Source organism: Brachypodium distachyon, chromosome 3 (genome assembly GCF_000005505.3).
Source record: "Brachypodium distachyon strain Bd21 chromosome 3, Brachypodium_distachyon_v3.0, whole genome shotgun sequence".
In the NCBI taxonomy this organism is placed as follows: domain Eukaryota; kingdom Viridiplantae; phylum Streptophyta; class Magnoliopsida; order Poales; family Poaceae; genus Brachypodium; species Brachypodium distachyon.
This window is the reverse complement of record NC_016133.3, coordinates 329,792-578,045: the sequence shown is the minus strand read 5'-3', so window position 1 is coordinate 578,045 and position 248,254 is coordinate 329,792. Positions and strand designations below refer to the sequence as shown.

The 248,254-nt window shown below is 46.1% G+C and overlaps 36 protein-coding genes, 1 long non-coding RNA gene and 5 pseudogenes across 74 annotated transcripts; 24 read left to right on the top strand and 18 right to left on the bottom strand.

Moving 5' to 3' along the window:
• Nucleotides 1-1,312: 1,312 nt before the first annotated feature.
• LOC100844280 (transmembrane protein 120 homolog) lies at nt 1,313-5,588 on the bottom strand. The gene is made up of 10 exons (XM_003571458.4): nt 5,296-5,588; nt 4,527-4,605; nt 4,340-4,434; nt 3,695-3,799; nt 3,515-3,594; nt 3,182-3,272; nt 2,977-3,084; nt 2,643-2,729; nt 2,066-2,134; nt 1,313-1,805 (listed from the first exon to the last, which is right to left on the bottom strand). Exons 1-10 carry the CDS (start codon nt 5,494-5,496, stop codon nt 1,638-1,640), a joined length of 1,083 nt encoding a protein of 360 aa, XP_003571506.2. The 5' UTR covers nt 5,497-5,588; the 3' UTR covers nt 1,313-1,637.
• Nucleotides 5,589-6,714: 1,126 nt separating this feature from the next.
• On the top strand, nt 6,715-8,459 carry LOC112271583 (cysteine-rich repeat secretory protein 57-like). Of its 4 annotated transcripts, none has more exons than XR_002964801.1 (2): nt 6,715-7,083; nt 8,177-8,459. XR_002964801.1 is itself a non-coding variant. In XM_024461080.1 (2 exons), exons 1-2 carry the CDS (start codon nt 7,051-7,053, stop codon nt 8,341-8,343), a joined length of 294 nt encoding a protein of 97 aa, XP_024316848.1. In that variant the 5' UTR covers nt 6,715-7,050; the 3' UTR covers nt 8,344-8,459. The 4 variants fall into 4 exon arrangements, 1 of the variants encoding a protein (XP_024316848.1); XR_002964800.1 differs by having other exon boundaries at nt 7,589-8,459; XR_002964799.1 differs by having other exon boundaries at nt 7,583-8,459.
• A 16,502-nt stretch (nt 8,460-24,961) lies between these two features.
• LOC100836965 (receptor-like serine/threonine-protein kinase SD1-8) lies at nt 24,962-28,309 on the top strand. 2 transcript variants are annotated; one of them, XM_003571377.4, is made up of 7 exons: nt 24,970-26,364; nt 26,478-26,585; nt 26,699-26,880; nt 26,971-27,181; nt 27,297-27,534; nt 27,617-27,764; nt 27,857-28,309. In XM_003571377.4, the coding sequence occupies exons 1-7, from the start codon at nt 25,038-25,040 to the stop codon at nt 28,157-28,159; spliced, it is 2,517 nt and encodes an 838-aa protein (XP_003571425.1). In that variant the 5' UTR covers nt 24,970-25,037; the 3' UTR covers nt 28,160-28,309. The 2 variants fall into 2 exon arrangements, with proteins under 2 accessions (XP_024316845.1, XP_003571425.1); XM_024461077.1 differs by lacking the exons at nt 27,617-27,764; nt 27,857-28,309 and having other exon boundaries at nt 24,962-26,364; nt 27,409-27,505.
• Nucleotides 28,310-33,806: 5,497 nt separating this feature from the next.
• Nucleotides 33,807-35,524, top strand: LOC112271584. The gene is made up of 2 exons (XR_002964802.1): nt 33,807-35,011; nt 35,171-35,524. It is a non-coding gene; the product is annotated as an uncharacterized LOC112271584 (long non-coding RNA).
• Nucleotides 35,525-36,416: 892 nt separating this feature from the next.
• On the top strand, nt 36,417-39,911 carry LOC104583902 (putative receptor-like protein kinase At4g00960). The gene is made up of 5 exons (XM_024461078.1): nt 36,417-36,683; nt 37,405-37,833; nt 38,353-38,415; nt 38,553-38,967; nt 39,124-39,911. The coding sequence occupies exons 1-5, from the start codon at nt 36,470-36,472 to the stop codon at nt 39,770-39,772; spliced, it is 1,770 nt and encodes a 589-aa protein (XP_024316846.1). The 5' UTR covers nt 36,417-36,469; the 3' UTR covers nt 39,773-39,911.
• A 123-nt stretch (nt 39,912-40,034) lies between these two features.
• LOC100824606 (zinc finger with UFM1-specific peptidase domain protein) lies at nt 40,035-43,796 on the bottom strand. 4 transcript variants are annotated; one of them, XM_010235369.3, is made up of 8 exons: nt 43,650-43,796; nt 43,326-43,404; nt 43,083-43,176; nt 41,676-42,448; nt 41,427-41,541; nt 40,933-41,028; nt 40,742-40,845; nt 40,035-40,643 (listed from the first exon to the last, which is right to left on the bottom strand). In XM_010235369.3, the coding sequence occupies exons 2-7, from the start codon at nt 43,379-43,381 to the stop codon at nt 40,762-40,764; spliced, it is 1,218 nt and encodes a 405-aa protein (XP_010233671.1). In that variant the 5' UTR covers nt 43,382-43,404; nt 43,650-43,796; the 3' UTR covers nt 40,035-40,643; nt 40,742-40,761. The 4 variants fall into 4 exon arrangements, 3 of the variants coding, with proteins under 3 accessions (XP_010233671.1, XP_010233670.1, XP_024316847.1); XM_010235368.3 differs by having other exon boundaries at nt 43,638-43,744; XM_024461079.1 differs by having other exon boundaries at nt 43,326-43,742.
• Nucleotides 43,797-44,420: 624 nt separating this feature from the next.
• Nucleotides 44,421-45,065, top strand: LOC100829002 (RING-H2 finger protein ATL79). The gene has a single exon (XM_014900026.2). It carries the CDS (start codon nt 44,459-44,461, stop codon nt 44,942-44,944), a length of 486 nt encoding a protein of 161 aa, XP_014755512.1. The 5' UTR covers nt 44,421-44,458; the 3' UTR covers nt 44,945-45,065.
• Nucleotides 45,066-47,929: 2,864 nt separating this feature from the next.
• On the top strand, nt 47,930-59,778 carry LOC100828398. Of its 9 annotated transcripts, none has more exons than XM_024461060.1 (5): nt 47,930-48,101; nt 48,209-48,352; nt 48,640-49,706; nt 57,311-59,155; nt 59,290-59,778. In XM_024461060.1, exons 2-5 carry the CDS (start codon nt 48,341-48,343, stop codon nt 59,291-59,293), a joined length of 2,928 nt encoding a protein of 975 aa, XP_024316828.1. In that variant the 5' UTR covers nt 47,930-48,101; nt 48,209-48,340; the 3' UTR covers nt 59,294-59,778. The 9 variants fall into 9 exon arrangements, with proteins under 9 accessions (XP_024316828.1, XP_024316829.1, XP_024316835.1 ...); XM_024461063.1 differs by lacking the exons at nt 47,930-48,101; nt 48,209-48,352; nt 48,640-49,706 and adding exons at nt 52,791-52,914; nt 54,302-55,644; nt 55,921-56,055 and having other exon boundaries at nt 56,289-59,155; XM_024461062.1 differs by lacking the exons at nt 47,930-48,101; nt 48,209-48,352; nt 48,640-49,706 and adding exons at nt 52,792-53,547; nt 54,302-55,644; nt 55,921-56,055 and having other exon boundaries at nt 56,289-59,155.
• LOC104583404 (disease resistance protein RPS2-like) lies at nt 49,713-52,310 on the top strand. The gene is made up of 2 exons (XM_014901066.2): nt 49,713-51,667; nt 51,802-52,310. The coding sequence occupies exons 1-2, from the start codon at nt 50,853-50,855 to the stop codon at nt 51,803-51,805; spliced, it is 819 nt and encodes a 272-aa protein (XP_014756552.1). The 5' UTR covers nt 49,713-50,852; the 3' UTR covers nt 51,806-52,310.
• A 6,761-nt stretch (nt 59,779-66,539) lies between the features above and the next one.
• Nucleotides 66,540-73,484, bottom strand: LOC100828096 (putative pentatricopeptide repeat-containing protein At1g68930). Of its 2 annotated transcripts, XM_024461687.1 has the most exons (4): nt 70,855-73,484; nt 70,642-70,780; nt 66,898-67,761; nt 66,540-66,791 (listed from the first exon to the last, which is right to left on the bottom strand). In XM_024461687.1, the coding sequence occupies exon 1, from the start codon at nt 73,277-73,279 to the stop codon at nt 71,027-71,029; it is 2,253 nt and encodes a 750-aa protein (XP_024317455.1). In that variant the 5' UTR covers nt 73,280-73,484; the 3' UTR covers nt 66,540-66,791; nt 66,898-67,761; nt 70,642-70,780; nt 70,855-71,026. The 2 variants fall into 2 exon arrangements, with proteins under 2 accessions (XP_024317455.1, XP_003570784.1); XM_003570736.4 differs by having other exon boundaries at nt 66,540-67,761.
• On the top strand, nt 67,092-70,488 carry LOC100839920 (sucrose:sucrose 1-fructosyltransferase). The gene is made up of 3 exons (XM_003571133.4): nt 67,092-67,561; nt 67,996-68,882; nt 69,571-70,488. The coding sequence occupies exons 1-3, from the start codon at nt 67,123-67,125 to the stop codon at nt 70,267-70,269; spliced, it is 2,025 nt and encodes a 674-aa protein (XP_003571181.2). The 5' UTR covers nt 67,092-67,122; the 3' UTR covers nt 70,270-70,488.
• A 489-nt stretch (nt 73,485-73,973) lies between the features above and the next one.
• LOC100827785 lies at nt 73,974-94,520 on the bottom strand. 3 transcript variants are annotated; one of them, XM_024462437.1, is made up of 5 exons: nt 94,170-94,520; nt 78,167-78,487; nt 77,915-78,057; nt 74,575-77,627; nt 73,974-74,440 (listed from the first exon to the last, which is right to left on the bottom strand). In XM_024462437.1, exons 3-4 carry the CDS (start codon nt 77,924-77,926, stop codon nt 74,610-74,612), a joined length of 3,030 nt encoding a protein of 1,009 aa, XP_024318205.1. In that variant the 5' UTR covers nt 77,927-78,057; nt 78,167-78,487; nt 94,170-94,520; the 3' UTR covers nt 73,974-74,440; nt 74,575-74,609. The 3 variants fall into 3 exon arrangements, with proteins under 3 accessions (XP_024318205.1, XP_024318206.1, XP_014756968.2); XM_024462438.1 differs by lacking the exon at nt 94,170-94,520 and having other exon boundaries at nt 74,614-77,627; nt 78,167-78,565; XM_014901482.2 differs by lacking the exon at nt 94,170-94,520 and having other exon boundaries at nt 77,915-78,053; nt 78,167-78,564.
• LOC100840738 (dihydrolipoyllysine-residue acetyltransferase component 3 of pyruvate dehydrogenase complex, mitochondrial) lies at nt 84,808-88,148 on the bottom strand. Its single transcript, XM_014901483.2, has 9 exons — nt 88,058-88,148; nt 87,885-87,958; nt 87,698-87,801; nt 87,316-87,356; nt 86,694-86,749; nt 86,494-86,567; nt 85,718-85,811; nt 85,351-85,602; nt 84,808-85,142 (listed from the first exon to the last, which is right to left on the bottom strand). The coding sequence occupies exons 5-9, from the start codon at nt 86,721-86,723 to the stop codon at nt 85,035-85,037; spliced, it is 558 nt and encodes a 185-aa protein (XP_014756969.2). The 5' UTR covers nt 86,724-86,749; nt 87,316-87,356; nt 87,698-87,801; nt 87,885-87,958; nt 88,058-88,148; the 3' UTR covers nt 84,808-85,034.
• On the bottom strand, nt 89,250-94,176 carry LOC104583403. Its single transcript, XM_024462439.1, has 3 exons — nt 93,357-94,176; nt 89,666-93,068; nt 89,250-89,582 (listed from the first exon to the last, which is right to left on the bottom strand). The coding sequence occupies exons 1-2, from the start codon at nt 93,366-93,368 to the stop codon at nt 91,317-91,319; spliced, it is 1,764 nt and encodes a 587-aa protein (XP_024318207.1). The 5' UTR covers nt 93,369-94,176; the 3' UTR covers nt 89,250-89,582; nt 89,666-91,316.
• Nucleotides 94,521-94,978: 458 nt separating the features above from the next.
• Nucleotides 94,979-100,441, bottom strand: LOC100830020 (dihydrolipoyllysine-residue acetyltransferase component 3 of pyruvate dehydrogenase complex, mitochondrial). The gene is made up of 19 exons (XM_003570822.4): nt 100,242-100,441; nt 99,679-99,772; nt 99,454-99,527; nt 99,273-99,370; nt 98,894-98,934; nt 98,283-98,338; nt 98,080-98,154; nt 97,878-97,970; nt 97,521-97,772; nt 97,367-97,439; nt 97,067-97,152; nt 96,896-96,981; nt 96,731-96,806; nt 96,525-96,592; nt 96,375-96,441; nt 96,209-96,304; nt 96,031-96,133; nt 95,543-95,638; nt 94,979-95,451 (listed from the first exon to the last, which is right to left on the bottom strand). Exons 1-19 carry the CDS (start codon nt 100,275-100,277, stop codon nt 95,381-95,383), a joined length of 1,641 nt encoding a protein of 546 aa, XP_003570870.1. The 5' UTR covers nt 100,278-100,441; the 3' UTR covers nt 94,979-95,380.
• Nucleotides 100,442-102,583: 2,142 nt separating this feature from the next.
• Nucleotides 102,584-104,158, bottom strand: LOC100833278. The gene has a single exon (XM_003570752.4). It carries the CDS (start codon nt 104,027-104,029, stop codon nt 102,872-102,874), a length of 1,158 nt encoding a protein of 385 aa, XP_003570800.1. The 5' UTR covers nt 104,030-104,158; the 3' UTR covers nt 102,584-102,871.
• A 5,160-nt stretch (nt 104,159-109,318) lies between these two features.
• On the bottom strand, nt 109,319-110,540 carry LOC100840224 (annotated as a pseudogene).
• Nucleotides 110,541-111,726: 1,186 nt separating this feature from the next.
• On the bottom strand, nt 111,727-116,175 carry LOC104583401. Of its 4 annotated transcripts, XM_024461993.1 has the most exons (3): nt 113,992-116,175; nt 112,284-112,421; nt 111,757-112,053 (listed from the first exon to the last, which is right to left on the bottom strand). In XM_024461993.1, exon 1 carries the CDS (start codon nt 116,085-116,087, stop codon nt 114,921-114,923), a length of 1,167 nt encoding a protein of 388 aa, XP_024317761.1. In that variant the 5' UTR covers nt 116,088-116,175; the 3' UTR covers nt 111,757-112,053; nt 112,284-112,421; nt 113,992-114,920. The 4 variants fall into 4 exon arrangements, 3 of the variants coding, with proteins under 3 accessions (XP_024317761.1, XP_024317759.1, XP_024317760.1); XR_002965271.1 differs by lacking the exon at nt 113,992-116,175 and adding an exon at nt 113,085-113,985 and having other exon boundaries at nt 111,727-112,421; XM_024461991.1 differs by having other exon boundaries at nt 111,757-112,421.
• A 642-nt stretch (nt 116,176-116,817) lies between these two features.
• On the bottom strand, nt 116,818-118,593 carry LOC100827168 (annotated as a pseudogene).
• Nucleotides 118,594-121,198: 2,605 nt separating this feature from the next.
• On the top strand, nt 121,199-124,919 carry LOC100835948 (RNA-binding protein 48). 3 transcript variants are annotated; one of them, XM_024461076.1, is made up of 8 exons: nt 121,199-121,380; nt 121,494-121,577; nt 121,684-121,764; nt 122,399-122,538; nt 122,687-122,783; nt 123,287-123,356; nt 123,735-123,797; nt 124,562-124,919. In XM_024461076.1, the coding sequence occupies exons 1-8, from the start codon at nt 121,319-121,321 to the stop codon at nt 124,565-124,567; spliced, it is 603 nt and encodes a 200-aa protein (XP_024316844.1). In that variant the 5' UTR covers nt 121,199-121,318; the 3' UTR covers nt 124,568-124,919. The 3 variants fall into 3 exon arrangements, with proteins under 3 accessions (XP_024316844.1, XP_003570574.1, XP_010233663.1); XM_003570526.4 differs by lacking the exon at nt 124,562-124,919 and adding an exon at nt 123,878-124,197 and having other exon boundaries at nt 121,200-121,380; XM_010235361.3 differs by lacking the exon at nt 124,562-124,919 and adding an exon at nt 123,878-124,197 and having other exon boundaries at nt 121,239-121,380; nt 121,684-121,750.
• Nucleotides 124,920-125,401: 482 nt separating this feature from the next.
• Nucleotides 125,402-132,877, top strand: LOC100842042 (protein transport protein SEC16B homolog). Its single transcript, XM_010235360.3, has 13 exons — nt 125,402-127,622; nt 127,720-128,040; nt 128,755-128,883; nt 128,957-129,079; nt 129,177-129,344; nt 129,803-129,928; nt 130,011-130,145; nt 130,256-130,383; nt 130,473-130,584; nt 130,711-131,037; nt 131,161-131,274; nt 131,376-131,674; nt 131,760-132,877. The coding sequence occupies exons 1-13, from the start codon at nt 125,625-125,627 to the stop codon at nt 132,307-132,309; spliced, it is 4,530 nt and encodes a 1,509-aa protein (XP_010233662.1). The 5' UTR covers nt 125,402-125,624; the 3' UTR covers nt 132,310-132,877.
• Nucleotides 132,878-133,493: 616 nt separating this feature from the next.
• Nucleotides 133,494-136,214, top strand: LOC100826866 (transcription termination factor MTERF8, chloroplastic). 3 transcript variants are annotated; one of them, XM_024461075.1, is made up of 3 exons: nt 133,494-135,084; nt 135,715-135,807; nt 135,894-136,214. In XM_024461075.1, exon 1 carries the CDS (start codon nt 133,549-133,551, stop codon nt 134,698-134,700), a length of 1,152 nt encoding a protein of 383 aa, XP_024316843.1. In that variant the 5' UTR covers nt 133,494-133,548; the 3' UTR covers nt 134,701-135,084; nt 135,715-135,807; nt 135,894-136,214. The 3 variants fall into 3 exon arrangements, with proteins under 3 accessions (XP_024316843.1, XP_024316842.1, XP_024316841.1); XM_024461074.1 differs by having other exon boundaries at nt 135,715-136,214; XM_024461073.1 differs by having other exon boundaries at nt 133,494-135,807.
• A 567-nt stretch (nt 136,215-136,781) lies between these two features.
• On the top strand, nt 136,782-138,901 carry LOC100826553 (annotated as a pseudogene).
• A 266-nt stretch (nt 138,902-139,167) lies between these two features.
• Nucleotides 139,168-141,991, bottom strand: LOC100834616. Its single transcript, XM_003570271.4, has 9 exons — nt 141,631-141,991; nt 141,468-141,534; nt 141,226-141,303; nt 140,618-140,670; nt 140,192-140,275; nt 140,043-140,095; nt 139,904-139,968; nt 139,738-139,796; nt 139,168-139,500 (listed from the first exon to the last, which is right to left on the bottom strand). The coding sequence occupies exons 1-9, from the start codon at nt 141,937-141,939 to the stop codon at nt 139,411-139,413; spliced, it is 858 nt and encodes a 285-aa protein (XP_003570319.1). The 5' UTR covers nt 141,940-141,991; the 3' UTR covers nt 139,168-139,410.
• Nucleotides 141,992-142,529: 538 nt separating this feature from the next.
• On the top strand, nt 142,530-148,573 carry LOC100826241 (putative disease resistance RPP13-like protein 3). The gene is made up of 4 exons (XM_010235359.3): nt 142,530-142,805; nt 144,398-145,246; nt 145,740-147,723; nt 148,221-148,573. Exons 2-3 carry the CDS (start codon nt 144,453-144,455, stop codon nt 147,691-147,693), a joined length of 2,748 nt encoding a protein of 915 aa, XP_010233661.1. The 5' UTR covers nt 142,530-142,805; nt 144,398-144,452; the 3' UTR covers nt 147,694-147,723; nt 148,221-148,573.
• A 136-nt stretch (nt 148,574-148,709) lies between these two features.
• LOC106866546 lies at nt 148,710-150,327 on the top strand. The gene is made up of 2 exons (XM_014901190.2): nt 148,710-149,376; nt 149,879-150,327. The coding sequence occupies exons 1-2, from the start codon at nt 148,743-148,745 to the stop codon at nt 149,914-149,916; spliced, it is 672 nt and encodes a 223-aa protein (XP_014756676.1). The 5' UTR covers nt 148,710-148,742; the 3' UTR covers nt 149,917-150,327.
• Nucleotides 150,328-151,571: 1,244 nt separating this feature from the next.
• On the top strand, nt 151,572-153,826 carry LOC100825928 (annotated as a pseudogene).
• Nucleotides 153,462-154,983, top strand: LOC112271466 (putative late blight resistance protein homolog R1A-3). Its single transcript, XM_024460588.1, has 3 exons — nt 153,462-153,475; nt 153,665-153,738; nt 153,821-154,983. The coding sequence occupies exons 1-3, from the start codon at nt 153,462-153,464 to the stop codon at nt 154,846-154,848; spliced, it is 1,116 nt and encodes a 371-aa protein (XP_024316356.1). The 3' UTR covers nt 154,849-154,983.
• A 4,756-nt stretch (nt 154,984-159,739) lies between these two features.
• Nucleotides 159,740-164,634, top strand: LOC100825614 (MADS-box protein SOC1). Its single transcript, XM_010235358.3, has 6 exons — nt 159,740-160,193; nt 163,206-163,290; nt 163,562-163,623; nt 163,727-163,826; nt 163,959-164,000; nt 164,099-164,634. The coding sequence occupies exons 1-6, from the start codon at nt 159,904-159,906 to the stop codon at nt 164,330-164,332; spliced, it is 813 nt and encodes a 270-aa protein (XP_010233660.1). The 5' UTR covers nt 159,740-159,903; the 3' UTR covers nt 164,333-164,634.
• An 832-nt stretch (nt 164,635-165,466) lies between these two features.
• On the top strand, nt 165,467-168,262 carry LOC100821008 (MADS-box transcription factor 21). Of its 2 annotated transcripts, XM_024460341.1 has the most exons (2): nt 165,467-165,724; nt 166,944-168,262. In XM_024460341.1, the coding sequence occupies exon 2, from the start codon at nt 167,340-167,342 to the stop codon at nt 167,994-167,996; it is 657 nt and encodes a 218-aa protein (XP_024316109.1). In that variant the 5' UTR covers nt 165,467-165,724; nt 166,944-167,339; the 3' UTR covers nt 167,997-168,262. The 2 variants fall into 2 exon arrangements, with proteins under 2 accessions (XP_024316109.1, NP_001288312.1); NM_001301383.1 differs by lacking the exon at nt 165,467-165,724 and having other exon boundaries at nt 167,340-167,996.
• A 670-nt stretch (nt 168,263-168,932) lies between these two features.
• LOC100825004 lies at nt 168,933-175,004 on the bottom strand. The gene is made up of 9 exons (XM_010235357.3): nt 174,798-175,004; nt 174,564-174,701; nt 174,334-174,440; nt 173,071-173,252; nt 172,808-172,916; nt 172,404-172,723; nt 171,703-171,775; nt 169,610-171,376; nt 168,933-169,390 (listed from the first exon to the last, which is right to left on the bottom strand). The coding sequence occupies exons 1-9, from the start codon at nt 174,845-174,847 to the stop codon at nt 169,242-169,244; spliced, it is 2,895 nt and encodes a 964-aa protein (XP_010233659.1). The 5' UTR covers nt 174,848-175,004; the 3' UTR covers nt 168,933-169,241.
• A 13,784-nt stretch (nt 175,005-188,788) lies between these two features.
• LOC100824700 (trihelix transcription factor GTL1) lies at nt 188,789-192,538 on the bottom strand. The gene is made up of 2 exons (XM_003570729.4): nt 191,329-192,538; nt 188,789-190,557 (listed from the first exon to the last, which is right to left on the bottom strand). The coding sequence occupies exons 1-2, from the start codon at nt 192,084-192,086 to the stop codon at nt 189,039-189,041; spliced, it is 2,277 nt and encodes a 758-aa protein (XP_003570777.1). The 5' UTR covers nt 192,087-192,538; the 3' UTR covers nt 188,789-189,038.
• Nucleotides 192,539-197,848: 5,310 nt separating this feature from the next.
• Nucleotides 197,849-202,250, top strand: LOC100824396 (putative nitric oxide synthase). Of its 2 annotated transcripts, XM_024462100.1 has the most exons (14): nt 197,849-198,308; nt 198,685-198,870; nt 198,970-199,056; nt 199,128-199,207; nt 199,296-199,377; nt 199,464-199,484; nt 199,802-199,847; nt 199,979-200,097; nt 200,346-200,459; nt 200,548-200,622; nt 200,722-200,811; nt 200,953-201,016; nt 201,466-201,575; nt 201,759-202,250. In XM_024462100.1, exons 1-13 carry the CDS (start codon nt 197,889-197,891, stop codon nt 201,561-201,563), a joined length of 1,482 nt encoding a protein of 493 aa, XP_024317868.1. In that variant the 5' UTR covers nt 197,849-197,888; the 3' UTR covers nt 201,564-201,575; nt 201,759-202,250. The 2 variants fall into 2 exon arrangements, with proteins under 2 accessions (XP_024317868.1, XP_003570776.1); XM_003570728.4 differs by lacking the exon at nt 200,953-201,016 and having other exon boundaries at nt 197,852-198,308.
• A 556-nt stretch (nt 202,251-202,806) lies between these two features.
• On the top strand, nt 202,807-214,269 carry LOC100840143 (large proline-rich protein BAG6-like). Its single transcript, XM_024460436.1, is given in 25 exon segments — nt 202,807-203,119; nt 203,560-203,692; nt 203,826-203,946; nt 204,926-205,021; nt 205,736-205,779; nt 205,904-206,026; nt 206,107-206,180; nt 206,441-206,576; nt 206,742-206,862; nt 207,868-207,963; nt 208,387-208,424; nt 208,543-208,662; nt 208,772-208,915; nt 209,008-209,077; nt 209,654-209,802; nt 210,160-210,211; nt 210,214-210,323; nt 210,402-210,473; nt 210,552-210,663; nt 210,835-211,003; nt 211,957-212,125; nt 212,467-212,691; nt 212,784-212,875; nt 212,945-213,081; nt 213,503-214,269. Coding segments are annotated over 19 exon segments (1,827 nt in total). The 5' UTR covers nt 202,807-203,119; nt 203,560; the 3' UTR covers nt 210,852-211,003; nt 211,957-212,125; nt 212,467-212,691; nt 212,784-212,875; nt 212,945-213,081; nt 213,503-214,269.
• A 2,729-nt stretch (nt 214,270-216,998) lies between these two features.
• Nucleotides 216,999-220,441, bottom strand: LOC100824088. The gene is made up of 3 exons (XM_003570727.4): nt 220,305-220,441; nt 218,984-220,198; nt 216,999-217,345 (listed from the first exon to the last, which is right to left on the bottom strand). The coding sequence occupies exons 2-3, from the start codon at nt 220,171-220,173 to the stop codon at nt 217,333-217,335; spliced, it is 1,203 nt and encodes a 400-aa protein (XP_003570775.1). The 5' UTR covers nt 220,174-220,198; nt 220,305-220,441; the 3' UTR covers nt 216,999-217,332.
• Nucleotides 220,442-220,681: 240 nt separating this feature from the next.
• Nucleotides 220,682-223,134, bottom strand: LOC100824314 (ferredoxin--NADP reductase, leaf isozyme 1, chloroplastic). The gene is made up of 7 exons (XM_003574956.4): nt 222,717-223,134; nt 222,386-222,598; nt 222,088-222,179; nt 221,857-221,934; nt 221,644-221,706; nt 221,330-221,564; nt 220,682-221,119 (listed from the first exon to the last, which is right to left on the bottom strand). Exons 1-7 carry the CDS (start codon nt 223,042-223,044, stop codon nt 221,052-221,054), a joined length of 1,077 nt encoding a protein of 358 aa, XP_003575004.1. The 5' UTR covers nt 223,045-223,134; the 3' UTR covers nt 220,682-221,051.
• A 733-nt stretch (nt 223,135-223,867) lies between these two features.
• LOC100830130 (beta-glucosidase 34) lies at nt 223,868-228,515 on the top strand. Its single transcript, XM_003574896.3, has 14 exons — nt 223,868-224,045; nt 224,156-224,343; nt 225,464-225,530; nt 225,733-225,791; nt 225,951-226,026; nt 226,141-226,212; nt 226,409-226,496; nt 226,592-226,847; nt 226,995-227,110; nt 227,188-227,411; nt 227,490-227,521; nt 227,719-227,821; nt 227,961-228,069; nt 228,161-228,515. Exons 2-14 carry the CDS (start codon nt 224,173-224,175, stop codon nt 228,333-228,335), a joined length of 1,548 nt encoding a protein of 515 aa, XP_003574944.1. The 5' UTR covers nt 223,868-224,045; nt 224,156-224,172; the 3' UTR covers nt 228,336-228,515.
• Nucleotides 228,516-228,752: 237 nt separating this feature from the next.
• On the top strand, nt 228,753-230,617 carry LOC100833190 (60S ribosomal protein L9). Its single transcript, XM_010235356.3, has 3 exons — nt 228,753-229,212; nt 229,844-229,966; nt 230,313-230,617. The coding sequence occupies exons 1-3, from the start codon at nt 228,850-228,852 to the stop codon at nt 230,394-230,396; spliced, it is 570 nt and encodes a 189-aa protein (XP_010233658.1). The 5' UTR covers nt 228,753-228,849; the 3' UTR covers nt 230,397-230,617.
• Nucleotides 230,618-234,012: 3,395 nt separating this feature from the next.
• LOC112271465 lies at nt 234,013-235,352 on the top strand (annotated as a pseudogene).
• A 1,910-nt stretch (nt 235,353-237,262) lies between these two features.
• LOC104583399 (putative invertase inhibitor) lies at nt 237,263-239,069 on the bottom strand. 2 transcript variants are annotated; one of them, XM_024462069.1, is made up of 2 exons: nt 237,605-239,069; nt 237,263-237,499 (listed from the first exon to the last, which is right to left on the bottom strand). In XM_024462069.1, exon 1 carries the CDS (start codon nt 239,057-239,059, stop codon nt 238,496-238,498), a length of 564 nt encoding a protein of 187 aa, XP_024317837.1. In that variant the 5' UTR covers nt 239,060-239,069; the 3' UTR covers nt 237,263-237,499; nt 237,605-238,495. The 2 variants fall into 2 exon arrangements, with proteins under 2 accessions (XP_024317837.1, XP_010233657.2); XM_010235355.3 differs by having other exon boundaries at nt 237,605-238,473.
• Nucleotides 239,070-239,312: 243 nt separating this feature from the next.
• Nucleotides 239,313-240,568, bottom strand: LOC100823172 (putative invertase inhibitor). The gene has a single exon (XM_003570725.4). It carries the CDS (start codon nt 240,516-240,518, stop codon nt 239,715-239,717), a length of 804 nt encoding a protein of 267 aa, XP_003570773.4. The 5' UTR covers nt 240,519-240,568; the 3' UTR covers nt 239,313-239,714.
• Nucleotides 240,569-242,025: 1,457 nt separating this feature from the next.
• LOC100822238 (WAT1-related protein At3g30340) lies at nt 242,026-247,513 on the top strand. Of its 10 annotated transcripts, XM_010235354.3 has the most exons (7): nt 242,026-243,361; nt 244,367-244,438; nt 244,779-245,637; nt 245,909-246,088; nt 246,160-246,571; nt 246,823-246,974; nt 247,110-247,513. In XM_010235354.3, the coding sequence occupies exons 3-7, from the start codon at nt 245,459-245,461 to the stop codon at nt 247,237-247,239; spliced, it is 1,053 nt and encodes a 350-aa protein (XP_010233656.1). In that variant the 5' UTR covers nt 242,026-243,361; nt 244,367-244,438; nt 244,779-245,458; the 3' UTR covers nt 247,240-247,513. The 10 variants fall into 10 exon arrangements, 4 of the variants coding, with proteins under 4 accessions (XP_010233656.1, XP_014757153.1, XP_024316653.1 ...); XM_024460886.1 differs by lacking the exon at nt 242,026-243,361 and having other exon boundaries at nt 243,384-244,438; XR_002964666.1 differs by lacking the exons at nt 245,909-246,088; nt 246,160-246,571; nt 246,823-246,974; nt 247,110-247,513 and having other exon boundaries at nt 242,026-243,159; nt 243,294-243,361; nt 244,350-244,438; nt 244,779-244,987.
• Nucleotides 247,514-248,254: the final 741 nt, after the last annotated feature.

Below are 248,254 nucleotides of genomic sequence, written 5' to 3'. Positions count from 1 at the left end.
TGGCGGCGCAGCCAGGGCTCCGGCCGACGATGGCGCGGGTGCGGGCGTCCGTCGAGGAGAAGGCGGCGAGGTCTATCGCCGCGACGACCGGCGGCGATGGTCATAAGTTTGCATGACTTATTTCGCATGACGAGCTAGCTGACTAAACTCCATTTCTTTTTTTCAGAAGATTTGTCATCTTCCTTCTTTTTATGTGTTTTTGGACTCCTAGAGATGAAAATTGATTGGTTTCTGCTTAGTGTGTAGTGTTAGGAGATGGTAAAAACTGCTAAGAAATTTGACTCGTATATTCACAAGGGATTGGAGAAGATTATCTGAATTTCAGGAGCAGAGATTATCAAAGCTCAATGATTGAGTACTCAATGATTGAGTACTAGCCGCCGTGGGCTCGCCGGGGTACGCCGACCCCTTCTTCCTCCGCACCGGCGTCGTGTCCAAGAAGTCTGACGTGTACAGCTTCGGCGTGCTGCTGCTCGAGGCTGTCACGGGGTCGCCGGCCGCCGGGGACGGGGAGTACCTGACGGCGAGGATCCTGCCACGTGTCAGGGCGGTAGGGGTGGAGGGGCTTGTCGATGGCCAGTTGGGGAACGGGTATGATGCAGAGGAAGCCATTGACATCGGGAAGATCGCCGTCGAGTGTCTGGCTGCGCAGCCAGGGCTCCGGCCGACGATGGCTCGTGTAAAGGCGGTTGTCGAGGAGAAGGCAGCGAGGTCCATCGCTGAGACTGCCGCCACCGATGATCATAAGTTGCACGACTTATTTCGCATGACGAGCTAGCTGACTAAACTCCATTTCTTTTTTCAGAAGATTTGTCATCTTCCTTCTTTTTCTGTGTTTTTGGACCCGTAGAGGTGAAAATTGATTGGTTTCTGCTTAGTGTGTAGTGTTAGGAGATGGTAAAAACTGCTAAGAAATTTGACTCGTATATTCACAAGGGATTGGAGAAGATTATTTGAATTTCAGGAGCAGATTATCAAAGCTCAATGATTGAGTACTCAAGAGCAACAGATATTGCAATCGAAGTTATTACATGGATTTGTATGTACCTTTGATCCCATCCCCAAGTGATGTTCTCATGATTGCCAAAGCTGCAAACGCTTCTAGTTAGAATTAGTATTCAGCTAGCAGGAGAGTTTCCTGGACTGGACCAACAACAAAGGCCACCAACTAGCAACTAAAAAGGGGGTTGACCATTAGGAGGAGCAGCAAACGCTCTCCTGGGTTGGGAGCACAAAATAATTGAAGACCAACAAGTAGTTGTAAGAACTCACACAGATGAGTACAATGGTACTACTCATGACATTAACTCTGAAACAAACCAGTATTATGATCATTAAACATTGGACCCACACTGCCTACTCAGATGGATCATTATCTTGGTCAAAAGGTTTGGGCAAGCAACAGTCAATATATTGATTACATCAACTTGGATTTTGTCCGAGGAAAAACGCGATTATTGTATCATGCATTAACACAGTACAACTTCAGTGTTAAATGGGGACCAATTCTACTAACAACAGAAAGTCACGACCAATCAAAAAATGGTAGTATTACTGATTAAAGGATTTACAGAAGAGACCGTGTCAGCATTGTTGTTTCCAGGCATGGGGTGACCATCCCGGACAGTGACGCTTTCTCAATTTTGATGTGGGCGATTTGGACCGCCCTGGCCCTGGCTCTGGTCTGGCCTGTTCCTTGTTCTCTTCATCTTTGCTTTGAACCTCAGTTTTAAGGCCAAAGTCTCTACCGTGTTGACAAAGTTACCAACTGCCATTACCACCAGCAAGATCCCACATACTACAACCTGTCGAGGTGGGAAACGACCATGATGTAGAAGTCAGTTCAGGACAATTCGTTTCACAGGGATGATATCGTCCATTTGAAACAGTTTGACCTATAGCTTCATCACCACCTTAACCTTTTTTATCCTATTCTCAAATAGCCAGGAAAGGAATTTTGTGTAGACGGGCTGAATGAAATGCCTAACAACAAGTGTGTAGCCTAATCCTTATGAGAATTTGATATTCTACTGCCAACTGTGAAACCTATTGACTTGATATTTACCTGCCATTCGGAGGTGAGCCCATGCCAAGCCGTCTGAAGAAGCAGTACTCCAACATATGCTTCAAAACCCTAAAAACATGGAGTAACCAAGATGGAGCATATCAGTGCAAAAATAGAATGAACAGTGGCAAAACTAGTCATCTCAGTGCTTCATTGCAAATTCGAAGGACTGCTTCTAGCGAGGAAAAGAAACATGTGTTCATAAATATGCAACTTAAGTATCAAGAACCAACAACACGACTGCCGAGAATTGGTCATTTAACGACCAATAAACTGGAATAGACCTCCAGGTACATACCCAACGACCTCCATTCAATTCCATCTTCTTCTGGAATATACATACTATGACTTTAAAAATAAAACCTGAAAACCCAAATTTGATTCAAGAATCAAGAAATAGAACTAAGATTATCTAGGGCCAAAACCGTCTGGTTCCTGGGCAGTTGCCGGAACTGAAAAATATTCCAGTTGTGCCGCCCCCCCCCCCCCCCCCCCCCCCCCCCGCCCCCCAACATAATATTGAGGTTTTAAGATTACTAACTAGGGGCCGACATGTTTTGGACTCCATGACACGTACCTGTAATACAAAAAGGACAGGATATAGCAGCAAGAGCTGCCCTTCCACACCAGCTGTTTCTCCAGCAACAACATCCATCCTTTTAGCCTACAAGTAGTCAATGGCAACCAAGTAAACAAAAATGAGACAAACAAAATATCACCCTTACAGGTATTAGGTGCATCTTAATTGCAATGAAAGTTAGGCTGGGCTTGAGAAAGTTATATAAATGACAACATGGATTACAGTCCTTTGAGTTGCACAAATAAGTATTTGCGCTTAGCATCTACTGGTACATATTCAAACAATAAAGAGCACATATTGATCACTTTCTTAAATCAAGGCAGGACCTCACCTTTCCTAGAGCTATCCGGGTGCGTAATCTTTGACGCTGGTACCTATTCTGTAGATGCATTGCGATTCCTTGCATGATTGCCCAGCGCAGGAAAAGTTGAACCCCCCTCTACAAAAAGTGTTTTGAGTTCCATGTTCAAGATTTGGAAGTGATGTCAAAGCAACATATCTGCTTCCTTGAGAAAATAAATAAATAAATCATATACCTGCTTGCTCGAACAATCAGGCTGTCCCTTTATCTCCCATGTTAGGCTAACAAGAGCCATCAGCATTGCTAAATAGTGGTGGTATATCCACCTGAAAATATAGTAGCGCGTTGTGATTAAATGGTCATGCATCAGGGAAGAGATAGATATTTAATAGGATAAACTAAACATAGCCTTCACGTGGCAAAATGGAGATGTATTGATGGCAGATTTTTGTAATGACAGAAAGTTAACCAGCATTGGTAAAATTTGAGCATACTTCATTGGACACTCGTTAAGAACAGATTGCTTAAATACTTTCATAACTCAAGGGATGAGATTTTGGACCCTTACCAAGGACGAATATCACTTCCATTTACAAGCAACACATTCTCCCGCAAAGCAAAACTTGTGTAGAGGAATAATAGCCAAGCCTGTAATGTGGAACTATACACTTTAGATCTTTCTGTCAGACAAGAAAATCACAAGCAGAGTAAATATCCTCAGATCATGTCAAAGTACTCAACAATATACCTGGTAAACCTGAACTGCCAATGCTGGAAGGCATCCATCCCACACCCACCATCTCAGTAGGAGGAGAGTGGATGGAAACAACAGAAAAATATAAGCGGCCCTATCCTGGCAATAAAGAGGGCCATCATCAAGATTGTCAGGCATGACTTGAAATTTACAGAACCAAAAATGTTATTAAGCACAGTAGTATTTCAGTAATAAAGATTACTGAATTCAAAACATAGGAAGTTACTCTACAGAACCTTACAACCTAATTACCGGCATATAGTCCAACATTATGTGCTTCTGTATTAAGTAACCCAACTGTATCGCATGGAAAACATGCTAGAGAGTGGAGACCATATTTGCATGACTCTGGGCTGGACATACACCGTGTCTAATCTTGATAATTTAGATTAACTTAAACATTTGTAAGCAGTGGCAGGTCAGTTGTGGCATATGCTATATCACATCTCAAAATACCTATCACAAACCAAAATTTCTGACATACAAATCGGAACAATCATCAGAAGTTTAGAAATCATCATATTAAACTGGTCAGGAATTTGAGAAGATAGTTTTATCAATTCAGTTGTGATGTCATATACAAAATAAATAAATAAATCCAGAAACAGTTTCCAAAGGAGAAACACATCTGAAGTTTACCCTATAATTATTGTACTCATCCTTCACTTTGAGCTTATCTTCCTTCCTTGCCACCCTCACATTCACAGGGCCAAGAAACTTCTTAAGGAACTTCCCTACAAATTCAGACACAGTAGGCTTCAACCATAAACTCATGTAGAAGCAACTAAAATCGGCCAATACAAAAAGATATAAAAATGAAACTAACCGCTTCCCTTGCTTGGGAGCAATCCGGCCACATCACCATCTAAGATTGCTGCCCTGGCACGCTCCAGATCTTCCTCGACCTGCACATATGACAAGGAAATACAGGTGGGGAAAATGAAATCATAAAAAACACATGCTAGCAACATGTACAACATAAAATGAGGATATAGCAAAGATAAGAAGTATAATATATTGGTGAATTGTACATGGGGATTCTAAATTAAAACGAAGGAGACTCTGTGGATTTCTGCATATACAAAAACAACACTCTGCAGGGTGTTAATATACAAGCACACTATACACGCTGTCGAATTCAGAACTCCTAAATTGACACCCCCTGGCCCCTAGTACTACTATTCGGCGAGATAAAATCCCAGTGAAATCTACAAATTCGCTCACACACCAAACGTGCGACGAGGCTAAATTAAATCCTTTGCCAGCCTCCAGCAATTCGATGCGCGCACCACAGATTCCTGTCCTGTTAAAGCTGTCTGAGAACCGGACATCTCCGTGTGGCGACAAATTTCAGCCGGATCACCGCGCGAATCCCGACGCACTATGTCCGTCCGCATCGGAGAAAACCCCCGCATCTCGAGGTGCAGCGCGCGCGACGCGAAGCAGGAACGAAGTAAAAAACAGCTTCTCTTCGAGAGCTAATCGCGATCTAGATAGATAGAGAGATCGGATTTTCGAATCAGGCCGGTAGATAGATAGATAGAGATGGACAGGAGGGGGGGGGGGGGGGGGGGTTGGGTGGAAGGCGCGCGGACCTTGTCGAGCGTGGCGGGGTCGAGGCTGGCGAGCGAGCCCTGGAGCCTGCGCACGTCCCCGTCCAGCGCCGCCGCGCGCCTCCGCAGCGCGTCCTCCTCGGCGGCCCTGCGCGCGGCCATCCCCGCCGCCGCCTCCCGCAGCTCCCGCGCCGCCTCCGCCGCCGCCGCAGCCTGCTCCTCCAGCCCGCCGCCGTCGGCCATTGCCCTTGCCCCTTGGCCTGCAGTGCGCGCGCGAGAGATGGGCGGCGCCGTGCGGTGGTACTCTTGGACAGCGGCGGTGCGGTGCGGAGGAAGAGGTTAGAAACAGAGAAAAAGGAGAACTCTCTTTCGCGTATCGGCGTGTGTGTGTGTGTGTGTGTGTGAATGCCTGACGTGTCCACCTCCTCCTATCTGAACCGCGGGTCCCACCTGGAAGGCGACAGCGGCGGGGAGAGTAGGACCTATCTGACGCGGGGGCCCCACCTGGAAGGGCGACAGACAGCGGCAGTATTTGTGGTTAAACATCATTATCTGCAGCCTAATTCGGCAGCAAAATGACCTTCAATTGTCCTCCTCTTGTTTTGTTGAGCTAGACACCTCGTGCTCCTAGAAACCGGTTTTTGGGGCTATATAAGCACATGATGATCCTTGAGACCCCCCTATCAAGTCCAGGACCTGCAAATACTGCCATAAAATGTTCGAAAATTTTACCGAAGGCTCAATTGGTGGCGGTGGCGGCCTGTCATCTTCGGATTGTGCCGTTTTATTTTGTCTGCGTCGCTTGTTTTTCAAATGGTGTTTTCGTTACTTGTTGGTCTCATTAAGCCCCAAACGAACATCTGAGATGATAGTTATTGTACATCATTCTTGTCTTCTTTTTAAACATGTATGTATTTCCTTGGTTACGGGCATCGTGCTAGTGTTAAAAAAATAGCAATAAGAGATAGGAGAGTTGGCACTACGAAAGCTGGAAGAGGTGTACGAGTCTCATGAAAAACTAAACAAAATCTTGAAACATATGGTAAGAGGTTTATTTACACCTTTAAAATTCTAGGAATAAATTTAGGGTTGCAAACTACTCCGGTTTCCATGGGAAAAAAAAAGACTTTGCAGCATAAAGAAAATGAGTGAAAACGTTGCATGCACTCCTGTGTTGTAGTACCGCGCATCATTGATTTGCTGACTATATCAATGGGCATGTACTCCCTCCGTCCGGAAATAAGTCAATTATTTTCGGACGGAGAGAGTATACAGTATGGATTCGATTTACTGTAGTACACTGACAGATAACACACCAGAAGAAGCTAGCTTTTTTTTTTTGAGGGGATTCTAGAAGAAGCTAGCTAGCACAACATGCAAGGGCTCAGCCCGCAGGCCCAGCCCATCTAAGCACGGCTATGACTAGTATGATCCAGTCCAGGATTCAAGCTCGGCCCGCAATCCCGCACAGCCGCACCCTGCAGTGCAGTCCGCTCCGCCGCCCTTGTCTCCGACTCGACTCGATGCGGCGGCGGCTAGGTTTCGAATTCGACCACGTCGCTGCTCCGGCTGACCTCCGCCGTCCGCAGTCCCCGGCCCACCATGCCACCACCACCAGCCCATCCCTTCATCTCCGCTCCATCCGCGCTCATTCCCCCATCCATCCATCCTACAGGCCGTGGGATATTGATTTCATCCAAATACACATGGAGCATATGCCGTGGATTTTCACTTTTTCTGTAAGCGGGAGGATGCCGATCGACCGGCTGTTCCCCAAGTTCATCTCCTCGGAGGACCATGTGGCTGGCTGATGATGCTTCGACCAAAACGGTACGCAACGCAGCATTAGCAATGCGGCACTACGTTTCTCGCAATATATCAATCAATTTGTTCCAATTGAGACAGCGAGAGAGGTTGTTATTTGGATACACATATAGCTGCTAAATAGAGTATGCCTGAGATAGATTTAGCTGCATAAACATTCTTGCCACCGGATGTAGTTAATTAACAACAACTTGTAGCATCTCTCAATCGAATGCCATGGCGATCTCTCTCTCCCTCTCCCCCTCGTTTTGTAATTAACTTGGAATTTGCAATGAATTGAACAGGCGAGGGGAACCGCACCACCTGCTTCCTTGAAATAAGTATTAATCGAAATAACAATAATAATAATCCAAGTACAAATAAGTGAATAACAACAAAAGTAAACGCGGCACGATAAGCTCATAGGTTGGCTAATCTTATTATAATCACTTAATTGGTTAGTTAGTCAGTTAGTTAAACTCCACTTGTATGCAAATGCATTGCTAATTCGCCTCTATAAATTAAGATGCAGTTAATTAATCCAGACGACTGAACTGGCCTGGTCTTGGTCAATGCACGCTCAACACAAGACACCTTGCTACCACACGTACGCTTGCTTCTTAATTTGGTGCTGGGGGCCGACATCATACAGAGAATACAGTATAGCGTGCATGGAGGGGCTCGCATTGGAGTTACAGCTTGCCGACCTGCTGAAATAGATTGCGTTTCGGTGCGTGATAGCGCTATATATGTTTCAGTGCAACTGGATAATGTTTTATGTAGTGACAATTAACATATTTCCTCTTTGACAAAGAAAATAAAACACAGAACATGTCTACTTGCACACAATCTCGTGTGTGTATATATACCCCATGCATGCGCTTAACTTTAACATCAAACCAATCAAAGGAAGCTTATATACCTCAATAGAAGAGAGCCATGACAGTCCTCTGGCTCTGTTCATTCCTGTTCCTTACTTGTTCGCTCCTGCTAGCTCCTCTATTATGCCAAACTTCCCATGCTCAGAGCTCAGCCATGATTGAAGCCATCAGCTGTTCAACGTCTGGAAACTACACCCTTGCTGGTGCCTACGCCGCCAACCTGAACCAGTTCCTCGCAGGGCTTCCGGAGAACGCCGTCTCCAAGAACGGCGGCTTCTTCAACGGGACAGCCGGTGATGGTGCTGCCACAGTGTATGGTCTCGCCATGTGCTTTGCGGACTACTCGCGCGCTGACTGCGGCGAGTGCCTCGTGTTGGGAATATGCCTTAGAGGCAATCACGTATGATGTAATTTCCAATGTATTCATAAGATTATTAAGTTGTCCTTGTTTGAATATCTAATATGTATCATTGAATATGTGATTTGATTGTGGAACTATGTATTCATGTTGTTCATACTAAATTGTTCTTAGTCATTGAGGTTGTGCTGGACACATAACCTAGACTAATGTGAAAGTTGGCTGATGACTCGGTTCCACTTGTCATGGGCATGGTGATGTCATTCCAGCTTACACGGACTCGAATAAAGAGTTTAGCGAGTCGGACTGACTCATATTGAGATGCAACGAGTAGGTCGTCATTTGCATGTCTCAATCAATGTAATCCTTAGACCTGAGCTTATCGCACAATCCGAATTGTGGATCACCAACTTAGGTTCTGTCAAACGTTGTTCCGTAACAGGGCAGTTATAAAGGCAGAGTTCGGGTTGACTGAGAATCAAGCTGTGTGATGTGGATAACCAAGATGGGATTTTGCCCCTCTGACTGGAGAGATATTCTCTGGGCCCTCTCGAGTGATATGATTCGGGAAGCATGGCAATGCGCGACTCGGTTAACTGTTAACCGGGTCGATCGACTAAGAGTTTGTCGGATGAATCGTATATCACGGATCGAGAAGAGAGTTGAACTATTAAAGGGATGACGATTAATCGCCTATAGTTCGACAAGATATATCGTGAGGCAAAAGGGACTAAGACGTATGTCACATTGGAAGGTACGTCGTCATGACTCGATGGTACTTGGGAGTCGACACGTTCTGCTAGGAGCCGCTACCGATTGATCGATTGAGAGTCGGACTCCAATCGTGTCCAAATCGCCATGAGCCTGCGGGGTCACACACTTAAGAGCAGGAGCAAGTATTTGGTCGGGTTGGACCCGAACCGGAAATGGACTGACAATGCGAGTTGGACTCGCAGAGTGGATGGGCCACAAGTGCTGGAGCCCACTTCCACTCGGTATATTAGCAGGGGCGTGGGATGCCCAAAGGGCACGGTTCGCCACTCTCATGCATTGAGAACCCTAGCCCCATTCAGTCCAACCGTCGCACCGGACCTAGCAGTCCGTCGCCGGAGCTCCTCCTCGCACGTGTGGATACTGGCAGAGGTGTTGTACGTTCAGCACTTCGACGATCGCGGGATTGGATCGGCTGGATCGGATCAAGGGACTGCACTGCATCAAGGCGCTGCATCGATAATCCGCAACTACGCGTCTAGTGGTAATCCTTGTGGCCTTCTACCTCGGCTAGATCTTGGGAGTTCGCGTAGAAAAAGTTTTGTTTATCTCTACGCGCCCCTTCACCTCGCTGCCACTGCTGGAAGCAACACCGGCGGCGGGCTGCCAAATCGCTGCCCGGGGAGCACGATTGTTCTTGCCGTCTTCGACAAGTGCCTCGTCCGCTACTCCAATACCAACTTCCTTGGTACTGCTGAAACTGGTAAGAACTCTTAAATGTTTACGAGTATTACTTTCGATTTTAAATTCTATTCATATACGTTGTTTTTGAATTCCATATATGTAAGCATATTTCCACATACATGGTCTTTGCTCCAGTGCCATATTTTCGAATGCACATCCTCGGATGTATAGGGACAAAATTAAGGTTCTGGTAACAGGCCAGTATTTTAGTAAATGTGATTTCATACCTTACAAGATATGTGTTAATGGAATAATTGTTGGTCAAAAATTTGTCTTAATGAAACCTAATACTCCTTATATTATGGACTGAGGGAGTATATGTTCTGTTAAGGTAAATACAAAATTCGTTTGAACGCTCCTGTCCGCTTACCTCCCGAAATTTTCCGGTTACTAGGTCTATACCGGGCATCCCCGGTGAATATTCCTGTACCGGTAACTCGAACCCTGTCAGAAAAAAATCATTTGCAATACAGAAATGTACATTTTCTTCTGCAAGGATTGAAATGTACATATTGTTGAACCAGATATTGTGGTTAATTAAGTTCACAATTCTTCTCATAATGAACATCTCTGACTTCCTTTTGGAAAAAAAAGGAAGACAAAACTTAATTTGGGGGATCACGGGTGCATTTCCCCAAGTATATATCTTAGATTCATATAGATGTACCTTTTTGATAAAGGATGCCTTCTCATGGAATAAAACGCCAAAGGTAATTCTTTAACAAAAGTATATTTCTTTACCATTTCAAATCTTATACTCAGTATCTTGATTAAATTTGATCTAGTGGTTTTTAAAGGTTGTGGGACTTGATAAGGATTTACTTTTAGTAGTCAACCATATAGTAAACAAGAACTTTTTTTTTTGCAATGAGAAAGAGGTAAATTAGTTGACTTTATGTCTATTGGAAATTTTATGGTTCAGGTAGCCTGGATTTCGTTTGTTGTGTTCATGGGCCATAGTCCATAGGCAAAAGATGAATTTATATTGCTCCCACAGATCGTAAATATATGTTGTTTTAAATATTGGCATGGCCTCTAACTTTACTGACACTTGACCACCAATTTTCTTTAATTATATCATTCATATCATTTGGAACAAAAATAAATATGTTTTACAAATGTTTATTTCATACTGAATATAGTAGTTTCAATTTAAATGGATGTTCTCGATAATGGTAATTAAATCTATTTATATTGATAGTCAAAGTTAAACATGTTTGACTTCTTGCCCAGATCGATTCTGCCACATACATTCAATTTTTCGGTCAGTCCATGCAAATAAAGTGTTAATTGGCTAAGATATTCTATAAATTCAACCAAATATATAAACATACAAATGAGACCCAGCACCCAGCAGCCATACACTGATACACACCACATGTTTGTTTGACTTATATATGTCCTCTAAATCTATGTATATATGTTTCACAAATTTGGATCGGCTACACTAGGTACATGTCACAATGCCATGATAAAAACTATATACACACTCTAATTCCTACATACACGCAGATATAATCTACTCGTCAGGTGGTGCGGCACCTTCCTCAGCAATGGCGTATAGCGGAAAAGTGAAGGACAGGTTGCAGCTCCTGACTGGTGAGGTAGTGGCTTCACCCCATCGGTTCGCGGCGAGCAGCGTGGCCGATGATCCTCCATATGCGCTGATGCAGTGCACCTGGGATTTGCCGCCGGAGAAGTGCAAGCAGTGCCTGGATGTGCTGTCGGCGAATGCATCGGACTGGTTTTCCATGACAGAACAAGGCAAACGCAAAAGCTATAGCTGTACCGTTAGGTACAGCAACACCAGCTTCATGGTCCTGCCCTTCAACAATGGCGCTCCTTCAGGACCATTGTTGCCACCCACATCATCAGTTCCTGCATCGACATCCCGAGGTTCCTACTTAATTCTTACATTCTGAAGGTTCTATTTATTTTTTACATTCAAATGGACGTATCTTTTGATGAAAATTTGCAGGTTATCATGATAGTAGCATGTAATCACATTCATGGATTTCTAACAATGTTTTAGAACTTTAATATAAGGGTTGTGATTTTTTTTTAAATAATATTTTTTTAATGATTAAATGCAAATGTAGCATTTGGTTAAGAAAAATTGCAAGTCTAGGAGACTGTCAGCCACTGGATAGCCGCAGACTAGACCACTATCGGCTTCTAGTGGGCCGACAGGCTTCTATCGGCCGTCCAGAAGCCGACAAGACGGCCCACGCAACTGGGCCTTGAGGTACAATAACCCTATCGGCCGCGTGGAAGCCGATAAGGCCGTAAAATATCTAGGCCACCTCCTTCCTCGCGGTCTCTCTCTCCCTCTCGCTTGCTCACCGCACCGGCGCCTGCCCTCCCGTCCGCGGGAGGAAGTTTCTGCATATTCTCTTTCGCGTTTAGCCCCCTGCTCTATTTCTTTCCAGATCCTGCCTCAAATCCCCACCCCGGAATCTCAAATCCCTAGCTCGTCGCAGTTCCTCTTCCCCAATTCCTGAAATTCGTCACCGGCAATGCCTCCTGTTCCCCTTCCCCCTCCGCAGTGCCTCCTGTTCCTCTTCCCCCTCCGCAGTGCCTCCTGTTCTCGTCGGCACCGCCGCATCGAGGATGCCTGGCCGCAGCGGATTCACGGACGACGGGGCTGAATCGATGTTCTCCTGGCTCCGCGACGATGGATGCAGCTCTGCTAGCGTGCAGGTAAGTGACGAGCTTGTCCTCTCCTCACGCATTCCCTCCTCTCTCTCCTTTTGTATTTGGCTGATTTTTTGGTTTTTGGTCTTATATTGGCTCAGTTTGGCCCATCCAAGAACCATCCGAAGAAGAAATATAGTACAGTGATGGTGAGCAAGAAATCATGTGGAATGGGCAGGTCAGTGACTGATGATTTTTCCATTCGAATAGAAATTGAAATTTTGATTTTTGAATCCGAATACAAATTGAAACTTTAGGATGCTGACATGGAAGATGTGATTGAGAGTACTGTATGCTTTGGGTGCAAGAAGGCAATGGCTGATCAGAGCAAGCTAGAAGCACAGAGGTTAAATCTGGAGATTGAACTTGCATACCAGGACATGGTCATCACTGACTTGGAAGATGAGGTTGAGGCAGAGAAGAAAAGGAGGTTAAATCTTGAGATAGAACTTGCATGTCAGGACATGGTCATCACTGACCTGGAAGATGAGGTTGAGGCAGAGAAGAGAAAGAGAGGAAAGCTTGAATTAGAGGTGCAGGAGATGAACAAGGTTGCTGCATCAGTTATGTGGCTTCTGTATCCTGAGATGTAAGGTTGGGTGTTCTGTTCTACTGAATATTTAGCCTCTTCTTCTTCTGATGATGATAAATCTTCTAGATCTCTAGACCCCTCTGCAGCATCTCTTCCTTTCCTCTTCCGTGGGCTCACAACCTTGTCCACTTCATGATAAAAAGCAGGCACCTTCTTTTCATTTATTGTATCCAGATGGACAACCTTCTTTGGGCTAATGACTTGAGGCAAAGCCTTGTGACCAAGTGCCATAACATCATCACACATCTGCTTTGCTAAGAAGTTGACATGATCAAGGAAGATGACTAGATTACGGCTTGATTGCTTTGCTGCAATCATGGCAATCATACCAGCATCAGTTGCCAACTTTCCTTAGGCCAGTGGCCACTGTCTTTTCTGGCTCACACCAGTAGAACTTCATCTTCTTTAACTCGGTTCCATATCCAAGTTGTGTCCCGAAATCATCTATCCACAGCATTGACCAGGTATCAGCTCACAGAAATCAAACCAATCTGCTGTACCATCCAAATAGGAACTATTTGGCCTTAAACCGCAGAAGAAGCCACCATGGTGTATTTCCACACTGAAATGATCACCATATGCACCTACAACACAGCACATTGTAACCTAAGGAAAATTAAGCCAAACCCTAACCCTTACTAAAGCTGTGTGCACACAAAATTGGTATGTATATGAGACAAATCATAATCATTGCGAACAGAAGAATGGCACTAAATTGGTAAACCCACACATGATGAACTCAGTGCCAAAGGAAATCCCCTAAATTTCTGCCAACTAATGTCATACAGGAGCACCAAAATCATCATCTAAAGACCCTACGCACAAATTGATGGCCTACACAACCGAAATCCAACCTCCAATTACCCTCATACCACAACGATCATCACGCGCAAAAACCCCAAATTTTTCGTACGGCTATTGCGAGAGAGAGGGGAGGAGAACTCACTGTAATCAGGCGGATCGTCGCCGACCCTGCGTCGACGAGCTTCCATGGCGAACACCGCGGAAGGCGGTCGCTGCCGTCTCCTAGTCCGTCACCGCCCTCGAGCACGTCGAAGACAGAAGAGGCGAGGAGAAAGGAGCGCTTTTGCGAGTGGCGGTTCGTCTTCCTCACGTGCTTCTCAGGTGGGGGATTTAGGTTGGGCGGGGATCAGATTGAATAAAGATGCAGGGGGCTAAACGCAAAAGAGAATATGCAGAAACCCCCTCCCGCGCCCTGCCCACCGCCACGTCACCTGCCACGTGGCTACTTAACGCCTCACAAATGAGTTAACCGAGATTTAGACTAACGGTGCACGGTTTAAGAGTTAGTGGACTAAAGTGAACCCGACTGCCAAGTTCGTGGACTGCTAGTGCAATTTCCTCATAAAAATTTGATGTACAAGCTCAATTGATATAACATGAATCATAGTGTTTCCTTTCATTTTTCATTTTCGTTAATTATTTTAAGTGACCAGTATTTATTTGCACACTTCATTTCATGCAATAACACATAAACATGATGCTCATGATATGATTTAGCGATTTATTAAAGCAGTAACACCGAGGGTGTTACACCGGACCTGTCCGGGAACTGCACCGGACATGTCCGCTAAACACAACCTCAGAGAAGCTGCTGAACTGAGCGCAATCAGCACATACCAGATACATCCGATATGAATACCGGACACATTCGGCATGCTGAACAGCACAGAGCGACTTTGAGACAAAAACCAAAAACCCTATCAATGGTGTCCAAAAATTATGAAATTTCAACCGGTCTCTAGACACATTGAGGTAGGTCTCCATCAAATTTCAGCTCCAAACTCAAAAGTTTAACTTACCGGACATGTCCGACATTTACACCGTACATGTCAGGTATGTACGAGCAGTTCTCGGGAAAATCGATTCAACAGCCAAAACTCGATCAAATCAACCCGGAACGACTTGAAACTTTGCAGAGAGGATTATCACGGAGTTGGTAGGATACTCCTAGAAGATCATCACCCAAGACAAACTCTAACTCCATGAAACGAAGAAAATCCGTGCAAGAACGAGTTTTTCTCCCCTTTAATTGAATCGCCCCGATCTTTGAACTCGTGAGAATTTAAACAAATTCCTCCGGTGGAAGGGATCAACTCACATCCTAATTTATCTTCCAACAATCGGTTTGACCCAAAACACCCCAAAACTCAAGATCCAAGCAAGAACATGAGAGGAGGGGGAAGGGGAAAAACAAGAACGCGAAGAACAACCAAACTACAAAAGCAAAATCATAAGCACCAATTTCGAATCCCGGAGGACAAAAAGTGAGGTTAGGGCCTCACTTCCCATATCAAAGATTCACAGGAAATACATAGAGTTCGATTAGTTTATCGGTGGACCTAAAGAGCAAACCCTAGAGGAGGGGAAATTAGAGAGTGGGAATGAAAATACTCAAGAGGTGAGACTGAGTGGAGGCAGCTCCATCTTATTTATAGGCCTATTACACAATTCCACTAGTGCCCCTAGATATTTTAGAGCGAACCACCTAGCCTGAGGGCATTATGGTCCAACCCGATTTTTGTCGATAGGATGACCATGCTTCCTTCACAGATTTTCTTCGCTTTGATGCAACCTCTGTGATTCTGTCACGTGCCGCCGCCGTTCCTCCTCGGAACCTCCGTCCAGGTTTTGAGACTCAAACCCACGAAACCGTCCACCCGGTGGTTTTGAGGCTCAACCCACCAAACCACTCGCGGGTAGCGTACTCCATACGCGTCCCCCGTAACTCGACGCGTGTCACCTCGTCCTTGACCGCCCATCCACCAAGTCTTCCACTTGCACGTCCGCCGTCTTGACTCGGTCAACACAGTCACTCCTCCAAGTACACTTGCGCTTGTCGATGTCCCCAAGTGTCAGCCACCGCGGCTGGTCACTCGGCCTCCTGGTCCCTCAGTCCAAGCCTCACGTCCGTCCTTCACCGCTCCCGGTCTATTGGCACGGCACGTCCCTACTTGACCTTCACCTCGCCGTCGACCATCGCCTCTGAGCTCCACACCTGCGCACCACAAGGCAAGAGACATGTTGCACAACCTAACTCACGCCATGGTTAGTTCACAAACTCAACCCAAGACGTGAATCACGTTGACAATCACTCATCACAAATCCGAACCACAAGGGCACATATCAATCTTATGTTCGCACCGCCTCAGCTCCAGCCCTCAGGACTCGCGTCGGGGTCGGGTCTGCCGACCATGGCTCATGCCTAGGTCGATCCACGAGGCGCTGCTGTGGTCGCGCCTCCCGGGGTCCGGGCGTTCCGCGGAGGCCATCTGCGGGTCCGGCGATTGGGGCCTCCACCGACGCAGCTCCAGCACGCAACAGGGATGTCTCCTTGTTGTGTGGCGGATCCCCTTCGTGTGGGCGCTGGCATCCCCTGGATTTGCTGGGAGTCTTGGGCGGTGGCGTGCTCCGCATCCCCATGCCGCACTGTGTAGTGTTCGTAGCGTCTGTGCATGGAGGAGCCCTTGGAAGCATGGTCGAAAGCTCAGCCCGGTTCTTGCCGGGCTGACGACGGTGATGTCTCAGGCGCCACATACCTCCTTGGAGTCGTCGTTGAAGAACCCATTCTTCGGTTGTCGATGCTATTGGATTCTGGACGAAAGCCCCGCCTTAGAGGCCTCTAAGGCTAGCGGCGGTGGTGTCCTCGGTGTTACCCTTGGACGTCACCCACCTTCTTACAGACGTCGCTGAAGAATCAGGAAAAGGATTGATGTGCTGGCTGCCATGTGCCATGGTGAACACACGAGCGTTTTGTACCCGACGCGGTGACACTGTCGCACTGGTTTTGCATTGTGTGAGGTTGATTGGTCGACTGATCGAGTCGACGAAGGCTCGAATCCATGAAACTTCTTCTTCAGTGGACTTGGCACCGTGGACGGCGCCGTCGACGGAACAGGTTGGCTGTTGGCGCGATGGCCGCCGGGCGCGAGCTGCTTCCGACGTTGGCCACTCTGTCTGGGCCTTCTCTGTCTCTCTTCTCTCCTTTGGGCAGCTGGGCTAGGCCGAAAACACTCGGAGGTCCGAACACCGAGGCCCAGCTAAGTGGCACTGTCTGGCAGAGTCGGCCCGCAGCCGTGCCTGGTGCCTCCAGCTCTAGAAAGGAAGATGTCCAAGCCCAACAAACGCGATTTTCTCTAGGAAAAAGAACTCCCGGCTCAAGAACGAATTACTCAGAAAACAAGCAACCGAACTTGCTGCCGCCGCCGTGCCGCGTGCACCTTGTGCTCAACATCTGGTGTTCCGGTCATTCCAAAGCTCCCACGAAACCAGCACGACCAAGGTGTGGAAAATTACCGCGTGCGTGGCTGCGTTCCATTCAGAGGTCCCGCGGCCGCTGCCACCACTAGTCAAGGATTCACCTTACCCTTCATCCCGTTGACGGGTGGCATTGTCTTCCCGAGGAACGACCGATCGCACGTTCCACCAGGGCGAACGAGCATGCAGAATACGTACGATGATGGCCCTTCTTTGCTTGTGTCGTCACGGCCTCATGCACAGGGGTGGGGACAATGCCTCTGCTTGTGTTTTGTCCACTGGCCATATATTGGATTGGCATGCAATGAGAGCTCAAAGAAAACAGGATCGGAGGACGACAATGGGGAGCTACACTTGCACGTTCGCCCTTCAGGCCTTTCTCTGACCGTGATACAGAAACGTACTACTCCCGGCAGACAGCACATTGAAGGATGGAAGATAGAACATTAACAACTTGGAAAGCGATGGGCCAAAACATCGACGACCTGGCCGGTCCAAAGCAACGGAGACCTGTTGGACTTGGACGGCGTCAGAGGCTCAGAGGGAGCTAACGGTCTATCGCCTGAGAGTGAGAGCTCCATCAGGCATATCCCGCCATCGCTGGATGGACGCCGTAATTTAATTACCTTGGACCACGCCACGGCGATAGGGAGTGTCGGGCAAGACCGCAAGAGTATGCTGTGTTCACAAGCAGTGTTGTGGTACCTGTTGTTGCGACATACGTCGTGCCTGCTGCGTGTATGTTTATAACGTGCACGGTGTATGTAGGGTCAGAGAGGTTGGTTCATACTTTAAACTCAAATTGTAAACCTACCCGGACTCTGCACTCGAGACCTAGCCTCTTATATAAAGGACTAGGAGGGGCACCCGGGAGGGCCCCGACACCCACTCTATCTCATACGCAACACGTCAGATCCAATCTGCGCACCATAACCTCCGCGGCAACATTGTAACCTCATCAGTAATACAAGCTCAGATAAACAGGACGTAGGGGTATTACCTCACGGAGGGCCCTGAACCTGGGTAAATCTTTGCCTCCTTCTTGTCAGCCGACGGGATCACCACGCATACACATGTCGCTCTCCCTAGAACATAAGTCCATCAGTATGGGCATTGACGAAGCCACAGCTTTGTCACCAGGCCCAGTAGGAAACCTACGGGTCTTACCTTCACGTCATGGACGTGGCTTCGGGTATGTTTCCGCAGCAGATGCGACCCGGAAATTTGTTTCGACTGTTTGTAGTCGGATGCAGTTTTAGCCGTTCAGTTGGCTGATGTGGCCGACCATGGAGAGTACTCGACTTGGGCCCGGTGCACGTTGGCGCAGATAATCGTGGTCGACTCTGTTGAGGACCTGAAGGATGGTGAAACCGGCGGACCCGAAGGGTGGCGGGGTCGACGGACCCGAAGGACGATGCAGGCGAAGTCCTGGGTGCGTGGCCAGCGCTTCCGGTGGGAGTAACCCCTGAGTGTCTAGTCGAGTCGTAGACTCGGGTAGAGACTCAAAGTTGCGGGCCACATATTGTGTAGTTGCAGTCGACGTGGCGGCGGAGTCGTGTCGAACGAGGTCGACACGGCGCGGACGGAGTCGATGTTGCGGGCCAGACGCTTGGACGGCAAAGCCGGCGGACCCGAAGGGTGGTACGGTCGACGGACCTGAAGGACGATGCAGTTGGCGAACCCGAAGCGCGGTGGAGCCGATGTACCGACTCCGTCTTCATTCGTTCTTGCTTCTTACCGGGTGTGCGGCCAACACTCCCGGTGGGAGTAGCCCCCGAGGCTATGTTCGACTGCTAGTAGTCGAGCATAGGCTCAAGTCTCCGTGGCCTTCGTGCCTGACTTGATGTGACATGCAGTCATTGCAAAACAATTTTAAAGTATTGTGTTCTTGTAAAATATCTCATTAGCTTATTTTTTACTTTAGCAGTGGTTTTGTTATTTGACCGAACTCGACGTGCTATCTAGTACGCAGGCCCTTTCGTTAGCCTGACGCTCATCGTCTCTGTCCCATGCCAACCTGTTAGTTGGGCTGCAACTGGGTTGGAGTTCAAGGGTTCGACTTCGTAGGCAGATTCAGCTACTCAGGCGGCATGTTAGATGCTAGCACGTGGAGTCGAAGGTGTTTCGACTACGAGGACTCGGAAGTGCATCAAGTCATCATATTCGAAGAGGGTTCGACTATTCGTAGTCGAGGGAGCGTCGGGGGACACGAGGCAGGCTAGAGGTGGGCCGGCTAGGCTGTTAGATCGACAAGAGCAGCGCTCAGCCGACCGTAATTCGATGACGATGTCCCCAGGCGGCTCAGAACTTGAAGCTGATGTGAACGCAATGACGTAGGTGCGCTTTTCGCGTTAGTTGAAGATGCCTTGCCGATCGTTTGCCAGATCGGTGAGTCGGATCGATTCTGCGATGTCGTTGATGTAGATCGCAGAGATGCTCGTCTTGATTTCTTGATTCGGTAGATCGGTTTATTTGAAGTCGGCGAGTTGCTGGCTGATGATAATGGAGCCGCCGAAACCGTGAGTACAACACATGTTCTTCCACAGACGGCGCCAATGACGAAAGGGTGACTTCGACAATGCCGGGGTTTGTGTTTTATGAGAGCAACGAGTGTGTTGGTGATCCCGAGTATGGGGAGGCAAAGGTTTACCAGGTTCAGAACTCTCGAAAGATAATACCACTACATCCTGCTTGTCTCATTTGATATTGATGGAGAGATTACATGGTAGTCGTGAAGGTTATGATGCTCAGATTAGATCTGGCGTGCGTATGGGGTTGAACCTTCCCTTCCGGGTGTTCCTCCTAGTCCTTTATATAGGAGGCTAGGTTTCGGGTGCAGAGTCTGGATAGGTTACAATTTGTGTTTAAACAGTAAGTCGCGCAAGTTCAGGTAACCGAGTAAGTCGCGCAAGTTCAGGTAACCGGGCCTCCGGCATTGTAGTGGGCTTCTGTATGGGCCCCTAGCTGGGCCGTAGTGGGTATCCTCAGGATGAACCCGGTGGTGACGACAGCCCCCGTCCCTCCTGACCTCCCTGTCCCTAACTGTGACTGTGGTTTCCCGGCCGACGTGTTTCAATCGAGACATCCAGACACAGCTGCGCGTTGCTTCTACACATGCAGTCGGGTTAATGTAAGTAATTGGCTCGCTATCTTTCTTTTTTCATTTATGTTAGTAGTTTACTAATATTTTATTAGAATTTTGTTGTGTAGGCACATGAGAGGTGCCTTTTCTTTCAGTGGATCGACGGTCCAGACAAGTTTGACCCAAGGTACCTCCTTTTTGATGATTGGTGGAGAAGGAGACATCCGCATGAGCACTTCGAGCGGTGGGTTCCACCTCCCCCTAACCCGCCGCCAATGACAGCTAAGGAGAAGCACTTAGCCTCCGTAAGACGACTCGAGGAACCTCCTCTTTGTGATTGCGGAGATCGAGCTGTGATGAACCCTGAGAATACGTTAGAGTTTGTGTGTCCCAACAAGCACGAAGTTAGTGGAAAGTGTATCTGTTGAAATGCTGAGCTATATATGTGCATATACTAATGTCTCCTCTTTTAGGTGTTTGGATTTGCGAAGTGTCGTTTCAAGGAGTGGCTCTATGGTCCTAAGAATAATTGGCCGGAGCCGCCAAAGGCAAAGGAAAAGAAGAAAGAAAGGATAATCATCGAAGCACCTCCTGTCATGTGCGAATGTGATGTTAAACCCAACCACGGCCTAGTCCCTTCGGAGCTTGGAATCGGCCATTGGTGCGGCCATATAATTGACTATGACGAGGTTGGTTGTTGTTGCGAAAAACATGAAATCGTATTTTTCTTCTGCAAAGACTTATGATCTAATTTTTCGTTTGAATAGAGCACTAGGAAATGCAAGTGTGAATCTTATGATGGTCAAGCTAAGTTCTTGGATGAAATGAAGGGGAAGCAAGTAATTGCACGTGTGATATCGAGATAGTCAATCAGAAGGGGGGTGAATGATTGCGCGGAAGCAAATTAAAACTTTTCCTGAAAGTTCAAACCCTAAATCACCTTTCTGTCCACGATAGTAAAACAGCCATAACTTTTGATTGGATAAACCAAAAAATACGTATGAGTATGCAAAATAAAGGTATTGAAATTATCTAACCAACGCAAGAAGAATCAGCTCAATTGGACTTACCAATCAAAAGATATGATCAAATCAGTAACAGCTGACAGAAAGTTACGAGAATTAATCTATAATCGATTTCGAGGAATAACAAAAAAGATGAAGTAATGGCGATCTTCCTTAATCTTGTGGTAAACCTGCAGAAAAGTATTATGAACTCGTGATAAACCTGCAGCAAAGTGTTAGAAAGATCTAGCACGAAGAATCCACGAAGATCCGAGAAAAACAGAGATGACACCGCCAACGAATCTCTTTATTGCAACGATGTCGATCGGTTACAAAAGATGCAACCATGCATTCAAGAACTCTCCAAGAATTGATCTAGATCCAAAACTCTGAGTTTCCTCACGTCCTTGCTAAAACCCTAGTTAGGACGCTTTCTATTTATAAAGGAAAATTCGTGACCCTAAATCAAGTCCGAATCCAACACGAACTCCTCTGTTTCGGTCGGTATTTTGCCCGTGAGGCCCGCATACGACCTCGGATTGAGATGACTCCAAAAGCAAAGTTGTTAGTCTCGACGACGCGCACAACTTTCATGTCGACCATTTTTCTATCGGACGCCATCTTCAGGATGCTACTGTTTAATCTTTAAACAGTTCTCATCCAGCCACGGCTGGACCTACATATCTTCACGTCGATGGCACTCCATGCCATCAACTCTTCTTGTGACGTCTTCAAAACTCGACCATCACGTATCGAATATCTTCAATACCGTACATATCCGGTATAAACAACGTACGACAAACCGGTGCACTCCCGGATCATTGTAGACTTCACTTCTATTGTTCCTTCGCACGAACGTCCCGCATGACCTTGATCCTTGACCTCAGTTTCTCCCGAGTTTCGTCCCTCGATCCCATCATCGACCACGTTCCTCTAGCTCCGGCAACACCTGAAAGCGAACACACAAATAACCAGTACGAGCACAAGTCCACGACTTGACTCAGGGTAAGTTTCACACGACTCACGCCATGTTTTCACATAAGAAACTAATGGATCAGCCGACCACTAGCAAAGCACTACGTCCAAACAAGATACATGTCATCACATAAATATTTATATTATCCAAAGTATCCACATCAATGTTTCATCTAAAACACTTGCCAATGTTACACGTCACATATGATTTCACAGCACGAAATATGGGGTATGGACCTCAGTTCGTCGACCTCTTAGTTAAACAGCGGAAGAAGGAGATGCGTGAGTTTGCTAGACAGCGCGGTTTTCGTAACATGATCGGTGTTAGGTTCGACAAATGGAGGTCGAAGTAACAGAGGAAGGCAGGGGAGGAGAGGGCAAGGGAGGAGGCAAGGGTACAGATGCAGGTCTTGAACGATCATGTTGGTGCATTGTGTGCCAGTGAGTGATTGAAAGACTTGTTATTTTCTTTGCCTGTTTTTAAATGTAATATAATCGCGTTGCTAACTGGTTGCATTTTATAATGAAGGGATTGGATGCAGCTGGTCGCAATGCATTGTTGGAGGAATTGAAAGGTGCGTGGCATGCGTCAGCGCGTGCCTTGCAAGCTTTCGCTGGCTGAAACATGCGATTAATAGCGGAGGCCCATGTACCATCACATCATGCATGGCAACTTGCGATTAATAGCGGAGGCCCGCGGGAGCGCACAGGTGAGATTCGATTAATGCTCGGCGTCGGCGGGGCCCCAGTCAGCGTCAAGCCCTTCCTTGTTCAGCCATGGCTGCTGGGTGCTGGCTGGCCACGGCAAGTCGGCAACAGGTGATTGTCAACCTGCGCTACGACGCGCTGCATGCCTGCGCACCAGTACTACAATCCGGCTAGGTATTATCTTATCAGATGCAGTCTTCGTCTCCTCCTGCTTCTCTAGTACGTACAATACTACCAGTACTGTTAGACTCTAGTACAGCAAGTACGCAACGCAGGTTTGTTTGTATGGATCCCTCTGCTCGGCACCCAAAGAACGCCAGAACAATGTGTAACCTTTCTCCACTGCTGCATTGGTAAGATTTTATTTCAGCGCAGGAGATGCTCTGTGGCTTTGTCTCCGAATATCGATCCAGGTGGAGGTGGCGTCGGTGCTATTAACAGAGAGAGTAGCTATGCATCCACTCAGTTGTAAACTCCAGTGTCGAGCTCATCGTTTTCCTATATATGATGCCTTCACAAGTTTCTTCCTATTTACTTTTACACGGAAAATGGACACTATGGGCCATTAGGTTGGATTTTGATGTTTGATAAAAAAATGACTATTTGGACTAATGTTGTTTGCAAGCTAGTATATAAAGTATAGTTTAAATGGATACAGAGTAGACCTGGACTGAGGCAACGTGGTGATCCGAATGAGATCAACACCTCAAACAATACATTAGAAGACTTATGAAAGACCGCAAAGGAATGAAAGAAGCCGGTTGCACACTTTCTATGTGCACCGGATTGCTCCTGTGTTAACCAGAGGGGAGCACCGGACTATGCGAGTGCACTATTCCAAGGGCTGTGGCAACAGTAGCACTAGACTGGTCCAATGCAAGGAAAATTGATGCACCATATGTTAGGGTGCGTCTGCCAACTCACCGGATTAGTCCAGTGACCGCATCGGATTGCTCACCAAAGCATTCTATCAGAGAGGGTTGCAAAGAGGTTGAAATGAAAATCAACGCACCGGATTAGTCTGGTGACCCACCAGATCAAGCACTGGATCATTCAACCTCCAACGGTCAGCAACCACTAGTTTCCCTAATGGCTAGTCAACGTGGACGCACTGGATTGCTCTGGTGTCACCGCCGGACCTATCCGGTGAGCGCAGAACCCCCGTGACTAGTTTTGGATTAGGGGTCATATATAGCCCCCTTGGCCAGCCATTTGGTGTGAGAGCTCAAGGAAGTGAAGTGTAAGTTGAGACTCATCTCTAGTTGCACTAGCCACCACAAAAGTGCTTAATAGAAAATTAGGTGATTCATGTAGGTACTTTGCAAAGTGCTTAAACTAGTTAGACATCACATTTGTGCTTGCTCTAGGTTTAGGCCTAATGCTTAGCGTGAGGTTTGTATACGTCTTACCACTAGATGCCATTATTGTTCTCGAATGGGCTTGCAGTCTTGCGAGATCACATCAACTGCGTTTGTGGTTTGGCCGTCGCTGGTGTATCAGAGGGAGTGGGGCCGCGGCATTTTATCCAGAAGCTTAATAGTGTAGACGCACGACGGGAAGCGGTCTAGAAGGGGCTATCTCGGAAACTCACGGGCAACCGGCAATAGGCAACATCGTAGATGTGATCTTTTTTTATTTATTTAGAAGTACTCCCTCTGTCTAAAAGAATACCATATATATGATGCGTATTAAGTATATAATAGATTAATCGTAGAATGTGTTTTTATAATAAATTAGAGTTACAAATATTTATATTATTTTCTATAAACTTAAACTTCAAAATGTTTAAATCATCACAAAGTGACGTGAATTTACTTTTGGATGAAGATATGACGTGACTGGTCTAGTATGCGTTAATTGCGCAAATGCGACGGTGTAACAGTGTCATTTTTCGTATAATGGCTAGCAGCCTCCCCACGCTGATTTCTTGTGCAAGGACAAAGATACATCGCACATGGCGGTTCTCAACCTCCTCGCCCTGATTTTTGCCACGCTACTGCTGCTTCTCAGAAGAAGCACCGGCGCCGGGGCCGGCATTTCGTCGGACACGCTGAAAAACGGGGGCAACATCACCGATGGAGAGACGCTGCTCTCCGCCGGTGGCTCATTCACCCTTGGTTTCTTCACCCCATCGACCACGGTGCCAACCAAGAGATACCTCGGGATCTGGTTCACGGCGTCTGGTACGGACGCCGTCTTGTGGGTGGCCAACCGCGACACGCCGCTGAACACCACCTCCGGCGTCCTGGTGATGAGTAGCCGGGCCCGGGTGGGCCTTCGCCTTCTGGACGGCTCTGGCCAGACCGCCTGGTCCTCAAACACGACTGGCGCCTCTGCCTCTTCGGTGGCGCAGCTGCTCGAGTCCGGCAACCTCGTCGTGCGCGAGCAGAGCAGCAGCGCCAGCACCGGCTTCCAGTGGCAGTCGTTCGACCATCTGTCAAACACCTTGCTCGCCGGCATGAGGTTCGGCAAGAACCTAAAGACCGGCCTGGAGTGGTCCCTCACGTCGTGGCGGGCCAAGGACGACCCGGCGACGGGGGACTACCATCGGGTCATGGACACAAGGGGCCTGCCGGACATCGTCACTTGGCACGGCAGCGCCAAGAAGTACCGCGCCGGCCCGTGGAACGGTCGCTGGTTCAGCGGCGTGCCAGAGATGGATTCACAGTACAAGTTCTTTTACATCCAGATGGTGGATGGCCCCGACGAGGTCACCTACGTCCTCAACGCCACGGCCGGCACGCCCTTCACCCGCGTCGTGCTGGACGAGGTTGGCAAGGTGCAGGTCCTGTTGTGGATTCCGTCCAGCCGGGAGTGGAGGGAATTCCCATGGTTGCCTCGCGACGCCTGCGACGACTACGCGTCGTGCGGTGCGTTCGGCCTCTGCAACGTCGACGCCGCGTCGGCGCCGTCCTGCAGCTGCGCCCCGGGGTTCAGCCCCGTGAACCTGTCGGAGTGGTCCAGGAAGGAATCCTCCGGCGGGTGCCAGAGGGACGTGCAGCTGGAGTGCGGCAATGGCACGGCGGCGACGGACCGGTTCACGCCTGTGCACGGCGTGAAGCTCCCTGACACGGACAACGCGACGGTGGACATGGGCGCGACGCTGGAGCAGTGCAGGGAGAGGTGCCTCGCCAACTGCTCGTGCGTGGCCTATGCCCCCGCCGACATCCGAGGAGAGGGTAATGGCAGTGGCTGCGTCATGTGGAAGGATAACATCGTTGATGTCAGGTACATAGAAAATGGACAGGATCTCTATCTGAGGTTGGCCAAGTATGAATCAGGTAAGGAAAAACTGAAGCAGTCACGGAGCTGCTACTATACTAGTCAAAATTCTGAGGCAAAATTCATCATCATATCAGCTACAATCAATACTTCCTGTAATACATTTCTGCAGCTACAAGGAAGAAGGGGCCTGTGGCAAAGATCTTGATTCCAGTGATGGCATCTGTGCTGGTACTCACGGCCGCTGGCATGTACCTTGTTTGGATATGCAAGCTTAGAGGTACAATCAGACTATCAGAGAGAGCAACTTCACCACGAAGAACAATTCAGGCACAATATTTTTGCACTAGTGTAAGGTTTATTAATAACAATTGGAATTGTTTTTCCTGTCAGCCAAAAGTCGGAACAAGGATAATTTGAGGAAAGCGATCCTAGGATACTCGACTGCGCCAAACGAACTCGGTGATGAAAATGTAGAGCTTCCATTTGTCAGCTTTGGAGACATTGCAGCAGCAACAAAAAACTTTTCTGTGGACAATATGCTCGGGCAAGGTGGCTTTGGGAAGGTTTATAAGGTTAGGAAAGTATACATCTTTTAAATAAACTGTAGAAATGTGAGAATTATGGCGGTGCTTGTTCAATTTCATAATGGTGAAACAATGCAGGGTACGCTGGGACACAACATAGAAGTTGCAATCAAAAGGCTCGGTCAAAGTTCAGGACAAGGTGTAGAGGAATTCAGAAACGAAGTTGTTCTGATTGCAAAATTGCAGCACAGAAACCTGGTTAGGCTTCTTGGATACTGCATCGATGGGGATGAGAAGTTGCTAATTTACGAATACTTACCAAACAGAAGCTTGGACTCCATTATTTTTGGTATGTCTGAACTTATATTTTCGAGATTTTTTTTTAAAAAAACATTATTTTCGCAAAAAGAAAAAAAGAAAAGAGAAACATGTGACATGATTACCTTTGGAATTGCTTAATTTAGATGCTGCAAGTAAGTATCTCCTTGATTGGCCAACACGTTTCAAGATAATAAAAGGAGTATCTAGAGGACTTCTTTATCTCCACCAGGATTCAAGGTTGACTATAATTCACAGAGATCTTAAAACGAGCAACATACTATTGGACGCGGATATGAGCCCCAAGATATCAGATTTCGGTATGGCAAGAATCTTTGGTGGAAACCAGCATGAAGCAAATACTAATCGAGTTGTTGGCACATAGTGAGTAATCATAGCCTTGACTTTTCAAGTGGGTTTTATTTCCCTAAATACTTACTCAGATTGTTTTACTTCTTTTGAGCAGTGGTTACATGTCTCCTGAATATGCAATGGATGGCGCTTTTTCTACCAAGTCAGATACATATAGTTTCGGTGTCATAGTTTTGGAGATCATGAGTGGCTTGAAGATCAGTTTAACTCATTGCAAGGGCTTCCCTAACCTACTGGCTTATGTAAGTGCACAGTGTTATGCCTATTTTTATTTTTCACAATTCAAACAAAAGTTCTCTAATTTCTATAAGATTTGATCCCATCGGCTCTTCAGGCATGGAGCTTATGGATAGACGACAGAGCGACAGATCTTGTGGACTCATCCCTGGCTAAGAGTTGTTCCTACAGTGAAGCTTTACGGTGTATCCAGATCGGACTATTGTGTGTGCAAGATAATCCAAACAGTAGGCCACTCATGTCATCGGTGGTGACCATGCTTGAGAACGAAACTACACCACCTCCGGTACCAATACAGCCAATGTACTTCTCATACCGGGGAACAACCCAAGGGACAGAAGAACATACTAGCAGTTCTATAAATAACATGAGCCTCACAACGGTGTTAGAGGGACGGTAGTTGTTTGTATGCCTGTTTCTGGAACAGATGTGTAATAGTGCATTAGTAGCTTATTTGTTTTAGAGAAGTTATATAGAATATAGTGATATTACATGAAAGATGCAACAGTGCAAATTTAAAAATTATTATGACTTGAATCTTTGGTTGCAACTATGGTACTTCACTTGAGACTCGTTGGATAGGCCTCCGGTGGCAGATTAGCTCGATGTTAATACAGATGGTAATGAGGCCATGATTCTCGATTCCTCGTAGGGAATTCTATTATTAAAGGATAGGGTTGTGTATAATTTCTCTCCCACGAGAGTCTTAACAGGGAAAATCTCACCCCGTTGGGTCTAGCGGGCCAGGGATGAAGTATTCCTCGTACTTGATCCCCATGGGATCCCCGTTTAGGTAGCTTTTTTTTTTAGGAATCAAAGGGGGGGGGGGAGTCTCCCAGTCAAGATTCTGATGCAAAATTCATCATCTTATCAGTTACGATTAATACTTCCTGTAATACATTTCTGCAGCTACTGGGAAGAGGGGGCGTGTGGCAAAAATCTTGGTTCCAGTGATGGCGTCTGTGCTTGTACTCGCGGCCGCTGGCCTGTACCTTGTTTGGATATGCAAGCTTAGAGGTACAATCAGAGAGAGCCACTTCACCACGAAGAACAATTCAGGCACAATTTTTTTTTACTGTTAGGACATGCAATATTCATATGGGTCAAGTCCCCTAGAAGAGGCCCAACTAGCGCCATTGTAGTGACATGTAAAACCCACTCCCACCAAGGAGTCGCTTGTAAATTTTCGCTTGGTGACAACCTGTTGAACTCTGTTTATGCTATTGGTAAGTGTGTGCAAGACTTTATGGCGGGTGAGAAGATTCACAAGCCTACGCTGCTTGGGCCGCATTTTGCTTTGCTGGTAAGAAAATGCAGTAAGTTTTTTTTTTCCGTCCTGTATTGTTGGTGGGTGATTACAGTATGGCTTTAACTACTAATGTTTGCAATCAAAAGGGCTGTATGAGCATACTCAAGTGATAAGTCTACGACTTGGTTGGTATCTGTTTCCTCGATTTAGAAACAGGAAGCTTGAGAACCAGGAGTGAGTTCGTCCCAAGGGTGGGTTCGTGAGATGGATAATGATAGGTTTATCATGCAGCCTTTGTATACACTGCTGACAGACAGACGAAGAAGCTTTTTTGATGTATAGCAACGTGCGTGAGCCGTGCTAAGCAATCATATTAATATCCTTCGCTACTCATTTTGGATGCTGGTGGCTTATTAACTGCTCCAAACCTTGCAATGATCATGGAGGGCGCGTTTGCAGCGTATTATCCTTGGCCTCATCGTGGAACGAGAATACTTTCACGTGGTGATGAAGACCAAGCTGCTCCAAAATGTAAGTTTGACACTTGTCAGTTTACAGGTTCTAGTTGGTTGGCATGAAAAGTTTTTATTACTTTTCAAACTATATTGTTTTAAAGGCCTCTTCCCCCCATCTAAAACTTTGATTCTTCAATACAATAGCTCAGTAAGAGGTTTACTGATTGCACCGTACCTTTTTTATAAACCTTCTATAGTAACCTTACCCGTTAGCCCGACAGAATTATAAGGCTATAGAAAAGTGAAGCTTTAAATTATGACCTAGGAATCGGTTAGCCATACGTTTGATTAATTCTAAAGGTTAGTGAAATGCCGATCGATCCCTCGGTCTACCCACAGTACTCGCAAAGAACAAGTTATGCTGGTTTTGCATCTTGTTAGTCTTTATCGATTTCAATGTAAGAAATGTTTTTTTTAGGGAAACTACGGCGGGCATAAGCCAACCTGCACCACTTTTAATTAAATGAAAGAATAGGGATACAACGATTACAACGGCAGCATTTGCCAAAGAAATACAACAAAAACTTAGGATCTCGATGCATGCCAACAACAAAAGAAAAGCACAACAAGGAGCACCGATGATGCAATCGAAAGGCAGCGATTTGCCAAATCCACCCATGACACTATGTTGTCGCCGTAGCCGAAGAGCAGCACACCGCCGAGGCTGCACCACGACACCTACTATATGAAGCCGGCATAGTCGAAGGGCCATTTGCCGCCGAGACCCACCGCGACGCCGATGTGCCGCTGATGAAGACGAAGGGCGACTCACAACCGAGATCATACCTCCACAGTCTTGTAGCCGGCATAGTCGAAGGGCCATTTGCCGCCCGGACCCACCGTGGCGAAGAAGTGCCGCCGATGAAGTCGAAGGGAAATTCACAACCGAGACCATACCTCCACACCTTTTGTGTCGTCGGCTAAGCCGAAAGGCCACACACCACTGAGAATACAACAAGACACCTATATGCCGACAGCAAAGACGAAAGGCATCACACGCCGAGAACACACCAAAGGAAAATAAACGCACTCTCTCGTCGGACATCCACCGAAAACCTAGGCTAAACAAGAATCAAGAAGAGGAACCACCTAACTTCCAAGAAACTCGAGACAAGAAACTCGAGACAGAGCGCACGCCAAAGGCCAAGCACACAACCGGATGCCACCCATATCTAGGGTCTCCATGGCGACGCCTCCAAGGAGGAAAACGGCGATGGAACATCGTCGTCGCCTGATCAGACATAAGTCCAACCTAAGGTTTTCACCGGAGAACTCCAAACAAGAAAGAGTGGAAGTGCAGTGCTCCTCGACAACGCCTCCAAGAAAGTAAACGACGCTCATGGACGCCGTCGTCATCGGTGAAGATAGAGCCTCAGTGGTTTTCACTCAGAGCAGAACAACACAACAACCGAGGAACCTGGGCCCCAAGAACAGCCAAACTCATGCTGCACGAGGAACAGAAATAACCTAGATGAAGCGAAGCGCGCAGCAGCCACACTGAGACCCAGCCGGCCGCGGGATCTGACCCAGCCACGCCGGATCAAGGCGAGCCAGCACCAACGATGGCCAGATCTGGCTGAGCCCGAGTCGGAAGGTCCAGGCCCACGCCACCGTGCGCCTGATCTGACCACGCCGAGCCAAATCCGGCCGATGCTGCCAACGGGCACCCAGGAGGCGCAGCCGCACGAACGCCGCTTGCTGCTGGAGGCAACTCCATCTTCCCACCGCCTACCACCGTCGGAGAAGAGGAGAGGAAGGGCTAGCGCCGCTGCCGCGAGCCCGCAGGCCGCCACCGCTGCCACACATGCCCTGAGGCCTCCGCAGCCCGCGAGAACCATGGCCCTGCCGCCGCCGTCACCACGCGTGCTTTGCCCGGCGGCTCCCGCCGGCGGCGGCGAGGAGGAAGAGAGGGAGCGGTGGCTGTTTGCGCTGGGGATTTGGCCGCCGCCCGAGTCGCCCTGGTCAGAGCAACGCGGGGGCTCTTTTCTTGTGAGCTATGCTAGATTTGTTGATAGATGTACACAGATATATAATATACTGGGACTTTCGATACAGAGTGAAATGAACTACCAGCTTTCCAAGGAATCCCGTCGTTCTTCCTTACTAAAAGACTATTGCATGCACCTGCATACGCAGCTAATTCTTGTAAGTAGTTACAACGTTTCCTTCTTTTATATATAGGCATTTCAAGAGGCCCTTCTCATTTTCTTTGAAGGAGTTGCTCTTATTTATCTTCAGGCTGCTTTATCTAAGAAGGATTCTTCTGCTCTTTAAAGGAGGTTTTTTGATTTAGGTTGTTAAGAATAGCAATGTTAGGGGAAAGTAATTCATTGATGTAGCCGACTTTCTTGATGATAGGAATCTACATTCGTTCTCAACATTAAATCCCGTCTTATCTGCTTAGCCGCCTAGAGGAGTTGCCTGTGTGAGGCATCAAAATAGCCTTCCCAGCGAGTGGATGAATGGAGCGAGAAGAACTTAGAATTGATTTGTTTTCTACCCAAGTGAATTGAAGCATTCCGGAACGTCGATCTATAAATCTTTCATGCGTGGATGGATAAGCCTGAAGGTGCTACTGAGTGGTCTAACTCTAATCCCTGGTAACGCTTTCCTATAAGGCCTTTCTTCGGACTCTTTTACTTGGGTGGGACTTTTATAAATAAATAGTGGAGATACTACTGCTACAACTCTATTTCCTCGCTGATGGATTCTTTCCAATCTTCAGAGGGCAGACGACGAGGGCGTAAGAAAATAGAAATACTTCATGATGATGAATCATCAGGTTAAGATCGATCTAAACCAATCCATTTTATATATACATATGACATGCCAACGGTTAAACAATTTATTAGAAATGCAACACAGCCAATACGAAATGCTAGAAAATCAGCTGCGCTTAAGGGATGTCCTCAGCGTCGAGGAACATGTGCTAGGGTGTATGTGCGACTCGTTCAGATCATGAGTTCAAACAAATAATAAATTTTTTGAAGTATCCATGATCGGTACCGATGAATAGGATAGAGAAGCTCTACCCTAGATTTCTATGGTATATGGAATTTATGGATTCCTTTGGTGCAAATCCAATCATCTAGATTGGAAGAAGCAATTCCCCCATTGGTAACAAATGGTTATCCATTAAGCGGAGGAAATAGTAACAAAAATAAAAATGCTTATGCTCCTTTATCTTAAAAGAACGGACTAAAGGGTCAGCTACTTAGCCAACTTTCATAATTAAATACCATCACTATATGAATAACTCTTATTGTGAAAAGAGTTATTTACTCTATACTATATAATGCCAAGAACATGAGGGCAAGGGGGGCTCTCCCTTCCGACTCTAGTTGACAAACCCTAGCCGCCTCTCTCTACTCTCCTCTCCTAAACCTGTTTGGGAACCGCTTTCCCAACATTAGCGCCCACAGTGGGGCACGAAACTTTTCGGAGAGATGGAAATTGGAACCTTTGTTAACAGACCTTCATCTGGGAGCATTTGTCCCTGAGCCTTCGTCCAAACGCCTTCATCGGCCAGCCTCCGTCGGGAGACCTTCTCCGGCCAGGCCTTCGTCAGCGGACCTTCTCCGGTCGGGCCTTCATTGATAGACCTTCTCCGGCCAGGCCTTCGTCCAGGAGCCTTCGTCGGCTAGCCTTCGTCGGTGGACCTTCTCCGGCTGAGCCTTCGTCGGGGAACCATCTCCGGCCAGTCTTCGTCGGGAGACCTTCTCTGGCCAGGCCTTCGTCAGCAGACCTTCTCCAGCCGAGCCTTCGTTGCCTGGGCTTCTTCGTCCGGGTCTTCGTTAGCAGACCAGCTCCGGCCGGGCCTTCGTCAGCAGAACGAAGGTTTCAAAATGTGAGAACCTCGAGGGATGGTAAGAACCTTCGGGCGAAGGTATAACTTCCTTACACTTCCGTAAAAACTATCTGAGATAATACCTTCGATTACAACTTCACAAACTCTTTTAAATATAATAATAATAAAAAAGAAGGAAGAAAGATTTTGAGCCAAGCTCCCGAAGCCTTCGGCCGCTTTTGCTTAAAAAAAATTCCGAAGCTCCTAAGGCCTTCGGCTATTTTTGTTTTATATAAAAATATTAACGAAAGCTAAAATACTTCGATCTCTTGGTGAAAAAAGAAGAAGAAAAGAGCAGCAAAGCTCCTAGAGCCTTCGGTCCATTTTATTAGGCTCCTTTTGTTCCCTGTTTTTTTTTTATTGTACTGAACCCTTTTTCTTCAATAAATACCAGTAGGGGTGCGCCCCTCCTGTATTCATCAAAAAAGAAGAAGAAGAAGAAAAGAGCAGCAAAGCTCCTAGAGCCTTCGGTCCATTTTATTGAGAAAGCAACGGGGGATTCAAGCTCAAGACCTCCGTATGAGAGATTTACTTAGAAAGCAACGGGGGGTTCAAGCTCAAGACCTCCGTATGAGAGATTTCTGCTCTGTGTTATCTAACCAGCAGGAACACGAGTCTTTTTTGGTTGAGCAAATGCAGGGCCTCCGGCTAAAACGCAAGCACAACATTGGCGGATAACTTCAGTACGGTAACCTCCGGCAGTCGTGAAGCCTTCTTCGGCAGTTCTCTGAAGGGGCCAAATTGCTGCTGTTGCAGAGCTTCCAAATTATCTTCCTGCAGCTAGTACATCATCTTCGGCAGAAATTTTCAGTAGTGGTTTCTGGGAACCATTGGCGGCCTTCGGTGTCATGGACCTTGTATTGGTTCTGCATCTCTGGACACAGGGTGGTTTCTCACTTCTTATGTCTCCCGATGATTTCTGTACGTGGGCATGTTTCCTCCGAGAAGCTAACCAACCAGCAATCCATGCTAGTCCTCGTGTTCCTCCTGTGCAGGTCACCAGTTACTCCGGTCAGATTTCAATTTTCAATAGAAGGGACTTTCGGGATTTATTCCAAATTGAAAGTGTGATCGTCATCCGAAATGGAGATTGTTTGACTCGGCGAAGCAAACCCATCAAAGCGAAGACGCTGAACCTTTCAAGAAGCCTCTCTGGTTCACTACTAAAAGAAGTTATTGGTCTTTGGTTTTTCTCTTTAACCTGTCATAAGCTGGTCTTCGCGAAGCTACACGCTGGCAGTCTGAAGGAAGCAACGGATTGGATTTCGAACTCAATAGCGAAGGTCTTATTAGTTATTACTGCCTCCAGCAACCATCTTGCTACTGAGCGCAGGTCTTATTTTTCAGTTAAATAATAAGTTCAGCAAAGGTCTCATTTCTCCCGAAATGGAGGGATGACCGGCAGCAATGCACACCTTCGGGCAGCACCTCCCAACACGCGAATCAGTCGTAACTGGACCTTCATCAGTGAAGTTGGAATTCATGTATCCATCGGAGCTAAAATTCTTGGCCTTCGGGTCAAAATTCTTTGGCCGTCGGGTGAAGCCTTCAAAGCTAAAACTTCTGCCCTTCGAGTGAAGCCTTCGGCTGAAGGACTTTGGGGGCCCTACCGTGCCGAAGGTCTCGAACTTGCCGGCGAAGGTACGAGTGCCCTCCCTGCCAAAATATCCATATAAATTCTCTTGCGAGTACTTCTCACCCATTAATTGTACATCTATGACTAGTTGACATGATCACTTAATATTTGTCAAATATACACCTAACCTTCGTCTTAAGGTCGGAGATCTCATTTGGCTGCAGGTTATCAACCACCATTGTAAGTTGAGATCCAGAGTGGTTTTTTTACTCTGGAGCGCATTGCTCCATCAATCCTGAGCGTCTGTGAAAACGGGGATGGACGGCAGATCGGTAGTGACGACAACATGCATGACATCCCAGACGGCAGCAGACGGAGTGGAGGGTTGTTCCCGTTAGTCTGATGGTACGGGATAATAGTAAACATTGTTCGGTCTCATTATAAAACATGTAAACAATTCTTTTTTCCAGATATGTCACTGCTGCTTGTGAGATGGGATCTCGAGAATATGTTTTTGTTCCGATCCATTCTCTTTTGTATAGATATCCATTCTCTCTTAACAATATGTGTTTTCTCTCTATATTTGATTTTGATTTTGTTTTTCTATCTCTTTCTACATATCTGTATATATATCCATTCTCTCTCAAAAATATGTGTTTTTCTCTCTATATATATTCATTATCTCCCGAGAGTATGTGTTTTCTCTCTCTACATGATTTCGTTTCTCTATCTATATATATATATATTCATTCTCTTTTAGGAACATGTGTTGAAAAAGTATATGTTTACGTCGAAACACTCTCAACCAATGTCAAACACTGTGTGCACACAGTGTTGTTGAGCATCCTAAAAAAAACGGTGTTGTTGAGCAGTACAAGGAGGAGAGAAGTTCGCAGTGCTATCTACTGCTACAAAGAGAGAGAGGGGAGAGTGGCACTGTCAAACGACTGTTCAAAACATTGATAAAGAGAGAGGAGAGTAGTACTAGTAGGAGACTAGGAGCAGTCTTTTACTTTTCCACGTCCTCGCCAGCATACATGGACGCCAAATTCAACTTGCGAGGAGACCACTGTTCGAGAGGACGTGAGAACACTGCTCCACTGATGGTCCTTGTTGTACGCACAGTGCTGATGGGGTATGGTACTGTGAAACGCCTCCCTGCCGTCAGTTCACACTTTTATTTGCCATCAACCGATGTTTACGAGATGAGCGGTCAGAGATAGGACGAGTAACGCGCTCGAGAGCAATCAAACATTTTCCTTCTTTATCTCCTTCTGTCAAGCTCGGCAGTTCAGGGACAAGAAGATTATCACAAGACCAAAGAGCACAAACAATCCGTTTAATTGAGACATGGTTATCACTGGCCATGCAATGCGTATTGTGTTTGTCATGAGGATAATCATTGATTTTAAGAAGAGCAAGCTTCAAATCCACAAGCTAAGCTTCTAGCATACGATTGGAGCACTAATTAAATGCAGTGATTAGAGTACACCGTTTCCAAGCACGGCGGCTTCTTCATCGGGATGTTCGGCAAAAATGACACGGTGTATGGTCTCGCCATGTGCTCTGCGGACTACTCGCGTGCTGACTGCGGCGACTGCCTTGCTGCCACTGCTGGAAGCAACACCGGCAGCGGAATGCCGAATCGCTGCCCGGGTAGCACGACTGTCCTTGCCGTCTTCGACAAGTGCCTCGTCCGCTCTTCCAATATCAACTTCCTTGGTACTGCTCGAACTGGTAAGAACTCCATCTTAAATGTTTATTATTTTCGACTATAAATTCTGTTTATAGACTTTTTTCTCGAACACTTCTGTTTATAGACGTTAATTTGTTGTTTTTCAATTCCATATATGTAAGCATATTTCCACACACACACGGTCTTTGCTCCATTGCCATCTTTTTAAATCCACATCTTTGCATATATAGGGACAAAATTAAGGTTCTGGTAACTGGCCAGTATTTCTAATGAATGCAATTTTATATCTTATAACCTACGGTCAAAAGACTTGCCTTAATGAAACATTGAAACCTAATACGCCTTATATTATGGATGGAGGGAATATATATTCTGTGAAGAAAAACTCAAAATACAAAATTCGTTTGGACGCTTAATCCCCGGTAAATATTACTGTACTGGTAACTCGAACCCTGTCAGTTTTTTTTTTGTACAATACAGAAATGTACATGTTTTCTTCTGCAAGGATTGAAATGTACGTATTGTTGAACCAGAATCGTGGTTATTGTAAACTCTCATTCTTTAACAAAAGTATATTTCATACTGAATATAGTAGTTTCAGTTTGATTTGACAGAAATAGACGTTCTCGATCGATGATGGTAATTAAATCTACTACTTATATTAATGGTCAAAGTTAAAAATGTTTTTACTTCTTGCCCAGATTCTACCACATATATTGACAATAAAAAACTACGTGTACATACTTTCCTACGTACGTGCAGATATAATCTACAGAAGTTCAGCACCCTCCTCCTCAGCAATGGTGTACAGCAGCAAGGTGGAGGACAGATTGCAGCTCCTGACCGGTGAGGCAGCGGCTTCGCCCCAGCGGTTCGCGGCGAGCAGCATGGCCGATGATCCTCCATACGTGCTGATGCAGAGCACTTGGGACTTGACGTCGGACAAGTGCAAGCAGTGCCTGGATGTGCTATTGGCGAATGCGTCGGACTGGTTTTCTAGTACAGGACAAGGCAAGCACAAAACCTTTAGCTGCACCGTTAGGTACAGCAACACCAGCTTCATGGTCCTGCCCTTCAGTAATGGCGCTCCAGCTCCTTCAGCACCATCGACCTTCAGTAATGGCGCTCCAGCTCCTTCAGGATCATTGTTGCCACCCACGTCATCAGTTTTTGCATCGACATCCCGACGAGGTTCCTACTTAATCTGTGCATTATGAAGGTTCTATTCTTTTTTTTACATTCAAATGGACATATCTTTTGATGAAATTTTGCACATTATATAGTAGCATGTAATCACATTCATGGATTTCCTAACATTGTTTTTTGAACTTTTATGGGTATTACTTTTATAAGTCCTCTATATATTATTGTAAGCGAAATATCTCAACAATGCTTCTAGGTGCAATTTGCTTCTCGGTCTAACCAACTAAACCCTCAGATGACAACTTGCTTGTATTTATATTGTAATTAATCCTTATGAGTTACAATATGATACTCCGTGCGATAAAAAAAAGAACATAATACATACTCCCTCCGATCCATATTACTTGTCGCTGATTTAGTACAACAACTCTTTGTACTAAATCAGCGACAAGTAATATGGATCGGAGGGAGTATCATAACTCATAAGTGAAGTGGCTCCACATGAGATTTTTATTGTAGAGTCCTAGGTCTCTAAGCAAATATCTTCTATATATTATCTGTGTTTAGTGAAGGAGGATGTAGAGCTTAAGGAACAGAGCTGTCAAACGCTCACGACAGTGACGACACAAGGTACCTTGTTTTTCACTTTTCAGGGCAACCACAAGTCATGTGTATACTAGTATTTTCTTAATTCAAATATTCAGTTTACAGCGCACAGCTTGATCTCTACAGAGTTTTCAACAAGTTACATCTTTTTGTGTTTTCAGTGTTTGTTCCAAAGTCATTCACTTATCAGGAATTGGCACATGCAATAAGTGACTTCACGGAGACAAAAAAACTTGGAGAGGGTGGCTTTGGTGTTGTCTATGAAGGTACAGTTCCGGGCATAGAAGGGACTGTGGCGATAAAAAAGATTAAATTGACGTGGTTAAATGAAGTTCGAGGAAAAAGGGACTTCGATAACGAGATTAACATTATGAGCAAGCTGCACCATAAGAACATTTTACGTCTTCTTGGTTGGTGCGATGAAGGTGATCATCTACTGCTTATCTACGAAACAATGAAGAATGGTAACCTTGAGGACCAACTTTACCCTAAGATCAATGGTGCCACGGATGCGCGAATTAACGATGTAACATATAGTGACACTGACAGATCTTTAAAGATAGATTGGCCAGAAAGGTATGCACAACCTCTGATGGATATGTTGAGTTAATTAAGGAGGAACATATATATATATATATATATATATATAACTACTTGCTTACCTTCAAAACATATACTTAACTGACAGAGTAAATAGAGCATATATAACACATGCATGTGTACGTGTTTCAGGCACAACGTACTAATTGGAATAGCCTCTGGTCTTGCATACCTTCACACTGAATGCCTCAAGTCCATCGTGCATAGGGATATAAGGCCAGGTAATGTATTGTTGGACATGGACTTCAATGCTAAACTGTCTGACTTTGGGCTGGTGAGGGAAATCAGCCATACCCAAACATCGCACGAGACGAGCACTGTCATCGGGAGTCGTTCATACATCGAACCAACATTCGTGGAGACCGGCAAGGCATGTGCACAATCTGATGTCTACAGCCTAGGAGTGATGTTGCTTGAGATTGTATGTGGCGAGAAACCAATAATCCTCCATGACGGCAAGAACAGCCTCATTGAGAAGGTTCAGAGATGCCAGGAGAGGAATGCGATTCTTGAGGCAGCTGACAAACGGCTCAAGGGTCGTCGGTTTGATGATGAGATCACACGCGTGTTGGAGTTGGGGCTCATGTGTGTCCACTCGGATCGCCACCTTCGTCCACATATCCAAAGACTGAGGGATTCCTTGACGCAGCTGACAGCAGGTCCATGGCCTTCCGCCCCTAATGGAAGTGGGGCGGATGCCTCAATCTCCAACAACCGTCAACCCCGTGCAGATGAAGAGGCTGGCGTCACGTCTCTCCTCGTTCGAAGGCCTACCTTGTAGGTAGGCCCTTACAAGACAAATGAAGTTCATCTTGGAAGCTACTACCACTTCTCTAGATTTTGTTGACCATATAATCCTATTTCGTAGTACATTCAGATGTAAGCTTTTATCATGTTAAATTATCTCCTATGTTTTTAGTCAAGCTTTCAAATATGGAAACCGAGTCGTGCGTGGGTTGGCTAAAGAAATCATGTCTACAAATTAATTGGAAATGGGGAAATGAACTGAGCAGATTCAGACAACAGGTCATATAGAAGAAATCGGCAGTAATAAAAGTTACATGTAACATCTAACCCAGTTCAATTCATACACAAAAATCCCTTAGACTGGCAGCCTCACTGATATCAATGGATGTGTAAATACATCATTTTTGGAGGAAGCAATGACACCACCTAGAGTATTCATATGTGTAACATCAAAGCAAGACGTTGTCACTATTACATCCCAGAAACTGGGTTAGAGATACATCAGGGGATGGGAGCGAGGGAAAGACCAAATGGCCACTCTAATCTTGCGTGAATTGTGGCATGCCATGTTTAAACAGGGCTCTTATAGAAGCACCGAGGGACCCTATACACTGCCCCAAAGATCAAGATGATCGAGGGCCAGCTGAACAATCTGCCTGGAGGAGAGTTAGATACCTTTCCTGTTCGTGCTTTTCCAAAACAACCGAATCAAGAGGAGGGCTAGGGTGTCCATGTGGGCACCAGGGAGGTGGCCACAGTAGCATCAGGAGTGTCAAGCCAATGTCTTCGAGCAAGGACACACCAAGGCAAGAAGCCACCGATACTTCCCCAATGTCCATTAGCCAATTCCATAACTCATCAGTGAAAACTTTGTATCAAGTAGATCATCGATTTCGATCCACCTACTGTGTTATTTGAAGAAAGGATAAACATGGACAATATTCAGATTAAGAACTGTATAGTCTGAAGCTATGAGCTTGTGAGCAAAGGAAGACATGATTACCGGTTGAAGTTACTAATGTTCTAGAACCTGATCAGGATACTGTCAATAGTCTTGAGCTGCTCCATTTCTTCTAAACTAGCAATTCCAGGATCCACATAGCACAACTGAAAAGATGAAGGGCGTATCAGATGTGTTGAAAAATTGAAATTAACCATTCCGAAGTTCATATTTCGATCAGTTCTTTGATGTACCTGATACTGTGGCTTCCTGAGGGTGTGGACACCTCTTTTCACCAGCCTCTGCCACCCTTTTTTAATTGTAAGAGACCTCTCTAAATCAGCTGTTCTCTGTAAGAATTTAAAAAGACAGAATATTGCATTTTCCAGAGAAAAATGCAATGCTATTATTTTTTTATGGGATAAAACAATTCAAAATTATGGTTTTATGAAGTGAAGGACAGTGGAGTTAATAAAGGGTTCAGGATCATTTCATCAGTCATCAGCATAAATTCTATATATAACAAATATGTGGAAAAGGAGATTTGCGGCTGTAGGACAGAAAATTGAGCAGCAACAATGCTTACATACAAATAAAGGAACCATCAACCTACACAACTTGATAATCCTTGAAACCAGTAAAAGAACAGCCAAAACTTCCGACAGGATGTGAATTTAAAATTTACAGAACTGATAAGTTGAAATTACAGCAGGTTACACCGATAAAAGGAATAATAACCAAAACTTACATGTCCAGGGTCTAAAACCAAAAGGTTATATTGGTCTTGAGATCCACGATAACCCTTTTGCCTTTGAATCCCAACTATAGTCCTTGAATGACCTTGATGTTGGAAATACAATGGGCTGTCAAAGGCACCTAGTTAGTCAGTTTACAACAATCTTCGCAGGTAACAACTTAACATGCATTCTCAAAGCTGCAGGAGTTACAGGTAATGAGATAGAACATTTTAGTAAACAGGAGATACAGATCCTCTTACGTTTTATCACTAATAGTGACATTCTTTGAATTGTGCAATATATCAGAACGCTTGCTTGTAAAGTAGTTCCACACCCAGTCGACAAGGACCTGCTGGCCTCTCATGTTTTCAGCATCCTCTTGACTAAGTTCACAAGACGAATTAGTCTTGACCAAATATTTATCCATGGGCCCGCATACTCGCTTTCCGCTCTTAGTTTGCTGGCCCGATGATTCTGTGCTATCAAAATCTACAATCCTTGCCCGCAGACCAAACGAGCACAAGAGGGTAACACATTCTGTAGTTCCTATCCACGTCTTGGCACCATAAACTTTGTTATGGAAGTGGCTTGAACCAACAGTATCAAAACCTTTATCCCAAGCGATCTCAAGCCATCTCTGAAGTGAAGGGATGTCAGGAACAAATCCATGGCCGCCAAACAAAACCTCTCTTGCTTCTGGCCTTTGCTTCAACAAATGAGAGCTCAGCATCTGGATATTTCTCCATCCACACCCCCATCCCTTGTCCTCTGATGAAAGACTCTGATGATGCTCAACATAGCCTGATATTATACTTGTTGAGGAACCACCTTCAGATTCAAGGCAGCTCCTTAACAAGTTCATAACGCCACCTTCGATTTTTTGAACGGTGCTTCTAATCTGTGCTCCAATCAAGCAAGAAATCTGCTCATCCAGTACATTTCCGTAAGGAGATGAGCCTCTGATGGTGCTTGATGAGGCCCCTTGAGTAAAAGAATCATTGGAGAATGATCGCATACTATGTTGAGGAACATCCTGCAAAAAGAAAAGGAGTTTAACTGCATGGGTAACTTGTCCACAAGAAAGCATGGAAAAGATAAAAGTCCTGAAGACTCATATGAAGAACAACATAGACTAAGGGCATCTCCAAGGGTGAGCCCCCATTTGTCCATTTGGGGGGTGTTTGGACAAATGGGGGTGTGGAAAATATGTTGTTATCCAATGGTAACCCCCATTTATTCTCTTCATGAGTCTTTGACATGTGGGCCAAGAAGACAAGTGGACAAGGTTTGGAGAAGTTTTGCACAAATGGAAACTCCCTATACTCTTCCCAAATTTGGAGAAGAAATGGGGGATGTGGACCACTTTTGGACAAATGGGAGTTCTCATTGGATTGCATTTTTATCTTTGGACCCCCAAATGAACAAATAGGGAAGATATGAGGGGTGCCCTTGGAGATGCCCTAATAAGAAAAAACATCCACTATTGCAAGATCTCATGAATGGGTTAGCGAGAGCAAAATGAAAGATATATCAGCATGTACATGTCACATGTGCCACACTCTTTACACGAACACTCCTGAATTAGTAAGTGGACAATGGACCACAGATAACATTCTCAAAACAAATGACTTAACAACATACAGAAACGAGTGCGAGCAGAATACTACCGTGACACTAGTACTCAATTCCGTGACGGCAGCTAGCTGCGCCAACTCCATGTCCCTCTGAGCTTCATCGTCCTCGAAGTGGCTATTTGCATGCCTAGAGTAGTAAATGGCCAGGGATAACATGAGCTAATAAGGTGCACAAGAGGTAAGGTTCGCCAGTACGAATTAGTGAAGAAAAGGGGGGACTTGGGGAGGGGTTCCAATCTGAGAACCACACGTAGGACAGAAAGAACCAGCCATTACCATTCCAGTTCGGCCGTGAGAACTTGCTTGTCGCAGATGGGGCAGGACGAGATCATCTCCGCATGAAAATCTGTTGTTCCTGCAGCAAAAAAACAGAAGGGCGGGCCGGTGGTTGGTATTGGTAAGAGCGCTGCTCTACGCGATTGAAGATGATAAAAATTCGTCGATGGAAGCAAGCGGGTGGTAGCTAGGGGTTTGGCGGGTAGGGCGTGGGGGTTAATTTCTCGGGCCTGCGGAGGGAGGGTCGGCGACTCGTGAGGCTTGGCGGAGGAACGGAGAGCCGGGGAGGGGCGGAGGAGGAGGCGGACATACACGAGCACGTACCCGCGGCGGCGATGAGGGCGGCGGCGGCGAGTTTGGGATTGCGGAAATTCTCTTTGAATTGAATTCGGGGATTTGGGGGGTTTTGCTTGCAGCGATCCGAGACACGGGAGGGGAGGAGACGACGAGGACGTGGGTTATGGGCTTTTGGGCTGTGAAAAGAAAAAGGCCCAGGAGGGCCGACGAGTGGATGACAAATGTGCGTCCGGGTGCCCAGTATAGGCCCAAGAAGATGATAGAGCAGGAAATGGAAATCCACACCTTTCAGTCAGTAGCCTGAAAACAAATCCTGAAATTTTTCAAAAAGAAAAGAAAAGTACTGAAAGAAACAGACAGGATGATATGCTCTACTACTGCAATATTCATCCTGTGTGCTCCGTATTTCTTTTCTTTTCTTGTTTGTTTCTTTTTTCAGCGACATTTTTCAAAAGAATTAAAACGAGAAGATATACATAGATGATGATCATGTGAAGGGAGAAAATAGGAACAAGGGGCTGCGGCCAAAACAAACAAAGCTCCACTCTGCTGAAAACACAAGAAAATTCTTTTCCCCTGACAGAGAAAAGAAAAAGGACAAAAAAAACACGAGAAGAGATACACAAAGGCGGATGATCATCTGAAACAAGAAGAGAAAATACAAGGCTTTTTCTGTGTGCGTCCTAAAAAAACAAAACAAAACAAAACAAACAAAACAAAACAAACAAAAGCTCCACTCTGCCGTGACTCAGTAGCTACCGGCCAAGAATCAATCAACCGATCAAGCAGAGAGAGAGAGAGAGAGAGAGAGCAGAGAGCAGAGAGCTTTAGGAGCCATGGCGACGGCGACGGCGGAATTGGCGGCGCACGAGCACAGCACGAAGACGGCGGCGGCGGCGGCCGACAGGTGGAGCCCCTACTCGGGCGCCGGCGACTTCCTCGGCAGAATGGCCGTCGTCCTCGCCTGCCTCCTCGCCCTCCTCGGCGCCCTCGCCGCCGCCTTCAGGTGCCTCCTCCGCCGCCGCCAGAGGCGCGAAGAGGAGGAGAAGCCGGTGGCGGCCATGGAGGTGCCGCCGCGGATGCCGCCGGCGCTGGTGTACCGCTCGTCGGAGTCGGCGGGCGGCGAGGCGGCGGAGTGCGCGATCTGCCTGGCGGAGTTTGCCGACGGGGACGCCGTGCGCGGCATGGCGGCCTGCGCCCACGTGTTCCACGCGCGCTGCATCGACCGCTGGCTCGCCGGCCGCCGCCCGTCCTGCCCGACCTGCCGCGCGCCCGCCGGAGCCACAGCTGCCGCGCTTGAGCTTCCCCTTGTCGATCCTTGATGCCAAGACAAGTGCTCTGTTTCTTCCTTTCAATTTTTTTTCCGCAATGTCTATGTGTAAAATACTTATATACCAGATGAAAGATCTGGAGATTAAAATGTTGGGCTGGATGTTTGATTTGCGTCAGTGAGTAGCTTAATTACCGTAATTTGTTTCTGAGCTCGGTCTTACTGTTAGTATCTGCTTGGGTCTTTCTTTTATCTCCCTCTGTCAAGCTCGGCAGTCCAGAGGTACAAGAAGGTTATCACAAGACCAAAGAGCATTGGGACACTGGCCATACCATTGCGTATTGTGTTTGTCATGAGGATAATGATTGATTTTGAGAAGAGCAAGCTTCAAATCCACAAGCTAAGCTTCTACTACAAAGTCACTTATCTTGGGCCGCAAGGAGTAGCATATATATACATACACACACACACACACAGATATATATATATATTAGTTAACCAACAATAACATTTTTCAATTTTTTTTGAGAATCATTAACCAGCAATGACAAAGTTCCAACTTCCAAGTCGATTTTCTGGGCCGTTCATCGTCGGTGGGCCGTTTTGCATCTCCTTCCGGCCCAACTTAGCCCAGTCGTCACTCGTGTCGAGCTTCCCCACATCGCATCCGCATGGCTGGCCGGCCGGTCAGAGCCGGCGGCGGTCGGCATCTCGGCGGCGACGCACCACCGTCGCCGGGTCGCCCCTCTGCAGCCCCGCCGACCTACGGCACCTTGGGTAGCCCTGAAGATGTCGGCGACCCAAGCGCCGCCGCCACCGCCGGCTGAGCCGGGCCCTAACCTTATTACCGACAATTGGTCTACCTTCTTTCTTCACTGCTCTCTCTATGTACATCGCTCCTACATTCCCATTATGCGGCTGCATTTCCAGTTATTTGCGTTCACTGATTCTTCACACTTAGTTTCCTCAAGATAGATAGATGGGTTCATGGATAGTACTATTAGAAAACCCTGAAATCTGGCCCCATTTCTTGAGCCCCTCCGTTGATTGACCTACAGAATTCTACCATGCTCAAATTGACAACAACTTGTCCTTAACAGAGGCACACATGACACATCCCCTGTCTCTTGCCAGACTTGATTGTAGCTGTAGGGTTTCTTGGGTGGTTTTTGGTGTCAACTCAAATCTCGATGCTCTCCTTGGGAGTTGTGAGTCTCTTCGATCCGGCTGGCTTGAAAGACACAGAAGTTGTTCGATTAGCGCGAAAGGAAAGATCGGGCAGTGAACAGACAGCATTGCAGCCTTTTATCTTTATCTTTCAATCCTGAAGGTAGGTCTGGTGCAAGCAAAGAATTGATTTCTGTCTTTAGTGAAAGCAAAAGGTAACCCTTTAAATGAAAGAGAAAACCCAAAGAAAAAGGTAAGGATACTGCCTCTTGGTCTTATTCTGTACAAGTCATTTGTGCACAATCTGCCTTCCTGCTTCTCAAGATTTGTATAAGGTAGCTTTATTTGTCGCTCGTGATTGTATACCAATGTATACAGGAACGCACGAACTAATCAACTAGCGGTGGAGAGATTAATCTGGAGATTGTTAACGAGCCGACTGGTTGATCATAATCCTGAAATGGAATCGATTTAGAGGCTAGAGATCGACAGATCTGACAAACTTATCATGCATACGGAGGTATTTTCACATTTAGCAATTGCCCTTCATTCCATTGTCTTTGCATCAATTGTAGTAAATTATTGGTATTGTTATATGTATGTCAGGACTCAGGACTGTCGTCACTTAGTTTTCAGCATGTTTGTGTATCTTACTACATACTTACTATACATGCTGAACTAGTTGAGTAAAAAGTAATTCAATCAACCGTGTGCGGGAATAATGCAAAGAATCGATTTCTTCCGGGATTGTTGTGGCATCCTTTTTTTGACAGAGTTTGTGATGTCTCTCCGTAGGGATTCGTGGTTTACTTAATTGTGTTTTCTTTTTCTTCTGAGCAGCCGAGAAGAGGGTGATGCCAGGCGGTGCCGATGGTCAGTACGAGTTTGGTTCCTTCATGTCAGTAACAATGAGCTGTGACCACAGGGTTATTGATGGTAATGCTTACCCAAACAATAGATGTCGACTCCATGGATTGAACATGGGCGAAGAACTAACATTCTGTTGACAAATAATTCTCTGCAGGTGCAATCGGCGCGGAATTTCTGAAAGCCTTCAAGGGCTACGTCGAGAACCCGACCACAATGTTGCTGTAAAGTCAGGGAGGATGGAAACTATTCTTGTCAAGTCGTTGAATAATGCATAGAACCGGTGCTCTCTCTATTTACATAACCTCGGCACGGTCTCGATGGGAGCTGGAACCAAGAGCACAGAGCCAACACACAGGATGACCTGTTTTTTGGATTCAAATCTTTTCTGTTTGTTTTCCCTTCTGTTTCATCCGAAGGTTACGATGCAAAGTAGGATTGACTGACATGCCTTTGTTGAGCTCATTTTTGTGGGTTTTGTGTCCCCAGAGAAACTGTTGATTATAGGATTACATTTCTAATACGCAAACTTAACCCCGATGCTCAGAATAAATAGCCCATCCTTGGACATTTAATTTCCCTCCGTCGTCGGTTTGATATTCCAAGCCCTGTGTTTTTTCGTGGATGGATCAAACCAACAGTAAATGCTTGGAATAAAGAAAAGTTGAACACTTAATTTCCAAAAAGAAAGAAGTCCATATTTCACATACCCCACTGAAGTGAAAAACCGTCTGAAGTGAAATGCGTCCCATGCCCTGCGTGCAGCTTGCCTGGTGGAGGCGATAAAAGCACCGCCTGACGTCGATGTCCTTCATAAGGCCCCGCCGGCCGCATTGCAATCTTTTATCTTTATATCTTTGAATCCTGCCAGCAGGTGGCATGCTGCAAGTAAGCAAGCAAAGGATTGATTTCTTTCTTTAGAGGGAAAGCCAAAGGTAATAATGAAAGAGAAAACAAAAGCAAAGGTAAGGATCCTGCCTCTTGGTCTTGTTCTGCTCAAGGCATTTGTGCACACATACAAGCACATGGCATCCCAAATATTTGGTTGCAGCGTGTAGCATGTCCCTTTTTTTGCTCTCCAATCAGGCCTTCTTACAGTGGAACCTGAACAATCTATTTGGCTTCTCTCTGGCTACATGCTCTCGACATAGTACAAATTATTCGACTTAACCTAGGTATGAAACTAGCTCACCTCGCACCTGTTCTAAATCTGCCTTCCTGCTTCTCCAGTTTTTTATAAGCTAACTTTATTTGTTGCTCCTGCTTGTATATCAATATATAGAGGAAGTCTGGACCGGACGGATGACCGGCTCAGAAATCAATCTGGAGATTGTTGCAGAGCGGGCCTATTGATCTTAAGCCCAAAATGGAATTGATATAGAGGCTAGAGATCGACGGATCCGACCAATTCGTTATGCGCACAGAGGTATTTTTACCCTTAGAAATCAGCTCTAATTCCATGCTGCATGTCATAAACATATTTTCTGTCAATTCGAGCCTTGTTAATTTGGATCATGTACTGTGTAACCTTCTACATAGTGCACCCTATGCATGCTCCACTTGGTAGAGTTATGAATAATCCAATCAGCACATCATGCGTGACAATATTGCTAATAATCCAATACTGTGAGTCCACTTACTGCGTGTTTTATTAATTAGTACCTAGTTTGAAGCCTGAACTGATCCTCACCTCACCGCTTCACATGCATGCAGGTTATTAAGGCGGACACTATTGATGCTGCTGTTGATAGGATTCTCAATGAACTTGCGACAGACACGAGAAGAAGCGGCAACAGAGAGAATGTCGTCTACTTTGATGGCTGGGATGGGCTTGGGGCATCTGCCGTCCTTCAAGCCGTGGCCAAACGCCTCGCGGAGCCGTTGACAAGGCCTGCAGGGCTGGAGTTTGAGAAAATCATCCACATCGACTGCTCAAAGTGGCAGAGCAGAAGAGCCATGCAGAGGGAAATCGCAGAGCAGCTGAAGCTTCCCAATAGGGTGATGCAGATGTTTGACAAACAAGACGAGGACGATGATTTCAGTGGGTTAGACCAGGGCTCTCGCGGTGAGATAGCACAAGTTGTCAGAGAAGTCTACCAAACCACCCGGAATCGCAGATTCCTGGTGATCCTGCACAATGGAAGCCCTGAGGTGCTTGATTTATTCGATTTTGGTATTTTTCTAGATCGATATGCCAATAGCAAGATGCTGTGGACTTTCCAAGGGAGGTTTCGGCTTGACCCCAAGATGATAGACAATGTGAAGAACACATCAACAGATGTTATTCTTTCAGCTGAAAGAGATGTGCAGGATCCAAAGGAGCTCTGGTTGTATCTAGTGCACCACGAGGCTGCACAAGCATGCTGCAATAAGCATGGCGATGGCATCATCGATCCGTCAATTGCTGCTGAGTGTGTTTTGTATATGCTGAAACAATCCTGGACTGGCTCTCACGTCATTGATTATGACTGGGCTATCCACACCAGTAACTATTGGGTATGCACTGAGATCATTGCATTGACAGACTTGGACAAAGCATGGAAAGTTGCTGATGTTCTGCAGGGCGAGGTGCGGTTGTTGAACTGTGGCATTGCCAACTGGCTTAGTAATGGTGAATCAACAATAATGCCCTCCTCTCACTTGGCAAGGTCTGCCGAGCGTATGCCGTACTGGATTTGGATTTCACCAGCAACTTGTGGGTTTGTACAGAGCCGCTCTGGTGTTATTCTCGACAGTATGTTTGAACACTCGCACAGACTGAGCGTGCTCAAGCTCTCATGGTGTACCTTCAGTTTCTCATCACCTCCGTTCCTCTGTTGCCACAACCTGAGATTCCTGTGGCTTGACCACTGCCAGGACCTTGTAACAAGAAGCACCACAGATCAGCATCACATAGATGCACACCAGGAGGAGGAGGAGGAGCTGGACAACAGCACCACGACGGCGTGGGAGTGCTTCCGAAGCCTGTGGGTGCTTGACCTGCGCTACACAGATTGGGATCAGATCTTGTCAGCACAGTTGATGGATTTCATGACCCAGGTCAGGGAGCTAAATGTGATGGGAGCCAAGAACTGGGACATGAGCAACCTACGCGGACGGCTGCAGAACATTCGCAAGCTCCGGGTAACAAAGTCCACCTGCTGCTTTGACAACAACGTGTTCTCAGAGATGGATGGCTTGGAGCTTCTTGATTTCTCAGGAAATACCGTCAGCCAAGGCATGACAAGCTTATCTGGGGCAGCAAGCAACAGTAACCTTAAGACTGTCATTATTGATGGATGTGATGGGTTAGAAGTTATCTCTTTGCAGGGCTGCAGAGAATTGCGGAACCTTTTCTTCAAAGGATTGTTTAGGAGTCTCGAGGAGCTGGACCTATCAGGCACAAAAGTGAAAACCCTCAACCTTAGAGAAGTGAGAGCCAACTCACTCCCCAAGCGGATCATCCTGCTTGGCTGCCAGAAGCTCCATGCGATATTATGGCCACAAAATATTGATACGGAAGAAGCACCACATGTGCTATGTATCGAGACCACCTCAACTTCAGCGTCAGTTGTAACACCAACAGAGCTCACTGGTGGCGAAACACCACATGCACATCCGCATGGTGAAGGATCCCTCCAGCAGCAAAAAGAAGACAAGTTCAAGGGTGGATGGCAGATTACTCTTACAGATACAAGGCTCCTTAGGTCAATTTCTCCTGTACATAGTTACCTCTCAACTGCATCCGTACATCTTGATATCAGTTCTGCAGGCGCTGTTGGTGGTAGCAATATCCAAGGAACAAGCAACGATAAACTAGTGCAAGTCCCACCGCATACAAGTACCATAATGGACTCCAAGTACAGAGATGTCTTGAAGCATGGCTCAGTTCCAGCAATGATGATGTGGGACTGCCCCGAGATATTTCTGTGGTCAGCCGAGAGGACATGTATCATAAAGGTTGTCTTGCATTTGGGGCAGGGCAACAAACTGTTGGGGATGCTCCAACTGCTATTACTAATGCTTTACTGTGGCCTGAGCTTACATGTGTGCTGGCTACATCACTCCACGTATACAATAACTCTTCCATCACCAGTATCCCTGTAGCGCCCAATCGATTACAATGGCATATCGAAAGATGGTGCCGGGTGGAGAGGTGCCCCAAGTTACACACAATCTTCACTCTTCCCCAGGGCAGTAGTGTGGATAACTTTTATTTTCTGGAGACATTCTGGGCGTCCCAGCTTCTGACGACCTGCTACATCTGGGACAGGACAATTTTTCTAACATCTCATACCTTTTCAAACCTGATGTTTTTGCACCTGGACTACTGCCCCAGGCTCTTGCATGTGCTCCCCATCCATGCTAGCTCTTTGTCTGGACTAGAGACTCTTGAGATAGTCTACTGCGGTGATCTCAGGGAGGTATTCCCATTGAGCCCTGAGCTTCAAGATCAGGATACGATTATAGAATTCCCCGAGCTAAGGCGCATCCACCTGCACGAGCTCCCGACGCTGCAGCGCATCTGTGGGCGCAGGATGTACGCGCCTAAACTTGAGACCATCAAGATCAGGGGCTGCTGGAGCCTCAGGCGTCTGCCGGTCATCGGACACGACACCAAGCCGCCCAAGGTTGACTGCGAGAAGGAGTGGTGGGACAACCTGGAGTGGGACGGGGTGGAGAAGTACCACCACCCTTCCCTCTACGAGCCGAGCCACTCAAAGTACTACAAGGCCAAGCTGCCCAAAGGCAGCCTGCTCAGGTGAGACTGAGATATTATGCCTCCATATCTCCCTACTCTGCGAATACACTTACTTTTATGCTAACTTGCTAATGTATGTAATGCTTGTTTATGTAGTTAATCATCCCTATCCTTGTTGTTTTATTATGCTGCAGGTAATCTGCATGCGTGTACGTTGAACATGCAGTGCTGCCCACATGACTGAAGCTTTCCTGCCGTGTGTGTGTGTGTATGTGTTGCTTGCCCGGCTTCCTGCTTGATTGGTTTGGTGTGGCTTGACTTGGTTTGATTTGATTTGGTTTGGTTTGGTCATCCTTGCTCGACCCATCAAAGTACTAATCATCTGGTTGCATAGGTGATGGTACACGTTATCGAGCAAATGAGAAATAAATCAGAGCGGCCATTATTCAGCTTATATATGCACCCCCCCCCCCCCCCCCTCATGTTGCCCTGCTCCTATGTGTGTGTGTTTTGGTGTGGATTAACAGCTGTCGACTGATTGTAATTTGTAAGCATAAATGACGATGATTGTGTATGTGGTACTGTTTGTTGTGGTATGAATAATCAGCCTTGGACCGATTGTGATTTGTAAGCATAAATGATGACTTTTGTGTGTGGTCTGAAAGATTATTTGATAAATTTGGATGGGAGCATTGATGATAGATGTCCATGTTTAAGGAACTGCTCCTGCAGAATCCCAGAAAATATTCACCTTAGTCTTATGTTTTGGACTTGATGTGTGTTATTGTCACTGGTTAGCATTTTTCCTTTGTCCAGATGCATGAGGTCCACGCATGCAATAAATTACAGCCATTCTGTTGATGATTTTTCTTTACTTTGACACTAACAAGCTGCTTCTGAAGAGGTTCTCAGAGAATTCAGCTGGAGTAGTTTCTTTCTTCTTCTTGTAAATGGAGCAGTTTAAGCGGCAAAGTTGGCGGCAACAGCGGAGCTCGGATAGCACCGAAGACTGAAGTCTTTTTTTTTTCTTAGAGCGAGGATGAAGACTGAAGTCAAGAGATTGCACTCGGCCGGCGGCTGAAATTTGAACAGATGGGCTGGGCTGGGCTGGGCTGGAGTGCATGGTGGGCTGTACTGGGCCGTAACTGAGCCCTCCTCCTCCGCCCGTCCGCATCCTCCCCTCCGCCGGCGCTGCAAACCAACGGCGGCCCCCCAGAAATGTCGAGCCCTCTGCACCGGAGCCGGCGACCGGTGCTCCGCTTAGGGCGCGCCTCTCCTCCCCTCTGCACTGCCGGACCACTGCCCAGGTAACCTGTTCCAGATCCCTCCATCCCGTAGGTAGCATTCTAACGAGGCGCAGATTCTAGATCACATCCAGATGTGTTCGTACGCATGAGATTCAGTTGTGGTTTCGCAGTTCTGGATGCTGTAGAATGTCACGCGCAAGTACCTTCTTGTCAAATTCATCATCTGTTTGTTTTGCTGAATGTCTTAACGATTCCTCTGCGGCATTTTCTTCAAAAAAATTCCTCTGCCTCTAACAAAGCAATTGTAAGCTACTTATGTAGTTTTGTTCTACTCCATCTGTCAATCTTTAGCGAAAGATACCTCCATCTCGTAGGTAGTTTTCTCTTTAAATCCACGAGCAAAGAATCGATTTCTGTCTTTAGCGAAAGCTAAAGGTAACCCTCTCGATGAAAGAGAAAAGGCAAAGCAAACGGTAAAGATGTTAGTGCTTGCTTCTTCTTTTTTATGTCTACAAGGCATTTTTGTACACACAAACACAACAACGAAGCACCCCAAATACTTCATCTCATCATGTAGCATGTCCCTTTTTCGCTCTCCATCTGTCAATCTTGTAGTGGCACCTGAATGATCTATTTACCTTCTACTAAGGAGCTATATACATACTCTCCACATTGTGCCAACTATTCTCCAAGGTATGCAACTAGCTCAGCTTACACCTGTGCTCAATCTGCTTTACCTGCTTCTCAAGATTTATAGTATAAGCTAGCTTTATTTGTTGCTCCTGCTTGTATATCAATGTATATAGGAGCCAACCCAACCTGTTTGAGGAGTTAATCGGGAGACTTCTATGAACAACTGATGGGCAACGATAGTCCAAAAATGGAATTAATCTAGAGGCTAGAGGTTGCCAGATGCTACAAATTCGCCATATGCATACGGAAGTATTTTTACACTTAGCAATCACCTTTTGTTCCATTCTGCATGTTATCCTTGGATAAAGTGTTGTATATAATAATGCCACTACTTTCATTAGTTAATTGCATCATGCATGTGTTGCCTTGCCCATAGCATCTTTTTACATAAACCATTACTATGTATCTAGCTAATTTGAACTGGTGATCACTGTCCTCATCGCTTCAGATGTGCATGCACGTTACCAGGGCAGGCACCATTGATAAATCCATGGAAGGAATTCTCGATGAACTCAAGGATACTAGAACAAAAGAAAATTTCTTCTAATTTGATGGCTGGGACAGGCTGGGGGCATCTGCTGGCCTGAGAGATGTAGTTTTAGTTTATTTACATTATTGGAACGTTGCATGTGCGCGGTCACTAGTTACCCCTGTAGATGCTCTTAATTATCTCTGCCTGTTTTGTTGTTTTGTCAAGTATGATTTTGGAAATTCACAAGGGTTTTTCGACTTTGTGCCGTCATACCTGCGCTAGGCTGTCAACATTGTGGAAGGTTGGATGGATGTCGCGCATTATGGGCTGGGAGCCTGGGATGGGCCATGCTCCTCTGACATTCCCACACCTTGAAGATATGGCTGCCAGTCGATCTGAATCTCCAACTATGACAATGCACTACGCCGTCCCTCTGCATCTCTACCGATGCTGTTGCATACCACGGTGGTGGTAGTCTCGCCTCCAAGCTGAACCAACCGCAGCCCCAAAGATGGCACCGGCGCCACCGGCCGAGCCCTATCTTTCTGTTACCTGGTGCACCTCCTTGCTCACTGCTATAGCTTCTATATTCCCAGTTGTTTCATTCGCCGGAATTAATTCTTCACTCAGTTTCTTCGTGATAGATACTACCACTATTGGAAACTGGAATTTGCCCCCATTTCTTGACCTCCTCAGTGGTTTGATCACAGAGCTCCCTCCTGGAGTAAATCAATCTTACAATTCTCTTCTGCGATGTCCACATTTGCAACTTATTACACTGGAAGCACAGAAACAGTACTCCCTCCGATCCATAATAAGTGTCTTGGATTCAGTACAACGATCCATAATAAGTGTCTAGGATTTAGTACAAAGTTGTACTGAATCCAAGACACTTATTATGGATCGGAGGGAGTACAACTTAACAGAGGCACACATGATACACACTGTCCCTTCCTAGTCCTAATTGTTGAAGTCCTTGTGGTTTTTAGTGAAGGCTTTCTACAACTCAAATCTGGAGGTTTTCCATGGGATCGCTTCAATGTGGATGGTGAAAAGGAACACAAGTTTTTCAATTAGCAGGAAGAGCCAACGGCCTTGCAATATAATATGTGTATCTTTAAATCCTGCATCTAACCAGCTACAAGCAAAGGATTGATTTCTTCTTTTGGAACTTAAACAATTGATTTCTGTCTTTAGCTAAAGCAAAAGGTAACCCTCACAAGGAATGCAAAAAAATGGAAAGCAGAAGGTTAAGAATAGAACCACTTAGCTTGCTTTTATTCTGTCTAAGGCATTTGTGAACACACACAAGAACGAAGCACCCTAAATATTTCATCACAGCATGTAGCATGTCCCATCTTTCCCTCTCCAATCCGGCCGTCTTATACTAGCGCCTGAATGGTGTATTTGGCATCTATCTGGCTATAGAGTCTCTACATAGTACCACTTATTCAACATAGCCAAGGTATGTACCTACCTCACCTCACATATGTGCTCAATCTTCCTGCCTGCTTCTCCAGATTTATATTAGCTCGCTTTATTTGTCACTTCTACTTGTATATCATTGTATACAGAACCAATCGACAACCAGCGGTCGAGAAATTAATCTGGAGATTATTTACGAGGTGATGATCGATGATAACCTCAAAATGGAATGAATCTATAGTCCTAGAGATCGCTGGATCCTACCTATTTATCATGCATGCGGAGATATGTTAGCTTTCATTCCATTCCGCATGTTAGATTTCTTTTTTCTACCCTTCTCTCTGCATGGATTGTGGTGAATTTTTGGGGTCAGATTTTATATATTTTTGTAGTAATGTATGATCTCTTTTCCTTTTACGATCTCTAAAAATATGTCTTTATTTATTGCTCTTTCTTGCATATATCAATGTATACAGGAACCAATCAACGACCGGTCGAGAAACTAATCTGGAGATTGTTAATGGGCTGACCTGATCGATGTTAACACTTAAATGGAATTAATCTAGAGGCTTGAAATTGACGGATCCAGCCAATCCATCATGCGTACAGAGGTATGTTACATTTACCAATCAACTCTCATTCCTTTCTCCTGTGATCCTCTTTACTCTATTTGAGCCTAGTTTGCAAAATAGATATTTTTGGCCTAACTTGTCCCTTCTCGTCATGATTGAGAATATTACCTATAGCAATGGCCAGATTATTGCATGCATAATAAATTAGGATGAAATATATATACTAAGCTAGTTTGAACTGGTGGTCCTCACAGCTGCATGTATGCATGCAGGTTATCAAGGCAGACACCATTGATGGGGCCGTTGAAGGAATTCTCAGTGAACTCAATAGAAGTAGAGAGAACATCATCTACTTTGATGGCTGGGACGGGCTGGGGGCATCTGCCGTCCTGCAAGCCGTAGCTCAACGACTGAAACTAAAGGAACCGACGAGGCCTCCGGGACTGGAATTCGAGCACGTCATCCACATCGACTGCTCAAAGTGGGAAAGCACAAGAGCTGTGCAAAGGGAGATCGCAGAGCAGCTGAAGCTTCCCAGTCGGGTGATGGAGATGTTTGACAAGCAAGACGAGGAGGATGATTTCAATGGGGTTACTGATCGAAGCTCTCGCATGGAGATAGCAGAGGTCACGGCGGAGATCCAGAGGAGAATTGAGGGCCACAGGTTTTTGCTGGTTCTTCATAACGGAAGCAGTGAGGAGATTGACATAACTGATCTTGGTCTTTCTGTATATGGGTATCTGAGGAGCAAGATGTTATGGACGTTCCAAGGGAGGTTTCGGATCAACTCCAAAATTAGAGACGAGGTAGTGAAGAGGAATACAACAGATGTTCTTCTCTCAGCTTCACGCTCTAAGCGAGATCTTCAAGAGTTGTGGTCCTATCTACTGCGTGAAGAGGCTACACAAGTTGTTTGCAAGCATGGCATTGATCCTGCAATAGCTGCCGAGTGCTTCCTGTATATCTTCACACTAAATTGCATCCATGGCCATCATGCCGACACTGAGTATGATTTGTCGAAACATACTTGCAACTATTGGGTATGTGATGGGATCATACAGCAAGTCTCAGACATTGATGAAGCTTGGCAAGTCGGTGATGCTCTGCAGGGCGAGATGCGGTTGGATAAAGAAAACCACATGAAGGAATTGCCCTTTGACTTGGTAAGGCGTGCTGCTGAAAGCATACCGCACTGGTCTTCACCGGCTAATGGATTTCTGGTGGTTCCGGCTGGAGTCATTCCCAAAGGAATGTTTCAACATTTTGACAAGCTTTGTGTGCTAAAACTCTCAAGTTGTACCTTCAGTTTTTCATCACCTCCATTTCTCTGCTGTCACATCCTTAGATTTCTATGGCTTGACCACTGCCAAGACCTAAGAAGCTCGGATGCAGAAAAGAAGGAAGAGGACGAGGACACAACTAGGATGTGGGCCTGCTTCCAAAGCTTGTGGGTGCTTGACATGCGGTACACAGATTGGGATCAGATCTTGTCAGCACAGACTATGGATCTCATGACCCAGGTCAGGGAGCTAAACGTGATGGGAGCCAAGAACTGGGACATGAGCCATTTACAGGGACGGCTGCGTAACATTCGCAAGCTGCGGGTAACAAAGTCCACCTGTTGCTTCAGTAACAACGTGTTCCCCGAGATGGAAAGCATGGAGCTTCTTGAATTTTCTGGAAATACCATCAGACAAGGCATGCCAAGTTTATCTGGAGCAGCAAGCAACAGTAACCTTAAGACTGTTATTATTGATGGATGTGATGGGTTAGAAGTTATCTCTTTGCAGGGCTGCAAAGAATTGAGTAACCTGTTCTTCAAAGGATTGTTTGAGAGTGTCAAGGAGCTGGACCTTTCAGGCACAAAAGTGAAAACCCTCAACCTTAGAGAAGTGGGAGCCATCTCACTCCCCGAGCGGATCATCCTGCTAGGCTGCGAGGAGCTCCATGCGATATTGTGGCCACAAGATGGACAAGGATGGGATGGTTTGCTGCTTATTGACACCACCTCAACACCAGCATCAGCTGATGGTTCCCTCGGGCAGCAGAAAGAAAAAAAGTTGAAGGGTGGATGGCAGATTTCTCTTACGGATACAAGGCTCCTTAGGTCGCTTTCTCCTGTAGCAAGTTACTTAACACCGATTGTACATATTGATATCAGTTCTGAAGCCCCTATTGTCCAAGGAACAAGCAGCGAGCAACTAGTGCAAGTCCAACATACAGGCGCCACGGTGGACTCCAATTATAGAGATGTCTTGAAGCATGGCCCAGTTACAGAAATGATGATGTGGGACTGTCCCGAGATGCCAGTGGGGTCATCCTCATGTTTCATAGAAGTGATCATGCGTGGGGGGAAGGGCAAGGAACTCTTGGAGGATGCTCCAAGTGCTTGCACTAGTGCTTTACTGTTGCCAGATTTTGTATGTGAGCAGGTTACATCGCTGCACGTGTACAATAACTCGTCCATCACCAGTATTCCTGTACCACCCAGTGGATCAGGATGGAATTTTCTATTTTGGTGCCAGGTGGAGAGGTGCCCCAAGTTACACACAGTCTTCACTGTTCCCCAGGGCAGTAGTGTGGACAGCTTTCGGCGTCTGAAGACATTCTGGGCATCACAGCTCCTGACGACATGCTACATCTGGGACTGGACAGTTTTTGTAACATCTCATACCTTTCGACGCCTGAAGTTTTTGCACCTGGACTACTGCCCGAGGCTCATACATGTGCTCCCCATACATAAAAGCTCCTTGTCCGGACTAGAGACTCTAGAGATAGTGTACTGCAGTGATCTCAGGGAGGTTTTCCCATTGAGCCCTGAGCTTCAAGATCAGGATAAAATTATACAATTTCCCGAGCTGAGGCGCATCCACCTGCACGAGCTTCCCACGCTGCAGCACATCTGTGGGCGCAGGATGTACGCGCCTAATCTCGAGACAATCAAGATCAGGGGCTGCTGGAGCCTCTGGCGCCTGCCGGCCATCGGACGCGACAGCAAGCCGCCCAAGGTGGACTGCGAGAAGGATTGGTGGGACAATCTGGAGTGGGACGGGGTGGAGAAGTACCACCACCCTTCCCTCTACGAGCCGAGCGACTCAAAGTACTACAAGGCCAAGCTGCCAAGAGGCAGCCTGCTCAGGTGAGATATACATATCTCCGTCTATCATGCTAATAATTAAGCTTACTTTATGTCGAACCAGCTTACTACTTATGTAGTGCCAGTACGTGTGTGTTGTTAATCATCCTTACCTTTGTTGGTCTATTTTTCTGCAGGTAATCAGCTTCCGTCCAACTGCGCACATGTAATTCGATCATGCAGTCCTGCCTGCACAACTTAAGATCTCCGGCCGTGTGTGTTGCTTGCCTGCATTTTAGCTTGATTGATTTGTGAGTTCTCTTCATCTGCATTGCCATGGTATGGCGTTGCACCTTCCAGATTGGTTTGGCTTATCGAGCAAATGAGAAATAAAGCAGAGCAGGCATTATTCAGCTTATATATGCAAGAGTACCCCTGAGTGCTCATGTTGTTGCCCCTGCTCCTATGTGCGTCTGTTTTGGTGTGGATTGTCAGCTGTGGGCTGATTGTAATTTGTAAGCATAAATGACGATGATTGTGTATGTGCTGTTGTTTGTTATGTATGAATAATCAGCCTTGGACTAATTGTGATTTGTAAGCATAAATGATGACTTTGTGTGTGGTTTCTTTGGTCTGCTCTAGTCTGAAAGCTTATGCGATAATTATTGATGAGAGTATTCATGATAGATGTCCATGTTGAAGGAACTTGTCCCGCATGTTGACGGATATTCAGCAATGGACTTGTTGTAATGTGTAAGCAAAAATGATGATGATGACTTTGTGTGTGGTTTTTTGCAAGAATTTCAGTTTTGTTATAAATCCATTTTCAAGGATAGCATGATACTCAAATCTTTGTTTACTTTTTTTGGTTTATTCTAGTCTGAAAGGTTATTTGGTAAATTTGGATGGAAGTATTAATAATAGATGTTATGTTTACTCCAAGGAACTGCTCCTGCAGATTCTTAGAGAATTCACCATGTTTTCTCTGTGCTGTGGATGCTGTTTTGTTCCATGGCTAATCTTATGTTCATTGTTCCATCCTGTGCTTGACTTGATGTGTGTTATTGTCACTACTAGGCCTTCATGTGCTTCCTGACTAGCATTTCCTTTCGCCCAGATGTAATATTTTCCTCAGGAATTTAATATTCAATTGACTGCAAAGAAAATTCGGCGAGACAAAAAAAGGAGAAGAAGAGGCGTTCTTGTCCCTCAGGTCCACGTGGTTTCTCTACAAAGGCCTGTCCGGATTAGCAATCCTGCGGCCCATGGGCCTCAATTTGATTTTGTTCTTTACCCTGATTAAGATCACAAATGCATTCCTCTCTCTCAAAAAAAATATCACAAATGCATCATGCAGTTGGGAGCATAGCACACGCCAACCAAATCAAAACCATGCTTGGCCATGTTATTTTTTGTTTTTTAGACGTATTACACAAAATTAAGAGTCCAGCTGCTGCTGTTCACTTGCTTACTTATTCCTGCATGCATGTGCTATAGCTTCTCAAATTAAGAGTCTTCTTGTTCCCTTCTGTGACCAACTGCCATGATTGGCCTGCTTGGCTGCATGCTTACTTGCACTCAAGACTTGTTTTACGAGTTTAAACTAGTGAATTATTGGATGCCAATTATTACATAGAGAATCTACACACTACACACATCTCTTGCTTAAACTAAACAACTGGGAAAAAAATTATTGGAGATACATGCATGACAAGTGTCAATGATGTCCACAGCCCTGGAAACAACATGGCATCATGGATTAGAGACTGAAGTGCAGGGTTTGAGCTGGCAAATTGGCATTGGCAATGGCAATATGCATGTGTGTGCCAATTAGCAGTGGTGGGAGTGAATCAGTGAGGCCATGAGAGGCACTATAATTAAACTGTGGCAATTAAGATTCTTGGGTCATTACCATGTTTGGTTGTGTCGACAAGAATGTATCATTTGCCACGTCGGCTAGCTGCATTATTGCTGTTTAGTCTGGACGCAGGTTGGCCGGAGGATGCTGTCCTCGATAGAGATGACAGGATCTGATGAGCAAGCAACCAAGCATGAGTCATCATCTTATATATTGATTGCCAAGTGTATGTACAGTTTAATCTTAATCTTGGCAAGCTACCGAGTTATCTTTCTACCACGTGTTTTGCACATATAAACACACACCGAGTAGTCATTGTCGCAGTTACATCATGTAAAAAGCACCATATGTATGTCGGCTTCACGGTAATAGGTTTAATTTTTCAAAATCAACATCTAATCATGCATCAACACTAATCTTTTCTCCGTTAGTAATTTTTTCACTTAATAACTGGGGGTCCAGCTGAACCCAAAGGCTGTAACGCAAGTAGGTGGCGGGATCGCGAAACGCACATGTACATTGGCAAGGTCTTGCGATAGTGTTGACCAAGTCAATCATTCTCTAGGCCGACTTCGACGTGTCCGCACTTGGAAACAACCCCAAAGCCCGTAAGCCATCGCCACGTCACCACTATGCATCGGTTAATTAATTGGTTGTTAGATGCCACTTGGCCGCACCAAACTCCTCAATTAAGAAATGGATGATCGTCGTTGCCGCCGCGTCGAGCTTACAACTGACATGTCATCCCTCAATCCCACGTGGCACACGTGCGGCGATCGAGGTGACACTTGGAGATTGGCAAGGCCATGGGTTGAGTTCCCTGGACAGACCCAAGAATTTTGGGTGGCTCGAATTAATCGAGTAGTCCGGCCGTAGGCTCATTATTGTTGTCCCTACTGCCACATTATTGTACTCGATCGATCTGCGACGATGTTCCTGTGCTGATGATGCTGCTCAAATCGATGTGAATCTTGAAGAGGGTTTTATGTCCAGGTCGAGTTAATTTGGTGCAAAAGGAGATCGTATATGGAGTAGCCAGGACTGCTTTAATTAGCATCCATGATCTCTATGCGTTATTTATCGTTGCAGGTAGCTTAAAAGGTCCTAATCTTAATTCTACGTATTCGCAAATTTAGAGGTCTACTAATCTTGCCACGTCATGCATGCGCATCCATCCTACCTGGATGCTATCTGTCGGCCGGCTGACTGTACTACGTGTGGGGCAGATCAGCAGGCAGTGAGTGTGAAAAGTCAAGATCGAGTAGAAGCAGGTCGTTAAGTTGTATATTTGGTAGTACTGGTTAGCTGCCCTCAATTATTGCCACCTGTCGCATTGCCCACCAGCCACGTCACCATCGATCGACCAAAGCCGTGTGCGTGCCCTAGGCCTCTGCCGACGTGTCATCTTACTCGCTTCGCAAGCTCGGCTGTCACACTGCCAGCCACGTCAACATCGTATCAATCAACCGAGCCGCGTACTCCCATCGACACATGTCGCCATAGTCGCAGAGTCAGCTCGTAGTCTCTACCAACACGGAAAGAAAAAGGAAAAAAAAAGATGCGCACGCAGAAGCTGACATGGCAGGCAGGCAGCACCCGCCAGTTGGAGCGATGACACCTGGACAGATCCGCAGCCAGGAGTCTTCTTCCTACACTAGACCTTCTTCTTTTTCTTTTTTGCTAGGTGAGTTGGTAGCTAGAATTTTGGGTGGTCTTCAATGGATCGATTGTTCCATCCATCGATCTCTTGTTGGCTGTTTGCTCTGCATTATTGTACTGCCAACAAGCATGCGTGATGCTGATGAATAATCTGCAAGAAATTCAATTGAAGCAAGCAATGCAAGGAGTTGTGGCTTGCATTGGTTCTTCCTATGCATACATATGCATGACACCTCCCTGAATTAGGACAGTGACAGTATATATGTGACCAGTGACCCCGATCCGCACGCTTGCATCTCTCTTAATTAGTTTCCTCTCTTCCCGCTACTAGCTAGCTAGCTCATTGGACACTCTTCTGGCCTCTATCCATTATTGATCAAATGATCTTGATCATCCACCCCACTGTGTACATATATATATATATATATATAGATAGATATATAGATATGTATTCTCTTGGTGTTTCCTGAAATTCCTTGTGTTTTTTTTAAGTTTCCTGAAATTCCTTGAGATATGAATCTTGGGGTACGGCAAGCTACATAGCCTATAGTAGGATTAGCAACAGCCAACACAAACACTACTAATTTAGGTCCATCATATATGGAACATATGGATTGTCCATATATTGTTGCCACCTGTCAAAACTGCCTTGTCAGCATTGACCGGTCGGTCGATCATATATTCATATTGGCGTAACAAACCAAGGGGATGTACACTCGGCAGCGTCAACCTCTGCAGGTTCAATGCATTTAGCTAACCGACGTGTCATTGTGCGTGCTGGACCGAGAAAGAGCAAAGCACATGCACACTCATCACCTACCTCTACCTGACATGACACCTGGCGCCAGATGGATCGAGTTAGCGATTGGGCGACACTTGGGCACATCGTCAAGTTTCCAAGAAATTAACCTGGATGGGTTCAATCCATCCATCCATCCATCTTCAAATATGGGTTTAGTACATAACTATCTCCAAAAGAACATAAAATATTTAAATCCAAAGCTTGATAAAAAGAATCATGTTCCGTGAATGGTCAGGATTTTTCGGCAAACGCAAATCTCAAAACCTTGGTGTAAAAACATGCAACTAATCGTTTCGCCACTGTGCATACATCGTTAGTGTCCTTTACATATGATCCCATATATTATTGCCATCTATCACCCTGCTTATTCATCATGGCAACATCTCGATCGACCCGATCACCAATCAACCAACCAACCAACAAGGGGAGGACACTCCACGGCATCGAGCGCGTGTATCTACAGGTCCAAAACACACACGCGCGCTACCCGCCGACGTGTCATTGCGCGTGCTCGATCAACCGTGTCGAGTGTCGACGGTGAGACGATGTAAAAAGAGAAAGAGAAATTAAAGCGCACGCTAACCACCCGATCCATGTGGCACCCTAGCGATGGATCGACACTTGGACAGACCCATAGCCAGGAGTATAGTCCGGCGGATGGAGCCTCCCATTTCCAAGAAACCTGGATGGCTTTTAATCCATCCATATATCCATCCATCATCCTAGTCTCCATCTTTTCCTCTGCATTATTGTACTTTCATGTCTGATCGACTGATATATGCCGCTAGCTGAATCGTGATCCGCGTGAACTTCTCGAATTGGTTGGTTGGATCCATGGAAAGGACGCCTCTCAGAATTAAGCTTAGATTTAGGGGTTAAACCCAAGCTAGGACAGTGACAGTGACCACACACCAGCTGACCAGAAACTCCTGCCCGGCTTCTTTCCTCCATCCATTATTGATTATGATGCATCTAATTAAATGATGATGTTTAACTTCTCCCTCTTCTGATTATGTGAAACTGAAGCTTCTAATTAACTGCAAGGCTAGCAGGACCAGTACTGCTTGGCACTACACTGATCGATCCCTCTAGAACTAGCTTGTTGCTCAATCAACTAGTGGCTGCTGATTGGCCCCGGACGGTCCACATGTATAATGGATCTTTCTAGAACGAGAGAACCCCAACCTCTCTGTGATCTCTCTCCGACATTGATGAGTCAGCACCTCGTGGATAACAAAGTCCAGCAGTACTGATCGGCCAGCAGCACATGTGGTGTGCAGTGCAGTCCATTGCTGGCAAGAAACGAGAGGCCATATGCATGAATTGCTAGCTTGCCGAGGGAAGAAGAAGAAGAAGATGCAATGTCATGTGTCATGTCTATTGTTGTCTACTAGCACTGTTGCTGGATCAACATGAACTTGTGACCAAGATGCTGCCACCTGGCGTTGCTTAAGGACACGGCCATCTCTCTTGATTAATCCCCAATTAATCTTCATGGGTTTGCATGCATTGGTGATGCATGCATATATGCATGGATTAAAGCGGCTTTCGTTTCGTGAGAGGCTGTGTAGGCCAAGAAAATGGCAAGGAATATAAGAGGAAGGAGATCGAAGAGTGTCATAAGGTGGGGTCTCATCACTCACATGCATGGCGTGCTAGCTGACAGCGCAAGAGTCCGAATTTTTTGATGAATTATTTGTGGGGCCTTATTTGACGGAATCTCCTAACCTGTTTTTGTTTCTTGTTTGTCACGTAGCCACCCACGTCCCTCGAGAAGAAGTTAAGAAAAAAAAAAGAGTTGTAGTATGTGCAACGGGGCCTCGATTGTGCTAGCAAAGTTCAGTTTACAATCCCTTGACTCCATTTTCAGTTAAAGCTTCCCAAAAATATGAAGAAAACAGTTTACAATTACTCCTAGCCTGTTTTACCAGTTAGTTACTTCTCGATGGGGCCATAATAGAGACACTCCGCCTACATATTACTCAATTTCACAAAACATCTCATATTGATTTGTGCATCTAAATTAAGACAGCTCGTGTGACTATTCATATTTGTTCAAGATTAAATGGGTGAGAACAATTATTGGCCGGATGCGGGCATGCAGCCGGAGAAAAATGAGCTGTATTAATTATATAGACGTGTTTTGTGGAATGGATGGACTATATATGCTTTGGAAAGGAATCAATTTCAAGGATTCGGGGTTGTTATTACCAAAACAAACGAAAACGAGAGAAGGCTTCTTTCTGTTTGGAGACCCGGCAATTGTGGAACTAGAAGCTTAATTTGACTTGGCCACACACCGGTCAATTAATCGATGCCCCCATATGCACATGCACATGTATATATGTAAACGCTGTGGCCATCCTACATCGTTCCACCGAATCAATGCATTCATTGGTCGGTCATGATATATGCAAACAAATGTTAATCACAGCATTAGTTCCGTCATCAGGCCGACATGAATCAAATGGATCCATCAGTGAGTCTAAAGGCATATATACATATGCATGCACATGTACATGTGATCGATCGATCAGCTGGCTCCTGTTCACGTCGATTGAACACCTAGGAGAGATTAATTAGTTGCATCTTTAGTTATGTACGAGTAGTTAAATGTATACGATTGGACTAAATCATTGTTCAAGTATACAAGACCTATTTGGAAGGTCACATAAACCCAAAAAAAAAAAACAATTTCGCCTCATCCAACCCCCACCCTGAGCCCGGCGAGCCCGAAGAGGCGCCGGGAGCAATGACGGCTCAGTGGTCTGTTTGTGTCAAGCCATTTGGTCAGGCTCCCCGTTCTGACCGGCCTGACCAAGCAAAAAAAGCATGGTTATATGGCCATATGGTCAGGCTCCGGTGCAAAGGCTGACTTGTGGGGCCCGACGATCAGATCTACGCGTAGGCAGCGGGACTACGAAATCACGGGTTTGCTGTGCTACATTAGCACAAATGTCGTCGTAAATGGAAAAGCAAGTCCAGAAGTTATGGGTTTTCTGTTTGATGCCTATCTTCTAAAGATAGGGATCTCTGGATCTCTGATACTTAATACTCTCGAAGAGATAGATACTCATATATATCCATGGCGTGTCGTGCGTCTTTCTTCGCTAAATAGATCATCCAACTCATCATCATCAAGCCACTAACTAAACCATGATCTGATGATCAGCCAACAAGTAAATTTCCCACAAGGACAAATTAACGGCGGCTGCTAGCTGCTGCTCTACATGCCATGTTCCATCTTAACTTGATCCTTAATAATCCAGCTGGATATATATAATCAACGTGTCCTGGCCTGGATGGAATCTGTGGATCATGATTAACCAACCAGCGTTCCCCTCACTGGCATGCCGGGCCCGCCGCGCAGACGCATTATGCTGTTTAATTACATTTCTTTGTTGTTGATATCATTAAGAGATAGAAGGATTATAATGATATAATTAACCGAAAGGGATGGATGGAGAGATTGGAGAGTATAAATACCGGCACGAGAAGCAGCAGAGCTCCTCGGCAAACACGCACCGCCTCTTCTTCTTCTTCTTCTTCTTCTTCTTCTTGTTGAGATTAGCACAAGAAAGAAGAAGAGGATCTTCCACTAATCCCTCTCCCTGTTAGCAAAGATCTCCCTTTTTCTGCTCCATTAATCCTTTCCTTCCTTGTTCCCCATCTCTCCAAATCGAGATTGGCATCTCGATTCGAAATTTCCTGATGACATTAATGGAGGCCAGAGACGGCGGCTCGCCGGCGCTGCCGTGCTCGTCCTACGCGGCGCTGCCGGACGACGCCGAGGCCGCCGCACAGCCGGGGCGCGGCCGCCGCCGGGCCAGCGGGGGAGCGGTGTGCGCCGCCGTCCTGCTGACGACGGCTGCCGTGCTCCTGTCCCTCGCCGCGCTCGCCGGCGTCCGCCTCGCCGGACACCTGCCCGCCAACGGAGGTGTCCTGGAGGAGCAGCCGGCGGCGGCCGTACTGGGAAGCAGGGGGCCCGAGGCGGGCGTGTCGGAGAAGACGTCCGGCGCCGCCGTGGATGTCAGGCTGGGCGCCGGAGCCGGTGAAGAGAACGCGTTCCCGTGGAGCAATGCGATGCTCCAATGGCAGCGCACCGGGTTCCACTTCCAGCCGGAGAAGAACTGGATGAACGACCCCAACGGTAATTACCTTCTTAATCCTTCTTCTTCTTCGTCTCCGGCAACAAGCAATTTCATTTCCAGATTCTACTCTGTTCTTCCTCTTTCCAGATTACGCCATTAGTAATTGATTACTTACTCTGTTCTGTTCCAGTCAATCTCGTTTCCAGTAATACTCTGTTCTTCTTGTTGCATCCACGCCATGAATCAATCGATTAATTTCCTGCAATTCCTGGTAGTTGTTAGAGATGGAATCTGAATCCTGCATGCACGCATCGACGGTTTCCTGGCATTTCTTGTTAGAGACACCTTCGGAATCTGAATATCCACACGCTATTCAGTTACAAGATTCCCCCTTTAACAATAGCCTCCAGAAATTAATTTAAATGCTAATAAATTTAATGTAAATCCAAATGGAATTCTTATTCGATGCAAAAAATTCTTTTTGACTGTGCAGGGCCGGTGTACTACAAGGGGTGGTACCACCTGTTCTACCAGTACAACCCTACCGGCGCAATCTGGGGCAACAAGATCGCCTGGGGCCACGCCGTGTCCCGGGACCTCCTCCGGTGGCGCCACCTCCCCATCGCCATGTCGCCGGACCAGTGGTACGACATCAACGGCGTCTGGACGGGGTCTGCCACCGTGCTGCCCAACGGCACGCTCGCCATGCTCTACACGGGGTCCACCAACGCTTCCGTGCAGGTCCAGTGTCTGGCGTTCCCTTCTGACCCGGAAGACCCGTTGTTGATCGAGTGGACCAAGGATGAGCGGAACCCGGTCATGTACCCGCCCACGGAGATCGGGGAGAGAGACTTCCGGGACCCGACCACCGCGTGGCGCGACCCGGAGGACGACACGTGGCGCATCGTCATCGGGTCCAAGGACGCCCACCATGCCGGCATTGCCATGACCTACAAGACAATCGACTTCGTCAACTACGACCTCGTGCCTGGGTTGTTGCACCGTGTGCCGGCGACGGGGATGTGGGAGTGCATTGATCTATACCCTGTCTCTGGGAAGCACGGCATCGACATGACGGCGGCAATGGCGGCGTCGAGCAACGAAGGAGGCGGAGAGGAGACGGTGTACGTGATGAAGGCGAGCATGGACGATGACCGGCATGATTACTATGCGTTGGGGAAGTATGATGCCAAGGCCAATAAGTGGACGCCCTTGGATGAGGAGGCTGATGTTGGGATTGGGCTGAGGTACGATTGGGGCAAGTTTTACGCTTCCAAGACGTTCTATGATCCGGCGAAGAAGAGGAGAGTTCTCTGGGGTTGGGTCGGCGAGACCGACTCCGAGAGGGCTGACGTGGCCAAAGGATGGGCTTCACTCCAGGTACTTAACATCCCTTTCTTCTTCTTCTTCCAGATCGATGACATTTGTTAATTAGCTAGCATGATTACTGTTTTTAGATAATGAGCTTGATCACTAGTGTTACACTTTTACTGGGTTCCACAGACACGTCGGCATGGGGTGTGTGTGGGCCATGCATATAATAGCATCCACTTGTGATGAAATCGTAGCTGCATGCATGTATGTGCAGCAACAAAATCAATGTTGCTGTCATCTCGTTGTCAAGTGTCCCCTTAGCTTCATTTTACAATTCCAGCCAGACACTGTTGGGATACCTTCAATTCACTGCACAATGCAGCTAGCTTAGATTAGCTAGATGTGTCCCACAAACAAGGCTAAGCTCTGGATGCACATACCCATGACTCATGTGCCACCCATGTGGTCTAGTGGCATGCAAGATTGGCAATTTGGTGCCACCAGCTAACTAACTAACAAACTAAATCATTTCTGCTGGTACAGCCAAACTGGGATTAGACAAGAAAAGGGATCACTTGTCTGCTTAGCCCACAATTAGTACTATCTCTTTGCTGTCACAATGATAAAGAGGATTCTTCAAGTTTAAAAACAGTGATAGAATCATACGGTGTTTATATAAATAAATTAGATTCAAAAGTTGCTGATCAATTTAATTAATCAGTGCCAATTGTTTATGCTATTTTTTTCTCTGCAGTCGCTCCCTCGCACGGTGGTGCTGGACACCAAGACCGGCAGTAACCTCCTTCAGTGGCCGGTGGACGAGGTGGAGACTCTCCGGACAAACTCCACCGACTTCGGCGGCGTCACCGTCGACCATGGCTCCGTCTTCCCGCTCAGGCTCCACCGCGCCACCCAGCTCGACATTCTCGCCGAGTTCCGCCTCGACCCGCTCGACATTGCCGCCGCACAGGAGGCCGACGTCGGCTACAACTGCAGCACCAGCGGTGGCGCGGCAGGCCAGGGCGCACTCGGCCCCTTCGGTCTGCTCGTGCTCGCCGACGCCAGGCACCACGGTGACGGCACGGAGCAGACCGCCGTCTACTTCTACGTCGCCAGGGGCCTGGACGGCCGCCTGCACACTCACTTCTGCCAGGATGAGACGCGTTCGTCCCGCGCCAACGAGATCGTCAAGAGGGTCGTCGGCAATGTCGTGCCGGTTCTTGACGGTGAGGCGCTGTCGGTCAGGGTGCTGGTGGACCACTCCATTGTTGAGAGCTTCGCACAGGGCGGGAGATCAACAGCGACGTCGCGGGTGTACCCGACTGAGGCCATCTACGCCAATGCTGGGGTGTACCTCTTCAACAACGCCACTGGCGCCCGGGTCACCGCCACGAGCCTCGTTGTCCATGAGATGGACTCATCCTACAACCAAGCATACATGGCTTCATTGTAAAAAGATGGAAAGATTATTTTTGGTAGCATATATGTGTATTTCCCTTCTTAATTTTGCTCTACTCTTGTCTTTTCTTCCCTCTTAATTATCCCTATTCATTGTCGAGGCCTTCTAGTAGCTTTAGTAGCTAGTGGAAGATGCCATGATGCAAAGCTAGAGTTGTACATGTATCACATCAGTCCAAAGTTCTTTCAGAAATTTTTGCCTTTCAAATTTTCAGTTGGTATTTATTGTCTCAACCCTGTGTACAATTGCAGAAGAAGCAGGAGAACACTGTGTCCATGTAGCTCCATAAAATTTAACGGACAAAAAAAAGAGATTCTCCACATACCGGATAGCACTTTGTGTTGCAGATATGGAAAATACACTAACCTGGCCATGCTCTGGTGTTCCTGGGGATGCAACCAATGACTCCAGCGGTTCAGCCATTCTGATGTTCCATTGCATTAGTCCTTCAGGGGCATTTCTCGTGAGTTCTTTGCAGCTCCTGCTGCACCTTGTTCTCCTGTACCTAATGATGGCAGAATTGTCAATGACCTCGGCCAAGCAGAACCACCGCAAACACTCTTACAGGCATAAACATACCTCTTTTGAACTCTGCACCTGCAGGGCACATGAATTGTCCTTACTGTAGATGATGGCTGGTGAATGTTATCCATTCTTTGTGTTGCTCAACATTTCTCTTTCTCTTCCAGCAGCACTTACCACTTATATTTCAAGTTGAAGCATGTACAATCTTGCCAGTTAGACAGAGAAATTACCAGAAATCCCCACAAGAGCAAATGCCATTGCTAAACTTGTGAAATCTGACAGCGTCCCTCACAAGAATATCACGCCCAGTTATCTTAGAAATGAACTTGGTAGCATTATGACAATCCACACAGACCCGCAGGTTCTTGACAATCCGAATTGGCATTTCTGGTGGAACAAATATTAAGCCAAAGGCAATTGCAAGCTTCTCGCTATGATGGCTGAGCATGTGAACTTTCTCAGCATCCGCCACGTCATGCAGCACAGAACTGACATCAGGCTTGTATCCTTCTTCCACCATCTTAGAGTTGAGCCACTGTAGCTTTTCATAAATTGTTCTGGAGAAGGGGTGAGACTGGTCATCAGCTGAAAAGATGTGGACTTTATTCTTATACTTGATCCAGCTGCAGCCTGGTTCCTTCTTCACTTGCCTATCCCTCATCCCACGCCTAAGCTTTGCAACATCATTCCATTCACCTTTCGAAGCATGCATGCTGCACAGCAACACATAACTCGCTGGGTTTTGAGGGTCAAGTTTCAAGAGATTCTCGGCGGCCCATTTGCCAATCTCCATGTCACCACGCAACCTACATGCACTCAGCAATGTCGCCCATCCAAACGCATCAGGACAGCGTGGCATCTGCTTTATGAACTCCTCAGCTTGCTTTAACCACCCTGATCTGCTATACAGGTCAATCATACATGTGTAGTGATCATCCAAGGGCACAATATCATGGTCCTGCTGCATGGAATGAAAATAGCTGCGGCCTTTATCCACAAGGCCTGAACGGCTACAAGCAGAAAGGACGCCAATAAACGTTACCCCGTCAGGCTTCACACCCTTAGACAACATCTTCTCAAACAAATCAATAGTTTCTTTTGCCTTCCCAAACTGTGCATAACCCATGACAAGGGCTGTCCAGGAGACCTGATCATGAAACGACATCTCATCAAACAAGCGGTGTGCGTCCTCGATGCTGCCACACTTCCCATACAAGGTAACAAGTGCATTAGACACTGTAACATACGGCCTCAACCCTGAGACAAGCGCCAGACAGTGGAACTGTGCTCCCTCTTCCAGGCTTGCTAGATTAGCACAAGAACTGATAACACTGCCCAGAGTGAAATCATCAGGCTTAATGCCATCCCTCTGCATCTCCGAGAACACCCTCACAGCCTCCTCCCCGCACCCATTCTGTCCATAACCAACAATCATCGCAGTCCATGAGATTATGTTTTTCCACATCATCCTTCTGAAAACAGCTTCTGCTAATCTGACGCTCCTGCACTTTGAATACATGTCAACAAGCGCACTTCCAACGAACACATTGTCCTCGTAGCAAGTTCTGGTTATGTAGGCATGGATCTGTTTCCCCTCTTCCAATGCAGCAAGCGCACCACACGCCGTAAGGATGCTTCCGAAAGTGTACTGATCAATGCCAACACCCTCAGCCCTCATCCTCCTGAAAACATCGAGCGCCTCCGACTCCAGCCCGTTCTGCGTCAGCCCGGTAACCATCGTAGTCCAAGTAATCGAATCCCTTTCTTCTATCGCCTCAAACAACGCCCTCGCCTCCGCAACCATCTTGCACCGGAGCAGCCCCGTGATCATGGTGTTACACATCACCACATTCTTTCCCTCCATCTCATCAAACACCCGCCTGGCGTCCCCGATGGGGCCCACCTTGGCGTACATGTCGACGAGCGGGCTCCCCGTGAAGGCGTACGCCCCGAACCCGAGCCGCAGGATCTGGCAATGCACCTGCCGGCCGAGCGCGCGGTCGCCGAGCGCCGACGCGACCATGACCACCCCAGACATCGTGATGCGGCTGGGCCTGACCCCAGCCTCGTCCCGCAACAGTGCCACGTACGCCCCGGCGGCGCGGGCGTGGGCGCCGGCGCGGGAGAACCCGGCCAGGAGCGCGTTGTAGGAGACGGCGTCCCGCTGCGGCAGCGACGTGAAGAGGCGCTCCATGTCCCGCACGAGCCCCGCGCGGGCGAGCGCCGAGAGGAGGGAGTTGCCCGTGACGAGGTTCCGGCCGGGCATCGCGTCAAACACGCGGCGCGCGTGGGGGAGCAGGCCGGAGCTCGCGTAGGCGGTGAGGAGCGTGTTGAGGAGGTAGGTCGGGGAAGGGTGCGGGAGGGTCCGGAGGATGAGGGCGTGCACGGCGGCCGTGAGGATCGCCCCTTGCCGGCCGCCGGCGTGCGCCGCGGCGGCGAGGTGGGAGGCGTACTGGTCGCAGAGCTGGCGGCTGCCCATTGCGGGAGGGAGGGAAACGAACGAAGCCGGCGGTTTGGGCTTTGGGAGTAGAGTAGTAAATCAAGATGGGCTGGGCCAATATCTCGTTAGACACCTCAGATTGAGGCCTATGGGCTGAAGGACTGTCCGGAAAGGCCTTTCTTCAGAACCGAGCTGAAATCGAGGCTCCACCAAAAAAAAAAGAGCTGAAATCGAGGCCCGTATGCACAGAGCACCCACTGGGCCTGGAGAGCAACAATGTCTTCTTCTTCTTCTTCTTCTTCTTCTTCTTCTTCTTCTTCTTCTTTTGTCTCACCGTTTTTTTGGCAGTCAACAGAAAAATAAATTCCCCTAAAAAAACAGAGAAATAAATTATTCGCTAAAAAAACAGAAAAATAAATTACTGAGGTTACACTACTTACACAGCAACCCAAATACCCAATATATACAAAATAAATCAACACAATTGCCGGAATTTATTACATGCATGGACCTCATACTACTCAGGAAGCACATGAAGGCCTAACCAGTTACAATAACACCATCAAGTCCAAGACATAAGAATAGCCGTGGAATAAAACAGCATCCCCTGCCCAGAGAAACAGATGGTGAAATATCCGACGACATGCGGGGACAAGTTCCTTCAACATGGACATCTATCATGAATATATACTCCCACCCAAAATTATCGCATGAGATTTCAGACTAGAGCAGACCAAAGAAACCACACACAAAGTCATCATTTATGCTTACAAATCACAATTAGTCCAAAGCTGATTATTCATACATAACAAGCAACAGCACATACACAATCATCGTCATTTATGCTTACAAATTACAATCAGCCCACAGCTGACAATCCACACCAAAACAGACACACATGGGAGCAGGTGCAACGACATGAGCACTCAGGGGTACTCTTGCATATATAAGCTGAATAATGCCTGCTCTGCTTTATTTCTCATTTGCTCGATAACGTGTACCATCACCTATGCAACCAGATGATTAGTACTTTGATGGGTCGAGCAAGGATGACCAAACCAAATCAAATCAAACCAAGTCAAGCCACACCAAACCAATCAAGCAGGAAGCCGAGCAAGCAACACATACACACACACACGGCAGGAAAGCTTCAGTCATGTGGGCAGCACTGCATGTTCAACGTACACGCATGCAGATTACCTGCAGCATAATAAAACAACAAGGATAGGGATGATTAACTACATAAACAAGCATTACATACATTAGCAAGTTAGCATAAAAGTAAGTTTATTCGCAGAGTAGGGAGATATGGAGGCATAATATCTCAGTCTCACCTGAGCAGGCTGCCTCTTGGCATAATATCTCAGTCTCACCTGAGTAGGCTGCCTCTTGGCAGCTTGGCCTTGTAGTACTTTGAGTGGCTCGGCTCATAGAGGGAAGGGTGGTGGTACTTCTCCACCCCGTCCCACTCCAGGTTGTCCCACCACTCCTTCTCGCAGTCAACCTTGGGCGGCTTGGTGTCGTGTCCGATGGCCGGCAGACGCCTGAGGCTCCAGCAGCCCCTGATCTTGATGATCTCAAGTTTAGGCGCGTACATCCTGCGCCCACAGATGCGCTGCAGCGTCGGGAGCTCGTGCAGGTGGATGCGCCTTAGCTTGGAGAATTCTATAATCGTATCCTGATCTTGAAGCTCAGGGCTCAATGGGAATACCTCCCTGAGATCACCGCAGTAGACTATCTCGAGAGTCTTTAGTCCAGACAAAGAGCTAGCATGGATGGGGAGCACATGCAAGAGCCTGGGGCAGTAGTCCAGGTGCAAAAACTTCAGGTTTGAAAAGGTATGAGAGGTTAGAAAAATTGTCCTGTCCCAGATGTAGCAGGTCGTCAGAAGCTGGGACGCCCAGAATGTCTCCAGAAAATAAAAATTATCCACACTACTGCCCTGGGGAAGAGTGAAGATTGTGTGTAACTTGGGGCACCTCTCCACCCGGCACCATCTTTCGATATGCCATTGTAATCGATTGGGCGCTACAGGGATACTGGTGATGGAAGAGTTATTGTATACGTGGAGTGATGTAGCCAGCACACATGTAAGATCAGGCCACAGTAAAGCATTAGTAATAGCAGTTGGAGCATCCCCCAACAGTTTGTTGCCCTGCCCCAAATGCAAGACAACCTTTATGATACATGTCCTCTCGGCTGACCACAGAAATATCTCGGGGCAGTCCCACATCATCATTGCTGGAACTGAGCCATGCTTCAAGACATCTCTGTACTTGGAGTCCATTATGGTACTTGTATGCGGTGGGACTTGCACTAGTTTATCGTTGCTTGTTCCTTGGATATTGCTACCACCAACAGCGGCTGCAGAACTGATATCAAGATGTACGGATGCAGTTGAGAGGTAACTATGTACAGGAGAAATTGACCTAAGGAGCCTTGTATCTGTAAGAGTAATCTGCCATCCACCCTTGAACTTTTCTTCTTTTTGCTGCTGGAGGGATCCTTCACCATGCGGATGTGCATGTGGTGTTTCGCCACCAGTGAGCTCTGTTGGTGTTACAACTGACGCTGAAGTTGAGGTGGTCTCGATACATAGCACATGTGGTGCTTCTTCCGTATCAATATTTTGTGGCCATAATATCGCATGGAGCTTCTGGCAGCCAAGCAGGATGATCCGCTTGGGGAGTGAGTTGGCTCTCACTTCTCCGAGGTTGAGGGTTTTCACTTTTGTGCCCGAGAGGTCCAGCTCCTCGAGACTCCGAAACAATCCTTTGAAGAACAGGTTCCTCAATTCTTTGCAGCCCCTCAAAGAGATAACTTTTAACCCATCACATCCATCAATAATAACAGTCTCAAGGCTAGTGTTGCTTGCTGCCGCAGATAAGCTTGTCATGCCTTGGCTGATGGTATTTCCCGAGAAATCAAGAAGCTCCAAGCCATCCATCTCTGAGAACACGTTGTTGTCAAAGCAGCAGGTGGACTCTGTTACCCGGAGCTTGCGAATGTTCTGCAGCCGTCCCCGTAGGTTGCTCATGTCCCAGTTCTTGGCTCCCATTACATTTAGCTCCCTGACCTGGGTCATCAAATCCATCACCTGTGCTGACAAGATCTGATCCCAATCTGTGTAGCGCAGGTCAAGCACCCACAGGCTTTGGAAGCACTTCCATGATGTCATGTCGCTATTGTCCAACTCCTTCTCCTCCTTTTTTGCATCTGGCTGGTGATGATCTGTGGTGCTGCTTCCTGTTTGGAGGTCTTCGCAGTGGTCAAGCCACAGGAACCTCAGGCTGTGGCAACAGAGGAACGGAGGCGATGAGAAGCTGAAGGTACACCTTGATAGCTTGAGCACGCCAAGCCTGTGCGAGTACTGAAACATGTAGTCGGGGATAACACCAGAGGGGCTCAGCATAAATCCACAAGTTGTTGTGGAAATCCAGTACGGAATGCGCTCGGTAGACCTTGACAGGTGAAAGGACGGCATTATTATTGACTCATCACTGCTAAGCTGGTTGTTAATGTCCAGCAACTGCAACCCGTGCTGCAGAAAATCTCCAACTTGCCATGCTTTGTCAATGTCAGTCGGTGTGATGATCCCATCGCATACCCAGTAGTTACTGGTGTGGATAGCCCAGTCATAGTCCACGGTGTGAGAGCCGATGGAGCATTGTTTCAGCATATACAACACACACTCGGCAGCAACCGACGGATCAATCATGCCGGGGCCATGCTTATTGCAGGAAACTTGAGCAGCCTCATGGCGCACTAGATAAGACCAAAGCTCCTGCAGATCTCGCTCATCTCTTGAAGCTGAAATAAGAACATGTGTTGTTCTGCTCTTCTTCACTTTGTCTATCATCTTGGGGTCAAGTCGAAACCTCCCTTGGAATGTCCACAGCATCTTGCTATTGGCATATCCATTTAGAGGAAAACCAAAATTGAATATATCAATCTCTTCATTGCTTCCATTGTGCAGGATCACAAGGAATCTCTGATTCTGTATGCTTTCATAGATCTCTCCGACTTCTATCTCACCGCGAGAGCCCTGGTCTAACCCACTGAAATCATCGTCCTCGTCTTGTTTGTCAAACATCTGCATCACCCTATTGGGAAGCTTCAGCTGCACTGCGATTTCCCTCTGCATGGCTCTTCTGCTCTGCCACTTTGAGCAGTCGATGTGGATGATTTTCTCAAACTCCAGCCCTGCAGGCCTTGTCAACGGCTCCGCGAGGCGTTTGGCCACGGCTTGAAGGACGGCAGATGCCCCAAGCCCGTCCCAGCCATCAAAGTAGATGACATTCTCTCTATTGCCGCTTCTTCTCGTGTCTGTCGCAAGTTCATTGAGAATCCTATCAACAGCAGCATCAATAGTGTCCGCCTTAATAACCTGCATTCATGTGAAGCTTTGAGGTGAGGATCACTTCAGACTTCAAACTAGGTACTAATTAATAAAACACGCAATAAGTGGACTCACAGTATTGGATTATTAGCAATATTGTCACGCATGATGTGCTGATTGGATTATTCTTAACTCTACTAAGTGGAGCATGCATAGTGTGCACTATGTAAAAGGTTACAAAATACATGACCCAAATTAACAAGGCTCGAATTGGTAGAAGATATATTTATAACATGCAGGATCGAATGAAAGCTGATTTCTAAGTGTAAAAATACCTCCGTGCGCATAATGAAGTGGTCGTATCCGTCGATCTCCAGCCTCTATAGTGATTCCATTTTTCGGTTTAAGATCGATAGGCCAGCTCTTCAACAATCTCCAGATTGATTTCTCAGCCGGTCATCCGTCCGGTCCAGACTTCCTCCATATATTGATATACAAGCAGGAGCAACAAATAAAGTTAGCTTATAAAAAACTGGAGAAGCAGGAAGGCAGATTTAGAACAGGTGCGAGGTGAGCTAGTTTCATACCTTGGTTAAGTCGAATAATTTGTACTATGTCGAGAGCATGTAGCCAGAGCCCAGAGAGAAGCCAAATAGATTGTTCAGGTTCCACTGCAAGAAGGCCTGATTGGAGAGCTAAAAAAAGGGACATGCTAGCTACACGCTGCGACGAAATATTTGGGGTGCCTTACCTTTGCTCTTGTATGTGTGCACAAATGCCTTGAGCAGAATAAGACCAAGCTAGAGCCAGGATCCTTACCTTTGCTTTTGTTTTCTCTTTCATTATTACCTTTGGCTTTCGCTAAAGAAAGAAATCGATTCTTTGCTTGCTTGCTTGTAGCATGCCACCTGCAGGATTCAAAGATATAAAGATAAAAGATTGCAATGCTGTCTGCTCACTGTCCGATCGAACACCTTTTGTGTCTTTCAAGCCAGCCGAATCGAAGATGACTCCCAAGTAGAGCATCCAGAAGTACAAGATAGATATTCACTTATTAAGGTGGATAAATTGATTTCCTAGATTCATGCATGAACAGTGGACATCAGACATCTGGAGCAAGCACACACTTCCAAGACGACGCTCAACGCATCGGTGCATGCCTCCTGCCACTCATCCAGCAGCTGCGACGCTGCAGTCCTTGGACGAAGACGACGGCCAGGAGCAGCGCGTTCCGGCTCAGCACCAGATTGAATAGTCTCTCACCAGCTTGCTCGCGGCCGGCGGGGCCTTATGAAGGACATCGACGTCAGGCGGTGCTTTTATCGCCTCCACCAGGCAAGCATGGGACGCATTTCGCTTCAGACGGTTTTTCACTTCAATCGAGACCGTGCCGAGGTTATGTAAATAGAGACAGCACAGGTTCTATGCATTATTCAACGACTTGACAAGAATAGTTTCCATCCTCCCTGACTTTACAGCAACATTGTGGTCGGGTGCTCAAAAGAAAAAGAAAACACAATTAAGTAAACCACGAATCCCTACGGAGAGACATCACAAACTCTGTCAAAAAAAGGATGCAACAACAATCCGGGCAGAAGGTTGTTCGACGAGATTTTGTACCAAAATTCGGTGCAAAATTGAATCAACACAAGGAAAAAAAAAAGTAGGCGTCGCGTGCTGCAAATAATCATGATCATCATGGACCTTGACTAATGTCTGTGCAACCAAGCCCAAAATGTCGTCCTACTAGTAGTACCAGCTGCATGCATGTACAAATGGCCAACAATCACTCCACGTGCTGGCTCAATAGTCAATACAACGAGGTGGCTAGCTAGTAGAAGCTTGTCAATTTGTTTCAGGAGAGCTGATCGCATATATTAGCCTCTAATTAATTATTCCGGCGAGCAGCATATACGCTCCGTCGACACGCTGATGCAGCATGTATTGTACTGCAGGGCCGTGTATAAATGTATACGCATGGTACGCACCGGCTGGTCAACGTAGACGATCCTTATCTGATCCAATGCAGCCGTGAATTCAGCAGCGCCAAACAACTTCCTGACGGCGCAGGCGCACGCAACAAACTTCATCTCAATCCGCAGATAAGAACAGGCTAACAGCTCGTATCTTGGAGAGCTCTCGTAGCTGCCTGCCTATATAAGGAGAACTCAATCACAAAGGAGAAGGGGAGCTGACGCTAAAGCTACCGGCCGGAGAGCGAAGGAGCCTGAGGCCAGCATGCAGGCCCTAGCACGTTGAGAAGCCCGAAGAAGGAGCCAGCGACCTGCACAAGGCAAGGAGCGCGGCGGCGCCTTACATGAAGAACAAGCACGGAGGCGCAGCGGGCGGCAAGACGCACGGCTCTACGCACCTAGCCTGGCCGGCGGTCGCGCTGGCCGGGACCGTCATCGGACCGGAGCAGCCCATCGTCACGCCCAAACCGTGCTGGAGTCGCCCATCACAGAGTCCCTCTGTGTCATCTCACGACCCGTTGAAGCCCTGCCATGCAAGCACCGGCAGCACCGACGAGTCTGACATACTTGATGGCATCGAGGAGCTCGACGGTGCGTCGTCCATCAGCTCGCTCCGCGCCATGCTCGCCACCTCTATATCAAGGGCGACATCACTGCCGGGCACGACGCCATGCGGGAGCCTGCGCGCCCCTCGTCAAGGTCGACATCGCCAGCATCGAGATGCTCCTCGTCACGCTCACACGAGGTAGCCGCATCATCGACCTAGTTGAAGCATATACGCCCTGGGTCGCTAACGAGCCGACGTGGCGCCATCATCACATATATGATGCACACGCGCTTGGTACAACAGCCATGCACGACATCAACCGGAACATATAGGGCGCTCCAAAATAATCAAGGTAATTAATTAAAGACTAACCTGTTTTTGTTGTATAGCATGCAACACGCCACATCAAGCACAATCATCAAGCCCTGCACGAGGACGGAGACTACGTCGCCACTCTTCAAGATCTGAAGCCCAGGGGCACGCGCCATCAAGCTCGGCGCGGGGATTCTCTTATCGTCTGCATCAACTTCTCACTTCCCGAGGACGCCGACGACTTCACCAACATGCGGTTTGGTCTCACCGGCTCCTCGGCTAGCAAGGACATCGACTACATCGACACGTCGACACTCGTCTACACCAACAGCCTACCCCAACTTGATCAAGTACATGACTCCGATCCGGCCGAGTCCCGACGAGCTCACATGCGCCTCCACGCTACGAGGTCTACATCGACAAGCACGCTACACCGCCGTCATAAAGGAACATCGCCACACGGCGACTCTCACGTCTACTTTGACAACCACATCCTCAATACTCATCCTCGACATCGCCCAAGCACTGACGAGGCGAAGCTATCCCCAACGACAAGTCTCCTTCCGATGAAGCAAACACACCACATTGCCGGGCCTCGACGAGGCGAAGGCAATGCATCATGTCCGACCGACAAGGCGGACACCACCAGGCCTGGCACCGACGAGGCGAAGGCTACCCATCCGTCTGAGCCGACGAGGCCAAGCATCTTCATCATCGGACGTCGACAAGCTGGGGGGATGTGGCTAAGCATCGCCAGAGCGACATGCGTGCTGCTCCACCCTTCCTTCCACTTCATCATCATCCATCATCATCTACACCATGCATGGAGAAGACCGAGACTTGAAGACGACGACCATTGCAGCAGCTTAATCAGAGGTGGTCCGTGGACTAATCCACGGACGTAATTAATCGGGAGTCTTCCAAGGCCCCGTGAACCAAGGACACACAGTCTCCCAAGTAATTTTGGCCGCGCTAGCAGGCCGCGGAGCACTTATGTAAAGGGATCATGTGATTTTGTTTCTCCGAGTCGAGATTAATAAAATACACGCTTCCCTATTTATTTGTGTACTTAGTACACTGGCACGCCCTCATTTCTTTATTTCCCCTGGCGCGCAAGAGAAATATTTTTATTCCGAAAAGTATTTTTCGTGTCAAACAAAATGGCACGCCCGGTGGGACATGGTTCTCCTCCCATCTTTGATGCGCAACAATGGTCGTCGGATTCGTCTCCAGGCTCCTCTCCAACATGTAGGACGTGGCGTGAGTGCATTTCTTATATGCCTCGTTCATCCTGTTTCATTCTTGCTAGCCGGACTATGGCGGCCAAGTCAAGAAGGCGTCGCGCTTCATCTCGAGGGCCCAAGAAGGAGGCGGCTCTTCATGTTGCAACTCTCCAAGGGGCATTAAGTGATGAGGAGATCATCGTCTACGCACGTACAAGAGCTTCATCAACACCTACCTCTTCAAGCACCAATACGCTGAGGGCATTTCCTGGAAGCAAGCGGGTGCCTACTACAAGCGTTTGCATGCTCCCTCAACCTCAACTAGAAGCCCAAGATGCTGGTGGCGTACTCTACTTCATGCCCTTCACGAGAAGATGGCGACTCTAACTGGGCTCCTTCCGCTAATAGAAAGCTGCCGTACTCCTTTGGTGAAGAAGCTGCCATCGAAGGATGACGCGCTTCAAGGACATGACGACGAAGAGTCATCATCAACCTCGCTCAATAGCACGCCAACACGATGGCCCCATCTTCTCCAACCTGCCGATGCCCTGATGTGGTGGCAGCGACATGAGCAGACATCTTCACCAAGGACAGGTTCCACATACATGAAGAGCTATGTTAATATAGCCTTTTTTTTATTTTTTTCTTCCACAAGACATGCATTGCATTACTTCACCTTTTGCATAAAGTGGAGATGGCCCTCCTTGCATCATGCCAAGCTAGTGACCGAAGACTCGGCTGCCTCTGCACTTGTCTAAAGGAAGCCCAACTCGTCATACTCAAGTTGGAGCGGCACCTTCGCCCACAACACATGCACACATCAGTGTGTGCTTCCGGGGACAGCGGCGGACTTAATTGGGTTACTTCTTACGCCGAGGCTCCATACTCATCATGTTCCTTGTGGTGTCTCAAGTTCAAAGAGGCACCACACCTTGGGGTAAACTGTAGGAGAAGAGCATGAGAAGGCTGCCTGGCCCAACACAAGCCCCCGAGGTGTGTCACCACAAGCCATAATATGCCTATGAGGGTGTTTTTAGTCCGCATAGGTGGATGGCTGCCTTCCAATTTCTCAAGGTGGATCCCCCAAGAAGACATGAAAGATCCCCGCAAGAAGTTCAAGCAATCCTCACATAGAGCAAAAATCCAAGAAGTTCAAACAATCACTCAAAGAAGAAACATCAAGTTCAAGTAATCATGCAAAGGAGAAACTCCCCCAAGTTCAAGCAATCCATCCCGAAGAGAAAAATCCATGAAGTTCAAGCAGTCTTCAAAAGATCAAAATTTCCAAGACGAAGCAAGTCCGATGACCCTGAGCAGTACGGGATCCACCGGAAAGAAGGTGGGAGGTAGTTGTTCACCACCCCTCAGCAAAGGCATGGAAAATCGCCAAGCCATTGTTCTAAGTAACCATCTCCCCAATCTCTCTATACCTATGTCTTTGGGCTCTTGAGGCATTGCAGGGGCATGATGAAGTCGTGGGGCTACTCGGTATTGCAAGGTCTATTTTATGAATCCTCGTGGTCTTTGGAGGCACCACTGGTCTCTTTACACGAGCACCGGAGAAAGTTTTTTTATGGCTATCGTCATGATACATTCGGCGATCCCTGATGATGAAGTGCTTTGGCAGCCTTTCCTAACGTCACATCTATAGCTAGGTGGTAAGCGAGAGGGCCCATATATTCATACAATAAAAAAACACCTCTTTTTTTTACACTATACAACATGCTTGTGCTTGCATTTTCCCTCTTACTCTAGTGCAGCCATCGTCATAAGAATGGCGTGCTTGTGGCACCTGCTACAAGAGGATGCATCAGTTTGACGACAATCCTAGCGTCGTGATATCTCTGATGGCTTCTCAGCATGCTGTTGGTTGTGCCAACCAGCATCAAGGGAGTCTAGGGGCAGCAAGTCCTATGCGTCCAGATCATCGCCGACGACATCCTGGCGTCCGATCCTCTACACCAACATACTACATGGGCATTGGGGGCAGCAACACCCTTGCGTCCACAACACTACTGATGGTTTTTCGATGCTTCATCGACATGGCCGACATCATCTCGTCACCTCATCGCCTACAACAATGAGGGACAACACTATCCTTCATCACGCGTCCGACGACATGCTGACGTTGAGCATCTACATCAACCTTCACCAAGGGGGACCAAGCAGCTCCCGTCCCTCCGTTGTCTACGACATCTCGCGACCTCTTCTTCCACAACGGCGCTGGGGGCAGCACCATCCCTCAGCTTTCCACATCGCCGATGGCATTCCGACGCCCCTTCCTCAGCAAGGACGCAGGTTGTGGCACCACCCCCCAGCCCTTCAACTCGTCGATGGCACTCCGACACCTCTTCTTCAACAACGATGCTAGGGGTAGCAGCATTCCTCCGCCGAGTTCCACCTCATCGATGGCATTCCGACACATCCTCGTCAACAATGACGTCAAGGCTGCACCGTCCCTTCGTCGAGTTCCACCTTGTCGACGGCATTCCGACTCCTCTTCTTCAACAACAACGCTGGGGCAGCATCACCCCTCAGTGGAGTTCCGCATCGTCGCTGATGGCATCCCAGCGCCCAAGTTTTACGCCAACAACAATGCTAGGGGCATCATCATCCCCTTGGTCGTCTACACCAACTTGCATTACCGCCGACGATGTCCTGACACCAGTCCTATACAACAATTCCATGCCCATCGGGCTCTATCATCGTTCGGCGCACCTCTGCACCTGTTGTCATGAACAACTGCCGGTGACCTCACGGCTCTTCATCTCCACCAACAACGCTCCACCGACGGCATCCCGGTTCGAGCACATTTTTGGCGCGCCGATAGCAGTCCGGCATAACTCCATCCACGATGAAATAAGCCGCTAAAGGTTTTCTAGCGCTTTGTTCTTGTGGATACATCAAGATATGGGAGCAGTGCAGCGCACCAGTGCGGCTAGCGTGAAGCTGTGAAACCCTTCCACTTGGTCGGCTGGCACCAGAATAATTAAGTGGTCGTGACTAAATGGATAAAATATCCTTCTAAGATGTGGTATGATATTTCACCTCAAATTGAAGATGATTGGAGCAGTGTAGCGTGCCAGGGCGGCCAGCGTGAAGCTGTGGAACCCTTCGATCTAGTCGGCTGGCATCACGGCATCTATGCTGTCGCGACTAAGATTGATAAAATCTCATCGAAGACACGGCATGATATTCCGCCGTGGAAATATTAAGCGTGGTTGGCTTGTTAGCTGGCATTGTGGTTATACACGGTCCTAATAAGCTTCCTTGATGCATACAAGTGTAGCAGGATTTATCTGCACTAAGCTTCAAGCAAATGCTACATGAATATATCCATATCCAACTCAAGCTATACATTTTGTGCGTCCATGATGTCACTTAAGTATAATAATCTCCATCATGCAAGGCTCAATGGCGACCCCGAGGAGAATGCTGCGGCCGGGGATGACTTGGCGTACTGGCGTTCGCCTTTATCTTCGAGCCCACGACAACACCACCAGAACCACTGCCACATCAACGGAAGATGTCAATATCAGGGATACAATTAGAGGAGAAAATTGCATACCCAAATAATCTTCAATGTCTGCCTTAGAATACGACCATCAGGACCAGTGCCTTTTACACTAGACACTGGGACCTGTTTGAGGAAACACGTCCATGCATTCATTGACTACACTGCCCATCTATCTAGACAAACTCAAATAAAGACTTGCATTGTTATCTTCTGCTAATTTTCTTGCAAGAGGGCTGGAGAATATTCGATCGCCAGATCGCGGAGGTTCTACGGTCTTCGGGGCCTTAGGCTCAGGAGCCTTGGCAGGCACTTTCTCCTCCACCTTTGGCTCTGCAGGTTCAGACTTAGGCATCGACTCAGCAGAAGCTACAGGCGCATCTGAAGATGTTGAAGGTTTGTAGTTTTTAAACTTCTCGATGCCACCCTCTTCTTCCACAGTCACACAGATGATCCAAGGGGTAGCATAGGCCAAATAACACAACCAAGGTGATGTCAGGAAAACGTACAAGCATCAATATAAAATAATGGGTAAACAATCATATGTTCTTTTGACAGTAAATACATACCTCGCCAACTTTAATCTCTTTGGCACCATCTCCCTGAACAATCTTAGCAAGATAGCCCTCTTCCATGCACTCCATCTCTACCGTGGCTTTATCCTAATCAGATGAAATGCATCCAAATGTTCTTTAGCTTCTGCTGCAGCTCAACTGCAAGAAAATAGTAACGAAAAATATGTAGGGTAACATTACAGATGAAAAATCTTACCTTCATAGGTTTCTATTTTGTTAGTTCCACCGGAGATAGGTATGGAAGCCGCTATGAGTATATATCCAGGTATGCTTCTAACTTCACCTCACGCCATAAACGGAATCCCTATCATGAGCGCAACTGTATTTACAAGTTCAGTAGCCTGAGTGAGCTTTCTCCTCAATATGGATGTGGTGATTGTTCATAAACTCCTTTAAAATAAAATCAGACAGACTTGTAGTATAGTTTGGCTATACTTTTTCCATTACCTCCTGGGGTGACAAGCTAGAATCAAGTAGGGGAACAACTCTTATAAGTATCAAGCCAATTCCAGATCTCGATTAGTTTCACTTTGAACTGTTAAATGGTGACATGCCTTGACATACTGTCTGATGGGGTTTGTCAAACCCGAGAACATTCCTCGAAACACTCATTTTCATGAGATCGAGTAGAGGTTATCAGAGAAGTGGATCACGAGGCAATCCCAGCGGGTAGTCTCAATCACCATAATACGAAATATTTCGATCAAGTAAATAGTTGAGATAAGTATCTGACCAAAGGGAAGAATTCAAAGATAAGTGAAAGCAGTTGTGTTTCCACCTTGCAGAGAACTTCACCAGGTGAGACTTTGTCCCCTTCCTTCTTCACCCACTTGGCAATGTTTCCCTGCAGACAATACAAGTTTCATCTAAAGACTAGTATTTGTAGTTTAAGGGCTAGAGACTAACTGCAAGTCTGATTTCAATCCAGACATTATTTTATGCATTACTAATAACTATGGGTAACAAATACCTCAGTCATTGTAGGAGACAGTGATGGCATCCCGATTTCCTGATGTGGTGGCAAGTCTGGAACAACCGCAGTATGTTAAGACAGCTGATATGGGACCTTGCTTGAGATATACTGTTTGGAGTTCTCTAGAAAATTTTGATACAGGAAACAATGTTCGGCATGTGGGGCACAGGATTCAAGACACTAAGACTTTTGTAGCAACAAAGAAATGGAATGCTTAGGCGTAGCACAAAGGAGAATCACCCTGTAAATTCATCCTAGAGACCTAGGTGGACAACGATCTACTATTTTGTTATGAGAATGAGTTAATGCAGCTTAAAAGGTAGTGGTACATGCATGAAAATATTGGATAGATGGATCAAACAAGATATCAAGAATGCAAGCAGATGATGTTGTATGTAACCAACTGCAACTGCAATAATGGTACTCCTTCCGTCCGGAAATAAGTGAAGTTATCTCGTATTGTAATCTGCTATCAACAAGCTATGTTTGGAATGAATCAGTCTTGCATACTAGTTGCCAAAAAAAGGGCTGAGCTATTCTACACTATTCTGGTTTTTTCTAGTTATCCAATCAAATTCTATCTTCAAGGGCAAATATGAACATCCAAGAGAAGGAATACCTGCACTACTTGAGAAAGACCTTGATGATAGTACCTGCACACTGAAAGAAGACAAAATAAAACAGTTTCAGAGTGTTATCCTTGTAAGTTGTAACTGGTAAGAAACAGTACAGCCATTGAACATTCCTGATAGGATTATATTCTGTTGCAGAGCTGAGCATAGTAGATTGACATGTACGCATATTATTACTGAAAAATAGCAAAGTATAAAGGACCGGCTCAGTGGCAGTTTGAACAATGCAGCGGGTTTTTTCTACTGAGAAGGGATTCAGTTGTTAAATATTGCCATTTCACATTCCCCTCATTAAAGTGGTTATCCTTTGGTACGTTCACACAGAGAAACATAAGATAGCACTGGCATATCAGGGGGAAAGCACTATACCGAGACAGTGAACCATTGATCCCAGTGACAGCACTTGGGATACCGCTGCTAGTGCTGGGTGTTCTTCTGCAAGTAGAGCTTCTGATTACTCCTCCTAGTGACACCTGGAAAAATAGGACAAGAAATAAGAAAATCAGGACAAGATACTAGGAATTTTAATCATGGAGCAATCTTTGCAAGCACTAACCTTGAAGGTCTGATTATCTTTCCCAGGTTGATTGTACTGAGAAAGTCTAGTGCCCGCGATTCTTTTCTCAACACCTGAAGAAACCAGATATATGACAAATGACGCCTTGATATAAAATTACAGGGTAAGCTCAGTAAGCTGAAACATGTATAAAGAATAGTGAAGAGGATGACATGACAAGAAATGGTCCAAGTGATCGAATCCGTTTCCTCGATCGCCTCGAACAACGCCCTCGCCTCCGCGACCATCATGCACGGAGCAGCCCCGTGACCATGGTGTTGCACGTCACCACGTTATTCCCCTCCATCTCATCAAACACCCGCCTGGCGTCCCCGACGAGGCCCGCCTTGGCGTACATGCCGACGAGCGGGCTCCCCGTGAAGGCGTAGGCCGCGAACCCGAGCCGCAGGATCTGGCCATGCGCCTGCCGGCCGAGCGCGCGGTCGCCGAGCGCCGACGCGTCCATGACCAGCCCCAACATCGTGATGCGGCTGGGCCTGACCCCGTCTTCGTCCCGCAGCAGCGCGCGGTACGCCCCGGCGGCCCGGGCGTGTGCGCCGGCGCGGGCGAGCCCCGCCAGGAGCGCGTTGTAGGAGACGGCGTCCCGCCGCGGCAGCGACGCGAAGAGGCGCTCCATGTCCCGGACGTGTCCCCTCGCGCGGGCGAGCGCCGAGAGGAGGGAGTTGCCCGTGACGAGGTTCCGTTCAGGCGTCGCGTCGAACACGCGGCGCGCGTGCGGGAGCAGCGCCCCGTGCCGGCCGCCGGCGTGCGCCGCGGCGGCCAGGTGGGTGGCGTACTGGTCGCAGAGCTGGCGGCTGCCCATTGCGGGAGGCGGGGGAGGGAAACGAAGCGGGCGGGCTTTGGGCTTTGGGAGTAAGTAGTAAATCAAGATGGGCCCATACCGTCAGGTTGAGGCCCATGGGCCGCAGGACCGTCCTGAAAGGCCTTTCTTCAGAACCGAGCGGTATTCGAGGCCCATATGCACTGAGCAACCACTGGGCCTGGGGAGCAACAACGCCTCTCTCTTTTTTGTCTCACCATTTTCTTTTCGTAGTCAACTAGTCAATTGAAGTTCTCTCTCTCAAAAAAAAACTAGTCAATTGAACAATAAATTTTCCATCTCATGTCACCTTGTTAAATTTCAAGCTGTAGCATAATCCTCCTTAAATAGAGAAATGATCGGCAAAAAAATCGAATGAATGGCAGCCCTGCTTCTTCTTTTTTGTTGTTGCGCAAAGGCAACCCTGATTCTCACTACAGAGAAAAGGTGCTACCTGTTTTCTTTGTCTAGTAGCCCAGATGACTGAGGTTACACTACTTACATAGCAACCCAAATACCCCAAAACAATACAAAATACATCAACAGAGTGGCAATAATTTATTGCTTGCATGGACCTCATACATCTGGGCAAAGGAAATGCTAGTCAGGATGCACATGAAGGCCAAACTAGTGACAATAACACACATAAGTTTAAAACTAACATGGAACGAAACAGCATCCCTTGTCCAAACGAAACAAGATGAATTCTCTCCGGAATCTGCAGGAGCAGTTCCTTGGAGCAAACATGGTCATCTGTTGTGAATACTTTCATCTAAAATTTATCAAATAATCATTCCGACTAGAGCAGACCCAAAAAAATCACACACAAAGTCACCATCTTCATCATTTATGCATACAGTATTATGTTGGGTTTTGATCTAGAAAAAAAGAAGTAATGACTTGGTTCAGCATAAAAAGTAAGTTTATTTGCAGAGTAGGGAGATAAGGAGGTATATTTCACCTGAGTACGCTGCCTCTGGGTAGCTTTGCCTTGTAGTGGTTTGAGTGCCTCCGCTTGTAGAGGAAAGGGTGGTGGTACTGCTCCATCCCGTCCCACTCCAGGTTGTCCCACCGTTCCTTCTCGCAGTCCACCTTGGGCGGCTCGGTGTCACGTCCGATGGCCGGCAGACACCTGAGGCTCCAGCAGCCCCTGATCTTGATGGTCTCGAGTTTAGGCACCCACATCCTGCGCCCACAGATGCGCTGCAGCGTGGGGAGCTCGTGCAGGTGGATGTGCCTTAGCTCAGGGAATTTTATAATTTTATCCTGATCTTGAAGCTCAGGGCTCAATGGGAATACCTCCCTGAGATCACTGCAGTACACTATCTCAAGAGTCTCTAGTCCAGACAAGGGGCTTTTATGTATGGGGAGCACATGTATGAGCCTCGGGCAGTAGTCCAGGTGCAAGAACTTGAGGTGTGGAAAGGCATGAAATGTCGGAAAAATTGTCCAGTCCCAGATGTAGCAGGCCGTCAGGAGCTGGGAGGCCCAGAATGTCTGCAGAGAATAAAAACCGTACACATACACACGACGTCGACTGCCCTGAGGAATAGTGAAGACTGTTGTGTAACTCGGGGCACCTCTCCACCCGGCACCAACCTAGCAATTTCCATCCTGATGATCTATGGGGTGGTACAAGGATACTGGTGATGGAAGAGTTATTGTACACATGCAGTGATGTAGCAAGGTCACATATTAAATCAGGCAACAGTAAAGCACTAATACTAGCAGTTGGAGTATCCCCCAACAGTTTGTTGCCCTGCCCGAAATGCATGACCACCTTTATGATACATTTCTTCTCGGCTGACCACGCATATATCTCGGGGCATGTCCCACATCATCGTTGCTGCAACAGGGTCATGCTTCAAGACATCTCTGTACTTGGAGTCCATTATGGTGCTTGTATGTGGTTGGACTTGCACTAGTTTGTCGCTGCTTGTTCCTTGGACATTGCTACCACCAACAGCGGCTGCAGAACTGATATCAATATGTACTGATGCCTTTTTTAAGTAACTTGCTACAGGAGAAAGTGACCTAAGGAGCCTTGTATCTGCAAGAGAAATCTGCCATCCATGCTCAAATTTTCCTTGCCCTCCGGCAGGATGTAAAATGTGGTGCTTCCCCTCCGTCAGCTGATGTTGAGGAGGTAGTGTCTATACGTAGCAAACCACGACATCCTAGCCTTTCTACCATATCGGGCCACAATATTGCACATAGCTTCTCGCAGCCAAGCAGGATGATCCGGGGGAGTTTGCCGACTTCCAATTCTCTGAGGTTGATGGTTTTTATTTTTGTGCCAGAGAGGTCTAGCTCCTCGAGACTCTCAAACAATCCTTTGAAGAACATGTTACTCAATTCTTTGCAGCCCCTAAAAGAGATCACTTTTAACCCATCATATCCATCAATGATGGCAGTCTCTAGACGAACGTTGCTTGCTGCCCCAGATAAGCTTGTCATGCCTTGGCTGATGGTATTTCCCGAGAAATCAAGAAGCTCCAAGCTTTCCATCTCTGAGAACACGTTGTTGTTGAAGCAGCAGGTTGACTTTCTTACCCGGAGCTTGCAAATGTTACGCAGTCGTCCCCGTAAGTGACTCATGTGCCAATTCTTGGCTATATTGCACATAGCTTCTCGCAACCAAGCAGCATGATCCGCTTGGGGAGTGAGCTGGCTCTCACTTCTCTGAGGTTGAGGGTTTTGACTTTTGTGCCTGAGAGGTCCAGCTCCACAAGACTCTCAAACAATCCTTTGAACAACAGGTTCCTCAGTACTTTGCAGCCCCTCAAAGAGATAATTTTTAACCCATTGAACCCATCAATAATGACAGTCTCAAGGCTACTGTTGCTTGTTGACCCAGATAAGCTTGTCATGCCTTGGCTGATAGTATTTCCCGAAAAATCAAGAAGCTCCAAGCCATCCATCTCAGAGAACACGTTGTTGGTGAAGCAGCAGGTGGACTTTGTTACCCGGAGCTTGCGAATGTTACGCAGCCGTCCCCGTAAATGGCTCATGTCCCAGTTCTTGGCTCCCATCACGTTTAGCTCCCTGACCTGGGTCATGAAATCCATCACCTGTGCTGACAGGATCTGATCCCAATCTGTGTAGCGCAGATCAAGCACCCACAAGCTATGGAAGCACTCCCATGATGTCGTGCTGCTTTTGCCCAACTCCTCCTCCTTGTTTGCATCTGGCTGGTGATGATCAGTGGTGCTGCTTCTTGTTAGGAGGTCTTGGCAGCGATCAAGCCACAAGAATCTCAGACTCTGGCAACAGAGGAATGGAGGCGATGAGAAACTGAAGGTACACTTTGAGAGCGTGAGCACGCCAAGCCTGTGCGAGTACTGAAACATGCTGTCGGGGATAGCACCAGAGGGGCTCAGCACAAATCCACAAGTTGTGGAAATCCAGTACGGCATGCGCTCGGTAGACCTTGCCAGGTGAAACGAAGGCATTATTATTGACTCATCGTTACTAAGCTGGTTGTTAACGTCCAACAACTGCAACCCGTGCTGCAGAAAATCTCCAACTTGCCATGCTTTGTCAATGCTTGTCAGTGCGATGATCCCCTCGCAGACCCAGTAGTTACTGGTGTGGATAGCCCAGTCGTAGTCAACAGTTTGAGAGCCGATGGAGCACTGTTTCAGCATATACAAGACACACTCAGCGGCTATAGCCGGATCGATGATGTGACGGCCATGCTTATTGCAGGAAACTTGTGCTGCCTCATGATGCACTAGATATGACCAAAGCTCCTGTGGATCTCGCCAACGTCTTGAAGCTGAAAGGAGAACATATGTTGTTCTGCCCTTCTTCACGATATCTGTCCTCTTAGGGTCAAGCCGAAACCTCCCTTGGAATGTCCACAGCATCTTGCTATTCGCATATCCATATAGAGAGGGACCAAAATCGAATAAATCAATCTCCTCATTGCTTCCATTGTGCAGGATCACTAGGAATCTGCAATTCTGTATGGTATGGTAGATCTCTGTGACAACTTGTGCTATCTCACCGCGGGAGCCCTGGTCTAGCCCATTGAAATCATCCTCCGCATCTTGTTTGTCAAACATCTCCATCACCCAATTGGGAAGCTTCAGCTGCACTGCAATTTCCCTCTGCATGGCTCTTCTGCTCTCCCACTTTGAGCAGTCGATGTGGATGATTTTCTCAAACTCCAGCCCCGTGGGCCTTGTTGACAGCTCATTTGATATTGTGAGGCGTTCGGCTATGGCTTGCAGGACGGCAGACGCCCCAAGCCCATCCCAGCCATCAAAGTAGATGGCATTCTCCCTGTTGCTTGTACTGTCTGCCCCAAGTTCAACGAGAATTTTTTCGACGGACTCATCAATGGTGTCTGCACTGATAACCTGCATGTGTGTAAGGCAGTGAAGTGAGTATTAGCTCAAAGTCCGAACTATCGACCATTGGTACCATTCTCATGGTATTGGACTATTGGTAATATTCTCATGCATGACCAATTGAGCATTCTTTTTAACTTGATTGTTTGAGCATGCATAGTAGTATGTAATAAGATATACATGATGAAAACAAAGTAATGTCAGTAATGACACGTATACAGGAATACTCAATAATTTACTACAATTGATGCATATATATACAATGGAATGAAAGGTAATTGTCAAGTGTCAAGATACCTCTGTACGCATGATAAGTTACTAAGATATGTCAATCTCTAGCCTCTAGATTCCATTTCAGGCTTATGATCAATCAGTCAGCTCGTTAACAATATCCAGATTAAGCCATCCACCAGTAATCGATTACTGCTTAATTTCCTGGTATACAAACAGGAGAGATAAATAAAGTTAGCATATATAAATCTGGAGAAGCAGGAAGGCAGATTTAGAGCAGGTGCGAGGTGACCTAGTTTCATACCTTGGTTAAGTTGAATAATTTGTACTATGTCGAGAGCAAGTAGCCAGAGAGAAGGCAAATAGATCGTTCAGGTGCAACTGTAACAAGGTCTAATTGGAGAGCAAAAAAAGGGGACATGCTACACTCTGTGGCGAAGTATTTGGGGTGGCATGTGCTTGTATGTGTGCACAAATGCCTTCAGTAGAAAAAGACCAAGAGGCAGGATCCTTACCTTTGCTTTTGTTTTCTCTTTCATTGAAAGGATTACCTTTTGCTTTCACTAAAGAAAGAAATCAATTCTTTGCTTGCTGCTTGTAGCATGCCACCTGCAGGATCCAAAGATAAAGATAAAAGATTGCAATGCTGCCTGCTCACTGTCCGAATGTCCGATCTTGCTTCTAATCGAACAACTTTTGTGTCTTTCAAGCCAGCCGAATCGAAGATGACTCCCAAGTAGAGCATCCGGAATCCGGATCTGAGTTGTACTCATTCACTTATTAAGGTGGATAAATTGATTTCCTAGACTCATGCATGAACAGTGGAGGTCAGACATTTGGGTCGAGCACACACTTCCAAGACAGCGCAGTTGCTCTTACTTGGCCGGCGCCTCCGCCGTGCGCGCGCGCTTCTTCCCTCACGGCGGCGCAGGAAGGGCTGCTACATCGCCGCCGATGCGCGTCCGTCCGCCTCCTCTCCGGCCGCCGCCGGCCATCGATCTCTCTCGCTTGCTGCCAACCTCCGTCCACGCGAGGGCAACAAGAGATTGATTGGGGGAGACATATTGTTGGAAGGAATCGGACGAGGATTTGATAACAGTTCCGGATTTCCGGCTGGCCGGCGGCCGCCGCTGTGTACGATTTTGCGAGCTCAATGCAATGCGAATTTGGGGAAGGATTGATGAGCCAAGCTTGGGCCAACTTGGGCCGGACGAGATGCTTAACTGCAACACTACTTCATGTTATTTTTCGAAATTAACTGTTCATTATTTTTCCATCAAAAATAAAAAATGTTCGTTATTTTTTTTCGTGGCCGCAGGAGCCATTCCGCCCAATGTTTTTTCTTTTTGCCGAAAACTCAATGGTTAATTACAACTTGAAACACAAGATATAAAATACTCCATCCGACTCATATTATTTGTCTCAAATTTACATAAATATGGTTGTATTAGTGCTTCAAAAGCGTCTATATAATATTTCGACAGGTAATTCGGCCGGAAGGAAGTAACTTTATTCCATCTAGCTGCATGCATGCTCGTTACTTCTGCAGTGTCATTCCTGCTTGCTCTGCGCGAATAGGATCTGAGAACTGAGAACCGAAAATGCACATTCTTCCATTATTTTTTCTTTATTCCAGGCATTTAACTGTTGGTTTGATCCATCCAAGGACAAGTACAGAGCTTGGAATATCAAACCGACAACGTGGGAAATCAAATATCCAAGATGGGTTATTTATTCTGACCATTTTCTGGGGCCTCTGGGTTAAGTTTGCGTATATAGAAAATGTAATCCTATATAATCAACAAGTTTCTCTGGGGACACAAAACCCACAAAAATGAGATCAACAAGGCATTCAAGTCAAACCTACTTTGCTTGCGGCCTAACTTTCAGAAGAAACAAAACGTAAAACGAACGAACAGAAAAGGTTTCGATCCAAAAATCAGGTCATCATCCTGCAGTGTGTTGGCTCTGTGCTCTTGGTTCGTTCCAGGTCCCACTGAGACCGTGCCGAGGTTATGTAAAACGAGACAGCACCCGGTTCTATGCATTATTCAACAACTTGACAAGAATAGGTTCCATCCTCCATGACTTTACAGCAACATTGTGGTTGGGTTCTCGACGTAGCCCTTGAAGGCTTTCAGAAATTCCGCACCGATTGCACCTACAGAGAATTATTTGTCAACAGAATGTTAGTAGTTCTTCGCCCATGTTCAATCCATGGAGTCGACATCTTTTGTTCGGATAAGCATTACCATCAATAACCCTGTGGTCACAGCTCATTGTTACTGACATGAAGGAACCAAACTCGTACTGACCATCGGCACCGCCTGGTATCACCCTCTTCTCGGCTGCTCAGAAGAAAAAGAAAACTCAATTAAGTAAACAACGAATCCCTGCGAAGAGACATCACAAACCCTGTTAAAAAAGGATGCCACGATAATCCTGGAAGAAGCTAGACCAACCTTTCCATCAAAGTATAATACAGAAATAAAAGGGACTACTACACCTTATATTCTATCTCCAAGTCATGTTAACAAACTAATTGAGCTATCCAAGCACAGATTAGGATACAGAGTGCAAAGTAAAGATCATGAAATCGGTGCACTGCATCTCCCATAGCAAAGTGCAATACCAGATTGATGACATAAATTCAGAAGAGCTACTGTTACTTTTAAATAATGCAAGCGAAGGACCAACATATTACTAGTGGCGACATAAGGAAGGGTAAGATGAGTTTTACCAGAACCAATGGCCAAGATTGCTGACTGGGGAGGATTTATGATGGCACAGAATTGTTTAATTCCAAAAGGACCTCCCAAGTTTGACACTGTAAACGTGCCACCCTGAAAACATAAAAAAAAGCGTTCAAGGACAAATGATGTCCATTTCATTCTTACGAGCTAATATGGAATACATACCTCATAATCGGCTGGTTTTAAGCTGTTATCCCTTGCTCTTTGAGCCAACTGCTTCACCTCCTCAGCAATTGTACCAAGTCCCTTCTTGTCTGCATCCTGCAGTATAAGTAACAAGTTATAGAACAGGAAAAGATTACTCAAATTGGGCTAGTTTAGGCTAACTTACCTTAATTACTGGAACAAACAATCCATGCTCAGTTTGTACAGCTACATTTATGTTTACGTTGTTGTATCTGCATGAGAAATAAACTTGTTGTATCACATTTCTTGCCAATAGAATTGAAGTGATCAGTATAAACGCTCTGTACGAACTTACTGGCGAATAAAATCATTCATCCAAGAACTGTTACACTGGGGAACCTTTCGAAGAGCTAAAGCTGCAGCCTACAAAATCACATAAAGGTAAATTACAAACTGGAGATCACAGAGATTCCAGAGGAATACCACATGAACTTGAGGAGGGAGGGATGGGGTACAAAAGGGCATGAAAAACAATGGTACGTATACGAAACTAGCAGTTACCTTTATAACAAGGTCATTGATAGATATCTTCTTTCCGCCAGAAGCATCCTGCAACGGATTCAATTCCCCTCGCAACCTGGACCAGAGTGAAATGAAGAACTCTTCTTTAGCAGAAAGTTTTGAAGTAATCCATACTGTGTTAAAAAAACCAGGCCTGAAACATACTTGATAAGTTTGTCGACGCATGTGTCAACTGTCAAGTAGTAATGCGGGATGGTTTGTTTAGAGGTTAACAGGCGGTTTGCGGTAACCTGGAGAGATCAAGAGTTAAAACAGTACAAAGCAAATGCCATCAACCAAAACTAGTCTTGCAGGATACAGGGTGTCAAAATTTACCTTTCTTATCTGTGCATTTGGAATATCTGTGTAATCTAATCCTGAAGCTGCAAAAGACTCACTCTTGCCACCCTTGGCAACTGAAGCTTTATTAAGCAAAAGAAAAACATTAGACACTGGTTAGAGTCCTTTTGATTGACCAAAATAGAATAATAGCATAAGCACCAAATCATGCATGCCAAAACTAGCTATACTATTCACTTAACTCGGCAGGCTCAAGTGCACTGCAGTAATTACTTTTTTACTTGGATCTAGCGAGAATGCAGGTAGAAAAAACGGTTATTATGTAGAATTGCATACCCAAATAATCTTCAATGTCTGCCTTCAGAATACGACCATCAGGACCAGTGCCTTTTACACTCGACAGTGGGACCTGTTTGAGGAAACATGTCCATGCATTCATTGACTACACTGCCAGTAAACACTATCTAGACTAACTCAAATAAAGACTTACATTGGTATCTTCTGCTAATTTTCTCGCAAGAGGGCTGGAGAATATTCGATCGCCAGATCGCTGAGGTTCTGCGGTCTTCAGGGCCTTAGGCTCAGGAGCCTTGGCAGGCTCTTTCTCCTCCACCTTTGGCTCTGCAGGTTCAGACTTGGGCTTTGACTCGGCAGGAGCTACAGGCGCATCTGAAGATGTCGAAGGTTTGTAGTCTTTAAACTTCTCAATGTCACCCTCTTCTTCCACAGTCACACAGATGATCTAAGGGGTAGCATAGGCCAAATAACACAAGGTGATGTCAGGAAAACAAACAAGCATCAAATAATGGGTAAACAATCATATGTTCTTTTGACAGTAAATACATACCTCCCCAACTTTAATCTCTTTGGCACCATCTCCCTGAACAATCTTAGCAAGATAGCCCTCTTCCATGCACTCCATCTCTACCGTGGCTTTATCCTAATCAGATAAAATGCATCCAAATGTTCTTTAGCTTCTGCTGCAGCTCAACTGCAAGAAAATACTAACGAAAAATATGTAGGGTAACATTACAGATGAAATATCTTACCGTTTCCACCTCACAGAGAACTTCACCAGGTGAGACTTTGTCCCCTTCCTTCTTCACCCACTTGGCAATGTTTCCCTGCAGACAATACAAGTTTCATCTACAGACTCTAGTATTTGTGGTTTAAGGACTAGAGACTAACTGCAAGTCTGATTTCAATCCAGACATTATTTTATGCATGACTAATAACTATAGGTAACAAATACCTCAGTCATTGTAGGAGACAGTGATGGCATCCCGATTTCCTGATGTGGTGGCAAGTCTGGAACAAGCGCAGTATGTAAGACAGCTGATATGGGACCTTGCTTGAGATATACTGTTTGGAGATCTCTAGAAATTTTTGATACAGGAACCAACCAAGGGTGGGCATGTGGGGCACAGGATTCAAGAAACTAAAACTTTTGTAGCAACAAAAAAATGGAATGCTTAGGTGTAGGCGTAGCACAAAGCAGAATCACCATGAAAATTCATCCTAGAAACCTAAGTGGACAAAGATCAACTATTTTGTTATGAGAAAGTTAATGCAGCTTAACAGGTAGTGGTACATGCATGAAAACATTGGTAGATGGATCAAATAAATATTCAAAAAAAGAAACAAGATATCAAGAATGCAAGCAGATGATGTTGTATGTAACCAACTGCAATAGTGGTAACTCGTATTGTAATCTGCTATCAACCAGCTATGTTTGGAAGGAATCAGTCTTGCATAATGGTGGCCAAAAAAGGGCTGAGCTATTCTACACTATTCTGGATTTTTTTAGTTATCCAAAAAAACTCTATGCTTCAAGGAAATATGAACATCCAAGAGAAGGAATACCTGCACTACTTGAGAAAGACCTTGATGATAGTACCTGCACACTGATAGAAGACAAAAAAACACTTTTAGAGTGTTATCCTTGCAAGTTGTAACTTATAAGAAACAGTACAGCCATGGAACATTCCTGATAGGATTATATTCTGTTGTAGAGCTGAGCATAGTAGATTGACATGTACGCCTATTATTACTGACAAATAGCAAAGTATAAAGGACCGTCTCAGTGGTGCTTTGGACAGTGCAGCCGTTTTTTCTACTGAGAAGGGATTCGGTTGTCAAATAGTGCCAGTTCACATTTCCCTCGTTAAAGTGGCTATCCTTTGGTACATTCACACAGAACAACATAAGGTAGCACTGGCATATCAGGGGGAAAGCACTATACCGAGACAGTGAACCATTAATCCCAGTGACAGCACTTGAGATACGGCTGCTGGGTGTTCTTCTGCACGTAGAGCTTCTGATCACTCCTCCTAGTGACACCTGGAAAAATAGAACAAGAAATAGGAAAATCAGGACAAGATACTAGGAATTTCAATCATGGAGCAATCTTTGCAAGCACTAACCTTGAAGGTCTGAAGATCTTTCCCAGGTTGATCGCACTGAGAAAATGTAGAGCCCCCGATTCTTTTCTCAACACCTGAAGAAACCAGATACATGACAAATGATGCCTTGATATAAAATTACAAGTAACAAGTCATTTGAAAGGGCATGTCCAGGTCCAACTTAACTGACAAAAAAAATGTAGCACAAAATGGCACGATAGATAGAGTGGGAGGAGCCTAGCATACCATTTTCCTTCACCGCAAAGGAGCAAGAACCGGTAGAGAAGAACCGCGCGAGGCCAGCGCGCTCGCAGTCCACAACGTTCCGCAAGCTCCGCAGCTGCAGAAGCAAAAAAAGTCAGACAGCCGGCCAGAGTCACGCAATTGGATTCCAAGGTCTGAAAATGAACCCTCCTCCGTCTGATCCCACGTCTAGAAAACAAAAAAAAATACCAAACCCCACTCCAATCCATCCGACTTGTGTCACATGGCTACTGTCCAGGGCGTTGGATCTCATCCCACCCGATCGGAACCACGCCCCACCCGCCACGCAAACGGAGGAGCACGTCGGCCACCGCGCCCTAACCTACTACTACTACCCACCCACCACCCATGCCCGACGAAGAAACCCACCCGACGAGGGGAGGGGGGTTCCGGCATTGCGGCACCGGATTACGAGCGGAAACCTCCAGCTGCTGCAGCCGTGGGCACGGACGACGGACCGGACCAGGCCAGGCGTGGGCGCGATATTCGCACCCCTACGGGAACAGCAGATCGATCGAACGAGAGAGAGAGAGAAAGGGACGGACCTTGCGGGAGTGGCGGAGGAGGTGAGCGGCGGACATGGCGGTGCAGGCGGAGGCGCAGCGGAATGGAGAGTAGCCTAGCCAGGCCTAGGGTTCGGCCGCGGAGTTGGAGATGGCGATGGGGGTCGCCGCAGCCGCAGGAGGAAGAGAAGAAGAAGAGAGGAAGGAAGGAGGGTTGGCTTTTGGCTGCGGCCCTATTCTATTCTTCTTCTTTCTTCCCTGTTGGAGCTCTGGAAAGCCAGAATTCTTTTTAAATCTATAAATAAATAAATACTCCATAAAAAAATGGGAAGCGGAATTTGGATTTTAGTCGAGCGGAAATTATTTTCTCAGCTTACGTGGCAGTGCCATTTTGTCTATTGTTGTAGCCAAACAAGAAGACTTTTTGTCTATTGTAATTTGTACTGTACCCACTGTATACATACATACGTGCCAATGGACAGCGACACTGGTTTCACTCTTTTTTTCTTTTTTCGACATCGACAGTGCATTCTTTCTGTTCAATCTCTTGTTTATACACCACCAGTATGTTACTGCTCCCTTTGGTTCAAGCAAAATGGATTTCGCCCGTTTTCGACAACGTCGACAGGGTGTAATTTTTCGGTGAACTAATTTATGTTTCTAATGCGTGTGTATAAATAAAGCCAAACAGAAAACGCACATGCCGCATTACTGGGTACTGTATGAGTGATAAATTGCTGCAAGGGGCGAGTATTTTGCGACACGAATTTGCATTGTTTTTTGTCTGCGGTAATTCAACCTGCGGCAGATGGCTGGGGACGCTGTTGATGATGCACTGGAATAGCAAACCGGTTTATATTTTCTTCCTTGCTTTTCTGTCTGCTCCAGAAAAAAACATAAAGGATACTGCGTCTGGGATGAAGATGGTTGACAAGAATTACTCACTCATGGCTCCAGTGTACTATGAGTGTCCTTTCAGATAACTGTAAAATGATAAGAACAGATGAATCATGTTTAAGAAACAGAGAAAATCCATCATGTATGTAATGCATTCGTTCTAGCAATGGAGACTCCAGGTTTTGGCACAGGAATCAATCTGTTCATTAGCTCTGTATGACATGTAACTAGTTTATCCCATGTACATTTTAAACAACATGCTATAGGGTTTTCTTTATATATTACCCTTGTCATGTGTAATTTCGATATCTGGAAGCATGTAAAGATGTAAGCCCGTGGTGTGAACAAGTAATTATACAGATCATGCCACCATTACAGCCTAGAAACAAAACCAGCATTATGCTCAGGTACCGTACTCGTCTGCAATAAAAAGGACTAACAATTTGCATGGTGAAGAACTAAAGTTTGTTACACATAATATTTGTTCTGCCCCCCTCAGGACCATGATGAACAAATTTTTGAGAGCTGATTCAAGCACAACCTTCATCATATACACAGATTATGCGGCAGGTTCATAGTCTACATTCGGCACAGTGAGACTGAAATCCAGGTAAAAAAGTCCAAAGGAAAAAACTCATCAAGTTAAATGTGCTTGGTCCTTTTGGGAAGTAATGTATCTAGGGTTTTTTTGCATCCTTCTTATGAGTAATTTAACATGCTTTAAGGCATGTAGAAGTGGTCACCGCTGCAGAGTCATGCATTATCTCTACCTACTGCAGTCTGTAGGTGTGCTTAGTTTCCAGATCCACCCCCAAATTAACCACTCGAACACCCATCTCCAACTCCCTAGCATCAGACAAACGAGCACCTAGAACACATGATACAAAGAGAATGGAGAGAAATAGGGGGCAGGACTCACCTGTGTCGTGCTGCACATCTATGGCGGCGACGCTCCAACGTGAACCACCAAATCCACCAAAAAACAGTGTTCAGAACCTGGAAAGACAGCAGGGGGGGAGAATGTTTCGACAACTGTTCATCTCCTCACCCCAAAATTATCAAGCAACAAAAAACGCCTACAAGGCTAGCGGGTTCAAACTAACAGCTAGACAACAGCACACAGAATTGCATCACTAAACACATCACACAGGATTGCATCACTAAACACAGCAATTTCCTGCTGTTTTATGTTATGCTCCACAGCGGGCCAAACGGTGTCAGTGTCATGCTGCCATGACTTGCAGCTCGGGTCTCAAAGCAACAAACTGGTCTGAATTTTGTAGCTCTGCAGAATCAATTTTTGAATCCACAGTTGTTTCTAGACTGTTTTGCTGCCAAAATATACATGCAGTTTGGTGGACGGGTACGATTTGACATATGCGAGCACTGAATAGTGTAGATATGAGTTAGGACAAGACTAATTCATGCCATCTCCATTGGTTTAGTCCTGACGATTACTGACAGATGTAAATGATGACACTAATTCATTTGTTGATCATGCTTCAGTCCCAGATAGGTACCTTTTCATATTTCAAAAAATTCAAGGCAGATGTAAGGTCATCTACAGGATGTAGGAACAAAGATAATCAAACTTAAAAAGAATAAGGGCAAGGAAATGGTCCACCCACACATGCAATTTCCATGACCTTAAACGGAAGCCGGAAACACAAATGTATCCATGGACTTCTCGTTTTCAGAGATTGCAGGCGATGGTTTCTTCGCTACTGAATGACAATTTGCAGTTACCAATTTGCATTCCTGTCCTTGGTTGAAGTCTATCTGAATCTAGCAGGCACTTCCCCTCTGCGAGCAGCTGCATAGTCTTCAGCGATGTGCGGTGCAGCTACCTTGTGAGGGCATATGAACTTCTCCATGAATACCTTCTCGCTGATCATGACTTTACTATAGTAGTCCCTGCCGCGATCTAGCAATCCATTTTCCTCGAGAAACTTCACAACGTAGTACCGGGGCCTTAGCCGGCCCTCCAAGCTATAACTCAGCAGTACGGGTCTACGAGCGATGTACGCCGGTTCAAGGCCCACCTCCAAGATCAGGAACTCTGACTTGCGCTGCAGTAAGTCCTTGGAAATCCACAGCACCAACGGAGCCTTACAAACAGCAAGGCTCGCCTCAGTATCCGACCACCTGAGCGTGTCCTTCAAATGCTCCATTTTGGCGACGGCCTTCTCCACGCCGAGCCTTGCGGCGGCGAGCAGAATGTGCTTGAACATCCCAGAGCCACAGGGCACGCCTAGGCCTTGATCGACCCATGCCGCCATCGCACGGAAGCGCTCCGGTTTGGCGGCGAACATCCTCGATCTGGATACCAACGCCTTGACGATTTCGCGATCCGAGAAGCCGTGCTCCCGCAGGAACGCGACAGTGGGCTTGACCACCCTCTCGAGGTCCGAAGAGAAAAACCTGGAGTTCTTCTTGAGAGCCAGGAGGAGGTTCTCGGAGGAGCCGAGCAAGGGCAGGTAGTAGTTCTTCAGATTGGCGACGTTGGATCTGGTGCGGAAGTAGCAGGGGGCCGACGAGGCGATGGTGGCGACCTCGGCACGCGACAGGCCGAGGTCCGTGAGCCCGGCGGCGACGGGCGCCAGGGTTTTCTTCACGCTGGCGCAGAGGAACTTGGGGTCCTTGGCGACGACGGCGGCGATGTCGGCGCTGGAGAGGCCGAGGCCGCCGGAGAGGAAGGCGACGACGGCGTCGGGGTTGGTGGGGGACTTGAGGTGAGAGAGCTTGGCGGAGGCCTTGAGCACCTGGGCTAGGGTCAGGCCGCAGGTCTCCACCAGGTAGTCCTCCACGGCGAACCTAGGGTTTGCGGAAAAGGCGGCCGCGGAGAGGAGGCGGTGGAGAGAGGAGCCGAGGGAGGCGTAGGGAGAAGAAGAGAGGAAATGGGTTACGGCGGCGAAGCTTCGGAGGCGGAGCATGGCGCCGGCGGCGAGGGGAAGATTTCCGGCGGGCTACTGCCTTCTACTTGTCCGCCATGAAGAGCGAGGGAAAGCTCAACTCTAGGGAACCCGTTCTTCTTCTAAACTTTGCCTTTTTCAAATTTGAAAACATTATGAAAATTCATACTTGTAGAAAAATAGTTCATTTTTACACTCGTTTTTTTAAAAGGGGGAAATGTAGAAAATAGTCCTACTAAAATATGGTACTGTAAAATAGTGGCCGTGTATAATCTGTGAGAAAGAAAATCACAAAGGAGATATTTTACGGGAGATAGACTAGTTTAACCTACTTTGCGCGAGTTAATTCATCTTGCAAATATTTTGGGCGGATGGTCATAATTTGCATGTCCCCAAAACACGTTGTTTCCGGGGAAATTTCGAAAACTACAGCGGCATTTTCATGGCACAAAGGTGGTTTTCACCGGATGCGCCGTACATATGAACATGGGCAGAGGCACCGTGCGGGCACATAGGGCACGTGCCCGGGCTTCCCGCTGCCTCCTACCCGAAGCTCCGGCGAGCTTCCACGGGCGGATCGGGCGCCCAGGTGTGTGCTGTGCCCCTGAAGATGACGATCGATCCCTTTTTTCCCACAAAGCATCGAACTGTCTTGCACCTATTCGCTTCCTTCTTGATTTCTGTAAGATGGCCCACAGCCAACAGCGGCTATTTCCTTCTTTTTCTTGCGCCTGCCTACTACTGTCTCTCTCCCTTGGGCCTTGGGCGCTTGGCATGGTTGTCTGGCGATCTAGGCTGAGGCCGCCGATGGATCGATCTCCTTGCTGCTGGTCGCCTCTCCAGTCCCCTATTCGTTTACTTGCATTTCGCGTCGTCTCCCTCCCCCAATTTCTTCATGGTACATTGCCATATGGGGTTTCATAGAGGGCATTTGGACCTAATTAGCACCTCATCGGTAAGTTTTATTTTCTCAATCCATTTCATATAATGGATGATTTACTAATCCATTTGTTTCTCTAGATTTTCTCGTGGCCTTGTTTTTTTTTGTGAATACTCAGTGGCCTTGTTGATGTGCAGTCGACATTGAATTTTGGACTTTTGTTATCGATTTGCTAGTTCATGGTGGCTTATTGGCTCGTGGCTTGTTTGCTATCGTACTTTATATTTATTTATGTGCAACTACTAATACGATCTTACTGAAATTCAAAAGGCGGTTTCTTTAATGGAAATTGGCTGGGAGGCTCGTTGTTTCAAAAAAAATTGAGATTGTCGTGGATTTTTCTTTGTCAAATGTCAACATTACCACTTATATTTTCTTAGTATATATGTGATTGGTAAAATATAATAGTTTTTTCTAGCTTGTTCCGTGTGCCCAGGCTTCGCCTGAGCGCTGGCTCCGCCTATGCATATGAATTCCCTACGTGTATCTCTTTTCGTATTTTTCTCGACACTTCGACCAGAGGTGTTACTAGCACGGATGGCTCGTGAGGGCCTGCTAACGCTGTTTTTCATGAAAAGGCGCAGGTAATGCCAACCCAGAGTTTACATAAAACCAATAGGCAGAAAATTCAAGAAAACTGCATTCTGGAAATTCAGCGGATACATCCTCAGTGTTTCATCCACACCCAAGGCAAAGCACCTGGATAGCTCCATGAAGTCTCTTCTGCAAGTAAGTAAATGGGATGCTGCAAAGATGACTTTGCTGCCAATGGATGACAGACTGAATTGCAGACCTGAAACCAAACCTGATGTTCATAGTTAATTCCAGAAAAATTGGCATAGAAGCAATACTGGCTCTGCATTCAGTTCAATTTGGAGAAAAATCGATCAGACAATGGCATATAAATGTAAGCTGCTTTATGAATCTAAAAGAGGCCCAATGGAAGCTGTTACAGAAGATGCCATCATTGTTATTCTAATAAAAATAACCAGAAATGCAAGGGCAATATAACGTTAGGCAACTAACCAAAATGAATGGATATTATAGCAGCACATTGTGGTAAGACTAAAACATTACTTGTGTTTTTTTACATCAATAAGAATAATAAGCAATGCAAATTTCATGACCGCTCCGAAATGGAATTTGATTTGCTCAAGCAACGGGATGCCACAGCTTAGCTAGTGGTTAGACCAAAAGCTATCATTGCTTCTGTTAATTTTGTCCTAAATAAGAAACGCATTGCATGATTCATCAAAACCTATCTATTCCAAAATTGGATTTGAACTCCTTATCTACCTTCCTGGAGCAACTCCAATGGTCAACTGGACATTGTTATAATCGCGTGCGTCATTGGAATCAAAATACAAGTAAAAAATATAGAATTATCAGTAAAAGGGATAAAAGGCAGTACTTGACACACAGGCCTAGCATGCAGACAGCACATCGAGTAACCACCTTATTAAGAGTGTCATACCAATCAGCTGAGTACTCCGAAAATGAGCGACAAATGTAATTAGCATTGCACAGAGACAATTTGCGGGACATGATGGTTGTTGCAGCTCGTGAGCATACAGGCGCAAATAAAGCTAAAATACTGTTCAGAAGCTACAGGGCAACTAATGTTTGCAAAACTGATGAAGGAATCTCACACATATATCTACTATTTTGTTAGCAAAAGATAACTTGTTCCAACAAAACCAAACACTACAGAGGAGCCATTACGGCTGGATCAATAAACCATCATATAAAGAAATGTGAAGGAAGGTACCTAAAGAAAAATTACTTCAATGGCCCTAAGCCTATAGAAGGCACCACATGTGTTGCATGTTTCCCTTGAATCCCATAAAGGGCTTTCTTATGTATAGATCACATAAAAACAATAAAATAGTTTTTTCTCAAATGCACTAATCACCGATATATTCTAAGATAAGAAAGTGATTTGTCAACAGAACTGATTAAGCCGAGTTCCAGTGTTCTGAAAATATAAGAACTCATGTCATTCAGATGGGGGTGTGATAAAGGATTTTATTGTTTACAAAATGGCTGTAGTTCTGAACAGACTGAACTGAAGCATATAAAAAAATAGCGGACAATGCAACCTTCTATCCATTTTTTTTTTTTGAAAGAGAACCTTCTATCCATTATGGCCCTACATCCGAATGAAGCTTTTAAAAGTCAAAGCATAAGAAAACTGCAGAACAAAATTCTAGTTTGCAAAAAAAAAATGGTTTGGCAAAAGGCATGCTGCTTTATTTCATGATATCAAACAATTTCAATTTGAGTTAAGGAAGATATCTTGGAAGATATGAGAAATCAATTTTTGAGTCTACAGTTTCTCGATTGTTTGCTGTCAACATATAAAGTGGTCCTGTGAACAGATGCGTTATCGTATATGACATATACAAGTAGAATAGCAGAGAAATACCGATAAAAATACTTTACGCCATCACCATCGGCGTAGTTCACAGTTCTCAAGATTAATGACAGATGTAAATGATTTATAATAATTCATTTGTTGGTCATGCTATAGTGTCAAACAGGTTACCTTTTCAGATTTGAAAATTTGCCAGGGAAGGTGGCGATCGTAGCGGGGAAGTCCTCCAGAACGACTTCCAGCCCCTCATTGACAAGGTTGGCGGTCGCCTCAAGGGTTGGAAGGGTAAGAACCTCTCCCAGGCGGGCCGTGTCACGCTTGCCAAGGTAGTGCTGACATCCACGGCGACCTATCATCTCTCGGTGATCAAGCTCCCGAAATGGGTCAGGGTTAAGCTGGATCGGATCTCGAGGGGTTTCATCTGGAAGGGCGACGACAGTGAGACGGCGGGCGGCGGACACTCGCTCGTCAACTGGAAGACGGTATGTTGGCCGAAGCCCCTTGGTGGCCTGAGAATCATGGACATTGAGCGTTTTGGGCATGCCCTAAGGCTACGCTGGCCATGGCTCAAATGGACTGAGCCGGACAGGCCTTGGGTGGGTTCCTGCCTGCCTTGCGACAACACGGATATGGCTCTGTTCCGGGCGTCTACTAGGATCACGGTGGGAGATGGGAACACGGCACAATTCTGGCTCGATAACTGGTCTGGCGAGGGGGCCTTCTGCTCCCGGGCCCCTGAACTTTTCAAGATCGCGTCTCGGAAGAACATATCTATTTACAAGGAATTGCTCAACGGGAACTGGATTAGAGCCGTCGGTCGCCTCTCCTCCCTCCAGCAGCTGCGTGAATTCCTGGACCTGGCTAGGATCGTCAGTTCCACCGTCCTTGATCCCAACCGACCGGATTCCATCACCTGGATCTGGACCTCCGATGGCGCCTACTCCTACCGCTCAGCTTATCTGGCCCAATTCATGGGCTCTCATCCACGCTTCACGGCTGCCAAAATCTGGGAGGCTTTCGCTGAGCCCAAATGCAAAGTTTTCTCTTGGCTTATCCTGCAGAATCGCATCCTCACGGCCGATCGCCTCGCCATTCAGGGATGGCCTCATGACCCGACCTGCCAGCTGTGCTTGGGAGCTCCTGAGACTGCCGATCATTTTGTGTGTGGCGTGTCCGTTTACTCGTGGTGTGTGGCGGATGGTGGCTACTTGGACGGGTGAGGTCGCGGCACCAACGGCGCCCTCTGCCTCAGTTGATGCGTGGTGGGACGCCTCCATTCCCCACGATGACAAGACCGCTAGGAGGAGGATGAGCGGTCACCTCATTTACGTCTGGTGGAACGTCTGGAAGGAGCGCAACCGTCGCATCTTCAACCTCACGCGCCTTACCTATGTCGAGGTCGCCTATCTAGCCTTCGAGGAGATTACCCAGCGTAGTTTGTCTTTCGGCCTCCCGGTCGTCGGTCTGCCACCCGAGCCCGACTAGATTTCTCGATTGTGTTGTGTCGGGGTTTTGTGCGTTACCCCTTCCAAAATAACGTCACCACTCTGTAAATACTTTTTACTCTCTTCTTAATGAAAAGGCAGTGCTCCTGCCCGTTCCTCAAAAAAAAAAGATTTGAAAATTTTACCAGCGGCTACAAGATTTAGTAACAAATACAATCAACCTTGGACCAACATATCACAACGCAAAAAAAAACATACACCCAATAGAAATATATTTTTGTAAGCATAATCACAATATTAAAAATGAACTGCAATTGTAGTACTGACATATGATGGAAGAAAAAGGAGGATGAAATGAAAATGGAACATGCTAGATAAATTTGACATGAAAACAGATCATTCCTTTTTCTCTACCGAATGATGACATCGACTTGTCAGGGGTTCAGAAATCAGTTTCATCAGACATTGAAGACGACGAAACAATCAAGCCAGACATACTATAGAGAGGGTAACTGGTGTCTGGTAGGGTGAAGAACACTGAAACAGGACTTACCAGCTTACTGCGCGGAGTGGCGCCACATACGGTTACACATTTGTCATGGCAGGTTCATGGTTCATGTAAATCTGAATCTAGTAGGCACTTCGCCTCTACAAGCGGCTGCATAGTCTGCAGCGAGGAATGGTGCAGCTTCCTTGTGAGGCCATATGTACTTCTCTGGGAATACCTTCTCGCTAGTCGCAACTGCATTATAGTAGTCCCGGTTGGATCCTAGCAATCCATTTTCCTTAAGGAACTTTACACCATAGTAACGGGGTCTGAGCCGGCCCTCCAGGCTGTAAGTGAGTATTCCTGGCCGACGATCAATGTATGCTGGTTCCAACCCCAACTCTGAGATCAGGAACTCTGACCTGCGGCGCAGCATGTCCTTGGAGCCCCTCAGCGCATATGGAGACTTCGACAAAGCAATGCCTGCCTCGGCATCCGACCACCTGAACGTCTTCTTCAAGTATTCCAACTTGCAAGCGATTTTCTCCTTGCTGAGGGACGCGGCGGTGGCCAGCGCGTGCTTGAACATCCTAGAGCCACGCGGCACGCCGAGACCTTCGGCCCGTTCCACCATCGCCCGGACGCGCTCCGGGTTGGTGCAGAGCATCCTTGGCACACTGGTGCATATGCTGACAATGTCAGAAGTACTCAGCCCGCACTCCCGCAGGAACGTGACGTTGGGCTTGCCTACCTTTTCAGGGTCAGCGCCGATGAGGTGGATGCCGTGATGGATCACCTAATGGAGTTTCTCGAAGGAGCCGAAGAAGGGCAGGTAGTACTGCAGCTTGGAGACGAAGGATCTGCAGCGGAAATGGTGGCCGGCGAACCCAACGAGGCGCGCGATCTCAGGACGCGACAGGCCGAGGCTGGTGAGCTCGGCGACGTTAGAGCGCAGGGTTTTGTCCACTTTGGCGCAGAGCAACAGCGGGTCCTTGGCGACGGCGGCGGCGATGTCGGCGCTGGAGAGGCCGAGGACGCCGGAAAGGAAGGCGAGGACGGCGTCGGGCTTGGTGGGGTACTTGAGTAGGGACAGCTTCGTGGAGGCCTTGAGTGCCTGGGCTCGGGTGAGGCCGCAGGTTGTCGACGAGGTAGTCCTCCACGGCGAAGCTAGGTTTTGGGGAAACGGCGGGGGCGGCCGCGGAGAGGAGGTGGAGAGAGGAGCCAGGAGAGGCGGAGGGCGAGGAAGAGAGGAGACGGGTGAGGATGCAGCTTCGGAGGGGGAGCATGGCGCCGGAGCGAGCTCCGGTGGGTTCCCGTCGTCTGTTTGTGAAGGAGAAAGAATGGGACCTCCGTGTCTTAATTGTTTTTGAATATCACGCGGCACTTATTTTTTGAACAACATCTTTATAAAAACCACAACTTTGAAAAAATTAATACATTTAACACAATTCCTGTGCTAATTGGGTACGAGAAACCCAAATTTTGAAAATCAAGCAGGTTGACAACGGATCTGACATGTGAGGCCCACATGTCAAATTACAGGCCTCAAATTAGCACGATTTTCTGACGGCCCGGTCTAGATTTGGGTCGAGCCGCGGTTCAAGCCCGGTTCGATGATTATCATTTCCGATAACAAAAGAAAAGTGATGCGAAATTGGTCGGGCTCGGTACAATGAGGACGAAAAATGGTTCGGTTGATCGGATAGGGGTGCGGGCCATGCAGTTGTAAGAGTGAAGGCGATCATCGGGGTCGAACTGACAGAGTCAAGGCGTTGGTCGGGGTCGAACCGGCCGGTTCGACCGAGATCCGGACCAGGGCGCTTGCAAAACATGTTATCTTCACTCCTAGACGTTGACGAGTGTGACCAACATGGCGGATCAGGTGTGAATATGCTTAAGTGCAAAATTTGCGTTTTCTGTAACCAATTATTTTTATAATTGCGTTTGTGTTAGAAAAAGTTCAAAAGTTGTGATTTGCGATACTAATGTTCCAAAAATATGGGTTCCGTGGTATTTAATCTTTTTTCTTTTTGCGAAGAAGTTTTCAGATATTCGTGGGTCATATGGTTTCGGGAAAGATGAGTGGACTTAACAGTAAAAAAGAAGAAATCGTTTTGCACATGAGTTCTTTTCTGCACGCATGTTGTTTGGCACCGAAATCTAATACTTCCTCCGGCCAGAATTATAGTCAAAATATTACACTAGACGCTCTTTAAACATAGATACGTCATAGTTGGGTAAATCTGAGACAATTAATACTGGATTCACACAAATTTGATTTGATGTTTCAAGTATAACTGCAATTTAAATAGTTATGGAAGTTTTTTTCTAGACGGATGGAGAAAAATAAAATAAAAATTCATTTCATATCCTATCTAATCTGCAAAATGAATAATCCGGGTAACCCATATCACTCTTTCAGAACCAATTCGCGGGACAATTAGTATCCCATCAGGTTACAAAGTGAGCCGCTTAGACATCAAACTCAGCATGTGCACCTGGTTGATAAATAAAATTGACAGTACAATGAAGAGGGCATCAGGTTGATAAATGATAATACAATGTGAGAACAAGCCTCACAGTTCCTTTTGAATTGTCATTTCGCGAAGAACTAACCGGTATGCATGGAAGAGTAATAACAGAAACAACAGATGCAGAAGATAAGATAGTTTACAGGGATCTACTCAACTTGGTAGCCAGCTATACTAAATTGTTGTGGATTTTCACAATAACCACCAGATTCATATATCACTGGTTCTTCCGAGTCAGTCATTTTAGTTTGATATTCTTCTCAAGCTTCTGTCCATATAAAATGAGCAGTTGTCATGCAGTGCAGACTGTAGAAATTACCTACTAAAGATATGCATAATGATCAAGCTGGATCATAGAAAATAAATAGAAGTACATAATATTATACTTCACCGTAAAAGATTCCACGATTACGTAATAAAGAATAAACATGCATGCTACAGATTTTCCTCAAGCTTGAGTGAGCAAACTGCACAATTTTCATGCAACGTAGAGATTACCTAATAAAGAACTAAGCTTTTTATCCAGTTTTGACCCTCATATTACAGCAGGTTAACAACCTGTAGATTGATTCAAGAGAAACCAGGACCAAGTATACAGCAGGTCCTGTCTTGTCCAAAGATTGATTCAAGAGAAATCTGGAACAAATGAAATCAGTTGTAAACGTGGAAATTTGTTTAGTATAAAAAATGTATTTTTCTGATGACAGTAGAAGCCTAGAAGGGGTTCAATATTCCAACTACCAAACCAACAAATACATATGGATAATAAATGTCAAATCATCAGCTTAGTTTACAGCTTATAAAGATTTCAGGCAAATTTCAGTTTTACCGTCATGTCTTATTACTAGAACAATCATGATACGGTGTCCAGATATTCAATCAACTGAAACCTTTCATTCAAAAAATCAATAGAAACCTACAACAAGTGCAATCAGTTAGAACTTATAAAGATACCCTCCTCATGGGATCTCTTAGCTCAGAACAAAACCAAGTTTCAATCCAAATGCTAAGGTCAGGGAATGAGGAAGATATGTTTATTATAAAATTGACCATATTTTTTGCTTCGGTGTGTTGAGCATCTCCAAGAGGTTCCCTAAAAAGCCCCATTCCCTAAAATAACTACCTCCATTCCCTAAAAAGTTCCAAAATCTGCTCCAAGAGGTTCCCTATCTTATCCCAATCCCTAAAATTTTAGGGAACTTCCCTAAATTCTCTCTCCTCTTCCCCAAATGTAGGGAACCAACATCTCATCCCCTAAAACGAAATATGCTCACGCGGGAAATTAACCGTCGGTTTCACCTTGCTTCCGCTCGGCCAGAGCCGCCGACGCCAACCCGTCGCCGCTGCTTTCCGCCCACCGCCGGTCACCGCTGGCCACCCGAACCTCCTCGCGCCCTCCCCGGCCCCATGCGCCCCTCCTTGACTTGATTCCTGGCCGAAATCGAGACCGCCGCCGCTGGAATCAAGGCCGGCGCGCCGCCGGCCGCCATGGCCACGCCCATCGCGCTGCCATTGTCCATGGCCTCGCTCGTGGCCGTCGCACTGCCGGAGGAGCTGCAGCAGCATCGGTGGAGAAGGGGAGCGGCCGCGATTGGGGTGGGTGGAGGAGGGGAGGGGCACGACTAGGAGCGGCGGTGGAGCAGGGAAGCGGCGGCGGCTGCTGGGGGATGGCGGTCGTCCAGGAGCAGGGGCGGCGGCGGTCAGATTCGGCCCGATCTGGGAGCAGGAGCGAGATTTGGAGGAAGCACAGAGGAGGAGGAAGAAGAAGGGTCTGTGTCACTGATGGGTGGGTCCGAGTTGTCATTGTGATATATGAAAGGAAATAGGGAATGGAGTATAGGGAACCTGTTGGAGAAGATGCAAAAAAAATTCTCAATCTCTTCTCTCTCCTATTCCTAGAACCAGTTTTAGGGAACCAAATATAGGGAACCTCTTGGAGATGCTCTTATTGGTCACCTGTGTCAAGGTCACTGGCAATTGGTATTTTTGAACTATGTATTCAAGTTGAAGGCTAATGCTAACAGTTTCCCTCCTTCGACATTTCCCAGGCCACCTCACCGTCCAGCCCCTGATGCATAATACTACTATCCTAATATGATGCAAATAATCTCAATTCTCCTATCACAAGTGTAAGCCAGAGTGGATATGACGTGAAACCAAGTACAATTTCAGCTAAAATGTACACAGTTAAGTATCTAGTTCTTACCACGTAATTCGAAAGTCCATGCAGCCAAATGTAAATATTCTCCTATCACAAGTATAAGACAGATTTGATGATTTGCTACAAACATGATCATGAACACATTGTCAGGGACACTTCAAGTAATTGGCGAACAGGGTGGAAAATGTTCCACTGCATATTTAGCACTGGAAATAGAGATGATCAAAATGAGAGTTCGGTAAAACCACACTAAGGTGCAAACTCCAGGACGTGCCAATATGAACCTTTCCACGTATGATGACTATACCTACTGGCTCACACAACAATTCATCACATAAATACAAGAGAAAAAATAAAGGAAAAGAGTGATACAAAGTACTCCCTCCGTTCGTAAATACAAGAAGTCCAAGCTTTGTCCTAAGTCAAACTTCTTCAAGTTCCAACAAGTCTTTAGAAAAATCTACTAACATCTACGATATCAAAGAAGTATACTATGAAAATAAATATCATGATGGATGTAATAGAACTAATTTAGAGTTGTAGATGTTGGTAGATTTTTCTACGAACTTGGTCAAACCTGAAGAAGTTTGACTTGATACAAAGCTAGGACTTCTTATATTTAGGCACTGAGGTAGTAATAAATAATGCACTGCTTTCACAACAATTAAATAGTTAATCTCTTCAAACAAAGATGCCGCAGAAAGTTCTCATAAAATTCAGGATGAACAAGCTCATAACCATGACATGCTTTCTTTTCTACTAAGTGGTGACATGAGGATATGAGGACACACGAATGAAATTATCAGCTTCATCAGGTCTTAGCAACAAGCAAAGCAGCACGTAACAGACATACTACAGCGGATAACAAACATCCGGTTGGGCAAGAACACTAATTTGATTTACCAGCTTACTAGGCGTAGTGAAAACAGTAATATGCGGTACCAATTTTCATAGGTTGCTCTTGGAGTCTTGGTTCATGTAAATCTGAATCTAGTAGGCATTTCCCCTCTGCAAGCAGCTGCATAGTCTTCAGCGAGGTGCGGTGCAGCTTCCTTGTGAGGGCATATGTACTTCTCCAGGAATACCTTCTCGCTGATCAAGACTGTTTTACAGTAGTCCCGGTTGTGATCTAGCAGTCCATTTGCCTTGAGAAACTTTACAGCATAGTACCTGGGTCTGCTCCGGCCCTCCAGGCTATAAGTGACCAAACACGGCCGATGAGCAATGTATGCCGGTTCGAGCCCCGCCTCAGAGATGAAGAACTCAGACCTACTCTGCAGTACGTCCTTAGACCTCCTCAGCAACGTTGGGGCCTTAGAAATAGCAATGCGTGTCTCGGCATCCGACCACCTGAACGTCTTCTTCAAGTATTCCACTTTGCAAGCTATTTTCTCCTTGCTCAGGAAAGCGACGGCATACAGCGCGTATTTGAACATCCCAGTGCAACGCGGCACACCAAGACCTTCGGCCAGTGCCGCCATCGCCCGAACACGCGACGGGTTGGTGCTGAGCATCATTGGCACAGGGGTGGATAGGTTGACAATGTCAGAAGGACGTAGCCCACACTCCCGCAGGAAGGCGACGTTGGGCTTGACCGTCTTCTCAGGGTCAGCGCCGAGGAGGTAGCTGGCATGATAGAACACCTTCTGGAGCCTCTCGAATGAGCCGAACAAGGGCAGGTAGTACTGCAGCTTGGAGACGATGGATCTGGAGCGGGAATGGCAACCGCCGAGCAAGAAGATGCGCGCGATCTCAGAACGCGACAGGCCGAGGCTGGTGAGGTCGGCGACGATAGCGCCCAGGGTTTTGTCCACGCCGGCGCAGAGGAACCGCGGGTCCCTGACGACGACGGCGGCGATGTCGGCGCTGGAGAGACCGAGGCCGGAGAAGAAGGCGACGACGGCGTCGGGATTGGTGGGGGACTTGAGGTGGGAGAGCTTGGCGGAGGCCTTGAGCGCCTGGGCACGGGTGAGGCCGCAGGTCTCCACCAGGTAGTCCTCCACGGCGAAGCTAGGGTTTGGGGAAACGGCAGGGGCGACCGCGGCCGCGGAGAGGAGGCGGTGTAGACTAGAGGAGCCAGAAGAGGCGGGGCGCGAGGAAGAGAGGAGGCGAGTGAGGATGCAGGTTCGGAGGCCGAGCATGGCGCCTGCGCCGGCGCCGGCGCGGAGAGAAAGATCTCCGGTGGGTCTATTTGGGAATGAAAAGAATGGCGGCTGCGAATAGGTTCATGTGATTGCATTTTCCTTTAAAACTTATTCCCTCCATTTCTAAATACAAATATAAAATGTTTTTTTTGTCTTAAATCAAATTTCCTAAAGTGTGACCAAGTTTATACGAAAATTTATAAATGCGTACAACTTTAAATTAGTTTTAACTCCATCATGATACATATCTTCACGATATACTTATTGATATTGTTGGTCAAATTTCAAAAAAAAAATCACTAAGAAACGTAAATTTTATATCGTACACGTGGATGAGTTTAGTAGTAATCACTTTGTACCAAACATATATGGACTATTCAAAGATCCTGTTTATGTTTCCACATAATGGCTTTTTAGAACACACTGTGGATTAAGGCCTCTTCTTCACTACGCACCAGAGGGAAGTTCTGGAGTAAACTTGAACTAAGCCTGAACATTTCGCAGGCAGTGAGAAAACTGTAAAAGACCCAAATGGCTTCAGGGCTGGCAATTGTTCAAGGACAAACATAGCATTTTCAGAGTATGGGTAACTAGCCTGAATGAGCAGCTCTAATCTGTATCAAATAGCTCCACAAGTGGATTTAATTATGCTCGAGTCAACGCCACCACATACCTAGGGGCAAAAATATATGTCGTCCAATAGAAGGGTTTTGCTGAGAGCGAACAAATGCAACTCAACTCACTTGATGTATAAAGTTTTGAGATCAGATGCCATTAGGCCATTCATTCAGAAATAGAAGAGAAAAAATAAAGGAAAGAATGGATACAAATTAGTAAGCCATGGCCTGCTTTCACAACAGTTTTTCTCTTGCAAACAAAGCTACTGCAGAAAGTACGAAGATTTTCAGCTTAGGAGAACTGGAGCAAGCAACCAAAAAACATTAGATCAAAACTGCATCCTAGGCAGTGATGAAACACATCGTGGCCATCAACAGATCGAAGTTTGCACTGCACGAAAAAAGAAATAGGGAGTTATATCATCTTCATGGACAAAATGGGAACCTTCTTTCATGTTAAGATAGACCGAGGAGCACTGAAAATATGTAACAGACACTATAGAGAGGATAACTGGTATCTAATTGGGCAAAGAACACTGAAAAAGGAATTAGCAGCTCACTGCGTGGAGTTAAAACTTTGTCGCTTCATATACAGTTATACATTTTCATGCCAGGTTCATGGTTCATGTAAATCTGAATCTAGTAGGCACTTCGCCTCTACAAGCGGTTGCATAGTCTTCAGCAAGGAATGGTGCAGCTTCTTTGTGACGGCATATGAACTTCTCCATGAATAACTTCTCACTGATCATTAGTGCAGCATAGTAGTCCCGGTTAGGCGCTAGCAATACATTTTCCTTGAGTAACTTTACAACATAGTACCGGGGTTTGAGGTGGCCCTCCAGGTTGTACAAGAGCATTACTGGCCGACGAGCAATGTACGCCGGTTCCAGCCCCGCCTCGGAGATGAGGAACTCGGACCTACTCTGGAGCTTGTCGTTAGACCTCATCAGCAAGGATGGAGCCCTAGAAATAGCAATGCGTGTCTCGGCATCCAACCACCTGAACGTCTTCTTCAAGTTGTCTAATCTGGCAGCCACCTTCTCCTTCCGGAGGTACGCGACAGCTTGCGTTGCTTCCCGGAACAGCCCAGAGCCACGGGGCACACCTATGGCTTGGGCACATTCTGCCAGCGCCCGGACGCGGCCCGGATTGGTGGTGAGCATCCGCGGACTAGCGATACACAGCTTGGCAATATCGCAAGCACCTAGCCCACACTCCCCCAGGAACGCCACATTGGGCTTGACCACCCTTTCGTGATCGAAATTCAGGAGGCAGGAGCTGCGTTTGATCGCCCGGAGGAGGATCTCGTAGGAGCCGAGGAGGGGCAGCAAGTAGGGCAGCCTGGAGACGATGGATTTAAGGCGTAAGGTGACGCTGGAGTGCAAGAAGAGGCGGGCAATCTCGGAGCGCGATAGACCGAGGCCGCTGAGCTCGACGACGATGGGGGCCAGGGTTCTCTCCACTTTGGCGCAGAGGATCTTGGGGTTCCTGGCGACGGCTGCGGCGACATCGGCGCTGGAGAAGCCAAGGCCGCCGAGGAAGGCGACGACGGCGTCGGGCTTGGAGGGGGACTTGAGGTGGTAGAGCTTGGAGGAGGCCTTGAGTGCCTGGGCCCGGAGAGGCCGCAGGTGTCGACCAGGTAGTCCTCGACGGCGAAGCTAGGGTTTGGGGGAACGGCGGCCGCGGAGAGGAGGCGGCGGAGAGAGGGGATGGGGGAGGTTGGTGGAGGGGAGAGGAGGTGGGTGAGGACGCAGCTTCGGAGGCAGAGGCGGAGGCGGTGCATAGCGTCGCAGGCGTCGCCGGAGGGAATTCCGGCGAGTCGGGAAATGAGCACTGAGTACGGTGCACTGTGGTGCGGGGTACCGGTTGAAGATTTTTTTTTTCTTCTAACCCGTACTCTCTCACATCCAAAATAATCGGGAAAGGTTAAAATCTGAAAAGTTTTCATCTCAACCCTACGATCTCGAACGGACACGTCAGATGAGAAGTGGGATGGCACCCAGCCACTTAACGTGTTTTACAGAAAAACCCCCATCATATATCCTTCTTCTTCTTCTCCTGCCTCCTACTCATCTCAAGACGAAAGAAGAAATAAAGACCTAAGCTTCGCCCAGCGAGACGAGACGGCCGCTGCCGCCGTTGCCGTCCGCCTGCGACGGATGTGCTATCCAAGAAAATCTCTCCGCCCTGTGCGCATCCCTACCCCACAGAAGTTGAGGCTGCACCCTACGCCTTGTGCGCCCCCCTCCCCCTCCCTCACAGCTGTTGGGGTTGAGGTGGGTCCGCCCTTCCATGACGGCGAGCCCCTCCCAGCCGCTACCGTCGAGATGCTGCGGACATCCCAGATGCTTCCATTGGTGTTGGTCTGTCATGGTGAGGAACTGAGAATGGATGTTGGGTACTGAACATTCCCTCCCAACCCCTCCGTGCTAAAGAACTCCTGAACATGATTTACTTATGTTGTTAAACGGTGATTAACTGATAAGAAAGAACATGGTTCGTAATATAGATTCTTGAGCTACTAATGTTGTCCACCATTGACAGATTTACATGTGGTGTCAAGACTCAAGAAGGATCAGTGCATTTTCTTCACAGCTATGAGGCACTGGACTGTTGATGCATGCCTGGAAGGTGTCTTTGGACTGAATGCAATGAAGAAAACAGAAAGGGGGGACTGGGACAAGGAGAGAGGACCCCATGGAGAACTGAATATTTTATGAACTCGTTGAAGAGAAATTGATTCCACTTTGTATACTGAGTTGTTGAGCAGTAAGGAGTGATGTAAACTTTTCTCCTGTTGTTGGTTTAATATTTTGTTTCAGTTTCAGAACTGAGTAGTGACTCACAGATGTGTGGAATATACTTGTAATGGGAACATAAGCATATAAACAGGCTGGGCCCTTCTGATCTACTTGACTAATGTATGCCTCTTTTTTTGTGTGTATATATCTTAATTTCTGAAGATGGAGAAGAGAAAATATGATCTTTTGACAAAGTCCGAAGTAACTGAATAGCAGTGTGCAACCTATTTCAATATGGAGAAGAGAAAACTATATACTACATGACTACCATTTTGATACATAAAGAGTAACATAGATTGAGTACATAAACCACTGGAGAACTTGTAGTTATTCCGGAAATTCAGTTTCTGAAGACAACAAACAGTAGCAGGCAAACCAAAGAAATTTCTCAAAATTATCAGTTTCAGAAGACAAACAAATCATATTCAGTTTTAATGTGTCTCTCCAAATATGAAGCTGAAGTTGGTTCCATGATAGCTGGAGCCGGGGCTCGATGCCGGCCAATGACTCCAAATATAAAGCTGAAGTTGATTCCATGGCGGATTAGCATCGACGGAAATGGTTGGGAGGGGCTCACCATCGTGGAAGGACGGACCGAAATCAACCACAACGGCTATGAGGGCGTTGCACAGGGAGGAGGGCGCAGCCGTCGCGGCCGGACAGCAACGGCGGCTGCGGCCATGTCGGACTCTCGCTGGGCGATGGGGTGATGCTTAGGTCTGTATTTCTTCTTTCGTTTTGAGATGAGCAGGAGGGTATTTGATGGGGTGTTTTCTGTAAAACACATTTAAGTGGCTGGATGCCATCCCACTTCTCATCTGGTGCGTCCGTTCGAGATTGTACGGCTGATATGAAAAGTTTTCAGGTTTTCACCAGGAGAGAGTTTTCACCCGATACTTCCCCCGGTAGGAGATTTAATATAGAGTTAGTAAATCTGGTGTCACCTTCATATTTTTTTTGAACGAAATTTCGATCCTCCCTCTCCCTCCCTCCGCTTTTACCAGCCGATTTATTTGAGCAGCAATGTCCAATTATACCAAGCGTCTTGGTCTTTGTGCGCATGTAGCAGGCGGCCATTAGTCCCACAACCTCATGCTTGGCGAATCAGCGATGAATCCATCGCAATTGATTGGGCAACAAAATCAAAGAAGCCAATGAACGGAATGCAAGTGGGGCCAAGCGATGTGGGAGTTTCATCCAAAAAGCAAGTGCTCGGTAGTGCTTTGGTACCAAAAACGCCAACTAAATGCGGATGGAGGGTGTAGATCATACGGATACATAGAAAGAAGGTGAGAGAGAGGAACATGAAAAGAGAAGGAAAAAAGTGGAATCCGCCGGCACGTCGCGGCAGAGGTTTGCAAAACTTTATTCTCAAAACACACGGAGTTTCCGGTTCTCCCGATTGCCCAGCAGAACACACCTTGGGCTTCCACCATTAAGAGTTTGCAATCAGGACAAAACCTACCGGACCAAATGAAATATTGCCATTCAGAACGAGAGATAAAATAGAATGGCCATACATCCACGGACCCTCTTCTCAAATTCATTTGTCTTAAAAACCTGCAAATGACCAACCCCCAAATAAATGATCAATTCTCCCCAAAATTGCAATTTCTTCACTTTCTATTTTCATTGTAAGCAGCTTTTCATATTCCTTTAACCCTATATACAAAAAGACCATCGTGCCCCTGCGCATCCCCACAAACAGAGTCAGCACTCTCGGATCCCCACCGGCTCCGGCCTGACGTCGCTCCCATCTCCGGCCGCCGTGCGCCCAAACCCCCCAACATCCCGGCGGCCGTACGGCGAGATGGCGCGCGACCGCGGTGAGCCGGCTGCCGTGCGCGTCTACACGGTCTGCGACGAGTCCAAGTAACGGCCTCCCCCCGAACCCTAACTCCCCAGCCTCTCCCCCATGCCGCTGATCCATTCCTTCTTCCTCCCTTCCCGCTCTGCTAATCGTAGATTTGTTCAATCGCTTGCAGGTACCTCATCGTCCGGAACGTGCCGTCCCTCGGGTGCGGCGATGAGCTCGGCACCCTGTTCTCCACCTACGGCCCGCTGGAAGAGTGAGCCCAGCAATGGCCTAACAAAAATTCACTTCTTATTCTTCCATCTTAGTTTGGTCTCACCGTTCTTGCCATTTTGTGTGTCTGCGTGTTTCTTTGCGTTCAGGTGCACGCCCATGGACGGCGAGGACTGCGAGGAGTACACCGACGTCTTCTTCATCAAGTTCTCGCAGGTCAGCAACGCGAGGTGATGTGTATGCATGACTTTTGCTCTTCTGTGTTGCATTGGCGATCAATGGGTGGCTATGGTTTACCGCTCTAGTCTTGTGTTTGTGGGGCAGGTTTCAGATGCTCTTTTTCAACTGTAAAACTAGGTGTCGTGGATAAGCTTTTCTTGCGTTTATGCTATTGTCTGATTCGGCAGTTACATTTATGAATTTGTCATTGAAGGGTGTGTGTAGCATGTTGATCTGTTGGGCAATCAATCTTTCATGTTTATGTAATTGAGCGGAAATAAATTGAGGTTTGTTATTCAGCGCAATTTGTGGATGTGACTGTGGAAAGGGCGACCTGGGTTTAGACTTTGCAGAAAAAAAATTCAGTAAGGACAGTATTCTTTGATGTTCGTATGAGTGCTTGACTTTGGTTTACCAGTTGTGAATCAAAGGAAGGATTGGATTATTTCCTGGACCTTAGTTGAGGTTTAAATTTAGTTCAGGTCTTGTAGTCCAGTCTTTGGCACTTGGGCAGCAGCTTTCAAGCCAATGGCTGCCCCAACCGTGTGTGTGGTGTGCTGTCTCTCTCTCTCTCTATCTATAGAATTTAGATTTACTAGGAGTATCTTTTATTGAAGGTGTGGAATTGGCTCTGTCATGTTGCAGGTTTGCAAAGCGAAAGTTGGATGAATCTGTATTTCTTGGCAACCGGCTGCAGGTGTCATACGCACCTCAGTTTGAGAGTGTTTTGGATACCAAGGAGAAACTGGAAGTTAGGCGAAAAGAAGTCCTCAGCCGGATAAGATGTATGGTTTAATTCTTAGAAAATAGAATCTGCATGTAGTACTGTGATGAAAGATGTAATCAAAAGATAAATCTGGGGTTATTAGCATTGTTAGTATATTATCCTTGGTACTCAAGTAGATGGATTTAGATATTTGCTTGCATTTTCAGCACCTGCTGGAAGCAGACCTGAAGGGGTATCTCAGTATTCTCTGGGCCAGGGATCGTCTAGCGGGAACTCACACCATCATATGAGCTCCAATAAGAGGTTAATATTTCACATATTGGCACTCGTTTGCATTCTTTATTTGGTTTTCTGGTGTAAAACTGATAAGTAAAAGTTGGTCGTAATTTACTTGTCATATGACAGAACTGATATTGCTATAATGATTGATTCTGTCCTCTGATTTTAATATGGACAGTCATACTATGGTTAGCTTGGCTACATTGGGATGTGAAAAGGACATTAATAACTATAAGGTGCAAACTAGTTAAGAGGATTTATTAGATGACACGTGCATTTACTTCTTATGCCAAGTTTCTGTGTTCGGGGTGCATCAATTTTGATATTCCGACGTGGCAGTGTCATCCAAGATTTGATTTCTTCCTGTTAGGGAATATATTCGGTCATATACAGCCTTATTCTTGTGAAGTACTTTTGTATGCGGAACTACGCTGCTTACTTCATAGCCCAGAACAACACCACCTGTCTGTTCTCAGAGAAAAAGGCTAGGCGATTGCTCCGCTAAAGTTTCATCTCATTATATTCAGGGACTATACGCAGGCAATGCACGCTTCTCATATCAAAGATGCTCGTTTCAGTCATGTGTCCTCTAATAAGGTATGTATAGTATTAAAAAAATACGTTGTTTAGGCTGAAAGCCAAGGAGTTTTTCATTGAGAAAAAAAATGTGGCATTCTGTCAGAAGACGAGGTCGTGCTATAAGGCAACTTTATCGAAAACTATAGGAGGAAACTTTGATCAATTAGGACACATTAGTACCAGAAAACCAATATTAGTGCACTAGCTGATGCAGTGTACCTGACAAGGGAAAAATCTGTAACTATTTGGAACTATAATCGTCCTGTTATGTAATGTAAGATATCAGTCTTTAGGAGTTCCTGAGATATACCTTTTCCCTTTCATGGCTTGTGATTTTCTTTGCATTGATAAAATGTTTTCTGATCAATTTATGGAAAATATGCTTTTCAATTGTAGGACTATTTTCCATCTGAGTCAATGAATGCAACCGTAAATCTTGTCAGGGAAAAGCTTGATCAGGTAAGAGTATATGTGTTTTGTACCATTTTACATGCAACAGCCACAGTTATAAGCTAAACGTTCTATTTTCAAAATAACAGATACAATCTGGCAGTGATAATTCTAATGCTGTCACTGCATCCAAGAAACCGAAGGTTGATAACCGTAGACGTATTTGAATCACTGGATGATGCAGATGGTGTGTTAGGAATTACAGTGTTTTTTTTCACTTTTAGCCTTTGTTTTGTGCATTTGGTATGTCATCATTTGCGATAGGTTTTTTAGTGATATATGTTTCAGAGAAAGGATGTATTTGTAATGATAATGTGATAATGTTGGGCTGAGCAACTGTCTATATGATCTGTTTTTCCTGCGGACAATCGTATTTTGAATTTCTACGGTTGTCCTGATTGAACTTTAACAGTCTCTTGCTGTTTGAAGTAACATTGGTTTGGAGTAAAATTGCCTCCTACAGCAACCATTGGCTGACAAAAGTAACAAATGGAAGTTCGATGTAAACGAAGAGGAGTAACTGTGATCCAAGCACTTGCCTTTTCATTTACCTTAAACTATCTTTTCATAATAGTCAACTCATCATCATGTAAGCCACAGAGGAAAGTGGTTAGTAATGAAAGGTGTGAAGACCTTTTCTTGTATTGTAGTATCTGCTAAATACTATATTTGCTAAAGAAAAAGGGGCATCTGCCAAGACAATACAATTATTATCACCTCCTGTATTGTTGCAACTTATGTGATGGGATGTCTTTTTTTTTTCTTTTCTTTAGGGATGATGTAGATGGGAATGCTGAAAATCAAGGGGGCAACTTTTAATGAGGTGTAGCTAGGCATGTGCCAGTCGAGGTGCTAGCATAGCATGTCTGTCCTGATGAGTGGTTGCTGATGTGATGTCTCTGGTTGCAACCAAAACAAAATCCAAGCCTCTCATCAGGCTGCTTTCTGCTTCTTCCAAAAAACTGCTTTCTACTTCTTCCCGGAAAAGAAAGAAAAAGAAATGGCATAGTTATGTTACAAGAGGTTTTAGAAAAAACTTTTGCCCCCACTTTGTTGACCCATCATTCCCAGGAGCATTAGTGAACTGTTCGAGTTAAAAATAAAAAGAGTGAATGGTTATGTTGCTTACAACTTTATTATGTCACACAAGAAGAGATCTTATAACTTTTGTCCTTGCTACTTTTTTGACCCACCATTGGTAGTTGTAGGAGCATCAGTGAGTGCTCGGAGAGAGAAAAAAAATACACAAGTCAATCGATGATCTCTTAAATAAATCCTAAATGAGAGATCTATTTTTCTGATGTTGTTATCTTCTCGTTATGCCCTATTTAATTCATCTTTACCCGCCACACCTATTTTTGGAGTTTAGCGAGGATCATTGTCTTATCTTCCAGTGTACATGCATTCATTCACTCTTCTTTTCGGAGCGAGGGAGCGAGAGAGGGATCACACAAGCATATTTCATTCATTGTGGTAGGGGTAGGCAAAACAGAAGAAGAGGGAAGCAAGCAAAACAGGAAATTTGAAAAACTTATCCAAAATCCATCGAAATGGGAAAAAAAACATTAATAGCCCGAAAAAGGGAAGCAAAAGAAGAGGGAATCCGAAGGGGAGACAGAACAAGGAAGAGAAGAAGAAGAAGCGGGTGGGTGGCACGACACGACGTCGGCTGTCGAGCGAGAGCGAGCGACCGCAAACCGCCCTCCCCGATCCGCCGGCACCGGTCGCCGGCGAGCTTCGCGCCCATTCCAGCCCCCGCGCTGAGCCCTAGATCTCGGCGGGGGATCCGAGATCTCCCCCGTCTCGGCGGCGGGAGGGGGGCGCGGGGGGAAGAAGATGGCCGACGACCAGACCGACGCCGACTTCTTCGACAAGCTCGTGGACGACGACGACGACGACGACGCCTTCTCCCCCGCGCCTGCCTCCAAGGCTGCGCCGGAGGAGGAGGAGCTGGCTCGAGGCGTCTCTGGCCTCAGCCTCGCGGACGAGGACGAGCCCGCGCCGGTGAGGGAGCGGGAGCTGGCGGCACCGCGTCCCGCCGCGGAGGGTGGGTCGCCGGGGTCCGGGAAGGGCGCCGTCCACACCACGGTCAAGCAAGCGCAGTGGGCTTCCTTCGGGGGCGGCGAGGGCGACGACGGGTTCGATCCCTTCGGCGATCTCTCGGCGGGGGCAGCTGGGGAGGAGTTCCTCGGGAGCTCCGTTGTCGGCAGCAGCGTCGGGGCGTCGGATCACGGTTTCCTCGGCGGGAGCAGCCGGAGCTTGACCACCGAGGTGGCGAAGGATCAGGAGGGCGTTTTGGGGGGCAGTTCGAACCGGAGCGCGGATGACGCGGCGCAGCTCGAGAGACACGGTAGTGGCGGCACGGTGGATTCCGGGGATCCCAAGTATCTGGAGAGCGTTTACCCCGGGTGGAAGTACGACGAGGCGACGCAGCAGTGGTACCAGGTGGATGGTTCTGAGACAGCTGGGTATAGTGCTCAGGTGGAGAGTGGCAGTGAGAATGTGCAGCAGCAGCAGTTTGGTGTTTCTTACTTGCAGAATTCGGCGCAGGAGGCGCTGGAGACGATCGCAGAGGAGGGCACCGCCGCAGGGAGTGTATCGGCATGGGGGCAGGAGGGCGCTTCCGAGTACCCAGCCAACATGCTTTTCTACGCGGAGTACCCAGGGTGGTACTTTGATACCAACACACAGGATTGGCAATCGCTCGAGTCGTACCAGCAGGCCATCACGCAGGCCAGGGCGGGTAATGCTGCTGTTCAGGACGGTGCAAACCGTGGCGTCGTTGCACCTTCTGGTGGGTTTAATTATAATCTCAATCAAACTGAAGGTCTTGCTGTCCACAATCAGGTGGCCCAACATAACTCCTTCGCAAATAGCTATAGCCAGCAGAGCCAGTGGCAGACAGAAGCATTTGCTAATGGTATGCAACCTGAAAGTGTCACGAATAGTCTGGCAGGTAGTTTCTATGGTCCTGATCAGCATGTGAATGCTGAATCTTTCAGTTCCTCCACAAATCATCAGGTTGGTTTTAACACAGCTGAAATCTCCACAAGTCATTATGGCGACAACAAGAGCTTAGAATTTTCAAGTCCCCAGAGTGCCTTCAACACAATCGGTAGTCAACAAGCCAGTTACAAGGGGTTCGAACCTTCCAAGGGTTACCAAACCAGTCATAAGGTGCTCGAACCATCCACAGGTAATCAGGGCAGTTACAATGCATTTGAACCCTCTACTGATCACCACCAGGGAGGTTACAAGGGTTTCACACCTTCCACAGGTCACCAGGCTGGTTACAGGGTATTCACCCCTTCCACGGTTAACCAGGCTGGTTACAAGGAATTTGGTGCTTCTACAGACCATCATACTAAGGGATTCGAACCTCCCTCAGGTCACCAGGCTGGCTACATGGGATCCCAACCTCTTACAGGTCAACAGGATGGTTACATAGGATCCCAACCTTCTACAGGTCACCAGTCTAGTTACATGGGACTTGAAGCTTCTGCAAACCTGGGTTACGGTAATGCCAATGGTGTTGTCAGTACGCAAGGCTTTCTTCCATTGGGGAGTATGTACAACAGCCAGAGACAGGCTCATGCAAACACCCAAGCACACTTGTCTAACAGCTATGTCGGTACTGAGAACTCCATGAACTTCTCTCAGCAACAGTTTGGTGGTTCAAATGCTTCACATATGCAATTTGGTTACTCCCCGCATGAAGAGAGGTCATCGGCTGGACGCCCACCTCATGCTCTGGTTGCTTTTGGGTTTGGAGGGAAGCTTGTAGTTATGAAAGATACAAGCTCAGTAGACATGAACTTTAACAGTGGAAATCAGGTGTGCTTATATTTTCCTATGCAACATATTTTAATAACCAAGCAAGATCATAAATTTTATTTTAAGTAACTAAGATATTTTGTTTTGGCAATTCAAGACGAGTTCTAGCGGAACAATGTCAGTTCTTAATTTATCAGAGGTTGTCTTGGATAAAGCTGATGCCTCAAGGATCAGTGATGGCAGTGCACTTAGTTACTTCCATGTTTTATGTCGCCAAGCTGTTCCTGGTCCTCTTGTTGGTGGAAGTGCCGCATCAAAAGATGTAAACAAATGGCTTGATGAGATGATTGCATGGTATGAATCTTCCACCAGTGACCAGAGAGTTGATCCTCGCAAGTTGCTTATTTCATTGCTGAAGATACTATGTCAGCACTATGGGAAACTACGTGCACCTTTTGGGTCTGACCTATCACAAGAGGTGCTTTCTTCACTGTACTTTGTTGCAGTTATAGTTGTACTGTTATTTCTCCATGTTCTATTGTGTGGACCGTTCCCCTTCCAGATGAATAACTTTTATCAGAAGGAGGATGCCCATAGTGCATGTTCTACTTGATCAACCCTCGTCTTGTGGTAACGTCATATAGTGCAAGGAAATTAATACTATTGATATGATAGACATTTCTGAATGGTTATGATAGATGCGTTAGACTTACATTTTATAAATTCGGTTTGCATAATATTGCATTGGCCGTATCATAAGTTACGATTCTACATTATGCCCTGGCTGTACTGTACGACTGTACCTACTGACTACTTGTTTCATGGTCCTCCTTAGGCTACTATTAAAAATGATACCTTTCAAGGTTTAAGAACATTCTTGAGCTGGCTTCTGTCAACAACTTTATTAAATTATACTACCTCCGTCCTAAAATACAAGGCATATTCCGTTTCCTTGCTTGACTTCATTTTTTATCTCCGTCCTAAAATACAGGGATGATCTTAAGTTTAGCTGAATGGTTAAAGTTATCTTGTACTGTAGCATATATCATGTGGAACCTTGCCTGACTTCATTTTTTCTTCTTTTATTTAAGAGCATTAATTAATTGGTTATTTTTTAGCACTGTCATGTGGGATAATTTGACTTTCTATAACCTTTGCCCGCCTGATTCTTTGTTTGAATTCTTGATAATAGGATACAGATGGTCCAGAGATGGCCGTAACTAAGCTATTTTCATCTTGTAAGAGAAGTAGTGCTGATATGGGGGATTTTGGATCCAATGTTCGCTTCATGAAAAATATTCCCTCCGAAAGCCAGATGCAGGTAGTTCTTACTTATATTCTCTGTCATGCCATAGTCAAATGTTCCCCAGTTGAGGCAACTACTTTCCTTGAAGGCTGTTGCACAAGAGGTCCAAAATCTTCTAGTTTCTGGCAGAAGAAAAGAGGCTCTTCAATGTGCTCAGGAAGGTCAGCTCTGGGGGCCTGCAGTCATTCTTGCTTTACAACTTGGTGATAAGGTTTGTTTGACTTAACATAAGCCTTTTCATTCGTCTGTTAACTGTTTCCATTTCCCTAAATCAGTTTTTTTCCTTGTTCTTTTGACCGGTGGTGCAGTTCTACGTGGATACTGTGAAGAAAATGGCTCAGTGCCACTTTATATCTGGGTCACCTTTGCGGACATTGTGCCTTCTTATTGCTGGACAACCTGCCGATGTTTTCAATGTAGAGAACAACAACAACATCAACTATGGAACACTAGGTGCATCCCAACAGCCTATGGAGGTAATTACTTAGTTAATGATTCCTTTACTTGCCAGATGCATCGTTGTTTTCAATATTTAATGATTATTTTATAGTTTAGAGCAATAGAAAGATTTGCCCCTTACCCTTTTTTGTGTAGGCTTTGCCTGTCTCATTGTAATGTAAGAGAGTAAGTAGTTGTAGCATGTCACCCCATTGGGGTATGCATGGTTATTTCTCATTTATTCTTCTTGGAGCTGGTGCTTCATCAGTCTGTAACGTATCATGGGGTTTGGACAGATATTATGAAATGGAAGGTGTGATATGTTATCATTGATTGATTACTGCAGTGCCACAAACTTCTCAAAGTTACTTAGCAATGATTGTCTTTTTACTACATTGATGATACATTGAACGTATCAGTTTCCCCAGCTTTTAAATTGTCCTGGCTTTCTGTTTAATTCATGACTGAGTTCGTAACTTAGTATTTTCTGGGACAGCCTAGTCCTAATGGAATGTTGGATGACTGGGAAGAGAATTTGGCTATAATAACTGCTAATAGGACAAAAGGAGATGACCTAGTTATTACCCACCTGGGAGATTGCCTTTGGCAAGAGAAAAATGAGGTTTGTATGATCCGTATTTGCAGATATATTTGTCCCCTTTACCTTTTTGTGATCAAGTACCTTACAGAACTATTGGATACAGGTTGCGGCTGCTCACTCATGCTACTTAGTCGCTGAACTAAATATTGACCCATACTCTGAAAGTGCTAGGTTATGTCTCATTGGTGCAGACCACTTGAAATGTCCTCGAACATTTGCCAGCCCTGAAGCTATTCAGGTCTGTACAATTTTGTCATTACCTACAAGATGTTAGGCAGGATTATGCATAATACATCTTGTTCTTTTTTCTGCCATTCTCTACTCTGGACTTATATATTTCAAATGCAGCGGACAGAAGTTTATGAATATGCAAAGGTGCTTGGCAATTCTCAGTATATCCTGCTACCCTTCCAACCATATAAGCTGATATACGCATACATGCTTGTGGAGGTAGGGAGGGTTGCTGATTCCTTGAGGTAGGTTGTTGGCTCATGATAGAGAATGACTCAATGCTTGCCCTAGACTCTGTGCTTGTACAGTTGACCAAACTAATCACCTTTTCAAGGTATTGCCAAGCTTCTATGAAGGTGCTGAGAGCTTCCGGACGTGCCCCAGAATTGGAAGCATGGAAACTATTATTTTCCTCCCTGGAGGATAGGATACGCACTCACCAGCAGGTACATTCTTACGACATTATAATATTGTTGATTCTGTTCTGCTCGATTCTGAATCCTGTTTTGCATTGTAACTGAGTGTTGCCTGTCTCACATTGATCATTAATACATTTGCTTATGTTTCTTTAGAGTGGATATGGAACAAATCTTGCTCCTGCGAAACTAGTTGGGAAGATATTTACCTCGCTTGATAAATCTATATCCCGCATGATGGGTACACAGTCTGCTCCACCTCCACCATTGCCACAGGGCTCAGTTAGTGACAAGGAGCTCTATTCAGCACCTGCAGTTACAAAATTTGTAAATAGTCAATCTGTAATGACTATGTCATCATTAATGCCGTCCCCTTCAGTGCATTCTATAAGTGAGATGGCAGAGAACAGTGGTGTCACTGGCAGGAAGCTGGCACACAACAGAAGTGTTTCTGAACCAGACTTTGGCAAAACCCCGAAAGAGGTATGTATGTCTAATGTCTTACATAGAGGTACCGATGGAGGTAGCAGTTTCTAGTTTGTGGATGTTTGCCTAGGAATATCTTCTAATTGTCTGTTTCCACTTCATATTGAATAACTCTATTAGGGTGCACGATCAGATAATACACAGAGCAGTGCATCAGGATCAGGTAATTCACGATTTGGTTGGATTGGCTCCACACTGCAGAAGACAATGGGCTTTGTTTCAAAATCCCGCCAGGTACTTACGGAATTATGAAAATCGAGTATCTCCACCACTTTATTCGCTTTCTCTTGTCAATGTAGCATGGCTAATCCCAAGATCCTGTTTATGTTCCAAAGGCAAAATTAGGGCAACAGAACAAGTTTTACTATGATGAAAAGCTGAAGCGTTGGGTAGAGGAAGGTGCTGAGATTCCTGCTGAGGAGCCTCCCCTGCCTCCACCTCCGACAAAATCCTCCTCATACCAAAATGGCATGCCAGACTATAACTTAAATGGTCCTGCTAGTGGAATCCACACTCCCAATGGATTGACAGAACGGAGATCTCCAAAACATTCAGATCATGGTTCTGGGATGCCACCAATTCCGCCCAGCCAGAACCAGTTTTCTGCTCGTGGACGGATGGGTGTCCGGTCTAGGTATTTCAGTACTGACATTTGCTTCCAGTTCTGCTTCTTCCTTTTGCTGTGAACAGGATAACTCAATTATTTGTGCCTTTTCTAGATATGTGGACACATTCAATAAGGCTGGTGCAACTGGTGCAGCCCAGTCTTATAACAAACCAGTTGCTTCATCTGTGACACCACCAACTGGTGCCAGGTTCTTTGTGCCCAACGCAGCAGCTGTTTCTGCAGAGCAGATGCCTAGTCAACCACCGGAGATGCGAGGTGAGACCTTCCGTCAGGATGAGCGTTCATCCTCGCCCCCAGTAGAAACGTCATTTTCGTCACCCCCACCAACTGCACAATTTTCAGCACCAATGTCATCTACCATTCAGCGGTATCCGAGCATGGACAACATGGCTCATCCGAATCAGGCGCCCTGGATGTCACCGGGCAGTAACAGCAGTTCATTCTCATCAAGATCACGAGCAGCGTCATGGAGTGGAACATACTCTGACCAATTTAGTGCCTCGGCAGGCGCTAGATCACCTGACGGACCTTCCGTTCCCTCGCCGCTCATGCCTGGAAGACCCTCACACAGTCGTTCCAACAGCAACTCATCTGTGCAGTTCAACGGTTTGGCAGAGGATCTTCATGAGGTTGAGCTCTGAGAGGTGACAGCTCAGCATGATTGATAGGTCATGATTCAAATCCACGCAACCTTGGTAAAACCGCAGTTCGTCCAGCAAACCCCAAGTGAGTTAAAAGGTGAAACGAGATGTTCACAGTAAATGACTGTGAATGCCAGGACCGGGATGGACCTCTCCAATTTTGAATGAAATTCTGCGGTCCGCACTAAAACCGAGGTACGCCGGTGCTGTACTACGCAAGTACAGTCTTGGTTTCGAGTATTTTGTAGCTATGTTTGTTGTTATGTTTAGAGCGCAGGAAAAGAGCTGGGTGTCCTCTTTTACATGTGAGAAGCAGCATGTGGATGCTATTGTTGTACAGATAATCCACCTCTGCCCCCATTCATTGAAACATATCCACCTCTGAATTTTATTTTCTTGTTCTGGAGAAGAATAGAATAGAAATGATCTATCTATTCTAGTGTAAGAAAGGAAGCTTGGCTACGTAGAAAGTGTTGTTGTTGTACTGTACTGTACTGCCCCATACCATGATATGTTATTCTTTGGAGATGTATCAATTTTCCCCTCTTAAAACGCATCAAAGAGCTCATTGCTTGGTTCTGATTTCATTCTATATATATGAGTGCTCTACCTTACCTGAGAATAATTTGTGAAACAATGGGGTTCATGATCATCAGAATTCTGAACAGTTCCAGGGGGACTAAATAAAGTGCGAAGTCATCCATTTTCTGATTGCAAACTTTGATTCTCTTTTTCAGACTTGAAAAAAAAATGATTTTACAAAGTTTCAAATTAAAGAAGCCCAGATATATGAAATAGGAGACGCCTCTGTTTAATGAAAACTAACCATTAGATCTGAAATAAACGTATCAGGTGAAAGATGGAACCTCTAAACACTATACTTTTTCTGAAATTGTGATTAGAGGTCTAAGGTTTTTTGGTCTTTCAATAAATACATTTAAGTGATTAGAGGTTACGCCTCTCTAGTTTGTTTATTTGAGATCTAATGGTTATGATTGAAAATTTTCAAATTTCACCGAACGAAGGTTTTCACCTATATGCCAATCTTGTGAAAGTCCCGATCAAAATTTGAGTATAATACACACATGTTTTTAGAAATTCGGAAAACAAGAAATAATTTTATTTTTTTGAAATTCTGAAAACAAAATAGAGTCGTATATAGGGAGCAGTTGTGTCACCGAGCTTGTGAAAATTCCCCACCGGCTTCTCACCGGAAACCCTTCCCTCGCCGCCGGCGCCATGCTGCGCCTCCGGAGCTGCATCGTCACACATCTCCTCTCTTCTCCCACTGCCTCTCCCATCTCCTCCCTGCGCCGCCTCCTCTCAGCCGCGCCTGCCGTTTCCACGAGCCCTAGCTTCGCCGTGGAGGACTACCTCGTCGGCACCTGCGGCCTGACCCGGGCCCAGGCGCTCAAGGCGTCCACGAAGCTCTCCCACCTCAAGTCTCCCTCCAAGCCCGACGCCGTCGTCGCCTTCCTCGCCGGCCTTGGCTTCTCCAGCGCCGATGTCGCCGCCGCCGTCGCCAAGAACCCCAAGTTACTCTGCATGGGCGTGGAGAGGACTCTGGCCCCCATGGTCGCCGAGCTCACTGGCCTCGGTCTATCGCGCTCCGAGATTGCCAGCCTCTTCTTGCTCTCCAGCGTCAAAATACGCCTTAGATCTATTGTCTCCAAGGTGCAGTACTACCTGACCCTCCTCGGCTCCTCCGAGAACCTCCTTCGGGCGATCAAACGCAGCTACTACCTCCTCACGTCCGATCTCGAAAGGGTGACCAAGCTCAATGTGGCGTTCCTGCAGGAGTGCGGGCTAGGTGCTTGCGATATTGCCAAGCTGTGCATCAGAGCACCGTGTATTCTCAGCATCAACCCGCAGCGTTTCCGGAAGGGGGTGGAATTGGCCAAAGGTCTAGATGTGCCCTGCAGCTCCGGGGCGTTCATCGACGCGCTGGAGTCTGTCACATACCTCAGCGAAGAGAAGATGGCCACACAAGCAGAGTACTTGAAGAAGGCGTTCAGGTGGTCAGATGCCGAGACACGCATTGCTATTTCTAAGGCTCCATCGTTGCTGAGGAGGTCTAAGGACATGCTGCAGAGTAGGTCCGAGTTCCTCATCTCCGAGGTGGGGCTCGAACCGGCGTACATTGCTCATCGGCCGAGTTTGGTCAATTACAGCCCGGAGGGCCGGACCAGACCCAGGTACTATGCTGTAAAGTTTCTCAAGGCAAATGGATTGCTAGATCTCGACCGAGACTACTTTAGTACAGTCACGATCAGTGAGAAGGTATTCCTGGAGAAGTACATATGCCCTCACAAGGAAGCTGCACCACACCTCGCTGAAGACTATGCCGCCGCTTGCAAAGGGGAAGTGCCATCTAGATTAAAATTTCCATGAACAAAGAACAGACAGAACACCCTTTGAAAATTGGTAACTGCCTAGTAAGATGGTATTTCACGTTAACAGCTCGTTTGGCAACCAAGAATTCATTTTATTTGATCAAAATGAAATGAAATCCAATTTTTGATAGGATTTCATTTGGTTGAATTTGAATTCCGGGTTGAAAAATCATGTTTGTCTGCCACATGGAATTGAAGAGTGAGAGACAATTCTAGAGAAATGATGTCTTTTAGGGAGGAACTGAGGCCAGTTATAGTGTGATTCCATGGAATTTGAGATTGAATTCATGTGGCTAATTCCGTGCCAACCAAACAAGTTGTTTTTTGGAATTCAAAATGAATTCTACAATTCTATGCCCAAATGATGGGTGCCAAACGAGATGTAAGTGTTCTTGCCTAACTGGATTTTCGTTATCTGCTATAGTATGTTTGTTACGTGCTGCTTTGCTCGCTGCTAACACCTGATGAAACTGATAATTTCGTATCCTTGATATCCTCATGACTCATGTCATCACTCAATACTGAAGAAAGCATGGCTTGTTTATGCGCTTGTTTATCCTGAAGTTTTATGAGAACCTTCTGCAGTATCTTTGTTTGAAGAGATTAACTGTTGTGAAAGCAATGCATGATTTACTACTTTGTATGACTCTTTTCCTTTTTTTTTCTTGTATTTATGTTATTAACTGTTGGGCGAGCCAGTTGGTATACTCGTCATACATGGAAGGTTCTTATTTCTACTCCATGGGCTGTCAACTTTCAATCATTTCAGGTCCCTGGGCTGTCCATGGGATCTCTACTACTTAGTACTCGCATATTTGATAATTGATACTGTATCTGGTAGTATCAAAAATAGAGGAACTGTGGTTTCACAACATTAGTTGTGCAGTAGCTTCTCAAAAGCGTTTAGCTTTATCTGTGCCTATAAGCTCACGAGCTGCAACAGCCATAATGTCCTGCTAATTGTCTTTAAGCAATACTAATAACCTCTGTTGCTCATTTTGGGAGTACCCAGCTGATTGTTTTGATGCTCTTAATAAGACGGTTGCTCGATGTGACGCCTGCATGCTAGGCATGTATCAAGTACCACCTTTCATCCCTTTTACTGGTAATTCTGTTCTTATTTCTGTTTTGGATTCAGTAACTCGTGTGAATGATTGTAGCATGACCAGTTGACCACTTGTGCTGCTCCAGGAAGGTAGATAAATGGATCAAATTCAAGTTGGAAATAGATTGGTGTTGATGAATTGTGCAGTGCGTTTCTTATTTAGGACAATTATTAGCACAAGAGTAGCATTTCGTCTAACAACATCGACATTGTAGCATTGGTTTCAGATGTATCAGCTGAAGTGCCAGAATCCAATTTTCGTTAATTTTCGTAAATTGGTGATTACTTGCGCCGTTTAATGGAATGTGCAGATACTCCAGTATGAATGTGTTTGTTGTGCAGACTGATACCAACAGGCAGATTGAAATTTGCAAAGAAATCCAGGAGCTGATCGTTCCAATTTTCTACTTGTGGCTAGCTATTGATTGCTACTTCAATTTTTGGTCAAAATTTGCTGGCTTTTTTTTTTAGAGGAAGGAGCCATGCTCCCGATTTCATTCAAGAAACCGCGTGTCCACAAAAGTCTTACAGAATGTAAATACACAGCCAGGACTCCGCCCAGTCTGTGCAATACAAGGAAAAAGCTAGACTGAGATACATCAGAATTAAACTCCAAAACTGAACATAAACTTCCGTACTGAGCTACCATAAGCAGACACTACACCACAGAATTAAACTTCAAGGCGATGCAACACCCCCAGCCATGAGTTCTGTCAATAGCTTCAGTCACCACCCTCTTCAGAAGAGATGCCGCGTCAACAAGCTGTCGTCGAGCCTTAGGCTTCTGCAAGCCCGCCCAGTAGTCCAGCCAATGACAGATAAAGATAACCAGATTAGAAGGATCACTAGGAAATATACATTGAAAACAAGCATTATTACGCGCCTTCCAGATAGACCAACAAAGTGCGGCTGTTCCTATTGCCGCTGCAGGGCGAATAGAAACCTAAAATTTGCTGGCTTTGCAGTCTTTCTCCATGGGAAAGAAGCAGGTTGGTAAACTCTGCTTCGGATTCAGCCAATGCTTGATGCAGTTGAATGAATTCATGTTGTTACCTTTGGGGTTGTGAAACCCAAGGAGTTTCCTTTCGCCCAATGCAGACGGTGGCGGCATCCTATCGTCGCATTCCCACGGCCGGTGAGAGCTGCTGAAGTTCCCAAAATTCCTTAAAGACAAGATATCGATTTATATGATTGAAAGAACTCCTAAAATTCCCATGAAACAAGTTGCAAGAATTCTGGAACTCCCATGAACTTCTACAGTTTGCGAAAGAACTTCCAGATTTTTTTAGAGAACTTTGAAATTTTGTGAGAGAGCTTTCGAAGTGGGGAAACTTTCAACTAAATTTACACACTTCCAACAAATTCCCATGATGCAAAAAAGATTTCCAGGTGATTAATTGGCAACTTCTTATAATCTTCCAAAAAAAGGTTTAACGAAAACTTATTCCTCGCAAGACATAAGGAGAAAATTTCCCCATTTACTCTAGTCTGCTTTTATTTTGACAGCCCCATTTACTCTAGTCTACTTCACTGTACAGCTATTATACGGCAGCAAGGCAGATAACACCAAAACAAATCTGCCCCTTTCCCTCGCCACCGGCGCCGCCGAGGCCTCAATTTCCCCAAGCCGCGCCGGGTTCACCATGGAGGAATACCTCGTCGACGCCTGCGGCCTGACCCGAGCCCAGGCGCTCAAGGCCTCCGCCAAGCTATCACACCTCAAGCCCCCCTCCAACCCCGACGCCGTCGTCGCCTTCCTCTCCGGCGGCCTCGGCCTCTCCATCGCCGACATCGCCGCCGTCGTCGCCAAGGACCCCAGGTTCCTCTGCGCCAGCGTGAAGAAAACCCTGGCGCCCAACGTCGCCGCGCTCACCGCCGGCGCCGGCGGCCTGTCGCGTCCCGAGGTCGCCAGCCTCGTCGTCCTCGCCCCCAGCCACTTCCGCCGCTGGTCCATCGTCTCCAAGCTGCGCTACTACCTGCGCCTCCTGGGCTCCGCCGTGGACCTCCTCCGGACTCTCAGGAAGAACTCCCGCCTCCTCTCGGCCGACCTCGACGCCGTCGTCAGGCCCAACGCCGCGTTCCTGCGGGAGCAGTGCGGGCTAGGTGCTCGCGACATTGCCAAGCTGTGCAACCCCCTGCCGCTGCTGCTCTCGGCCGACCCGGAGCGCGTCCGGGCGATGGCGGCTTGCGCCGAGGGCGTCGTGGGCGTGCCCCGCGGCTCCGGGATGTTCAGGCCGTCGCGTTCCTCAGCGAGAAGAAGACCGCCGCCAAAGTCGAGAACTTGAAGGTGACGTTCGGGTGGTCGGACGACGAGGTGGCTGTTGCCGTGTCCAAGGCTCCGATGGTGCTGACGAATTCCAAGGACATGCTGCGGCGCAGGGCAGAGTTCCTGATCTCCGAGGTGGGGTTGGAACCGGCGTACATTGCTCGCCGGCCCGTCATGCTCAGTTATAGCTTGGAGGGCCGGCTCAAACCCCGGTACTGCGTCATAAAGTTTCTCAAGGAACATGGGTTGCTGGATCATGACAGGGACTACTACAAAACAGTCATGGTCAGCGAGAAGGTGTTCATGGAGAAGTTCATATGCCCTCACAGCGAAGCTGCGCCGCACCTTGCCGAAGCCTATGATGCCGCTTGCAGAGCGGAAGTGCCTGCTAATTTTTGGCTTACATGAACCAAGAATGGACCATTGGAATTGGTAACTACGTATGGCATGACAAAGTTATCACTCTGTTTAGTATGTTGCATGTTGATTTGGTATTTGCTAGCCCTGGATGAAACTGATAAATTGATTAGTGAGTCCAGGTATGTCGATTCATCATTCAGTAGAGAAGAAAGCAGAGAATGATATGTAATTCCATCCTCATGCCATATTGATAGACATGTACTTGACATGTTGCAACTTAAAGAGTGTGAGGTCAGGCCATTCTGCAAATGTGTTGAAGTATCAGTGAGTTGTATACTATATCTGCACACTTGATGTCCTTATGTTCTCCAATGGCCATTGCAGTTTTCAGGTCAATCCTTAATCATTTTAGTCTGCATAACCTGCCAGGATTCAGAGAAGGAAAGCTTGAGAGAGTCGTGTTTTTCCTACGGAGTATGTTATATCTGCAGTTCTGATTGATTTACGGCTTCAGCCCATTTGGCATTTGTCTCCTCAGTTATGGCATTTCCATGTTAACATCTGAAAACCTTTTAGCTAATTTCTTAAGACATGTGCGCTGGAATTGTATTTTACCTTGTACAACTTGTTGAATCTTATATGGGTAAAATTTTGCACTTACAAAAAACCATACACGTTAACAAATTATTGTTACCTAGTAGTGTCATATATAGTGGCAGCATCATGCAAACACATACTGCAATGAGAGAACTGTAAACCATACCAAAAGTATAAAAATACATCAGTCAATGTCGATGAGCCAAAATTTCATCTGTCGCTAGTCAGAGACTCAGAGTTTAGCGCAGCAGAAACATTTTACAGGTCTGCAAGAGTGACAAAACTTATTGTTTTCCCATTCCTTCGGGACTATTTTGCAGCAAAAGATCCACCAGGGCTAGCCTTTAATCTTCCTCGTGTGGTGAAAATGGCAGAGGTAGTTAGATAGGGACACCATAATTCACAATCTTCGTGAGGGCAGAGTTAAGCACACGCTTCTCCTTCTTGACCTGGGAGGCTAGACCAGAAATCTGCAAGGAAAAGAAAAGACAGTAGTGACACGAATTTATGTTAGAGGATATTAGGTCAGGGCCATCAATGGTTTGAGAAGATGGGTGCAATCTACTGTGGCCGGCTGAAGCACCTAGTTTGGAAAGTACAGGTTGCTACTAGTGGGCTGTGGGCACATTTAGTAGAAGGCTACATCCTGATTTTATTTGCTGTACCTAGTTGAAGAGGTGGATAGTAGTACTGTTGCAGATACTAACCTCTGATCGAAATTCAGATGCATGTGCTCTCGGAAGCTGATCAAGAATTCCTTTGAGACCTAAGAGGGAGCATTTTATTATATGTAAGATTGAAGACAAGAAATTTCTACACTGAAATTCAGAGTCATAAGATAAAGCAGTGATCTCTCAAGGAATTGCTACACACCTACTACTTGGTTTTCAATATCACTAATCTGCTTCAGCTCACTTTGAATGGCGCGCCCTTCTTCCCTGAGAAAGTATACATTCACCCCTATGTTATATTAAGCCCCAAAGTTAACAGGTCGAAACAATGAAAAACATGCCTGAGTGTATTCCATCCTTTCTGGAATCTTTTTTCTGCCGTTGCTGCTCTATCCTTGATTCCATATGCAATAATTTTAACCATGAGTAACATTAGTTCCCAAGTTGAAATAAATGTCTCCGCTTTCTAAATATACATACAGAAAGTTACCATCAATTTTTGGCTTTCATTGGATACAAGATTGACAGTTTGCCGCATGTGATTCACTTCAGCTTGGATGCCGGAAAGTAGGGTCTACAATATGGAAACTTGTGTTAGACAACAAGTCTATTTATCTTTGTCATTTCTAAGGAAAATCAACCATGCTTTTGAAAACTGTATGTAAAATAAATGAACTTCAGAAAACTGTTTCATTTTTGTTCTAAAAGGTACAAACAGAAGGAATCGTATCAGAACATGTAAATAGTAAAACATGATGTACAATCAGTACAGAGTTAGCCACCTCGTAAGAGATGACAAGTTATAAGAAAAATGGTTGATGACTTGATGTAGCTACTGGAACATGAAGCTAGCAGATAGCATAGTCAAGGAGTCTCGCTAAAGTATGAACTAATTAAACTGACACATAGTGCTTACCTCCTTGCTGACAAATATTCGTCGTACACGTTGTATTAAGTAGCTCCTTGGCCCTGGAATGACTCATTGTCAGCCATACTAAATTTAGCAGTATATAAGAAAAACAATTTTTCAACATTCATGGAGCAAACTTCCACTGAACCAACAACCTTGTAATTCAGTACCAAGAAGTGCTAGGCATCTATGTCTACAGATTAGAAGTCGGATAATTTGAATTTCTTAGCAGCTTTAATGTTATTCGCCTAATCCGATATTCTAAGAACAATGCAATCAGTTAATTTGAACCTACAGGAAAAGACGATCTGTGCATGACAATTTAATTAGGATGCAGGTAACTGGTTCGTGGAGGTCTCAAGATATACCAATCAACTGTAAGAAATGAGCAATAAATTTTTTAAATTCCGATATAAGGTCCATCGTGCGGCACTAAGAACAAAAACTCATTATCCTCTACAAGAGCATTATTTCGCAAAGACTTAGACATGCAAGTAGCGTATTTCTTTGTGAGTAACAAACAAGAACCAACTAAATACTAATACAAACAGCTTGAACTTATCAAACATAAGGCGTCGCCACAAAGCAAATGAGTTCAGACGAAATGGCATTACTTTTGAGCAGCACAATTCCTGCAACTGTGGCAGAGCCTGCGGCAATGCCTGGATGCTCGATTGCCATGATGACACCCTCTGCAAAGACAGCAAATTGAGTTTCAAATAATTGATTACAAAATATACAGCCACACCAATGTGGCACTGAAAGTCATCAATCAGACATACATATATGAACAATGCTACATATCAATCCATAGATACCCCCCAAACAATTAGACAACAAACACCAAAAGGCGCACCTTTGATCTTGCCCAGCGCCATCTGCTCACGAGCCAAGTACTCCTTCTTGACCCATTCCAGCTCTTCCTACAATTAAACAACCAAGTTGGAGCTTGAGCGAATTTCGGTGTGACCGAATCGGAAGAGTGAGGGGAATGGATGGTTCCAGAAGAGGGGGGGCACCTTCGCGGCGTTGGTGAGGGTGGGGAAGGCGGCGAGGGCGGCGGCCATGGCATCGTTGGCGGCATCAGAAGCGGCGATGGCGGACGAGTGCGCGTGGGCGGTGGCCGTGTCGACGGTGGCCCTGGCGGCAGCGACCATGTCGGCGCTGAATGCCTCACCCCGCCGCGTGAAATCCGCGGCGGCCGCCGCCGCGGAGGTCGCGGACGAGGCGACCATGGAGGAGATGGATCCGCCTTCGCTCTCCGGCTGCGGCTGCGGCGGCGGGGAGCCGCCGGGGGAGGAGGAGGAAGCGGAGGGCGCGTCGGCCATGGCGGTAGGATCCAGAGAGAGGGAGAGGGGGGCAGAGGAGAGAGACCTATTTCCGGGAAATGAGATAAAAAAAGAAGAAGCTTTCGCGTATTCCATGATTCCGCTTTCATCAAGTGAAAACGTTTTCGTTCAACGAGGCAACACGGTTGACAGACTTGACGTGTTCCATAAGCTATAGCGGAGAGTTTATGCCCGGCAACTAGTGGAGGAGATCGAGGCCGAAAATGGAAATGTCTTGGAACGATGCAAAAGGAAAAATGCCTTCGGATTCAATTTAAGTGTTCAAACGAGGAGCACATGTTTTGGGTTGTGGAACATGTGAAAAAACAGACGAAAAATCTCCGAAAACAAAAAGACCTCGCGCCAATGTTTTCATATCACACATTTTGATGGCGACCATATATAAGCTGATTTCACTTTTTCGAGATATTCTACATGACGAGGAGGAGGAGATATTCTACCGGGAGATATTCGACGGTCCTGAAGAAAATTGATTGTGGTTCTGTCTACTTGTCTCAGCGCCTGCGTCCTCTGTCCTCTACTCCGGCGCATGCACAGTGAGTAGTGACAGTGCGCAATTAAGGAGCGATGGTACCAGGCATGTGCACAGCCAGCTCACTGTGGAAGCCAATAATTCAGCAGGCTGTACTGGGAGCTAGTAAGCTACTGTAGAAGCCAATAATTCAGCAGCTTCTCTGTTCGTTCCTTCTCACAATCTCACCCGGCCGTTTCCTCCACCGCATCCGGACCTTAACCATCCTCTTCCCTTCTTCGTTCCATTCTCCTCCTGCCGTCATGAGGAACAGAGATTCAGACTTGAGAGATCTGTTGTGATCCTGCCTGCGCGACAAAGATTCAGACTTGAGGTACGTGCGATGTTACGTTAGAGCGTATGGATCTCAGAGATTTTCTCAGCCTTCAAGTTGTTTTTAGAGCGTATGAATCTCAGCAGTTTCTTCAGCCTTTCAAGTTGTTTTTAGAGTGTATGAATCTCAGCAGTCTCTTTTTAAAACTGTATGGGTATGTCCTAGAGTGTATGTATGGACCTTCAAGTGCTTTCCTACATACTATTTCATTCGATCCAAGAGGCTATGGCTATCTAAATCCATCAGGAGAGTATTAAATTTACAGTACCTCTTCCTCTGTCTACCCAAACCCCCACCACCCCTGCCTTCTTTCGCGCCCGGCGTCAGATCTCGCGCGTCTAATCGTGTAGTGATAATTGATTCAAGTTGCATGGCTGTTCCTGTTCACATGGTAGACGGATGGCAATAAGCTCCAGTATGAAGAGTCCATGATGGATCGATTCACTGTAAAAGAAAATGCTTGATGCATGGATCGATTTACTATCTTCCATTCCATGGGCAAGGCAATCGCAGGCTGCAGGCCTTGCTCTCTTTCCAATTCCATCCAGATCTGCCATGGCACAGCACACGCCAACTGCCGAGGAGGGCTGCGGCAGTGATGAGAAAGAAAAAATAAATCTGATTTCCTTTTAAAAAATTTACCAACGTGAAAGTTCATAATACCCTTTTCAAATTGGGAGGGGGTTTATACAGAAGCAGACCTCAAATCTTAATTTGGTCTCTCGGTCTCTTCTTGCCTTTGCAGCACAAATTTCTAAAGCCAGCCATGAATGCACTCATGGTTTACTCCCTGTGTACACAACATATGTATAGTAGGCAAGGTGTCATCTAAAATCACAAAACCATTGGGATTTCGTATTCAAAACACTTCCGTACAGCTAGAGCATCTCCACTCACGTCCCCCCATTCGGCGTCTGGCGCTGCCGTTTTGTAGGCCGGATGGGGGGCACAAATATTTTAATCTGGGGATCCGCAGCCCTGCCCCCAATACCAAATCCAAAATAAATAAATCCAAAAAGGGATAAATAAATTTAAAAAGGGATAATTTAACTAGTTGGGGCGAAATTTATACAAAATTCTAAAAAAACAACTAATCTACTCGTCGTCGTCCCACTCCTCCCCATCCCCGTCCTTGTCGAGCTCGCTGGTGAGGCCAAGGCAGCGCGTGCGTTCGGCTTACTCCTTCTTGTGCTCCCTCGCCGACCAGGCGCGGAAATGGTCAAAGTTTGACATAAAATTCCGCGTAGGCCTTACAAATCTGGACGAGGGAGTATCTTGTTACTACGAGTCTAGGACTAACACTATTGTGCAAAAAGTATTGTTGTCAAAGCTGCTTACTGAACTTGGAGTCTAGTTAAAATACTCTTTATCATTTCTAAATGAAGAGAAGAGAGTATTACATAAAAATTCCAAATTTAAGAAAAACATATGGGGTAATCCAAGTATATCTACCCCGGCCTATGTTGATTTTGGTTGTATCATCTCATTTAAACTTGCTAGGGATACATGCATGCATAGAAGTATGTCGTTTTATAATATGAGATATAGATCGAAAGCTCAAAGCTCTGGTCTATTTAACGCCCACGTTGCAGGTACCTTACAAGCATAATTAGGATCCAAGATACACAATTGTCCAGCAAGAGATCCATGGCTGGGTTAATTGTGAGCGCTTCGACCGGCGTGTTGAAACCACTCTTGGTTAAGCTAGCCACCCTCATGGCGGAGGAGTTTGCCAAACTCAAGAACTTGCGGAAAGAGGTCAAGTTTATCAGCGAGGAGCTTACCAGTATGAAGGATGCCCTTGAGAGGCTTTCAGATTTGGACGAGCTAGACAAGCAAACAAAGGGATGGAGAGACCAAGTGAGAGAGATGTCTTATGATATTGAGGACATCATTGATGACTTCATGCACCACATTGAGGAGAAAAGTGAAACCGATGGTCTTGGAAGGAAGACTGCTCGACTACTCAGAAAGTTGAGATCCCGCCATCAGATTGCCAGCCAGATTAAAGAGATCAAGGCACTTGTGCTTGAGACAAGTGCACGGCGCCAAAGATACAAGCTTGATATCCCGCCGTCAAGCGATGTGGCCATGGACCCACGAGTTAAAGCACTCTATGAAAAAGCGGCTAATCTTGTTGGTATGGAAGGGCCAAAGAATGAGATTGTCGATTGGCTAATTGATGAGGAGAAGCAGTTGAAGGTGGTATCAATTGTTGGATTTGGAGGTCTAGGCAAAACAACACTTGCCAATGCGGTTTATGCTACGCTCAAGGGCAAATATGACTATGACTATTTTGCTTTTGTACCAGTATCTCAAAAACCAAACATCCCAAACCTTCTCCGTACTTTATTATCCCAACTTGGGGGTACACCATTTCCTCATGATTGCGAGTTAAATATTCTTCTCGACGACCTCAGAGAACATCTACAAAATAAGAGGTTCATATTCTTGCTTGCTTCATGTGCTGTTGTTTGTTATTGTCTTTGATCATAAATTTTCTCGAATATTATAGTATTGTATATATGTCAAGTTCAGTCCCAAAAAATGGAAAGGAAATATGTTGCACTTTCATGAGTAAATTCTTGGGAGAAAACCATTAGATAAGGATAATAAACACAAAAAAGAAAAATTCTGAAAAGAATATTCATCTATTCATTGCATCTAAAAAGCTTGTATGAGAAAATCAGCTCAGTTTGAATTGACTGCTGAGTTTCTTGTAACTGAACAACATTTCTTAAATTAAAATTAATTTCAGTTTATATATTTTTATTTTTCATAAATTTCGATTATTAGCAATCCAGTTAATAAATTAGTCTACTTTGTTATTCAATCGCAACTATATTTGAATGGATAAAGTTAACTTTATTTGTTTCGACTTTATTATTTGCTAATTTCTGCTGCTCGTGTGACTGTAATCTTAATGTTCGGCAGGTACTTGATTATAATTGATGACATATGGACTGTATCTGCCTGGGAAATAATTAAATGTGCATTCCCAGAAAGTGATCTTGGCAGCAGAGTAATAGTAACTACAAGAATTCAGGAAGTGGCCGCGGCATGTCGCTCTGATCGTCGTCGTGATTACATTTTACAAATGAAGCCCCTTAGCAATGAAGATTCAACAAAATTGTTTTTTGATAGGATATTTGGCTCGGAACAAGCTTGCCCTCAACAGCTCAGAGATGTTTCGATTGAAATTCTGAAGAAGTGTGGCGGTTTGCCTCTTGCAATCATTAGTATATCTAGCATGCTAGCCAGTGAAGGTTCCAACCAAAAGAACAGGTGGAAGCATGTACATGATTCTCTAGGCTCAGGAACAAACCTCACATTGGAAGGGGTGAGGAAAATCTTAAACCTCAGCTACAAAGATCTTCCTCCTCATCTCAAGACATGTTTATTGTATCTCGGTATGTATCCGGAGGACTACGAAATAAGTAGGACTGCTTTGGAATGTCAATGGATGGCCGAAGGTTTTATTGGTAAGGAAAATGGACATGAGGCGGAGAAGGCCGCAAGAAATTATTTCAACGAGCTTGTCAATAGGAGTCTTATTCAACCCGTACAATTTGACGAGCATGGGTCAGTGATAAGTTGCAGAGTACACGATATGATGCTCGATCTTATCTTGCTCAAGTCTGCACAAGAGAATTTTTTCACTATAGTGAACGACCCACAAGATTTTGCAGGATTGCAATACAAGGTCCGCCGGCTGTCTATCCGCTTTGATGGTGCAACTGCAAGGAAGAATGGTCAAACAATAATACCGAAGAACACTAGTGTGTCACAGGTTCGGTCAGTTATGTTCTTTGGGAGCTCTGAGAATACACCTCCTCTGTCAGAGTTCAAGTTCCTCCGAGTGTTTTTTACTGGTTTGGCCCGTTCTGCTGCAGTAGACCTCAGTGGACTGTGTAAACTCTATCAGCTGAGGTATTTATCGATTAGTTACGGTTGGTCATACCAACTACCAACACATATTAGAGTGCTACAACACTTGCAGTCACTTGGGGTGCCCTTTTGTGACAGTATACCATCAGATATGGTTCATCTACGACACTTGATGCATCTGGTTGCTTGTTGTAGGCTACCTGATGAGATTCGCAACTTAAAGTCCCTACGATATCTATGTTCATTTGATTTAGAGCTAAACACGCTAGATAATTTTAATGGCCTTGGGGAGCTGACCAATCTAAGGTATCTAGCTCTCCACCACAACCTTGGGGATGACAAGGAGAAACACATGGATGCCCTATGCTCCTCCTTGGGAAGACTTTGTAACCTCGAGGAACTATATGCCGAGTTGGATGGCTGCATGGATGGTTTGATGCCATTGTTTTCTCCCTCGACTCCTTGCCGCCTTGAGAGATTTTCCCACACTAAGGGCAGCTGGTTTTCCAGAGTCCCTAGATGGATGGGGGAACTCCGTAACCTCATCTACTTGCGCTCTGAAGTTGGAGAGCTGCTAGCTGATGGTGTTGGTATCCTTGCAGAGTTGCCCGCCCTCACCCACCTCGATATAACAATACGACATGACAAGGAAATGACTGTCATCTATGGGGGAGGAGCGTTCCTTGCTCTAAAGCGTTTTGATCTCTTATTAAGCAGCCCGTGGCACCTGATGTTCCAGGCTGGTGCGATGCCCAAGCTCCAGAGGCTTGTGCTGTGGTACAATAATGGCAGTGGATCGGAGCAGAACGGGGCCGGACCTGCCGGCATCGAGCACTTGTCAGCACTTGAAGAATTGTCCGCAAAAATCGCCTGCAAGGGTGCTACGGAATCCGAGAAGGCAAGCGCAGAGTCTGCCTTGAGGAGTGCTATCAACATGCATCCCAACCATCCTCGTCTTGTAATCGAGCTTACCGATCACAAACTGACTTGCGTAGACTAATTTTTCCTTGGGCTCAGCAGCAAACAGCTGGTATGTGCACCACCTCCACCTCTACTTAATTTGTTTTCGTACAACCTTACCGTGTAAATTAAGTTCCTCTAGCTGGCACTTATATTATTACTCCCCCGTCCAACAAAAGATGTCTCAAGTTTGTCAAAATTTGGATGTATCTAGACATGATTTAGTGTATAAATGCATTCAAATTTAATCAAAGTTGAGACATACCTTTGTTGGACGGAGAAAGTACTTGTTTTTTGCTAGCTCGTATATCCTTTCTGACAAAGTTTACATAGAATACCTTTACAAACTGGAGATGCTGTCTGCACTTCTATTCTAGCAAAGAAAACTGATGATTCTGTGAGAATTCATTTGTCTTGTTAGGACGTTTTCCTCATGGATGTATTCGAAATGAGATAGGCCTATATATGATAAAGCTTACATTAATTCCACTTGGTCGAGTGAATTATCTGTTTTGCAAGTAATATCGAGCCTTCTGACCAGTTCCAATGCTATCGATCGGTTTTCAGGAAATTTAGGAGTAGATGGTGAGACCATGAGAAGATTACAGATGGAGATGTCCAAGCTAGAAGATCGACCTACCGTGTTGCTTCATGTTGCCTCGCTTCAACGAACTGTGTTTATTCTGTTATGTCAACCTGACTTATGATCTCGACCATTGGAGTTGCTCATTGCATCTCCGAGATGACGATCTTTAGCTATGTTTGTAATAATAATAAGGGCTTGTTTGTTGGAGATGATGACTCGGCCCACCGATTTATCTTGATTTTTACTTTGGTGTGTTTATTCTGTGTCTGCTTGTATTGAACTGAAGGATCCCCTGTTTGAAGGTTTATGCTAAATTCTTGGATCGGTCTGCCAATGCGTGGTCCGAGTTTGTAAACCAAAGAATACAGGTGATCTTCTCTTTTCAGTATTTGGCTAAGCTTTGTTTGAAGGTGAAGCAGAGTGATAGATGCCAGCCAGGTTGATTTTCAGAAAGTTGAGCTGCGGCTGTGTTTGCACTGTTGGGATCCTTGCGGAGTTGCCCAATGTCAGCTGGTTTTACCACTCCCTACCGCCTTGAGAGATTTTACCACTCCAATGTCAGCTGCTGTTTTTTCAGAGTCCCTAGTTGGATGGGGGAACTCCGTAACCTGGGCTACTTGCGCTGCCAAGTTGGGGAGCTGCCAGCTGACGGTGCTGGTATCCTTGCGGAATTGCCCGCCCTCACTCACCTCGTCATAAAAATACGAGATGCCACAAAGGAAATGATTGTCATCTATGGGGGAGGAGCGTTCCCTGCTCTAAAGAGTTTTGATCTCCAATTAAGCAGGCCGTCGTACCTGACATTCCAGGCTGGTGCGATGCCCAAGCTCCAGAGGCTCTTGCTGGTGTTCAACTGTAGCGGATCGGAGCAGAACGGTACCGGGCCTGCCGGCATGGAGCACTTGTTAACGCTTGAAGAATTCTCTGCAAGAATCGTCTGCATTGGTGCTACGGAATCCGAGAAGGCAAGCTCAGAGTCAGCCTTGAGGAGTGCTATCAACATGCATCCCAGCCATCCTCGTGTTTTAATTTTCTTCTTAACAATCCCAGACGCAGTTTTCTATAGGACTAATTTTTTTCCTTCGGCTCAGCGGCAAGCAGCTGGTAACTGTGTCACCTCCCCTCTCCCGACCTCCGGTACAGTATCTCTCTGCTTATTTGTTTTCGTTCAACCTTACCGTGTGAAGTTCTTCTAGATGGCCATTATATCATTTCTTGTTTTTGCTAGCTAATATATTCTTTTCTAACCAAGTTTACACGTTGAACACCTTAGGCTTTTGTGCAGTGTTACGCGTGCATATTGAAAACTTGAGATGCTGTGTGTACTTATATTCTAGCAAGGAAAGAAAACAGATTCTCAATACCATATCTGTGAGAATTAATTTGTCTTATTAGGATTTTTCTCTCATGGCTGTAAATTAAATGACATAGGTCTCAGTGCACTATCAGTTTTGCAAGTAATATATATTTAGCATATTTATTTCTTGTTTGACCATGATCTTAGTGCACTTGTTTATGTTCCTGCGGCACTGGAAGACTAACGTGAGAAGAGAAACGAACAGGCACCTGGCTGTGCCGAACTCCTTTCGCCGGAGTAATTTCGGGCGTTCTGACCATTTGCAATGATATCTGTTTTCAGGAAATTCAGGAGTGGATGGCAACTTCTTTTATCTGTGACAACATGGTGGGAAAAACAGAGGAATTAATGCTGCAGGCTGACATATATGTCACAACAGATGGAGGTGTCCCAGCCGGAAGATCGAGCTACAGCTTTGCTTCGTGCTATCTCATTTCATCAAACTGTTTCTTCTCTTCTGTCAATCTGATTCATCATCTCACTGAGTTGCATTCTGCCTCTCAGAGATGATAATAATCAGGCTTTAAATTATATTGTAATAATGCTTGGTTGTAGCCGTAGGCAAGAGTTTGCACTCTGCACTCACTTGCCCAGCCTCCGAGTGATCTTGGTTTTTTATTGTGGTGTGTTTATTTTCTACTTCATTTGTATCGAATTGATCGTTCCTTTTTGTATTGAACTGAACCATCCATTCTTGAAGATTCATGATAAATTTCTTTGGTTTGCTAACATGTTGCCTGGGGTGATAAATTTAAGAAGACAAGTGATATATAACTTCTTTTTTTTCTTTTTGGTTCTGCTGGAACGATGGTGTCCAAAGTTCAAGTGTCATCTAATTTAGTGACAAATGGTTTGAATCGTCCTTCTCATCAATACGTGTCTAAGAATTTCAGTCTTAAGCAAGCTGTGTGTGATATTAATACCACTGATCTAGTAGCTTTGATACAATGCAATCTTGTGTTTGAAACAACAGAGACGCATGCCTGAAGCAAGAATCCCATCCCAGTATCATATTCTTGTTGGTAGATATACCAGTGAACTCAACGGGCATATATATGATCGGATATATAACATAGAAAAAGGTCACAACAGATGATCCAGAAATGGTTTCTCAGCCTAGCTATGTGGATGTGCCACTAGCAAAATTTGGTATATGGACATTTAGACTGACAGCTACATCGACAGGGCACCCAATCATCGTGGCCAAACAAGCTAGGCATAGGATGACCGGCCGGGTTCTGCATCTCCTCCGAAGCGGCGAGACGGGCTTGGATGGGCCAGAACAAGATCAAGGCCTAGCAATGGCTGCTAGCAAAATTTGGTACTAATTGTTCTGAAAGCAGAAGAGCAAAAATTGGTAATGACATTTAGATCAGCAGATGGTTGCATGCATGAATCCACAGGGCGCCTAAACAAAGCTGTCTGGATGGCTGGCTTCTTCAATAAACGATCACATCTAAAATGCAGGTTCCTCTCAAAACAAAAAAAATATTCTAAAACGCAGGCACAACGTAAACATTTGACAGAGACGCTTGAACAACAGTCAACAAGGTTGAACTGGTAAAATATATTTGGATTGTACTATATTGTTGGTTTGCAATTGCTGACCACGCAAATGCGTGTGGTCAAAACTATACCCGATTCATAGCAAAATTAGTCCTAAAATTAATCAGATAAGGACAACGTTGGTCCAATATTGTCTACGCATGCATTCTCACTCAGGAAATTTCGAAGCTCTTTCAGACCTAGAAAATGCCCGGTGTCACACACGATGTATATACATGATGTATAGATGCATACAATTCATATATATAAGTTGTTTCAACCAACAATTTATATCAGTTGCATGAAGAATATCCCTAGGTCGCGCATGCATTGCATCCACCACCTAACCACGTACGGATAAACATTCAACCAACACTTTATATCAGTTGCTTGTTGTTTTTTTCGTCGTCTACAACGATATATAATTGGATCGCTTCCAAGTTTTGCATCTCCTTAATTTCTCAACCACCATCGTGACTAATGATGTCTCCGGTAATACATTAGTTCGCTTCTGCAGCCGCGGGCATCTTCTCGATCTGGGCTATTAGCATGCTTTGAGTCACCAGAAGCAAGGCATGCTAGAAAGAAACCCCCTAGAACAACGGACTACTCACGCAAATCGATCGGCTTATGGATCCGCTCCAAGCACACGTTGCAGCTTTTGAGGTAATTAAAACTCTCCAAACTCATCAGCTCCTTTCTTTGTCAACCTGATCGCTTTCAAATATGGATAAGCACTTACAAGCTAGGTACTACAAGTATCTATAGGAATTATTGGTTGCTTAATTCAGTACAACTAGGGAGCTCTGACCTATACACATGCATGTGTCTATGCATACCGCAGGATTATAACTAGGAGCCAAGATAAACTTGCTGCCCTTCAAGAAATGGCTGGAATAATGGTGAGCGCTTCTACTGGCGCAATGAACTCGCTCCTGGGTAAACTGGCCACCCTCATGGGGGAGGAGTTCGCTAGGCTGAAAAACCTGCGAAAACAGGTCAAATTCATCACCGATGAGCTTATGGACATGAAGGATGCTCTCGAGAGGCTTGCAGATGTGGATGAGCTAGACCCACAAACCAAGAGATGGAGAAACACACTGCGGGAGATCTCTTATGACATCGAGGATATAGTCGATGACTTCATGCAAAAGATTGGGGGGAAATACAAGAAATCATGGTTTGTCCGCAAGACCATTCGACGTCTCAAAACTTTGAGATTTCGTCACCAAATTGCCAGCCAGATTGAAGAGATCAAGAAACTTGTGCATGAGACAGGCGACCGGCGCAAAAGATATGATCTTGATAATATTATCCCTCCATCGAACAATGTTGTTGCCGTTGACCCATGAGTTACCGCACTCTATGAAAATACAGCTAGCCTTGTTGGCGTGGAAGGGCCAGCGGATGAACTTGCAGATTTGTTGAAAGATGAGGATAATCAGTTGAAGGTGGTATCAATTGTGGGATTTGGAGGTTTGGGCAAAACAACGCTTGCCAATGTGGTCTATGGTAGGCTCAAGGGAGAATTTAACTGCTGTGCTTTTGTTCCGGTGTCTCAAAAGCCAGACATCCCAAAACTTCTTTGCAGTTTACTATCCCAACTTGGGATTAGACCATATTCTCATGATTGCGAATTAAATGTTCTTCTTGGCAACCTCAGAGAACATCTACAAAATAAGAGGTACATGTTCTTGCTTGGTGTATTGGATGTTGCTGTCTTGATAATAAGATTATTTCTTAAAGATGCATATATATTGTATATGTGTAATCCAGTCAAAAAAGAAAAGGACGCTGCACGAGTAAAACCTTGGGAGAAAATCATTATACAAGCTAGCCTAATAAACACGAAAAAGGAAAAAATGTTGTGCATCTTACCTAATCAAGTTGCATTTAATAAACTTGTACAAGAACTCAACTTAGTTTGAAACCTTGAATTGTTTGCTAAGTTTCTTTTGTGTGAAAACAACATTACTTCAACAAAAAGTGTTAAAATAATTTTAGCGTTTCTATTTTGATTTTTCTGTAAATTTAGTTTATTAACGATCACTTGCTTATTAATGAATCTAATTTTTTATTCAAACACACCTAGTATCTGGCTGAAGAAATAAATTTTCTGGTTCAACTTCTAATGTTTATTTTCTAAATCTCTGCTTCTTTAGTTACCTAATATTATGCTGAAATATTTGGCAGGTACTTGATTATAATTGATGATCTATGGAGTGTCTCAGCCTGGGTTATTATAAAATGTGCATTTCCCAGAAAATGATCTTGGCAGCAGAGTAATAGTAACTACAAGAATTCAGGAAGTGGCTACGACATGTTGCTCCAATCGTCATGATTACATTTTACAAATGAAGCCCCTTAGCAACGAAGAATCAAGAAGACTATTTTTTGATAGGATATTTGGCTCAGAACAAACTTGCCCGCAACAGCTCAAAGAAGTTTCGGCTGAAATTCTGAAAAAGTGTGGTGGTTTGCCTCTTGCAATTATTAGTATATCTAGCATGCTAGCAAGTGAAGGTTCCAACCAAAAGGAAAGGTGGAAACATGTACGAGATTCTATGGGCTCAGGTGCAAACCTCACGTTGGATGGGGTGAGACAAATCTTAAACTATAGCTATAAAGATCTTCCTCCTCATCTGAAGACATATTTATTGTATCTCGGTATGTATCCAGAGGACTACACAATAAAGAGGACTGATTTGGAACGTCAATGGATGGCAGAAGGTTTTATCAGTAAAGGACATGGACAGGATGTGGAGAAGGTTGCTGGAAATTATTTCAATGAGCTTGTCAATAGGAGCCTTATCCAACCAGTACGATTTGACGATAGAGGGTCAGTGACACATTGCAGAGTTCATGATATGATGCTCGATCTTATCTTGCTGAAGTCTGCAGAAGAGAGTTTTCTCACTGTAGTGGATTACCCACAAGAATTTGCAGGATTGGAATACAAGGTCCGCCGGCTGTCTATCCGCTTGGACGGTGCAAGTTATGGTCAAAAAATATTACAAGCGAGCTCTGATGTGTCACAGGTTCGGTCAGTTATGTTCTTTGGGAGCCCTGATAGATATAATTCGCCTCCTCTATCATGGTTCAAGTTCCTCCGAGTTCTTTTTGTCGACCTCCCCAGCAGTGCTGCAGTGGACCTCACTGGACTGTGTAAACTGTATCAGCTGAGGTATTTACGGACTAGTGTCAATTGGCAATTCCAACTACCAACACAGATTAGAGTGCTACGACACTTGCAAACACTTGACGTGCCCAGGTATGATGAGAGTCTACCATCAGATATAGTTCATCTACCATGCTTGATGCATCTGAATACTAGTCAAAGGCTACCTGATGGGATTGGCAACATAAAGTCCCTACGATATTTTTATCTATTTGATATTGCGCAAAACACGCTAGATAATATCAAGGGCCTTGGGGAGCTGACCAATCTAAGGTATCTATATCTCTCCTCCCCCGCCCTTGGGGATGATGATAAGCAGAAACGCATGGATGCCCTATGCTCCTCCTTGGGAAGACTTTGTAACCTCGAGGAACTGGTTGTCAATTTCCAGGGTTGCATGGATTGCAATACAAGGTCCGCCGGCTGTCTATCCGCCCTCTGCGCAAGAGAATTTTTTCACTATAGTGAACGACCCACAAGATTTTGCAGGATTGCAATACAAGGTCCGCCGGCTGTCTATCCGCTTTGATGGTGCAACTGCAAGGAAGAATGGTCAAACAATAATACCGAAGAACACTAGTGTGTCACAGGTTCGGTCAGTTATGTTCTTTGGGAGCTCTGAGAATACACCTCCTCTGTCAGAGTTCAAGTTCCTCCGAGTGTTTTTTACTGGTTTGGCCCGTTCTGCTGCAGTAGACCTCAGTGGACTGTGTAAACTCTATCAGCTGAGATATTTATCGATTAGTTACGGTTGGTCATACCAACTACCAACACATATTAGAGTGCTACAACACTTGCAGTCACTTGAGGTGCCCTTTTGTGACAGTATACCATCAGATATGGTTCATCTACCACACTTGATGCATCTGGTTGCTTATTGTAGGCTACCTGATGAGATTCGCAACTTAAAGTCCCTACGATATCTAAGTTCATTTGTTTTAAACCTAAACACGCTAGATAATTTTAATGGCCTTGGGGAGCTGACCAATCTGAGGTATCTAGATCTCCGCCAAAACCTTGGGGATGACAAGGAGAAACGCATGGATGCCCTATGCTCCTCCTTGGGAAGACTTTGTAACCTCGAGGAACTATATGCCGAGTTGGATGGCTGCATTGATGGTTTGATGCCATTGTTTTCTCCCTCGACTCCTTGCCGCCTTGAGAGATTTTACCACACTGAGGGCAGCTGGTTTTCCAGAGTCCCTAGCTGGATGGGGGAACTCCGTAACCTCATCTACTTGTGCTCTAAAGTTGGAGAGCTGCTAGCTGATGGTGTTGGTATCCTTGCAGAGTTGCCCGCCCTCACCCACCTCGATATAATGATACGACATGACACAAAGGAAATGATTGTCATCTATGGGGGAGGAGCGTTCCTTGCTCTAAAGCGTTTTGATCTCGTATTAAGCAGCCCGTGGCACCTGATGTTCCAGGCTGGTGTGATGCCCAAGCTCCAGAGGCTTGTGCTGTGGTACAATAATGGCAGTGGATCGGAGCAGAACGGGGCCGGACCTGCCGGCATCGAGCACTTGTCAGCACTTGAAGAATTGTCCGCAAAAATCGCCTGCGAGGGTGCTACGGAATCCGAGAAGGCAAGCGCAGAGTCTGCCTTGAGGAGTGCTATCAACATGCATCCCAACCATCCTCGTGTCCTAGTCCGCGTTTTCGATTTAAAATTCGCCTTTTGTCAAGTCTAATTTTTTTCCTTGGGCATTATCAGTTCCGCAAGTAACATATGCAGCATATTTATTTGAGTAAATTTCACAGAATCATAGTTTTTGAGACAGCCATCTCAACAAGCATTGAAAAATGCTAATTTGTCCGCAAAACCACATGTTTTGTGTCCAACTGTCTCACTCCACCCAAAACACTAGTTTAAGCGCCGTTGACGGTATTTCTTACGGACGGGGCCCGCATGTCAGCGCCCCGCTTTTTTCATTGAACCCTTTGCATTTTTCTTTTTTCCTCGTCCCCTTCTCTTCTTCTCCGGCGCCGGTGGAGCACGAGCGCCGCAACAGCGGCGAGCAGCACGAAAGTTGCGACACGAGCGGCATACCATGCTCCTCCTCGTCGTTGACATCCACCGTAGTCGTGCCTAGACGGAGCCACCTGGCCACGCTCGCGCCTGGACGTAGCCCTTTGGCCTTCCCTCGACGAGGAGCACCACAAGCTTCCGGACGTCTTCGTGGAGCTAGTGAAACTGGCGGTGGATTCCGGGACTCACCGGAGAAGGAGATCGGGCGGCGGCGGCGGGAGGCCGGAGCCGGGGAAGAATGACGAGATGGCGGCGATTCATGGAGTTTCGGTACGATTCCTTCGTCTGGGAAGCTAAATGAGGCTAGGCAGAGCTCTAGGGCAAGGTTTCGCGGTCTGGGGAGGGCCACGGCCGCGGCGGCGCAAGGTGGCGCTGTGTGGGCGTGCTCTGGACGTGGCGGCATGCCGCTCGCGTTCCGGGAAGCACAGGCCACGGGAAGACGTGCGGCCTGCGTCTCTAGGTTCAGCATGGCTAGGGATTGTGTTGGCGCAGTCTAGCGGTCGAGGGGAAGCGAGAAGGCGTCGCCAATGACGAGGGAGGACGGTGGCCAGAAAAGCTAGGCGTCGATTGCGTCGCGGCCGGGCTACGAAAAGCTTCGTTTCATGTAAGTAGTAGCTTCTGTAGGCAGGCAGTTGTAGACCGACAAGGCGTGACGTGAGATACGTACGAAGTCGGACCAAGCTTCAGGCGATGCACGGTGAGATGCCAGTAGCGGAGAGCTAGCCGAGAGAGTTGGTTGGTTGATGCATGCAGGAGGCCGTTAGCTGTAGGTTGTTAGGATGACTTAGTGTAGGCATGCGCGTGTGCTGTTTGGCCGGGTCGTGAGGATCTAGAGTAAATCTAGGTGAATTTGTTAGCTCACTGGGTGCTCCAACATCCACGGCTGAGATGCACGAGCGTGGCACGGAACTTGCGGCGGCGGCAGAGCTGGACAGCGTAAGACTGGAGCTAAGCATCTCGTTGACACAGACGCGGTAGCGGAGGCACCACTCAGGATGAGAAAATAAAAGGAAAAAACGAGGGGTTCAATGAAAAAGGCGCGGCGCCTGACATGCGGGCCCCACCTGTAAGAAATACCATCAGCAACGCTTAAACCAGTGTTTTGGGTGGACTGAGACAGTTGGAGACAAAACGTGTGGTTTTGCGGACAAATTAGCATTTATCAGTACTTGTTGAGAAGCCTGCCTCAAAACCACAGTTTTGTGAAATTTACTCTATTTATTTCTCGTTTGACCACTGTACTTGTTCATTTTCCTACGTGGCACTGCTAGATTTTTTTTTTCTAAAAAAGGGGTGGAAAACCTGGCCTCTGCATCCATCGATGCACACACACATTTTTATTACAAAGTTAGATTAACATGAAAAGAGAAACCGAACAAGCACCAGCTGGTGGTTGTGCCGAACTCCTTCGCCAGCGTAATTAATTTCGAGTGTTTCTGGCCATTTACAATGATATTGGTTTTCAGGAAATTAAGGAGTGGATGCAAACTTGTGTTATTTGGGACAACATGTAGCATGTGAGTACGATTAACAGACATGGAGATGGATGTCCCAGCTAGAAAAGATGGAGCTACAGCTTTAATTGATTCGTGTTATACCTCATTTCGTCAACTCTGAATCAGATTGAGCTGCATATATGTTGCCTCTGGGAGTTTGACTTTCCAGCCTCTGAATTATCTTCTTTGTTTCTATTTTGCTGTGTCCATTTGCTACTGAACGATAAAAGAATAAATCGGTTTGCTAACCTCGTGTGGTCCGGATTGGGCTGTGCTGGGCCTCGATTTGTTACCCAGACACCACTTGGGCTCTACTCCCTGGAATTTGCTTCTTTGAAAAAAGAAATGAACTGGACCACCGGTGCGTCGAGAGTCGTGCCGCTGCCAAAGCGCAGCATGAAGAGAAAGCCCACTTGGGCCGCGTCGTTTCGTGGTGGTCCATCATAGTACACGTGTCGACAGCCCGTTCGCTCCGTACGACCCGGCCCGCACGCGCCCATCGTACGGACTCCAGGCCCACCTGGGCCGCCAGCAATGGACGGTCGACACGTGGAGACGAGGAACGGAAGAATAGTCGTCTTTTGGGCGGTCCAAAGAGGTAAGGCTCCACTTGTCTATTTCGGTAGTGGTGAAAACAACACAAGAGATGCACACTGGATAGGGAGATTCCTTGTTTGCCTTTTGAGGCTACCCAGCTCAGCTTAGCTGATGCTGCAACAAACACATGCACTTAATCTGGTTTCATTAATTAGTCCATTCTTCTTTCTTTTGAGATGATGCATTGCCATTGCATGCGTCTGATCCAGATCAGGGGTGGGTGCATGGAACGATTGGCTTGGCGGCATATATATGTACGCCTGTCCTATTGGCATGCAGAGTAATTTGGCACGCATACATAAGCAAGCATGGGAAAAATATATTTATTCGGTCCATCAGACACACATCCTTGGTTATAGAAATCCAGATGTTGTGATATCAGCCTTCTCATGGCCATTCGTCTCACTTAATTAGAGATGACAATGTGAAAACATTGTGCTATACACGCAATGGGTTATACAAATTTAAGGGTCCGACAAGTCTTATGGTCCTAAAAGACCCGCCCTTAGACAAACCAGAAGCTTGAGGTTTTGTTCGCCACTGAGAGGCTCAGGTCCTGTTGAGGACCAAGTGGCGCGTGCTCACTTGGCCTAGCTAGGCTGAGAAGGAATAGTCTTCTACAATAGATGGTCTCGCCGGTCAAAATTTGCACCGCAATTGTGCATAGGCCCAAACGCTACAGGCACACGCCCGTAGAACTCACGCGACAATATATAATTAACGAGACTAAAAAGATGCATGTGCGGAATCTTATCTTGTGAACAGTTTCTGGCCCGTATGTTACCAGGACCACGCACGCGAATCTTAAAAAAAACAAAGCGCCAGATATGTCGTAGTCCCCCAGCTAGCTAGCCACTAAGATCGAGCAGGCACGTGTCGAGAAACCTAAGTCTCCACGGGCCATCTCTAGTGCTATATATAACCGACTTTTATATTGGTCCTCCGTTCACTCTTCGTCCGGAGGCAACCATTTATTTTATTTTAAAAAAAACTAATGGTCTATCTAAATCTTCCCTTATCTAATTAAAAAAATAATCTAATTTGATGACTTGGTAGCATGCAGCTCCTCTCCCCAAAAATAAATCAAAGTATCAAACCATATAGAGAAAAGTCCTATGGCAGCTTGAGTTTTCCACTTTTGTGGAGCCCAATAATGAGAGAGAGATCTAGAGAGAGAGAGGCATATGCAGGCAGCCAACGAGGAAAGGAGAGAGATAGGTGTGGGGCAGCTACTAGCAGGAGCCAATACAAGTGGAGTACGTGGCATGTTGCCAGCTGGGCCAACCAGGTGTTGCCATTTGTGTCCTCGGAACCTTTCCTTTCTAAGTAACAAAATCCCCTCCTCCTTTTTCCTCCAGAAATCCTCCCAATGTTACCAGATTGAGGAGATCAGCCTCAGGCTCCGGCGGCTACAACACACTCCATACCAGATCCAATCCAATCCCAATCGATCCTCATCATGGTGGCGGCGGCGGAGCCAGAGGAAGAGCAGCAGATCGTGGCGGCGGCGGACGTGGAGATGTCGTCGCCGGAGGAGAAGAAGAAGGAGAAGGCGGTGCAGCAGGGGCGGCGGGGGCGGCGCGAGATGCGGCGGATCGAGTGCGCGACGAGCCGGCAGGTGACCTTCTCGAAGCGGCGGAGCGGGCTGCTGAAGAAGGCGTTCGAGCTCGGGGTGCTCTGCGACGCCGAGGTCGGCCTCCTCGTCTTCTCCCCGCGCGGCCGCCTCTACGAGTACGCATCCACCGCTGAGTACGTTCTTGCTCCTCTATCGATCCCTCTGATTGAGTCTCAATTCCTGCTACTGTCTTCTTCTTCTTCTTCTGATTTGCTTCGAGATCCGTACGATGGCGGCTACTGTTCATGCCTATATATAAAGCTGTGGCCTGTGGTGGTGGGTGGCTATGGTATACATGAAATATGTACCGGCCCCTAGTGTTTCTCTCAAGATCAGTTCATCGATTAATTAACCCCCAGCCTTTGTTGATTCCGTTCTTTTGATCGAGCACACGCACACAAGATCGAATCCATGGCGAATCTGTTTAAGTTATTACAGAATCACTGCTTAGAACTGCTCTATACATTCAAGTGCAGTCAATGTTAAAATTTTCAGTTCCTTTAATTTCCCTTCGACTCAACTATATGTGTATCCCCTTTTTCTGCAATATGGTGATCATCAAATTAAAGGAAAACATTAAATACTACTCACCCTTAATTCACATCAAACATATGTAGCTAGCCTTGCCGTTTGTCTTTGCATATAAATCTTTCCTTATAGTTTCCCGCATCATCGTCATCATATAACCTTAATCTCTATATGGAGTGACACATATATGATCTCGTGTCCGTCCGTACTAGCATCCCATCAATCCGTCCATGTCCAGACATCAATAAAAAGCTTGCTGCAGTGACGAGCTGCTTCACTTTAATGGGCACATATATATGTGTCTTGTACTTGTCTGCAGGCTCTAGCTCGCAAGAGCATCAGATCGATATGCGTATGTTGCTGACACTGCTTCAGAGATATGCATCTGCAAACTAGGCCGTACACATATATTACAGTAATACAGTAGTATATATATGTCACTGCTAATCAGATAGTACATGAAATACAGTGAACATCTACAGTAATTTCTGGTCTTAATTTTGGTACGACTGGAGGATCGATCTTATTATCTGCTTGTCTAACTTCCTCCACGCGGGAAAAGAGAATGGTAGTAATAATATGAAACAATATACTTATACGATTTCAACTAATTAAGTTCTTTTCATATTTCTTCTGTGTTGATGTGCAGAAGAGAATCATACATCACAAAACGATCTAATTAAGAACGTATGGAGTTCCCAGCCAAACACATGATCATTAATACCGTTAGTAGGACTGCTTCAGGAGAATAATTCTAAATGCATGTTTCTAACTAAAGAAGTGCTAGAATGCTAGATCAAGAGATAGAAAAGGAGATGATAAATCAAGAGATAGAAAAAGGAGATGATAAATCAAGAGACGGAGAAAATGATAAGGATGGACTTGATAATTACACACCTAGAACATTTCTAATTGTTAATTAGTCAATAATAACTTCCCATCTTCCAAAATGTACATTTTCTCCCATATGTTTTTGTAATTACTTAACAGTGAGTGGTGAGAAACCCACTCACCAATCCAAATAGTGAAGGCTAATACTTTAACTTGATCATCGGAAACTCTTCTCAAAAAGGAAAAAACTTGATCGTCGAATACAGAAATTAAATTGGCATGCACTAAAACCTTCTAATTAAATGTGATAGGATGCATGCATATCTTAGATTTATCGCCTTGCATTATTTGGTAATTTTTTGCATGTCATGTGCAGAAAATCTTTGAGTTCATTAATTTGATACACAAAGTATATAAAAGAGATTATGTGATTAATACAAGATATATTTTTTGTTCTTAATTATGAGAAAAATCAAAATCCAGAACAATTAATGGGCATTATGTGATCAGTGCTAGCTAGCAATAAACTATGCATTTAACCTCAGATATATTTACCCACAACATCACTAATAAGAAGCTTTGTTATTTATTTATCGAATATATATTTGACTTTCAAACATTTTTAAAGCAACATTTTGGTAGTGTTTATAATTTCCAGATAACTGTTTTGTGGAACCATTGGTGCATAAACCTGTGTGCGTACTTCACTAATAAGAGGGTAGTTATGTATATACTGACACTTGACTTCCAAAGATTTTCAAAACAAGATTTTTGTTTGCGTGTTCTGTTTTATGGAAGCTGTTTTATTGCGTGCATAAACATGTGCCTTTATATCCTTGCTTGGCACATGTGTGGTGATGCAATTAATACATCATGATTAGGTTGAGGCTTTGAGCCTGGGTTATATTGAAATCCATCACAATATATAAGGTTATTTACTAGGACGCCACTTAAATTTTGGCAGCGTAACAACAATATTACATATATTATGGTTAACAAAAGTTGCCTTCATATGAAATTAATTGTTTCTAGAAGAGAAGCGAACTAATAAAGGAGTTTATGCCAAAGAAGGGATCACCATTGCAATATTAGTCCAAAATATCATTAACAATATTATGATCTTTGCACAAGAAAGCGGTGGACTAATTCACCATGATATCATAACCCCATCTAGGAAATTAACGACAATATGTATGACAATTCAGTAGTATCATGTGCAGGGAGGGAGGGTCTCTTTTTGTCCTGATTGAAGTTGACAGATTAAAGGTCTATGAAAATACCATTACATCCTCACAAGGATATTAATAAAATCACAGCTTAAGTTTTATGGGCTGAGATGTCTCACACATGAGAATCATGTCGGCTCAAGAAATGCATAGTAATCATTCCAATTAATGTATTCTCCTTGTATTATTCTCGCAAAAAAACTCTCCTTGTATTACAGATAGAGTGATATCCATTTTGTTTGGCAAGATTTTGTACTGTTATCAAACAAACTGTCATGTAAAATATAAATTTTCGGTGGTTTGTTGCTTAACTAATTTAAACAGGTTATTGAATTAAGCGTACTCTTAAAATCGTCTTCAACCTTTTTTTCCATAGTGGAAACTGAAACCCTAAATCTGAGGCGTTTAATTATTTGTTTAAGAGAAATTTGTGCATGCCTTGTGCACAAATTATACACATGCTGAAATGATGTCTCGAAAGACATGTTTTTACATGCACTACTTATCTATCCATATAACTGATCTGTTATATATCTTTTGTTAACATTTGGGAATTCACAGTCTGCAGAAGACAATTGATCGCTACCTGAACCACACAAAAGGCGCACCTGCAAATGAGAAAGCTCTTGAATCAGCCGGCGTCCAGGTGCGATATAATTAATTAGGTCTCCCAGATTTTGAGTATATATATACTATATCACCATCAAAGTAATATTTTACAGCTACATATATATGTGTGAATCTACATAGAACGAAACTTCAAAAGTAATATTTTACAGCTACATATGTGTGAATCTACAAAGAACGAAACTTCAAATGTAATTGATTAACATACTGAATTAATCTAGACACACACATATATATATAGTTCACATGAAATTGAGTATGTGATGTGCTATATACATACACACAAGCAGATGTGCAGATCTGAGGCAACAGCTTTGCAGCAGAAGATAGATGCAATCGAGGGCTACCAGAGGTACGGTGACTGATTAATTAGTGTTCCTCCACATGAAAAAGGAAATATGTTTCTTGGAAAGCCAGTAATCTTCCAGATGAACACATGTGTTACGTATATATAGGAAGCTGATGGGAGAGGGATTGGAATCGTGTTCAACACATGAGCTACAAGAGCTGGAGCAGCAGCTGGAGAAGAGCCTCAGCTGCATCCGGCAAAAGAAGGCAAGCAAGCAAGCAGACCATAATTAATTTCTGCTCTCTTTTCTTCCTAGCTAGCTAATTAATCCAGTTCCAAGTTTTAACTGATGATGTCAATCTATTGTTTTGTGTTGATTCACTGTGGATCTGGAACAGCAAAAGAAGATGCTGGACCAAATTTTGGAGCTGAGGGAGAAGGTATATAAAACAACCTAAGAATATATGATCTAGGTGTAGTAGCTAGCGAGATGATTGGCTTGATAGTTCTATTAATGTTAATCCGTTCATTCATTCAGGAGGAGAAGCTGTTGATGGAGAACTCATCGCTGCGTGAAAAGTACCATGCGCTGCCTCTGCTAGAGCTGGCTACAAGAACCGTGGAGGCAGCTCATGCAAGATCACCCGGCGCCACCATCGGAGGCGGAGAAGAAGCACCAGAGGACAACGACGATGAGCGGCGGCGGCGGCAGAAGGACGTGGAAGACGTGGAGACAGAGCTGGTCATCGGAAGGCCTGGAACACATATCTAGCTAGCTAGCTAGCAAAATCAATCATCAGTCAACTAATTCTCTGCTCAAGGTCGATACAAAATACTACGAGTAGTATTCAATTTAATGTGTGTCCATATAGAAAATTATATATAGTTTAATTTAGATCGGTCGATTCGATGAGGTAAAATTATGCACGAATAATTAACACGTTGCAGCAAATGCATGCGGGGGCTCCAAAGAAATTGAAGTTTGGTCTCGACCTGTTCTTGTGATCATCCTGTCTTTTTGGTTCTGTATCCAAATTAATTAACAACCATTAGTACTATATATATTTATGTGTTGATATCAATCTCCTGGTTAACCTGTGCGATTCATCAGCCGATCAAAGAGACTTGCATGAATTTACCCCCCTTTTTTTTTGGCCGTGCCTTCGAAGGATGATGAGCCAACATGAAGAGCGATGGATGGATCAACAGATAAATACTGTGATGGGCCCAAACATTTCATTTCGATACGAGTCTAGCTTTATTTAGGGCCCACGGCGAATAAAATCTCGGCCCATTAAACATCCCATCGAAAGCAAATATGATCATGTCACCCGGAAAAGGGACAACCAAAAACAAAGTCACAAAGAGCGTCAAAAAGAAATTTCATAAACGAACTACCTGATCATTTCCTTTAAGAGTAGTATAATTCATTTAAAACATACTTGAGCAAAAATAAAAACAAACATACACAGACAACAATAGAGTAAAATACACCACTAGTTCATGAATTCGGCAAAAATTGAACACTTTAGTCCGTGAACTCGGAAAACGCATTACTATGTGATTTTAGTCAAAAACGGTTCGTCTCCTCTGAGGTATTACCCACCGGCGTCGCATTTTTTTTTCAGAGCTGAAAGAAAAAACATGGATGTTTTCGAGCTAGTGGCGAAAAAAAAGACACTGGCGTTCGTTGCGAGCAAAGCAACACTCATTATGCTCCCTCCGTGTGCCGTCGCTGCCTCTCATGAGATGAGATAAAAAGCCATTCCATTCTTGGAGCCTCTTTCCCGCTCTGCCCCACATGTCACCGAGACTATACAAGGCACATCGGGACCCCACCGTGCAGCCTCTGCTCTCCAGGGCACCTGCCATTTCCCGCACGTGCCATCCCCGATCCAAACGCACGTGCCTTCCTCTTTCCTCTCTCTAACAGAAAAGAAGAAGAAGAAGAAGAAAATTCCCAAATTTCTCTCTTTCTTCCACTTGACTCGCTCTCCAAATCCGCCTCGAATTCCTCGCTCCGTCCGCAGCCATTACCGGGGGCTGCTCTCCTTCCTCCCTCCCTCAGATCCCCTCTTCGCACACTCCGTGTCCCTCGACCGAGAGGAGCCAGCCAGCGAGGAACAATCCCCCGCTCATCAACACCACCCCGCCTTCCTGCCAGGTAACTGACTGACGATCTGTCCATCCATCCAATTACTGCCTTTTAATCGCGCGATTCCTCTGGATCTGGCCGCGGATTCCCTTGGAATTCATACTAGTAAACGACGGGGTAGCATGGTTGATCGGGGGCGCGTGTCTAGGAGGAGAATTGGGCGGATTCGTTGGCGGTCAAGGGTCGGGAGGATCTCAATTGTCCGAATCGGGGTCCAATTACTCGGTCTCATGTGACCAGCTGCGCCGCCCTGGAGAGAAATTGGGATTTTTCTATGTGGGATTGGTCGATGCGCCGCGTAGATCTTGGCCCTAGGGTCTTCTCCGTCGACTGCTCTGGTAAAAAAAGGTTTTTTTTGTAGGTTTGGGGAATTCTCGTAGAGCTGTGTGTTGGCGACGAGATCTCATGCTGTTGTTGAGCTCGGCTTGGTTCCTTGATGTGTCGCCCGCCGCGCTGCACACGGTGGATGAATCGGGATCAGGTTCCTGGGGTCTGCAGAGGGCAAGACAGAGATGCCGTGCCTGTAGCTCTGTGTGTTTCTCTTCTAGTGAGGCTGTTTGGCAGCTTCTGAATTATTAGATCCTGATTCCTGATGTATTAGAACTAGTCTAGACTAGAGCATTTTGTGCTCTCTCTCTCTCTCTCTCTCTCTCTCTCTCTCTCTTACCCTTTTCTGGAAAATAAATCTCTCCCCTTTAGTAAGTAAGACGGCAAAATTGTGTGGAATCCATGATTTGCCAAAGGCCCAAAGCAGTCTGCAAGATCGCAAAGATCTGGACCATTTCTCTTCTGGGAATGAAAAGATACCAGAGTTTATGTAATACTCCAGTTCTCTGTACCAATCTATGAGGTAACTAGTAGGAATTTTAACACAACACCACGGCAGCTCTGTTTCTGCCGGTCTCCTTCCGCCAAAAGAACAATGTTATGCCAGTAGAGCATAGGAAACATGAGAAGGGGAACCCTAAGAATTGGGTAGTAACGGGTGTTTTGTTCAGGGGATATCCTTTTCTGTGAAAAGTGACAGAATATGTGCATGTTTTTGTGGCTTGCTCATTGCCATTATAACTGCACACCGACATCTGTTGCGAGATTGCTTTTTGTACATGATGTGCCATCGCCCAGTTTATTCTATTTGTACAGCATTATGTCAATCACCTGAATCGCTACATCTCATTTTTCAAATTTGACTACCGTATCTTACTTGAAGCTTCTTCTGTTCATGCAGTAGAGGATCCCTTATGAGCTGGTCGGCTGTGGTTTCACTTCAATTTGGGGGATACTAAAATGGGTCAGGAGCTGGGCAAAGACAAGCTTGGATCAAACTTAACAGTGGATGAGATAGCCAGCGCTTTCTACTTCTCGCTCCTGCTCTCCCCTGTCGTCTCCTTCTGGGATTGCATCTTTCGCAAGATAAGATACTCATTCAGACCTGAGTGGGTGTAGCATTCAGCAGCTACCGTTTCAGCACTAGTTGGTCCGGAAGTAAATCGACGGGCCCTTAGGAAAGCATCTAGACAGAAGTCCAAGAAATGAACTTTGAAGGTTTTGGTTTTCCGTAACTATAATTAGTAGAGGAGTTTAGCTGAGATAGTCAATAGCAGGCAGACACAGTACAGTTGCCATGGAAAAGGCTGTGGGTAATCAGGCAGGCAAGGTCTTGAAGAAAGGAAAGAAGAAGCAAGCGAAAGATGAACTGGATCGCCAGAAGCAAGCTGAGAAGAAGAGGAGGCGGCTAGAGAAAGCACTTGCAAACTCCGCTGCCATTATCTCAGAGCTGGAAAAGAAGAAGCAGAAGAAGAAGGAAGAACAGCAAAGGCTGGACGAGGAAGGTGCTTCGATAGCTGAAGCAGTTGCTCTTCATGTTCTCATAGGTGAGGACTCCGATGAATCCCGCCATTTGATGCTAAACAAGCACAGAAGATGCAACGATTGGGAGCCCTCGGCTGGTTTCGATTTCACCGTGGACATGCAAGGCACTGATATATACTCCCCCGGTGGACTCGTGTGCGCCAATCATGCTTATGCTCCCAAAGGGAGGTGGATTGATTGGGGGAATGCCCAGCCATTGCCAACCTGGGGAGAAGTGCGGGACCTCAAAGCATCGTACTATCAGGGAACATTCCATCAGTCCGTTCCCTGTCCAGGTTTCATGGCAGCCCAGGCAGTCTCGTCGTTGCAGATCGGAGAAGATTCATCTGAGATGACCTCACCGAGCCAAGGAGTCGTCAATAGGATGCTTGGTGGCGGCAACAGGCTCAACCTTTACAGAGAGATATAAGAAGCAAATACACACATCGTCATAGTATTTTTGTATATAGTCACCAAAGGTGTGCTGACTATTCTGCCTGCAGCTATTATCAGAAGAATCTGATAGTGCATCTTGTTTGCTGTTTTCGCCAAGTCAGTGGGATAGGATATTTTGTGTCTGTTAAGTACATTGGTATTGTAATGAACGTTATCATTTTGATTCTCTGCTGGTTTTTCTTTCAAAGACGTAAGGCTATATAGTCAAGAAGAGAACATATAACTGATTGCACTGAATTATACAACTTGTCTTGTAGCTAGCTTCGATGAACCAGTGTAAACAATGAATCTGAACATATAACATATAACCTGCACTGTAATTTCACGGTGCTGGTCACTGCAGATATTCTTCAGATACTGGTCACAGTTATATGTATCATACTCATGGATCATGGTGATAATCACCACCCTTCTGTCAGCAAACATGCTTTAACTATGTCATACATATTGGTTTCAAGTTCACAGTTCAGAGGAGGCAGCTAGTTAAGACGCAGCAGAAAATTCTACACCATATTACGTACTCCCTCCGTTCCTAAATAATTCAGTCTCGATGGGTTTGTGATAATATTTGAGGACAAGAAAATAGAGTGGTGAACATGATAACAAGGCTAGGCCTCTCTTGTAGATCCAGAACTACTCATGGTAATTTTGCCGCTTAAGAACGCGTCATATAATTCAGAAAACAGTGACATATGTATCGTCTAGGAAGCGACAACGACAGCCATTGACACTCTCAAATGTAATTCCGTAAATAACCTCAGAGTCCTTGTGAAAACAGTTACACGGTTTGAACATGTTATTCATTCTTCCGAATGGATTCTTTCCGACCATTATCCAATCAATATATATTGTTTGCAACCTGAAGGGTTCAATCATGCCTGATCAACGTCAATTGGGAAAACAAGCCAGATCACGGGGGAATGACTCAGTTGATCATAAATCCCGAGGCCGTCAAGCCATCAAGTACTTTTCACTGGGTTCGACATATTTTGGCAGCATAGCATATAATACAAGGAAATCCAAAATAAATCAACCACAGCAAACTTAACGACTTCTTTTGACAGCCACAACCAGGGGCTAACCATCCACTTTATCTCGGTTGCTATTTGCTACTCCAAAGTACTTTAATGCCACCACCAATTTCAGATTAGAAAACAACAGCACTACCCACATTCTAGTTTATCCTAGATTATCCCTGGGTAAACATCTATGTCCATAGTCAGTATCTAAAATTCCTGTTGAGCTCGGGCCTGTAGAAACCTTGAACAGGACCAACCATGGCAGGGCGGAGATGCCTCTGTCTCGCTCTTAGCTCCATCTGGATCAAACTTTCAAGTGCTTCCACATGATTCGCCCCCACTGCTGAGCCTGTTAAAATAGGTTAAACATAAGTCTTTATCAGTATTAGTCCTTGAAAATAAAAGAACCTCTAACGAATTGTAAGGAGAATGTTTTTTGGCAACTTTGAGGCAATAATTACATGCTGGTTATTTTCGAAATATCACATGACTAATCAGTGAAAAATTCCAATCTTAGTTACTAAACTAAAGGTTCCCAAACGCACATCCTTACTGCACAGAAGTTTACCTGTCATTCTCATCAGCATGGATTCTCCATAACCAGGCTGGCGAGGGCGAGGGCGTATCTCCAAACTATTCACTTCAGCTCTATAGTCAGGCCTGTGCTGTACTGGCTGAGATAGAGGAACCCCTCTTGGCAAGCCTTGTGGAGGGAAACTTCCAGGCATGTTCATGCGCTGCAGCATACGATGATGGGCAACCGGGTCAACACGATGGCCACCACGAGCAGGAAGAACATGTTGCATGGAATTAATATCTTGTGGGAAAGAACGAGTGCCACGGTGGATAGCTTCTGGTATGTTGAATGGCACCTGTTGGTTCTGATGGGTGCCACGGTTGATAGATTCTGGTATGTTGAATGGTACTTGTTGATTCTGACGGCTGCCACGGTGGATAGCTTCTGGTATGTTGAATGGCACTAGTTGATTCTGATGGTTGCCATGGTGGATTGCTTCTGGCATGATGAATGGTACTTGCTGATTCTGATTAGTGCCATGGTGGATAGCTTCTGGCATGCTGAATGGCACTTGTTGATTCTGATTAGTGCTATGGTGGATAGCTTCTGGCATGCTGAATGGTACTTGTTGATTCTGATTAAAAATATGATCCATGTGCTGGAACGTCGTAATTGCACTTTCTATAGGGAAAGTTGCAGATGAACTACTTCCAAAAAGTTGATAAAGATTGTTTGGGTCAACCTGATCATGAGAAGATGACCTCGGCATATCATGGCCAAGTACCTGAACTTGTTCTGATTCAGCAGGCACGCTACTTCGGAACCTGTTGCTGAGATCAGCAACTTCTTTTGCTGTCAATAGACTATCCGCTCTAGCGGATCCAGCATATGGCAAATTATGAGTATTGTCAGCATGCAGTGAATCATTCACTGAAAACAGATCATCTTCCTCCGGCAGTTGCATTCCCAAGCCTTCCTCACCAACGCTAGCACCTTCCCAACTTGAAAAGGCAGAGAATTTTGTGTTGCCATGCTCTACTCCAGCCCCCTTTTTCATGTGTAAAGCACTGTCTTTACTGTGGTCATCAGGAATGAGCGAAGGTATAGTCCCTTCCGCTGAAAACGGTAATCTCTTGGATGATGAATTAAGGCCACCAGCAGTATCTTCTAGGACAGAAACTGGAGAATCCCTAGAACGATGACCATTCGTAAAAGAAGCTCCAAACAATGGTTCAAGTGTCATATTCTTACCCAAGGTGAGGATAATTTCAGTATTACTGACCAGATCACTTGCTGTCGTACCACCTTTGACCATACCATTAGGATCAGAACTCGGCAGTTTATCAGCTGGTCCCATGTGGAACTGCAGAGGAGATGAATCCTTACTGGTTGTTCCTTTCTGTAACAAAGAAAGAATAGGGTGTGATGAATGCTTGTCAACAGCAATTTGCTCTCCAGCCCTTGGTTCATCTAGAACAGTCTGACACTTCTGGGAAGTAGTTTGCTGATTGGAGTTACTAGGGCCACTAACATGGGCTAGCATGGTCACCTCAAGATCCCCACATGTCACAACTGGAACTGACTCTGGAATACCATCGGTGCTAGACTTCTCGAGAGTCTGAACAACAGGTGCAGGAGATATAAAATGGCAGAGCTTAGATCCAGATTCACAATTACTTCGTGATGTTGTTGATAAATTCTCAGAAGTACCACCAGATGCCGAAGGACCTCGAACCATATTGTCTGCAAAGATATTTTCATCTTTGACAATCATGCTGAGCAGCTTCTTTGATGATAAATGTTCTGCATGTCCTGAGCCTACAAGCAACGTGAAAAGCTCGAATATGTAAAGAAACGACTATTATACGAAGAACGTTATGGCGAAATCAAGAAAGTAAATAAGATGATGCAGCATGGAGTTCAACCTAGCATACACACTCAAAATACAGACGCCTGTAAAACCCTAACTTTATTTGGAAAGCATTGGTAGCTGTTGACAAGATCATTTACCAACATGCTGAAGTTACCTTATGTACCAACCAGTGGTTCAGTTCCCTACATTTCTAATGATAACGTTACAGCAACTAAAACATAGCAGTGTCAGCAAGCATGATGCACATTGCACACATACAAACCAAAAATACCTTCATGTTTAGCACATTTGGATGATTCTGGTACAGGTGAAACCATTATATCATCAGTTTTCCGCTGCCGACTCTGAAAATTGTTAAATACTGAATAAGTACATGCAGACAACATAAGATGGAACGTCTAAGTGGCTAAAAGGTAGCAGAAGGGAAAAAACCATTTAATTAATGAAAGGAAAAGAGCGATTTGCCGAATGCTATTCTCAGGCTTAAATATGTAAACACTCAATTTCTAACAAAACACTCGTGCAAAAGTTGGAGACTCGTGTTTATTATACAGTTCGATTTTTCAACAGACTATTCAGAATGTTGGTTCTTAAATCTACAACATTAGTACTGTCGGCTGAACTTCAATCTCCACATCATCTCAGAAACCAAAAATAGTACTCCGTAAAATAACTAGAATGTGTACAAAATTTGATGCTGCCAAAATACATGAAACGGCAATTTATTGTCTTGACCAGTTACTATTTGAAACCATGATTTATCTTATAATTTGCACATTCTGTCGTAAGGGTCATGAAGTAAGTAACAGTTACATTTAGTATGAAATGTGAGGCCATAAGATTCCGAAGACCTAAATGTTATAAACAATTAAAACTGATTACTTCCACATCAAACTAATTAGGTGTACGATATGATCCTCAAGTCATTTATTAACTAAGAGAATAGATACAATTCTGAATTGACAGTTATACCTCTGAATTGAGTGATGATGAGTTGGAGGACTGCAGCTGAAGCCTTTTCTCAGGTAATGCTTTTGAGAAACCAGGGGGTTTGAGTGGCCTGGTTTTAGGAGTTGGTAGAAGTGGAGGTGTTTTAACTGCATCATCTTTAGAGCAAGAGGAAGCATTCAATTCAACTTGCTCATCAGTTCTAGTACGAGGACCTCCTTTTCCAGCAGAATTCTCTACTAAGGAAATTATTCCATCACCGAGATTTTCTCTGTCACAGTCAGGAGCGTTCTTCTTTTCTTGCAGGGCTTTATGCTGCTCTTTCCTCATCAATTCAAATGATTCTACAATCGACAGGCAACAAATATTATGCTCTTGATAAGTGCAGGATAAAAAATATGACAAGATCAGTGTGCATCAGCAATTACCTCTCCGTTTTCTTTCTTCTTCCACTCTGTCCTCGTTTGAGCATTCGGAAGAAGAGCCAAATGTCTCATCATTAACCGAGTCGACATTTTTGTGTGGTACAGGTATAACCTGCCATTATTAGCGTGCAAAGAACTTCAAATTTCCATCAAAACTTGCACCAAAATAACGAGGTGTGAGAAAAGAGATGCTTCTTGCTTCCCAGTGCAGGAAGGGAACATAGGCTAAGTAAAGCAGTGCATGTATTGGCTACTGGACATTAAACCTTGTATGGACGCGGTGGCTGGTAACGGCCAGAGTTCCTGTTTAGCTGATACCCACTCCCTAGATCATTTGCTGCCAAAGGTCCAACATAACGTGGAGGCCTGGGGAAAGCACCGCTTCCCAGCAACCCGTCATGCTCGGGTTTTGGCAAACTGTGCTTAAACTGGTTTCCAGGATGCATATCTGCAAGAGACCCATGACATTGATTAGCAGAATAACCAAAAGCCTGATGCTCCCATAAACAAGACATGCGACAAAGGAAATCAATCCAGATTACTAAACAATCTGAATGCTGAATTTAAGCATGTCAATAGGAAAATCCAATCACTCAGACAGACATGTAAAATGGCGAGGTGCTAACTAGCAGAGACGGGCAGTCGGTCACCGACCAACATAACGACATACAGTGGCACAAAACCGTCCATGACGTATCATATCTATTTCTACGAGGTCATAATCCGAGAGACGTATTAATTATGCAGGGCAAGGCATTTTCTGCATTGGTTTCCACGATGCCTATCTACAAGAGACCCATGGCATTGATAAGTAATGGAACAACCAAAAGCCAGATGGTCCCATAAAGAAGACAGACAGCAAAGGAAACTGTTCCGGACTAGTAAACAAATTAAATACTGATTTGTCGCATTTCAATTGAATAACCAATCATTCAGACAGACGTGTAAAATGGCAAGATGTCGACTAGCAGAAACGCTCACCAACCAACATAACAACATACCATTCCAGTGGCAGAAAACCATCGATGACGTATCAGATATATTTCTACAAGATCATAATCCATAAATAACAGAATAACCGAAAGTCCAATGCCTGTCAGCAAGAGATCTATTTCTACAAGGTATATTCTGCATCGGTTTCCAGGATATGCATCTGCAGGAGACCCGTGGCATCAATGAGCAACAGAATAACAGAAAGTCGGATGCTCCCATAAAGAAGACATTATGCAACAAAGGAAATTGCTCCAGACTAGTAGCAAACAAATTAAATACTGAATCTAGCAGTACAACTGAACAATCCGAACATTCACACGTGTAAAAACCGCCCCACCGACATACCGACACACCATTCCAATGATGCAAAACCCCATTCATGACATATCACGACACGCGCTATTTCAACAAGATCATAACCTCATAAATCCCGGACTGAGACACAATCATTCATGCAGGTGCAATATATTCTACTGGAGACCTTGGGCAGCAGCGTTTCAATCATTCATTCATCAGCCAACCATGAACTCACTCACCGAGCTGATCCGGCTCGCGTGCAGGCAGATCCCCTTGACAGTTGCCCGATCCAGACGGTGAGGAAGCATCCCACCTCGCCGGCGGCGCGGCCTGGTTCATCATCTCACTGCTCCACAGCAAACAAACAAAGCACGGGTGAGTAAACGAACTAAAAGCGAGCGCCGCCCGGCCGAACAGACATCAACCCCTCCGATCTAGGCAGAGGAAAGATACAAACTGGAACACGAACCTGAGGGCGGAGGCGTCGACGCCGGCGGGGAGGTCCCTGGACGCGACGGAGCCGGCGACGGAGAGCAGGAAGCTGCGGGGGTAGGCGATCCTCCCCCTCCTCATCGAACCCGTCGCACTCCCTTCTCCCTCATCGGGCCTAGCATTGATCGGGGGTCAGGAACCCGTCGAAACCCTACGGTAGAACAAAGAGCAGCGAAATCGGCGACATGGGGAACAAGGAAAAAAAACCTACCTCGGCAGCAGGGCGGCGACGGCGGTGTCGGGAGGCTCCGAGCAGCCCATGGAGGAGGATCGGAGGCTGACGGATCGGACCACGGGGCGGGGGGTTGGTGGCGCGATCGGAGGCTCCAGCGGCGGATCGGAGGCGAGATTTGTGAGAGAGAAGAGTGTGAGAGTGGGGAGAAGAGATGACGAGAGATGATAGATGGTGTGAAGAAGAAGAGAAGAAACGGAAGAGCTTTATTTCTCCTCTTGTCTTCTTTCTTCTCTTGCCGGAAAAAAAATATTTTTTATTTTCTTTTTACCCTCTGAATAATGCAAGTGATTTATGGCTGCTGTAAAGAAAAATTGAAGCTGTGAAAAAAAAAGACTCGGTAAAAATCTGGATATTGTTGTTTCTCCTTTCGAGGGGACTATATGCATTGGCCATTTCTCTCTCACTTGCTTATTTGGAAATGCAGAATTGACTTGTCCAGAAAAATTGCATATTGTCATATTAAAAATGCTGGATTTCTTTCCCGAGAACACTGCATAAAAAAGTTAAATCATGAAGACCTTGGTATTTTTTTTCTTTTGAGAGAAAGAGATAGAACGCTTGTAGTCTGATTATCTTTTTTTTAGGAATACATTATGATGACATACAAACCGAGAAGAAAATAGAAGTTAGTTGCCAAAGAAATATGCACAAGCTTCAAACGCGTTCGAAAGGGTTGAGACACCGCATCGGAAGCTCACTTGCAGCGAGGAGATCTAGAACAGTCATTCCCGCATGAGGCGAATACTTTGATCTGGAACGAAGAATCTCGTGCAAGATGACAAGCGGCAACACACAAGACCACAAGAGTTGGTCGAAGAAGGTCCACGACAACACGTTCTCACTGGCGCCGAAAAAGTTGTTGTCGCGACGCGAACCGGAGTCGAAGGGACTTATTTTCATGCAACAACGTCTCCACCGTTCATGCATATCCGTTACTGTCACTAGCACTTCTCTTCGTTCCTTTTTATAAAATATTCTAATTTTTTATTCCAAATCAAAACGTCGTATCCTAGGAAGATACATATTATGATGAATTTAAATTTTACTTCCCATCCAAATTAATTGTCGAAGCTTTGTCTAGATACGTTTGCACCTACAACACTGAAACACATTTAGACACATGCATAGCTAGAAAAAACCGCGATAATTAATTTGGATTGGAGGAAGTAATTAATTTGATTCAGAATAAATTTAGAGCATTTCATAAAAATGGATACAGGGGAGTAGTACTTAGTTTTTCTTGCACACGCAAGACAAGACCACGTAGAGGGCCACCGCCCACCGGTTTTGAGGCGGTTTGCCGGAAAACAGGTGAGGTTACACTCTTATTGAGTGGGCTGGGCTGGGATGGTACAGTGTCGTTTATTCGGGCCTACGTTGCATGGTTGTAGGCCTTCCGGCCCATCCTTGATCGTTTTTCTCTTTGGACCGTAGCCCATCCTTGATCGTAGTCCTCAGCATTCCACCGTGGAGGTACAGAAGGTGGGCCGGACAATTGGTCCTTGGGCCTACACCACATGGTTTATCCATCCACCGTAATAAGTCGCGATGCTGATGAGGTGGCTCATGGTGAGTTCTCTGGGTCTTCCGACAGTGTACATGTTCCTGGTCACAATCCTCTGGATTGTAAACTCTGAATGTTTTCATCAGTGAATAAAGAGCCACCGTTAGCTTGTTCAGAAACAAAAGTGCTGCTCTGGCTCTGCAATGGTGGTTTAACAATTTGATGGTCTTATTAATTTGACGACATTGATGCGCGCGATCTATCTGTTCATTTCGTGCCCAGCAATTAATCAAGATAGACCCGACTGGTTGAGTCGACTACGCTTGGCTAGCTTAATGAAGGCTGCTGCATGCTGCCTCCGTGCAAGAACGAGTTAAGACGTCGAATAGCTTAGCTAATGATAATTTGCAGGACACGTGTAGTGTGCGAACGTACGTACGCTCCCTCTTTCTCCCACCCTCTGTAGTACACACATACTGGTCCAGTACCACTGGAAGGAAGGACCATGCATGAATGTCTCATCGATCGATCTCTACCAAACCAACCTGTGCAAAAAATTCATCCCAAAATTCGAATCAAACCTGAAATTCCATTCGAATCAAATCTCAAAAATCCAACCAGGCTAATGATGAATATATACGGCATATTAATTGTACGTTGACGACATTTTCCAACGGATGTGGGAGTATTAAGTAGTTTCTCTGTCCAACAAATGATGTCTCAACTTTGACTAAATTTGAATGCATGGAAGGAGTATGTATTTTCTTGGTAGAAAATTAACACAATCTCTTATGTGGAGTATACATTAATACTGCTAGCTAGCTACTCGTTTGCTTTCATTCGTTCATTGAGTTTTATTTTCTCTCCTCCTGTTCCTGTTCCTGTGCCTGGCTTCGTATCGATCGGCTGTGCTAGCTATGCTTTGTCATTTGCTTCCCAGTTGTTGTTTCCTGGAGACTGATCGATCGATCTCTCCCAGCAGGGACCAACGACAGCAGCAATTATTGGCCTCTATAGGAGGTCATAAATATCTTGGCCATTTCTGCGTGACCCTTCCTCTATCTCACCCTCCAAATTTTAATTAACCATCCTGCTCAATCGTCCGGCCGGGCCCCCAAAAATAACCATATAACAAAATGCAAATTGGCCAAGCTGCTTCTTTAATTTTTCGCAAACTGCAAACATGCATGAATTCGCACACGCACGGCATATACAATGCATTGCCAACACCCACCCCACCGCCGGCCTCCGGCGAGGCCTACCTCCGCCGCCGCCATTAATTCCGGCAAGCCCGGCCCATATATGGCATATGGGCTGCGTGTCAAGGGTTCAACGGTACACATAGTATAGCTACACACCTAGCTAGCGACAATAACTAATTAATGCGCGGCTAGTGATTGAATTGTGTTGAAGCCAATATATAATTAGGCCCCATCCCAACGAGCATATGCATATATCGATCTATCGGTCTCTAGATAGCTAGGATGGTCCTCGTGCCATCGACATGTTTGCATGCATGGGTCCATGAGGAATTCAAGCAAGTGTCGGTCTTAGCTAGCTCCATCTCCATCTAGCGCGCGCTCTCTCTCTCTCACTCACACAAGCAAGCACAAATTAATTAATGGAGGCGTACGTGGTGGTACTCCGTACGTGCAATGCATGGGCCATGCACGAAATTAATCAAATCAAAAGAGACAGCGGATACATCGATCAAGATCACTACAAGATCACATGCAATTATAACTAATTAAGCTCCTCCATGCAAATACATTTACTCCTAGTCCTTCATTGTCAGTGTGCCCAGGGGCGGAGCTAGGTGGTGATTCTGCTACAGAAAGACTTATCAGTAACGATCGAAAAACAACATCAGTAACAGTCGGGGCCGCCGTTACTATCTTCGTGTTATGGGTATCATCAGTAATGGTCGCTCCGACCGTTACTGATGTACCATCATCAGTGGCGGACGGGCCGACCCGACCCGACCGTTACTGATGTATATATCATCAGTAACGGTCGCGTTGCCACATCAGTGTCGGTCGAGCGACCGACACTGATACATTTTCGGTATTTAAAAATAATGATTAAAATCACAAAAAATACACAGGAAATACACAGAATAATATATACAGCACATCACAGCACAGAAAAATACATATAAAGCCGCATCATAACACATCACATCACATCATTTAAAGCATACAAATGTATATAAAACCGCATCATTTAAAACATATAAAGATTACAAATGTATCTCACTTCACGACATTGATTACAAAGTGTCAAAATTTCATAGAAGCATAAAAAAAATACAAGTGTATTTCATTTCAAGTTTGAATCTATTGTTGTGGGTGAACCCTAGACACCACTTGTTCCACGCGTTCGTAGAAGTCCCCACTAGGCTTGATGACCTCATTGTTGATGAGATGGGCGAACTCCCTTTGAATGTTATACACGACCCATTTAGGTCGGTGTCCCATTTCATTCGGGGCCCCAGTACTCTTCCATCACCGCGACTGACCCCTTCCACTCAGGCTTGAACATGATGGCATTCTCCATAAGGATGTGACAGCAGTAGTAGCCATAGAACACACTACCGGGCGGCTGTTGCTGGCAAGGAAACCTGTGGTTGTGGTGAGGCTCGTCTTTATAACCTTTACCAGCTAGTTTTCCCTTGGTCGCCACTTTTCAGACAGTGTTAGTGAGTGATTTGATGGGTTTCCAGAACCGACCTCGAACACTATTCTTCGGAAGTAGTGAATCGAAGTAGTACACCACGGACCAAGGCAAACAAATGAGTAGTGTCACCCTATGGTCTGTGTTTTCAAAAGAAACAAACTTTAGTATCTAAGGGTGTATAAGAAAAACTGAATTAGAAAAAACAAACGGTTCCATATATAAAATTGAACTTACTCCAAATTAAGAAAGAAGAGGATAAAGTTGTGGTCCGCGTATTTCTCGAGACATGCCACCAAGTATTTAGATGCCAGGGTTCTTGAGGGATCCTTTTCTGGCTCAAGACCGATGTCACCGTAGTTGAACATCGCGGGATCTAGAATGGCTACTTTTTTTACCTCCATTCGCCGCAGTTCTCTTATTTGGTAGGCAGACCACAGCCTTAAGAGGTTGATATCAAGCTTCTGGCGGTTGAAGAGGTGGAACAGTTCGTTGAACTCCACACCAAAGGTGATAGGACGTTCCTGAATGTTCCCGCTTTCTTGGTCAAAGAAGCCATAGTCTCGTGGGATTCGAACATTGGTTTGTTAGGCATGCTGTTGAGAACTAGCTGATGCTTCCATGTAGAACTGATGAAGCTCTTGCATCTCTCTGGACACGGCACGCAGGGAATCTTCGGTGAGCATCGGTCTTCCAGGATAGTAAATAAGCACCCGGTCAAACTCCCTAGCCACGAAATAGGATCTGTCTTTGAATCTCTGGCCTTGACGGGGGTTCTTGATGAGAATGTCAGGCCTATTGTCCTCCCAGACTCCAGTTATGTTAGGCCCATAGTGCATCTCATCTTGAGTGACATTGGAGGACTCCTTGATGGTCTTTCCGCCGCGCCCCCTCTTTTTATACCTCCTCTTATTGTCCCATGCCTTCTGCTCCTCTGTCTTATACTTGTCATCGATCTTGCGGCCACCCATGGACTCAGCGGCACCCAAGAGATAGAAGCTTCCAGCCTGTGCCGACCCTGTGGTCTGGCTATCTTTGAGCTGTGGAGGCATCGACATTGTCCGCTCTTCATCTCCGCCGGCATCGACATGAGGAAGTATCCTAGGGGAAAGGCCGAGCGGCGATTGAGAAGTACCTTTGTGGGCGGAGGGAGATGGAGTCATAGAGGGCCGGCGCTGGTTGTAGAGAGATACTAAGCTCCTAGGCCACATAATGCGGTAGTTTGGACAACCGCCTAGGATATCCACGCCTTTCTCCGGAGGTAGCGGGATAGCATAATCACGATGCTCCTCGACGACGGAGTCCACCATCACACTCACTTGTGCGTCGTTCATAAGAATGCCGTGCACCAGTGGCGGTGATTGTCTGGGCATCAGGCGGCCAATGGCGCCTACAGGCTTCCCAGGCTTGTCTACGTGGATACAACACTTCACCAATGCCTGCGTGTAACATGTGTGTAAGATCTTTATTCATGAAGGTAAGGAGTGAAAAAGAGTTTGAAAAGTATGCTTACAAGGATGTCGTCGCTCGGACCCGGATCATTATCCCGGATGCCCTCGCTTGGGTCCGGTTGGCTAGCGGGGGGCTTGTCCATGCTAGGAGCCGGGCTGTAACCTGGGGTGTAGGTGTCTTCGTCGTCCATACGTGTGTCGGAGGCAGCGCTGCTCTTCAGCGGGGTGCTCTTTCGTGGGGGAAGAGGAGGAAGAGGAGGAAGGAAGTTCCTCAAACCTTCCACTCCTCCCCCGAGTATGGCGTCAAGGGTGGGGTGGTCTTTGGCCAATGCCGACACCAAATGATGGACGGCTTGCACTGCATATTCTCGTGACACCTCTTGACACACTATAGATGTCTGCTCTCGCGCCTCCGCCTTAGCTTGTTCTATTATTTCAGCAGAAGCGGGGAGCTTTTTCTGGACCCTGCTTCGCTTCGAAGCAGGCGGGAAATAATCATCCAAGCAGGCCCTTCACTTTCCCCTAGAACACTGCCCGTGTGCTCAGCCTTTTGCAAGCCGGCGGTCACAGCCGACTCCCACCTCTTGCTCTGCACGGAGTTGTCGGATGTTTCTGACCTCTTGCTCTCCTCCCACTTGTGGGCATTTTCCTGTTATCATATAAGACGGGACGTGAGTCTATATGCATCAGGAGTGTCATAATTAATGCCAAAAACAAATAAATGCATGTGAACCCTTACCGTAAATTTTTTAACAGGTGGCTGCATTGGCTCAATGCCTGCCCACTCCTCTGGTGTCATGTGCTGACGTGCATATTCTCTAGCACGTTGGTCCTCCAGCATGTCATACACTGGAGGCACCCTGCCTGCCGCCTCGAGAATTCGGTCCTGCTTGCGCCAGACCTGCTTCTTCCCCTCTTTCCCTGCACTCTCTAGTCTGTGGTTCAAGGGCTTCCTCGCGCGCAACGCCCTCATACGTTCACTCTTCACAATGAAGGCAGGGCCAGACAATTCCTTCTTGAATTTGTCCCATTCGGCCTCATCAGTTATCGACGGCCATTTCTTCTGATGATCTCATACGGTTTGTCCATCCACTTTCTAGCGGTGGTTTTCCAATTAGCAAGTCCATTGCGCAATGCTATGTTGACGGACGCTAGGAATCGCTCGCGCCACTCGTCAGATACTTGGAACCTCCTTGCAACGTCCGCGATGCACGTGTTTCTAACGACTTCGGAGATGTCACTCCACTCGTCGGTGATCTTGCAATATTTACGTGCAACCGCTCCACAGGTCGTTGCGAAGGCCTTTTGTGCCCTCTCAGGCGACTCCGGGCGGCCTCTCTCAGAGGGTTGGGTGACCACGTAACAAAACTCCTTCAAGTTGTGGCTCCCCCTCGGCGTCTTCTTCCTTGGCTTCTTAGCGGTAGTTTCAGTTGGCTACGGGTTACTCTCTTCCACCCGTCGCTCGTTGTTGCGCTCTTCTAAATGAGAGCTACCTGAGCCAGAGCTGGCAATTTGCTCTCCCGATGAAAACTCTTCATCGACACGATCTACCTCCTCCCTATCAAGAACTGATTTGTAGCTACTCTTGCCCATTTCGTACCTAGTCCATCAAAACCATCAAATATATATCGGCCAAAAAATTTGACATGACCTATGCTAAAAACTAGCAATTTTTCTCTACTAGGAGGTCCAAACCTACATAAAAAACTCACCCGCATATGTACCCCCTCGGCACGATGGCTGGCCCCTTCTCCAATGACCCGACACGATGGTCGGGCCCACAATTCATTACTCAATTCTCCAAAATAGCATATAAAACCGCTATATAAAAACTACATGTATAGCATATAAAACAACATGTATATAGCATATAAAACATTATGTATATAGCATATAAAACTACATGCATATACTCATCTGTGCTATATATTATCTACTGATGTGTGCTATATATCATGTATACAATGCTAATCAAATTCAATACTATATCAAATTCACAATGGTAAATAAAATGTGCTCACTACAAATTCACAATGATAAATAAAATGTGCTCACTACAATGCTCTGTAACTCAATACTATATCAAATTCACAAGGGTAGATAAAATGTATCCATGTTACAAATTAGTTATTACAATATGTGTGCCCATGTACATCTAATTTGATATAAATTATCTACTACTACAAACTACAATGCTAATCCTAAATTAACAGCAAGAAATCCTAAATCCTAACCCTAAATTAACATCAAGAAATCCTAAATCCTTCGGTATCTAGTATCGTCTAACGGTGATTGACTTCTGCGAGATGCTGTCAAAGAAGTCAAAAAGCTTCATGATTGTCTCCCTTACGTGCGGCTCCATGATACCGCTGATTGCAACTGAAAGTAACTGAGTGAGTATGACATGGTTGTCGTGAGACTTCATGCCAGATAGCTTGTGACTCTTCATGTCAACTAGATGCTTGATGCTCGACGAGTAGTTCGATGGGACTTTAATGCCCTGCAGGCACTGGCACATCCTATGCAACGCGTCTTTGTACAGGCTATAACATGCAAGACGACACCGCATGGTCACCGTCACGAAACCATTCTTGCCGGCTGCCGACACTTGATCTTTGCCCCACAACTCTTTGGTCTTCCGTGCATTTGGTCCATCTTTCGTCTTCTCTGGAATGTTCATCAGCAACCCCAGCACGATGCCGCATACATTTTTCTCCACGTGCATGACATTTATGCTGTCGCGGCATTCTAAATGTGCCCATTACTCCAGGTCCCAGAATACGGACCTCCTTTTCCACACGACGCCTTCAGGTTCCTTATATTTCTTCGCAGCAATCTTTCCGGGGACAACCTCAAGATCGTTCACAATTTCGAGGATTTGCATACCAGACTTCTCCTTTGGCGTTGTCCCGTGCTCCGTCTTCCCATTGAACCTTTTCTTGTCATCCCTCTAAGGGTCTTTAGCATCCAACCACTTTTGGTGTCCCATGTAAACAATTTTGGATGAAACGGGCAACTTCCTCGATGTCGTGTTTTCCCCGCACTTTGTACAGGCCTTGTAGCCATGTGTCACATGGCATGAAGTATTTCCATTCGCGGGGTAGTCATGCACGCAGGTCAGAAGCGCTGCTCTCATCGTGAAGTACTCCCTCCTGTTTGCGTCCCAAACCACTCTGCCAGGGTTTCAAAGCTGTTTCAGCTCATCCTTCACTAGCTTCAGATACACATTTAGATTAGCTCCGGGCTGCTTTAGATCCTGTATGAGCATGCACATGTGGATGTACTTTCTCTTCATGATTAACCATGTGGATGTACTTTCTCTTCATGATCACTGGCCATGTGTTGTGCTTGTCGTTCATGTTTCCAAAAGAATTTATCCCGTCAGTGTTGAGACCGAGCCTCAGGTTTCTGGGCTCTGCCCCGAAATCAGGAAATGCCGTGTCGAAGTTCCTCCACTAAGTCCCATCGGCAGGGTGTCTTAGGACCCCAGCTTCCTCCACACGGTAGTGCCCGTCAGGATCGAATGCAGCCTGCACAGGATCGTGATAGACGAGATACCTCGCGTCCTTAACGTTTTGCATCCAACGCTCAACTCGGCCACCTGCCGTAAGATACCAGACAGTCTTTGCCGGCCTGCCCTTCATCACTTCTTCCCCATCGTCTTCGCCAGGTCTGGCGTTTTTCTTCTTGTATCTCGATGCACCGCATATGTGGCAGCTCTCATGGTTCTCGGACTCTCCAATGTATACCATGCAGTCGTTTGGACATGAGTGATGTTTCACGCAATCTAATCCAAGCAGGCATGTAATCTTCTTCGCCTCGTATGTGCTCTTGGGCAATTTTTTTGGCTGTGGAAAAACCGAAGCAAGGTAACTCAACAAGTCCATGAAGCCCTTGTCTGACCAGCATGATGCTGCCTTCAGCCTCAAAAGTTCGAGCGACACTTCGAGCACGTTGTTTTCTTCGCCAGCTCCATCATACAAGGGTGTGTTTGCGTCCTCCAACAATTTTTTGAATTGAGCAGACTCTGCCTCATCTTCGGGGTCCTCCAGCTGCTCCCGTAGATACGGGTCATCTAGCATTTCGGTAATCCTGCCACGTGGAGCTCCTTCACCTTCCACATTAGCCTCCTCATCGACACTTGTTTCTTCCTCGGAATCATTCACTAGATCATACCGCAGGACATCATCATCTTCGCTACCGCTGCTGACATCAACCGCATCCTCCCCGTGACAAGTCCAGCGAGAATAACCTTCCACAAAACCCGATGCCAGCACGTGCATCTGAAAATCTTCAGGCTTCATCATTCATGTGTTTCCACATTTGCGACATGGACAACGGATCATCACAAGTCCTTTTCGTTCCATATCACCTTTCGCGACTCCAAAAAAGACCGTCCATTCGGTTATCCATCGAGCATTGATTCTTTCCGTGGCGTACATCCAAGAATGGTCATTCGATCTACAACACAATACACAAGAAAACAAACAAAGCAAAATAGTTAGCCTAATCATTGACAAGGGGATTAAGGTGTTAATTAACCGAGGCTAACTAAAAACTTGAAATTAGAGATATTCAGAGAGAAATTGGAGGCCGGCGAGAAAGATCGGGAGGGAGAGAGAGCTCGCAAGGGAGAGGGAAGCTTCGGGCGACGACGAGGAGGCCGCATTTTGGCCGACGACCGGAGCTCAAAAATTTGAAATTGGGGAACTTCGGAGAGAAATTGGAGGCCGGCGAGGCAGATCGGTAGGGAGAGAGAGCTCGCAAGGGAGAGTGAAACTTCGGCCTCGAAGATTGGAGCTCGCCGGCCATGGAGATGGCGGCCGCCGGCGCGGGGGGGAGAGAGGAGGAGGGGAGAGGGAGGAGGCGCTACCGGGGGGGCTCGCCGGCGGCCATGGCGTGTTCGGGCAGGGCTTCGCCGTCGCCGGAGAAGAAGGCGCGTTCGGGCAGGGCTTACGACGCGCAGCACAACCAGCTACGGCTCTGTTCTTCGTATTTAAACCGCGACACTCATCAGTGACAGTCAGGACTTGGGCGACCGTTACTGATAATAGGGGGTACAACAGCAATGGTCGCGTTAGGGCGATCATTACTGATGCGTGGTTCATCAGTGGCGGTCGTCTCTTAACCGACCGCCACTGTATCTCGCGAGGTAAGGCGACTGTCACTGATGTATGGCTGGGCGGGGACGGGCAGACCCCGCTCTGTTCATCAGTAACGGTCGCGCCGGACCCGTTATTGATGTGCCGTTGCATATAGACCGTTTTGTACCGGGATCCAAAAAGAAAATTAGTGCTAAGTACATCTAATTTTTGACGGTGCACCAGGGATTAGCAGCAGGAGGACAGCAGGCTCAAGGATTTTTGATCGAAATTGCATATAGATTTATGTCAATGTCCAAGTTGTGCAACAGGGTATTTTTTTCCTCCGCCCCTAAATGTGCCACCATGCATGCATGCAGATGCACGTACAGTACAAACAACAATTGTCGTGGTCCGATTGTGCCGGGGTGTTGGTATTTTGTTGATGGAATTTCTCGCATGCAGCAATTATCGTTAGCAATTTGGATTTACTAGAAAAACTGGACCACACTGGGTATATAGAAAAGCTGAAAATGTATTGGGAGTATAGATCTTGGCTTCGTCTTATCCGGTGGGTGGACGGAATTGAATTCGGACACACTACGACATATGCAGGAGATCCGGATCCATCCATAGGCTGGGAAACCAAGAAAAACTAAAATTAAAAGTAAATAAAAGGATGAACAAAGCATGTAGAGAAAAGAAGGAAGGAGACGAGACTACGGGGGGCCATGCAATGCAATGCATGCAAGGATGGTCCTGCATGCCGGCCGGCTGTGCGGTGTATAGTCGTCGTCCCTCAGTCCCTGACACGTCCAACGGACAAGGGGGCCCACCTTTCGTCCTCTCCATGACGTCACCCTGTTTTTGGACTCTAGCTAGCTGCCTTACCTACCACTCTTTCGATCCTTAGCTCTAGCTTGTTGTGTCATTGTGTGTGTGCAAGCTTTGGTTGGAAATCTATTGGTTGAACGTTCATGGTATGGTCTTATGTGACGAATGCTTGGCCGGCTTCGGGTCCTTGCGAGGTGAAGAAGGCGAGAGAGGAGAAAGAGAAAAGGGGAGAAAGTGGACGAGTGGTGAAGACCGGAAGGGAAATATATATGTAGAGGAGGGGGTACTCGATAACCTCGACGGTGATGGTGGGCCGGACGAGGGTTGTCCGAAGGTTAAGCGATGAACAAATCATGGGCAATGAGCAAACCCTCGCGGCCTGGCCTAGAGAATGGCTCGGCGGAGCGCGCCGATGGTTGCTAGGTATCAACGACGAGGTAAGAAGCATATATAATAAGGAGGGGTGGGATAATGCCAGGAAGACTGAAAGACATGCGACCTCCAATTTTAGGGACGTAGTTCCTGTTTGTTTGGAATTCAGCTTCAGCTTTTGGTGCTTTTAGCAATCTCAAAAACATTTCTCCCGTTTACACATGAAACTGAGCACGACATGCTTTTTCGCTAGAAGCACAAAACACGTCCGGAGATGCTTCTCAGATTCATGTGTAAATAGGAAAATTGTTTTTGAGATTGCTAAAAGCACCAAAAGCTGAAACTGAATTCCAAACAAACAGGACCTTAAACCGGATCCCGTTTGCATCCGGCTCCACGGTGGTGTATCGAGCAGCGCTGCAAGAGGAGGAAGAAAAAAAAGTCAGAGACGAGTATCCACACTATTGTCCTTGTCATTTTGAAAATTGTTCATGCAATGTATGAGCATCCTTGGCCACGCATGCATTGAGATCTGGAAATTTTATACGTACGCGTGTGCAGAGAATAAGATAACTCTAGACCAGACTGATACTGCAGGCCAGGCCAGGCCAGGGTGCAGAATACTTTAATTAATTAGTGCAGCATATCATATATAATCTGTGTGATTACAGCATCATGATGCATATGCCACCACCACCTGGCTGGTTTATTATACCATGGCCTACACATGCTCTCACGTAAGCATGTACCTGCAGGGACAGTATACTAGTCCCTACACAAGTTTCCAAAAGGAATCCATTTGCCATTGGGACGGATAAACAAATTTAACACCGTACTACGTCAAACGGTGTATACATATGATATGCAGTTGACAGTATAATACTCGCAGCTTGCTAATGACAATCAAAAAAGGATTTACCAAGCTACATTTCAAGAGCGTTTACGGTGAGGTTTCGCTCTCTTTTTTTCCTTCTTCGATCTTCTTCCTCGTCCCTCTCTTGTTTTCGAAAAAGCCGTAAAGATTTGGAAAACCCCGTGTTTCGCGCCTCTTCCGGAAAAGCGAGGATTTTATTGATTAATTCAATATCGTTTGGCCCTAGCTTTTGGTTCTTCTTGTACACCAATCGACTATTAATTACTAACTAAGACTCTAAGACCCTCCACTTGACATATCCAGCTGAAATGTTACTTCTTCCGTTTCTAAATATTTTTTGTGGTTTTAGAGCAGCAGAACGTTGGCATACACGACATGTCCAGCTGAAATACTACATTATACGTAGAGACTCTTGCTTTGTACGTACGACGTCTTGTGAGACACCTGTACGCGCTCTGCATAAGTGCTACTGTATGTGTTGCCACGTCTCCTCTCCTGCTAGCTTAGCTTTCATGCACGGACCGGGGGCCGGCCACACTTCATCAATGGAGTACTGTTCAGCCTCTTTTTCTTCTAAACCGTATATATATGTACTAGCACTGTTCAATCTTGGACTTGTAGTCGTGACACACTGGGACAGTACTGAGCCAAAGCCAAGTGTACGTACGTATGTATAGTAATGGAGATGGGTATGTATATATGACAGTAGTGTATTAGTACTGTTTATGTATTGCGTTGTCTATTATACAGTATGTAATACCACTAGATGATTCAATAATTTACCTTTAGAAAACAAAAATCTTAAAACAAAAATTACAACATGTGTGTATAGTACTCACAATAATATCCAAGAGGACACAGGCAGACAGTCAAAGCCAACGTGCCGTTTTTAGTTGTCTGAATCCTTTTCTTTATCTCCCAAAAGCACTCCATTTTTTTTCATTTTCTTTCTCTTGCTAGTTTCTTCACAGATAAATAAATTCAAGCCCTACGCGTCCAGAGGAGGCAAAAGCAATAGCAAAAATAAGCATCGTCTGCCGACACATCCTGTGACATTGACCACTGGATGGCCACAGATGAGCAAGAAACCAAAACAAAACAAGAAGCACATGATCAATACAGGAGCTACCAGTACCATGCAAATGCCTAGAACTGAAGCAGCAGCAATTAGTAACAGATTGATCGAATCGGTTGATGAATTATGCTAATCTCTTATAGATCCATCGTCATATATAAGCAGCAGCGGTAGTAGTACTAACAAGTAAGTGATCTGATCATATCATAGGCAGCTAACATTAACAACAAGCAGCAGCAATTAACAAGAACGAAAGAAAGAAAGAAGAGAAATTTCCTCTCTGGGACGAGCTAGCTACCTAATTCGAGGCATGGATGCTAATTAACCAAGCTATGGCGCAGTACGATCTTCTCCTAATGGTGTTCCTCGTCGTCCTCGTCGTGGTGTCCGCCATGGCTCTCACCTTCGTCCTGATCCTGATCCGCCATCGCCATGGCTCTCCCGCCCGCCGATCTCCCAATCTCACCGTCTTCCCCATCGTCGTACTTCTCGCCGCCATCCACGGCCATGTCACGGAGGCCTTCGTCTTCCCCATCTCCGGCGGGCGCGAACCCGGGCGGCGGGCCGTACTGCGCCGCCTGATCCCCCGCCGCCGTTCCCGCAGGGCACTTGACAACGGCGTCCAGCAGCTCCGAGCTCGCCGCCTTGCCCGCGCCACCATCGCCGGCAGCATCCATGGCTTCGCCGCCGCGGCCGGAGTAGAGGCGGTTGAGCTCGTCGAAGTAAGGGCAAGTCTTGGCGTGCGCCGGCCGCTTCTTGCCGCTCTCTTTCGCCTTGCGGAAGTACTTGTTGATGTTCTCCCACTTCTCCTTGCATCTCTTCGCGCTCCGGCCGCCGTACCCCGCCGCCGCCATGCGCGCGCTCACCTCCTCCCACAGCGGCCCCTTCAGCCCTGGCTCCTGGAACCGCCGTTCCAGCCCCGACCGCACCCTGATCAGCGCCTCCACCTCCTGCTTCGGCCACCGCGACGGCGAGGCCGAAGACGACCTCAGGACGCCGGCGTCGTACGGCACGAGCTCCGTGCCCACGGCGCTGCTGGCCTCGGGCTGGGGGATGATTATTTCTTCGGAGGCCGCCGGAGCTGGGGAAGACGGAGCAGGGGGAGGGAGGACAATGGGGTGGCCGGAGAGCTTCTCGAGGTAGGAGACGATGGCGGCCTCGCGGGCGGCGGCGGAGGCGCGGTCGCGGGCGCGGGCGGCGCGCTCGCGGGCGGAGCTCTCGGACTCCTGCCGGCGCCAGGCCTCGTCGCGGGCGGCGCGCTCGCGCTCGCGGCGGTCCATGGCGGAAAGGAACTGCGCGTGGAGGGACTCCTGGTGCTCCATCAGACGCTGCACCAGACGCTCGAAGAAGGACGACGCCGCCGTCGCCGCCTCCTGGCTCCGCCGCCGCTTCCGCTTGCGCCGCCCGTCCGCCATTGACGCCGGCGGTTGAGGAGGCTGGACCACGGCAGGGGTTTCTGTTTCTTCTCCGGCGGAGGTCTCCGACGCGTTGGCCTGCGGCTGCGGCGGCGGCGCATGGGGGAGTATGTCGTCGTCGCCGTCGGGGCACATTGTGGGCGGAGGCGCGTGTGGGAGGTCGGCCATGGCATTGTCGTCGCCGGTCAGGCCGGAGCCGGAGCCGGTGGTCTGTCCGGCGCCGCCGCTGCCCGGCTTGTAGATGGCCTCCAGCTCGCTGAACAGCTTGTAGCTGCTATTACCGCCGCCCGCCGCCGCCGCATTAGCGGTTACGTTGTCGTCGCCGCCCTTCTTGAAGTAATTGGCCGCGGCATTGGCGGCCGGTGACGGCGACTCTGGCGTGGGCGCCTTGTCCTTGCCGGCGGCTCTCTTGCTGCTGCTGCTTGTGCTATGGATGAAGTCGATGTCCAGCGGCCGCCTGCACACAAAGCAACCAAAAATGAAGAAATCAGCTCACCAAACAAGAGGAAAGCAACCAATTTGGCACAATGGCAAGTGACAAAATACAGCAATTCGAAACAGTTCGCAGCAATTGAAGACAGAAAGATGCACATCATTTTTTGAACAGTTTGCAGCAATTGAAGATAGAAAGATGCACATCATTTTCTGAACAATTTGCAGCAAGACAAGAAACGGATTTAACCAATCGGCAGAGTGAAAAAGGCAACAATTTGCAAGAAGTAGAAGAACAAGAATTGGGCATCTGCATCTGCACGGCATGCAATGCAATTATGCCTTTGCCTTTTCATCCTCTTGGGCGTAGCGTGATGCAATGGAGTGCAATGAGGAAGCTAAAAGGGAACAAAAAAGGTCTCTGTTTGGTTTTGCTGCTGGAGGAGGAATCGCAATCAGGTCAGGTGCGTGTGTTGTTTTCGTTCCATGTCCCTCTCAATCATGCCACTATTATTGCATCTGCTCACTCTCACTCGCTACTCATCAGTCCCTCCTCTGCTCCCCACCCCCAAGCAGACTACAGAGCATCCAAGGCAAAACCAAAGCAGAGCAAACAAAGTTGCAATCTTTTCGTTTCTTTTCCCCTTCCCATCCCTTTCGTTCCTCTCTACTACTCTGTCCATCCATCCATCCGCCACGAAGAGCAAATAAAACAAAGATGGATCGGAGCAGCAAAGAAATTGACACCATGAATGATGAATTCCCAGTTGCAGGAGTGAGTAGGCAGGTTACTAACCAGGCGGGTTCTTTGATGGAGGCTTCCTCCTCGCCGGTCCAGCGCCGGAGCCGGCTCTCCGTCGCCGCCTCGTCTTCTCCGCGTCCGGCGCCTCCCCCTCCTCCTCCGTGGAGCATCATGCCGCTCCCCCCGCCGCCCCCGTCGTTCATGGCGTCGTCCGTGGCGCCGCTGCCGCTCTGGTCGACCGCGAGCTTGAAGTTCATGGCCGCGGCCAGGAACGGCGGCATCCCAGAAGGAACCGCCGCCGCGCGGGTGCTCTCCGGCACGGCCGCCTCCATGTCCAGCCCCAGATGCTGCTGCTGGTGCTGGTGGTGCTGCTGCTGCTGCGGCGCCCACCTCGGCTGGGGCTGCTGAGGTTTGTGATGTTGCTGCTGCTGTTGGTGGTGGTGATGCTGCTGCTCGTGGAAGAGCTGGAGATGGTGGTGGTGGTGCTGTTGCCCGGCCGCCTGGTGGTGGAGCAGCTGCTGCGTGAACGGGATCCCGCCGCCGGCCGCCGTGGGGCCACCGAAGTGCGCGAAGTGCGGCGGCATCTGGGGCGGCGCGTGGTGGTGGTGCTGCTGCGGATGCATGGCGTGGTGGTGAAGCGGCTGGTACCTGAACGGCGCCCCGAGCTCCTGCTGCCCTCCGGCCGCCGCCGCCGCCGCCGCCGCATGCTGCTGCTGCGGAGTAGGAGGCGGCGGCGGCGCGGCGGCCATGGCGAAGCCGCCGTCCATGATGAACTGCTGGAACTCCGACACCCCTCCGTACCCCGACTGCATCGCCGCAGAGACCAACAATGGCGCCTTCCAACCCAAATCCAGAGGGGTCTAGCTCTGCTCCACACTCACTAGTATACCGATTAGCTGAAGCTCTTCGAGAAATTGCTACTTTGGACCTCACATGTCTGGCCAACAACAACAGCAGGAGGAGGAAGAAGGTGAAGAAAGAACCAAGCTTGGAAATGCAAGTTTAAGAATTGGAATTGGAAGTTCAAGATTGGGGCTTTTGGGGGCGAGGTTGAAGGAGAGAACTCCTCAGCTAGAGGTTGGGAGGAAGGGAAGGGGTGGGGATGGAGTTAAGGGTAGGCAGGGTTTGGTTTCCATTTTGCTACCTTGGGGAGCTTTATCTTTTGGGGGCGGTTTTGGAAAAGGAACCCTGCGCAATGCCTATATTTGTGGATGAGGGGCGCTCTTTATGGGCAGCCTGCTGGTCCTTGTCCCGGTTTGAATGGAGCCTTGCTTCTTAGGGCAATGCCTCCCATCAATGCCATGTTTGCTCTTCATGTGGAGGAGATTGTGGATAAGTGATATGGTGGTAGTCCATGCATGTCTTTGATTTTTTTTTTTGCACGTATGGTTTAGTAAGGCTTTGTTTCGAACTAGGGTTCGATCACCGGTTAGTACCGTTCCGATTATAAATCGGTATTTTCAAACCAATCGTGAGTGAGTGAATGCAAAAGTGTTATGTCGATGCCTACCATTATTAGTGTGAATAATACAAGCGGCATCGTTTGTATTATTAATCGGAGTACCCTGATAATCCTCACATGTCAATGCCTACCATTATCCGTCCGAATTTGATTCAGTTTCACCCCTAGCTGTAACAAGTCTTCTTAATTTGTGTTTGATTGGTTTTCTTGTGCCATAAAGGAGCACAAGATGGCGAGCGACGCTCTTGAAATGACGTGGCAGGCGGCTAGTTCATGGGCTTATTATTATCAAACAAGCCAAAAATGCGTGTATCATACAATTTTTTCCGTGATTACAGTTTCTCACATATTTGAAAAGCACAAGCACTAGCAGTATGGTTACAGTTTCATCTGAGATCTCTGTCAAAAGAGTTGTCAAACAAAACAAAACAAAATCAGTCCAACGTAAGCAAGACGTGCTGTTTTGTGAAGGAAGAACACATGCAGTCCTGTTTTGGAATACCGGATGAAAGCAGGGGTGTGTGAGGGGCGAAAAGGACCTGTCCGGACGGACAGAGAAAAGAAAAAAAAAAGGAAAGGGGAAAAAAGTGGAAAGAAAAGGCTGAAAGAAAGGGTGCGTGTCTCTGGGCTGGAGGTACAGATGTTGACGTCGGCTTACGCATGCATCCCCACCGCCAGGCCCAGGCCCAGCCACACACGTGCCACGCACGTGCGGACAAAACTTAACTTAGAAGAAGATGATGATACGTAGCCTTAAGCCTAGGGCCCTGCAGTTAATTAACTTAAGCTCGCTTCGTTTTCCTGAAAATTCGCTCAACCTGCGCAGCACCGTACTGGCTTTCTAAAAAAAAAAGGACTGTGTGTCTTGGGTTCCGGCCCAGCAGGGAACGGCCCGTGTACGGTCCAGACGGGTGGGCTGAATTACTGGGCCGGCCTTCGTCCAGGCACGTGTCGTGGCATGATTGGAGAAAAGCCCCGATCTAAAGGGTGGGGTGGCCCAGAGAGCAGAGGAACCGTGGGACGTGCAAAGCCTACGTGGGTCACGTCCGACGCGACGCCCGTCGCCCTCCTGCATGCAGCCTTTCTCTTCTTTCTTTTTTCCATCTCTCTCTGCCTCTCACTCTCTCTGGCTACTTGATAGCATGTCTTTATAATACACAGCCAGGCCAAATTAAGATAATGCAATGCATATACATTACATGCCGGAATAAAACTCCAAGATCAAATCAAAATGTATATGGAGTAAGTATTCGTATACTGTACTCGTATTTCCCGCCTGCCTGCTGCTCCCTCCGTCCCAATATATGAGACACGCACGCACTAGCATTACAAATTTAACTTAAGAAAATATAAATTATATTTAATAAAAAATATATCATTAGATTTTTAATCAAATAAACTTTCTAATGATATGTTTTTACGTTATATAATTTATTTTTTTAATTAAATTGACGATCTTGAGACGCGTGCTGGACGGAGCTACAGTGCATGTATGTATAGATATCTGTTTACCTGACATCACTGAGCTAGTACAGTAGTAGCGAGGCCAGATGCGCAGCTATGCTAGCTAGCTGCCTCTGAACCACGCGCGTCACATCCTTCTCCTATTATTATAAGTTTATTTATATTATAACTCAACTTAATTATTTTTCTAGCTAGCCATCCCTCCTTGCTCTGCGTGCTCAGCTCAGCTTAATTTTTTGACGTATTTTGTCCGCACATACATGCGTTGCTGCATGCTCCTATACGTACAAAGCCTCATCAACCACGTTATATACTGTACATTACTCCACTACTACAATACAGTATGAGTATTTTGATTCACTATTACCCCCTCATTCATTACGTGTCAGAATTTACTTGTGCTAGCTGCTATACTTGGGAATCAGTCGATCGACTGACCGGCTTGCCTATAGCTACCTCTGCATGGCCACCACAGAATACGTATAGGTGTACGTACAGCTAGCTAGGACTACGCCCATCGGTCCGATTCCTGCTTGCTGCTGCCGTTGTTCCTGCTGGCTGGCTCGCTAGCTCCTCTTGTAGCCGGCCAGAATCACGTTCAGGGGCCAGCCAAGCTAATAGTATATAGTACTAGGCTCCCAGCTAGCTGTTCGTACGTAGGAGCTTTTGCATTGCTGCATACGTCTAGCTATGCACGGATGGATGTATGTACTCAAGGAAGTAGACGTACTGGCATCGCAGCATAGTCACAGCAAGCTAGTACTAGTGCAAGGAAAAAGGATTCAACGGCTACTACCACATGCCTAGCTAGCTAGCCCTGGCCTGGCCTCCAAAAAGGGTCCCTTCGATCGTCTTGGATTTTCCCAAACCTTTTTCGTACCGTGCATCTGCCTGCCTGCCTGCATGACCTGACGATCGCACCTCGCTCTTCACCATGCATGGATGCATCTTGGAGTATACTTTATGTTTTCCCCTTTGATGTTTTGGCTTGCCCTGATCGATCAGCGAAAGATCCACCCATACGTCAGTGTGCTCCACAAACAATGTCACAATATCTTATGGGTACTTGAATGCATGCATTTGGCAGGCCGAAGATGCATATATATACTAGAGCATACAAGTTTTGGAAGGCCTAATTAACTTGCTCGCTAAAAGAAACATCTAACCTCAATATTGCCAAGTGTCACAATTAAAGTCAGATCTTTCTGTGGCACTCCTAGCAGTAGTGTGAGTGAATACCGGTCCGCTTAGATCTGGCTTTCCCACGAGTACGCTGGCTAGTCGGTGCTTGTGTTGCCAGCTGCATGCAGAACTGACCAAGTATTAACATAGCATCAGATATACTCCTAGTCGCAGATCTCATGCATCTTCAGCAGCTATAGTTAATTCGCTCTAGCTCGCTCGCTGTACTATATATCTGTCCGGTCCTGCCGGCCTCCGGTCATCAGTACGAACAGTTCAGATCCAAAGGAACTAATCAGCGTGTGCATGCATGCATGCAGCTCTTATATGTACTGCACGCTGTAAATTCAATTCGTGCGTGCAGAGAATAGAGCCGCATGCAGCTCCGATGTTACATGGTTCGAAAGGAACAGACCTTCAACTCATATGTTAGAGAGAAAAATGACCAGGCGATCGAGCTATATATGCATGATGCGTCAGTATTTTGTCCCCCAAAAGTCGCATATATGTGTTTGTACGTATATACATAGCTCCCGTACGTACGTTTGGTCGCAACCTTTTTGCATGCTATGCTATTCATGCTGCATGTAGACAGACGTGTAGGTCACGTGGGCGCCCTCGTGTAGTCGTGTATACTATTCATGCAGTGCTCACGGCCAAGTACTAACTGTATATACGGAATACATAGCGTGTGTATTATACGACTGTACGTGCGTATACGCATGCAGGGCATGCATGCATGCGTGCGTTAACTCGATCTTGGGTCGATCGAAATGGATGATCCGACATGTACGTACGTTCGTTGACCCGGCCTCTGTGGCTCTGTATATAATATATATAGTACGCGCCGTACGGTACGTACGCACATGCATGCACTATATATACACGTACGTACAAATGTTGCCAGATGAAAACGAACGAACGTACACAGCAGTTGTTCGTTGGTCATTTGCTTTGGTTGATGGGGCACTATTCTGTAATAGACTTATCTGATCTGTTGTTTTTGGTCGGGCACATTTTTTACGACCAGCATTGTGTAATGTAATATAGACATTTCATAATTTTTGTCTCAAATTTGTCAAAAACACATGTATCTATTTTAAAAAACGTTTATTTTCACCAGGATTACGGGACACGGAGCGAGAATATTTGATTAGACACGCATTTGCATGCCTCCGAACAACGCACACGTATGTACTGCTAATTATTCGTGCATGTACCCGGCCGAACAATTATTGACATCGACACACACACACCGACGCGACCTATCCGCTCCACGTAATAATAGACCAAGAACGGAGCAAGTGGGCCCCCGTGGGTGTGGGCTTTGTATGCAGGCCCACCGACAGCCGGCGCCCGACCCGTTGCTGTCAAATGTACGGCCGGCCCATTGACGTACGCCGCGGCCCTGTCCGTCCTGGCGGAAGGGAAGAATGGACCTGGGAGTCGAGCCCTGTCATGTGGCCCCGGACTTGCAGCGTGTTGCTCCGTCTGGCTAGCAAACAAGAACAAGGCAGAGCAATGTTGTTGCATCTGCATTGCGACGTCACCTTTAGAGCAGTAATTGCTAGGGTGTGTCGGTAAGTAGCATGTACGTATTCCAGTCAGAGAACACGTACGTACGTACGTACACAAGCTTGCGAACCGAACTATGCATTGTAGCTGAAATCGTTAGTTGCATTGACGGATGGATGCACGAGACCGATCGGACCACGCACGCTAGCAATCTACAGTAGCCAGACAACACGCTGCGGACTGCACGTACGTACAAACACACATGCATGTGACTGCAGCGACAACAACAACGTACACTAATGAACTGGTCCATATATGCATGCAGCAGGAGGACTTGCACAATGCTGCACACACATTGAATTGTTGTGTGTCGTGTGTTCCCAACATAATGAACTAATGTCATCGTGCATGATTGTTGATATATTCACGCCACCACGGCATGCAACGTGCGTTACAAAACATTTGGTGACCGCCGATTTAATGCCCCTGTCCATCTCTCCGCTATCTTCTCTTGCATGGTCCATCTCTCCTGGCCCCGATCTGCATGTTCAAGTATAAGTGGATTGTCTAGTCATTTTCATCAGATCGGTTTTTTAGTTGCGTTGTCTGCGGGCGCAGTGCATGCCGTAGAGCTGCTGCCCCAGCAATGTCCTTGCGCCTGCAGCCAAAAATCGGACAAAGTAGTAAGCATATTCGACCCCAAACACACACAAGCTAAAACTTCTGCCCAAACAATCCTTGTACCTCCCTCAGGGAAAAAAAACTTGGACCAAAACCTCCATTTTCTAGGACGGAATTAACACAAAACATCGATCCGTTCGTCCACCTAGATCCAGCGAACTGGGCCGTGATTTCGTCCCTCCGTTCGGTTCGGTGGGCCCCGAACTGGATCGCCGGCCCATCTCGATCCACACGACACGAAACTGAAGTGGGAAGAGCGCTCGACGCGAGGGGATAAGGCCCGCCGCGACCTTACACAGAGATAGCTCCAATGGCGAGCGCGAGCGCGTGCCCCCGCCTCCTCTTCCTCTCCTTCCCCAGATCCCCCGCGCCGCCGCCGTCCACCGTCGGCGTCTCCTCCCGCGCGCGCGCCGCCGCCGCCGCTTCCTCCGTCTCCGCCTCTTCGTCCGACAGTCCCCCGCCGGCACCGGCGCCTGCGGACGGCGTGGGGCCGGCGGCGCCGACGCGGGGGGACAGGTACCTGGGGAGGCAGATGGCGGCCGCGGCCGCCGCGCGGGTGGTCGCGCCGCACGAGGACGCGGCCGAGAAGCGCCGCCGGAGGAAGGAGAAGCGGCGGGCGCTCGCGAAGAAGACGCCCTCCGGGGTCGCCTGCTGCTACGGATGCGGCGCGCCGCTGCATACCGACGAGGAGGGGTCGCCGGGCTACGTCGAGCCCGCCACCTACGAACTGGTAAGCTAAGCACCCGGGCTTCGCTCTCTGCCCCCTTCACTTCATCTTGATTACTACTTTTGACCCCATTTACCATGCTTCGTTAGCTATCCATTGATTTACCAAGCATGGAGTTCCAAATTACGCTAAAGTGTGAGATTTTTTTTTAACTTTGATTAAAATTGATGCCGAATGAGACCCTGGTCCGTGACACTTGCTCCGTCCAGCGTCCATGGTTCCTTGTCTTGGCCTGCCTTGTGATTTAGTATGTGCACTAGATCAACAAGCAGCTGTAAGGGTGATCTAAGCGTGTATGGTACAATACTAGTTCACGCCGTGATTCCTTGTATGATTATTGGACAAGTGACACTTTACTTTTTGTTTCCCGTGTGAGCAGAAGAAGAGGCACAATCAACTGAGAACCGTGCTGTGTGGAAGGTGCAAGCTGCTGTCACACGGACACATGGTCACCGCTGTTGGCGGTCATGGTGGTTATCCTGGGGGCAAGCAGTTTGTTTCCGCAGAGGAACTAAGGGAGAAGCTGTCGTACCTTCGTCACGAGAAAGCATTGATAGTGAAACTGGTAAAGAGTTTGTCCTGTCAAACCTAAATGGATGGCAGCATACTTGATTTTTTTTGCTTGTGCCTTTTCCCACGCTCATCTTCTAGCTGTTACGTGTAGGTTGACATCGTTGACTTCAATGGAAGTTTCCTGGCACGCATACGCGATTTTGCTGGTGCTAATCCCATTGTGCTTGTGATAACAAAGGTGGACTTTGCACCTTACCAAGTGTTAGTACTGTTACTGTTGACAGTCAACTAAATCTAGTTATTCCGTAGGTCGATCTTCTTCCTAGAGACACAGATTTGAATTGTATCGGCGACTGGGTTGTGGAGGCTGTTGTTAGGAAGAAGCTTAAGTGAGATCCTTTTTCCTGGGTTTTCCATTCTCCCACAATTATTTCGTCAACTCTTTACCTAATTGATTATATCGCTTGGCATCTGTAGTGTCCTTAGTGTCCATTTGACTAGTTCAAAGTCATTGGTTGGCATCACTGGGGTTATATCAGAGATTCAGCAGGAAAAGAAGGTCAGCTTGTTATATACTTACTGTGTTGACTTCTCATACTTGTTTCTTTTCCCAATCCTGACTACAATTTTACTTTTTCTTATCAGGCCCGAGATGTATATATACTGGTAAGCTGTCTTCAACTATTACGACTGAGAAAAATAAATATTACATCGTGTTGTCCTATTTTACAAATTGTGTCTCAGAACACTATTCCAGCCTGTCATTTGTAAAAATATATATAAGGAAGATCCAACAAGCCATGGTTTTGATACGCTGATCATCCTCGTGAAATAATAAATAGATAAATAAACAGTGCGGCAATCATCATATTTACTCCCTTTGCTTTTATTTTTTTCGTCATGCATAATCTGAATAGTAACATTTCTGCAATCGCCTACTATAGTTATATCTGATAATGTGATGTGTCTGTACACCATTACAGGGTTCAGCAAATGTTGGGAAATCTGCATTTATCAGTGCTATGCTAAGTATGCCCTTACGATTCTCTTTTTTGTGTGGGGACCCTTACCATTCTTGACTACCACCCTTTTGCAATTAGCTACTCTTTTTTGTTCATCTGTATCTTAATGATGCTAATAATTGGAGCCTACTGTTACAGAAACAATGGCATATAAAGATCCCGTGGCAGCTGCAGCTCAAAAATACAAGCCCATACAATCTGCTGTTCCTGGAACAACCCTAGGCCCCATTCAGATTGAAGCATTCTTAGGCGGAGGGGTACGTTTGCACATTTTTTGGCATTTTTCTAAGAAAGAATATTTCAGATACTGCCAACTTTGTAAGAAATTGTAATATGCTTTCTGTCTCGTACGTCAATTATGTGCTAATAAAAAAACCTTCCAACTTAGAGAGTTAGATGTCTTAAATCTCCATCCATCACATATATTTAACATGACATACAATAGGATAAGTGGGTCCAGTTTGAACATTAGTTTACACTATACAGTTGAATCTATGCATGACAGAAATTATACGACACACCTGGAGTCCATCTTCACCATAGGCAAGCAGCAGTGATCCACGCTGATGATCTACCATCTCTTGCACCACAAAGCCGCTTAAAAGGACGATGTTTTCCTGTACGTGTACCTCAATCCATAAAATCCATGTTACTTTCTCAAAACTTTCATACTAATCTTTTTCTTCAGAACATAATGTTATGTTCAGGCTAATGATACAGATGTTGGATTGAGCGGTAATACATTGTTCTGGGGTGGACTTGTCCGTATTGATGTTGTTAAGGTACCTAAAAAGCTCAATATCCCAGTAATGATATTTTCTCATCTTTTATAATTCACTTGTAAAGTAACAGACACTAAATGATAACCAATCTATTACCAGGCTCTTCCACGCACACGTCTGGCGTTCTATGGACCAAAGAAGTTAAATATAAATATGGTCCCCACCACAGAAGCAGATGAATTTTACGAGGTATGTGTCTGCTCTACTAGTTTGATTTTCATTTACTAGAAGCGGAAACGCCTCATGTACGACGTTTTGACATCCGATAGATGTACGACTCGACGTGGCCCAATTGAGTTTCTTGATTTTTCTTTTTCTGAGCTAATGAAGAGCCACCAAGCGGTTACGATTGGATGTGCTAGCTGCATCGTACACACGTCGTACATAAAAGATCGTACGTATAGCACTCCTCTACTAGAAGTAGCAATCTATTTCTTTTTTCAAGCTTTATTTTGAAAACTCGATCACAATTGTGAAGTGAGGTTTTACATTATTATGAGCAACTCATGCGTATTATTTACTTATTTTGCTCTTCAAAAATGTGCTTGTGTTCCTTCTCTTCCCGTCGCATCAATGCTCGCTGGTAATCTCTAGATATTTATGATAGTCACACCTATTTCCCTTATTATTTATTTATTTATTTTGTATTTAGGCTTTGCTCATCTAAGTAAAACAGTGTCCCTGCATGTCGTCTCAGCTGCTAAAAAAGTTGGCTTTTGGTTCTGCGTACTAGGTGGATTTAGCAAAATATGCCATATGAGTTCAGCAGCGGGGAAGACGTATTTTGGATGAGCATTTAATGTGTGCTTCCATCCAAATAAAATTGTTCACTTCACTTTTCAGAGAGAAGTCGGAGTTACATTGACTCCCCCGACCGGCCAGGAGAGAGCCGAAGGATGGTGTGGGCTTCAGGGTGTTCGCGAATTGCAGATAAAGTATGAAGAGCTTGATAGGTAATGTTCACAAATAACAGTGAAGTCATAACTTTGTCCAGCAATCATTTTTTGTCCAGCACTACTACGATATTTGCATGGCAAGGAGACATCGACAGTCATTCCCTATATATTTTGTAGCTATTTCATTTATCTAATCATTTTAATCATGAATGCATAATTGGCATCATCTCTCTTGCATAGACCTGCTTGTGACATTGCGATATCTGGACTTGGTTGGATCACGGTTGAACCTCTTGGTGTGCCATCTAGTGACCCGGATGGCAGCGCTGAGGAAGAAGGTGGTGCTATGGGTGAGCTGCATTTAAGAGTACATGTACCCAAGCCAGTCGAGGTCTTTGTCCGCGCCCCACTGCCCGTCGGTAAAGCAGCATCCCAGTGGTACCGGTACCAGGAGCTGACGGAGGCAGAAGAGGAGCTGAGACCTAAATGGCATTACTGATGCTCTACAGTTGCCAGTTACCTATATTCTTTTTCTGTGCTGCTGCTGCTCAGTTTTGTAGCTAGGATCAGCTGTTGAGATTGGTTCAGGAAACATCGGGCCAAATGTTGCTGTGTTCACTCTTGTTTGTTCTAATGCTTGGTTGATAGTAATTTGTGCAAAGAGTGTACCGAACTCAAGTGTTGTCAAAATTTGATAGTATTATATCATGGCTTCATTGTGCCTCCACACAATTCTCGGTTAAATCGATATATTTAGCTTCGGTGCATTGTGATGTCCCAATCGCGAACCAGTCCTTTCCTCTCGTCGTGGCATCATGCATCGCCGCCTTAGCCTAATGACATCACCACACACCTCGCTCCCAACCACAACCTCAGCCAAGGTGGCGCGACAACGCTGCTCCTCTCCTGCTTGAGCCGTCCCAACTTTCGGTCGTTTCTTTGTCCGTCTCTCCAAACAGGAAAGTGTCAACTCCACGCAAAGCGTAATCCGACTTCCTTTCGCTTTTGGTTTCGGTTTCGGCTAAAAGTGTTGTTTTTCATGCAAGCAACCCTAAAAATGGCCATGCCATAAAAGAGACGTACTACAACAAGTGAAGTACATTCTCATGGGCAACTTTCGGTCATTTCTTTGTCCGTCGCTCCAAACAGGAAAGTGTCAACCCCACGCAAAGTGTAATCTGACTTCCTTTCGGTTTCGGATAAAAGTGTTGTTTTTCATGCAAGCAACCTTAAAAAATGGCCATGTCATATTGAGACGTGCTACAACAAGTGAAGCACATTCTCATGGGCAGTTTGAATCCAACAGTGTCCTTGCAGGCCCATGTAAATCCAACCAAGATTTACCAACCCTGGAAATTCTACAGACAAACTCCCTGAAACACGCGTCAGTAGGAACTGAACTGTGGAGACTGTTCTAGAAGGAAGAGAGAAAGGGTCAGCAGTCAGCACTCACACCGATTAAGAAAGACTAGAAAGAAGTCAGAGACCGATCGAGACGTCGGCCGCCTCTTTGTCTTCCTCCCACCGACCTCGCGAAGGCCAGATGTGCTTCTTCTCCGGCGGTGTGCTTGGTTTCCTCCGCCGGACAGCATCCTCGTCAGGTAATCCGCACCCTGCTTCCCTTGCTTTGATCATCACTCTCACCCGGAAAATTCGTTTGAGTCTTTCTCTCCAATCAAACCCCGTCGCGTCCGTCCAAGCTCCAACACGATCGCGCCGCCGCGCCCTAGGTTTAGCTTCGTCGCCGTCATCGCGCCGCCTCGTCGCGTCCCTCCCCACTCCGGCCGCAATCGGGCCGGGTTAGCCGTTGGTTTTTGCACCCTAGTGGTTCAGCCACTAGTTAAACCCTAGCGGACTCCACAAATCCTCGGAAAGTCCGCACAAAAGTTTCCAATTTTCCGTGGAAGGTGCGCATGTCCTCAACAACGCCAATTATAGGCGACCGATCTCGTAGCCTATGGAGAATTCTGAGCACACACACCGAAGCGGCGGCGGTTTTTGTTGCACCTGAATGATGTATTTTCGTTTTCTGTCTATGCAGGATGGCTGCTCATGCTTCTGGTGGGGCCAGCGGTTCGACGGTGAAAGCCGGTTGCGATGATCCAGAGTCTACCATTGAGATCAATATCAAGACCCTGGATGGGCAAGTGCACAAGCTCCGCGTCAAGAAGAATGTAATTATGCTAGCTCTAGCTCTTGACTTGTTCGGTTTCGTCTAATGTCTGTCTGTAGACTGTTGAACTGCTTTTAAGTCAATGCTATTAGTTCCCGGCAATGCTTGATGAACTAATTGCCAAATCTTCCCAGGAGACTGTTTTGAACCTAAAGGAGAAGATAGTTGATGCAGCTGGGATTCCTGTAGACAAGCAACTGTTGATTTTTAGAGGAAGAATCTTAAATGAAGATCACAACCTCTTGTCAGAATACTGTATCCTTTTGTTTATGCATTTCTATTAAGGCTACAAAGTGTATTCTTACATCTCTACCTCAGTTATTACCTTGACGAGTCGTATTGAGTTTTTCCCGGGGCTAATACATATCGTATTGAAGATGCTAAGCTTTGATTGCTAGAAATAGGATCGAGAACCTTAAATCATTGCAAGCATCGGGTATTTATTCATTGAGGAATTCTCCTGTGTGCTTGGAATTTTTTGAGCCGTCCAATGTATATCCAACCTGTGCGAGGGGTGGCTGGATGGAGCAAGCTCCAATGCTCCATGCTTTTGAACCTGCGAGCTGGGGCCACTTCATGCCCCTTAAGCAATCGTGGATTGCCAGGACCGAGCTGTTCGGGGCGTCCGCGCCCAAAAATGTGTCGCGTGCCGCCTCTTCGCTATTCCTGCTGTCCCTCAATTTGGAAGGAGTGGAACAACCGTATTTTCAACCACTTGAGGCGTCCAGCGGAGGGTGTTATCTCCACTATTAGGAGCGAGGTGGTTAATTGGGGTTTAATTGACACATCAGGATTAGGTGCCCTGGTCTCTAGAGCTGATGATGTCCAGTCATATAGTCATCTTGTTTGTTTTCGTTTATAGTCTTCGTTTTTGTTTTTCTTGTACCCTATGTTTATACTCTCCCTGGGTTGAGTTCTTCTCGGCCTTCTTTGATATATAAATAGCAGGCCATGCTGTTTCGTAAAAAAAAACTAGTTAGTGTCGGGACAGTAGGTTTTTTTTTTGAGAAAAAGACGGTCGATTCCGTCATTCGATTAGGAGAGAAGAAACTGTACAAACAAACGGGCCCCGAAGGGTCCGAATAGAAAGAGAAGGGACAGTAGATTTTTACTGCCCGTTTGTCCGATACTTTAATGTATGCTTCTAAGTTTGAATTCCTGCCACATTTATCTGTGGATTGTATTGATTTCTCATGGTCATAACTCTGTTATCTATGTCCTTGACAATCCAAAGATTTGGAAGATGGATGTGCATTGCATTTGGTTGCTCGACGTACAACTGAGGGCCCACATTCCTCTGTAGCTTCTAAAGAAAGCACTCATGCTAATGGTGAATGTCGACTACAGTAACAATCCTGACTGCAACAACTATTTGGATATGCTGTCATGATTTATTATACCTACTTGGTGCCTTACCCTCTATCAGTGTTATAGGAGCTTGCTTGCATTATATATAGTTTTGTACTCTCAAATGTCATGTTTTCCATTTGCACACACAGAGAGCAGTATATGGTATGCCACATCCCATGATAGATAGTATTTAATCCTGGGAGGGATGAAAATAGTTTTTGCTAGTTGTGGACGAAAGTAGCCAGTGGCCTTTCAGGCTATTAAAAATGAGCAAGTGATTAATCCATGATTTATGTTTTGCTTTAGGGCCTGTTTGGAAGAGGGGTCATTTCTTGGTATTTAGTTTAATTTTTACTTGAATACCAAAAATTGCCGAGAAATACCATTATTCCAAACATCTCCTTAGTATGTGAACTATAAAAATCATTGTCTACTGTTTTCGTGTTAACATTGGTGGAAGCCAAGTTCTTTATTAGTCTACACAGAGGCTTTTCTAGAACGTTCTGTCACTGAAGTATTTTTTTTCTTTACCTCTGCTCATTTTAGATGTATTTGATTGCTTCTGAAGTCAACTGATTTATCATTGTCTCAGTATATGATTGGATAGCAATGTGATATCTTCAAAGGAAAAATAAGATTACATTATGATGAGTCTGGGCCTTATGAAACTTTTACATTTTTGTCACTGGTGCAGTTAATGTTGCTGAAAATGGAGGAATGCTAGGAGATTTGCAGAGGGTATGCTTCTAACATTTGTTGATTGTCTTAAAAAAATAGCTATTCCGCCACATTCATCAATTATTGAACACCGACTCTTTTTATTTTAGTTAATCTATCTATTTGTTTATTTATTCTCCTGTAGGAATTGCTAGTTGATTTGTACTCTGAGGGAGGTGACACGTTAAGGGATATTCTGGATGTTCTGGATATTCTTGATGTCTTAGGTCATGGGACTCCTGATGATGTGGAAATTGGAGCATTCTCGGTAAGGAGGTTTCTTATATGGGTCTGTTTAGGGTTCCAGCGATGTATCGATATTTTACTTTTCTGTGTTTGCTTAACCAGGGGCCATTAACCACTGCACCAGAAGGGGCTAATGATGTTGGAAGAACTCAGACAGGGAACCCAGCACAACCTAGGTTCTCAATTCTCAACCATCAAATCTACAAATTCTCGGCACACACACGCCTATCACACCATTCTCCATCCGCCGTCAAAATGTCCGCACAAAAAGTTCCAATTTTCCGTGGTAGATGCACGTGCTCAACGCCAATTATAGTATAGGCGATCTTTCGTGTTCTGTCTATGCAGGATGGTTTTTGTTGCACCTGGGAAGACGTGCCCAAGCGGTGGTTTTTGTTGCACCTGAATGGTTTATTTTCGTGTTCTGTCTATGCAGGATGGCTGGTGGTGATGCTTCTGGTGGGGCCAGCGGTTCGACGGTGAAAGCTGGTTGCGGTGATCCAGAATCTACCATTGAGATCAATATCAAGACCATGGATGGGCAAGTGCGCAAGCTCCGTGTCAAGAAGAATGTAATTATGCTCTAGCTCTTGACTTGTTTGGTTTCGTCTAATGTCTGTCTGTAGAATGTCGTTGAACTACTTTTAAGTCAATGCTATTAGAAAATGGGTGTTCAGCTCCCTGTTAATCCTCAGTTGCTGGCAATGCTTGATGAACTAATTGCCAAATCTTCCCAGGAGACTGTTTTGAACCTAAAGGAGAAGATAGCAGATGCAGCTGGGATTCCTGTTGACCATCAACGGTTGATTTTCAGAGGAAGAGTCTTGAATGACAATCACAGCCTCTTGTCGGAATACTGTATCCTTTTGTTTCTGCATTTCTGTCAAGCCTACAAGTACAAGGTGTATTAATTCTTACATCTCTACCTCAGTTACTACCTTGATGAGTCGTATTGAGTTTTTTCCAGGTCTAATGTCAGTTTTTTTGCGGATAGGTGTAATATCATATTAAAGATGCTAAGCTTTGATTGCTAGAAATAGGAACGAGAACCTCAGATCATTGTAAGCATTGGGTATTTATTCATTGAGGAGTTCTCCTGTGCTTGGCAAAAAATTTAGCTGTCCATTGGTTCACTAAGGTCACTCCCAATGCATCGTATCTTATGTATTAAATATATGTTTAGATACAATTTCTCTAATAGTTTATATCTTGGTGTTGTATCTAAACAAGCTATAATTTATTATGTTTTGTGGGAGAAGAGTTATGATTTTCCTTGGTTTTAGTGATAAGAGCTGTATCTAGATTAAGATACCATACCTGCATACCAGTCTCTTTCTTCATTAAATAGAATGCCACATCAGCATTTTTGAGTATGTGCCATACTTAAGATATAGTACACGGTGGAGCATTGGGAGTGGTCTAATGACTAGTTAGAGCAAGTATAATAAGATGATGTAAGTACGCTAGAAGGGTTTAAATATCTTGTTTTTGCTTAGTCGGCGGGGAGAGAAGATGAGAGAGAAGAGAAGTGGGCTATAAGCGAATAGCTAACTGCAGCACATGCTCCTAGATACCATTTGAGAATGCTATGTGGGCCATGTATTAATAAAGTAATACAATCTTATAACCAACTATTATACATGCTAGCTATTGCACTAACTATATATAGCTGACATGGCATCAACTAATAGCCAGCAGTTGGCTATACTATTAATCTTGCTCTTAGTGCCAGGAACAGTAGGTTTTATTGCTCCTTTGTCCAATACTTTAATTTAATGTATGCTTTCAAGTTTGATATCCTGCCACATTTATCTGCGGGCTCATGATCATAACTCTGTTATTTATGTCCTTGACAATCCAAAGATTTGGAAGATGGATATACATTGCATTTAGTTGCTCGACTTACAACTGAGGGCCAACATTCTTCTGGCACTTCTGAAGAAAGCACCCACGCTAATGGTAAATGTCGACTACAATATCAATCCTGACTGCAAAAATTATTTGGATATGCTTTGATGCTTTCATGATTCATTAGACCTACTTGGTGCCTTACCCTCTGTTAGTGTTATAGGAGATCAAATTATGCTTGCGTTATAGTTTTGTACTCTCAAATTTCATGTTTTCATTTGCGCTTACATAAAGCTGTATATGGTGTTCACACTCCATGATAGATAGCCCTCAGATTCATACTAAGTGTCCTCGACACTTATTATGGAGATCCATAATAAGTGTCCGGGACACTTATTATGGATCGGAGGTAGTAGTATTTAATCCTGGGAGGGCTGAAATTAGTTTTGGGTAGCAATGTGATATCTTAAAAAAAAATTACGTTATGATGAGTCTGGGCCTTATGAACCTTTTACATTTTTGTCACTGGTGCAGTTAATGTTGCTGAAAATGGAGGAGGATATTTGGGCATGGTATGCTTCTATCGTTTGTTGACTATGTCTTCAAAAATTAGCCACAATCATCAATTATTGAACATCAACTCGTTTTATTTTAGTTAATCTACTTATTTGTTTATTTATTCTCTTGTAGGAATCAATAGATGATTTGCGCTCTGAGGGGATGATAGGTGACTTGGCTAGGGATATTCTGAATATGCTTGACTTCATTGGTCTTGGGATGCCTGATGATGTGGAAAATGGAGCATTCTCGGTAAGGAGGTTTCTTATATGTACCCGCAAAAAAAGAAGGTTTCTTATATGGGTCTGTTTAGGATTCCTGCGGTGTATCAATATTTACTTTTCTGTGGTTGCTTAACCAGGTGCCATCAACCATTGCACCAGAAGGGGCTAATAATGCTGGAAGAACTCAGACAGGGAACCCAACGCAACCTAGGTTCTCAATTCTCAACAATCAAATCCGCGTGCCACAATTTCAACCAGGAGAGACTATTCCCCGCAACATGGTAGTATATTGTTCATTCTTTTTCTTCTTGCTGTTTTGCCATCTCTATTTCATTCTAATTTTAGTATTGATGACCATATATGTTGATGACAGGTTATTCCTGATTCCATGATGACTCTTTTGGGGTACATCAATCGCATGGACCAAGTATTGCAGAACAATGGTATGATTTTTTCCCTTTTTGCAGCTGGTTAATTCGTTGCTCGTCAATAGTACTATTATCTGTTAGCTTAGTATTTAATCTTGTCGTGTGCTTAATAAACATGTAAACAGCTTGATCACATTTGTTAAGTGGTCAGCTTGAGTGGTACTTACTGCGGTACAGGCATGGGCACTGTGTAGCCCTTGACTTGGTGTGAGTAGCAGCATGGCGATGTGATGCCCATGACTGTAAATAGTGCAGCAGTAAGGTAAGGAAGCAGTACTCGTCAGCAATAGTGTAGCTGGTCGGGGGGAAAATCTGCTCCTTTGTAACGTTATCAGGCTCTCTCTTCTGCATTCAGATGAAGAGAGTCATAAACTGAAAAACAAAAAAAGAAGGGCAGGCACAAGAAGGCAGTGCCGCCTGGACCAAAAACTTCAGTGTGTTCTTACTCTGTTTTTCTCCCTTCTTTGTATCTTCTCTGCTCCAAGGAGGTAGTTTAGGTCTTGCTGTTGAGTCCACCGTGAAATTGTGAGGCTGAGCGAGACCCTGGGCCATCATTATCTGTGACATTCTTTTTTGATGATATAAATGTAGGTGTTCCATCTGTGGACTCAAATGCTCAGCAACAACAAAGATCAGCTGATGCTTATTTAAACCAAAGATTCCCAAGTCCTGAGGTGCTGGTTTCAGTAGTTGAAAGAGCCCAACAACTTCTTGGCGGCAGTGCTTCTTCCGCTCTTTCTGTATGTTATTTTTCTAACCTGTAGTTGTATTCTACGCCTCCAACCTTCAAATATTTCACCTTTGACAGTGACACTAAACTACATAATGATTTTTCCTTCTATTGTAGTCTCCTAATCAATGTTCGGTAAACAAGAATGCATTACCCTTCTAGTAATTTTTTGGTTGTCTTTATTTTTACTCCCTCCGATCCATATTAAGTGTCTCAGATTTAGTACAATCTGAGACACTTATTATGGATCGGAGGGAGTTGATAGCATTATGGAAAACTAACTGAACTGGACATTTAAAGTTTTGCCTTTGCCCATCCTCCAAACACAACACTCTGTGACCTCCATTAACCTGATTTTCTGTCTCAGCATCTTGCACAACATATTCAGAGAGATGCTGCTACTAGTGATACATCTATACGAAGCAGATCCAGAATGAATCAGCTCAGTTAGGAGTAGCAATGCAGCATTTGGGGGCTATGCTTTTGGAGCTTGGAAGGACAATGACGATGCTTAGAATGGGGACATCTCCTGTATGCATTTTTCTACCATGCCATGTCTCTGATTTCACACATTTTTAACTATATTCTGAAAGCTTGCCAATTTTGCAGGCCAATGCTTTTGTAAATGCTGGGTCTGCTATTTATATAAACCCTGCAGGACCAAATCCAATCATGGTTCAGGTGAAATATTGAGATACTTCTTCGCGTTGGTTTTGATGTGCTCTGCCATTCTAATAACATTAACTATTATGTCTGCAGCCATCTTTCCAGAGTGCCCCTCGTTCTGGAGTTTCCAGCATACCAGTTCTTGGTGCAAGTCCTGTTGTTATTGTTGATACTTCTCAAACATCTGGTGCCAATGATGATGGTGGTAAGGCCACATCTATTGCATTTTAAGTACTAATTTTGAGGGGAAAAGGTATTTAAGTGGGCTATTGGATGATCAAATTGTTAGTGTGTGTATAGGCTATAGTTAACCCAAGCCCATGTTGGCGGTCTGTTGGTCAACTAGCGGATTAATGACTCCTCTTGTTATGTGCAGGATCGTCAGAGCAATAGGATCATTGGAACTGGCCGTCACCGTAGAGGCTCCACATCTCTCTACTTCCTTGACATCCTTCACCTTCCTTCAGCTTCCGCATCATCTGTGTTTCCTGCTAACAGCTCAACATCAAGAAAGTTCTCTTTTGCCCAGTGGCACCACCGTTTAGGTGATTTATGTGGTTCTCGTTTATCTACTCTTGTTCAGCAGGGTGTTTTAGGTCGTGTATCCGTAGATGCTGGTTTTCACTGTAAGGGCTTGTAAGCTAGGGTTGTCACGAACATCATGTCATATTTGTTGATGATCACTCTCTATTTTATGAAGCATCATTAATTGCCTTAGAAATGACCTGGGTCCTTATGACGTATTCTAATTTATACCTCCCACTCGATGCTGAAAACAGGCTTTAAATTTCGTGTTAATTGCCTTATAAACGGTGATAAGTCTAAGGATGCAGATGTCAGACTCCTCATAAATGGTCTCACAATTATAAAGTAGATTTGCTTTCTGAACCCTTCGATTGACAGATATGGTGACATATCACAAGTGTCCTTGATATTTGGTGTACTGTCTAGGTCCATAGTTTGTTCTTGTGGGATTTACAGGCAGCATGGGAACCACGTCGGGGAAATTCAAGTGCGTGTTTACTGTCCTGAGCTGAGTCTCTTGGATGGCAAGTAGGCACTTTAAGACTACAAGGCTCAGTTGTTGGGAAAGTTTATTTTCTCGAGTCCTTTCAAGCAACAGTAAAATATTCCTAAATATCTACTGGCATCTTGTGTCCTGGTCACAAACCTGTAGTTTTGAAGTTCTAATGAGTGCTTATCACATTTTGATCTCTCTCCACTGACTTGTGTTTTATCCACTTCATATCTAGCTTGGTTTGGAAACAAATCTAACGATGACTATATAAAGTTCATGGTTCAGTTTGTTGTTTAATTGAATATAGCATATTTGGACCTACTGTATATGCTAGACGGCCCCTCTCTCTGTTTGGACTCCCTCGTAGCCCATAAGAAGCATTTTTATTTCCTTAATGTTGATAGCCAGGTTCTTCTACTTAGTGTGAAGTCCTGAACCTTGCATATGTGACATCACTCATGTTTTGCATTTTGTGGACAGAGTAATCTTCACCAAGCCTGCGAACACACATCGAGCAACCTGGTTCCCCTGAAGATATCTTTGGTGCTGTCCTTGAAATTACGTGCTGCTCAAGCAGTCAAGCTTTTGGTGAAGACGAGAGCATTCCGGTCATGCTTGAAGAGCTTGCTAATGATCAAAGCTTGCCGATGTATGTTTTGTGCAAAGTTTACTTTTATAAGTAAGCTAGCTCTGTTGTAGTTAAAACATGCAATGTATCGTGTACTTGATCCCACGGAAGTTAAATTGTTGGCCAATGCTACAGTATGAGATTATATTATACACATAAGTCTTCTGGGTATATGGGTCTGTTGAGACTATTGTATACCGTTGATTGGTAGTACCATGAATATAGACTATAATTATTATAAGGAGTACTATGCATAGTTATTTATCAGGAGAGTGATTCTTTCCCCTTGTTGATCTACTATTGTTAAGAAAAAACTGCTGATGTTTACCCTAACCTGCCGCTCTGAATAAATGTTTTTTCAGGAGTACTGGAAACTTCTGCTCGAGCAAGTCAGCAAGAGGATACAATCAGAATCTGAGACTGAGAAGCAGCCTTGAAGCATGGCATGAGGAGTGGGTTATACATTACAGCCGATTTGGTGGATATATGGGGCGTAAACCATGTGTTCGGTCCCGTTCGTTCGCTCGTTGAACAGTACATTTACTTTAAAACAAGGGCATACAGAAGTCAGGCACCATGTTGTGGATGTAAGTGTGTCTCCAAATGTTGAGGATGCAAGTGTTTCTCTAAATGTTGTGGATGTAATTGTCTCTCTAAATGTTTTTACCAAATTTGCTAGTGGCTTATGCACATTGTTTGAGAAGCCATCCGTGGATCATTTGTGGTGTTGACATTTGTTCATCAATGTGATGTTACTGTGGCAGATCTGAGGTTAGTGCTTACTTTCGATTCCTCCGATCATTTGGTAGTTGTGCTCACCATTATATCTGCTAATTGCAGTCTGGGGCAGGATGATTTCTTTTTTATGAACTGTTCTAGATTTTTGTTTCATGCTTCTTACACGAAGATGGGAGGAGATGATCATCGTGGAAGCGGAGCAGATTGTCCGATGTCATGTCAAACTTATATTGGAACTGGTAGGATTACAACACCTCAATTTCCTTTTTAGCACCTTTTATTTTGAATCTTCAAACATGGAGCATCACGTTCAGTACAAAGTAGGAGCCAGTTGTTTAGAGTTATCTGCAATCCTTCAATTTTCGTAATATTTTGTGTTACAAATAAGTATATAATTCGAAACATAATTTTGACATCCATAGGAGTAATATTCTCTCCTAACAAAACATAACTGCAATGCTAGTGCATTTTACACTCACAGCGTCTAGCTAATTATCCAGTTAGAACAATTTAAACTGTTGGGCTGCACACATTCCGTAAAGCTTTGTATGAATAAATGGAGAAATATGCTATGGACATAAAATGAAAACTAAAAACACATAACCCTGTACCTTCGGTCAATGTGTGCATAGCTAACTCAAGAGTTCACTGTTTTTTCAGGCATTATGAGGGGTGTTATGCATTATTATTTCACAAGAGCGTGTTTCTTTTTTCCATTGTAAGAAGAAAGAAGTTATGGTTAGACAGACACTTGCTAAGTGCAAGCACCAAACAGCACAACAAACACGGGCGTCATTCTTTCTTTCCCCTTGTCGCTCTACTATTTGTAAGAAAAACAACTGATGTTAACCCTAACCCACTGCTGTTGCCAGGGCTACTTGAAACTTGTGCTCGAACAAGTAGGCAGAGGATACACTCTGAACCTGATTCCAAGAATGTATTCATTTACATGAGATTTGGAGCACGGTTCGCTCCCTGCACAGTAACTTCTGAAACAAGGAAATGCAATAACAAGATTGGGAGTTGCTTCAAGAGGAATACGACCTGAAGGAGAATGTGAAGCACTGGATCGACGCGTGGTTTGTTTGTTGAAGAGAACTGCATGCTAAAATTAAAGCAATAAGTGCATCAACTCCAAGGAGGATTCACATGTTCATGATTTATGAATGGACAATAGAGCTCCTGCTTCCATGCATTCTCCCCGGAAGCGTTTTATTGTCCCCTTAATTTGTCATTCAAATTTGATGCCCTGCCTGTGCCCCAAATGGATCCAGTGTATATTGGCCTGTAATGGGAGCAGTGAATTGATCATGGAAAGATTTAATTTACAGATGTAACTAGATGTCCGTTTCATGGATGGTAGACTGTATAGAATATGCTATGTACTTATGCTGGTTCAGTAAGGATTGGATACACGTATACCATAAGCCCTGGTGGTGCCTTCGTGTAGGCTCTGGTATATGCACTGATCATACCAGGGGCAATGGAATCAAGTGTTGATGATCTCAGTTGCAAATTTTAAAATAGGAAATAATATGTTGGGTAATATGTGGTCTGATCTGCTTGTCATCGCAGCAGTCACTGCTTCTTAGTTACCCACCATCTCAGGTAAATGTAGGCAGCATGCACATAAGTTCAGTAAAAAGATGTACCATGCAAACAGGTTCAGTAAAAAATTGTACCATGCATATAAGTTCAGTAAAAAATGTGTCATACATATAAACTCAGTAAAAATGTGTGTGCGTATAAGTTTAGTAAAAAATGTCTCGTAAATATAAGCTCGGTAGGAAAAAAAATGTATCATACATATAAGCTCGGTAAAAATGTATCGTACACATAAGTTTGGTAAAAGAATGTATCATACATAAGGTAAGAAAAATGCATCGTACACTTAAGTTCTGTAAAAACAATGTATCATACATGTAAGCTCAGTAAGAAAAATGTGTCGCACATGTAAGCTCAGTAAAAATGTGTCGCACATGTAAATTCGCTAAACCAATGTATCAGACATATGAGTTGGTAAAAATGTGTATCATAATTCACTAAAAAAAATGTGTCATGCATATAAGTTCAATAAAAAAATGTGACATGCATATAAGTTCAGTAAAAATTGTGTCATACATATGAGTTCGGTAAAAAATGTGCCATCCGTGGAAGTTCGGTAAAAATGTGTCTTACATATAAATTCTGTAAAAAAAAATGTGTCATACATATAAGTTCAGTAAAAAATGTGTCGTGGCGCACATGTAAGCTCTGTAAAAATGTATCATACATATGAGTTCGGTAAAACAATGTATCAGACATATGAGTTGGTAAAAATGGGTATCATAATTCAGCAAAAAAAATGTGTCATGCATATAAGCTCAATATAAAAATGTGTCATGCATATAAGTTCGGTAAAAAAATGTGTCATCCGTAGAAGTGTGGTAAAAATGTGTCTTACATATAAGTTCATTAAAAAAATGTGTCGTACATAAGTTCATTAAAAAATGTGTCGTACATAAGTTCATTAAAAAATGTGTCGTACATATAAGTCAGGAAATGCAACTGTTACTGCTCTTCCCTGATGGCGCCCATGTCACTGACCATCCAAATGATTCCTGTCATCCTTGTTCATCAGGTGGCGTTTCTGTTTCACAGGAAACAGAGGATGATGGACATATATACCAGAAGGCAAGCTTTCTCAAATGTCGCTTACCTTGTGTTGTTGAAATGGCCTAAGGAATAATTCATACAGCTAACACCACTCCGCGGCTATAACAAACAGTTTGATGGATGATCTGATGCACTCAAACAAGAGCACAGAACATATATATCATCCAAAAGATCAAAAGTCAAACCTTCCAGGATCATCGTCATTGAGCGCAAGGAATATCAAATATGGGAGGCCAGATCATCATAAGACTATAAGAGGATGGACAGCGCCCAAAGATGGGTCCTCTTTCGGCATCTCATATACTTCACTCAATGTCCTGCGCTTGATATCCAAGTGGGAGCTCTTTTACGTTACACCGGAATAAATATGAACAATTTGTTTTCTCTAATCTGATGGATAATATTAACCAGTACTCCGGCACAAGCATCAAGGTGTACTACGGTCAAAAATTAGGAAGTACCATGATTGAAGGGGTAAAATCGTAATCTAAAAGGCCATTCAACTCAGGGCTATTCGTCAGCCATGGCCGATTTCTTCAGATCCAAGAGTGGCGGCCCTGGTCCGTGCGGAAGCACGCATTGGGGAATCAGCAACTAGCTAGGCTATGATGCTTCAAACATCACCGGACATGGTGATGGGTGCGGGTTGGCCGGAATTGCGGGCAGGAGACGGCGAATGAGTTGCGTCGATGTACTGCCAGGGCTCCGCCTTATGTCTAAGGCCAGTTCTCACATGGGTCATGGCCGCATCAACGAAGCACTCTACTTCCAGATCGAATTGATTCATATATAAATGAATCTAGTATTTGGTCCGTTTGTGATAAAAAAAAAATCTGAGGTCTCATCATCTCATGCCAATGAAACTGGCGTCATACACTCGGCATAATACCCGACATGAAACAGGCGTCATACACTCAGCATAGTACTCGACATGGTTTATCCAGAGATTAGACGCGGCTCCTACAATCTGCGTACCGGTACTTCTTGCGTACAGGTGCACAGCCTATCAATAAATTCAAGCTCGGCCCAACAATCCCAGAGAACTAAAACCCATCTAAGTATATAGGAACTAAGCCCAGGAGCATTCTGAAACTCCTGCCTGCTCCGGCTTCCGACCATAAGGCCTTCCACAGTGTAGGTGAAGAAAACTCAAAAAGTTTGCACCGGAGCTTGTTTAATTTTGTCATTTGGCTACAATGGCATGCACCTACACTTTGGTACCTAGTGGGACCTACATGTTGGCAAAAGTATTTTATTCAATCACATACTCGCTCTCCATCCCTCTTTTCAATGACATGTGGGGCCTTCCAACAACTTTATTTCTTTGGATCGATTCATCTATATGAACCGGTGCATGCAAAAGCTGAGTTTGCACCACCTGCTTTTTAATGCTCCAGCTGAGTTTGCACCACCTGCTTTTTAATGCTCCAGTGGTATGCACCGATGCAAACTCTGAAAAGTGAAGTATGCACCGATACATTGGAAAAGGCCTAAGAACGAATAAAATGCAGCAGATCTCATCTAATTAAGCAGACCTCCGAGGGGAAGAACAAATACAGAAAGAAACATAATCGGTGCAAGCAAAGATTAATTGGTTGTACTATCAATATCACCCAGGAAACAAACATCTCGATCGCCTTCTCCGGCTATACTTGATCCGGTAATCAAGTGGTGATTCACTCGGGGAAACAAAAAGCAGCGACAGGATATTGGTACTGGACTCCTCTCTCCTCTAGGACAGTTTCTTCTATCAGCTAACAAACTAACAAGCAGATCATTGGGGCTCTTCCTTGATGGCGCCCTTATCGAGAACTTCCTGATATCATCCTTCTTCTTCACATGGCATTTCTGTATCCAGACAAAACACAAGCATGGGTCAGGATACGGAGATAAATCAAGTATGGGAGCATCACGAGAAATGACAGCATAAGCTGTAAGTATAGGTTAGGTTAGACTATACACTTGTCTAAATCAGAAGGAAAAAATAAACTCAAACATGAATGCTGGGGTGTGAAGTCTATACAATCCACTACTAAATTCATGCCAGGGGCATGCACAAAGAAGATATACAACCCACTAAGCGACTTTCAGAAAGAAAAAGACAAGCATTAACAGTTTCATACATAGCTTAGGGTTCGCAGTTCAGAGGTAGGCAGATAACCAGTAGCCATGGTATAAAATTACACATGATTTTATTTAAGAATTAGGAAGCTAAGATTCCAGGCTTGATGGGTTTGTGATAACATTCCAAGACAAGGAAATACAGTGGTCGACACGATAGCAAGGCAAGGTTTCTTTCAGCTCTTAATAAATGATGAGTTGTACTTTTTTTAGGTCCAATCTGTAGTTTTGCACTGACAGTTCAGAAAACTGTGATACAGCAGACTTAGAGGTCCATGCTAAAAACTCCAAACAAGCTCAGGACGTATGCTCTCATGCCAAAACAAGGTTTAACATAACTACATAAGTAACCATTCAATGGAGTGATCTACGATAATCAGATATGTGTAGGAAACAAGAACGACAGCAATGGCCACTATTAAATGTAATGCAGTAACTAGACTTTTGAGGCCAAGAAAATATTACTGGCTCCACAAAACCAATGAAAAACTAGTATGACAATACCAAAACCAATGTAGGATTATTTAAAGGCCAAAAGGCAAACCTCGCAGGATTAAGATAAATGGCCAGTACAACTACGGTCAAATGTTATGTGTGCTCAGAAATCAAATAATGAATTTGGTCCGGCATTATAGTTTTATTCTTCAAAAAAGCTACAGCAAGCACAGGTTAAATGCCTTTGTATTTCCATTTTATAGTTTGTATTTCAGGGAAACAAAACTCTGACCATAAAAGGAGAAATGCCACACAAACACAAATTACCCACTGTTAGCCACTTATCAAATAAAATGAATTTTTTGGCTCAGATATATCTGAACCACAGATCATGCATTGCTCAAGGCCTCAAGCGTACCAGCGTAAAATTTATGATCCACTTGTTTGTGAGAAAAGATATATGATCCGGCCGCTAAGCAACATTTGGGAAAAAATATTAACAATCGCATATGTAGCTTGAGGTTCACAGTTCAAAGGATTAGGCAGCCAAACAATGACTGCGGTGGAAATAGGAAGCCAAAATTCCAGTATTGATGGGTTTGTGATAATATTTCAGGACAAGAAAATAGAGAAAACAATACTAGGCATCTCAAATCATGTACCTGTAATATTGCCCTATTATGAACACAAGTAAACACCAAGTAATATTACCCCTGTACAAGTAATTTCATATATAATCTTAATTACAGCAACATTCTCTAATGACGCTTAACTAGTTTTGTTAAAATGGTGCGATGAATAAACAATTAAACACACAAGTGATTTAAAATCATCTTACGGCGAGCATTCGTAATGTTGCTTAACTTTGTGGCCTCAATAAGAGAGCTATATATAGTTATATACATATCATATAAAGGCCAAAAGGCAAACCTTGCAGGATCATCCTTGAGCACAGGGAATTTGGGAGGCCAGATCATCATAACAGGATGAATATCACCAATCTTCTCGACAGGGTAGTTTTTACCCCGAAAAAATGGATCATCTTTTGGCATCTCATACAATTTACGCAGTGTCCTGCACTTGACATCCAAGAGGAGTACGCATCGACCCATCTCCAAGAACACAAACTCAGCATAGTCCCCCACATGGCTTATCCGGGGAATAGCAGTAGGGTCATCCTCAACCGTGCAATCTAACATCCTCAAGTTAGCACACATCTCATGCAAACAAATGGTGTCCACCAGCAACCAATCGTCGCCCTCCTTGTGGAGCCAGATGCGAAGTAGAAGGTCCTTGCCGGCATGGATGAGATATACACCAGAAGCATCATCGGCCCGTGACAGTATGGTGCCACCAGTGACATACTCCACCCCATGTGGGAGGTGAATTGTGGAGAAGCTTGGAACCGTCAAGTCAAAGACAACAATGTCACTCAGGCCAGACGCGATATATATTTTGTCGTCAACGAGCACAGCTCTTGGATCCGAACGCAGATGAGCGAGCTGCTGGTCTGTGGACAAGGTAAGATGCTCGCGCCAGGCACCATCACCATTTCGCAACACGTATACGTGCACCGTAGATCCTGTTGCATCCTTGGTAGGCTCCCCCGCCACATAAAAATATGACAAGCCGTCGCCTTCTTCTTTGGAGAGGAATGTAACGAAACTGTCCAGCGTGAAAATAAAGCAGGTTGGGAGTGCTGGGAGGGTGGCCAGGCCTCTGTCGGAGCAGAGCGGGCTGTGCACCGCAAGTGCGAAGTCGCCTGTGAAGACGCCAATGAGCAGGTTGCCGTTCCGGCAGCCAATGATTTGGCTCGAGCTGCACAGCTGGTACTGGTAGGTTTTACGGCGGATGACGGTGCCGAGCTCCGGGGGCTGAGGCAGCACCAGGATGAAGCGTGCGGCCACGCTTAGATTCCAACTGAGTTGGAGGTAGAAGCCGAGGAGGCGGCGCGGGTGGAGCTTGCGGAAACGGTTGAGGAGGGCGGGGTCGGAGGCTTGGCGGAACCAGCGCTTGCAGACGAGGGCGGCGCGGACGAGGGTGGTGGGGAAGCCGACGCGGACGATGATCTCGGCCAGGAGGTTGTCGTCGTCGAGCACCTTGGACACGGAGTCCGCCATCCCAGAATGCAGCACGCTCTCTCCGCTGTCGCCACAAGCAAGCAATCGCCAGGGTTTAGGAGGGGGGGAATCTAGCCAGGGGGAGACGAAATTGGTAGGAAATACGAGAGGGGGGGGGGAGAAGGGGTCACCTCGGATCGTTCGGGGGAAGCGTGGGTCGCCGGCGTTGGGGACGACGCGGGCTGGCTGAGATCGCCGGCAGTGCCCCTCCTTTCTCTCGCTCCGCCGCGCTCGGGTCGGTGTCGTGCCGTGTCGAGAACTGGAGATGGGAGACTGAAGCGAAGAGAACGAGAGGAGTGTGCAGCCCATCAATTCTGGCCCATTATAGTGAAGCCCGACCCAACCTGGGAGAACTAAAGCCCATCGATCTCACTTCGCTTTTTACTCGCCAAACCAAAGCCCAGCTTGTTTCCTATTTGCATTTTTGAGGGGAAAAAAATAATACTATTTGCTCATCGCTCGGAAACCAAACCTCTTCTCAAAAAAAAAAAACAGTAACATAACAAAATTACACTGGACACAAATTACTGCAGTAGGTAGCAGATGAGCAATACCGTGCGAAATGTGTATCTACATCATAGATATACATACATACATACATTCATGGAAGCATATAAGACCGGAAGGCGAGTGAGCTCGATCGATCGAGACAAAATACCGTGCGTGTCAGTATCTACGTATGGATCAGAGCTGGAGAGCCAACGATTTCATCTCAGCTCACCATATGACCGAAGGCAATGTATGCATGTATGATCGTCGAAGCTTGATCGAGCTTGCCACAATTCAACCGGGAATGGGGACAAAAAGGAAAATTAAGAACATGTAGTGCATATGCAAGCATGTCCAAGTCCATCCATATGGCAATTGGCATGGCATGATCAGTAGACTTCGACGTTCCATTGCTCCGCCTTCTTCAGCTGCTTCTTGTAGTCGATCCAGTCGATCCCTGCGACGACAAGAAATCATTTAATCTCATCACTGGCTAGCTTCGACCATTAGTTCCGATCGATATCAGCAGCAGCATTGACCAATATTGAGTGGATCCAGATCGAGCAATGCTGTGATGTACTTCCTCCGTTCCTAAATTCTTGTCGTTGTTTAAGTACAAATTTGAACTAAAACAACGACAAGAATTTAGGAACGGAGGGAGTAGTACCGTCTTTGGCGGCAAGGTCGATCATGATGTCGTCAATGCCCTTCTCCATGCCCCTGAGACCGCACATGTAGACGTAGGTGTTGTCCTTCTTGAGCATCTCCCACAGCTCCTCCTTGTACTCCGCCATCCGGGTCTGGATGTACATCTTCTCCCCCGCCGCGTTTGTCTGCTCCCGGCTCACCGCAAAGTCCAGCCGGAAGTTGTCACCGCCGATCTCCGTCATCTTCTCAAACTCCTGCACACACAATTTGGAACCGATCCGTTGAACCGTGGAATTCAATTGAGCAACGGCACTAGACAATGCAAGGACTGACCTCCTTGTAGAGCAGAGTGTCACTTGTAGGAACCCCCAGGAAGAGCCATGCCAGGCCATTGAACTGCGACATTAATACATATGCATAGCTCAATAGTTAAGCTCGATGTACTATACTTGTGTTAATTTATTGGGGAAACAGAGACAGTTTTTCTGGTGTCGTAATACAAGCATGACCGATATGTATAGATACGTGGTTGATCCATGTCAGTACCTTGTAGTCCTCGTGCTCCTCGAAGAACATCTTCCACAGGAAAGAGCGGAACGGCGCGATACCGGTACCCGTCGCGAGCTGCCATTTGGTCATGCAGGGATATGTGTCCATCAGTCAGCAAGGTGTTCATTTTTTACATGTATGTCTATGAGAAAAACAGATCATGGATCGATGCAAAGTGTGAAGGTGGTGATTATTCATTGTAATCAAGCAGGAATTAGCTTAGTGTACCATGATGATGGTGGCGTTGGGGTCTTTGGGCATGAGCATCTCCTTGCCGACAGGTCCTGTGATCTTCACTTCAGAGCCAGGCTTCAGGTCACCTGCACATATATCAGAGCAGTTTCAGCAAACAATTACTAGAAGAAGAAGACCAAAGGTATCTGTCTTGCCATCAAATGAACATGCATCTCATCATTAATTAGTTTCCTTTAGATCTGATGATGTACTTAATTAAATCAACAGATTAATCTGAAGAAGAACTAGCTACAGAGAGAGAAGAGAGTGAGGCTGAGAGAGAGTTACACACATAGGAAGTTTGAGCAGACTCCCTTGACGATCTCTCCCTGGTCGTTGGTGTAGACGAGCCTCTTGACGCAGAGGGAGACGGTCTTGGAGTCCCCGAAGTCCCCAATGGCGCTGCTGGCGATGGAGTAGAGCCTGAGCTTGTGCGGCTTGCCGTTCTTGTCCTCCCCGTCCGCGATCACCCCGATGGACTGCCCCTCTCTGTACGGGATCTCGCCTGCAAACCCACCAAATTAATCTCGCCGCCCCAAATTCAATCCAGGCTCTCTCCGATGGATCCATGGGATGGAATTGGAATTGGAATTGGAAGAAGGGGGATGTGGGTTAATTGGTACCTTCGGTGCTGAAGACCATGTGCCAGGTCTCGCCGGGGGCGTTGTCGCCGGTGAGGCGGGTGTTGAGGAGGCAGCGGCCGACGTAGGGCTCCTTGGGCCGGTACTTGTTGGTCACCACCCCTTCGTCCTGCTTCTTCGAGACCTTGGCCGCCTTCACCGGCGCCGCTGGCTCCGCCGACACCGCAGTGTCCGTCGTCGACACCCGCAGCCGCCCGCCGCCATTGCGGAGCCGGGAAGGGCAGGCCAAGAAGTGGCTGGTGCTTCCGCCATTGATCGGCGACGCGGCGGCTGGAGAGGACGGCAGCGTGGCGGTCAGCGCGGCGGCCATGTGTGGGTACTGTGGGAATGGAGACTGGGTGGCTGGCGACTGGATTGGGTTGGAGAGATCACGCGGGAGAGGAGAGGCGAAGAAGAAGATTGGGTGGAAGAGAATCGAGGTGAGGAGCAAGTGGTGTATGATCCTTCCTCCGATTCATGGGCCGACGGTGGACTGTTATTCAATGGGCCGAAAGTGGACTTCAAGCCTGTCAAAAAAAATCTCGGCCCATCTTTACGACCAAGGCCCTCTGCTCACGCATCTTGTTTCTCCCTCAAAAGAGTACTGACGTTCATCATGCGTGTCAACTCGGCAATCTACCATTGACGTTTAAGTGCTGACGACGCGTGCTTTGGGATCCGTGCAAAAAAAAATCGGAAGAGCAGATCAGCCATCTCTTGAATGATTGGATTAATCATTGTGAGTGTTGCTCTTGCGTTCAGCCCATGAACTTCATCTAGCTTCAATCCTTATCTCTTTCTTGGTCTTTCTTCTCTGAATGTAACTGCACCGGCCGTTCAAATTGGGAACCAACTGACTTTGAAAGCAACGCAGCAGCACAATCTGAGGCAGCCAGTACAGCATGGACCTTGCCTCGGTCGTATTCGTACGTGCTTTCAGACGTTTCTTTGCGGCTACCCAAGATTAATTGTTTGTACAATCAAACATATGACAGACCAAGAAGCATCATCGCTGATCTATCTACATAGCAATATACAGGGCACGAAATTAGATTAGAAATAGATTCCTGATAGGCATAATTAAGCTTTGGTTCAAATTAAAAGTCTTTGAAATAGCTAGCTCTATACGCGCATGAGCATGAACATATATGTATGTATGCATGGATTCTTAGTAGTATACAGGATGGAGGTTACGAGAGAGTTCCCTCCACACTTGGCTCATTAGCAATGGCTTCCTGCTCCATTTGCCACTCCTAACCAACTTTCCATACACACACATACATCAATCATCAAGACTAATTCTCTCAGTGCAAGCAACAACATCACACACATGTCTGATCCCGAACACCATCACATATATATTGGGACCTTCCTTCCTCCTCCTGTTCTTCTCTATATCTTCGAGCTTAATTACCTTCTCCTTGATCATCTCTCTTCTCTAGTGGGAGGGAATTAATGCATGAGGATGGCATACAAATGGGGATGCATGGAAGCAACAACAATGGTGCTTGTGGTGTGGTTGGCCGCTTTGTCGATGGCGACGACGACACGAGGCCAGCAGAGGAGTAATCTGACAAGAGGGAGCTTCCCAAAGGGCTTCGTCTTCGGCACCGCCGCCTCCGCCTACCAGGTTTAATTTGAGATAATTGTTCATTCCTAATTCTTCCATACAGTCCACATACATATAGCATGTACTGTTTCATGCCGACATTCTCGACATATATAAAGTCCTCTCAACAAACAAAATCCTCGTTGTCCATACCGCGCCCGAAAGTGTCGAGAAAATGATTGTTAGGTTCTGATGTCGGTCTCGTCGTGGGTAACACTGTCTGTAATGAATTGTTACAATATATTTCAATTACTTACATGCATATCGTAGTTTAGCTTTGATCAACAGAAAATTTTATGAACCATGCATGGCCAACTGCAATATGCTTATGTATGCATGCACACAGCTGTCATAGGCTCAGCTTTAGGTTTTGGTAACAAAAAAACATCTGTCATGGCACTATTTGATATTTTCACATGCACACCGTACGTTACAACTTTGTTCAAAGTTTGAGAAAAAAAACACCACCGATTCCGATAAAAAGAAATCGCTGCAGATTTTAAATTAATTAACATCATCATGTAGGAGTGCGCTTTCAGAAAGCAATTACTCCAATTAACACCATGCACTAGGAAAGATTGAGTCTATGTGTTCAAAGAAAGCTGGCACAAATATTTGTAAATTTTGTACGAGTGGTTCAGTTGTTCTGTAGGATCCTAGGAAACTTTTGACAGTTCTCCACTGACCAATAATTAGCCAAAACCTGTCCATCGAATCCAAACAGTAGAAATTGACATGATGCACTGAAAAGGAATTAGTGTTCTCCGGAAGAGACACGAAGAAAAAAGTTGGAAGCCACACATATATGCCTCCGAGCTGAGTGCGACTTGATTGCAACTGGTGACCCCTTTGGTCAGCTAAAGTTGTAGCTAGATTATCTCGGATGATCGAGCAAACTGGAAGGAGGTGACTACTTATCTTTATATTTTACAGTGATTATTTGTACTATTTCAGAAAAAATTATCCATCACGAATATTGAACACGATGGCTTCTATCCATCAATATTACTTGAACCCAAAATGGATTCAGTGACTATTGATGCAATTATATAGGCGAAAAATATGTAAAAATCTAAAACGATAGAATTGTATTTTACTATTGTTTGATATACTACCTGAAATCACGTTTTCTTCTATATAGTATGAAGGAGCCGTCAAGGAGGATGGAAGAGGACCTGCAATTTGGGACAAATTTGCACACACGTTTGGTAACATGAATGAAGAATGTTTCTCTTTCTTTAACGTAGAACATTGACTGTTAAGTAGGGGTTGCTCCCCCTAGCCATTCTTTGGTCTTTAATGAATAATGACTCAGCAAGGAAACTAACCTTGGTAACTGAAATTGACAGTCCTATATATGATTCAAGATGGTGATACAATCTTACAGATACTTCTTTTTCTCCTCTGTAGGGAAGATTCTTGACTTCAGCAATGCCGATGTTGCAGTCGACCACTACCACCGTTTTGAGGTTTCTATTTTTGTTATTGTTGGAAATGGACACTATATCAACGCATCAAGATGATACAAAATGTTTTCTCTAGAACAACACGTTGAATATGGATATAAACACTCTTAATTACACACTGTACAGTGAATTTTACTGTCCTTGAAACAAATTTATATTTAGGAGGACATTGAGCTCATGGCAGATATGGGATTGGATGCGTACAGATTCTCGATAGCGTGGTCTCGGATTCTCCCAAGTATGCGTTACAGTATTTTCCAATGCCTTGCATCTCTTATTTAGGATTTGAGTATAATAAACAAGGTTGTCAAACTATGGACATAATAATTTATGAGCTTCATTTGACATTCAGATGGCACCGGTGAGGTCAACCAGGCAGGCATCGACCACTACAACAAGGTGATCAATGCACTAATAGCGAAAGGTGAACTCTAGAAACCTACCAGTTGGACCTTCTGTCGAATTTTTGTTGGAAATATATAATTAAGTGCTGGATCCAATTGTTGTTTGAGAATGTAGTGCTGAATCCAATATCTTTTTTAAAAGAAAATCTAGTGCTGAAAGCAAATGGGTTGTGATTTTACTGACAAGATGAACTAGTTTTTGTTTTGTTTTTCCAGGGATTGAGCCATATGTAACACTGTACCACTGGGACCTTCCCCAAGCCTTGGAGGACAAGTACATGGGCTTGCTAGACAGGCAAATAATGTATGTGTAGGCAGATAATGACATATAATTTGGATAAACTTTAACCAAAATGCATGCCAACCAAATTGCCATTGGTTTCTGAAAAATGAATGCAGCAACGACTACCTGGCGTATGCGGAGACGTGTTTCGAGGCATTCGGGGACAGAGTGAAGCACTGGATCACCTTCAATGAGCCGCACACGGTAACGGTGCAGGGCTACGACAGCGGTATCCACGCACCGGGCCGCTGCTCCGTGCTCCGGCACCTCTACTGCAAGCAAGGCAGCTCAGGCACCGAGCCCTACATTGTTGCCCACAACATCATCCTGGCTCATGCCACGGTTTCAGACATGTACAGGACCAAGTACAAGGTCAGATATATAGGAGACCATCCTATATATACAAAAATTGATCCTTTCACTTCAGATTTAGTTTCTGCACTCTGAAACTCTGTGATCTTGGCAAGACAAGGCCTTAATTAAATTATCATGTTACCTTAATATATACATGTTATGCAGGCAAAGCAGAATGGAGAGCTGGGGATGTCATTAGATGTCATATGGTATGAGCCTGCCTCAAACTCCACAGCTGATGTTGAGGCAACCAAGAGAGCACAGGAGTTCCAGCTGGGATGGTGAGCCTCATCACCAACTCCATTGTTTCTAACTGAATTAATCTGATCATGGATAACTGATGAGGTGGTGCCAAAAGGTTTGCTGATCCCTTCTTCTTCGGTGATTACCCGGTGACGATGAGATCGAGGGTTGGAGTTAGGCTGCCGAGGTTCACGACGAAAGAGGCTGACCTGGTGAAAGGCTCGCTGGACTTCATGGGAATCAATCACTACACCACATTCTACACAAAGGATGACAACTCCACTTACATTAAGAAATTTCTGAATGATACCTTGGCAGACTCAGGATCCATCAGCCTCCGTAAGTTGATCTGTTTTCCTCCCTAAACTCTAAATCTAAATTGCTACTGATGTACATGTATCTTGTGTGCATTTTCAGCCTTCAGAGATGGCAAGCCAATTGGAGATAAGGTAATCATGTTAGAAACATGCACATCTCTTCTTCCATGATGTGAAGGAAGCTCATTGTCTAAACAAATTTCACCATATATTAGCGAAGATTAGTCAAATAATAAACTTTTTTTAGCTGCAATACTACTAATTATGTGATGTGATGAGTGTTTGTGAAATTTAATTGCAGACCTGACTGAATAATATTTTCTGCGCAGGCGAATTCAATATGGCTATACATTGTGCCTGGCAGCATGAGGAGCCTCATGAACTATGTCAAGGACAGATACAACACGCCAACCGTCTACATAACTGAAAATGGCAAGTACATGCATAGTACAAATAGCACAAAGCTGCAAAAGATAGAACAAAAACCGCTTTGAGTTAACGGAAATAACAAGGATGTGTTCTTGATCAGGTGTAGTGTGCCCTTTGACATAGATTCCCTTTCATATTTCAGGGATGGATGATAGCAACAGCCCCTTCATCTCCCTCAAGAAGGCCCTCAAGGACAGGAAAAGGATCAAGTACCACAATGACTACATGACAAACCTAGCGGATTCCATAAGGTACTCGCTTAATTTTACCTTTCCTCGATCCCAAAAAAATCTTTTTTTTGTAAAATCATGGACCGGTTAATCTTTGATGATCTAATTTCAGGGAGGATGGTTGCGATGTCCGCGGGTATTTCGTGTGGTCTCTTCTTGACAATTGGGAGTGGACCGCAGGATACACCTCGAGATTCGGGTTGTACTATGTGGACTACAGGGATAACCTGAAGAGATACCCCAAGAACTCAGTCCAATGGTTCAAGGATTTATTGGCATCCTCTTGATCAAAAGTTGAGACCCAGAATGTAGAGGGTCACGATCATTTGGCATGTAGACATGATCACATACCAATTGGAGCCTTTCCCTGCATGTATTCATCGATTGTATATAAATATAGTGAGCCTGAAAAACTTGTTGTACATAATTGTTGGTTTGAGATAATGGAATTATCATTTTCGATCGCTTTTTGTACGTTTTATTTTTTGAATGAAATTGGGCCTGTTAAAATTTGGTGTTTCGGCCGTTAAATTGGGCCTGAAAAACCTGTTGGGCCTGTTAAATTTCGCTGTTGAAAGATTTGTGAATGATTTTGGACCTAAAACGGGCGCGCGAGTGAACATATTTGGCCCAATAAAAGCCCATTTCCCTCCGACAGAGGCAAACAAACCCTAACGAACAAACCCCAGGTATATAAGTCTCCCTCTCCACTTCACCCCGCCGCCGCTGAACCAAAGCCTCCCCCTTCCGCCGCCGCCGCCCCAAGCCTCTGCTGCCGCCTTCCCACCCCGCCCGGCGAAGATGAAGACGATCCTGGCGTCGGAGACGATGGAGATCCCCGAGGAGGTGACGGTGAAGGTCGCCGCCAAGATGATCACGGTGACGGGGCCCCGCGGGACGCTGACCCGCAACTTCAAGCACCTCAACCTCGACTTCCAGCTGCAGGAGGGCGGCCGGAAGCTCAAGGTGGACGCCTGGTTCGGCACCCGCCGCACCATGGCCGCCATCCGCACCGCCATCTCCCACGTCCAGAACCTCATCACCGGCGTCACCAAGGGTTTCCGCTACAAGATGCGCTTCGTGTACGCCCATTTCCCCATCAACGCCTCCATCACCTCCGGCAACAAGGCCATCGAGATCAGGAACTTCCTCGGCGAGAAGAAGGTAAAAGACCTAAACCTAACGATCTGTGAACCCGTTTTTTCCTTGTAGGGTCTCATTACCTGTTGCTCTGTATGCAATATGTTCTTCTGGCTTCAGTGTTTCCGGTACCATTAGCAAAGTTCAGGCACAACACTTGCAGTACTCCATAAGCTAGTCGGCAAATTTTAGTGGCCTCTGATTCTTGACAGGAAAATATTTGTTCATTACCACTGTCTGTTATGTGCTGGTGTTTTACATATTTATGTGTAATATGTATAGCTTGTAAACCATGTGTATAACTGAGCCAATTCTTGTGAGGGTTTAGAATCACATGTGTTGTTACACTGAATACATTGCTGCAATAGAAATGTTGCTGGCCTTGATTAAGTTGAATTGATCACTCCTCTGATGCAGCTCTAAAAGTACAGGGGTCATTAGCATTACTGTCGTTTTTCTTTCTGAAAAAGAGGGCTGTTAGCACTACTGTAGTGACGCCCTGCTTCTTCTGGTAATTTGCTTGTAGTGTTTACCTTAGTGTCAGACAAATTTGGGTTGGCTATGCTCTAGAGAGGCAATAACTTGTCCTGTATGGCTTCATCTGTTGTTGAGTCATTTATGAAATGTTCTGAGATTCTTTCCTTAACTTTAATAGGTCAGGAAAGTTGATATGCTTGATGGTGTGACGATCCTGCGCTCTGAGAAGGTCAAGGATGAGCTTGTTCTTGATGGCAATGACATCGAGCTTGTCTCCCGCTCCGCTGCTCTGATTAACCAGGTTTGAGTCCTTGTATCTGTGTTTCATGCAAGGAAAACTTGCATCACGAAAACTCACATCACAAGTTAGATTCCTTTCTATTGAGAACCCTATTATGTATGATTATACTTAGCATAGTGAATTACGGAATGTACCTTGCGGGTTTGTGTGGGAACCATGCCTTTTGGTAGTATTCACAATGATTTGTTTCACTGGACTTCCAACTTGGAAGTAAAAAATATATGCATGTTTTGGAACAAGTGCATTTTCTTTACAACCGTTGAGCTAATAGCCTGTGTTTCTCTTGACCTTTTTGACACTTAATCATCTCCATCCTGACCCTTTTTTGCGTTTTGCTTGTAAACAGAAATGCCATGTGAAGAAGAAGGATATCAGGAAGTTCTTGGACGGTATCTACGTCAGCGACAAGGGTGCCATCAAGGAAGAGTAGTGGTGATATGCAACTCAACCCCGTTGTAGCTGGTAGCAGAAATTGTCCTAGAGGAGAGTCCAGAACCACCAATATCCTGTGCTGTTTTATTTTCTTTTTGAGTGGATCACAAGTTGATTATAATTTGTACCGGATCAAGTGTAACTGGAGAAGGTGTTCTTTATCGTTTGCTGAGATGTTTGTTTCCTGGTTGATAAGACATCTTATCTTTGGTTGCTGGAGTCGTGTTGTCTTATTTCCTATGCACTGTTTATTTGTTATTTCTGTGTCTGGTGCCTCTGCTCTGAATGTCTTGCTCGACTTGGCGATCTGAACTCAACTCTAGAATGTTATTGGACTGTAGTATATCTATCAAAGGGAGATCTGTGATCCGCATTGTCTCAGCAGCTGTTACCGAAAGCTGAATTGGAGATCTTTGTTCTTCTTTGTCGATCGTAAGTTGACAGTGGAATTTTTACTGGACTAGGTTGTTATGTGACTGCTGTGGGTCGATTAGGCAAGAAGTCCTGGATTCTGTCTCGAGGAAAGAAGTCATGATCTCATCAATTTGGGCCTTAATTGTTATCGTCCGAACTTGTGACACTTTCGGACAGTTCATGGGCTTTGGCGAAAAAGTACTAGCAGCAGCAATCTGGACTGGTATTCTCAAAAAAAAACAAAAAGCAAGCTGGACTGGTCAGCAATAAACTGGCCCGGCCCAATCGTGGACTACATATATATACAGCCCTCAGTTAACTGAATCCCGATCCCCATCCAGTTCGTTGGGTCCGAGAGATCCTCAGATACATGGCACTTTTAAACGGTTAGATCCGAGAGATCTCCAACGAACAAACTAACCTTGGATCCATGGCGGCCGCTTCCCCCCGCCGGCGCGACCGGCTCTCGGACCTCCCGGACGACCTGCTGATCCACATCCTCTCCTACGCCCCCGTCCGCGAGGCCGCCAGCACCGCCGCGCTCTCCCGCCGATGGCGCCGCCGCCTCTGGCTCCAGACCTCCGCCATCAACTTCGACCACCGCTCCTACCCCGCCATGACCGCCGCCGGCGTCCGCGGGCGCGCCGAGATCGACACCCGCCAAGCGCTCGCCTTCCACCGCCACTTCTCCCACAAGTCCGCCACCCGCAAGGTCACCGTCGTCATGCGCGACGCCGCCGCCACGGCCATGCACGACGACATCCTCCGCGCCGCCACCTTCCCCTGTGGCTGTTTCAGCATCCATGGCGAGGAAGACGGCGTCGTCGAGGAGCTCCGGGTCGACTGCGGCTCCGGCGGCGGGAGGGATCCGTCGGCGTCGTCGTATGCCCTGTCCCTGGACTCGCTCCCGTTCGGCGCCGCCGCGCTCCGGATCCTCGACCTCAAGGGCTGCAACGTCGTCAGCCACAAGACCTATTCATGGGCGCCGGGGCACCATGGCCATGGCGGCCGTCTTGTCGCTTTCCCGAGCCTGGAGGCGCTGCGGCTGCGGCGCTGCGGCATCAGCCTCGACGCCGTCCAGGCCATGCTCGACGCCGCGCCCAAGCTCGCCGACCTCTGCATCGAGTCCTGTACATTGCAGGGGGGGACGACGACGACGATGGTCAACGGCGCCGTCTGCCTCTGCTGCCCGCCGGCCACCGTCTCCGTCGTCCTCGCCGAACTCGACACGACCGGATCCGGATCATGCGCCTCCTTCTTCCTCGACGCGCCGGGCCTCCGCCGCCTCCGCTTCACCCGGGTCGACCCGACCGCGTCCGCCGCCGTCGTCTTCCTCCAGTCCCGCGGGTCGGATCCGCCCATGCTGCTGCAGCGGGTCCACCTGGAGGTGCACCACGCGAAGCCGCTCAGCGCCGTCGACCTCCTCGGCCTGCGACACACCAGGGCTCTCAAGCTCACCGTCTACTCCACCGCCGACCTGCTCGACGCCGACGCCGACGCCGGGCAGTCGACGCCGTCGGTAACGTTCCCCGACCTGGAGCGGCTCGAGATCGAGGAGCTGACGACGTGCGGGTCCGCCGCCAGCCGTGCCGCCGCCGTGGTCAGCCTGCTCCGCCGCTGCCCGGCCGTCCAGGAGCTCCGGCTCAGATCCCGCTGGCGGGACTACCTCCGCGACGCAGTTCCGGACCAGGAGGTTCGGGCGGCGGCCATGGCGGACTTGTCAGGCGGCCGCCATGACCAAGACGACGAAGCAGATTGCTGCGAGGATTTGGGCGAGTTCGGATGCACAGGACTGGATTCGCTGAGGAGAGTGGCCGTGGATCTCGACGCCGAGGAGCTGAGCTACTTCCACGCCCGGCTCCTCAGGTTCCTGGCCCAAAACGCCGCGCACCTCGAGGAGGTCGTCGTCGGCGCCGGCGGCAATAGTGGCTTCGACTCGAGCCGCATCGACCGCAAGGTGGCCGTATGGATGATGATGCAGGGATCGGCGAGCCGCTCTCACTGTCCTCCTCCTACGCTCGTGGAGTACTCCTCCTGTTCTTGTTGCGGCACGGCCGGTGGGTCGTCTTCCTGGGCGCCGGCGCCGGAGTGTCCAGTGTGGCCGCCGTTCCTGATCGAGTTCCCGCCGCTGGAGGCGCCCGATCTGCCGAACCAGCCGTGCTCTGACGGAGAAGATGACGACGATGATATATCCCCTAGGCATTTCATGGATGTTGCTAGGAAAAGGGGAAAGGAATGGAGCTCGCCCGAGTGTTTCAGCTTGAAGCTACCAAAGGCAAAGTGACGGCAGGACGGATGAGGAGCCACTCGTGCTCGCCGACGTTCGCTTGGGGAAGAAGATCAAGAAGGATGAGCAAAAAATAAATAAATAAAAGGTTGCGGAGGCTCGACTGAGTACAGTAAATTAATACTCTCGCAATACTGTAATAATTTAATTTTTGCATGCTCAAGTGTACGTATCTCGACCGTACCCATTTGCAAATTATGTTACTCCTTGGCTTACAAAGAATCAGTCGTTGCTGCATCGAACATATGGAAACTATATATGAATCATCAATAGTTAGTCAAAATTGAGGTCATCAGATAATCTGTTTTTTGTTTTCGCTAGTGACAGGGAATAATACTTTAGGTAACTTTATTTTTTTTGTTGAGAACAAACTGACGAGGATATAGCAGAGAGAAGAATCCTCCTTATCTTCTCATCCAGTAATTCCTCTTCTTTTCCAGCGGAAAAACCCTAGCTACGCAGAATTTTTCCCTCCTACTAAAACCCTAGCCTTTTGATTATTGCGACAGTGGAGATACGAATACAATGATGGGTCCAGCTGAGATTACCCAAGGGTAAGATCGATCATCCAACCGATTTCTCTTTGTTTTGAGCACCGCATATTGTGCAGTATACTATCTCCACTTCTAAATATAAGATGTTCTAGGTTTGTCCTAAATTAAATTTCTTAAAATTTGACCAAGTTTATAAACAATTCTAAATTAGTTCTGTTAATTCCATCATGATATATATTTTCAAGGTCAACTTTTTTGATATTGCAGATATTAGTTTTTTTTTTGTAAACTTGGTCAAACTTAGGACAAAGCTAGCACATCTTATATTCAGGAACAGTGGGAGTATGTTGTTAGATTGTATTACTTTGTGGCTGCTGCTGTTCCTTCCAGGGTCAAATCCAACAGCACCATGCTCGTGGATGCCGAGATCCTGCCGGTGGATGCCATATCCAAGGTGCTCGACGACGACAACCTCCTCATCGAGATCATCGTCCGTCTCGGCTTCCCCACCACCCTCGTCCGTGCGGCCCTCGTCTGCAAGCGCTGGCTCCGCCACGCCTCTGACCCTCCGCAAGCTCCACCCACCCCGCCTCCTCGGCTTCTTTGTCGACCTGAGGTCATCCTACTCAGACTACGAACCGCAACAACCGTTCTTCGTACCGATGTTTCCTCAACCCGCCGAGCTCGCCACCGTGGTCCACCGTGTGACGAGCTACAGTTTCGATGCCTACAACAAAGTGTCGGTCGACGATTGCCAGAATGGCAGGATCCTCATCAGCGGCTGTTTGGAGGCTGGAGCACCCTCCTCATCGCGGAAATTTCACTTCGGTGGGCTCCTCTCCCCGCTGTGCCCTGAGAAAGCGATGACTATTGTCCCACGACCCCCTCATGTCCTACTGGAAATCAGTAGATGCTTCGCTTCCCGTGACCTCCTCTATAAAGAAGACGGGGAAGGCTTGTCCTACTTGTTGTTTTCCCAGGAAGGGATACGTTCTGAAGCTTGCGTTTATATGCTGCAAGATGGTGTCTGGTTCATGCAGACGTTGGCCAAGGCACAGCTCCCTCGTGTGGCATGGGGACTAGAACCTCTTCTCGCCAACAATAAAATTTATATAATGGCCCCGCGCGACATTGTCATCTTGGATTTGTTGGCTTCAAGTTTATCAACAGTTCAGTTCCCACAAGGGGTGGAGTGCGGAGGCATACACAGAACCACCATGCTGTCACGGGCCGACGATGATTCCAGAGTATATCTCATCCATGTCAAGGTGCTTCAACTTTGCATCTGGCTCCAAAAGGGGGATAACTGGTTGCTGGTGGATTCCTTTTGTTTGCGTGAGATTGTTGCCAATCTGAGGATGTCAGATCGCACATTTGAGGGTGATCATACTGCTATTGTCGAGATATTCTAGGTGGGGAACAATGCTGAGTTTGTGTTCTTGACGATGGGTCGATCCATACTCTACTTGGATGTTAAGTGCAGGACGCTGCGTAAAGTATATGGGCCGTCACTGAAGGGTCAATTTGTGCGTCATATGTATCCTCTTATGATGGTCTGGCCTCCCACATTCCCTGCACCCAAGGATGACCCTGCAAGGTTTGCCTTTTGGCCTTTTGGTGGTGCTACTATAATTTGGTTTTGTTTGGTTTGCAGCCTTTGAATTGTTAGTACTTGCTAGTACTTTGGGAATGATGATTATTTCAATTATGAACAGTACACTTGACAATGACATCCATGTGTTTCAGCTATTCAGCATAGAATCAATGAATGATGATTATATCACGGATTATGTTTCACAAAAAAAAAAGATATATCGGGATTATCTCCATCCTGATCCCTTGCTTCTTTTTTTGCTTGGAACAGAGATGCCACGTGAAGAAATGATGAAGTTGTACAGCCAAAAAGAAAAAGAAGACAGAAAATAGATCAAACAAAAGAGGGCAACTGATTAGGGGGGGATATATAGGGCCCAAGGAGGAACCCACCGCCGGCCCAATTCCTGGAGGAGGAGGGGCGGCCCGCGCAGGGCATCGGCGCTTATGGGTTATCAAGGCCAAGGCGCCGGATTAAACGCCTTTTGTGTTCTCAAGTGTCGGTGTGCGCTGTGGAAGCAACACACCCCTGCAGGCATGGACCTCCAAGATGAGAGGCAGCGCAGGAGGTTTAGGGTTATGGGACGCGCACCGGTCCGGTGCAGGCTCGTTACGCGGGCGCTCCTCCTCTCAACGCACAACTTCACCCTCTGCTCGTTGCTTGGAGAGCTGTTTGCGAATGTATATATGCTGGGGGGGCCGTCGGTAAGGAAGCGAGGTGGGACTAAAAGAGTAAAGGGTCACTGTGAATCGGTGGGAATGGATCGATGGGCCTTTGTCTGGCAGGAGGAGAGATCTATGTGAGCCATTTCACTGCGCCCATTCGTCGATCCAGCAAAGTGTCCCTTGTATTTCGATCGTCAGTACGAATGTGTAATGTTGTTTGATCGATGATATATGTACATTTTCCATACGCATGCTACTGAAGAGGCCCTGATGATGATCCATCCATCGATTATACATATACACAATTATACAGTCATCAGTCGGATGTGAAAACTTTGTACCGTGGGTAACATTTAGGATTATACGATGAGCTTCTTGATCTTGATCATCGGTGGGATGCATGCATCTATCCATGGCTCTTGGATCCGGACGGGACGATGTATGTAGTTTCTAGCTAGACGGCTTTGTGGGGGGCGCCGGTGCGGAGGTCCTCGAAGCTCCAGTCCCTTCGCACGGCGCCGCTCCGCCGCAGCCTAGGCGTGTCGTCGCCACCGCCGCCGTCGTCATCGTCATGGCCATGTCCTGCGGCGATCCGCGAGACGTCGACGTCGGCCACCGACGACTTGCACTTGCGCACCATCTTCTTCACCATCGCCCTCGGCGTCGACAGCTTCTTCGTCTTCTTCGGCGTCTCCGGTGCCGCTGCCGTCGTGGTGACGATCTTCTTCATCCTCCGCTGCTGCTGCTGCTGCTGGCCGTTCTCCTGACGATCTTCTTCTTCTTCCTCTTGGATAGGATTGTAATGTTCTTCCTGATCCTGCGGCGCTAATGCCGATGATCCGGGCATCCGCAGCGGCGCGAACCGCGTGTGCAACGATGCCGGCCCGCCGGCGCCGGAGGAAGGGAAGCCACGCTGCAGCGCCGTGCAGCAGGTGGCCGTCTGCGGCTCGCGCGGGCCGTCGGCGGCGGCGGCATGGCGGGATGAAGATGAAGGGACGAGCTTGCAGGTGAGGTAGGAAGACAGGCTCTTGCTGCCGTGGTTATTGTTGCTAGCCTTGTTCATCGATGATCTGATATCTTTGTCTCCGTCAGCAGGTTAATTGTGGATCTATGGATCGATTTATCCCCTGCATGCAAGCTATTTATGATAGTAACCGCCTAGTGCTAATTATGGAACTTGCCCCCCTTGCGTAGCCTAAATCTGGATTGCATGCATGTGCAACATGTGACTGATTAATCACCGTTTGTGCTTCTGGCCGGCCGGCCGGGAGATCGTAGCTTTCAAATTCGAACCCATTGCTATTCATTTCATTTTCAAGTCCAAACCCATGCATATTCATGCTATTCATTCGCAAGTTCAATTCAAGTCATGGCGATCTAGTGGCCGATAAAGGGGATCGCGCGAGAATGTTTGATCGATCTCGATCCCTTGTATTATTCTTGGATTGATAAAAGTAATCAAGGTTACATATATATTACATCACGCACTCGCACAGACCTATGTTGTAAATTGTAATGTGATAGGAACATTCATATCACAAACACACTACTGTAATTTTACTGCATATGCTTTGAGTAGTGCTCCTTCATTGCTTGATCAGGCTTTATCCCCAGCAGCAGCAGCAGCCCCATAATGAACAATGAAACCTGCATACATAAAAATATCTTCATCATTTTCCAACACAATGATCGATCGATAAGGCCGGGTGCTACCTGGATACATCAAAGCGAGAGGATCCTATATATACATACCTGCACAGTTGGCGCCTACGGGCAGTGCATTGCCACAGACATGAGTGACGGCGGCCCACCTGGGGAGGCTGATCCCGGCGAGGTCCGCCGGCGTGAAGGCGTCGCAGATGGCCTGCACGTTCTTGCCTCTGACCACATGGCAGCAAACGTCCTGCGGCTGCAAGAAGGGGTCAGGCAGAGCAGCCCTGATGTACCTCCTGCAGTGCTGCAGCATCTCCTCCTTCTCGTCCCTCATCGACCGGCTCGCCTCCACACAAGAAGAAGAGATCGCCAGGAGAAGAAGAAGGCACAGCGCTGCTGCTGCTGCAGCTGATGATGATCTCTTGCCACTCGCCATGTTATGTGTATTTGTGTGTTGTTGTGAGATTCTGCAATGTACTGTACCTATACAGGCCGTGTTGTTGGTTCTATATATACAGGGGCGAATGGACTGAATTGTGCTCGTTTTGGCAACCGAGATCTCTCGAGTTAATTCCTTCCTAGCTACCGAGATCTTGAGGGATATTGGGAGATTTGTTGGCTGAGTCTCCATTCCTTACGCACGAAGTATTTTTGATGGTACTTCCTCCATCCCTAAATACTTTTCGTGGTTTTAGTGCAGACCACGATGAGTATTTATGAACGGAGGAAGTACTTGTTAAGGAGGGGAGAAAATTCGAGCAAAAGAAAGCACTCAAGGTGTCAACACGGAAGCCGCTGGTGCGCCGCACGAGCGCAGCGTCATTTGCGGCCTCCGTGACGTCAGCACCACCAGCTTTCGTGAAGGGCCGACGGCCAATTCGCTCCGGAAGGCTCCAGAAACCTGTTCCGTTTAGTAGAATTTCTGTAAATTTACCCCATTTAAGCAAACTTGTGACACAAATAACCCCCATTAACTAAATAAGTATCTGTTCAGAGTAGTGAGATGATGGCAAGGGAGATGACGGCCTGCTGGAACAAGCGCCTGCTCTCCCTTTCCAAGGGCGGCTTTAAGCCCTGCTCCTTGAACTCATCATTGCAGGTCACCGGCGTGTCGGCGGTGGCACTCATCTTGGTCTTGGCATCGGCGTACCGCCCATCCTCGATCGCGGCAATGGCGTCGTCGAGGTCGACCATGGCGTCACTGAACACCCCCGTGCACGCGTCGAGGCAGGACCTCCTAGGTGACCCCGCCGCCTCCTTGCCCCGGAGTTCCAAGATGCTAGAACCCATGCTCGCCACGCCTGCCCGCACGAGCTTGGCCGAGATGCCGGCCAGCCCGTGGAGGTTGGTTGTGTGGCTCGAGGGGTCGGCGGAGAGGGAGGCGACGCAGAGGGTGTAGTTGACGTTGGGGTTGGCGTCCCTGCACCTTTGGCATGTCTCGGTGATGATGTCGTCGTCGCCGGACCGGAGCTGGATGATGGTGGGCAATACTGGTGGCAATAGGAGGAGGGCCATGGAAGAAGCCAGGAGGAAGAGGTAGCAAGATGGTGTCATTTTGCTTAGTTCGTCTATACTTCCATCACATTGTGTCGATGATCTAGGGTATATATTCAGAGAAATGATGTGTTGGTGAAGCGTGCAAGCAAATGGAAGTTGCAGGTTTTGAGGTGGTTGGTTCTAACTGAAAACCAAAGGCCAGCTCGTTACACTACCCCAAATTTCAGAGATTCTCAAGACAGATCATCTGGCTGTGTCGTTCTTTTGTCCTAGCGATTCATTATCTGCCATGCTACTTGACTCATTTCCCTTTGCTCAGAAGTAAACATTTCCATTTGCATCAGGAACAGAACTACTGAAGCATCATAAGACAGACACAGATGTATAGATAACAGAGGTGGCCAAATAAAATTACACTGTAAACCCAGCTTGTTATTGCTTTATCATCAGATCAAGCCCTACAGCATTTGCTTTAATCGACAACCAAAAAAGAAACGGAACAAGGAAAAAAAAATCACAGATAGTTCCAACTACACTTAATCAACGATGAAGATGAGTCTCCAGGAAGAAGTAAGAAACTAATTAATCAACAATCAACAAGGCAGTGATGATGTCTGAAGAAGAAAAGCCATTCGAAGAACAGAAATTAAGCAGAGCAGCGGCGAAAAGAATCCAAGGAATTAATCAACAAGAGATGATGATGATCATGGATTCAAGCGGCGGCGTGGGTGAATCCGACGGCGATGTGCGCCATCCTGCCGTACTCCCTGTCGTGCGCGGCGACGGGGAGCTCCTTCTCCCCCTTCCAGGCGTCCTCGCAGCTCTCTGACGCGCCCAGCGCCGCCATGAGCTGCTCCATGGCCTTGCCGTAGATCTTGGCCTGCAGGTTGTCCAGCGCGTCGCGGAGCAGGTCGGCGGCGCCGCCGTACTGCTCCAGGCAGTGGTTGAACCTCGCGCGCTTCCTCGCTCCTTCTTCTTCCTCGGGCTCGAGCTGGGCGAGGTCGTCGAGCTTGGCCTCGGTGCTGGCGGCGTGGTCGATGGCGAGCCTGGTGGCGAGCATGGCGAGCCCGTGGATGCCGCCGCCGGCCGCCTCGGCGCTGCGCGGGTCGACGGAGAGCGAGCGGACGCAGTGGTCGTAGTCGACGCCGTGGTGCGTGTCCGCCGCGCCCCTGCACGCCGCGGACACGCTGACCGGCTTCGCGCACTCCTCCATCTCCGCTTCCACGCTCGCCGGCGCCATGGCCGCCGCCACCAAGAAGAACACGAAGGCCATCTCCCTCAGCCCCATACTCAGGCGGCGAACTACCTTGATTGAATTTATTCTAATTTCCTCGATGGAGAGCTCGATCGATCGATTTTCCCCTCCGGCGCGCACACAGAACAGAGGAATTCTTGATCCACGGATTCTTAATTTGCGAAATCGAAGAAGAAGCCAAGAAGAAGGAAGGAGTTTTAATAGATCGAGATGGGGCGGGGAATTGAGGTCGGGAGGAAGCCTCGCTCGCTCGCCGGCCATTTATCGGGGGTTCCATTCCATGGCGGCCTCCTGACCTCTTCTATTCTTAGAGCCTTGCTGCTCCGGAGAGCGCGCCATGCCAGCCAATACATGCATACATGCGTTAATCAATTTGCGTTGCCTTCGCTGTTGAACGATTCAGACTTAGTCCGCGCCAATCACTCGCTCGCCTCGCTCATGCAGAGGAAGAAGACCACGAGGAAGAAGAAGACGGTGAGATTAATGGGCTAAATCGGGAGGCCCGTATGGAAAACAACAACATGGAAGGCCTGCTAATATGGAGGCCCATATTAATCTCGAATGATCTGCTTAGATGGAGGCCTAGTTTTTGTCTGTGATGACATGTTTCCTAGAGAAGCCACCCCCAAATTTGGTTAGACTATCATGCTAGGTCAGCTTCTTTAGGAAACGGAGTCAACCTTAAATTTGGATAGACTTTAATAGTATAATAAATTAGGATAAACGAGTCGGGTTCCTGAAGAAGCCAGCCCCAAATTTGGTTATACACTTATACTTCCATGTTATGAATCTTCTTGTCTGTCGTTTCACTTTCACTCTAGAGCATTTTGTAGATGAATACATTTTTCTCTGAACATCTAAACTGCCGTAACATGCCATTCATTACTTGTTAAATGAGTATTATGGTTCTTCCTCGCACCTGGCAATATATGTGGCTTCATTTACATAGATGTATCCTTGTCATATATAAAAGACGGTCTTTCCCCCTCAAGTTACATTATACATATGAACATATGCCTTCATTGTTTACCCAGCTTTTCCTTTGTTTTATTGGACTTCTTTTGCTTGTAGGCAGGGGAATTGCTGGCGGAGATGGTGGAGCTGAAAATGTGAACGCATGAGATCTGCTAACGTGCTATGTTGGTTGAACAGGTGATGTAATCCCTTGCTATGTGTATATCTTCTCTCTGTGTTGCTCAACTAGTGTTTAGTAAGGATGATGTGTGATCTCTTATGTGAGGTCTCCACAACATCAATTTGATTAATAAGATGATGCACATGATACAGAAGATAAATTACTGTTCTTCTATTGGCTTTTGCCGTTCTCCATTCATTTAGTTTTGTAATTGAAAGATGAATGTCTGCATATATATTTTTTGTATGATCTTCAGAATATAGTTTATTGTCGGAATCATTCAAGATCGTGGGATCAAACTTCATCGCTTTTCCGTAGTGATTACTACAAATTGGATTGACCGATGACGATGATTGTTAATTTGTTATGAAGGTATCTGGAGTTGCTGAGATGCACATGCCGGGCCTGGCCCACCTTTTTTGTGCCGTGCCCGTGCCGACCCATGGGTTTTTATTTTTTTTTGAAAAACTGCCGCCCCATGGGCTTAAACGAAAAGAAAAGTCCGGCCTGTGGTGGGTCTCGTGCCTGGTCCGGCACAAATTGGCCCGTGCCGTGCCGTGCTTCGGCCGGGCCAAAACCGGCCCATTAGCTTCCACTCTTGCGCTAAAAAAAAAGCTTCCACTCTACCCTCTGTATCAGCAGTTCAGCACACAGCCCGTTCCAAACCCTGCCCCGAGAGACGATGAGCCGCCGCCGCCATTCCACGCCGGCGCCGGCGACGGCGGCCCCGCTGGACGACGAAGACCTGCTCCGTGAGATCCTCCTCCGCCTCCCTCCAAACCCATCCTCTTTCCCGCGCGCCTCCCTCGTCTGCAAGCGCTGGCGCGGCATCCTCTCCGACCCCCGATTCCGCCGCCGCTTCCGCAAGCACCACCGGAGATCTCCACTCCTCGGCTTCTTCCTCAAGCAATGGAACGCTGCCCCCGTCTTCGCTCCCCTGCTGGACCCTCCCGACTGCATCCCCGTCGCCCTGCCGGAGAACATCGGCGGTGGGATTCGATGGGACTTCTCCTTCTCCTTCCACGGCTGCCGCCACGGCGTGGCGGTCTTCCTCGACCGAAAGCGCCCGGAGGTATTCCTGTGGGACACCCTCACTGCCGTCCAACGGCGCGTGCATATGCCACCGAGCTTTGCCTTCGACCATCATGACACAAATGGCACCGCCCTGAGTGCAGCCGTGCTGTGCGCTGATTCCGACGATTGTCACTTGACCCCATTCAAACTGGCCTTGACTAGCCAGAACTCCGATCGCACAAAGACGTCCGTTTGTCTCTACGAATCCAACACTGGTGTGTGGGGAGATATTATGTCCATAACCACTGCAGGAGGAATTCTTTCCGCAATTCTTTCCCAAAGGCCCAGCGTCCTGGTTGGGAATGCACTTTGCTGGTTGCTTTCTGGAGGCGGCATCCTTAAGTTCGATTTTCAAAGGCAGACCCTTGTTGTGATTGACAAGCTGGCAGACCTCCATTTTACTGGCCCTGAAGAGGTCTTGTGGTCCTACCAGATCTTACGAGGAGAGGATGGTGGCCCTGGCCTTGCTGTTTTGTCAGTTTCAGAACTGAGCATTCAGTTATGGGCGAGGAAATCTGATGGTGATGGTGTTGCCTCATGGGTGCTACAGAAAACTGTTCAATTGGATGAGCGCTTTTTACGACACGGGTACCCAGTGGTCCAGATGCTTGGGTATGATGAAGACACAAATGCGATCTTTCTGTCTTCAGGTTATGATGACTTCACGCTCCAGCTTGAATCGATGAAGTTTAAATGTACTCGTAGAGGATATTACATGAGGGACAGAATCTACCATCCATATACAAGTTTCTATACTGCAGGTAATACATCGTCTCTGATTTGCATACGTAACACTTCACGCTCCAGCTTGAATCGATGAAGTTCAAATGTACTCGTAGAGGATATTACATGAGGGACAGAATCTACCATCCATATACAAGTTTCTATACTGCAGGTAATACATCGTCTCTGATTTGCATACGTAACAAAACTAAGTTACTCCCTCCGATCCATATTACTTGTCGAAATATTACATGTATATAGACGTTTTTTAAACATAGATACATCCATATTTGGGCAAATTTGAGACAAGTAATATGGATCGGAGGGAGTACTTGTTTTGCTAAGATTCATTTCAATTACTTCGGGTGCATGCTTCCTCTTCCTGTAATATCGTCAGTGTGCGCAGGGGTTGACTAGACATTTAAGAGCAAATTGACTTGTTTGTTTCTTTCTCTCGATGGTGATCTTATGACAATGTAAATCTTTTATATCACTGTTTATCGCTAAACTGCAATAAAGCTATAACAAAACTAGAACCATAGCTATTGCTTCCTTCTATTGATCTCATATGTGAAATAGTTATTTGATTGGCACGTCTGAAAGCTTAAAGCTCATAATAATGAAAGGAGCTCAAAAGCTTCCAATTTCCATTTCCTTCTATTGATCTCATATGTGAAATAGTTATTTGATTGGCACGTCTGAAAGCTTAAAGCTCATAATAATGAAAGGAGCTCAAAAGCTTCCAATTTCCATTTAACTGGAAAATTATAACTTGTGAAATAGTTATTCGATTTGGCACATTTTGTAGTATTTATGTTGATAACAAATCAGAAATTCATAATGGCATCTATTGTATCTTCTTTGGAAGAAAACAGTACCGGTTCATTAACTCTTAATAGTTCTATGTAATATTCATTTTGTCATAGAACTTTCTCAATCAAGCATCTTTTGTTTTGGCTAACTTCGCACAACTGAAACCAATTCCTCGAGAATACTCTTTAATCTGAACGCCTAAACTGCTGTAACTTGTCCTTCATTACTTGGTAAATGGTTACTTCATTCTTCCTTGCACCTGGCAATCTATGTGGCTTCATTTACATATTTTTATCCTTGTCAGAAAAGATGGTCTCTCCCCCTGAGGTTACATCATACATATGCAGACTTCTTTTGCTTGTAGGCAGGGAAATTGCTGGTGGAGCTGAAAATGTGAACACATGAGATCTGCTAACGTGCTATGTTGGTTGAACAGGTGATGTAAATTTATCTCTTTGCTATGTGTATACTTGTTTCTCGGTTGCTCAATAAATATTTTATAAGATGATGCGTGATCTCTTGTCTGAGGTCTCCACGGCATGAATATGATCAAGTTGATTAATAAGATGATGCACATGATACATCTAATTTGTGTATATCTGTTGTAAGTCGTCTAATAATTCCAGGATGATTCAGCTTTGCATATATTTTTTCCATGATCTTCAGCGTATAGATTATCGTTGGAATCATGCAAATTTGTGAGATAGAACTTCATTGCCTTTCCCGTGAAGTGATTACTACAAATTGGTTGACCTATGACGATGATTGTTATGCAGGTATCTGGAGTTATATTCCAGTTTCTGAGATGCAGAAGTGGCTATTGGCAGTAGGTTCTTCCGTTTTGTGTATGATGAATTAGTGGATGCTGAAATTGAACCCCCTCTATGTAATTAACCGTGTAATATCTTCTATCAATAATATCTCAATTTCCTTCAAAAAGATATAGTTTCTTATTTAATTATACGAATAGAACATATTGCACTCTCTGGAGAAGGCCTGCCACTAGTAATCTACTCAAGCACCTTTTTTTTAGGAAATCTACTCAAGCACTTTCTACCATTCGTCAACTCACTTTTGTCTTGTCCTGCCTTGCTCCAATCAACAGCCCTTAGCATTAGAATTAGCATCAGCATTGCTCTCTCACATATAAAGCTAGTGATCTGACTGTACTTAGATAATGCTCTCTCACATCAGTACCTGGTGATTGGTGTCTGGAGAGACATTGTTTGTATACAATATTATTATGTAATATTTATATAAGATGGCTAGGATGAAGGATGCCTAGCTAGCTAGCTAGTTAGTGCTTACCACCTAGGATTTCCTTTCATGAATGAGACCTGTAACTTTTTGTAGCACCAAAGGTGAGTGGCAGTGCAGGCCTATCTATATATAATCTGGCAGTTCATGAGAAGCCTAGCAGAGCAGTCATCTTGTAGGTCAAAGTTAACTACACACAATGTGGGTGGATGAGTGGATGCCGGTGATCGGAATGCTGGTCTTCGATCTCATCTCGGCGGTGATGACGGCGCTGGTGAAGAAGGCACTTGAGCAAGGGCTGAACCGCCTGGTCCTCGTCACACTCCGGCAGCTGGTGGCCACCATCTTCCTTGCTCCGATAGCCTATTTCAAAGAACGGTATACCCTTGCATCCATCCATGCATCGAGGGGCGAATCCACCTTCCACCTTAGAGGCTGTGGGGGCAGCTGCACCCACTTGATTTTCATTCTCTTCATACCAAGCCTATGGTACATAGAGGCTGCCCCCACTCTCAAATGTCTAACTGGTTCATGAATACATCCTTGCCTGCTCCCAATTTTTATTCTGGGTCCGCCCCTGCATGCATTATCCATGTGAATATCGAAATTGACAGCAAACTGAAACTGCCTTATATCTCCCTAACTGCAGGAGCACAAGGCCCGAGCTCACAGTGGAGATCTTTGTGTACCTCTTCTTCAGCGCTGTCCTCGGCGTCGTGCTCTTGCAGTACACCTTGTTCTACGGCTTGCTGTACACCACCGCGACATTCGCCATAACCTTCATCAACCTGTCTCCTGTGCTCACCTTCATCATCGCTGTCGTGCTGAGGTACACGCACATATATAATCACATCAAGTTCAAACCATTCTTGTCATCATCGACATCCCCGGTGATCCCAGGATGGAATCGCTCAAGGTGAAGAGCATGGCAGGAGCTGCAAAGATCACCGGGACACTCCTGTCGCTCGCCGGCTTGCTGCTGTTGAGCCTCTACAAGGGAGTGCCACTGACGCACCAAGCCTCTGCTGCACTGAGCCCAGCAGCTGCTCACCATGCAGCAGCAGCAGAGGGCAGTGGCAACAAGAGCTGGATGCTGGGCACTGTTGCACTGCTGGCAAACTGTCTGTGCTTCTCCTTCTGGCTGCTGCTGCAGACCAGGCTGACCAAGAAGTACCCGGCCATCTACTCCAGCACCGCCCTCATGTTCTTCATCAGCACGCTGCAGGGCGGGGCGCTGACGGCGGCGATGGAGAGGCGCGTGTCGCTGTGGATGCTGACCAGCAAGCTGGAGATCATCACCGTCCTGTATACAGTAAGATAAACATCACCATCTTCTTCATCCTGACTTCTACACACACAAAAAATGGAACTTGTCTGTCCAAAAGGAGCACATACTAATAAAAATCATTTACAATAGCTTGCAGCTTACACACTAATCCGCGCAATGTAATCAATACGCACCAGCTTCTTTGACTTAACTGGAACAAAGTCTTCGAATCAAAAATATTGTGTGCTCGTAAAATACTTAACCAGTTAATTTTACAATTAAACTGTATCATGCAGGGGGTTGTCGGGTCTGGAGCCGGATACCTGATAATTACGTGGTGCGTGGAGAAGAAGGGCCCGGTCTTCACCGCGGCCTTCATCCCCGTCATCCAGATCATGGTAGCCATCATCGATTTCTTCTTCCTCCATGAGCAGATCTACCTCGGAAGGTATATAATTTCTTCGGTCTGGCTCGCTGTCTTTTTTTGGGCTCAATGTAAACTGAATTAACGGTTCGATTAATTGTAGTGACAGCATATCAGTTCTGCTTGTTGACTATTATTGCCTTTGGCTTTCATGTACAGCGTGCTGGGATCTGCACTGATGATTCTGGGACTCTATCTTCTGCTGTGGGGAAAGAAGAGAGATGAAGCATCGTCAGTTTCCTGTGCTGCTAACAAGCAAGTGGATGAAGAGACTGAAAATAGGCAGTGAAACTGTAAAGATCGTAATACACTCTTGGCTGTCACTCAGTTGCTTCTTTTGCTAAGATTCATTTCAATTACTTCTGGTGCATGCTTCCTGTAATATTGTAGGTGTGCTTATGGGCTGACTAGACATTTAAGGGCAAATTGAGTTGTTTGTTTCTTTCTCTGGATGGTGATCTTATGACAATGTAAACCATTTTTATCAGTGTTTATCGCTGAACTGCAATAAAGCTATAACAAAATTAGAACCATAGCTATTGCTGCCTTGTATTCATTCCATATGTGAAATAGTTGTTTGATTGGCACATCTGTAAGCTTAAAGCTCGTAATGTTCACTCAGTCAATATGTTTTCTTTGTGAAATAGTTTTTTTTATGCAAGGAGCTCAAAAGCTCCCAATGTCCATTTAACTGAAAACTGATTACTTCTGAAATAGTTATTCTGTTGGCACATTTTATACATGAATACATTTTTCTCTGAACATCTAAACTGCGATAACATGTCCTTCATTACTTGTTAAATGATCAATCTCACTCAATATCATGTGGCTTCATTTACATATGTGTCGTCGTCATAAAAGATGGTCTTTCCCCCTCAAGTTACATCATACATATGAACATATGCCTTCATATTTTACCCAGCTTTTCCATTGGTTTATTGGACATCTTTTGCTTGTAGGCAGGGGAATTGTTTGTGGAGATGGTAGAGCTGAAAACCTTTCGAGCTGCCTGCGTTGTCCAATGTGGCCTGTCCTTCGCAGTGACCTGCCATTCCCAACCACAGTTTTTTGCTGGGCCTCGTGCCCGGCCCAACCCGGCACATAATGGCCCGTTTCGTGCTTCGGCCGGGCCCAAACGCGCGCGACGGCCACCATTAGCTTCCACTGTACTTTTGTATCAGCCTGTACCAAACCTGCCAGGTACTTATAGCCGTGTCCACTGACGTGGTTATGACTAACCAAGTACTCGACTCGAGTATACCCATTACGGTCCAGCCGAGGGCCCACAAGGAAGCCTATTACGA

What these genes read in the sequence shown, in the direction of transcription:
- LOC100844280 (XM_003571458.4), bottom strand. Translation starts at nt 5,496, where the DNA reads ATGGCCGACGGCGGCGGGCTGGAGGAGCAGGCTGCGGCGGCGGCGGAG. An exon ending in CTGATTGTTCGAGCAAGCAG is followed by an intron (nt 3,085 to 3,181) that starts GTATATGATTTA and finishes CACTTTTTGTAG; the next exon opens with AGGGGGGTTCAACTTTTCCT. An exon ending in CCCGGATAGCTCTAGGAAAG is followed by an intron (nt 2,730 to 2,976) that starts GTGAGGTCCTGC and finishes GACTACTTGTAG; the next exon opens with GCTAAAAGGATGGATGTTGT.
- LOC112271583 (XM_024461080.1), top strand. Translation starts at nt 7,051, where the DNA reads ATGTGGCTGGCTGATGATGCTTCGACCAAAACG. An exon ending in ATGATGCTTCGACCAAAACG is followed by an intron (nt 7,084 to 8,082) that starts GTACGCAACGCA and finishes TCCCATGCTCAG; the next exon opens with AGCTCAGCCATGATTGAAGC.
- LOC100836965 (XM_003571377.4), top strand. Translation starts at nt 25,038, where the DNA reads ATGGCGGTTCTCAACCTCCTCGCCCTGATTTTTGCCACGCTACTGCTG. An exon ending in TTGGATATGCAAGCTTAGAG is followed by an intron (nt 26,586 to 26,698) that starts GTACAATCAGAC and finishes TTTTCCTGTCAG; the next exon opens with CCAAAAGTCGGAACAAGGAT. An exon ending in GCTTTGGGAAGGTTTATAAG is followed by an intron (nt 26,881 to 26,970) that starts GTTAGGAAAGTA and finishes GAAACAATGCAG; the next exon opens with GGTACGCTGGGACACAACAT.
- LOC104583902 (XM_024461078.1), top strand. Translation starts at nt 36,470, where the DNA reads ATGTTCGGCAAAAATGACACGGTGTATGGTCTCGCCATGTGCTCTGCG. An exon ending in CCTTGGTACTGCTCGAACTG is followed by an intron (nt 36,684 to 37,404) that starts GTAAGAACTCCA and finishes ACGTACGTGCAG; the next exon opens with ATATAATCTACAGAAGTTCA. An exon ending in CACGACAGTGACGACACAAG is followed by an intron (nt 38,416 to 38,552) that starts GTACCTTGTTTT and finishes TTGTGTTTTCAG; the next exon opens with TGTTTGTTCCAAAGTCATTC.
- LOC100824606 (XM_010235369.3), bottom strand. Translation starts at nt 43,381, where the DNA reads ATGATCTCGTCCTGCCCCATCTGCGACAAGCAAGTTCTCACGGCCGAA. An exon ending in AATTGAGTACTAGTGTCACG is followed by an intron (nt 42,449 to 43,082) that starts GTAGTATTCTGC and finishes TTCTTTTTGCAG; the next exon opens with GATGTTCCTCAACATAGTAT. An exon ending in GTCACTATTAGTGATAAAAC is followed by an intron (nt 41,542 to 41,675) that starts GTAAGAGGATCT and finishes TGCCTTTGACAG; the next exon opens with CCCATTGTATTTCCAACATC.
- LOC100829002 (XM_014900026.2), top strand. Translation starts at nt 44,459, where the DNA reads ATGGCGACGGCGACGGCGGAATTGGCGGCGCACGAGCACAGCACGAAG.
- LOC100828398 (XM_024461060.1), top strand. An exon ending in AGCGTGCTCAAGCTCTCATG is followed by an intron (nt 49,707 to 57,310) that starts GTGTACCTTCAG and finishes AAAACTCTCAAG; the next exon opens with TTGTACCTTCAGTTTTTCAT.
- LOC104583404 (XM_014901066.2), top strand. Translation starts at nt 50,853, where the DNA reads ATGTATCATAAAGGTTGTCTTGCATTTGGGGCAGGGCAACAAACTGTT.
- LOC100839920 (XM_003571133.4), top strand. Translation starts at nt 67,123, where the DNA reads ATGACATTAATGGAGGCCAGAGACGGCGGCTCGCCGGCGCTGCCGTGC. An exon ending in CTGGATGAACGACCCCAACG is followed by an intron (nt 67,562 to 67,995) that starts GTAATTACCTTC and finishes TTGACTGTGCAG; the next exon opens with GGCCGGTGTACTACAAGGGG. An exon ending in AAGGATGGGCTTCACTCCAG is followed by an intron (nt 68,883 to 69,570) that starts GTACTTAACATC and finishes TTTTCTCTGCAG; the next exon opens with TCGCTCCCTCGCACGGTGGT.
- LOC100828096 (XM_003570736.4), bottom strand. Translation starts at nt 73,279, where the DNA reads ATGGGCAGCCGCCAGCTCTGCGACCAGTACGCCTCCCACCTCGCCGCC.
- LOC100840738 (XM_014901483.2), bottom strand. Translation starts at nt 86,723, where the DNA reads ATGCCATCACTGTCTCCTACAATGACTGAG. An exon ending in AAGAGATTAAAGTTGGCGAG is followed by an intron (nt 85,603 to 85,717) that starts GTATGTATTTAC and finishes GCTACCCCTTGG; the next exon opens with ATCATCTGTGTGACTGTGGA. An exon ending in AATTAGCAGAAGATAACAAT is followed by an intron (nt 85,143 to 85,350) that starts GCAAGTCTTTAT and finishes TTGATGTGGCAG; the next exon opens with TGGTTCTGGTGGTGTTGTCG.
- LOC100830020 (XM_003570822.4), bottom strand. Translation starts at nt 100,277, where the DNA reads ATGTCCGCCGCTCACCTCCTCCGCCACTCCCGCAAG. An exon ending in TGTCTCCTACAATGACTGAG is followed by an intron (nt 98,155 to 98,282) that starts GTATTTGTTACC and finishes TATTGTCTGCAG; the next exon opens with GGAAACATTGCCAAGTGGGT. An exon ending in AGACATTGAAGATTATTTGG is followed by an intron (nt 97,153 to 97,366) that starts GTATGCAATTCT and finishes TGCTTAATAAAG; the next exon opens with CTTCAGTTGCCAAGGGTGGC.
- LOC100833278 (XM_003570752.4), bottom strand. Translation starts at nt 104,029, where the DNA reads ATGCTCCGCCTCCGAAGCTTCGCCGCCGTAACCCATTTCCTCTCTTCT.
- LOC104583401 (XM_024461991.1), bottom strand. Translation starts at nt 116,087, where the DNA reads ATGCTCGGCCTCCGAACCTGCATCCTCACTCGCCTCCTCTCTTCCTCG.
- LOC100835948 (XM_003570526.4), top strand. Translation starts at nt 121,319, where the DNA reads ATGGCGCGCGACCGCGGTGAGCCGGCTGCCGTGCGCGTCTACACGGTC. An exon ending in ACGGTCTGCGACGAGTCCAA is followed by an intron (nt 121,381 to 121,493) that starts GTAACGGCCTCC and finishes AATCGCTTGCAG; the next exon opens with GTACCTCATCGTCCGGAACG. An exon ending in AGTCCTCAGCCGGATAAGAT is followed by an intron (nt 122,539 to 122,686) that starts GTATGGTTTAAT and finishes TTGCATTTTCAG; the next exon opens with CACCTGCTGGAAGCAGACCT.
- LOC100842042 (XM_010235360.3), top strand. Translation starts at nt 125,625, where the DNA reads ATGGCCGACGACCAGACCGACGCCGACTTCTTCGACAAGCTCGTGGAC. An exon ending in ACTTTAACAGTGGAAATCAG is followed by an intron (nt 127,623 to 127,719) that starts GTGTGCTTATAT and finishes TGGCAATTCAAG; the next exon opens with ACGAGTTCTAGCGGAACAAT. An exon ending in GGATACGCACTCACCAGCAG is followed by an intron (nt 130,585 to 130,710) that starts GTACATTCTTAC and finishes ATGTTTCTTTAG; the next exon opens with AGTGGATATGGAACAAATCT.
- LOC100826866 (XM_024461075.1), top strand. Translation starts at nt 133,549, where the DNA reads ATGCTGCGCCTCCGGAGCTGCATCGTCACACATCTCCTCTCTTCTCCC.
- LOC100834616 (XM_003570271.4), bottom strand. Translation starts at nt 141,939, where the DNA reads ATGGCCGACGCGCCCTCCGCTTCCTCCTCCTCCCCCGGCGGCTCCCCG. An exon ending in AGGAATTGTGCTGCTCAAAA is followed by an intron (nt 140,671 to 141,225) that starts GTAATGCCATTT and finishes GAGTCATTCCAG; the next exon opens with GGCCAAGGAGCTACTTAATA. An exon ending in GAATATTTGTCAGCAAGGAG is followed by an intron (nt 140,276 to 140,617) that starts GTAAGCACTATG and finishes TCCATATTGTAG; the next exon opens with ACCCTACTTTCCGGCATCCA.
- LOC100826241 (XM_010235359.3), top strand. Translation starts at nt 144,453, where the DNA reads ATGGCTGGGTTAATTGTGAGCGCTTCGACCGGCGTGTTGAAACCACTC. An exon ending in GAACATCTACAAAATAAGAG is followed by an intron (nt 145,247 to 145,739) that starts GTTCATATTCTT and finishes AATGTTCGGCAG; the next exon opens with GTACTTGATTATAATTGATG.
- LOC106866546 (XM_014901190.2), top strand. Translation starts at nt 148,743, where the DNA reads ATGTCAGCTGGTTTTACCACTCCCTACCGCCTTGAGAGATTTTACCAC. An exon ending in CTCCCCTCTCCCGACCTCCG is followed by an intron (nt 149,377 to 149,878) that starts GTACAGTATCTC and finishes ATCTGTTTTCAG; the next exon opens with GAAATTCAGGAGTGGATGGC.
- LOC112271466 (XM_024460588.1), top strand. An exon ending in CAAACCTCACGTTGGATGGG is followed by an intron (nt 153,739 to 153,820) that starts GTGAGACAAATC and finishes GTATGTATCCAG; the next exon opens with AGGACTACACAATAAAGAGG.
- LOC100825614 (XM_010235358.3), top strand. Translation starts at nt 159,904, where the DNA reads ATGGTGGCGGCGGCGGAGCCAGAGGAAGAGCAGCAGATCGTGGCGGCG. An exon ending in GAGTACGCATCCACCGCTGA is followed by an intron (nt 160,194 to 163,205) that starts GTACGTTCTTGC and finishes GGGAATTCACAG; the next exon opens with TCTGCAGAAGACAATTGATC. An exon ending in TTGAATCAGCCGGCGTCCAG is followed by an intron (nt 163,291 to 163,561) that starts GTGCGATATAAT and finishes ACACACAAGCAG; the next exon opens with ATGTGCAGATCTGAGGCAAC.
- LOC100821008 (XM_024460341.1), top strand. Translation starts at nt 167,340, where the DNA reads ATGGAAAAGGCTGTGGGTAATCAGGCAGGCAAGGTCTTGAAGAAAGGA.
- LOC100825004 (XM_010235357.3), bottom strand. Translation starts at nt 174,847, where the DNA reads ATGGGCTGCTCGGAGCCTCCCGACACCGCCGTCGCCGCCCTGCTGCCG. An exon ending in AGAAGAAAGAAAACGGAGAG is followed by an intron (nt 172,724 to 172,807) that starts GTAATTGCTGAT and finishes TGTCGATTGTAG; the next exon opens with AATCATTTGAATTGATGAGG. An exon ending in CATCATCACTCAATTCAGAG is followed by an intron (nt 171,776 to 172,403) that starts GTATAACTGTCA and finishes AACAATTTTCAG; the next exon opens with AGTCGGCAGCGGAAAACTGA.
- LOC100824700 (XM_003570729.4), bottom strand. Translation starts at nt 192,086, where the DNA reads ATGCAGTCGGGGTACGGAGGGGTGTCGGAGTTCCAGCAGTTCATCATG. An exon ending in TCCATCAAAGAACCCGCCTG is followed by an intron (nt 190,558 to 191,328) that starts GTTAGTAACCTG and finishes CTTTGTGTGCAG; the next exon opens with GCGGCCGCTGGACATCGACT.
- LOC100824396 (XM_003570728.4), top strand. Translation starts at nt 197,889, where the DNA reads ATGGCGAGCGCGAGCGCGTGCCCCCGCCTCCTCTTCCTCTCCTTCCCC. An exon ending in AGATTCAGCAGGAAAAGAAG is followed by an intron (nt 199,378 to 199,463) that starts GTCAGCTTGTTA and finishes TTTTCTTATCAG; the next exon opens with GCCCGAGATGTATATATACT. An exon ending in AAGCATTCTTAGGCGGAGGG is followed by an intron (nt 200,098 to 200,345) that starts GTACGTTTGCAC and finishes TATGCATGACAG; the next exon opens with AAATTATACGACACACCTGG.
- LOC100824088 (XM_003570727.4), bottom strand. Translation starts at nt 220,173, where the DNA reads ATGGCGGACTCCGTGTCCAAGGTGCTCGACGACGACAACCTCCTGGCC.
- LOC100824314 (XM_003574956.4), bottom strand. Translation starts at nt 223,044, where the DNA reads ATGGCCGCCGCGCTGACCGCCACGCTGCCGTCCTCTCCAGCCGCCGCG. An exon ending in AGTCTGCTCAAACTTCCTAT is followed by an intron (nt 222,180 to 222,385) that starts GTGTGTAACTCT and finishes ATATATGTGCAG; the next exon opens with GTGACCTGAAGCCTGGCTCT. An exon ending in AGGAGCACGAGGACTACAAG is followed by an intron (nt 221,707 to 221,856) that starts GTACTGACATGG and finishes TTAATGTCGCAG; the next exon opens with TTCAATGGCCTGGCATGGCT.
- LOC100830130 (XM_003574896.3), top strand. Translation starts at nt 224,173, where the DNA reads ATGAGGATGGCATACAAATGGGGATGCATGGAAGCAACAACAATGGTG. An exon ending in GTGGTCTCGGATTCTCCCAA is followed by an intron (nt 226,027 to 226,140) that starts GTATGCGTTACA and finishes TTTGACATTCAG; the next exon opens with ATGGCACCGGTGAGGTCAAC. An exon ending in TGTACAGGACCAAGTACAAG is followed by an intron (nt 226,848 to 226,994) that starts GTCAGATATATA and finishes CATGTTATGCAG; the next exon opens with GCAAAGCAGAATGGAGAGCT.
- LOC100833190 (XM_010235356.3), top strand. Translation starts at nt 228,850, where the DNA reads ATGAAGACGATCCTGGCGTCGGAGACGATGGAGATCCCCGAGGAGGTG. An exon ending in ACTTCCTCGGCGAGAAGAAG is followed by an intron (nt 229,213 to 229,843) that starts GTAAAAGACCTA and finishes TAACTTTAATAG; the next exon opens with GTCAGGAAAGTTGATATGCT. An exon ending in CCGCTGCTCTGATTAACCAG is followed by an intron (nt 229,967 to 230,312) that starts GTTTGAGTCCTT and finishes GCTTGTAAACAG; the next exon opens with AAATGCCATGTGAAGAAGAA.
- LOC104583399 (XM_010235355.3), bottom strand. Translation starts at nt 238,136, where the DNA reads ATGGAGACTCAGCCAACAAATCTCCCAATATCCCTCAAGATCTCGGTA. An exon ending in CGTAGGCGCCAACTGTGCAG is followed by an intron (nt 237,500 to 237,604) that starts GTATGTATATAT and finishes TTATGTATGCAG; the next exon opens with GTTTCATTGTTCATTATGGG.
- LOC100823172 (XM_003570725.4), bottom strand. Translation starts at nt 240,518, where the DNA reads ATGGCCGGCGAGCGAGCGAGGCTTCCTCCCGACCTCAATTCCCCGCCC.
- LOC100822238 (XM_024460885.1), top strand. Translation starts at nt 242,075, where the DNA reads ATGAGCCGCCGCCGCCATTCCACGCCGGCGCCGGCGACGGCGGCCCCG. An exon ending in TACAAGTTTCTATACTGCAG is followed by an intron (nt 243,228 to 244,306) that starts GTAATACATCGT and finishes TATCCTTGTCAG; the next exon opens with AAAAGATGGTCTCTCCCCCT.